At 42.6% G+C, this 288,358-nt stretch overlaps 1 protein-coding gene and 1 non-coding gene across 2 annotated transcripts; one reads left to right on the top strand and one right to left on the bottom strand.

Annotated features, from left to right (window-relative positions):
* Positions 1-46,321: 46,321 nt before the first annotated feature.
* On the top strand, positions 46,322-280,909 carry LOC126263301 (neural-cadherin-like). The gene is made up of 12 exons (XM_049960389.1): positions 46,322-46,429; positions 146,688-146,934; positions 169,090-169,306; positions 170,205-170,481; positions 181,007-181,476; positions 191,371-191,496; positions 223,031-223,177; positions 223,299-223,490; positions 226,679-226,869; positions 228,558-228,747; positions 239,073-239,255; positions 280,682-280,909. The coding sequence occupies exons 2-12, from the start codon at positions 146,762-146,764 to the stop codon at positions 280,907-280,909; spliced, it is 2,394 nt and encodes a 797-aa protein (XP_049816346.1). The 5' UTR covers positions 46,322-46,429; positions 146,688-146,761.
* On the bottom strand, positions 82,103-82,177 carry Trnaw-cca (transfer RNA tryptophan (anticodon CCA)). The gene has a single exon. It is a non-coding gene; the product is annotated as a tRNA-Trp (tRNA).
* Positions 280,910-288,358: the final 7,449 nt, after the last annotated feature.

Raw genomic sequence — 288,358 nt, 5'->3', positions numbered from 1 at the left:
AGGCAAGAGTGCCACTTTATTTTTTTCTTACACTAAAATCAACCCGCCTAAATGAAAATGTGAACCTACATAATTTGCAAAACAGAAAATATTGTAAGTTAAAATGACCCGCTATTCTAGGCGTTTATGATAGGTGCAGCTGTGTCGACAGAATGTAGAGAAGTTCGGTAAGGAGACCATCTGCCCACATCCCTTTTTCGGGGGCCTCTTGGTACGTTTGGAGGGACTTCTGGAACCCTGCGGTTGCAACACCTCTTGTTTCCCGAGGAGTGACGGGAGGGGGGTCTTCTCTTTCCGCGCAGACGGAGGATCATCTCTCCATCTCATTTCGTGCGGGGATTTGTCGCGGGGTGGGCAGAATGTATCCCGTCAGCCGCTGAGCGGTGGGGACCCTTTCTCACCTCGGGCAATTTTGCAGACGTGATCCGGAAGGCTTACCAGAACACGTAAGGGATTCTGAGAATCTGGAAATTTTCGGCTAAGGCTCGTCAGAGATGGAAACCCGTGAGGCTCTTCTGTGCTTCTGCTCGATTTCTCTTAGCAGCTGGACTCCTGTCGGATCCTTGAATATACTTGTCACGTTCTCTTAGGCAAAGAAACATAAATATCTCTTCTTCATCTTCTGTCACTAAATTACAAATATGATAGCAAAAGGATTACTTCATAGTACTGAACTAGCATTTTTTACGACTTCTGACCTTTGGAGGTATTTACCTCAGAATCTTGCATGTGCGGTAACATACTCATGGCATAAAGTAAAGTAACAAAACATGGTGGTTATGATTAAATTTTTGTTACTTTAGCCAGTGTAGATGGCAGATGGAAAAGCACACTGCCAGAAAAAAAATTATCACACCTGTTGACGTCGATTTAGATCCGCTGACGTCATATGCCACCTGGAGGATAGTAGCTGTACAGGTAATGGTTTCAGTGTCGTCTGCCAACAGATAGGGTAGTGGCGTAGCTACCAGGTCGCCGTCTGTGTCTATCCTTTAATAGGGAGTGCTCACAGCCAGAAGGCTCAGTGCGGTGCAAACGTGTGAAGCAAGCAACCAACCATGACACGGAGACGCACTCATTTCCCATAGCCAACTGAGCGAGCTTGAAAGGGGCAAAATTGTGGCCTTTCTAGTGGCGGGATGGTGCTACCGGGGAATTGTCATACAAATTGAACGTGCTTACTCAGTTGTGCAATTGTGCTGGTATCAGTGGTCACGTGAATACTCTCACATCTGTAGATGAGGTTCTGGATGTCCAAGCAGCACAGACGACCGCCAAGATCGTCCTATTGTAACGACAGTAGTGGCACATCATACAGCTACCACAGCACAGATAGCACAGACATGCTAGCACGCCTTCCACTCATGACACAGCATTGACGAGCACGACTCGACTTGTGCCGTAAGAGGATCACTCGGAAGACGGAATGGTAAGACAACAAGTGTCTGGCCCAGTTGTTAGATCGGTTTCTGCTGCTACGATGGCAGGTTATCGAGATTTAAACGAGTTTGAACGTGGTGCTGTAGTCGGCGCCCGAGCGATGGGGCACAGCATCTCCGAGGTAGCGATGAAGTGAGGATTTTCCTGTAAATACCAGGAATCCGGTAAAACATCAAATCTCCGACATAACTGAGACCTGCAAGAACTGGACCAATGACGACTGAAAAGAATAGATTGACGTGAGCCGGCCTCTGTGGCTGAGCGGATTTAGGCGCTTCAGTCCGGAACCGCACTGCTGCTACAGTCGCAGGTTCGAATCCTGCCTCTGACATGGCTGTGTGTGATGTCCTTAGCTTAGTTAGGTTTAAGTAGTTCTAAGTCTAGGGGACTGATGACCTCAGATGTTAAGTCCCATAGTGCTTAGAGCCATTTGAACCATTTTTGAATAACGTGACAGAAGTGCAACCATTCCTCAAATTGCTGCAGATTTCAATGCTGGGCCATCATCAAGTGTCAGCGGGCGAATCATTCAACGAAAGTTCATCAATATGGGCTTTCGGAGCCGAAATTCCACTCGTGTACCCTTGATGATTGCACGACCTAAAGCTTTATACCTCGCCTGGGCCCGTCAACACCAAGTTTGGACTGTTGACGACTGGAAACATGTTGCCTGGCCGGACGAGTCTCGTTTCATATTGTATCGAGCGGATGGATGTGTACGGGTATGGAGACAACCTCATGTGCAGTTGGAGTGATTTGGGATCCCTGATACGTCTAGATACGACTGTGACAGGTGACACGTGCGTAAGCATTATGTCTGATCACCTGCGTCCATTCATGCTGTAAGACGTCGTGGTCTCCTGGCCTTCATTGCTTACATATTCCACCCTCACAATCATATTCCGCACATCAAGACGCTTCATTCGAACCCAAACTCGATAAGATAAAGTAAATGTTGTATGAATTCATGTAAACGATATGCAAATAACAAGTAAATCACAAGTGCGGCGCACCGAGGTTGAAATACTCGAGGCTGGCGTACACACACACATTCAAGACACGACGGTCGCAAAAGCATTAGTTCAGAAGAGACAAACCGCACACCAGGAAACCAGTCCCTTCAGAGGACAAGTCAACCTATCTACGTCGGCCGGCAACCGCCCGAAGAGCAAACAGCATTTGCCCGAATGAAAGGGAGAACGACCCCGTGTTCGACTTAAAAGCAAATTCCGCTACATTGTGTGGTAGCGCCCAGCCTACGCATTCTTTACAAACATAACACGCAGTTTCAGAGGTTTTCACAGGGAGACAGCAAACGCCAAACGCTGATGCTACAGATTTTCGGATTGGTCGCCTTAAACGAAACGTCATTCTCCCGTTTTAGAAGAGCAATGCTGATTGGCAGACGATATTCCTGACGCCTTGAGCTGAAGGAGTAATGGAAGAGACCGAAAGGTATACCCCTTTCACGTCTGGCATGGAGAGGGGCCGTTCGGTTGTCGCTCTTGGAGCGAGAACATGTAACAAGAGCGTGTGCGCTCATACGTGTACTCAAAGAGCGAGGAGCAAGTCTCTCCTCAGTACTTCACTGAGAGAGCACCTCTGTCGAGAGCAAATCGGAGTGCGACTCTCTATTGAGTCCTTGTGATTAAGCGTTGTTCACTGTGTTGGCCGCCACACTTATTGTGTGGTGTGAACAGACAGAGTTATAGTTAAACTCCTGCGAGTGAATTTTTGAGTGGCATCGCGGTGGACTGGTTATCTGACCGGCGCACCACGCCAGTAACTAGACTAGGGGCGAATAGGAGTCCTTGACTTCATCAAGGCGTATAGAGAGTTTGATTGGCGAAGGTTAATCCAGATAGAACGAGAGTTATCTTATTTGTCAGCAGCGAGCAGCGCAGACAGCAGTCATCGCAGCTTACGGTATTGTGCGTTACAGCTCTTGCAAGCCCCATATTTCCTCCACAACAGTACACTTCACTGCATTTCACACTTGACAGCCTCGACTGTACCTAGCAACACTGTAATCGATAATTATTCAAGTTGAGTAGGTGCGGCTCTCAGCCATTCTGCCAAGTCAATAACAATCTGAAACTTTGTATAGAAATTTCATTAGCGAATCCTATCCTTAAGAGGTAACTTCACATTCCGAAAAGAACCCGGAAATAACTTGTTCAGTTCATAACTAAAAGTGCCATTGTAATTTCTCAGAATTTTCGCAAAAAAAAGAAATAATTTTCGTTAGTTTAATGTTTTTCTTACAGTAACTAGCACTACTCCAGTACCCAAGTATCCCACTAGTTACGTAAGGAATGTTGTGAATTTCTGTGTCATTTCCTTAGAGCGGACGACTCCAGAAGATATTTATTGCTGAAAGTTTTTCAGGCATTTCTCTTTAGAACGTTAGGAACGTCTGTCTGACTTCTGTAGTAGTGTGGGGGTGGAAATTGCATCTTGCAGGAGCCACAGGGTAAAGGGTACACCTCAGATTAATCCATTGCGCAGAATGACAGAATAGCACCCACACATCGCTCACAATGTCCATTGTGCATTCCGACGGACTTGGGCAACTGCAGCAGGACAAAGCAATACTCCACAAGTAAAGATCTGCTAAACCGTAGCTCCAGGAACATTCTTCCAATTGAAAACACTCCCGCTGGCCACCAAATTCCCCAGACATGAACATTATTGAGCATATCTGAGGTGCATTGCAACGTGCTGTTCAGAAGAGATCTCCACCCACTCGTACTCTTACTGATTTATGGACAGCCCTGCAAGATTCATGGTGTCAGTTCCGTCCAGCACTACTTCAGACATTAATCGAGTCCATGCCACGTCGTGTTGCGGCACTTCTGCGTGCTCGCGGGGGCCCTGCGAGATATTAGGCAGGCGTACCAGTTTCTTTGGCTCTTCAGTGTAGTAGCTGTTGTAATTCAGTTGTTAATGAGCGGGGTATGCAGGCACTGTCAGCCGTCTGTTGTAAGTGCAATACCGAGCTTCCGGCAGCGTTACAATTCCACCTGCTACGTAAAAGCGCAAGATTCGAGTTTAACTCCAGTCGAGGACGAGGTCTTTATAAACAGAATAGCTCGGAATTAGAGCGTGGAGAAATGGATATGGAAGGAAATCGGCCGTGTCCTTTTCAGTGGAACCAACCTGGCATAATTAAGTGAAACCACAGGATATCTAAATCTGGATAGTCAATGGATTTGAAATGGTGTTATCCCGAATTCGATCTAAGGGTGCTAACCATCGTGCCACGTCGCTGTGTGCCTGCTATGTAGTTACGGTCAATGGCGGTAATTGCATCAGTTTGCGAAAAATAAAATTTGTATCACATCTGAAGTCAGCAACAGAATATGTAGCAAGTGGCACCCACTCTGTTACTCGTTAGGAAAGTTCCTCATGTACTACCAGACTGCTTTCAATCTGACTGAATTGATAACTGACGCTACGTGCCAGCTGACTTATATGGCGTGCGGACAGACCTTGAGGGAAACTGCCGGGCGAGGCGGGACAGTGGATAGCACACTGCTCCCGCGATTCAGATCCCCGTCCTGCATCCAGCTTTAGGTGCTCCGTGGCTTCCCAAAATCCCTGAAGACTAATGCCTGTTGGAAAGCAAACGGGCGATTTTCTTAATCATAAGTCTCCAATAAGAGCTTCAGCTGCATCTCTGATAACCACGTCATTAACGGTCAGTTTAAACCTAACCTTCCTTCATCTTTTTAAAAAGGCCACTTTGCTATAATGGCTTCGATGTTTCTCCTGATCGCTAGAAACGATCTTACAGAAATGAAGCAGCGGGCGTATGTTGAAATTCAAAAATGTTCAAGTGGCTCTGAGCACTATGCGACTTAACTTCTCAGGTCATCAGTCGCCTAGAACTTAGAACTAATTAAACTAACCTAAGGACATCACACACATCCATGCCCGAGGCAGGATTCGAACCTGCGACCGTAGCGGTCGCGCGGTTCCAGACTGTAGCGCCTAGAACCGCACGGCCACTCCGGCCGGCGTATGTTGAACAAAGGGATCCAACCTGTCTCGTTCGTTACCTTAGAACGCGTGCGTCAATGTTTCAGCTGGTGTTTTTGATGGAAACTCTTTTTGGAGATTCTCATTATCTATTGCTGCTATACTGAAGCAGTTGCTCGTCATGTTGAAGTCGGCTGGACTGCGTTAGTGCCGGCCGAAGTGGCCGTGCGGTTAAAGGCGCTGCAGTCTGGAACCGCAAGACCGCTACGGTCGCAGGTTCGAATCCTGCCTCGGGCATGGGTGTTTGTCATGTCCTTAGGTTAGTTAGGTTTAACTAGTTCTAAGTTCTAGGGGACTAATGACCTCAGCAGTTGAGTCCCATAGTGCTCAGAGCCATTTGAACCATTTTTGACTGCGTTAGTGAGCACTTCAAGAAAGATACATCAAAAGTTTTCATCTACATCCAACGCTGCCTGCAGTCGCTATGCAACGACTGTTCGCCAAAGCTGCTTGGAGGCGGTACTGTACTGTGGGTGGACAAAAATATGGAAATATCAAGACTACAACACATTTCCTTGCCTAACACGGTGCAGGAAAATCTCAGTCCTTTGAAACAGGTTCCAGTCGTCTCGGAATGGATAAATACAGCTCCTGCAAGACAATCTCATACCATTCTTCCTGCATTAACTGGCAAGTCCAGGTAACGATCATACAGGTGGACAACGACCACTCAGCGTCCTCTCCCAAGTAGACCACACGTACTCGATTACATTGAGATGCGGGAACTGTGGCAGCCAGGGGACATGCGACAATTCATTCTCGTGCTCAATAAACCACTGAGCTGTGTGAACAGGGTCCCCGGCGTCTTGGAGCACAGCATTACCTTTGTGAAACAAACACCGTTCCATAGGATGGACCTGATCAACTAAAATTGTCACATAATCCTTGGCAGTAGTGCGACGTTACACAGTAACAATGGAGCCCATGAAATACCACCATGTGGCTCCCCAAATCATCCCTGAACCCCCGCCCTGTTTCACTTTTGGGACATAAACTCGGCCAGATGTTGAAAACAGTCTGTAAGAGCACTCATTCGACCAAATGACTTTCTTCTATCGCCCCATATTCCAGCTTTTATGTCTTCGGCAGGACGTTTTCCTGTTACGAGTATTTGCATCACTGGTGAAAGGTTTTGGAATTCCGGCTCCTTCTGCAGTTCCCAGCTTAGCTCCCTTCGTGTTGCTTTGGTGCTGACAGGGTTAGCGAGTGCGATTTTCAATTCTGTAGTGACTTTTGCAGCTGTGTGCCTGTTCTTTTCCGTCACAATTCTCTTCAATAACCGTCCGTCACGACCACTCAGCACACACTTTCGTCCGTGTTGTGATTTTACGAATGATGTTTCTTCGCTTTCCTTGTATTCAGTATAAATCTTTGATACGGTGCCTATTAAAAAACTAAACACTTAAGTTGCCTATGGAATCACCCACCATACGAACGCCATCCATTTGGCCAAGTTCGAATCCACTTAGCTCCTACATAATGCACTTCCTGAACACTTTTCTGACCACGACTGGCATTTGCAACGTATTGAGGACACTCCACGGGTATCGTTCGTGGTCAAATACAATAACGCAACCTACAGGATTGGCTAGCATTTTCATTTATATTGCCGGCCTCTGTGACCGAGCGGTTCTAGGCGCTTCAGTCTTGAACCGCGCGACCGCTACGGTCGCACGTTCGAATCCTGCCTCGGGCGTGGATGTGTGTGCTGTCCTTAGGTTAGTTAGGTTTAAGTAGCTCTAAGTTCTATGGGACTGATGACCTCAGATGTTATGTCCCATAGTGCTCAGAGCCATTTGAACTATTTGCCATTTATATTCAGGCATGCTTCTGTCGGGATGTTTCTGTATTTTTGTCCAACCACTGTAAGCGATATCAGCGGAGGTCACCGCATTCCTGCCATGTCTACGTCCGTTTAGCGTAACTGTCTAAAATAAATGACAGAATACGTTGTTCACTACAAACAAACGGATACCTGGTCATCACTATAAAGCCTCTATCGTTGTATGAAAATCCTAGCTCAGTTTATTCCAGTCAGTAATCCCGCGAACCTAGTTAATAGGGCTGTCACAGAAGTTGTTCGTCAACCTCATTCAAAAATGTGACTTTGGCATTTTCAGAATCGCTTTTTATTTTCTTGCACCCATTCTACCTCAATGGAATTATTGTGTACATGTTTCAACCAAACAGACGTCACTGAATCATGGAAACACAAATTGTCAATTTAAGGTCAGGTCTCCACTTTTGTCTATATCTTAAAGAGGATGTGATATGATCCATAACTGTCATGATGAAGACTCTTTCATGTGGTTGTGTTGTCACATGTTTTTAAGCCAACGCTACTTTCAGGCCCTTTTATTGTTGTTGAAACCACTTTCATTATACGACCATCGAGGAAACCTCTAATTACAGATGCATATATTACTGTCATCATGTGAAATCCGGCTTCCTATAGAAAGCCTAGGTAATGTGTAGAATGCCTAAAATCGAATGCCTTATATGAAAAGATCGATATCTTATACGTTGTCTATGCATTATATACCTCACAGAATTGTCTGCTGGCAGGATATATAATACGCCTAATTCCGCCATTTCTCCCCACCACCACTGTTTGTGGTGACAGTCGGGGCTTTGTTTAATGACTACAAAGATATTGTTATACGAGGTTCAACTATCACGCCTCGGATATTGTCATAAAGTTTTTCAATGTATAGTATCCAGCGGAAGTTCCACAGACGCTTTCCCGTCATCCTTTCCCGTAGTTTGTGTATCACCATGTCGGATGGGAGCATAGTTCCAAGACACGAATCACGCCGCGCTGACATGCAACGACGGTTCTGCGATGAGTTATCTCAAATGAGGACCAATGCCGCTAAAAACTGTGTTTTCCTAACCGAAATTGGTTACCAAAAGTTAGTTAATGACGTGAAAAAGGCTAAGCACTATGAAGTAATGATGGTCTAGAGTAAGACTAAGTGCACCTATCCTCTTAAAGAACGTACGATTGCTTTTCAATTTTACGTCGCAGACTCCGAGCTGTTTGACATACACCATTAGGTATATTTGGATATTTGTCATGGAGGACGTGGTAGGATGCGTAAGAACTTTCGCCCAGGTATAAGAACATTAGCCGTCATGATACTGAGCTGTAAATTCACTTTTGTGAGCCTTGCCAGAAGAAGCTAAAAGGTGTTAAGAAAGGTATTGTGGTCAAGCCAATGGCTTTTTTCGGAATTCAGTTCCCGTTGTCAGGTCGATTTCATCGATTTTCAGTCCCATCATGATAGAGAGTACTAGTTTATAATGGTCTACCAAGATCATCTCAAAGTTTGTAGTCCTCAGGTTTCTGAAATCAAAGAGAGCTGAAGAAGCAGCCTACAAACTCATAGACATATTTATGTTGCTTGGTGCTCCAACGATTCTACAGTGCGATAAGGGAAGGGAATTTGCAAACAATGAGGTGAGCAGCCTAAAGTAGTACTGGCCCACCTTCAAGATCGTCCATGGTAAGCAGCGCTACTCACGAAGTCAGTGGAGAGCAGGAAGAGCAAATCAGGTCATTGAAAATATGCTGTGTGTTTGGATTCAAACCGAAGAAAGTAGCTGACGGACTGCGGTTCGCCCAACTTATGGAGGACAGAGCTTTTCATTTTGGGATTAAAGTCACCATACAAAGGTCTGTTCGGCTGAAAAGCTAGAATAGGTCTCTCGACGTCGTCCCTGCCTGACGACGTTTTACGAGACGTAGATATCGAGGGACAACTGCCTGCAGAAGACATAGATGAGAATGTAATCCATGATGGAGAAAACCAAAACAGTGATGAAGCCATAGCTATCGAAGAGCATTCCATTTCTGTAGTTACCGAAAACCCTTCTTTTTTTATATCAGTTGCGTCTGCTTAAAACAAACCAGCTTTGCTCATTCATGTCATAAGTGTGAGGAGAAAGTTCTTGCGATCTGTGTACATTCTCCTAAAGACGATGACAGCTATGAAGTAAAAGGTTATGGGGTTATCATTTTGTGCAGTGTTTGCTTCAATATTGAGGAAGCTATCCAAACTAAAAGGGGACGAAATTGAATCCTGAGGTTGAAACCAAAAAATTTTATATTTCTGACAAAAACATTCCTCCTGTGCCTTTGGTTGCCACTGTGCGAATTCCGACTCCTGGCGTCGACAAAGGGCGGGACGACTCCCGCAATCTGATGACAGTTATGAACGTGACGGAAGACGGCTTTTACCGACTCAGAACTGCAGAAGGAATCTTGAAGCAGCTCTACGTAAGATCAAAATTCACCGCAAGTCCAAGATCTACAGGGTGGAACAGAAAGGTATGGCTAAACTTTCAGGAAACTTACCTCACACGTAGAGGAACAAAATGTGATACATGCACGTGGTTCCGGAAACACCTTATTACCATGCTGGAGTCATTTTCTACTTCTCTTCGGAATCACATTAATGGCGGGAAACTACAGAAACAGATCGCATCAGCATTACTTGAAACATTTTTTTTCTTTCAAGAAATATTCAAAACATCATCTTGTTCACGTTTGGTTAGAATGTACAGTAAATTGTAATTCTTAGGTTCACCGTCAGTGTTTGTTGATCCATTGGAAAGAAAGTAATGCTACATGTGACTCACTTCAGTGCTTGTGTTGACCTGCGACTAACCTCATTGCATCAACTGTTTAGTGTTCACCACGGATCTGGTTTCCGGTACACTGCAATGGAAGTGTACTCAAATGTGGAGTTGGCAAATGTCCATTTGCTGTACAGAATAGCAGAGGGTACTGGCCGGGGCGCTCATCGTTAGCATCGGAAGAGATTTCCAGAACGACGGTGCCCCGAGAGTAGGACATTTGAAGTACTTGATCCTCGTCTTAGGGAGCATGGGAGGTTTAAGCCTGCTACTAGTGACTGGGGGATGGCCTTGAAGGACGAGGACACCTAAGCTGGAGCTGGGGGGGGAAACTTCTACGTGCAGTTGACGACAACACTAGTATCAGCGTAAGACAAATTGTTGCAACAAATAAAGTTGGTTACATGACTGTCTGGAGAGTCCTACATGAGAACCTGCCGTATCCGTATCATGCACAGCATGCGCAGGCATTATCAACAGCTGATTTTCTTGCGCGTTACAATTCTGCGCACGGTTCATTCAAGTATACGTGAACCCCCAATGCTGGGAAAGTGTCTCATACAGTGCTGATACCTTCTTTTCCTGTGTATTTCCCATGATTAAGTGTTATAGGAACTGAGTTTAACATTGAAATAAAGCGTTTCCGGACCCATGTCCATTTAACATATTTTCTTCCTGTGCCTATGTGGAAAGTTTCCTGAAGTCTGGTGATGTCTTCTCCTTGCGTCTTGTACACACAACATTTCCAACCGAACTCCAAAAGGAAATACCTTGGATTGGAGAGGGAGTTCAAATGGCTCTGAGCACTATGGAACTCAACTGCTGAGGTCATTAGTCCCCTAGAACTTAGAACTAGTTAAACCTAACTAACCTAAGGACATCACAAACATCCATGCCCGAGGCAGGATTCGAACCTGCGACCGTAGCGGTCTTGCGGTTCCAGACTGCAGCGCCTTTAACCGCACGGCCACTTCGGCCGGCGAGAGGGAGTACTCTAGAAAGTTTACAGTTTGCCAATGATCAGTTGATCGCTGCAATTTATGAAGATGGTGTGCATTATATACTACGCAAATCAAAAAAGCAGCAATAGGTTTGCGGTGTGGTAATGAATATAAAAAAGTCGTAGTTAGAGACCATGCGAATGGCTTACGGATAAGCCAAGCAGTAAAAGAAGGAATAAAAGGTGTAAATTACATGAAGATCTAGAAGAGTGAATAACAATAAAGAGGCAGAAAAGTAGAAACTGTGGTATACTGACGGTAGCACTACTATAAGGCAGCTGAACAGTGCGCTACAGAGCAAAGGTATGACTAAGAATTGCTTTAGGCGTATATGTAAAACAACAATGAAAACTAGGAAATGGAAAACATAAAGACAAGAATGAAAAAAAATAAGAGTAATGGTACTGAAATATTGGAGGCGCTAACGATGAATAACAAGGAAGGATCCCATGAGAAATTAAGAAACAGGAGAGAGAATACGAATTAAGATAACTGAAAAAACAGGAGCTTCGATGGCTTACGAGCGTTGACAGAATGTCTTTGGACAGATGGACCAAGATAATAATAACGACGACATTGTCTGAATGGAAAAGAAACAAAACGACAGCAGAAACGAAAAGGGAGAATGGATGTTCATGAATCTGTGAAACCCAAGGTCTGCAAGTGCGGTTTTACGAATACCGACAAGTCTGGCTTCTGAGATGTGAGAGCCGGCCGAAGTGGCCGTGCGGTTAAAGGCGCTGCAGTCTGGAACCGCAAGACCGCTACGGTTGCAGGTTCGAATCCTGCCTCGGGCATGGATGTTTGTGATGTCCTTAGGTTAGTTAGGTTTAACTAGTTCTAAGTTCTAGGGGACTAATGACCTCAGCAGTTGAGTCCCATAGTGCTCAGAGCCATTTGAACCATTTTTTTTTTTTTGAGATGTGAGAAACCGCAGCATCTCCACCAAAGACGTCCGATGAAGATGACAAAGATTGCGTGTACCACATAAGAGTAGCAATGTTTCAGTACTAGATCTTCTTCAAGCTGGCCAAATACATCGTCCAACCATGTTGATAGCATATGTTCACGTTACAAGTCACTGACAAACAACAGTGGTCTAGTTCTTAAGGAACAGTTTGTTTATAATCCACACTTAGTTTTCCAAAAGTAAAAGGAAGCCAAAGCTTTATCAGCCATATGAAACTTACGAGGGCTATCCGCAAAGTACATTACGTTTTGGAATTAAAAATAAATAAAGTATTGGAATTTTTTTTTATTATATACAGATGAAAGCCACACTTAAATACTACTTTTCTACATAGTTGCCATTTAAATTAAGGCACTTATCGTAGCGATGGACGAGCTTGGAAATTCCTTCGTCGTAAAATTCGGCCGCCTGCGCCTTCAACCACGTGGTTACCTCTTCTTGAAGCTGTGCGTCGTCATCAAAACGCTGCATAGCCAACCACTTCTTCATTGCTGGGAATAAGTGGAAGTCGCTCGGTGTCAGGTCGGGACTGTACGGCGGATGATGAAACAACTCCCACTTAAAAGATTCGAGAACTTCACGAGTGGCATTTGCTGTGTGGTCCCGGGCGTTGTCGTGGATCAGCAAGATCTTTGAGCCCAACTTTCCCCTGCGATTGTTTTGTATTGCTCTTCTGAGGTTGTGAAGAGTTTGGCAATACCTTTGAGAGTTTATTGTAGTGCCTCTTTCCAGGAAATCCACAAAAATCACACCTTTTCTGTCCCAAAAGACAGTCGCCATCATTTTCCTTGCCGACATTGTCTGCATGCATTTCTTGGGTTTTTGGGGCGAATTTGTGTGCCCCCACTGCATTGACTGCAATTTTGTCTCGCAGTTCACATGCTTAACCCATGTTTCCTCACCAGTAACGATACGATCGAGTAATGAGTCGCCATCTTTCTCGTAAGCGTCCAAATACGTTAACGCTGCAGCCATTCGCTGATTTTTATGAATCTCTATCAAGATTTTTGGTATCCATCTTGCACAAAACTTGTGGTAACCAAGCTTTTCGGTAATGATTTCGTGCAACAAACTTCGCGAAATTTGTAGAAAACTCATAGAGAGTTCTGTTATTGTGAAATTACGGTTTTCACGGACCGCGGCATCGACTTTTTCGACAAGTTCGGCAGTCACTATGCTGGGTCTTCCACTTCGCTCTTCGTCGTGAACGTTATTTCGGCCATTTTTAAACTTTATGACCCATTGACGCAATCCACCTTCAGTGATTTTGTTGTCCCCATACACTTCGCAAAGCTGCTGATAGATTTCTATCGGTGTACAGTTTTTTGCAGTCAGAAACCTTATTACAGCACGCACTTCACACTTCGCGGCAGTTTCAATTAACGCTGACATTTCAAACTGTCACAGTAACTCAACGAAGTGCAGCACGAACCTCTCACTAGCACGGCAGGATGCTGACTGAGCGGCGGAATGCCATGACTCCAAGATGGCCGCGCTAGCCCCGCCCCTAACGCACACAAACGAAAACGTAATGTACTTTGTGGATAGCCCTCGTATAATACTCTGATTACCATAAAAACAATGTCAGTCAAACAATGACGATAAATCAAAATGAACCGAATGCGATGTAACTCGTTCAAGATGAATAACACATGATAAGGCATAAGCAGAAGAAGAAGTCAGTGAATTTATGTTATAAGTTACAATATGTGTGAAACGCGTTGCACTAAACTGTCGCATTCATTTTGTACAAGTAACATCAATACTGAGAAGGAACAGAATGAGGGACAGTATACAGAGCGGGCAAAAGGAAAAATAGGCAACCTAATTTCCATCGACTACCCTGGATGCGGTTGAGGTAAGTTGAGTTTCCCATCTTAATGTGCATGAAATATAAGGGCTATTCAGAAAGTTAGGTCCGATCGGTCGCGAAATGGAAACTAATGTGAAAATCAAAAATGTTTCATTTGAAACAGTTAGCTACACCTTGCAGTTATTTCTCTACATAATCGCTGCTCCGACCTAGACATCTGTCGTAGTGTTGTACAAATTTTCCAGTACCCTCGTCATAGAAAGCAGCCGCCCGTGCTTTCCGCCAGTTCTCTACACTGGTCTACAGCTTGTTGCCTGTGCCAAAATATTGTCCTCGTAGCCAGCGGTTCGTGTGAGCGGAGATGAAATTCAGGGGGAGCCAATTACGGGTTGTACTGTGGGTGTGATCAAACACTTAGCGTCGAAAGCGCCACTGGAGCATCTTCATCGCCCCTGTAGAATGAGACCGAGAACTGTCACGACAGTTATGTTATGTTATGTTATGTTATGTTATATGGGCTGCAGCACAACAGACAATATTTCTCACCAGGCCCTCATACTTGGTGGGAGACACTATTTTCTAGGCATCTTACGTGGTCACTGTGCGTTCAGAACGGAAAAGAGCGACGTGACGCGATATACAGGCATACTAGAGGCACTGCCCAATACATCTGTGCAAAGCTTCACCGATCTTCACTGTGGTTTTCATTTCACGGCCGACCGGGCCTTGCTTTCCGAGCCCTCGTATTTACAGGCCAAATTTCCTTTTGTCCACACTGTAGTACCATACGGCAATGTGTTATACGTTATTAAACATTCCATGAGCTCCATAGCAAATGAACGTAATTCTTCTTCAGACAACTGCTCCCAGCACGACCAGGATCTGAAATGAAGTTACTTCGAGCAGCAGTTCATCTCCTGTGAACGTAACAAACGTATCCTCTCGGATTTAGGTCGTGTGACAGTGCTAGCCTTTTCATACACTAAGTTTTTCCGGGTAAGCACGCTTGCAATACCTGTCAGATTGAACACGATCCGCTCCCGTAGTCTAGTTGGATAACGCTGATTAGCGCAGGGGAAATCGATGCAGAGGCAACCTGTTAGAATATTAGCGGTGGCAGGAGTGTTCATGAGGCACGCAAGAGGGTCAGAGGTAGTGTAGACTTCCTGACCTACAGACCCTGTGCGAACGCGCTGCATTAAATTGCAGTCCCACCGGCAGAATTACACGCGTCAGGGTATGTGGGATCGCCCGCCATCTCTTAAGAAGAGAAAAGTAAGTTCAGGGACAGGCTTGACGTTGTTGGTGAGAAATATGGGTTCAGCCTTTCCCTTCCTTCTTATCACATGCAGTAACATATGCACTTCACGTTCATCATACACATATCACAACCAAAACGGCGTCAACGATACAGACTTGCATGTGGCATAAACCGTTCGAATAAATAAATACTGAATAAGGAAATCGTAATCTATTGAAACGGGACGTACATAAGCGTCTAGAATGTCATATTTCTATCGACGCTGACAGCCACATTTCTGTGTGGATGAAAGGAACGTCTGTACGTTTACATAGAGACGTACCTTCAACACAGAAACGCTACTTTCACCGAAGCCACCACTTCTTCAAATGTCTGATGGCTGGTAACACGGTCGGGCCTTCCAAAAAGTGTACGAGGGCAGTTCAAAAATTAACAGCAAATTATCAGTAGTAAATGCAATTAACATGTCAGGCATTTGAAACTTTCACGAAGTGAAGATGAATGCTTTGAGAAAGTTCCGGCATATGCCGGCACGTGGCATGACAAGCTGAATTGGAAAGGCAATTGAAACAAAATAGCTTCGTCCCTGTATGTGTGCAACGTAGAACAACAGCAATCAGCAATACGATTTTTATGCTCGGAGGGCGTAAAACCTCGACAAATCCATATAAGGATGTTAAAAAAGTATGGAGATAACTGCATTAGTGAGAGAACGGAGTACGAAGGGGTAGATGCGTTGATAAGTGGACGTTCGTTAGACACTGATGAGCCACTCTCTGGTCGTCCCAGCTCGGCGGTTATTGACGAGAAGGTGGGACGCGCTGACGCCAAGACCCATGAGATCCGGTGTATTTCTATAGAAGCTTTAGCCATGGAACTGAGTATCAGTGTCGGATCCGCTCATTCTATTATTATTAAGGTTCTAAAGTACCGCTTTTAGAGCGCACGAGGGAGCCTAGGACGCTCATTGGTGAACACCAGGTCTGTGCATTCCATTTAAAGAACAGGGAGACAAATCGCGAATTAAATGAAATATGGAGAGGTGAACGTCTCGAGCATTGTAAAACGCCCAAATATCTTGGTGCAACGTTGGATCGCACACTGACCTATAAACATCATTGTAATGCCACAAGGGAAAAAGTCTCAACTAGAAACAACATCATCAGGAAACTAACCAGCGGATCCTGGGGTGCAAACCCAAAAGTCCTGAGAACTTCAGCCCTTGCGTTCAGTGTGTCAGCCGCGGAATATGCTGCTCCAGTATGGTCTGCATCAACACACGCTAGAGAAGTTGATGTCGAAGTGAATGAAATGGCACGGATTGTTACCGGATTCTTGAGGCCAATCCCAGGGCACAAGATGTAGTTAATCATGGGGATCGCACCGCTCAACATACGACGTGACATCGCTGCCGAAGCCGAAAAAACCAAGCAAGAGAAGGATATGCGTCACCCTTTATATGGACACCAGCCTGCTGGCCGACGGCTTTGTTCGATGAGAGTTTCCTGTCACGTACCCGAGCCCTGGAAGGGTCAGCTGCAGAGAATCGTTTGAAAAGGTGGGAAATCGACCTGAGAAACCCCCATAAAGATGTAAAAGAAGAACTGGCGCCTGGTGGAGACCTACCATACACTGTCTGGAGAACCCTAAACCGTATGAGGGTGGAAGTGCCAAAGTGCAAGACAAACCTGCAGAAATGGGGTTTCCTAAAAGAGAATGAGAACATTCTCTGTCTGTGTGGCTCTGTCCAGGAGCCTCAACACATGCTTATCTGACCGTATTTAGACCAGCCCTGGACAATGAATGACTTATGGGAGGCAAATGACAAGGCAATATTGACTGCTGATTTTTGGAAGTCTTAAGTCTAGTTCCGGACACGGAAAGTAAGTAAGTACCAGGTGATGCGTTTTCAGGCTGCCACATCATTCTGGCGCTATATAACGCTTCCTGACACGAATTGTCAGAGGAAAAGAAACCTGGTTGCACATCTATGAACCGGAAAGCAAAAAGTCTTCTGAATGGCTGCACTCATCTTCTCTGGCCAAGAAGAAATTCAAGTCTCAGTCCTCTGTCGCTAAGATCCTTTTTCCATCCTCTTCTTGGCTATGAATGGGCAGAGTTTGGAACACTGTCAGCAAAGGCGTGAAACAGTGAACAGTGCCGGGTTCAGTGCCACGTTGGAGAATGAGCTAAAGCCAGCAATACACAGCCGTAGCAGAAGACTTTTGTCTAGAAGTGTTCTTCTCCTTCACGACACTGCGTGCCCCCACACCGCCGCTGCAACACTTGCCCTCATTCGAAGATTGAGATTTCAGGTCTTACTGCATACCCCATACAGCCCTGATCTCGCTTCTTCGAATTACCACGTGTTTGGACCTCTGCAAGTCTCTCTCAGAGTGATGATGAGGTTAAAGAGGCGGTGACCTCTTGGTTACGGTACAGCCGAAAACCTTTTATTCGAATGGAATAGAAAATTTGGTGCAACGGTATGAGAAGTGAATCGAAAAGCAAGGTAGTTACGTTGAAAAATGACTCCTCGTTTGTATGTCTAAGCGAAATATATGCTTCGCAAAAAATAGTTTGCTGTTATTTTTTGGACCACCCTCGTATATTCGGGCCGTGTATCTCCGCAGATTAGACGGGGAGTCCTCTGTGGAGAGATCTACACTGCATTTGCCTACAGCTCAGTGGGCGTATTGGCATACCCACTGCTAGCCTCATCATGAGGCTAGCGGTGAATGGCCTACACGTGGCTGGTCGTCTCGCATGCATTCCCACTGTAGCACAGTGCTTATGAGAACTTTTGAATAACATTTATTTCACTAGGAATGAAACAGTTCCGTGTTCATTCCCTCCAATCGTCACCAACTGCGCACAGTACCCGATGGTCTCTACCTCTGAGTGGTTGCAACTAGGTAACGTTCTAGTTACGGTGGGATCACGTCCTGTTCAATACGACATGTCGAAACCAACCCCTAAATTTTTCACACAGTGAAAAATACACGGAAAGAAATGCACTGTCAAAGCTGCTAAGACGTACTGCAAGTGTTTCTTTCATGTTAAAGCTAATCATTTTTGTCCTACGAAGAAACGCCTATAACGGAGGTTTCTACAGACACCCCCCACCCCCCCCCCCACCCCCCTGCTTAGTGAGCGAATCGGCGAATAAACAGACGCAGCCGTGACAGGAGAACGTAGCGCCGCGTAGTGCAAAGTCAAAAGTGCACACACATGAATTTTAAGTACTTAACCATAGAAAAATTGTCTCAAATCATTAATTTTCTGAATAACTTGCAGTTAATATCTATAGCTAAACTGTTGCAGGTGTAATTGTCATGCAAGCGACTTGCAGAGGAAAGAAAATCAAGGGATTGTATGATGGTACTTTACAGTCGATTTCCATCAATCGGGACATTAAATATTTTATAACAATTCCTGTAGCACAGTGCTTATGAGAACTTTTGAATAACATTTATTTTACTAAGAATGAAACAGTTCCTTGTTGATTCCCTCCAATCGTCACCAACGTTCGAAGTTTTTATTGGATGGCGAAAACAAACATTTTCCTTACACCATGCACACCTGATGAAAGAAAAATGAATGCCTTCAGACACTTCACAGTAATTACTAGTTTTATTTAGACAGAAATGGAATGGATTAAGAAATGGTCGTTGGCCATTGTTCTGCGTATTGTGCTGCGTACCAGGCATACTTGATGAAATTCGTAAAATGTAGTGATCTACACCGCCAATGAAGAAATGACTGAAGTTAAACAATACTGTTCTGCTGATAAAACTGAAATTACAAAGAGCTAATGCAAATTATATTGTCCGAAAATTTGCTGAAAAACGCTTTCCACAGTGAAATTTTTCTTAACGAGAGGTTGAATCACACTGCTAGTTCCAGGTGGCGTCCTAAATACAGCTGTGTCGTTCTGTCTAGGCCAAGAGCCCGTCAAAAGCAATGAATTATTTTCTGCAGCTGGTAAGAAGACGTTTCGGATGTAACAATGAAAATAATTCTCTCCCATTTTCCCAGATTTTTCTACATCCATTACAAGATTTTCGCAAGTAAACAGTCTTTTTTTTTTCAATTTTTGTCCTAATTCACCTTGACGTTCCTAAGATAGATGTAAAGCTGCGGAAAAAGTAATCCACTGATACTTATCACTGGTATTGTTGTATATGAATGTGTCATAGCATTCATTGACCGCGCAAACGACTCTGTCTATTTCTCTCTCGAAAGAATAAAAGTCGGTTTGCACGCAGTTCTTGCACGAAACCTGACTAATTGGCTTTATACACAGCATTCTGGGGGAAAACGAGACGCTTCGTCTTCTCGTCACCTACTAACTTCTGTATATTGTTACCTAATAACGACATCTTTCCACGTCAGCTCGAGGAAAAGTTCCTAATTTGGCAATTTCCAACTTTTTTTTATATACACTTTTAAGTGATTATGCACTTCTTAGCAGCCAAAATTTTGACATTGTGTTTCTTTCGGTGTATTCTTCCTGTATAAAAAATTCGAGGGCAGGTTTCAACATGTCGGATTGAACCATTTCCATGTTACAATGTTTAACGCACTTCGTCTACAGGCCAAAAGTGGCCCATCGGGACCATCCAACCGCCGTGTCATCCTCAAATGAGGATGCGTATAGGAGGGGCGTGAGGTCAGCACCGCTCTCCCGGTCGTTATGATGGTTTTCTTTGACAGAAGCGGCTACTATTCGGTCGAGTAGCTCCTCAATTGGCATCACGAGGCTGAATGCACCCCTAAAAGTGGCAACAGCGCATGGCGGCCCGGATGGTCACCCATCCCGACAGCGCGTAATTTCGGTGATCTGACGGGAACCGGTGTATCCACTGCGGCAAGGCCATTGCCGTTGCAATGTTTGGCAGCAAATATTGCTGATCTGCACGTGTTCTATCACTCTTTCCTTATCTCACTACACCGATTTACTTGCAGTACTGTGGTGTGCTCTCGAGTAAGGCTATCAGTTTGTGAGTACTTATTGTTATCTTGGCTTGGTCTATTTTCTCGAGAGATGCATGTACGACTAGATTGTGCATCATTCAATCACCACACAATCAAGAAACGGCTACTAACTTTAGTTGCATTTTTACACCATAATTTCTTCTCGAATGATGAAACATATAACTGAATTTGTGTAATCGAAAACTTTGGAGCGAAACAAACATAGGATTCTATTTGCATAAACACTGTTGATGCCTGTTACCTCAACGTTATCCTCAATGTTATCGTCAGTGGTTACCAAAGCTACAAGGCACGCAGGTCGTCTCCCACATCATTTAGAAGAACTATTTGTCAGGGAGAATTCGATCTATATATGTTCTCTGCAAACCACTGGGAAGTGTGTAGGAGAGGGTACTTCACACTGCACCGCTAATGAGGTTGCTATCATTGGCGCCATTTGGTGCGCTTCGTTAGAAAGTGGTAAGCGAGCACTAGCTGATATTTTGTTTGTAAAATAGCATCTCAGTCGTTCATCTATTGACTTTTCAAACACCCAGCTAGTATTTTGCGAATCTGCTATGCTGGACATTTGTGGCCCTAGTTTGTCTTGAAAACTCAGTGACACACTGTTTTACAACGAATGCCGTGATATGCACTTATTTGTCGTATACACATTGTAACCCCGTTACTGCTGAATGCGGGGATGGCAATGACTCCTGTCAATATAAAAAAAAAACAATAACCACTAATATGTTGTTTGAAGCACGTATACACTTGGAAGCGTCTTGGGAATATAATCATGACGATGAAGTCCCATACTCCGTAACAGAGCGTAGAGGACGTTGCGGGAGACCCGCACCGCCGTACTAGGCAAGGTCCTAGTGGAGGTGGTTTGCCATTGCCTTTCTCCGACCGTAATGGAGATGAATGATGATGAAGAAGACAAGACAACAACACCCAGTCATCTCGAGGCATGTGAAAATCCCTGACCCCGCTGGGAATCGAACCCGGGACCCCATGCTCGGGAAGCGAGAACGCTACCACGAGACCACGAGCTGCGATACTTGGTAACATAATAGAAATCAGATTTATTGTATTTTTGTTAAAGAAGGATTTCAAGTTAGTGCCAAGGATGTGAGCAGACTACCTTTTGCTGACGGGAGAATTCAGTACTTTCACTGCGCATCTTACAAGGAGAGGCCGCCAATTTTGAAATTCAGATTCGATTCATACTGTGCATAATAAAAGCTCATGGCCAGAGGTGTAATGTGACAAAGCACCAAGATGCACTTCTCAGCCGTTGTCGAGAAAATCGACAGTTAAAAGAAACCGTTGGGGTGAAATTCTCTCTACGATTTATAATTTCCTACATCGTCGTGGCGCAGCGGTAAGCGCTCGGGTTCGTAATCCTAAGGTCGCCGGATCGAATCTCGCACGATGCAACCTTTTTTTTTAATATTTGTTTTTTGTAATTATATATCGTGGGGTCTCTACTCTAATTCGAACGTTTGACTTACACTATACGTATTCGTTTCGGAATATCGTTTCTACGTCTTCCGTTAACGACACGTGTAAACATTATGAAGACAATTAATAACATTTGTGAAATACAACTTTGTTTGCGGAAAACATAATCATGTTCGAAGTCGCCAGTTTTTCCACGACAAACGACTTTCAACAACTTATTATATGCATAATTGTTGCAACTGATTGCCGGGAATTATATATATATATATATATATATATATATATATATATATATATTTGAATTACGAAAACAAATACCAAAAAAGAATTTGCATGGCGCGAGATCCGATCCGGCGACCTTCGGATTACGAACCCGAGCGCTTACCGCTGCGCCACGACGCTGCAGGAAAGTATAAATCGTAGAGAGTATTTCACCGCAACGGTTTCTTTTAACTGTCGATTTTCTCGACAACGGCTGAGAAGTGCATCTTGGTGCTTTGCCACATTACACCTCTGGCCATGAGCTTTTATTATGCGCAGTATGAATCGAATCTGAATTTCACAATTGGCGGCCTCCCCTTGTTAGGGAAATATTCAAACGCTTTAACATGTCGCAGCGGTTAGTACAGTTAACTGTCATTTGGAGGGCAGCGGTTCAAATCCCCATCCAGATATCCAGGTTTATGTGTTCCTACGTTACCCTAGATCGCATAATGCAAGTACTGAGATGGTTTTATACAAAACGGTGTGCCTGATTTCCTTCCCTGCTCTTGTTTAATCTGAGATTCTACCTCTTTCTAATGACCGTATCATGTATGGGACGTGAAACCTTAATCTTCTTTCTTCCTAAATATTCTTCAAATACAAGTCTTTATTTCATTCAGTGTCACACTTGTTAATTTTTTCACACCTTGCTTATTGTATACCTACATCTGTATGTAGTAGTTGTCCGCCCCCGGTAGCTGAGTGGTCAGCGCGACAGAATGTCAATCCTAAGGGCCCGGGTTAGATTCCCGGCTGGGTCGGAGATTTTCTCCGCTCAGGAACTGGGTGTTGTGTTCCCCTAGTCATCATCATTTCATCCCCATCGACACGCAAATCGCCGAAGTGGCGTCAAATCGAAAGACTTTCACCCGGCGAATGGTCTACCTGCGGGAGGCCCTAGTCACACGACATATCATTTCATTATGTAGTAGTTGTTTGATTTGGAGAGGGGATTCGTATTCGGGCGGAGCTAAGTGGAAACCCTCATGCTGGTGTCCTGATGTATCTTTACTGAGGCTTCTCTAAATAATCTGCAAACATATCGAAAAGAGTTCATTTAAAGGTATCTTCGGTCTCCTCCCACCCAATCTACTTCACACTACTTTTTTTGTTCTTGTTCTCTTCGTAATAAAGAAGTTCCTAATGTCAAAGTTGATACTGTTTTCCCCTGCTTCCATTTCCAGATGCCTTTTGATCGTTACGGTTTGCCGTTCTCGCTGCTTATACTGAGAACGAAAGAACCACTAATTTTTTTCACGAGACAATATTTTTCTTTCACTGAACTACGCTGAGATAGGTGCCAGTGGTGCCTTGTCTCACGGGTAAACTAAGTTTATAACCCATTAGTTCTGATATCTGTATTAAACGTTCTCCGTGCATTTGCCGGAAGAATTCTCTGCGAAAAGCCGAGCTTTCAGCGACATCCACCACTGCCTTCATCAGCAAAGCAGCAGACTGTCTAAGAAGTAACGGGGTCACACAGATGAAACAGCCATGATAGTCTTCAGTTGAAATTTCCGGGCTGAGAGGCCGTGGTCAGTGTATAAAAATTCCACCTAACGTTTTGTCTCCATCTGCGGGAGACATCTTCTGAGGTCGTCCGCCTACTGCCACTGAGGCTCCAAGTGTTCTTGCATTTATAGAGCGCATAGAGGGCACCACCATTCGTCACGTGATGCCGACGGTATGCCTATCTTTGGAAGGCGTCATCATTCTCGATTAAAACTAATAGATTGTCATTCTGCTGGCGCAACGTCGACATCCATATTTTGTCCAACTTTGAAACTTCTTCTTTTCTATTAAAATTATTATGGTGTTTGTGAATCTCTATTGTTTCTCTATACATGCGCGCATGATAATGGGATGTTCGTGCTAGAACGCTTTTCTCAATAGATTTAATTTCGTGGTTCCCATCTCGAAAAACATGCTCAGCTACGGCCGATTTTTCGATGTGTCTTAAGCAACAGTTTCTTTTATGTTCGGCTAAGCGTGCGTTTACACTTCTTTTCCTAGTTCCAATATATAGTTGTCCACAACTGCATGGAATTTTGAATATCCCAGGTGTTGCTAGGGGGTGTCTGGCGTCTTTTTCAATTCTTAAATATTCCTTAATCTTCTTGGTGGTTCTGAAGATTGTTTCGACGCCATACCTGGCCAGAACTTTCCCGATACGGTCCGTGACTTTGTTAATGAACGGTAGGAAAACTTTTCTAGTAGTTGACCGTTGTTGCTCTTGACTTCTGGCTTCTTTTCTTCTTTTATGGAGGGATCGATTAATTTCCTTGCTGGTATATCCGTTTTTCATGAAGGCTGAGCGTAAGTGATTTAATTCATTTTGGAAGGAAGCCGGCAGATTTTGTTGGCTCTGTCCACCAAGGCTTTCATGACACCTCTTTTTTTGCCTAGGAAGATGGTTTGATTCCTTGTGGAGGCATCAATCCGTGTGAGTGTTCTTTCTATATACCTTGTGGCCCGACGTCCCATCCACCCGTTTAACTACCGACACATCCAGAAAATCGAGCTGACCGTTGCTCTTTTTCTCCATCGTAAAGTGTATCTTCGGGTTAATACTGTTCAGATGCACCAAGAAGACATCCAGCTCTTCTTCACCATGAGTCTACACTATAAATGTGCCATCAACATAGCGGTACCATTTAGGTTTTTTACTGGCAGTCTGCAGCGCTCGCTGGCAGTGCTGGCTTCGGTCACACAGCTTGAGGCTGTTGACAATGGGCATCACTGTGGGGGTCCGAATGGGGGTTTGTCGGGGACGGCCAGCTCGTCCCACGCATCCCCCGATCGGACTACGGCTGTGGCTGCCCCGGATACTGCCCACATTGAGGCTGACCCCTCACCCGTGGTAGAGTGAGAGGTCGTCTCGAGGTGTGGTAGGGGGCGAAAGACATTCCGGTGGGCTGAACGGAAGGCATCTCCAGTTTGTCTGACGAACAGGTTTCAGGCTCTCTCTCCAGCTGATACTTATCTTCGGCCGGACATGGCTGCTTGTCCTGTTCCAGAGGTTGCCCCTCAGTCTGCAAGATCCGGGCAGTCGCAGAGGGTGGGCTTACTGGTAGTTGGGAGCTCCAACATCAGGCACGTAATGGGGCCCCTTAGGGATATGGCAGCAAGAGAGGGGAAGAAAACCAATTTGCACTCCGTGTGCATACCGGGAGGAGTCATTCCAGATGTGGAAAGGGTCCTTCTGGATGCCATGAAGGGTACAGGGTGCACCCACCTGCAGGTGGTCGTTCACGTCGGCACCAATGATGTGTGCCGCTATGGATAGGCGGAAATCCTCTCTGGCTTCCGGCGTCTATCTGATTTGGTGAAGACTGCCAGTCCCGATAGCGGGATGAAAGCAGAGCTCACCATCTGCAGCATCGTCGACAGGACTGACTGCGGACGTTTGGTACAGAGCCGTGTGGAGGGTCTGAAGCAGAGGCTGAGACGGTTCTGCGACCGTGTGGGCTGCAGATTCCTCGACTTGCGCCATAGGGTGGTGGGGTTTCGGGTTCCGCAGGATAGGTCAGGAGTCCACTACACGCAGCAGGTGGCTACACGGGTAGCAGGGGTTGTGTGGCGTGGCCTGGGCGGTTCTTTAGGTTAGATGGCCTCGGGCAAGTACAGAAAGGGCAACAGCCTCAAAGGGTGCAGGGCAAAGTCAGGACATGCGGGGACCAAGCAGCAATCGATATTGTAATTGTAAACTGTCGAAGCTGCATTGGTAAAGTACCGGAACTTCAAACGCTGATAGAAAGCACCGAAGCTGAAATCGTTATAGGTACGGAAAGCTGGCTGAAGCCAGAGATAAATTCTGCCGAAATTTTTACAAAGGCACCGACGGTGTTTGAAAGATAGATTGCATGCAACCGGTGGTGGCGTGTTTGTCGCTGTTAGTAGTAGTTTATCCTGTAGTGAAGTAGAAGTGCATAGTTCCCGTGAATTATTATGGGTGGAGGTTACACTCAACAACCGAGCTAGGTTAATAATTGGGTCCTTTTACCGACCTCCCGACTCAGCAGCATTAGTGGCGGAATAAAAATGGTTCAGATGGCTCTGAGCACTATGGGACTTAACTTCTGAGGTCATCAGTCCCCTAGAACGTAGAACTACTTAGACCTAATTAACCTAAGGACATCGCACACATCCATGCCCGAGGCAGGATTCGAACCTGCGACCGTAGCGGTCGCGCGGTTCCAAACTGGAGCGCCTAGAACCGCTCGGCTACCACGGCCGGCGTGGCAGAACAACTGAGAGAAAATCTGGAATACATTTCACATAAATTTTCTCAGCATGTTATAGTCTTAGGTGGAGATTTCAATTTACCAGATATAGACTGGGACACTCATATGTTTAGGACGGGTGGTAGGGACAGAGCATCGAGTGACATTATACTGAGTGCACTATCCGAAAATTACCTCGAGCAATTAAACAGAGAACCGACTCGTGGAGATAACATCTTGGACCTACTGATAACAAACAGACCCGGACTTTTCGACTCTGTAAGCGCAGAACAGGGAATCAGTGATCATAAGGCCGTTGTACCATCCCTGAATATGGAAGTAAATAGAAATATAAAAAAAGGGAGGAAGGTTTATCTGTTTAGTAAGAGTAATAGAAGGCAGATTTCAGACTACCTATCAGATCAAAACGACAATGTCTGTTCCGACACTGACAATGTTGAGTGTTTATGGAAAAAGTTCAAGGCAATCGTTAAAAGCGTTTTAGACAGGTACGTGCCGAGTAAAACTGTGAGGGACGGGAAAAACCCACCGTGGCTCAACAACAAAGTTAGGAAACAACTGCGAAAGCAAAGAGAGCTTCACTGCAAGTTTAAACGCCGCAAAAACCTCTCAGACAAACAGAAGCTAAACGATGTCAAAGTTAGCGTAAGGAGGGCTATGCTTGAAGCGGTCAGTGAATTCGAAAGTAAAATTCTATACACCGGCTTCACAGAAAACCCTTGGAAGTTCCGGTCTTACGTTAAATCAGTAAGTGGCTCGAAACAGCATATCCAGACACTCCGGGATGATGATGGCATTGAAACAGAGGATGACACGCGTAAAGGTGAAATACTAAACACCTTTTTCCAAAGCTGTTTCACAGAGGAAGACCGCACTGCAGTTCCTTCTCTAAATCCTCGCACAAACGAAAAAATGGCTGACATCGAAATAAGTGTCCAAGGGATACAAAAGGAACTGGAATCACTCAACAGAGGAAAGTCCACTGGACCTGACGGGATACCAATTCGATTCTACACAGAGTACGCGAAAGAACTTGCCCCCCTTCTAACAGCCGTGTACCACAAGTCTCTAGAGGAACGGAAGGTTCCAAATGATTGGAAAAGAGCACAGGTAGTCCCAGTCTTCAAGAAGGGTCGTCGAGCAGATGCGCAAAACTATAGACCTATATCCCTGACGTCGATCTGTTGTAGAATTTTAGAACATGTTTTTTGCTCACGTATCATGTCGTTTCTGGAAACCCAGAATCTAATCTGTAGGCATCAACATGGATTCCGGAAACAGCGATCGTGTGAGACGCAACTCGCTTTATTTGTTCATGAGACCCAGAAAATATTAGATACAGGCTCCCAGGTGTATGCTATTTTCCTTGACTTCCGGAAGGCGTTCGATACAGTTCCGCACTGTCGCCTGATAAACAAAGTAAGAGCCTACGGAATATCAGACCAGCTGTGTGGCTGGATTGAAGACGTTTTAGCAAACAGAACGCAGCATGTTGTTCTCAATGGAGAGACGTCTACAGACGTTAAAGTAACCTCTGGCGTGCCACAGGGGAGTGTTATGGGACCTTTGCTTTTCACAATATATACCAGGTGTACCGGTATGAAATGAGCGTTAAGATACAAATGCGTCGATAGGGAACATTTGTTGTGAACGAGTCTTAATTTTTTTTATTTGGTTGGTATGACATCTGTCAAAGATATTTAGTATACATAAAGTCATGGAACAAACATATGTTTTCATCGTGTTAACAATGTCGAATTTTGTACTAGAAAGTGACGATTTGCGGAAAGCATTAATTTTTTGTTTTCATTTGAAAAAAAAGTGCTGCAGATTCGCATCGCATGCTTGTCGACGCATATGGTGATCATGCTCTATCAGAAGCAACATACAAAAGATGGTTTCAAAGGTTCAGAAATAGTGATTTTGATGTAAGAAATGAAGAATGTGGAAGACCACCAAAAAAGTTCGAAGACGCGTAATTGCAAGCAGTATTGGATGAAGATGATACTTTTAGTCAGAAGCAAATGGTAGCAATACTAAATGTTGCACAACAAACAATTGCTGGCCGTTTGAAAGCTATGGGAAAGATCCTAAAGTGTGGAAAATGGGTGCCACATGAATTGAATGAAAGACAGATGGAAAACCGAGAAACCATTTGTCAAATTTTGCTTCAAAGACATGAAAGAAAATCAATTTTGCATCGAATTGTTACTGTCGACGGGAAATTAAACCTTTTCCCTTAACTGATTGTTTTCAAACGGTAGAACTGGAAATCTGGGCAGCCAGATGAAACCCTACTCGCGTAGCAGGAAAGTAACATGCCACTATGGCCGACAAACATCAGCCAGTTTTAATCTGAGAAAATAATGCGGAATGTCAGAATGATTTCAAATATTATCTCTCCACTCTACTGCGAAGGAGCAAGAGCAAATCATTCGTATATTATACATAATTGAAGTTAAACTAGCATAGACGACGAACTATTCCTAATTTACGAGGGGCGTTCAGAAAGTAAGCTCCGATCGGTCGCGAAATGGAAACGACTATGAAAATCCGATAAAGCTTTGCACAGATGTGTTGGGTAGTGTCTCTAGTATAACCCCAGTTAGCATAACGTCGCTCTTCTCATTTCTGAGCTCGCAGTGAGTGCGTAAAGATGTCTAGAAAATAGTGTCTGCCGCCAAGTACGAGGGCCTGGTGAGAAATTTCGCCTGAAGCTATGCAGCTAACATTACATAACTGTCGTGCTGTTTTTTCTTCAAGACAATTCTCAGCCGCATTCTGCAGGGGCTATGAAGATGCTCCTGCATCGTTTTCAAATGGAAATGTTAGATTACCCACAATACAGTCCGCAATTGTCTCCCCCTGAGTTTCATCTCTGGTCACATGAACCGCTGTCTTTGAAGACAACATTTTGACACAGACAACGAGGTGTAGGCCAGCGTGGAGAATTGGCGGAAAGCACTGGCGGCTGCCTTCTATGATGAGGCTATTGAAAAGTTGGTACAACGCTATGACAAAAGTCTAAGTCAGAACGGCGACTACGTAGAGAAGTAGCTGAAAGGTGTAGCTAATTGTTACAAGTAAAACATTTCTGATGTTCACTGTGGTTTCAATTTGGCAATCAATCGGAGCTTACTTTCTGAACAGGCCTCGTATCTTAAGAATTTATCCAGCTTGGAAAGCTCTACCCATATTAATTGTTCCCTCTCGCCCCAGTGCCTGAAGGGAGTAGCTCTATCGATATGATGGGCTCGTCGCTATCGAAATTTTTCTCGGGGCAGTCAGACTTGTCAATCTTTAATAGCAGAACACATTGTTACCAGGTGTAGAAGTATGAAACCGGAATTTCCCTATAGATGGTGCTAGCCTTCAGTGTAGGGTCTGTGAGACCGCGTCTGCAGCGCCATCTGCTACCGGTAACGGCTGACGACAAATGTCAACACACAGTAACTCAAGTTCCATACGTCGGTATCTGTTACAAACCCATACACTTGTCGATTTTTGTGCCTTGAAGAAAACCGCTCCAGAATCGCATCGAATGCTTGTCGAAGCTTTCGGCGAACATGGTCTTGCGAAAACACAATGTTCCGAGTGGTTCAAAAATTCAATGTCGTTTCGACGAGAGCGAGAAACGACCGAAAAATCTCGAAGACAACGAACTGCAGGCCTTATTGGATGAAGATGATATTCAAACTCAACAGGAACTCACGGAACAAATGAATGCGACGCAGAAAGCTGTTTCCCTTCGGTTGAAAGCTATGGGAAGGGTACAGAAAGTGGGTTCCGGATGAACTGAATAAAAGACAGCAAGCAGATCGAAAGAAATGCTGCTCGCCAGATACAAAAGAAAGTCGTTTTTTATCGAATAGTGACAGGTGATGAAAAATGGATACATTTTGAGAATCCTAAGTGTCGCAAATCTTGGATGAATCCATGCAAACCATCTAATCCACTGCAAGACCAAATCGCTTAAGAAAGAAGACAATGCTCTGTGTTTGGTGGGATCAAAAGGGTGTCATCTATTATGAGCTTCTAAAATCTGGTGAAACTGTTAACACTCCAGAATGAGATTTTCACTCTGCAGCGGAGTGTGCGCTGATATGAAACTTCCTGGCAGATTAAAACTGTGTGCCCGACCGAGACTCGAACTCGGGACCTTTGCCTTTCGCGGGCAAGTGCTCTACCATCTGAGCTACCGAAGCACGACTCACGCCCAGTACTCACAGCTTTACTTCCGCCTGTACCTCGTCTCCTACCTTCCAAACATTACAGAAGCTCTCCTGGTAGAGCACTTGCCCGCGAAAGACAAAGGTCCCAAGTTCGAGTCTCGGTCGGGCACACAGTTTTAATCTGCCAGGAAGTTTCACTGTTAACACTGATCGCTGCCAAAAGCAAATGATCGATTTAAATTGAGTATTACCTAAAAAACGACCGGAATATGGAAAAAGGAAACACGAAGTCACATTTCTCCATCACACACAGCAGAACGGGACAGGGCAACGATCGAGGCGTTCAGATGGGAAATACTAGGGCGTGTGGCTTATTCTCCGGACTTGGCTCCCTGCGGTTATCAACTATTTTCATCACTGGAACACACTCTTGCTGAACAACGCTTCAAATTGTATGAAAATGTACGGAAATGGCTCACTGACTGGTTCGCTTCAAAAGAATAACTGTTTTTTTGGCGTGGCATTCATAGCCTGCCGGAGAGTTGGGAGAAATGTATAAATAGCAAATGAGATTATTTTGAATAAAATATTGTTTATCAGTTTCAAAATACAGACTTGTAATTATTGCAACCAGATTCTGGTTTCATACTTCTACTCCTGGTAAATGCTCCTACGCACTTGTAAACAGGAGCACACACAACCCGAGGACTTAATGATAACAGGAAATAAGAAAACAAGAGAAAATTATTTGAAATGCTTAAAATTTATTGATATGTTTCTGAAGATACTCTTTGCTCACGGTATTGAAAGCGACCCAAAACAGTTTAATATTGATTCAATGTCCGACACTGTCTTCCATCTTCTATCGAAACAGCTACTCACGTCAGCCATCACGGCTAGAGTCTTTATAGAGTTAAAAATTAGTAGCAATGTTACAGTCAGCATTACGCAACACGTGAACTCAAAGACCTCTTCCCAAACAGGCACTACAGTACACTTTCCCAGTCATCAGTATCGTGTTGGAGTCAGCGCGTTTAAAAAAGATGTTTCTTCAGTTTTGCGAAGAAACAATTCAAAGGTACACCATGTCACAACTAATTCCTTCGTCAGTATTTTTAGGGTAAGAGTTATATAGTGCCTTCTTCACAGTTGATGTACGACATGTTTACAAAATATGTACCAAAATACCAGGGTTTTTTGTATGCTGACATGTAGCTTTGCTGTCCAGAATGAACTTTCACTCTGCAGTGGTGTGTGCGATGATATGAAACTTCCTGGCGGATTAAAACTGTGCCGAACCGGGACTCGAACCCTTGACTTTTGCCTTTTTTGGGCAAGTGCTCTACCAACTGAGCTACCCAAGCACTTCTGTGAGGTTTGGAAGATAGAGGATAAGATACTTGCGGAAGTAAACCTCTGAGGACGTGTCAAGAGTCGTGCTTGAGTAGCTCAGTTTGTAACGCACTTGCCCCCTAAAGGTGAAGGATCAAGGTTCGAGTCCCGGCGAGGCACACAGTTTTATTCTTCCAGGTAGTTTCATAAATTTTCTGTATTTGCCTGGCAGTTTTAGTTGTTTACAACGATAAATGCATTAAATGTGGCTCGAGTGTAGCCCTCGGGTTATTCTTCAGATCAATCAGCCTAAAATATATTTTTAGACGTCGGGCTACTCTACAGATAAGTCTCTTACGACAGTCAATATTTAGAGAGTGGTCACTAGCGCGCTCTAACCCTTTTCAGTACTAAACGGCTTCATTCTCTCATCTTACCTCATTGCTGACGGCGCTTTAAAATCTAATTCACGAAAAGGAATTCGTATTTTTTTTAGCATTAGAAAGGTACAAGCTGTGAACTATATAAAGCCATAAACTCAGAATTTTGTTGGAAAGTCTGAGTACTTCCACGTGCTCGAGGTGCTCATACTTACGCCTGAATTTACCTGTTTCCTCCTATCGCCATAGAAGCATTGTTTTCAGTTTATGGGAAAATTATGTCAGTTCAGGAAAAGTAAAAGTCATAATATAGTTTTTGAAATACGAGGCAGCAGCAGTATATGCTTACGCTGTCTGACACTGGGCACAAAAGTATGGCAAAAGAAGTTCGCGACATGGAAGCGCCATGTAATTGCAAAGCGGAGGACGGACGAGCAGCGTGATGCGGAATCCAATGGAATGTTTCCCCAAGGTTTATTGTGAGGTTCTTCTGAAAATATAAGAAATAGCTGTCTCATGTTTACATTTTCCGTTGAAGTTACAATTCACGGCTATTAACGGATAACTAGCGCAATATACTACTGTGTAATATTATAATGGTGCGAGGTCATGTAATGTATTGAGAGCGGTTTAAACTGAACGGTTTCAGGGGTTTGATGTGATGAATGTTCCTCAAACAGTTTTCTCTTGCAGAAAAAAATTAAAAGAAAACAAGGAGATACATCAAGGTTTAACGAACTGTCGACGTCAATGTCGTTAGAGACAGAGCATAAGCCCCGATCAGATTAATATAGGTAAGACAATCAACTGTGTCATTTTCAAAACAAATTTCCTGATATTCGCGTAGAATTATTTGAGGGTACCGCGAAAATTTAAATGTAGATGATCGGAAGAGTAGGAGTCTATTGCTTTATCTGCTGATTCACCATGCTGAGGAGCGTTATGTTAGTTCTGGGTGGAGATGTTATGTTATAGTTCTGGGTGGAGATTTCAATTTGCCGGATATAGACTGGGAGACTCAAACGTTCATAACAGGTGGCAGGGACAAAGAATCCAGTGAAATTTTTTTAAGTGCTTTATCTGAAAACTACCTTGAGCGGTTAAACAGAGAACCGACTCGTGGCGATAACATATTAGACCTTCTAGTGACAAACAGACCCGAACTATTTGAAACAGTTAACGCAGAACAGGGAATCAGCGATCATAAAGCGGTTACGGCATCGATGATTTCAGCCGTAAATAGAAATATTAAAAAAGGTAGGAAGATTTTTCTGTTTAGCAAAGGTGACAAAAAGCAGATTACAGAGTACCTGACGGCTCAACACAAAAGTTTTGTCTCAAGTACAGATAGTGTTGAGGATCAGTGGAAAAAGTTCAAAACCATCGTACAATATGCGTTGGATGAGTATGTGCCAAGCAAGATCGTAAGAGATGGAAAAGAGCCACCGTGGTACAACAACCGAGTTAGAAAACTGCTGCGGAAGCAAAGGGAACTTCACAGCAAACATAAACATAGCCAAAGCCTTGCAGACAAACAAAAATTACGCGAAGCGAAATGTAGTGTCAGGAGGGCTATGCGAGAGGCGTTCAATGAATTCGAAAGTAAAGTTCTATGCACTGACTTGGCAGAAAATCCTAAGAAATTCTGGTCTTATGTCAAAGCGGTAGGTGGATCAAAACAAAATGTCCAGACACTCTGTGACCAAAATGGTACTGAAACAGAGGATGACAGACTAAAGGCCGAAATACTAAATTTCTTTTTCCAAAGCTGTTTCACAGAGGAAGACTGCACTGTAGTTCCTTTTCTAGATCGTCGCACAGATGACAAAATGGTAGATATCGAAATAGACGACAGAGGGATAGAGAAACAATTAAAATCGCTCAAAAGAGGAAAGGCCGCTGGACCTGACGGGATACCAGTTCGATTTTACACAGAGTACGCGAAGGAACTTGCCCCCCTTCTTGCAGCGGTGTACCGTAGGTCTCTAGAAGAGCGTAGCGTTCCAAAGGATTGGAAAAGGGCACAGGTCATCCCCGTTTTCAAGAAGGGACGTCGAACAGATTTGCGGAACTATAGATCTATATCTCCAACGTCGATCAGTTGTAGAATTTTGGAACACGTATTACGTTCGAGTATAATGACTTTCCTGAAGACTAGAAATCTACTCTGTAGGAATCAGCATGGGTTTCGAAAAAGACGGTCGTGTGAAACCCAGCTCGCGCTATTCGTCCACGAGACTCAGAGGGCCATAGACATGGGTTCACAGGTAGATGCCGTGTTTCTTGACTTCCGCAAGGCGTTCGATACAGTTCCCCACAGTCGTTTAATGAACAAAGTAAGAGCATATGGACTATCAGACCAATTATGTGGTTGGATTGAGCAGTTCCTAGATAACAGAACGCAGCATGTCATTCTCAATGGAGAGAAGTCTTCCGAAGTAAGAGTGATTTCAGGTGTGAGACAGGGGAGTGTCATGGGACCGTTGCTGTTCACAATATACATAAATGACCTGATGGATGACATCGGAAGTTCACTGAGGCTTTTTGCAGATGATGCTGTGGTGTATCGAGAGGTTGTAACAATGGAAAATTGTACTGAAATGCAGGAGGATCTGCAGCGAATTGACACATGGTGCAGGGAATGGCAATTGAATCTCAATGTAGACAAGTGTAATGTGCTGCGAATACATAGAAAGATAGATCCCTTATCATTTAGCTACAAAATAGCAGGTCAGCAACTGGAAGCAGTTAATTCCATAAATTATCTGGGAGTCCGCATTAGGAGTGATTTAAAATGGAATGATCACATAAAGTTGATCGTCGGTAAAGCAGATGCCAGACTGAGATTCATTGGAAGAATCCTAAGGAAATGCAATCCGAAAACAAAGGAAGTAGGTTACAGTACACTTGTTCGCCCACTGCTCGAATATTTCTCACCAGTGTGGGATCTGCACCAGGTAGGGTTGATAGAAGAGATAGAGAAGATCCAACGGAGAGCAGCGCGCTTCGTTACAGGGCCATTTAGTAATCGCGAAAGCGTTACGAAGATGATAGATAAACTCCAGTGGAAGACTCTGCAGGAGAGACGCTCAGTAGCTCGGTACGGGCTTTTGTTAAAGTTTCAAGAACATACCTTCACCGAAGAGTCCAGCAGTATATTGCTCCCTCCTACGTATATCTCGCGAAGAGACCATGGGGATAAAATCAGTGAGATTAGAGCCCACACAGAAGCATACCGACAATCCTTCTTTCCGCGAACAATACGAGACTGGAATAGAAGGGAGAAGCGATAGAGGTACTCAGGGTACACTCCGGCACACACCGTCAGGTGGCTTGCGGAGTATGGATGTAGATGTAGATGTAGATGTCACATTCTTGCCTGAATACGTTCCACAAGAGCTCTACGCTCATTCTTCCCGTCATAATACGAGGGTTGTCCAGAAATTAAATTCCGATCTGTCACGAAATGGAAACCACAGTGAAAACCAGAAAAGTTTTATTTGCAGCAGTTAGGTACACCGTCCACCTATTTCTCTACATAGTCGCCGCTCCAACTTCGAGTGTTGTCGTAGTGTTGTATCAACTTTCCAATATCCTCGTCATAGAAAGCAGCCGCCTGTGCTTTCGGCCAGTTATCTGAACTGGTCTGCAGCTCGTTGTCTGTGGAAAAATTTTGTCTTCATAGCCAGAGGTTCTTGTGAGCAGAGATGAGACTCAGGGGGAGCCAATTACGGACTGTATTGTGGGTGATCAAACACTTCTCATCGGAAACGCTGTAGGAGCGTCATCATTTCCCCTGCAGTGTTCGGCCGAGAATTGGCATGAAGAAGGAACTGCTCGACAGTTGTGTTACGTAGACTGCATAACACAGTCGAAATCTCTAACCAGGCCTTCATACTTGGCGGGAGACGCTATTCCCTACGCTCTTTACGTGCTCACTGTTCACTAAAAACTGAAAAGAGCGACGCGACACTATCAACGGGCATACTAGAGACACTGCCCAACACATCTGTGCAAAGCTTTACCGGGTTTTCCCAGTGGTTTCCATTTCTCGACCGACCGTAACTTACTTCCTGGACAACTGTCGTATCAAAGCAAATATCATAATCGTTTCTAGATTTGCGGACGGTTCCAAGCGGAGCTATCAGATGAGAATATAGAGATGAATATTTTGAACATAATTTCAGTCACATTCCATGTAATTCAATTTACACTGCGCAACAAAATTAAAACATTACTTTTCGAAACCCCGTAATTGGCTCCCATTTCGACACATAAGTTCGAAATTTGGCTCAGGATTCCAGCAACCTTCACCTGCGGCGTCATCCTCGGACTCGGCGATGCTTTAAACAGCAAGGTGTCGACATATATGCAAAAAAAAAAAAAAAAAAAGCAAGAGCTTATACGAGGCGTGTTTTTTAAGTAAGTACCGTTTTGAAATTTAAAAAAAGACATGCTAAGACATCTCAATAATTTTATTTTTACATGAAAGCCTGTACCTTAATCTAGTTTTCAACATGATTTCCGTCAATATTGAGGCACTTGTCATAACGCTGTACCAGTTTTTGAATACCCTCCTCATAGAAGTCTGCCGCCTGACTTGTTAACCACTGCATCACCATTGTTTCGGCTTCGTCATATCTTGAAGACGCTCACCGCCCAGGTGTTTCTTCAAGTGCAGTAAGAGATGGTAGTCACTGGCCGCAAGATCAGGGCTGTACGGAGGATGATCTAGAGTTTCCCATCGAAAAGATGTGATGAGATCTTTGGTCTGAATCGTCGCATGCGGACGGGCATTGTCTTGCAGCAAAACGATGCCCTTGCTCAACTTCCATGGACTGTTGGTTTGGTTCTGGTGTGACGTAGGCCACCCATGTTTCATCGCCCGTAACAATTTAGCTTAAGAAATCATCACCGTCGTTGTGGTACCGTTCAAGGAAAGTCAATCCACTGTCTAAACTTTTGTTTTCGTGCACATCCGTCAACATTTTCGGTACCCATCGTGCGCACAATTTTCAGTAATTCATGTGCTCGCCGCGCGGGATTAGCCATGCGGTCTGAGGCGCTGCAGTACTGGTTGGTTTTGGGGAAGGAGACCAGACAGCGTGGTCATCGGTCTCATCGGATTAGGGAAGGATGGGGAAGGAAGTCGGCCGTGCCCTTTCAGAGGAACCATCCCGGCATTAGCCTGGAGTGATTTAGGGAAATCACGGAAAACCTAAATCAGGATGGCCGGACGCGGGATTGAACCGTCGTCCTCCCGAATGCGAGTCCAGTGTCTAACCACTGCGGAGGCGCTGCAGTCATGGACTGTGCGGCTGGTCCCGGCGGAGGTTCGAGTCCTCCCTCGGGCAAGGGTGTGTGTGTGTTTGTCCTTAGGATAATTTAGGTTAAGTAGTGTGTAAGCTTAGGGACTGATGACCTTAGCACTTAAGTCCCATAAGATTTAACACACATTTGAACAATTCAAGTGCTCGGTCACAGTGCCATACAAAACACTACGAGAAACATTAGGAAAGTCATCCCGCAAGGAGGAAATCGTAAAGCGGCCGTTTTCTCTCACCTTATTTTCCAATTCCTGCAGCAAACTTTCATTAACGACCGAAGGACGCCCACTCCGTTGTTCATCATGCACATTTGTGCGGCCATCTTTAAATGCTCCTACCCACTTTCTTACCATTCCATCACTCATAATGTTTTCTCCGTAAACTGCAGAGATGTCACGATGAATATCGATCGCTTTTCGGCCTTTAGCACTGAGAAATCTTAGCCCGTACTTCACAGTCGGCGGGACTCGCGATTAACGGAGGCATCTTAAACACTCAATACACAAAGTAAACAAGGAAGAATCAGACTGTAATGGCGTCAGTGCGTAGATTAAGGTACAGGCTTTCACGTAAAAATAAAATTATTGAGATATCTTAGCACGTCTTTTTTCTTAATTTCAAAACGGTACTTACTTTAATAAAACACGCCTCGGAAGTTCATGTTAGCTATAAGGCGGGTTAGTGATGTCACATTGCCACCAAATTTCATCACAATTCTGTCCAACCCCACGAGGCACATGTCATACGATGGGGAGGTCGTCACACGCCCTCTTATCTACATTTCACTTCTTCTTTTGACGCCTCAGCGATGGAGATCAGGTCCACGACAACCAGCATTGAAACAGTCCCATTTTCTTGTGGGTGGCCGAGGAAAACATTTAAGCTACACTGCCGCTCAGGATATACACGAAAATGCCTCAAAGGGTGGCATGTAGGGCATGAACCTACGCCTTCGCTTGGGGAGTTGATTCCTACACACATCGCAATCTAAAAGGAGAGTGCGATAACCAACATTCGACACAACTGCCACCGCCTGGGTGTTTCAAACCTACTGTAACGACAGCGTGGGGCTCCAACCCCATTGAACGTGATCTGACCCGTTTGAGGTATAGCGCGATCACATTTTTTGCTCTTCTGTACAACTCGGAATCACTAGGGACTGTTAAAAACGATTCGGCGAAATCTTTACTTTATACGAAGCAGCAAAGGGTTCATGTGCTTTTTCAACCCTGCTTTTTCGCTCCCTACTAGGTCATGATGAAGAGGGAGGGGGTGCGACATTAAGATGTACGTGAACAAAGCGGCAAAGGGTCTCTCTAAGATCTCCCATTTCGACAACAGTCTCGGTGCTAGCCACGCACCTTAGTTGAGCACGTTACAAATTTACGTGTGAGAAACTTCGATACACATTCAATCTCGTGGCTGCCATGGCTCCTGAGCGTCAGGCAACCCCTTTGACACCCCTCCTACCCTACCTACAATACGGTGTATAGCAGCCGCATGACAGAACGTGCGTCGACGTTTCTGATAAATACAAATGTAATGTGCTCAACTAAGATGCATTGGGGCGCCGAGGGTGTTCCCGGAATTGGGGGAAGGGGGTATTAGAGCGACCCTTTGCGATTTCATTCACGCACATCTGAATGTTGCATCTACCTCCCCTTGATGATACTCTACGAGTGCGCGAAAAAGGACGGGTGAACATACATACGGACCGTTTGCTGCTTCGGATCGCTTTCAGTTTTCATCGAATGGTTTTTACAGTCCCTAGTGATTTCTAATTGTGCAGCGGAGCAAAAATTGCGGTCGCGTTACGCTCCTAACAGGTCAGCTCCCTTCATTGGTGTTGCAGCTCCACGATATCGTTAGAATAAGGTTGCCAGCAGTGTCGAAAGTTGTCACGAAAGACGCCCTATTGCTTGTCACAAAGCGAACTGTCATTTTGACGGCGAAAAGTGTGGAATCAACGCCCCAAGGGAAGGGGTGCTTTCATTGAAGCCCTTTATGCCACCCCCTGATGTATTTTTATGTCGATTCACAGCGGCGGTGCGTCTGAAACGTTTTACTCGGCCACCCATAAGAAAGCACTGTGATATCAGCGCTGTGTGTCGCGGTTCTGACACCTATCGCAGATGCGTCAAAAGAAGGAGTGAAATGCGGGTAAGACAGGGTGTGACGATCTTCTCATACTCTGACACGTGCATGGTGGAGTTGGGCAGAATCGTAGTGAAATTCGGAGGCAATATGACATTCACCCTCCTTACAGATCGCATGAACTTTAGAGTTGTGGACGATTTTTGCATGTCTGAAACGTCGCCAAGCCCGAGGCTGACGTTGCAGCGCCTCACGCTTTTGCACCCTTACACAGCAAGGTTGTAGTCATCACTGAGCAAAATTTCAGGTTTGTGCTTCTAAATGGGAGACTATAATGGGTTTCGAAAAAGTGATTCTTCGATTTTGTTGCGCACTGTATTTATAATTACTATTTTAAAGGAAGAATTTGCGCCAAGAAGGTACTACACCAGGCAATGGAATTTGTCAACAGTATTATCACTGTAATATTGCAATAGATTTGTAGGGAAACAGTATCTGCTGGAAATGCAACACCTGTGATATTTCGTGTAGTTCGCATATGTCAGGAAATGGCCATATTTTATTTTTGTACGTCGCGACGACGTACCAAAGTTAGGCCATTTCTGTTCATATTCGCTGTATATTTGATATTGACACACACGAACTTAGGCTTAAAATATTTATTCTGTGATGAAATAGTGATATTCTTGTAACATTAATTAAGTTAAATTGAGCATCATGCTTCAAAACTACGAGGTGCTGTTTGATCTTGGAAGATTCCTCTTGGAGGTGATTACTGGTAAAAGTATTCGTCTGTATTACATAAGAATTCGTATTTAATACAGTTGGTACGTAAGTTTAGATATTTTGTTTAATACTGTTTAATCCAAAACGTCGGTGTAGATACGTCGAAAGGAATCTTATCTTCATATTCTCGATAATCGCGTATTTCGGGTGTTCAAGATGATGATCTGATGGGTTATATTATTATACTATAATACACTGCTTCTGTTTTCCTGGAAAAGCAGGACACTGATTACTGCTAGCATCACTGTATAATTTGATTTTTTGCATATTACATTTTTCGTCACCTTTCATTGGCCGTGATACATCTTTAACATAAAAGCAATTAGTCTTGGCGGCAGATGGCTGGAGAAGGAGGACTGCGACTAACGTCATATAACATCCCCCCAGGATATACTACCAATATTTCATTCACGCGTTTTAGTGATCATCATTATAATCACCATGAGCAATTTAATGTTCCAAAAGAAGAGGTTATACAAGCACTTAACTTGTATAAGGCATCAGCATCTACAGGTTTGTGTCCAATAAAAATCGTGACTAAAGTATATATCACCCGGGTTTTTAGTCGACAAAAACTGAAGCACATTGACTCTTAATGTTTACATCTTTTTGATTTTTATGTTACCTCATCACAAAATTGTTAACAAACATCGTAGTTCACATCATACAATACACTCAGTTTTAACACAAAAGAGAAAAATTTAGATGTTCAGTTTCTCATAGTAACTAAACATAGCCTATATGCGCGGTATATATGCAGTCTGGTCAATACATACTGTGTGTTCACAAGAAGTGTCTGAACCGAAGTGTCGAACTGAAGTGTGACTTAGTGCATGTCTCTAGGTGTATATATAGTATTATTTCCAGGAGATTCTACAAGCTTCTGTGAATGCAACTGGTAAACAGTACCATTCTGCTTTCAAGAAATGAGACAAATTTAAATTATATTTTTTGTTGTTGTTGTTGTTGTAGTCTTCAGTCCTGAGACTGGTTTGATGCAGCTCTCCATGCTATTCTATCCTGTGCAAGCTTCTTCATCTCCCAGTACCTACTGCAACCTACATCCTTCTGAATCTGCTTAGTGTATTGATCTCTTGGTCTCCCTCTACGATTTTTACCCTCCACGCTGCCCTCCAATGCTAAATTTGTGATCCCTTGATGCCTCAAAACATGTCCTACCAACCGATCCCTTCTTCTAGTCAAGTTGTGCCACAAACTCCTCTTCTCCCCAATCCTATTCAATACCTCCTCATTAGTTACGTGATCTACCCACCTTATCTTCAGCATTCTTCTGTAGCACCACATTTCGAAAGCTTCTATTCTCTTCTTGTCCAAACTGGTTATCGTCCATGTTTCACTTCCATACATGGCTACACTACATACAAATACTTTCAGAAACGACTTCCTGACACTTAAATCTATACTCGATGTTAACAAATTTCTCTTCTTCAGAAACGATTTCCTTGCCATTGCCAGTCTACATTTTATATCCTCTCTACTTCGACCATCATCAGTTATTTTACTCCCTAAATAGCAAAACTCCTTTACTACTTTAAGTGTCTCACTTCCTAATCTAATCCCCTCAGCGTCACCCGATTTAATGACTGATTTTTATGACTGAAAAATTCCCAGGAATAGAAATAAAAGGTATTTATTTAGTTACGAAAAAAAATTCAGTAATTTTCAAAATAAGCGATGTCACAAGGTTTCTTTAAATTTACCTTTTACATCAAGAGAAGTCATTTGTGAAGAAGTGAGCTTTGATTCTGGAGTGTAAAAAATATTTGCTTGTTTAGTGAGAAATAATGTCTTCTTAAACATCACGTAAATTAAATGTGGAAAATAATCACATACAAGTGGCATTTATTCTGAATGATATCAAGAAAGAATAAAACCCTGACTACTTTTTGCATAGGTATACACTCTCTTTTAAATCTACGTCAGTATAAAGTGAAATTTGTACGATAAATGATTTTAGTAGCACAGCATTATCGCAAGAAACATGCAGAAAAATTATTACGTTGTGGACGAATTTGGAAAGGTATAAAATTTCCGGCTGGTCCCGGCGGAGGTTCGAGTCCTCCCTCAGGCATGGGTGTGTGTGTTTGTCCTTAGGATAATTGTGGTTAACTAGTGTGTAAGCTAAGGGACTGATGACTTTAGCAGTTGAGTCCCATAAGATTTCACACACATTTGAACATTTTTTTATAATATTTTGTAAATTCACCAAAGTATCGCGTAGTTATGTGAGAAATGCGACTCTCACACTATGTAACCGAAAATGACAATAAACATTACCGAAAAGAAGGTGAGATGACAAACTTTGGTTAACCCAGGAAGCTGCCGTAAATCTTGGTTTGTTATAACTAGGATTAGGATTAGGAATAGCACTATGACGAAGACTCGTAGTGGGAAGCTGCTGCAGTCGAATTTATTAACAGGGGTTTTGTTGACATAAAACCATTTCTGTTGTACTGGGTAGATTTCCATAAAAAGAAAATAAAAGTAGAATATCATTGTCGACTGAGAGCTTCGGCTGCATTGTTCAGTTGCCTAATCGGAAATATTAGTCTTCCTCAACATGCAATGACGTTAATCCGTGCTGAGTACCTTCAGTGTTTTGAGTGTTCGTGACTGTAACGTGTGTGTGTATGTTATGTTAGCGTCGTACAGCGATGAAAGAAGAGAGCGGGTGACTTCCAGTGGAAATAACGTACTCCTAGCGAACAGCACAAAGGGGGCCGCCGATATTAACGTCCCCATCCGATGGATGGACCATTATCGACAGTGTCGCGACCTCTCATTTCGTGAGGTTCTGTGGGAAGGTTTGGCATTTAACCCATATACAGGGTGGACCATTGATAGTGACCGGGCCAAATATCTCACGAAATAAGCATCAAACGAAAAAACTACAAAGAACGAAACTCGTCTAATTTGAAGGGGGAAACCAGATGGCGCTATGGTTGGCCCGCTAGATGGCGCTGCCATAGGTCAAACGGGTATCAACTGCGTTCTTTACAATAAAAACCCCCATTTTTTTATTACATATTCGTGTAGTACATAAAGAAATATGAATGTTTTAGTTGGACCACTTTTTTCGCTTTGTGATACTTGGCGCTGTAATAGTCACAAACGCATAAGTACGTGGTATCACGTAACATTCCGCCAGTGCGGACGGTATTTGCTTCGTGATACATTACCCGTCTTAAGATGGGCCGTTTACCAATTGGGCAAAAGGTCGATATCGTGTTGATGTATGGCTGTTGTGATCAAAATGCCCAACGGGTGAGTGCTGTGTATGCTGCTCGGTATCCTGGACGACATCATCCAAGTGTCCGACCGTTCGACGGATAGTTACGTTATTTAAGGATACAGGAAGTGAAACGTCAACCACGACCTGCAACAAATGATGATGCCCAAGTAGGTGTTTTAGCTGCTGTCGCGGCTAATCCGCACATCAGTAGCAGACAAATTGCGCGAGAATCGGGAATCTCAAAAACGTCGGTGTTGAGAATGCTACATCAACATGTGTTGCACCCGTACCATATTTCTATGCACCAGGAATTGCATGGCGACGACTTTGAACGTCGTGTACAGTTCTGCCACTGGGCACAATAGAAATTACGGGACGATGACAGATTTTTTGTACGCGTTCTATTTACGAACGAAGCGTCATTCACCAACAGCGGTAACGTGAACCGGCATAATATGCACTACTGGGCAACGGAATATTCACGATGGCTGCGACAAGTGGAACGTCAGCGACCTTGCCGGCTTAATGAATGGTGCGGCATTATGGGAGGAAGGATAATTGGCCCCCATTTTATCGATGGCAATCTAAATGGTGCAATGTATGCTGATTTCTTACGTAATGTTCCACCGGTGTTACTACAAGATGTTTCACTGCATGACAGAATGGCGATGTACTTCCAACATGATGGATGTCCATCACATAGCTCGCGCGCGGTTGAAGCGGTATTGAATAGCATATTTCATGACAGTTGAATTGGTCGTCGAAGCACCATATCATGGACCGCACGTTCACCGGATTGACGTCCCCGGATTTCTTTCTGAGGGGAAAGTTGAAGAATATTTGCCATCGTGATCCACCGACAACGCCTGACAACATGCGTCAGCGTATCGTCAATGCATGTGTGAACATTACAGAAGGCGAAGTACTCGCTGTTGAGAGGAATGTCGTTACACGTATTGCCAAATACATTGAGGTTGACGGACATCATTTTGAGCATTTATTGCATTATGTGGTATTTACAGGTAATCACGCTGTGACAGCATGCGTTCTCAGAAATGATAAGTTCACAAAGGTACGTGTATCACATTGTAACAACCGAAATAAAATGTTCAAACGTACCTACGTTCTATATTTTAATTTTAAAAAATGTTCAAATGTGTGTGAAATATTATGGGACTTAACTGCTAAGGTCATCAGTCCCTAAGCTTACACAGTACTTAACCTAAATTATGCTAAGGACAAACACATACACCCATGCCCGAGGGAGGACTCGAACCTTCGCCGTTTAATTTAAAAAACGTAGCTGTTACCAATTGTTCGTCTAAACTTGTGAGTGATATGTTTGTGACTATTACAGCGCCATCTATCATACAGCGAAAAAAGTGGTGCAACTAAAAAATTCATATTTCTTTACGTACTACGCGAATATATAATAAAAATGGGGGTTTCTATTTTAAAAAACGCAGTTGATATCCGTTTGACCTACGGCAGCGCCACCTAGCGGGCCAACCATAGCGCCATCTGGTTTCCACCTTCAAGGTAGACAAGTTTCGTACTTTGTAGATTTTTCGTTCGACGCTTATTTCGTGAGATATTTGGCCAGGTCACTATCAATGGACTACCCTGTATACAGTGTGTTACAAAAAGATACGGCCAAACTTTCAGGAAACATTCCTCACACACAAATAATGAAAAGATGTTATGTGGACATGTGTCCGGAAACGCTTAATTTCCATGTTAGAGCTCATTTTAGTTTCGTCAGTGTGGCTTCATTCCAACGTGATCAAATTGTAAATTTTCACAATCAACATGTGTGGGCTGACGAGAATCCGCACGCAATTGTGCAATCACGTCATCAACACAGGTTTTCTGCGAACGTTTGGGCAGGCATTGTTGGTGATGTCTTGATTGGGCCCCATGTTCTTCCACCTACGCTCAATGGAGCACGTTATCTTGATTTCATACGGGATACTCTACCTGTGCTGCTTGAACATGTGCCATTACAAGTAAGACACAACATGTGGTTCATGCACGATGGAGCTCCTGCACATTTCAGTAGAAGTGTTCGTACGCTTCTCAACAACAGATTCGGTGACCGATGGATTGGTAGAGGCGGACCAATTCCATGGCCTCCACGCTCTCCGGACCTCAACCCTCTTGACTTTCATTTATGGGGGCATTTGAAAGCTCTTGTCTACGCAACCCCGGTACTAAATGTAGAGACTCTTCGTGCTCGTATTGTGGACGGCTGTGACACAATACGCCATTCTCCAGGGCTGCATCAGCGCATCAGGGATTCCATGCGACGGAGGGTGGATGCACGTATCCTCGCTAACGGAGGACATTTTGAACATTTCCTGTAAAAAAGTGTTTGAAGTCACGCTGGTACGTTCTGTTGCTGTGTGTTTCCATTTCATGATGAATGTGATTTGAAGAGAAGTAATAAAATGAGCTCTAACATGGAAAGTAAGCGTTTCCGGACACATGTCCACATAACATATTTTCTTTCTTTTTGTGTGAGGAATAATTCCTGAAAGTTTGGCCGTACCGTTTTGTAACACCCTGTATGTACACACTGTATTACATGTCACCTGAAGACTGTGTACAGTGCTCGTCATAGGGAGCTGTGTGTGTGTGTGTGTGTGTGTGTGTGTGTGTGTGTGTGTGTGTGTGTGCGTGTGTGTGTGTAGTGTAATGTAGTGTATCACATGTCACGTGACTGATATGGTGTGAAAACTGTATCCAGAGAGTAATGCTCAGCCTTCCTTGTGCTGCAGACACGGACAACCAGCGCGTGATCATCCACGTGAAGGACGTGAACGACGAGCCGCCGTACTTCATCAACCGGCCGCTGCCGATGCAGGCCGTGGTGCAGCTGAACGCGCCGCCCAACACGCCCGTCTTCACGCTGCAGGCCCGCGACCCGGACACCGACCACAACATCCACTACTTCATCGTGCGCGACCGCAGTGAGTACCCCGACCTTACCTTTTGGGTCTCTAGCTTTGGAAATAGACACTCCCACGCCACTTTGTTCGCTAGTATTCGATGACGGTAACAAACGCTAATAAAATTGTGGAGTACTTCTAAAGCAGAGCTGCCCAGTTTGTTGTTGTTGTGGCAGTGGTCATGGTCTTCTCTCGCAAGACTGGTTTGACGCAGGTTTCCACGCCAATCTGTCCTGTAGAGACTCTTTACTTCTACATAACTACTACAGCCTACAGACAGTTGAACCTGCTTACTGCAGTCAAGTGTTGCTGTCCCTCTACAATTTTTACACCCCTCCCTCTCCAATTATACATCGCGCCATTATCAACGTTAAAATTGACAATATCAATCGCAAATGATTGACTTTATTTAATGACACATTCAGAAGTATTAATTTTAATTTTATGATTAGGCTGTATGCTGATGCTCGAATTATAATACGAGAATCTATAGAAAAGATTCAGCTTCCAGTACACAAATTGAGTCAAACTGCCGCTAACTATGGAATCAAAACATCAACAGGTAAAACAAAAAAGATGGCATTTCGAGGACTCGAACCCTTAAGAGCTAAAATTGTTGTTGATGGACAAATAATTGAACAAGTAAGAGAGTTTAAATATTTACGGAAAGTTTTAAATTTCCCGCGTCAGATGAGATAGAGCTGAAATTAACCAGATTCACACATTTCTGTAGAACTATACAACGTACATTAAAACATAACGCACAGAAATAAACATTAATTAAACTTTACAAAGTAATAGCGTTACCTTTGTTGCTGTATGGTGGGGAATGTTGGACCCCACCATCTGATCAGTTACGACTAATCGAATCATCGGAAATCAAGCTCCTCCGCTTTGTAGCGAGATATTCATTGTCGAACTGTAAAAGAAATACTGACATTAGACAAGAACTATATGCTGAACCTATTAAAAATGCAATTGAAAAGTACCAGCTGAAGTGGAAAGACCATGTCCAAAGTACGTTGAATGATAGAATACCTAAAGCGGCAATACAATATAACCCAACCGACAAGAGGAACGTTGGACTTCCCTTAAAGAGATGGCGTGAACAATTCTGAGACGAAATACGTCAAAAGGCCTGATCCTTGAAGACGATGATCATGACCTTTAACAGCTTGACTGTTCCTCGTCGCCGGCCGCGGTGGTCTCGCGGTTCTAGGCGCGCAGTCCGGAACCGTGCGACTGCTACGGTCGCAGGTTCGAATCCTGCCTCGGGCATGGATGTGTGTGATGTCCTTAGGTTAGTTAGGTTTAAGTAGTTCTAAGTTCTAGGGGACTGATGACCACAGCAGTTGAGTCCCATAGTGCTCCGAGCCATTTGAACCATTTTTTTGTTCCTCGTCGTCTTAATATCTGTCCTTTCAATTTATCCCTTATTTCAGCCAAATTGCGCCATAAATTTTCTTTCTCCCCTGTTCCATTCGGTACCTCCTCATTACTTATTTCACACCCCATCTAATGTTCAACATTCTTCTGCAGTAGCACTTTTCAAAAGCTTCTACTCTCTTCTTGTCTGACCGGCTTGTCACCCACCGTTTATATCAGTACAAGCCAAAATTCCACGCAAACGTCTTCAGAAAAGACTTTTTAGGACAAATGTCTATATTCGATGTAAAAATTTCTCTTTTACATAACAGATTTACTTCCTATTGCCAGTCTGCATTTTATATCACGTCTATTTCGGCCATTGTCCTTTATTTCTCTGCCCACATATACTGCTTTCATGGTCTGTTTCCAGCTTACTTTCATTTAAAACGCCCTACGAGAGATACTTCGCAATTTTAGAACAAAACTGTATCACACACTGTGTAAAATATCCGTTCACTTACATTAAAAAAAGGTTATCTTCTGCAAGCTGCTATCACACTGGACGTGACATAGGCGTCCGAAGTCCTTAACTGAAGTTATGAACTCCAGATTATCGACAGTACAGTAATATTAGTTTCAAAGCTAAGCTATAACATACCAGTTTAATTTACACTATTGCAGCTGCAGAACGTATAACCCCACTGAATGCCATAATGTAAAACAGAAACACATTTCCAGATGGAATCGTTCAATCTGCTGCGTAGTATCTTCTGATGTGTACCCTCATGATAAATTAAACCTCGAACATTTGATTGTTGCGAGCAATGTTCTTACCAGTTGCGCTGTCGATGCACGAATCTCGACCCGACTTCGCAAGTCTTCGCAAGAACTTTTATGTAATTTGGAACTTAGGAGAGAGGTAATGCAGAACTGAAGTTATTAAGTCGTATTGTGATTCGTGCATGGAGAGCTGTGGATTCCACGTGAAACGCAATGATTCGCGTCCGAAATCCCGTTGCTGCACATAACTATGACCTATCAGAAAGATTCAATAATGCATAATATGTTCTTAATTTCCTTACTTATAACTTTGAAACTGAAGTACCGGGTGGTTATAATTAAACTGATGGTGATTCTAGTGTTGCGCTGCAAGCTGTGTACATTGCAGGACACTGAATCATTGTAAGCATGTTCATTAGTCTGTGCGCTAGCGGAGTATGCTGAAATTGATAATACTCCGACTTTCTGCCATGAGGTAAAAATACAATGTGGGTGAAGGGGAAGGAGAGGAACGATCAGACACTTGATAATGGTGGTTCTGGCTCGTTTACTAGGATTTGGTCACAAGTTACATGTGTTTTACAAGGTCTTCCGACTCAGCAACATGCTGAATCCGTAACACAGCATGGTCGACCACTGGTCTGTGTAATCAGAGCTATATCTCATCCTATGCTATCCTTCAGATCAGGAAGAGTACGGATACATCCCTGATAGGCACGATCTTTCAGATATCGACACAACCACAAGTCAGATGGATTCAGGTCGGAGGATCTGGAAGGCCACACACCTTGAAATTTGGTAGACGAGATGCAGTCGTTACCAAAGGTTACGAAAAGCAAATCTTTCACATGACAAGCGAAATACAGTGTCGCCCCATATTTTATGAAAAAAGAGCTGTGGACACAGTTGCTTTCTTGCAAATCTGGAATCACAAGTTGCACAAGGAGGTCCTTACAACGTGCAGATGTCTCTGTATACATAACAGGCCCACGAGTTTTCATCTCCTCTAGAAAAAACAGAGTGAGATGAAGGAGCATGAGAAACCACATTACACAGTCACATAAGCTGAGTGTAGTGGGTGTTACTGCACAGCATGCGACGGAATGGAACCCCATATGCTACACTTCGGTGTGTTCACGGCACCATGCAATTAAAATGTTCCTCATCAGTCGGAAGAATATTCCATGGCCACATGTTATCCATTACCAAGCGCACAAAAAATTTGAAAGCAAGATTAGAGAGTTTAAGCCTATCTTGAGGCTTCACTTGGTGCACATTCTGAATCTTGTAGGGATACCAATGTAAAATACGTCACAAAATCACTGTTGACAGTGGGGAGACAATTCCCATGACACAGCCCGAGTACTTGCTGCAGAATTTGAGGCATGTGCTGCACGGTCGGCTATAGCTCCAGCAACTTCATTTACAACTGCCATTGGAATTGACGGCCTTCCTCTTCCTGTTGCACCAACTAACTCACCTGTTTCTTCAAATTTCTTCATCATGTTCCTTAGCCCATTTATTGACATGGCATCTCTTCGCAGCCGTTTCTGTCGGCGATATTCTCACAATGCATAGCTTCTTTTGCTACCGTTCTGATAAAACAACCTTACCAGCAGTGCACAGTCTTTCTTCTCGATAACTATCGCGTTTCGTACGGAAAACTTCAACATTCTTAATCGTTTATATCAGCAGTCATTTCACAAAAGAAATCGACATGCGTCGCAAAGTGACAAACAGCATACTGACGTCAAAACAAGAAAAATTTCACATTCTGACTGCTTACAGCGCCATATTTCCACCATCTGGCAGAAGGTGGAACTTTTTCAGCATTATCCGTGAGTGTACTGATTTATGAAAATACCTATGGTGTTCTAGCGTCCTGCAAAGTATATAGCCTGCTCTATAGCTCTCGGAACACCGTCAGCTTAATTATAATCCCGCAGTATGTACAAAAAGTATATATTTGCGTTTCCCTTCAATGTAAGTGGAAGGGAATCGGCCATGTTCCGTTCAAAGGGAGGAATCAGGCATTTGGCTTAATCTATTTATGGAAACCAGTGTCTTAACATGTAGCACGAGGCAATCCAGGGGTTCGCCTATGGCTAGCCTCGGGTGTTACGAGACAATCACAAAACGCTACACGAAACTGAAGTGCATTTCTTTTACATTTGAACCTTCAAAAAATATTGCTCTCTGATTTCACAGTTGGAATCGGTCAAGTCATATAAATACCTGGGTGTAACATTCTGTAGGGATATGAATTGAAATTGTCACAAAGGTTGACTTTTAGGTAAAGCAGCTGGCAGACCCAATAGGGAAATGTGATCAGTCTCCAAAAGAGATTGCTTACAATCACTCTTGCGATCAGTCCTAGAATACTGCTCAAGAGTGTGGGACCTGTACCAAATAGGACTAACAGAGGATAGTTAACATATACAGAGAAGGGCAGCACGATTGGTCACAGGTTTGCTCGACCTGTGGAAGACTGAACCTGCGGGCAACTGAACTGTCGGGCAGTTGAAGGTAGACGCAAACTATCCCGAAGAAGCCTACTAAAAAAGTAGTGTGGCTCTTGGAATATACTACAACTTCCTACGTGTCGCTCTCGTAGGCATCGTGAGGACAAGATTACATTCATTACAGCGTGCACGAGGCACTTAAAGAATCATTTTTCCCGCGCTCCATGAATGGGACCAGAAGAAACCCTAATAACTGGTAGAACGGGAAGTGTATGTATGTACACACTGATGTTGATACAAGCGGAAGGAAACTATCAGAACGTTCGAAGCTCCTGTATAAATTAAAAAAATCTGGTACTGTGTTGTTCTAAATGACAGGACTTTGTAAGTTAGTGAAGCATAACCTATTAGAGCATCAATTATAATAATGTTGTTGCACTACTAGATTTTCCCCAAATATGTCGCCAGTTTTGCAGTAACTCAATGTTTTTACGTGTCCGTTGACATCAGCTGCTCTCGTGAATCCTTTGTGTTTTACCCATGACACAAGTGCAGTGTCTGGCGTTAAGCGTGAACCAATACTCCTGTGGGCAGGCTATGACTGCCACATACGCTCCGGCACGTTCCTCATACTTCGGCAGGTAGCCTATCAGTTACCGCAGAACAGGTCGAGATAGGAGAGTCCTGGGATGGGCGACTGAGGAAATCGGTGCCCCGTTTATCAGTTCAGCAGTAGCATCTTCTTCAAAAGCTGCCTGCAAACGCAAACTGAAGCCTTAAGAAGTAGCGGCAGTGCAACGACTGACCAATTTAGTTACTGTTGGTCAACATCAGTACTTCATCTGGCTATTGTTGTAGAGCGTGATGGAGAGGTTGACCCTGAAACGTCTATTTCTCTGGTAATTCATTGTTGCATTTACTGGGGCACATGAACTTGTAGAATAATCGACATTGGACCTCTGAAATTCGTCAGTAATTACGTCAAGAGCTTCTGAATTGTGTGAAAACAGGACCCTGGAGAACAATAGTGCAGCATGAATTATCGAACCGATCATTTTTCCAGCAAACCGTGACTTGTAATAGGCATGTGAACAATGTGCTGTAGTCTTTTTTAGAGAACTAACAAGGATAGTTGCTAACATCAAAAACAATAGCGGTGTGTGGTATTGCATTGTCGTGCATGAAATAACACTAGGTCTTTACGTTAGTTGATCGTTCTCTGAAAAAAAGATTGCACTATGTTGTTCACATATCTATAATAAGTTACGGTTTAGGGGAAAATGGTCGGTCTAATAATACGTGTTGCACTAATTGCAAAAGATACGCCTGTTTGCACGTCATACAGAGAGGCTATTGATGTAACTAATGAGGATTTTCGTAACTACAACGTCGATAGTTCTGTGTGTCAAATACCCGGAAAATGCAGCCACGCGTTACTACACAAAAGATTATTTCAGGACCAACCTGTCTGTCATGCACCTACTGTAAAAGCCAGTTGCACTACTGGTCAGGCGATCCACTATCGTTTCAGTTTGAATTTTTGCACAGCTCTTTGCTTGTGTACTACTAAGACGCTCGTCTCCGTGCTAAGCAGTGCAATGTTTTTCTCGGTCCTCGTTACAGTGTCTCTTCTAAAACCAATACGCCACCTGTCAGGGTCCAAGTACGGATCGCAGAGTATGCGGCGATCGGGGACTGCCTCCCCTGTACTGGCTCCCATGCAACGGAGAAAACAGTGCTTGCCTCATACGCGGAAACATCATGTACTTCTCCCCTACAACATTCAACTATAGTTACACCTAAAAGCAAATTGTGAACTCTGTGTGCCTTTATATTCATACAAAAATTGTCTGGTTGTCTGTATGCTATACTACTTTTACAGCTCAGAACAGGTACCGGACAAAGAGAAATGTAGCACCACTCCTTAACTGTGGCCTTCCGATATGTTGTTCACAGATAAAGCACATACAAAAGGTAAATTTTAAAAAATCAGCTGATATCGAGTAAATAGACAATCTTAAATCAGTTATTTAACAGAATTGTTGATATTTCTCGCACAAATATAAAACCCATAATTTCTTCTTTGACAGGTATCTTTCTTATTTGATCTATAATCCAGCATCATACTGGTTTACTTATTGTGCAACAAAAAGGAGAGAGTAAACTATACTAAGCAACTAGCTCTTCAAAATTCTAGCTGAATACAAAGTAGACCACAAAACACTGACACTCATAGAGCAAACCTTGACCAACACGACCTTCAAAGTAAAGTTCTGTGAGGAACTAACAGAGCCCTTTGAAATTCGCACAGGTGTCCAAAAAGGCGATGGCCTCTTACCTCTCCTTTTCAATCTAGAGCTAGATAAGGTAATAAAAGAAAGTGAACTAACACAACAGGGCATAACCTTAGGAAACCCACAAATTAAATGCCTGGGTTTTGCAGACGATTTGACGATTGTCACGAAAGGGATAAACGAAACAAAAGAAACTGTTGAAAAACTACACGAAATCACTTCCAAACCTGGACTACAGATCTCTTATGAAAAGAAACTCTCACCCCTGAACACAAAGTACGGCACGATTTACAAAACGGCAAACTTCAAATACCTCGGTGAAACACTAAAAACGAGCGTACATAACAGAGAATCAAACTAAGAAAGAAAAACTACACTGGACAATGCATACAAAGTACTGTGGAATCATTACAACAAGAAGTGTATCTCACAAAAAGCCAAATTACGCCACTCTGACACGGTGGTGCTCCCCGAAGCACTGTATGCAGCAGAGACCACAATAATCCTAGGGCATACACGTATCAGACAACTAGAAAAAGTAGAACAAAAAATACTTAGGAAAATATTTGGCGCAACTAACAGGAATGGAATATGGATCAAGAAACCTACAGAGGAACTATACAAACATACGGAGACAATCAAAGAAAAGATTAAAAAACGCAAACTACAGTTCTATAGACACCTACACAGAATGCCATCACACAGACTGACCAAACAGATCTTTGTCTGGTAACCACTAGAAACAACAATTGGGTGGCAGAGGTAAAAAAGACCTGAAACAACTCAACATCACACCAGACACAATAAACGAGAGAATAAAATTCAGAAACATCATTAAGAAAAGTAAACTACATGAGATACACTGTGGCAAACGAACAGAAGTAAAATGGACCGAAGAACTCAAACAAGATCACAACCGGAAGATGAAAGAAATATGGAAAACCAAAAAGGAAACCAAGATGAAGCCGAAGACACGAAGCCGACAAGAAGCATGGACAGAGAACCGGAAACAGATACTCAGCGAGCGAATGAGGGAAGTCTGGGCAGCAAGGAAGGCAGCAAAAGGAATTGGCCATATAGTTTAGTTCAACTGCGCTCTTTAAGGGCGAATCACCAATAATAATAATAATGAGTAACTAGCCGGCCGCGGTGGCCGAGCGGTTCTAGGCGAGTCAGTCCGGAACCGCGTGACTGTTACGGTCGCAGGTTCGACTCCTGCCTCGGGCAAGGATGTGTGTGATGTCCTTAGGTTAGTTAGGTTTAAGTAGTACTAAGTTCTAGGGGGCTGATGACCTCGGATGTTAAGTGCCATAGTGCTCAGAGCCATTTGAACCATTTCAGTAAGTAACTAGTTAATGTAAATAATTTACTCTGCAGTATTATGTCATCTGCACTGGTAGCGATTAGAAGAAGCTTCCCGCAAGAAGAGACCCTGAATCATCTCACTTCTTGCTATATATGATGACCACGTATTTTATTAGAAGCAGGAGTCAGAATAAATCTTTTTGCGATGATGCTTTCTCTCTCTCTTTCTCTCTCTCTCTCTCTCTCTCTCTCTCTCATTACATCAAACGAACAATGTCGTCCTGTAACAGTAAAGCAGTAAGTAATCTAGAAATTTATAAAACTTTTTTGGACACATGTACATGTGAACTACAATAAAAATTGATGTTTCGGTTGTGTTAGAACAGTTGGCCTCCACTAGTTTCACTACAAGACTAATTACCCACTTCAGAGCTATAGACGTGAATAAGTTTAGGTATTCTGTTTGTTATCTTTTACCGTTCTGCTGTCGCTCTTCATTTGGAAAAATGTTTGTGTTTCCGGGACACTTCTGGCACCGTATTAAATCTTCTACGATGCGACGCACTCTTTATTACACAAAAATTACGGATACATTGAAATAACTTGGCAGTTCACAATTCTAATTTGCGCTAAGTCGTCGTAAATTGTAGACCACGCCAAGAGAATAATATAGACAGTCCAGGGTCAACCACATCCATCAGTAATCCGTACCACAACAATCCAAAATGTATTCCAGTAAACAGCCAGGTCAAGAAGGTGTAGTGTAAGTGGGGTGCAGACTTAATGTCAATTTTCGATTTATTTTTTATTTGTTAGTACAACTCATGGACAATAAGTTCCCAAAGTTTCAATGTTGAAATCGCATCCGAAGTGCCTGAAAATTAATTAAAAGAGTAACGCGGCCTCCCTGGCACACGCACACTTTGAAGCAGCACTTCAATATCAGCTAAGTGAACAACGATTCTGCGTATTACTTTCAACCAGACGTGTGAAGGATACATCTAGAAGGCCGTGATACATACTCTTTGGTTTTATAGATCATATTTGGCCGATCCTGCACTTCTCAAAAAGTGTGTTCATGGCGAAACCCAAAATTCAAATGAGTCTCTGAATTCACTCATATGGAAACGATGCTCTAAAAACACATTTTCATCTGCTACAGATGTCAGAATTGCAACTTATAATGCAGTTATTGTATTTAATGGTGGGAACATGGGGAGGATGAAGGCATTGGAAAGAATGGGCTTCAAGATAGGAAATTTTACTCAAGTCATCCTGTGAAAAATAGTTTCATAGCGCGTCTCCGCAGCTGAAAAGTCAGTTGAAGACCTGGTAAGGGAAAGAAGACAGACAACAAGAAGCCAGAAGAGAAGCCTTGAAGGGAAAGACGACCCAGAGTGCAAAAGTGGTGCCTTCTGAAGAAGAGACATAAGGAAGAAAGTTAGGTTGAAGTTAAAATTGCGTTTCCTGAAAACTTTGTTTCTTAAAGTTTATGTACCTTTTCCTCAGACTCTTTGAACTCTAGAATTATGAAATTTTGTACAGATATTTCTGTAAACCTAATAAACGTTGTCTCAAGAGAAAATTTTGTAATTCTGATTGCAAGCTGAGATATAGGGCAAAGTGCTTGGAATTTTGCATGAGTTTAAAATTGTACTTGTGGAATTATAATTTAAAAATTATGAAAATTCTCCTATTTCACCAATTCCAAAAAACCTCATGAGAAAAGCTTACAACATATAAAGAGATGAAACAGAGAAATTCTTGTAGAAATCTCTTGAATACTTTCTGAGAAAAAAGAACATAAATTATTTTTAAAAATAAACTTCAAATTTCATTCAAAAAAGTTGAATATATATAATTAAAGGATTTCATATGTAAATGTATTACTTTCATGTAAAGCGTGGTACAAAATTTCATTGCCATATTTCCAAAATTGTGCATTTGGTGCATTTTTGAAATAGTGTGTGTTTTTCATTAACGTCCCCCCTTAAGCACAGCACGATTCAAAGGGTTTTTCAGCTGTCCGGTGGCTAGGTTTTATTTGCGGCTTGCCGTCAGCGGCCAGGCCCATACAACAGTGCGCTGGGGTCTCTTACGGGTCACAGGAGAATTCGTTGATAGTGGACATCGCAGGGTACAGAGCTCGCAGTTGGATGGCAGAGATATAGCATCCCTCCCCTCCCCACTTTAATTGGCGCGTACGGCCAGAAGTGTCCCTGTCAGTATCGTGACTGCCATACTAGGCAAGTCAGCTAAATGTTCGCCGTCCTCTGCTTGCAGCAGGGACATGATGCTGAAGCTTGAGTCAGCTGCAGCTGGGGTCCTGGTCCTGAGATCTGTGCTAGTAGTTACTGGTGCTGGAGATAGAAGGCACTGAAGCTCAGATGCTGCTGAAGTTGGATTGAGTAGGATCTAGGAGCGGCAGTGGTTGTCTCGAGGCAGAAGCCACTAAGTGTGAGGGCTGCTGGTTGGTGTAGCGGACCAGCATGGTGCCAATGGAGTCCACAGTGAACCTTTGTCGTCTCCGGCCGGCTCTGATGGCTCAGCTGTCCATCTTAGGACCCTTCCGGAAGCTGGCATAGCCGTGTTGTTAACCTCAGGAGGTCCCAGAAAGTTTGGCGACAGCGGCCTTGCGGCAGTTTCGCTGGAGTGCGCCCCTGTACCGATGTGGTCGTGTAGCAGGCGAGGAAGTGGGTCAGGAACTCAGCGTTGGGTTAAGCTGACAGAATCTTCTGCATCTGCACTTTAAATATTGTAGCGTGGGATTTATGTGGAGTGGGGTACAAACTGTGGATTGTGCAGACGTGGAATTCAATTTAACAATTATTTTATTTCTTCATGGCAGTTATCTCAGCAAACGGAGATGGAATTTTCCAATTTTGCTAACATTTCAATATCTAAGGCACAGTTTTCTATTGCAAAACCACAAAATCACTTGAGAATGGCCCCAAAAGCTGAAACTAGTGATGAACAAATAAAATTAATACAGAAAAAGAGGAAAATAGCACCTTCTTTTAATTATTCTGTTGAACATTTAAACTTCAAATGACTGCGTAGTACACTACTTACGATAAAATAAAAGAAACTGAAGAACTAAAACAACTCATAAATCTCAGAGACGCTGCACATCGGGCATAAAAATTACGCCCCACGCCTGTAAATCATGTCGCTTACAGGCAGAAGCGGAGCAGAGGCAGTGATGCTGCGAGAAACGCAAAATTCAGGCAAGCCCTCACATTGACAACGGAAATAGACCAGCTGTCCTATGGGAAAACTTGCGTGGTCTTGGTACAGGCTAAGTGAAAACTGCAGGTGATCCGATTGTCCCAGTCGAAGAACTGAACAGCTGCTTAACATTACCTACAACCACAATTGAACCACAAACGAAACAGAGGCTCATTGATTACTTCATGGGGGTAAATCATTGTAACCACGAAAAATTCTATCTAAAGCTTGTTACTTGCAACACCGTCAAAAAAGCCATCGTGCAGATCAGCATCTGCTGGACATGATGGCATCACAGACCAAATGATGAAGCTTACTATTGACCCACTATCACCCATTATAACAGATATCGTCAATAATTCCTTAACCGCAAGTGTTTTCCTGAGGTCATTAAATAGGGACTAGATAAGCCACTATCTAAAAAGAACGTTGCCACAGCTCCCTCTGATTTCCGACCAATTTGTATTCTTTCTGCACTGTCCAAGTCCATCTCCAGCTAACAAACTACCTAACTACAAACAGTCTACTAGACGAATACCACATAGGTTTTCGTAAACATCGCAGCACAGCATATGCCTTAATAAGCGTAATAGATGACCTGAAGCTTGCCATGGATGCACAAGAGCCATTTATCAATTGCTTCTTAGACTTCAGCAAAGCCATTTGAAACTGTGGGCTTCAAAATTTTATTTGCCAGACTTTGCAGCCTAAAGTCACAATGGAGATAGACAGTATCAGGCTTGCCCCACGGTTTCATATTGGGTCCTTTATTAATTTCATCGTATGTAAATAGTGTCATTAGTTTTGTCCTATTGCAAGTACCGCATGTACGCTGACGACCTCCAGTCGTATGTAATTGTAAAACCAATAAACCTGAAGACAGCTGTCGACAATTTTAATACCGACCTGTGTGCACTATCAAAATGTTAGCAGCGCACAGGGTTAAAAGCTCAACCCATCCAAAACTCAAACGGTACTAGTTGGTCATTCCAGTGTCATTAGCCCGAAATACCGGGAATCACTACCACATTTAGCCTTACATGGGACAAACATCAAGTTCTCTCCTTCAGAAAAGAGTCTAGGCCTAATAACAGACGAAAATCTAAATTCGGTTGAGCACATAACTGCAGTGTGTGCATTTTATACATTACTTAACGGCTATTGACAGTAACCTTCTAAAAATGATTATCATTGCCCCTTTATACACTCGTTATCCTTGTACATCCTTATTTCCAACCACATCTTCCTCTTTTCCTAAGATTCCTAGCTGTTGCAAATGGTTCAAATGGCTCTGAGCACTATGGGACTCAACTGCTGTGGTCATCAGTCCCCTAGAACTTAGAACTACTTAAACCTAACTAACCTAAGGACATCACACACATCCATGCCCGAGGCAGGATTCGAACCTGCGACTGTAGTGGTCGCGCGGTTCCAGACTGAAGCGCCTAGAACCGCTCGGCCACTTCGGCCGGCACTGTTATTGTCATTATTATTATTATTATTATTATTATTATTATTATTGCTATTATCACTATTAGTGGCAGCAGTTACAGTATTACAAGTACTGTCAAGATTAACCTAATTAGTTCACAGTCAGTATTCTTTACTCACATTGCCACTACAGACACTCAAATCAATTAACAGACAAGTCTTCGAAGGAAGTACTTGAGCTATGAATTCACGGCACCGAGAAACATATGGCCCCAATATGCCAAAATATATGATTTTTGAGAGGTGAATATGGGATCTGAAGATAACATAATGAATTGCTGGAGCTGGTAGCGATAATAAAATAAAGTAGCATGTCAATTGCACGGCTGTTCGGCGAATTTCATTGTTAAATATTTGACCAACCGCTGTCCCATGTCCGTAATGGATCAACAGAGGCCGACTTCTCCGTAAAGAGCCGTTACTATGCTTTTACAGTGCAGAAGTATGCTGTGTTTGCCGGCCGGTGTGGCCGTGCGGTTAAAGGCGCTTCAGTCTGGAACCGCGTGACCGCTACGGTCGCAGGTTCGAATCCTGCCTCGGGCATGGATGTGTGTGATGTCCTTAGGTTAGTTAGGTTTAATTAGTTCTAAGTTCTAGGCGACTGATGACCTCAGAAGTTGAGTCGCATAGTGCTCAGAGCCATTTGAACCATTTATGCTGTGTTTGCTGTAGTATTTAAATTTTATGATGTCTGCGAAAGAGAGGGAGAACCAGCCTGAGCATATGTTCCCTCATTTGTAATAGGAATTAGTGAAAGCGCATCACAAGAAATTGTACTATTCGGTCGTTGATAGTGCGAGAGAGAACATTTGCAGCTTCTCTGTGAAAGGGTTCAACTATGGCTGTCCTGTGTTTACACTGTTGCGGTTTTGTTGGTACAACGCGGTACCGCTTTTGCAAACTTTTGCCGCAAGCCCTTGTTTACAGCACTGCACACAGCGCGTTTCACTATACGGGCTCTGAATCCATGTATGTTCAGCAGAACAAACAGGGCACTACGGATACCGCTCCCTGCTGTTGTTACATTGAGGTTTGGTAGCAGACGGACGAAGAGACTAGTATGAATCAAATACTCTGCTGGTATGTTGCTTGAGCTTCGTCCCTAAGTGGACTTCAGGGTTTGAATCCAGAGTCGGATGACAAAGATGAACTTGATGAGTTGTGATCAAGCTTGCTGCGGCGTGACTGGGAAGGTCGTTTAATGGAATCTATGTCACTTTCATCAAAAATTTTCTGTACTGCATTCGTTATTTTAAGTGGCTTTACAGAAGATGATATGCTTTAATCAAGATAGTGCTATGCTGCATCTGATATTCCAAAAGTTTTGCTATTGTTAACTGTTCTTTGAGAGCAGGCTTTGTTAATTTAAATGCCTGTTCTTCTTTATCGGGACCAAACGTAATTATTACATCACGCACTAACGATTCAGCTTAGGATTGTTTACAGTTTTTATTTTCACACACAAATGTACACATATTTGTCAGCATTTCGAGGTCAGCTGCCCCTGCGTTCTACGATTGACGCGACTTCTTGCGAAAATGAAAAAATACGAGCCTGTTAGCTACAGCATATGTTTCTTGTTTGCAATTCGCCGAGAGCAAAACATGGATTTCATACATCCAACCACTCAGATTTTTATAGAAGGTATACATTTTGTAGAAGACACAGCATTTTGTGTTTAGTAGGTGGCACAAAAGCACACTTTTGCAGCGTCGCTTATGCTAATCACTTGGAAGTGGAGCTGCAGATATCTGTAGTATGAGGATGACTGTACTATGTAAGATGCAATGGCACAAATAGTCGTAGTGGATGCTTTTCACGTTTGTAGTATACATTGTTGCTGCTGTCGATGTTCCGACATTTGCTTTTGTAGTTCCTCTTGTCCCCCGGTACTGCATCTGAAGTTGCAGCTTTAGCTGTTGCAGTTCCATGAATTCTAGATTCGTAATCACTTAACTTAATCTTTTATCATCACACACTCTACGTCCAAGTCCTCGTAGCTCCTATTACACCTGCTACGGTCAAACTCACTCTTTAGTAAACAGAAAATAACCATACACTGAAGTGACTTGAAAGTTCACAATACCAGTGCGCGCCATGTCGTCGTAAATTGTTAATAACGAAAGACACACACATCAGTCGCAGTTTATTAGCTCGTGTGTCGTAATACCCACGGAGATTACACTTCATCCGACTGCACGCTCCTGAGATCATGCAGGGAAGAGAAACATAATTAGCATGTACTCGATAAAGATCAGTTATAGATCTCTATCCTAACACCAGAATTAAAAAGATGCCTCAGCATTCCCAGAAGGCAACTAACACAGCTCTGGTATCCTTTTATGGACATTCTTTCACTATATACTCTTACGCTAAAACTAAACAGGATAGAAGAAAAACAAGTTTCCGGGAATAAAAGAAGAATGAAAACATGCACAATAAATCATAACCACGATTAACCTACTTACATTCTACTTAACTCTAAACATAACGTCAGCAATTTTCAGATGCTCAATCTCCTCATACTTCATACTTCAGATATACACAAATTTTGTCCATTTGTGTATGTAACATCAGAGGTAAATTCTGATAACATTAGTACTTATTCTGATGACTTATGCACTATATCTAATCCTAAACAAAACACACTTCGCTGTTTTTCCTTCTCTACAATCATTCAACAGTTCAGTAATGCCTTGTCTTTGATGTACCCCAGTTGGCGCGTACTGTCCGCTAGTGGTACTTAAACATCGATAAATAATCGATTAATCGATACACTATCGTCACAATCGGTAGTTTGGTTTAACTATCGATAGTCCTATTGCTTATAATGTAATTCTTTTTGAACTGGCGCGTGAAAAATTGTCGGTTTCTATTACCTCCATGGTGTTTGGAGTGCATGAGAAAGTAGATTGTACGGAGGTATTTAATCAACATCAAATATAGTGGCGCCTTAGACATTCTAAGTTGTTTATAAACTATGTTGTTAATAGATTGGTCGCTGCAGGAGAGGGGTAGTGCGAGAGGGAATTGTCTTGCTTGTCTTCCACTGATGACAACTCACGATCGTGCACATCTCGTACCGATCAGATCCTTATGGTAAATCTACGAACGTAAATAAGATGGATTCGTGAATGTGCATTATAGTGATTGCCATCTCCAAATATGTGAGCTTGCTTACTTACAGCAAGGAATACAAATGTAAATAAGGCTGTTGTAATGCAACGCAGTTTTTAAAGGAAGAAATGACATTTTAAAGATTTGTTAATGAGGGGTGGCCACCCAACCTCACGACATCTGGACATCGTTTCTCCTTGGTTTCGCCATGTGCTGAAGGCAATCACCACAGCACTCCTCGAAAATCAGGCAACTCTTGCAGTTTATGAAATGCTAGTGCATTGCCTCTGGACCATCATAGTCGGCCCTCAGTCAAACTCAGATAGATCGCGCGACTTCCCTATTCTACGCGCGGACAACACGCTCCCTGATACCGAATGCACCGTGCGTGTGTCTGACTAGCAGATATTCCTTGCTGGATGACGCTGCTACCTCCTGGAAGGGTTTATATAGATAGTAGTTTGGTGGTCATAATGTTCTGGCTGATCAGTGTAAAAGATTCCAATGACATCTCTGAACTCCTCTCTTCTCTGAAAAGCTTCCCTCTATGCGCCCTGTTTCAGGATGTCACATTTACCTATTGGCATTTTTCGCACCCGTCAGGCAGCCTTGATTCCCAGGTCATAGGAAAGTTCAGAAACTGTGTAAGGTGGCAGAATAAATGTTCAGATTCGTACCTTACATGAGACCTTCATACATCGCAATGGGAAGGTGAATATGGCACCTAACTTAATTCGGCAGTAATGAGCAAATTTGCCTAGCAGTATGTACTGCAAAAAGGTATGAAATTCAACTGACAGTAATTAACACACCGTTCCTATCATTCATGTTTGAGCAGAAGGTGAAATGAACAGCGAGAGCGTTTTAGTTGGAATTCAGAGGGACGACGCAGATGCAAGGCCGCACTACAGGGGAAACCACGGAAACCACTTAAAGGGGTGTCCCAGGCGGAAAGTCAACGACCAACCAAGTGACACAGATGGGGAGAGCGAGTATAACAGCCCATCTGAGGGAGGACAGGAAAGAAAGGTTTTAGAAAACTGCATTTCGGAATTCCAAATGGATACGAAACAAGACCAGTGACGCATTTTCGATCACGTGTCCAATGAGTGGTACACACATGAGAGAGTCAATGTACGCATTTAGGCGTCTGGGACGGGCACAAAACGTCCGATTGGCGGAGACGCGCTAGGAAGGAGAAAAGAGCCGAAGTTTCGACGCAGTTTAATGGTAGGGACGTTGCGACTCATAGAGGGAGTTTCCACAAAATAAGAGGAACGATCCTATTGGTCGAAAAAAGCCATGACGTGAAGAACAAAAGAACCCAAGTGGGGAAACAGTTCAGCTATGAGTAAGACAAGACGTAAATTTTCGTGGACTCTTCTCTGAAATGGCGTCAAGTGCAGAATGGAGCGCATAACGCTCTATATGACGCAGAGGAGTAATTTGTGTGAACACTGCGTTCACAGTGGCTGATATCCACCTAGATATTAGCTGTAGCAACGTTGAGCTCCAACTGTGGAAAAACAAACCAGCCAATTAGCTAATTATTATTGCGAGAACTGAGAGGGCATTATAATATGCACGCTGCTCCAACCATGCGCCTGTATATCGCCACATTCTAAGACTAGGGATGAGTACAAGTTCTCTCACATAACGAGAAACATAGGGAAAGTTTCTGGTGGAAAATTCAGCAAAGGTGTAATTAGTTTTACAGGAATTTCAACCGAAGAGAGCGGCCTAGCAGACTACAGCTCATCGCAGCTTAAGGTAAATACCGCGTGCAGAGGCGTAAACTTGGTTCACCAGCTTGCATCCACTCTAAACTCGAGCGACCTAGGGTAATCTTTTGCTCAATTTGTCACGTAACTAACCATCCATCATAGACTTGATTGTCATTCTAAAAATAGTACCGAACTTTGAACCGGAATCGGACGATTTTCGTAGTACTGACCAACATCACAACGTAAGTGTAGGAACAATTTTGTAAAGAAACTTCTAGTTAAACTTTAATATTGTCGTGTTTAGGATAATTTAACCTACTGAGATTTAATATTTAGTATTGTTGTGTTTAGGATTATTTCACTTTTTTATGTTGATGAGATGCGTTATCCTCACAACATTTTTTGTTGTCACGTTGAAAACTGTAAAAGCGTGTATTTTTGTGCTAATATTGCGACATTAAATATGTCATTTCAACTTACACAGTTGTCTTCAATCCTAGAATAAGTAAACCACAAATATTGCACATTACAACTGTGCCTAAGGCAATTCTGTGGCCTATTCATGTTTTTTCGAAAGTTGGACATTATCTTGTGAGTGCACTATTCTGAACAAAGCAGAACGCCACTTTACTGTCGGCCGCTGGTGGCCTAGCGGTTCTAAGCGCTTCAGTCTGGAACCGCGCGACCGTTACGGTCGCAGGTTCAAATCCTGCCTCGGGCATGGATGTGTGTGATGTCCTTAGGTTAGTTAGGCTTAAGTAGTTCTAAGTTCTAGGGGAATGATGACCTGAGATGTTAAGTCCCATAGTGCTCAAAGCCATTTGAGCCATTTTTTGAGCCACCTTCCTGCTGATACAGCTCCTTTCTGTCACTCCACAGCATGATTTCGCAGCCACAGTGGAGACGGACTATAAAGACAAACAAAAGCTGGAGGTCCAGCCAGCCACGCAGCTTTCAGGCGTACAACAAACCGCTTCCCAACTGTGGGAAGGCCCAGCTCCGTTTTAGTTCGCTTCGTACCAGGCAATGCGGGACCGACCGAAAAAGCAGGTGCTATACTAAACAGGTGAATAAAGATCAAAGAAAGAAAGTCTAAAGTGGGAAATAATTCGTTCAGTCGCAAATTTTTGTACAGTCGTAGGAGGGCATGCCACGAACAACATACCAGAAATCCTGACCGACAGGGGCCGCCTGTTGACATTAGAGTGCGTTTAAATGTTAATTTTGTACGTTTTTCTTGAATAAATCTAAACTACGGCCTTCAACGAAAACGTATGCCAGTGCAAAACTTAACTAACTTAAATTTCCATCAAAAAGGTTCTGGTCATGTTTTCTGTAGGACTAATAGTTTGCGGGTAGCGAGTGAGAGGATGTGAAAACCTCGTGCATGGTTTGTGAAGGCCAGATCTCCGTCTGCGGGTTGCAGAAAACTACAGCGGTATGGGTCGCTGAATCACCCTGTACAGTTTTTAAACCGATTGTGCACGAATCGAACATCAAACTAAACTGTGTGGTACAGCGCTTTGGAGAAACAGACATGTTCACTGTATGTACTAAACGGTTCTTATACTTTTTGAAAGAGAAACGAAACCACATGGGGTCGGATGTGAAGTGTATCGTGGATGCGGAAGTACTGAGGTTTGTGACGCCTCAAGTGACGCTTCTGTTTTGCTTACCCTATAAGCTGACTCGTGTTATGAAGGTCAGCGTGCCGCCTTATGTTTTTCTTACCCCAAAATCTGCACGCAGTAATGAAAACGGGTACCTATAAAATTTCCAAGAGAAAAGATGTTATAACGAGCTTAAGTCGCTATTCTATGAGTATATTACGTCAGACGCAGTTATAACGAAGGATTGTAGACATGTATGATCATCTGTTCACTAATAGGCTATACTGATAATTTTTACTTTTGGACCTTCTAATTACAACTGAATAAAACAATTTTTGCGCTACATCTGTTTTGCCTTTATTTTGTGCAAGGTATCTTAAGTGGTTGGGAATATGTACATATCATTGGTTCAAATGGCTCTGAGCACTATGGGACTCAACTGCTGTGGTCATAAGTCCCCTAGAACTTAGAACTACTTAAACCTAACTAACCTAAGGACAGCGCACAACACCCAGCCATCACGAGGCAGAGAAAATCCCTGACCCCGCCGGGAATCGAACCCGGGAACCCGGGCCTGGGAAGCGAGAACGCTACCGCACGACCACGAGATGCGGGCTACATATCATTGTTTATACTATTTTGTTTATATTTAGAACATTGTATATAGAGGTTCTAAACAGTTCTGGCAGTTTGCTTTTCTATGATGTAGTAACAATTTAAAATTATACTTACAAATTTCGTGGCTATTGTTCTACAGGTTGTGTTTTCGTTCCTTTGTTAGAGCTCTTCTTCTTCTTACAATTACCATCTCAAAATTTTTCTTTTCAGATTTCACAGCGGTATAAACAAAAGTACAACATGTAGAACGTTAAATTAAACTAGGAGGCCGGCCGGAGTGGCCGAGCGGTTCCAGGCGCCACAGTCTGGAACCGCGCGACTGCTACGGTCGCAGGTTCGAATCCTGCCTCTGGCATGGATGTGTGTGATGTCCTTAGGTTAGTTAGGTTTAAGTAGTTCTAAGTTCTAGGGAACTGATGACCTCAGAAGTTAAGTCCCATAGTGCTCCGAACCATTTGAACCATAAACTAGGAGGGGGAGTTGGAAAATACGTTTCCCCTGTCGAATGTGGGCAGAGTTGCGTGATACGGGCGATAGACGACACGGCAGGTGAACGCGCACGTGCAAGACACCGATAAATCATTGGGTAGAGGTCGACCGCGATCAAGCAGGTGGCGCTGTCACTTGCCTGAACAAAGCGGAGGCCAGCCGCTCAGTCTTTTCCCGGAGCTATGGGGAGAAGGTGCGTTTGGGAATCGTGGTCAAAGGTGGAAGTGAGAGCTGTTATCCGCAATGAATGTTCACGTGGAGAATCAGGCACAGAAATTCATAACCGCCTTGTTGAGGTGTATGGGTCACATGTGATGTCGATGCGGAGATGGTGCCAGCCATTCAGTGATAGACGTCAGTAAGTGCAGGACATACTGAGACCTGGACGGACGCGCACGGCCACTACAGATGCAAATGTCAGGAAGGTGGATGACATGATTAAAGCGAACCGGCGTATCACAATCGATGGAGTAGCGACAGAACTTGGAATCGGACATGAGCGAGATCACAAGATCATCCACGACATTCTTCGATACAGGAAGGTGTCAGCACGATGGGTGCCCCACCAACTGACCCCGACACACATGGAACAACGCATGGCATTCAGCCTGGAACAGCTCGTGCGTTACCGTGAATCTGGCAATGACCTTCTGTTTCGGACTCTGATGGGGGATGAAACGTGGGTCCACCATTACACGCTCGAATCGAAGGCCGCCGCATCCATGGAGTGGAAATATCCGTCATCACCTGTCCGAAAGAAGTTCAAAAGCACTCCGTCTGCAGGCAAAGTGCTACTCACCGTTTTCTGGGACGCCAAAGGAGTTTCGCTGCTGGACTTTCTGGAGGATGGAACCATCAGGTTGCGCGGTACTGTACCACTCTGTCGAAATCGAAAGAGATGATTCGGAAAACGCGGCCTGGCCTTCTCAGATCTGGCGTTCTGCTATTCGATGACAATGCGAGACCATACATGGCGCCGGCCGCGGTGGCCGTGCGGTTCTAGGCGCTCCAGTCCGGAGCCGCGCTGCTGCTACGGTCGCAGGTTCGAATCCTGCCTCGGGCATGGGTGTGTGTGATGTCCTTAGGTTAGTTAGGTTTAAGTAGTTCTAAGTTCTAGGGGACTGATGACCACAGCAGTTGAGTCCCGTAGTGCTCAGAGCCAATGAAGCCATACATGGCGACGGCAACGCAAAACCATATTGCAACTCTTGATTGGAAGCGCCTATACCATCCACCTTACAGTCCAGATCTCGCACCAAGTGACCTCCATCTGTTTCCTGCTTTGAAGAAGACTCTCAGCGGAAGGCGCTTTGGCAGAAATGCTGACGTCAAACAAGGCATTTGTTGTGTACATAGTTCCGCGTAGTCAACGCGTACACAACTTTCCCACTAGAGCGCGCCCGCTAAGCACAACAGCGCAAGCGCAGCGCTCGTCTGTCTCCGCACTACGAGATGGCGCTGCCATAGGGACGGACCAAATTCTGCTTCCGCCGATCCGCGTATTAATATGTAACGCAGCCAATGAGATTGCTGCTAATGTAGAACCTTTTCTCCTCTCGGATCACACTCGCACAGTGATACATGAACGCGCGAGGTATTATAACGAGTGTACAGACCTCCGATTAGTCAGTCTGCATTTGTCTGTACCAGTCTGCATTAGTCTGTACAAGTCTGTACGAGTTCTACATTTGTCTGTACCAGTCTATAGTCAAGTTTCAGTCTGTGCCTAATAAGATTACCATATTCCTGTACATAGCCATAAAGATAAATGTATAGACACTTTTGTCAAGTATCAGAGATATATGTGAGAATAAGATTAACGTACCAATACGAAAGGCACTTCAGAGTGTCAACTGTAAATAGCATCCAGAACCAAGTTAAGTAATTTTTATGCTTGTTATTATTTTAATAAATGTGTATGAAAATTAATCAAGTTCTGTTTCAAGTTGGTCACCGTCAACCTGCTACTCTAAGCGTGCAAGTGGCATTTCCATCGTCTGACCTAACGGCAGAAGATAAACACGCCACGATAAGACCACGAGACATATTGCTGACACTCGCCTGCTTCGTTAGAGCGACAAGTCAAATAATCTGATGGTGTGTGTACCGAAGGTCTTACAGTACGCACACCACACAATTGAATGTTCTTCCATATGCAACGCCTTGATTTTTTCCTGGAAGGCTTTTTGAAGCTTATAAAGCGGTATGACAAATGTCTCAGTGTACTTGGAAATTATGTAGAAAAATAAAGATATGTCTTATCTTTAATGTCTCTTTTTTTTTTTTTTTTTTTTTTTCACACACAACTCTGACAACAGTCGACAGGGGAAACTTATTTACCAACTCCCCCATGTAAATCATAGAAAAACGACTGCCAGAACTGCTTATAACCTACATATACAACGTTCTAAATATCAACTGAATAGAACAAACAAAAACAGGTACATATTCCAGGCTAGTGAAGATGCCTAGTAAAAAATAAAGGCGAAACGCGTATGGCGCAAAAATCGCGTTTTATTCAGTTGTAATTAGACGGTCCAAAAGTAAGAATCGTCGATATACCGTAACATTATATGCAACTGAGAACGACAGGAATATAAAAGTTGTAGATGATCTGCTCACTGTTCTGAGATTTGTGTTGGCTTGGTGCTCCCGACGGTTGCAGCACCCCTGCCCTACGTTTCCGGCCCGTACGCCTCCGCCCGGCTGTTTCGTGAAGCGGCCGCTGTGGAGCGCTCTCGGCGCTGGAAGACAAGCCGGCAAACATTCGCGAAGAGGCGCCCGCCGCACTCGGCGCACAATTTCCGCAGACGTAACGGCTTCCGCCTCTCGCAATCGAATCTCCGCCCCTTGTATTGTCGGCTGCGCGGCGCCTGCACGGCACCGTACGGTACTTAACAACGGCGCTCTAAATCACCGAGCAACACAATGGCACAGGCTGCGCCGTGAACCAGCCTCCCGGTGTCGGCGCAGCCTTGGCTACACAGTCTAGGCTGCTGCATCTCAGGGATACCAGAGCAGCACCGGAAAAAAACTAGGCCCTCACTTTACAGACCAGTATGTGCTAAGGGTAACGATCTTGATACATTGCAATCGTTTTCTGGCCAAGACTACACCAGCAATCTCCATCTTTCACAGTCAGCGCTTGTCCGTACACACACGCGAACCCATGAACAGACAATAGCTTTCTCATACTGTCAGAAAAGCACTCGTGCAAGAATCCAGTTCTGAGTACTCGGTCATCACTACTATATCTGCATAGTGACGCAGCTAAGATGCACCGAACGAGCTGGCGCATTGTGGGAGAGAATCTCCATCGGCCATCCAAATTTAGGTTTTCTGTGATTTCCATGAATCACTCCAGGCCAATGCCGGGATGGTATCTTTGAAAAGGTCTCTCTCTTCGCAAATGTTTGCCAGCTTGTCTTCTAGCGCCGACAGCACTCCAGAGCACCGCTTCGCTAAATAGTTGGACGCATGTGTGCGGACCGGAAATGTACTCTAGAGGCATTGCAACCGTCGGATCCAGGGATCCCACAATCTTATCTAGAGACGATTTCATTGTATCCTGACCGACGGCTCTGTAATAGAAATGTAGACAGCAGTCTCAAATGACCGCGCTGTTGACGAGACGTTAAACTTTAATCTTCCTCCCTTCCTTCTTGCGGTTAAGAAGTCGCCCAAATACGTCCCAGACCATCAGTAATAATCAATAGCGTTCAACTACTTTAATTGTACTTAACACAAATCAATGATGGGTATGAAGAGACAGCGCTCTTATCATCATATTGTCAACACTCAACATGTATGGATGGAACATTAAAACTGTAACAATATATCCGAGGCGTCCATGAAATAAAATAGTCCAATGTGTTTTTATTTTATTTCATGAACGCTGATGAGTTGTCGTTAAAATTTTAGTGATTTATCTATACGTGTTGAGTGTTCATAACCTGATCATAAGAAACGCGTCACTGACTTTTGTTAAGTACTATTAAAGTGCTTAAACGCTGCAAACTACTACTCACAGCCGAAAAATCGATAACATTAAATACGAAATGTGTCCCCTCGACAAAGAAAGTTCTTCAAATGAACAATCCTCCAGCTAAACGACATTGAAAAATGCGAATCCCTTAAAAGTTTGGCGTGTGGATTTGTCGCATCAAGACGCATTTTCCAAAGGCGATAGCATTATCTTCTATGCTTATAAACGGCACTAATGCCTATTATGATAATTCTTCGCTGGTAGTAAACGATAAAATATATCGTAATAGTTACTCCCATCACCATTCAAAAAACATGATTCCATCTCACGCAAATGCGTTTTTAAAAAACATCCCCCAAGCTGTGGCTAAGCCATGTCTCCGGCAATATCCCTTCTTTCAGGAGTGCTAGTTCTGCAAGGTTCGCAGGAGAGCTTCTGTAAAGTTTGGAAGGTAGGAGACGAGATACTGGCAGAAGTAAATCTGTGAGGACGGGGCGTGAGTCGTGCTTGGGTAGCTCATTTGGTAGAGCACTTTCCCACGAAAGGCAAAGGTCCCAAGTTCGAGTCTCAGTCCGGCACACAGTTTTAATCTGCCAGGAAGTTTCATATCAGCGCACACTCCGCTGCAGAGTGAAAATCTCATTCTGGAAATGCGTTTTTGTTATCTGCCGTCATTTTTCAGTCAGCCTCGACCGTAAAAGTTTAATAAAATTCTTACATTGAAAAAATTCAGAAATTAATCTAGTAATCGGACTTGATATTGATGAAGATTAGTTCTTTCTCTATTAAGAGATGATCAACGAAAAAGCACGAATAAACCTCGAATCGTTCGTTCTTTAAGAATCCGACTCCAACTCTTTGAAAACGACTTCTGAAAATCATAGAAAGCACATTACTCAGATAAGGTATTTCTTGTGGTGCTATGGAATTAAACAGAGTTAGATAATTAACTTTTAAATTATTATTCCGTAAGCAGGCAATACATGAAACTTACATATTGTTCCTATCACGGCCAGATGGAGAAAGGTAAGTAACTACAGAATTGACAAGTGAAGCTAACATGTAAGCTTGATAAAAAAAGTGAAGTAGCCTATGGCCAGCCTGTCAGGGTTGTCTTCCTCAGTGATACACATTGGTATTCAGATATCGAGTGATTAAGGTTTTATTCTTTTGAATTTAAATATCGCATGTGTAAAAAATAAATAAATACTAGATCTACAACTTTTCTTCCGCCGTTTTTTCTCGACGTTCGGGGCTTTATTGTGATAAACTTTCAAAAAACTTATGATTCATAGTATTGCCCATCGCTGGCCGCTACATTCTCCCATATTTCGGATAGCATACGAATCCTGTGGCGGAAGAACTGGGCGTCTTTTGTGGGGATCCATGAATCGATACAATTTTGCACTCGTTCATATGATCGGAAGCGCTGGTCAGCCAGACTATATGCTACTGATCGAAAAAGGTGGTAGTCAGAGTGAGCAACATATGGAGAATACGGCGAGAGGGATAGGACTTCTCATTTCAACGTTTCCATGTATATTTTGATGGGTTTTGCGACATGGGGTCGAGCACTGACATGTTGCAAATTTACGTCTCTATCACTGTATTGTGGCCGTTTGTGTTTCAGTGCTGGGCTCGAACGCATCAATTGCTTTCGATAATGATTGCCTGTGACTGTCTTCGTCTGTTTCAGTAGATACAAAAAAGGTTCTGTCTTCCCCCGCCATGCCAGTCTTCGACATCAAAATCACCGTTCTCAAGGCGTTGAAAACATTCTCAGCACGTTTTTCCACTAATAGTTCCCTCACCATTGGTCTTACCCAGCATTTTAAGAGCCACAGCCGAAGATTTATTCATGTTAAAGCAGAAAATTAAAACTTCTCGCAAATGACGAAAAATGGGTACGTAATTGACGTACTTAATCGAGAATAACCTTACGATGCCATCACAAATCGACTAATATTTTTATGGCATTATGTTTACAGACGCCTAAGCTTATTGTATTACACCTATGGCCAACCACCTGAACCCCACTTTCCGCTACTGCTGTCTATTGCAAAACGGCGGAAGCAAAGTTGTAGACCTAATAGTTCTTTTGACGTATTTTAGTTTGGCCTTAAAAAATCACGCCATAAAATATACGGAACAAGTAAATACATAGAATTCCTTTATTTAATTCCAATCAATAATCATAAACAAATTATCAGACTGTCGACATCGATCCATAGTGACCATCATCACACTTGCTTACTATTTTTATGCTTCAGTTTGAGGAGCCATTTTACTCTGTAGTAATCCCGACATGGTGCTCGTTTCACAGTGTACAGTTTTATATAAATATAACGCGGATTTCTCTAAACTATAGCGAACAATATGATGAATTTTCTGACGCGTACAAGTAATTTTTAATGTTTGCAGCTGCAGAATTATGACAGCGACTTCGAATTTTTTGTTTTTTAATAGACCTTTACTTCTTTCTGTGGCATGGAAACGAGCATTCGAAGAGTACTTCAGCGACATAGCATGCATGGAACTTGATCAAATAGCAACAAGATAAAAGCTTCCGCAAACCACTCTCATACGGTCAGGAGAAGCGGACCCTCAGGCGTCTGTCCTGTACCAAACATGAGCAAAGACGTTACTTCGGTACAGTTCTTGTGTTTAGCTGCTAGCTGCGCGGTTGAAGCCCATCAGTCTGTGATCGGCTGCTGTAGCGATGAGGTAACTTGATCGTGAATTTATTCAGATATTCACAATGTATAACATCACCGCTTACTGGCTGTGACGGGCCTTTTAGTACCGACGGACCGCCGTGTCATCCTTTGACTACGGCGTCATCCAGACGTGTTTGGAAGGGCATGTGGTCAGCACAGCGCTCTCCCAGTCGTCGCCTTTTCCGTTTCTCTTTTAAGTAACTCAACTAACATCTTAAAGTTGAAAATATGATTTCAATTTAAGTAGTATGTCGTCCGACTGTTAGCGGTGCGATTGCGTGCTGCAAGTTATCCCGATAGCGCCAGACCCTCACGATCTTTCTTTGCAAACCTTCCAGACAAACTGTTACTTTTGCCTGCAATATGCCGGGCACTCAGTGAAGACATAAAGTGTTGTTAAATAACGAGTGGTACGTGATTTCCTTAATCGTACCACACTTACACACCATACCTTACATACCATAAAAGAGTAAGCCGGATGGATGGATGGTTGGTAGTCACAATTTATAATTAAGACAATTTATTGATATTACACCTTTTAAGGAATTTGACAATTACAAATTGTGGACGAGCCACTAGATAAAGCTTTGCATATACAGTTAGAAACCCAACGTACTCGGTACTCAAATAAACAGTCCCTTATTAAGAAAACAGAATTACTGACAAACTTCAGAAATTCAAACTCCCATATAGTATTTCGCTCAAAATACGTATAATAAAAAGAATTACCAGTAAAGGGTAACTTAATGACACTTGAACACTAGTGCCAAGCTAAGATCCAATTACATAACATGATAGAACCACTTAAACAAAAAAAAGCTATAGCAGAAACACTGATCTTTAAAATAAATGTTCACGTGCTCAGACGTGCTGAAAAAAAAAAATATTAGAAAGAGCTGCATAAGGAACTCAGCGGATGCTATGCAGCTTAAGGTTTAGCCAGTTGCCAATCCGCAGTAATTAAGGAAACAGGTTCATATACGAACAGGTTACTTACAATATACATTTACATATCCACCAGCTTAACCCGCCTTGGCGGAAGGACGATAAATACTAAACTTTGGAAGGCGATATGTGAACAACTCCCGGTAGTCGCCAGGTTCTTAAACACTGCCAGGCCTAGACCTCGGACGACATTTCACTCCCCAGTCCCCACCAAGGTGCTGGCACAATAAAAAGTTTCTGCCCGAATCACAAAGATATGCCAATAACTCTGAAACATAGAAACACTCGGCAGAACTGTATTAATAGAGTGCAGGCTTTGGAAACGCCAACATAAAATCATATGATTACAAGAGACACAAAGCACTAATAATACTTCTGAGAAAACTTTCAAATAACGGCAACCATTTAACTAGGCCAACTGAACTGTTCCAAACCATCTTAAAGTTCGACTATGAAAGTCTCAACACGAAAATAAAGTTTAAATGGCTCTGAGTGCGTCGGTCAACAAAACAAAATTACGACCACTTACTTTTTATCACGTACACAATGCGAGGGAGCGGGTTCCACAGCTTCACCACTTCACTTCAAATTTTGTTCTCAGCGAAGTCACAGAACTTGAATCTCCCAGCTGCCCATGTCGCCAAAACGCCCAACCAATTTCACACCACAGCATGTAACGGTCATCACGCTTGTTCGGCAGCCGTTGACACTCGTCTCCCACTGAATGTCACGAGATCTCGAGGGTTACCCGTCGAAGGCTAACAGCCGACACGCTTCACCCGCCAACCCGGAAGACAAGACTCGCGAAAAGCAAAGATAGCTTAGCTCAACCACAAGCGATCTCAACGATACATAAACAAAATAACACTGGCGCCAGCTCGCCACGGCTCAGCGAGTAAACATCTTTTAAACTTGCAAAACATTAAAGATACGTTAAAGGTCATCATGAGTGGAAATTAGAGGGGAAAATTGTTGTATATGTACCCGAAGTACGCTCTAACCCAAAAAAATACGCACCACGAAGGAATTTTCCGAAAGTGACGGAAATCGGTAGATGTGATGTACATTGTACAGATAAACGAATGGTTAAAATTTCAGAAAAAAATGACGATTCGTTCGAGAGAAAGACCTTTACAAAAATTTAACAACTCAGTAACTCCTTACACAAGCAGTTATTCGGCTTGGCATGGATTCATAAAGTTTCTGGAGCAACAAATAATCCTGAGTTAAAAACGAGCATCAAAACCGATTCAGGGATTAGTGAGCACAGGGCTGTCGTAGCAAGATTGAATATTGTAATCCCCAAAACCTCGAAAAATAAGCGAAAAATATACCTATTCAAAGAAGCAGATAAAAATTCACTTGACGCCTTCCTGAGGGACAATCTTTACTCATTCCAAAATAACAATAAAGTGTAGACCAGATGTGGCTTGAATTCAAAGAAATAATATCGGCAACAACTGAGAGATTTATACCAAATAAATTAACAAACGACGGAGCTGATCCTCCTTGGTACACAAAACTGGTCATAACACTGTTGCAGAAACAACGAAACAAACATGCCAAATTTAAACAGACGCAAAATCCCCAAGATTGGCTATCTTTTACAGAAGCACGAAATTTAGCGCGGACTTCAATGCGAGATGCTTATAACAGTTTCCACAACGAAACTTTGTCTCGAAACCTGCCAAAAATCCAGATTCTAGTCGTATGTGAAGTAGGTTAGCGGCAAGAAACAATCAATGCCTTCTCTGCTCGATAAAAATGGAGATACTATCGAAGACAGTGCTGCCAAAGCAGAGTTACTAAACACAGTCTTCCGAAATGCCTTCACAAAAGAAGACGAAGTAAATATTTCAGAATTCGAATCGAGAACAGCTGCCAAAATGAGTAACGTAGAAGTAAATATCCTCGGAGTAGTGAAGCAACTTAAATCACTTAATAAAAGCAAGTCTTCTGGTCAAGACTGTATACCAATTAGGTTCCTTTCGGAGTATGCTGATGCATTAGCTCCATACTTAACAATCATATACAACCGTTCGCTCGACGAAAGATCTATACCGAAAGACTGGAAAGTTGCACAGGTCACACCAATATTCAAGAAAGGTAGTAGGAGTAATCCACTAAATTACAGGCCCATATGGTTAACGTCGATGTGGAGCAGGATTTTAGAACATATATTGTGTTCGAACATAATGAATAACCTCGAAGAAAACGGTCTATTGACACACAGTCAACATGGGTTTAGGAAACATCGTTCTTATGAAACACGATTAGCTCTTTATTCACATGAAGTGCTGAGTCCTATGGACAAGGGATTTCGGATCGATTCCGTATTTCTGGATTTCCGGAAGGCTTTTGACACTGTACCACACAAGCGGCTCGTAGTGAAATTCCGTGCTTATGGAATATCGTCTCAGTTATGTGACTGGATTTGTGATTTCCTGCCATCCGCGGTGGCCGAGCGGTTCTAGGCGCTTCAGTCCGGAAAAGCGGGACCTCTACGGGCGCAGGTTGGAATCTTGCCTCGGGCATGGATGTGTGCGATATCCTTAGTTTCGTTAGGTTTAAGTAGTTCTAAGTTCTATGGGACTGATGACCTCAGATGTTAAGTCCCATAGTGCTCAGAGCCACTTGAACCATTTTTTGTTATTTCCTGTGAGAGAGGTCACAAGTCGTAGTAATTGACGGAAAGTCATCGAGTAAAACAGAAGTGATTTCTGGCGTTGCCCAAGGTAGTGTTACAGGCCCTTTGCTGCTACTTATCTATATAAACGATTGGGAGACAATCTGAGCAGCCGTCTTGCGTTATTTGTAGATGACGCTGTCGTTTATCGAGTAATAAAGTCATCAGGAGGTCGAAACAAAAACGATTTAGAAGAAATATCGGAATGGAACGAAAAGTGGCAGTTCACCTTAACTTCTGTTACACGATAAATCAGTCTAATCTGAAAGCCGTAAATTCAACTAAATACCTAGGCATTACAATTACGAAAAACTTAAATTGGAAGGAACACACAGAAAATGTTGTGGGAAAAGCTAACCAAAGACTGTGTTTTGTTGACAGGACACTTAGTAAATGTAACAGACTTACTAAGGAGACTGCCTACACTACGCTTGTCCGTCCTCTTTTAGAATACTGCTGTGCGGTGTGGGATCCTTACCAGATAGGACTGACGGAGTACATCGAAAAAGTTCAAAGAAGGGCAGCACGTTTTGTATTACCGCGAAATATTGGAAAGAGTGTCACAGAAATGATACAGGATTTGGGATGGACATTATTAAAAGAAAGGCGTTTTTCGTTGCGACGGAATCTTCTCACGAAATATCAATCACCAACTTTCTCCTCCGAATGCGAAAATATTTTGTTTACACCGACTTACATTGGGAGGAACGATCACCTAAATTAAATAAGGGAAATCAGAGCTCGTACAGGAAGATATACGTGTTCATTCTTTCGGCGCGCTATACGAGATTGAAATAATAGAGAATTGTGAAGGTGGTTCGATGAACCTTCTGCCAGGCACTTAAATGTGATTTGCAGAATATCCATGTAGATATAGATATAGATGTAGATGTACTCCCGAGGGGTATCGCGCCAATTATGTCCAATTGGTGCATCAGATCGCCAAAATCCCGAGCTGGCTAAAAGGCCCTTCCCATAATGCTTCAAACGTTCTCAATCTGGGAGAGACCTGGAGACCTTGCTGGCCAAGATGAGGTTTCCCAAGCACGGAGGCAAGCAGTAGAAACACTTGCTGTGTGGGGGCGGGCATTACTTGCTGAAATGTAAGCCCATGGTGGCTTCCATTGTGTTTGCCATGAAGGGCAAAAAAAAAAAAAAAAAAAAAAACGGGGCATAGAATGTCAACGACGTAGCTCTGTGCTGTAAGGGTGCCGCGGATGACAACCAAAGTGGTCCTGCTATGAAGGGAAATGGTATCCCAGCCACCACTCCTGCCTGTTGGACCATTTGACGGACGACAGGTTGGTACCTCCGCTGTGGGGGCGTCCCCAGACACGTCTTCGCAGGTCAGGGCTCAGTTCGAAGCAGGGCTCATCACTGAAAACAATTCTATTCCAGTCAATGAGATTCCAGACCGAGGACATGTCTAGAGGCCCCGGACAGCGGTGGGATACCAGCCTGACTGTCGCCCACCATACACCCCGACAATCAGGAGTGATGGTCGGGGGTGGCATTTCTTTTCATTGCAGGACCCCTTTGGTAGTCATTCGCGGCACCGTTACAGCACAGCGGTACGACGATATTCTACTCTCTGTTTTTTTGCCATTCATTTCATGCTATCCTGAGTTTACATTTCAGCAAGATAATGCTCGCCTCCACACGGAGAGAATTTCTACTGCTTTTCTTCGTATTTGCGTTTGCGTTTGCCAAAGCCATCCTTGGCCAGCGAGATCGCCGTACCTCTCTCCAGTTGAGAACGTTTGGAGGATTATGGGAAGGTTCCTCCAACTAGCTCGGGATTTTGGCGACCTAATGCGCCAGTTTGACACAATTTCGCACAATGTCCCTCAGGAGGACATCCAACAACTTTATCAATCAATCAATGCCAAGCCGAATAACTGCTTGCATAAGGGCCAGAGGTGGATCAACGCGTTATTGACTTCCTGAATTTGTGAAGGTCTTCGGTTCAAATGGCTCTGACCGCTATGGGACTTAACGTCTGAGGTCATCAGTCCCCTAGAACTTAAAACTACTTAAACCTAACTAACCTAAGGACATCACACACATCCATGCCCGAGGCAGGATTCGAACCTGCGACCGTAGTGGTCGCGCGGTTACAGATTGTAGAGCCTAGAACCGCTCGGCCACCTCGGCCGGCTGTGAAGGCCTTTCTATTGAATAAATCATCAAATTTTTCTGAAATTCTAATCTTGTTTTGTCTGTGCATTTTCATCACATCTTCCAATTTCCGTCCCATTTGCATAATTCTTTCGTGGTGCATCGCTTTTTTTGTTTTAGAGTGTACAAGAAATAGATGTACCCACTTCCTGTTGACGAATTTCGCTCCTTTTAATTGTCATGCAGTTTGGCTGATCCGATAGTGCCTGTACTACTCGATACAATCAAAAAGAGAAGGTCAGTCTCTGAAATACATGAATGGATACATGAAGTTCTGTTAAAAAAGTGGAACCGGCACAACGCCTAAATCAGACGAGATTTAAATTGGTCACATGAGCTGCAAAGTGCACACAACAAATTTAATCCAAATGAGGCTAAGAAATTCTTTAAAAAATGTGACAGGGATTGGAATGAACCTGGTATACTTGTCGATGGCGAGGTCACAGCAGGTACCGGGAAAAAGATCCAAATCTTCACAAGAGCTCTTGAGCGACTGCCGAGCCATGTGACTGATCTAGCGTTCGACGAAGCTCACGTCCGAAGACTGCAGTACTATGGAAGCTACCCCAAATGCACTGAACCACAGAAAAGTAGCTGCTGTGTTTAGGTGACAAGCTTGCATGCTTGCAGCTGAACTCGTCACAGGGCTACCGTAACTAAAACAGAAATAACATCGGGAGTTCCATAAGTAACAAATAAAAATCTTTTATTGAAGTAATGTAGAAGATGAATACCCATATTTAGTTTGATGATGAACAGAGGTTTCTGTGAGACAGTTTAAAGATAACGCTCGAATAATAATAAATGTCATACGTCCTGCGATACTTTTACTGCATGAACAGTGGAAAAGTAGTAAGTCATAAACATTTTTCCTTTCATCGTCTTGTAGGGGCTGTCAGCGAGAAAAAATTGTCGTAAAGGTTTTTAAATTATGTTAAAGTTCGTTGCAAGTGACTAACAAGGGAAGTACCCCAGCTCGACTGGCCAAAACCGAGTACAAAAGCGTTTATAGTGCAAAGCTGTGCTTCTTCTACCCCTCATCAGGGTTATTTATCTGTAAAACTCTATAGCTGTGTACAATCGATGTTTAAACGATGACGAATATAAAGACTAGAGAAGCACAAGTCGCTGATGAAATAATACCGTGTAGGATGTGTAACCAGCAGATCCACAAAAAACATAAATGAGGTATTATCTGGCATAAAAAGCGCTACTCGATATTTGCTGTAAACAATATAATATATTAACGGATGCAGTACGTACCGGTAAGTATTTTCCGAATTAGTAGGTGCTGTGATACGGGACGTTCTTCCTTTATTCATCATCATAGTGCACGAGTTTCAATGAAATGATTCAAGCATAACGGAATGGAACAGTACGCACACTTGACAAGGGCAAAACGAGGACGTGCTAATTTGTCTTCGGTATTTTCGCACTGCAATTGCCCAGTATCAAATGCTACAGAGACTACACTATCAAATGATGAGACAAGAAAATGAACATTGTATCCTGTTCTTTGCCACGCAATGTTAACACATGCCTATAACTCAGTGGAGAAAGTTGGTTGTAGATAATTATATTAGAATATGACGAAGTATCGATCATGTAATGTAACCTGTCGATTGTCAGCGTGCAAGCGTACAAAATCAACAGGACATCTGAAATAGAGTCTGCACTGTCTAAAGAAACATATAGCATTTGACTGCCTTCGGTGGCAGTGTCTGTAACGTAATATTCTTGTTGGGTAAAAATTTTTCTACCAGTGCCCTGACCATGAATCACAAAGTAATAAACCATTCTCTACAGCATATTCACAAAGGACCTAACTGAAAAAGCTTTTCATTGGTCCTTTGCTCATATTTCCACTTTTACTCGCTTGAGTATAGATGTTCCGTGGACCACATTGCTGCTGGTTTCCTGTGAACATATATAAAGCTTGTTCGGAAATCTACCATCAATCGACATAGACGCATATATTGTGTAGCTATGTGTGGCACTATTAACAGATTGTACCTCACCAGTTATTGATTTTTCACCTCTGTGTGATATTACTGAAGAAGATGACAGTTCATAACAAAATTGTCTGTGGCCACTATTCCATACGTAAGTGTTTTTGTCTTTAATTAACATATTTACGAGTATATCTGCCACAAATGTTTCTGCTCTGTTTCTATCAATACGTTCCTCTTCAATCTCTTTGCACGCCATGACCTTAGTGATATGCCTGGATATATAGATATATCACATTATCTGATACCACTAACACGCCCTCTTTCAAACTCAATGATTTGACGGTACGGTTCGCGCATATGTCTTCGAGGCATCCTGCAGGTCTGCCCAAGTCAGACTGAGCCATTAAGTTCTGTTTACAGCGAAAACGAGACCTTGTAATGGTACTTGAATTACGTAACCATTGCGGCACCTCACCTCAACCTCTCGATACTAGCAATATTCTACTGTGTTTCTGTAAAGTAGTTAACATATTTCTGAGACAACATTCAGATTTGATTTCATTAATGTAGAGGTACTCTGATACATCGATACGTTTATATTGCAATGATATTATTCTTATGTGAGTTCTTTCTTTTGTCACTATGGTCTTTGACGTACTTTTAACTCTGATTTTTTAGCGAGTAAGCGTAAGAGTCAAGTCTTGGTCGTCATGTTGAAAAGAAACTTCCTGGCAGATTAAAACTGTGTACCCGACCGAGACTCGAACTCGGGACCTTTGCCTTTGGCGGGCAAGCGCTCTACCAACTGAGCTACCGAAGCACGACTCACGCCCGGTCCTCACAGCTTTACTTCTGCCAGTACCTCGTCTCCTACCTTCCAAACTTTACAGAAGCTCTCCTGCGAACCTTGCAGAACTAGCACTCCTGAAAGAAAGGATATTGCGGAGACATGGCTTAGCCACAGCCTGGGGGATGTTTCCAGAATGAGATTTTCACTCTGCAGCGGAGTGTGCGCTGATATGAAACTTCCTGGCAGATTAAAACTGTGTGCCCGACCGAGACTCGAACTCGGGACCTTTGCCTTTCGCGAGCAAGTGCTCTACCAACTGAGCTACCGAAGCACGACTCACGCCCGGTCCTCACAGCTTTACTTCTGCCAGTACCTCGTCTCCTACCTTCCAAACTTTACAGAAGCTCTCCTGCGAACCTTTCAGAACTAGCACTCCTGAAAGAAAGGATATTGCGGAGACATGGCTTAGCCACAGCCTGGGGGATGTTTCCAGAATGAGATTTTCACAAGCAGCTCGTGGTCGTGCGGTAGCGTTCTCGCTTCCCACGCCCGGGTTTCCGGGTTCGATTCCCGGCGGGGTCAGGGATTTTCTCTGCCTCGTGATGACTGGGTGTTGTGTGATGTCCTTAGGTTAGTTAGGTTTAAGTAGTTCTAAGTTCTAGGGGACTGATGACCATAGATGTTAAGTCCCATAGTGCTGAGAGCCCCGAGATTTTCACTCTGCAGCGGAGTGTGCGCTGATATGAAACTTCCTGGCAGATTAAAACTCATTCTGGAAACATCCCCCAGGCTGTGGCTAAGCCATGTCTCCGCAATATCCTTTCTTTCAGGAGTGCTAATTCTGCAAGGTTCGCAGGAGAGCTTCTGTAAAGTTTGGAAGGTAGGAGACGAGGTACTGGCAGAAGTAAAGCTGTGAGGACCGGGCGTGAGTCGTGCTTCGGTAGCTCAGTTGGGCAGTTCGGCGCTAGCGGCCGTGCGAAGCGGAGGTCCGATACTTCCGCCTGTGCGGCGTGTGCGAGTGTTTGTTTACTTGTGGACTTAGTCTGCACGCGGGCTAGTAACAACGATCATGGCGAACAAGTACAGGAAAACTACATTACGATTCAATTTCTGCAAAGACTACGAACGACCAAAGGTTTTAGCAGTGGAACGATTCATTCGAGAGGACGTCAAGATACCGCCAAACGATATTATCGGAATTCACCTATCCATCATTAGTCCCACGGTGTATGTTAAGATGGTAAATGACGCGGCGTGTGAGAGAATTCTACAGGCGACAAAAGCAGGTCTCCGATTTTGCCATAGTGACGGGAATGTCGGCACGGTAACTGTAGAACATGCTGGTCTGGGTATACGGACAATACGTGTTTTTGAGCTGCCATTTGAGCTCCCGGCTGACGAAGTTATCGAGGCTTTTGAGCCATACGGCACAGTACATGGTCACACGGCAGAACGCTGGACACAATTCGCCACATACCCCGTTCTTAACGGAGTGCGGCAGATCACTATTGATCTTCAGAAGCATGTACCGTCCTATCTGACAATTGGTGGTTGTCGGGTGGTGGTGATTTACGATGGTCAACCACGTACATGTTCTGGATGTGGCCAGGAGGGACACCTCAGGTCGAACTGTACGCAACGGCGGATTACGCAACTGCCTTCAGATGTGCGGGAGCCGTCGCCGGCGATGACAGTACTACCGATCACCTATGCCACAGCCCTCACTGCGTCCGCCGATGACCGAACCGTCGAGCATACAATCTACGGCGACAACATCAGATGAGACCGAACTCCCACCAAGCACACCGATAGTACAAGAAGCAGTTCCAGCCACTACGGATGCTGTTCCGTCTGAAACGCACTCTGAGACGACATCATTAGTTTCGACCGAACTCCCGCCAAGTTCAACGATGGGACTCGAAACACTTCCAGTTCCTACGGATGCTTTTCTGTCGGGCAGCCGTGATTCCCTGCAATCTGAGGACACGGACGGAAGATCACGCAAACAGCGTTCCCCGAAAAGGAGGAAACGGCGGCGTCGCACGACATCTCCTCGGGATGACTCCCCTTGCCCCGACGACGATGTGCCTGTGGACCAAGACGACACAACAGCCTCTACGAAACAGGATGAAGCACTGGGAACTGTTCGATCCGACCCACAGCGGTCTGTCACATTGACGGTACCGGGAAGTGGTGATGCTGAAGAGAAATCACAGCCAGTTGGCTCTCCAGACGCAGATGCTGTGGCTATGGACACGAATATATCACAGCCTGAAAAGATGTGGTATGAGGATATTGAGGAGGCGCCGGACGTCATACAGAGGCAGCCGGCACTCACGAAGACGGACTAATAATTGCTGAAGGTGAAGGGAGAGGGGCGAGAGAACGTCTTCTAACTCAGCCCCCGGCGCCGGTGCAGGGAGATGTTGTTGCGCCTCGACAGAGTGGGATGCAACGCCATGCGAACCGTATTGCGACATTAAATATCAATGACGTGCGTTCACCGGCCAAAATACACCTACTGAAGGAAACGGTTTGGGCATCTGATGTGGATATTGCTTTGCTGCAGGAAGTCCACATAGCTGCACTCCCATACATCGCAGGCTACCAATCCTATTCGTCACATGGAGGTCACAATGGGAGTGGGGTGGCAGTTTACGTGCGAGATGGCTTCCCAGTGGAAAACGTGTGTTATCTTCCGTCGGCCAGGGGAATGGCTTTCACGACGTTTGGGGCACGCATCATCAATCTTTATGCACCGTCGGCAAACAATCGGCGGCGGGAAAGGGCGCGATTTTATGCAGAAGACATTGCTCCACTATTCCATGGACGTTCTGAATGTGTAATAATTGGTGGAGATTTCAACTGTGTTCTCAGCCAGAAAGACCAATGGCCGCAAGCAAACATCAGCCAGGAGTTGCGAATCGTTGTCAACGACCTTGTACTTAGTGACACGTGGGAATTACGACATGGAGCTGCACCGGGATACACCTATGTGACAAGTCATTCGGCGAGCAGATTAGATCGCATTTATATCTCACGGGCTCATGCAAATGATGTCCAGGACGCGGAACGCTGGCCATTGGCATTTTCCGATCACAGCGCTTTCATCTGTACGGTGCTTCTTCCCCGTAGAGAGGTGTGGAACAGTAAGGCCCCGTGGAAACTAAACATTCAACATCTCCATGATCCTGAATGCCGTCAACGGATCCTTGAGACATGGACGTTGTGCGAGCGAAGGGTTGGAAGGTATGCGACGAAGCTTGATTGGTGGCTGACTTGTGCTAAACCGGCGCTTCGCCGTACGTTCATCTCATATAGCAGGGAAATGGCAGAATGGCGCCGCCGTACCACCGACTTTTATTTTGCAGCACTGCGCGACCTGGATGATGGCCCGCCGGGTCAGGACATCTGGATCGAACGCAAAAGGATAAAAGCTAAACTAGTGGCTTTAGCTCGGAAACATCTTCAGGGAACCATGGTGCGCGCCAGATGTCACGATACGATAAGGCACGAGATTCCTTCCATGCACCACGTCGTGAATGAACGAAAGCACCGACGACGCGTTTTGGTACGGGAGTTAATCACCCGCGAAGACCGAAGAGTGACGCGTCAAGCGGACATTGTCTCTGCATTCGTCGACCATTACCAACACATCTATCGGGAAGAAGCTGCCTCTTTTGATGACCTCGACCGTATAGCCACGTCCGTCTCCCGCACATTGACGGTGGAAGCCGCGAGAACCTTACTGGCAGCCATTAGGTGTGAGGAAGTACATGATGCGATCGCACAAGGTGCGTTGAATCGGTCCCCAGGCATTGATGGGCTTCCTGCTGAATTCTATCGCGAATTTCGCAACGAAATGGCACCGCGATGGACGGAAATGTACAACGAGATGTTAAATTCCGATGCGCCTATTCCACCGGCTTTTATGGAAGGCCTCCTGGTGCCAGTACATAAACCGAAGCCAGGAATTACGGTCACACATTATCGCCCCATCACCCTGCTTAATGCCGACTATAAGATCTTTGCACGGTTGCTAGCGTCCCGATGTCGTACGTTAATTCGTAGCGTTCTCTCTCCGGAACAGATGACACCGGGTGGATCGGTGAATGTGCAAACAGCTACTGGCGATGCCGTGATGTGATAGCGCTGGCGGAGGAGTGCCGGCTTAAAGCGGCGATGGTGGCGGTTGATTTTGACAGTGCTTTTGATAAGGTGCGCCACAACTATCTGTATGCTGTACTGGAACAAATGGGTTTTCCAGACCGTTTTACTGGTCTCATTAGAAGGATTTACGGGGGCGCACAATCCTTGGTACAGGTTACTGGGCGTATAGCAGGGCCCATTCAAATTCGACGATCCATTCGCCAGGGCTGCCCTCTTTCGATGCTGCTGTTCGCGATAGCGTTGGAACCATTAATTGGGAGGCTCACCAATCACTAAATCACAGTCGATCATCTGGATCAAAGGTTGGACGATCGCGTACCTCTATGGGGATACTGCCACGTCGCGACTCGACTTTTGGTATTTCTTGCAGCAAGCCCACAGTGAGGTTCATAGATGGTCACACTATCGGAAAACCTTTGCCAACTATCTTCAGGCAGTCTTCCTTGACCCCCCACGCAGTTGGAATGTGCCGGGTGCAGTCGGTGTGCACATTTGACGGCTGATGATGAACCTCACGCTTCTCTCACCACTCACTATGTAATGCACATACTATACGATGAAATGGTCTATATGTTCCTTTTAACAGAGTGATCCTTATTGAAAATAAATAAATAAATAAATAAAAACAACATCCCTGTTCCTTTCAATTTGTGATTTGTTTTAAAATCTTTTGTTTTCTTTCTTTTTGGCAGAGGATGCATTTCATTTAGTGTTTGTAAAAAAAAAAAAAAAAAAAAAAAGAGGTTCCGTTGTGCGTTGTAGTGATCGTACTCTATGACATAGCAGTTCCAATCACGGTAGAAGCCGCTGACTACAACCTTTTATTAAAAAAAAAAAAAAAAAAAAAAGTTGGTAGAGCGCTTGCCCGCGAAAGGCAAAGGTCCCGAGTTCGAGTCTCGGTCGGGCACACAGTTTTAATCTGCCAGGAAGTTTCATATCAGCGCACACTCCGCTGCAGAGTGAAAATCTCATTCTGGTCATGTTGAAAAGACGCAAATTGTAGTCAGTTTATGTAATGTGAACTTTAACAGTGAGGAAGATATTTTCAAGTATGTTTTATATTGTGAAGTGATGTTTTGTGAGTTACGTGATATTGCAACAAACGTAATAAAAAAGAAGTGTAACTTAAATTCGGAGTGCTGATTACTTTTTTACATCACCATTGTGCTAACTTGCGAGAGTTTAATCTTCAAGAATGGTTTATGAAACACATCTATAAAACTTTTGAATATAGCAGAATAGCACCTAGGCCTCTTTGAATCCGAGCTTGGAATCATCACTACCTAGATTTTCGACGATTGAGCCATGAGTTCACAACAAGACCAGCGTGGAAAACACGAAACCATGAGTGCCTAGTTTATCAATTATTTTATGAAATGACTTTATTAACTGTGCTCTAATGAAACCTGCCACATAATATAACTTTGTTGTTGCCCGAAAATGCAATATTTAGCAGCGTGAGCAACACTACAAATCATAATTAATTTTTGACCTTTGTTGTGGTAGGGTTGTTAGAACCTGCAGGCGCATTTTACAGATAGTTGGTGTTGCGCCGCGATATCGATGTTGACCTTGAATCCGTAGGCCGACATGGTACAAGTGCTAATCGTTTCTATGGAACATACTAACGAACACGTCACATGAATATGAACGTCCTATCTCTAGTCGTTAAAGGTGATCTGTTTGTTCTGAACGTGAGTGTGGCAGGTATTGATGGTTTCGTAAAGCCGTTCTTTAAATCCTTTTTCACTCCTTGCTCGCATTCCTTGGAACTCAGACTCTAAATTTCCAACGCCTCTTGCCGTGGATGTACGGTTGTGGTTCTGCCTCACCGTAACTCGCTGGACACACCTAGCACCGGACCGCCTGCAAGCCGGATAGCTGACGCTAAGCGAGGGAAGCCCCACCGCACGTTGTTTATAGCGGCAGGCGGGCACCGCGGCCGGATGCTTCACTTCCAGCCACAAGCCTCGTGTGTTTACGTGAAAGCCACGACGCACACGCGCTCTAAAAATTCTTGAGGTGCACAGGTTTATATTCACAAGATAAACGACGACATCGATAAACATGGTTGCGCTACCGCGGCGTTCGTTGTTCCGGGAGGCTGTAGCAAACTGTCGGTAAAAAGAGCGTACGTCTGCTGAGACCGCAGGTCCTTGGTAGCGTCAGTCTCATAACGCTGGGAACTATAGCTTCACAGAGGCGGATATTTGATCAGATGATCACTTCATAATCTACACATACATTTGTCGTACTACTACTTCTTCGTCTTATTCTTCTCCTTCTGTCCGTCAAGGATATGACAGTCTTTACTATTCGCTGTCACCTCGTCCTGGATCCTCCTTCGTTCCCTCTGCCTTCTAGCTTGTTATGCTTGGCGTGACGTGGTATTCTCTCTACACTCATTCTTTGTAGGAAATGTTTCTATAAGGTTACATTGTCTCCAGTCATTTCATGACTATCGCAAATATTTCTAATATCCTCATTTCTTATGTGGTCTTCCCCGGTAACGCTTTTAACTTCCCTGAAAAATCTCATTTCTGCTGCTTGTAGTACACTTTTATCATTTTTATGGGGATCTATGACTCATTTATATACATACCAATATAGGTGTAATCATGGTTTCATAAAATTCTAATTTTGTTTTCTTCCGTATTTTGTTTTGGAATGTTTTATATATCATTCCGCATACTGATTCATATTTGTTAATCTTATTTTTGGCATCCTTGTTCATATCATAGGTTGTATCACATCTTAAAAGATTAAAGCTACAGACATGCTCAAGTGGAGTATTATCTGTTATAAGTTTTGAGCCGGTGTGATATTTTGCATAATGAGGCATGGTTTCAGTTTTCTTTGTTGATATACAAGTGTCATATTCTCTTTTCGCTAATGTAGTTTGTACGAAGGTAATCCCAAAAGTAAGGTCTTCTATTTTTTTATAAGTGCATAGACCTGTTTATTTCTACAATGGTTTACGTCAATAAACAGCTTGAACATTTAGCTATTTTTCGATATAATCACCATTTCCGTTGATGCATTTTTGTAGACTCTGTGGCAGTTTTTGTATGCCCATGTCATACCAGCTGGCAGCCATGCTGTTCAGAAAGTTACGAACCTCTTCTTTCACCTCGTCGTCGGAGCTGAATTGCTTTCCGGCCAAGTGTTCTTTTAACCTAGGGAATAGCAAGATTCCTCTTCTCCGATTCTGAATTGTCCGTTTGAGTTTTTTCAGTCTCACAGTACCTGTCACCGTTATTGTGGTCCAGTGGGCATAAAGTCGACCAACAATACTCCATTCCGATCCCAAAAACCGGTTGCCATGACTTTACCGGCAGACTGCAAACTCTCTACACTACTTACGAACGTTTTTGACATCCATGCACGACTCACCATACACTTCCGTCAATTGGCAATGTATTTCAGTCGGCGCAGTGCCCTTTGCGTTCAAAAACCGAGTAACAGCGTGCAATTCGCATGTTTACACACAGTGCGTGAAGCACTCTTCATAACAGTGTGACCAACTGCCACACAAACAGAGTTCTGTACATATAAAAAATAGGAGGCCTTACTTTTGGGATTACCCTAATACATTGCGTTTTGTAGCTCATCTTCACTTTCTTCCAAATTTGATACATCATATGCGTACATAATTATATGAACATATTTATTTCTATTAATCTGTACACTCGGATATTCATCCTACTTCTAGTTCTTAATCAGAATATAGAATAATGTTGGCGACAGGCTACAGCGCTGTTTATCTCCTTATAGGTGATGGTTCCTTCAGTTTTCATATTATTTTTGTGTCTTTGTATAAGACTTTTATAGCTTGAATAAGATGTGTAGGATACTCTGCTTTAATCATTATGTTCCAAAGTTTTTGTTCTATTGACCCAGTTAAAAGCTTTTTCAAAGTTAATAAAAGATATATGTCTCTGCAAATTGAACTCTCGTCGTTTCTCTAAAATTATTTTTATGGTGAATATAAAACATGTTAACTAATACTTGAGAAACCTCTGGGGAGCGATAGCGGAATTACAAACAAGCAAAAAAAGTTGATATTTGTACATAAATATGGTTTTTTTTTATTTTCTTACTTACAGATACTTTCTTGTCACATACACTCCTGGAAATGGAAAAAAGAACACATTGACACCGGTGTGTCAGACCCACCATACTTGCTCCGGACACTGCGAGAGGGCTGTACAAGCAATGATCACACGCACGGCACAGCGGACACACCAGGAACCGCGGTGTTGGCCGTCGAATGGCGCTAGCTGCGCAGCATTTGTGCACCGCCGCCGTCAGTGTCAGCCAGTTTGCCGTGGCATACGGAGCTCCATCGCAGTCTTTAACACTGGTAGCATGCCGCGACAGCGTGGACGTGAACCGTATGTGCAGTTGACGGACTTTGAGCGAGGGCGTGTAGTGGGCATGCGGGAGGCCGGGTGGACGTACCGCCGAATTGCTCAACACGTGGGGCGTGAGGTCTTCACAGTACATCGATGTTGTCGCCAGTGGTCGGCGGAAGGTGCACGTGCCCGTCGACCTGGGACCGGACCGCAGCGACGCACGGATGCACGCCAAGACCGTAGGATCCTACGCAGTGCCGTAGGGGACCGCACCGCCACTTCCCAGCAAATTAGGGACACTGTTGCTCCTGGGGTATCGGCGAGGACCATTCGCAACCGTCTCCATGAAGCTGGGCTACGGTCCCGCACACCGTTAGGCCGTCTTCCGCTCACGCCCCAGCATCGTGCAGCCCGCCTCCAGTGGTGTCGCGACAGGCGTGAATGGAGGGACGAATGGAGACGTGTCGTCTTCAGCGATGAGAGTCGCTTCTGCCTTGGTGCCAATGATGGTCGTATGCGTGTTTGGCGCCGTGCAGGTGAGCGCCACAATCAGGACTGCATACGACCGAGGCACACAGGGCCAACACCCGGCATCATGGTGTGGGGAGCGATCTCCTACACTGGCCGTACACCACTGGTGATCGTCGAGGGGACACTGAATAGTGCACGGTACATCCAAACCGTCATCGAACCCATCGTTCTACCATTCCTAGACCGGCAAGGGAACTTGCTGTTCCAACAGGACAATGCACGTCCGCATGTATCCCGTGCCACCCAACGTGCTCTAGAAGGTGTAAGTCAACTACCCTGGCCAGCAAGATCTCCGGATCTGTCCCCCATTGAGCATGTTTGGGACTGGATGAAGCGTCGTCTCACGCGGTCTGCACGTCCAGCACGAACGCTGGTCCAACTGAGGCGCCAGGTGGAAATGGCATGGCAAGCCGTTCCACAGGACTACATCCAGCATCTCTACGATCGTCTCCATGGGAGAATAGCAGCCTGCATTGCTGCGAAAGGTGGATATACACTGTACTAGTGCCGACATTGTGCATGCTCTGTTGCCTGTGTCTATGTGCCTGTGGTTCTGTCAGTGTGATCATGTGATGTATCTGACCCCAGGAATGTGTCAATAAAGTTTCCCCTTCCTGGGACAATGAATTCACGGTGTTCTTATTTCAATTTCCGGGAGTGTATTTGCTTCAATTCCGTCTTTTATTTTCACATTTACAGTTTGTTTCTACAATATTTTTCTTTTCAAATTGCCTTCTGATGGCTAAACTAAATGTTCAAAATGTCTACCACAAAATGTCTAACGCAAGCTTCTAAACCTAGCATCTGGGATCGTCTTACTCGCGCCCATATTCCTCGTGTTGAAACGTCCCCTTAGAACAATTATACAGGACTGTGCTTAAACTGGCACACAATATTTTGTTAGCGCAACGCAATCTGACTTTCAATAATCCCTACAAAAGAATGGGCCCCTGACTAACATTAAACTATACTTTTCACAAATCACTTACCTCACAAAAATCTTGGTTACTCCCACTACTGCAATACAGCCAGCGCCACTACTGCCAGCTAAATAAAAGATTCAAACTATGGAAGGCACTAACTACTGATAGGGATAGTTAGCAAATGAAAGATATTAATAGAGAACAAACACTGTATTTACCTTAATAGTCATAATATATATAGCAGTTCATGACAAATTACAAAACTCCGCCATCTCTCCCCACATCCACCACTGCTGGCGGCTCACCTCCAACTGCGCAACGCTACGCGCTGTTCCCAGCCAGCTGCCTAACACTACAATGGCGAGTATTACAACAATGCAAAGCAGCCACAGACTGCACAGAGCACAGCCAGTGATTTTCATACAGAGGTGGTGTTACCAATAAAAAAACCTAAACAGCCTACTTGCATAGCCCCCATGCTCCCCACAAAAAATTTTACAAATTTTTTTGGACAGTGGCCAATAATGATTTGATAAAAAAATTTTATAATTACAATAACAAAGATATCAAATGCACACACTTATTCATACAATGTCGGTCAAAAGCTAAAATTTTCTGACAGTCCATAAAGACAGTCCTGATCATTCATAACAGTAATTACAGTTTCTTTTCACAAAGTCTCATTAGTAAAAGAAATTGCACACAGAAGTAGTGGATTTCCATGCAGTCTTGAAGAAGTAGTATTATCCTTCCAACGGAAAGACAGTGCTGACTCTTGACATGCTGACAGGTAATGGGCCACAACAGAGCAAACCCACAGCGGAGTCAATCGAAGTTTTGAAGAATATCGTTTGGTAGGTCATCACAGAGCAGACCCACTGCAGTCCTGGTAGAGATTACGGTATTGGTGGGCCACCAGAGGTGCAGACCCAGTGCAATCCTTGTAGAAATAATTGTATTGGTGGGCCATCAGAGGTGCAGACCCAGTGCAATCCTTGTAGAAATAATGGTATTGGTGGGCCATCAAAGTTGCAGACCCACTGTAGTCCTTGTAGAGATGGCCAGCAGCCATCTGCTGCGACTGTGCAGGTGCACAATCACCATCGAAGAGTCTTGCAGACAATATAGCAAGTCCATAAACCACCACTTGTGCACTCACAAAGCTTTTGGAATTGTCCTTAGAACCAGCAATGCTGTTATCCAGTCCCTTGCTGAATTATTAACACACATGCAAACACTAACAATCCCTACTTCTCACATATTGTCCATATACTATGACCAACAGAAACGTGTGCAGTGAAATGTAACTTACAAGTTAATAATATGATGAACTGGTGTCAATTACAATTTTATAACATAAGAATACAATAACAAAGGTACAAAATACATCATTAAAAACATAATAATACAGATAACATTTGTAGTACAAGCTTTACAAAAGAATAGAAATAACATATACATCAGTGCAACAGGAATTATGAGATAAGTAGATAAATAAAATAATGAGAATAGTTTTCGAAACATTAATTTCACACATGAGAATTGAAACAGAACAGAATTACTAATGTGTAAACATCTTTACAAAGAAAATTACATATTATAAATGCAAATTGTATTTGAGGATAACAGTATTCCTCGTCATTAGTGAATGTAGCTTAGTACCAGAAAAATTCTACAACATAAATCTTATCAGATACACATATAAATACAGGAAGAACATAAATACACAAGGGTACACAAACACATAGCATAATAATACAAAAGGAAAGGACAGGGTTTGTTTTACTGCAGTATTTTGCCAACAAAACTTTCTTTACTTCTTGGAGATCTCCCTTCATTCATCATTATTCCCAAAAATTCCTATCTATACCTCTTTTCTGTATTCTAACCATATTTATTTAAAAATAATTATGGCTCATTGTACCATACTCATTTTGGCCCAAATCGTTTTCATATAACTTTCAATGCATTCTTTCCCTATTCTCCATAGTTAGGTTCTTATATAGTCTACCCCTCTTAAGCTAACTTAAATCTACTGAGCTCAGATGCTAAACTAAGGGATGAGGCAATGCAGCAGCACAAAACAATTAACACAAACAGCAATGACAAAATATTCAAATTCGCAAAGCAAGCAGCAATATTACAACTAATAAAAGGCAATGAGCGGCAAACAAGAAAAAGAAATCAATAGTAAAACTGGCTTAAAAGAGTAATACGAAGTGAAATTTAGTAACACTATGCCTGGCAAACAGCAGAAGCAAAAACAATAAATTATATCTAAACATGACAAAGCTCAAGCAGAAAAATATTACACTAAAAACAACAAGACAGATAAGGGAAATGTCTATTCACATCTTAATGTCTATGCAATTAAAGTGGTGCACCACAACAACTTATTGTAAAAAAAATATTACCATGTACTTGAAAAGAAAATTATGAATGCAGTTCCTGTGAAGGGAAATGTCTTTTTGTGCTCCCTCATTTTTTTGGAAATATATCACAAAACTATTATTTACTGGATCTGTAGACAGAAAATATTTATATTAGTACATCTATAAAATTTTATTTTAACCAATGCTGCAGTGCAGCTAGAAACTAGATATTAAACAAAATGAGTAAACAAATACATAAAGCAAGCCATATGGCATTTCTCTCAATTAGCAAGACAATAGCCGTGAAATGTTTCTCATCGTTTCATTAGGCATTTTAGTAAATATCATAAATTAAGAGCTCCACAGTGTAATCATATGTTTTCAAGTTCGACCTTGTCGTTTTTCCCGATACTTTCTACAAAGGAACGTCAATAGCGAGGATAATGACCTCCCTTTTTTTTTTCTACCTGTGCCTCTGGCACACACTAATGGCTTTTTCTCCAGGCGTCTGACACAGCTGGATGCCCACGACGCCTTACGTGCAGGTGGTCACTTAACTTCCGTACGGAAATATTTACGACACCAGCTTCCGCTACAGTGACAGTCTCATATAAAAATATTTCACAGGTCGAAAATTTACGTTGCAAATGTGTAGAAACAAAATCCTATGAATATAACTGTGCAACAAATTTTCGTCGGCATTGTAATACATTCACGCATTTACACACATTTCATAACTCTTAAAGTACGATTCTCGGTTTCCAACCAGAGTCCCTAACTTCTATTCATTATTCATATACATATAAACACGTAATCACATTCCTTATATAGCATTAGCTTATCGATCATAAACATACCTCAACAGCATAATACACATCGTCGTCGTAAAAATATCATAACACCTCAGTCAAATCTCAAAAACGATGTAGCTTTCTGCAATAATGTCAAAACCTAAAAAAAATTCTCTGCTCATTTCAAGAGTGTCATCTACCTCAAACGTACTTTAAAATCATGCTCCCTTACCACATACATCATTCAAAGCTCTCATAGTATCACAATGGATCCGAAAAAATATGAACAGTTCACAAAGTACAGACAAAATACAATTTCGTAAGTGTGAAGTTATCCAACTGTGTAATTACGTAAACATCTGTCACTGATGTAGTAAAAAAAAATGTTTATCTCTCAGATAAATGATCAGATAGCTGTGTAATTTGTGTGTTAGAGAAATATGGTACCGATGTGTAAAGTTGTATAAGCAAATACCATATTAGCTAGGGCTCCTTGTGCTTGCCAAACACATGGTACACAAAGTAGGCGTGTACCCCCCTGAGGATAAATGAATAATACCCTCAGGTGTTACAGATTACAGCAATGGAATGAAATGTATCACGGAATACCTTTGTATCATTGTACTTCAAATATCTTTAAAAATAAATGTTCTACGTACAAAATTAATCACTCAAATGCATGTACTGTAGCGCTAAACTGTGCGTCTTGTTGTAAGATAATCTCTGTGGAAGTGTCATAGTTATCGTCCTCCGAAAGCTAAGTTCTGCAGAAGTCAATGTACTTACCTCACGATACACAAAAATGATATACTTTGCGAATAGATATCTTAGTTATTACGCTTATTGCCGTGATGAAGAAAGTACTGTGCTGTAACGTATTGTTGTGCTACGGAAAAGGCTGTCTCATTGTAGCTATACCACAAAAGTTACTACTAAAACATGTTTTTCTTTCCAGAAGAATTCAGAAAACTGTGCAGATATAAAACAGATACACCGCAAAAGCAACATTGTAAATTGTCACTCATTAGTAGCGTCGTGATAAAAATCGTGTAGCTGTCACATAAACTAACCTCTGTGTCATCTGGTATCTCTCAGAAAGCACCTTAATTTCAGAATGTATTTTCAAATAAACTAAAATGTTACATTAAAATCTCATTAACAGTACTGGTAAATGTTCTAAGTATGTGAGCCTTATAGTCGTTACGTAACCGTGCAACAAACAAGCAAGAATGCACACACACAATAACACTGTGTCGTCTGTTCACAATAACAATGCATTCGTAATTTCTGTTTAAATAAGTTCTCTTGGTTCTTGACTGGATATTTAACTTCAAACATTGTTGCATGTTAACAGTTTCTTAAGTCTGACAAAGCATTCTAGTAATGTGAAGTTAAGAGTTTTATGGCAAAGACAAAGTTAAAAATCAGATTATCTTTCAATAAACGGTTTTACATGTGAAATTGTGGTACAATCTTTTACTCTTCATAGTACTCAGAGTTTCAACATCAACCCAGTTATCGTGCGGTATACGTCGGTAAAGAATACTGGAATTTTTCTCAAGTTTAGCGTCTATGTAATTTTTCCCTGAGCCAGCTGGCGCACGCGGCTGCCTGCTGTGCGGGTCATTGTCTGTCTCTTCCTTCGCGCGCGTCGTTATTGGGATTAGGAGACCTAGCTTCTACAAATTCGCGTTGTCGAAAGTGCCCTGCTCTGTTTGAATCCCGCCAGTTCTGATGAAATTCAGGTCTGTCGTTATGGTTATCTCGTCTGTCGTCATGTCGGTAGATTTCATAATTTCTTTCTTGTCGGTCATGTGGTGGAGAATTTCTTCCTGGATCGTAACTGCGCGCTGAACTGTTGCGTCTGAAGTTATTCTGTCTCTCGTAATAATAATTGTTTTGGTTACCATATTGTCTGTTTCTATGATTGTCTCTGTCATATTCATTACTACGGAAATGCGTACTTTCTCTGTAATTATTACTACTCTGCCAACGGTTGTCATACGGGTGGTGTCTGTTTTGGTCGCGATTTACGTTATAAGAATAGCCTTGTCGTGTATTATTTCTGTCATCGCGGAATTGTGACAGATGTGACCTGTAATTGTTGTGCTCCTGTTCCCGCGTTCCCCGATTGTCAGTGTCAATTTCCAGTTCTTGTAACAGTCCCTGAAAAGCCTCAATGTCTTCTTTGCAACGTCCTGCTAAAATAATATGTCGTAAATGTTCAGGTAATTTGATTAAGCAAATGCGGATGAGTTCTGAGGGGCTGTATGGGTTTGACAGGTACTGATTCTTGTGCAACATGTCTTCAAAATATTTCACAAGACTGGAGAATTCAGATTGTTCGAAATGTTTCATCATTATGATGCCATGTTTTACTCGGTCTTGTGTGGCTTGAGACCAATATGCTGAGAGGAAGGCATGGTAAAATTCTCCTTCACTGTGGCAATCGTGAATGACCGATCGCATTCTTACAGCTGGTTCATTCTCTAAGTAGCCACACATAAATTCTAATCTGTGTTCTAACGACCAGTTGGGAGGAAAACAATGAGAGAATTGATGGAGCCATGCTTGTGGATGAATGTCGTTGCCAGAATTCTTAAATGTTTTGAATTTACGTGTAGTAATGAACAGCTTATAGTCAAAATCATCATGTCGGCAAGTCGCATGTCGGTCATTGTTACGTCGTTTCGGCGGTTCCATCTCAAAATTCGGTGTACCTTGCCAATTTCTTTCATAATTTCCGAAGTGCCCTGTGTTGTTATTTTGTGGCTGTTCCGTATTTCTATGTCCCTCTTCCCGTACTGGAGCGCGAGTGTCCTCTGAAATATGTAATTCTTGTATTACTTGTGCCAAATGATCTTGTACTTCCCGGATTTCTCTTTTGTACTGTGTATTGATTTGATTTTGATTTTGTTTGAATTTTCTAATTTGTTCATACTCTTCTGTGTCAGTGAAGGCTACAGGTCTTGTGTCATTCAGATCATCATCTACCTTTGTAGATAAGTTAGTGACCTGATCCGAAAGTTCGGCTACTTTCTCCGATAGTGAACACATTTCCTCAGTGTGTTTTCCTGAACCAAGTTTCAGAGTGTCCATTTGTGTTGAAATCGAATCTACTGTGTCCTTCAAGTTTTCCTGAGTTTTTGCAAGTTGCGTAACCGAATCGGTAGATGCAACTGAGTCAAATTTAGCTTGCAAGGTCTCATGGTTTTCATGAACAGTAGTTTGCAGTTCTTTTATGGCTGCTTCGTGATTCTGTAGTGCATTTTCATGACGCGAAAAAATAGGTTGGAAATGCTCACAAATTTGTGTTTTTACGTCATTACAGACTTTTTGACATTTCGATTCAATGTGATGTAACTCAGTAGTTAAATCCTCACGTGTTTGTTCAAGAGTTTGCTCCAATGAGTCTAACTTTTGAAGATTTTGTTCCATTGCGTCTAACTTTTTAAGATTTTGTTCCATTGTGTCTAACTTTTGAAGCTTTTGCTTTGTTTGTCTCTGATTTTGTTCCATTGTGTCTAACTTTTGAAGCTTTTGCTGTGTTTGTCCCATTTGTTGTATTAATTGTAATAACAATGCATTGGTGTCTGAAACATGTTCCTCAGTGCTTTTCGGCAGTGAATTTGCACCGTAAACATTCACATTTTGACAAGCAGAAAATGTGTCTTGACTTATTTGAGAAATCGGTGAGGATCCAAAACCTGAATCTACAGTATTTGCGAGATCGTGTCGTGTCATTTCGGCTTCCTGAGGCGAGCTATTGCCGACCGATCGATCGATAATGCTTCCCTGTTCACTACTTGTTTCATTGTCTACGCCATTATTTGACGCCCGCTCCATTTCCCTATGCACAGTTACCAAATTACTACTTTGAATGTCTGGTAATTCATTACACAGTGGTGCTGATAAGCTACGCTCGTCGTCACTATTATTTCTCAGTTTACTTTGTAGCCTAGTGTTACGTTTTTCACACGCCATTATTGTCACAATATTTCACACGATAACACAGAAAAGCACAATTTGAAGAGCAAAAACAAGAGAACACATTAACATAACACTGAAAATAATATCTAGTTAATTGCAGCTGCGAAATACTTGGTGCAAATCTATATGCATGCCACAACTGTTTTACTGTACAACAATGAAAGACTGCAACTACAAAGGAGATTTTCACTACAATTACGCGCTATCAATAAACAAAATCTACACTAATTACACAAACTACAAGAAAAAAATCAGAAGATTCCAGTGAGGTATCCTCGGCTAAGGGTCGACATATGAAACGTCCCCTTAGAACAATTATACAGGACTGTGCTTAAACTGACACACAATATTTTGTTAGCGCAACGCAATCTGACTTTCAATAATCCCTACAAAAGAATGGGCCCCTGACTAACATTAAACTATACTTTTCACAAATCACTTACCTCACAAAAATCTTGGTTACTCCCACTACTGCAATACAGCCAGCGCCACTACTGCCAGCTAAAGAAAAGATTCAAACTATGGAAGGCACTAACTACTGATAGGGATAGTTAGCAAATGAAAGATATTAATAGAGAACAAACGTTGTATTTACCTTAATAGTCATAATATATATAGCAGTTCATGACAAATTACAAAACTCCGCCATCTCTCTCCCCACATCCACCACTGCTGGCGGCTCACCTCCAACTGCGCAACGCTACGCGCTGTTCCCAGCCAGCTGCCTAACACTACAATGGCGAGTACTACAACAATGCAAAGCAGCCACAGACTGCACAGAGCACAGCCAGTGATTTTCATACAGAGGTGGTGTTACCAATAAAAAAACCTAAACAGCCTACTTACAGTGTCTGCTGTATCTGATTGAATCCTTCTTGAACACGTTAGCGAAGGATGTCAATTTTTGCAGTGGGTCTTGGATACACGATAAAACCCTGTTGATTGAGATCTGGAGTTCGGACAGACCAGGGTGTTGCACTCCATAAGCTATCAATTTATTTGGGAAAACATTGATTTAAAATTGTTCTTGCTTGCAGAGCGAAATGAGGGGGTGCCCCATCATGCATGAGCAACATGTTCTCACATAACTGTAGCGGACCGTCTTCCAGCAAAATATTTAAATATTCCATTAAAAATTTACTGTATGATACTCCAGTCAGTGTTCCATGGGAAATGAAATGTCAAATTAATCTGTCCCCAATTATGCCAATCTATACATTAATGCTAAACTGTTGTTGATGTCTTGTTTTCAGTACTGCAAAAGGCTTCTCTTCTCCCACATACATAATCGTTATGATAATTTTGGACTCATTTCTTGGTATACTTTACTAAATCAGTGAATAGTATGGCAGGCAGAAGGTGTCGCTCCTGACCACACACCACCAGTAACCAAGTACAAAAAGCTTTACGAGACTGGAAAATTGTTTCGATAAGACCTTGTACTGTCTGAAGATGGGTCGGATACACGAGTGACTCTCGTGACATTTTCCATACCGTCACGTGACTCACATTCTCAGTTTCTGCTATGTCTCTGTTACTACTGCCATTACTGTTTTCAATATGATGAAGTATTCGGTCTTCTGAATTAGGTGTCCTAACAACATTTGGCCTTCCACGATGAAATTACCTTTTTCTCAAAAGAGCCTGTCTCCACAAGACTCTCATGTATTCTTCGAAGGATCTTATTGTACGGTAAACTTCTATTAGGAAACGCTTCAGCAAACAGACGTCTGGCTCCAGACACATTCCAATTTGCAAGTTCATACATCAGGTGTATGTCCGCCATGTGCTGATTAGAACATATTTTAGCCAGAAACGTGCAGTACACACTGCTCTACTAAAGTATTTCATTACTTTATAGAGATGAGTGTGCCTTTTGTTATAAAATGATCCCATGACTCTTGATGCGCTAGCTTAGCCATCTGTTTGGCATGGTTCCGCGTTTGCCTATACTCCCCTCCTTTTTCTATTGTTTTATTCTGCAGGAGATTTTTGCGCGATCTATCTTTTTTTCAGCTACATTCCGTAGCAAAGCGACGGCTGTGTACTAAGAGCTCTACACTGACATCGGCACGAGGACATGTCCTTTCTCTGTGAGTCTTCGTAGATACGCGCTACAAATCTAAAACAAGGAAATCTATTGAGATAACTAATTAACTGTGTGGTGAGCATATCTGAAACGGCAAATGAGTGAATTAGTTATGAAAAGTAAATACACAATTTAATGAGGGTATCCAAATGACTGCAAAGAATTCAACACCGTGCAGCCGAGCAGTCAAAAACTAAATTAAAAACAAAAACAGTGATAAAAAAATGGCTCTGAGCACAATGGGACTTAACATCTGTGGTCATCAGTCCCCTAGAACCTAGAACTACTTAAACCTAACTAACCTAAGGACATCACACACATCCATGCCCGAGGAGGGATTCGAACCTGCGACCGTAGCAGTCGCGCGGTTCCGGACTGAGCGCCTAGAACCGCGAGACCACCGTGGCCGGCAGTGATAAAACAACTAGTAGATTGAATTCAAGACAAATTTCACAGACCTTTATGTTTGCACAAGGTCATCGAGGCATCCATCATTCACTGGTTTTGTAAAATTTTATTTGCACAATAATTCACAAATTTCATACTGGAGCAGGAAGATAAATGGGAATTACTCACTTTTATTCTCTTTTAACTATTTTAATTCATCATTTCCCGTTTCAGAGTCTCTGTAACATCACAAGTAATACAAGACTCATTTCTCTAACCAAAAACTAAGAGTAAGAAGATAAAGTATTTTCGTACTCTCAGTGCTAGGCTAGTGAAATTTCAAAAGAGAGGAAGTACAAAAAACTTCAAAACCAGCCAAGCAAGCACACACGCAGAGCAGCATCTAAAAACCTAGGCTCTTTTGATGGCTTTCAAAAAATAAAGGGCTTGATAAAATTGGTTATACTGAGATTCGTATAGACGGACACAACCTGAAAGAAATAAGCGTTACATTTCACGCAAGACAACGGGACAACATAGGTTAAAGAGATACTTATCCATTTAGTCAGGGAACTGGAAAATTCCAGATGAGTCTGGATGGCAACTAACGTCTTTTAATTTTAATTCTCAGAGACTGCATTACTTAGTTTTCGTAATACATTACGTAAATATATCAGCTGAGCAGACACTCTATTATTTACAATTATACAAATGTATCCATCACGAGAAAGAGATAAAATAACGTTTCACAGTTCGTAAAATATGACCACGATTTAATTTGTTGTGTGAAAAGCTAATAAGTAAAAATGTCTTCTTCAGCTGTGCCAGTTTTCATCCAGCCTTGGATGGAAGCAAAATATTAACAGAACCTGGGAAATTATGTGTGTCATCGCATGTTTCAATTTGTGGAGCACTTTACGTTCGACAAAATACGAGGCTGGCACGAAAACCTCCACGTTTTTGTACCCTGGCGTAAGGACATCTTTGCGGATATTGATGTGCCTGACCCTCCACTTTCAAGAATTCTTAAGAACTAATTGGCTTACAATCATTATACACTGAAGCGCCAAAGAAATTGGTATAGGCCTGCATATTCAGATAGATATGTAGACAGGGAGAATACGGCGCTGCCGTTGGCAACGCCTATGTAAAGCAACAAGTTCGTGTTGCAGTTGTTAGATCAGTTACTGCTGCTACAATGGCAGGTTACCAAGATTTAAGTGAGTTCGAACGTGGTGTTCTAATCGGCGCACGAGCGACGGGACACAGCATCTCCGAGGTAGCGATGAAGTGGGGGTTTTCCTGTACGACCATTTCACGAGTGTACTGTGAGTATCAGGAATCCGGTAAGCATCAAATCTCTGACATCGCTGCGGCAGGAAAAAGGTCCTGCAAGGACGGGACCAACAACAATTGAACAGAATCGTTCAGCGTGACAGAAGTGCAACCCTTCCGCAAGTTGCTGTAGATTCAAATGCTGGGCCATCAACAAGTGTCAGCGCGCGAACCATTCAACGGAATATCATCTATATGGGCTTTCGGAGCCGAACGTCCACTCGTGTACCCTTGATGACTGCACGACACACGGCTTTACGCCTCGCCTGGACCCGTCAACACCGACATTGGACTGTTGATGACTGGAAACATGTTGCTAATCGGACGAGACTCGTTTCAAATAATATCAAGCGGATGAACGTGTACGGGTATGGAGAGGACCTCATGCATCCATGGACCCTGCATGTCAGCAGGGGAAGGTTCAAGCTGGTGGAGGCTCAGTAATGGCGTGGGGCGTGTGCAGTTGGAGTGATGTGGGGCCCCTGATTCATCTAGATACGACTCTGACAGGTGACACGTACGTAAGCATCCTGTCTGATCACCTGCACCTATTCATGTCTATTGTGAATTCCGACGGACTACGGCAATTCCAACAGGACAATGGGACACCCCACACGTCCAGAATTGCTACAGAGTGGCTCCAGGAAACTCTTCTGAGTTTAAACAGTTCCGCTGGCCATCAAACTCCCCAGACCTGAACAGTATTGAGTATATCTGGGATGCCTTGCAACGTGCTGTTCAGAAGAGATCTCAACCCCCTGGAATTCTTACGGATTTATGGACAGCCCTACAGGATTCATGGTGTCAGCTCCCTCCAGCACTACTACAGACATTAGTCGAGTAAATGCCACGTCGTTTTGCGGCACTTCTGTTTGCTTTCGGGGACCCTTCACGATATTGGGCAAGTTTACCAGTTTCTTTGGCTCTTCAGTTTTTAAAAGAGTGCGTCTTCAGCGAAATGATAGCTGGGATATGGTGTCATTATGTCAACCACTTGCTAAACGCAATTTTGACATCGATCAATTCAGTGTCAAAAATATATTTATAATCTTAAATTTTATCTTGAAAGTAGTACCTTAACGTCATGGAGTCCTTTGCAGGTTACCTAGAAATATATTTATGAAACTGCTTCCTACAGAATACGTTTGAAGCAGTGGCATATTCAAAAAATGGTTCAAATGGCTCTGAGCACTATGGGACTCAACTGCTGAGGTCATAAGTCCCCTAGAACTTAGAACTACTTAAACCTAACTAACCTAAGGACAACACACACATTCATGCCCGAGGCAGGATTCGAACCTGCGACCGTAGCGGTCGCGCTGTTCCAGACTGTAGCGCCAGAACCGCTCGGCCACCAGCGGCCGGCAGTGGCATATTAACACGAAGCGAACGAATGGTATACACATTGTGATTCAATACTTCATACGTCGCATATCGTCTCCTAAGATTTTAAATAAAAAAATATACTTATTTAATTTGTGACAGCGCCTGCTTCTTTCGTGATAAAAATAGCTGTTCTTTCGCCGACAGACAGTAAACCATTTACAGTACTGCAGTACTTGTTTTATTCCGAATTAAGATGCAATGTTCTTTCGGACATGCATACATGCTCGCGGTAAGTGGGAAACCCGGGTTCGAGTCCCGGTCCGGCACAAATTTTCATTGTCGTCATTCCATTATGCAGTTGATAGTAGCCCATATTCGTAAATGCGAAAACATTTCACGTGTAGTAAACTATTTGTTCGTACTAAGACATATTACGACCTTTACACGTACATCATCCTCCATTTCAGATACTGCCCTCTTATGTCCCTAGAGATTTGGTAAATGTTATTCTTTTGGCACACACTGAATGGTGAAAGGTCTTGGTCGCAAATTAATTTACTAGTGCATTTCGATACATCAGCATCAGAAATAGCTACGAAAAAAACCAAAGAAACGCATACATGTTGTAGAAATGTGCGTATGTATGTATGAATAGATATGTACACTGAGAAGACAAAAAGTCATGAGATAGCGATAAGCATATAGTATATGTATATAGTATCGCGTACACAAGGTATAAAAGGGCAGAGCTGTGGTTTGTATGGTTCAAATGGCTCTGAGCACTATGGAACTTAACATCTGAGGTCATCAGTCCCCTAGAACTTAGAACTACTTAAACCTAACTAACCTAAGGACATCACACACATCCATGCCCGAGGCAGGATTCGAACCTGCGACTGTAGCGGTCGCGCGGTTCCAGACTGAAGCGCCTAGAACCACTCGATTGCGTTTCATTCTTTTGTCTCATTATTAACTGTTTCTTTAAAAAATATTACCGTTAATTTTGTTGAAGGAACCTTGGAAGGAACCATTCCAGAATTATAAAGGTAGTGTTCAAAATTGGTTCTAAGCACTATGGGACTTAACATAGGTCTGTTACAGTCATTCATGGATAGGGGACAGGTATGTGAGTGCTTTATTTTTTGCTGTGTTCTTTCTGTCAGAAAGAGATAATATTTTAAGAAAGAATTTAAAAGAATTTGGAAAATTAGTTGTGAACAAATTTTGTTAGTCATCATGCCTCAGTTCGTAGTTACCCTCATTGGCGACTGAGGCAAAATTTCACAAGGCTCCTTACGCAATTATCATTGCTTCACTAATTTTCCAGGTGCATTAAACGTAACAGTGATGGCGTCCAAACATGCAAAACGTAGATAAGATTTTAATAACCGGCTTTCATTTCAGATAAACTCGTAGACTGCGGCAACGGCGTACTTTTTATTGGCAATCATTAACAAGTTAAGTATGAACAGCAGCCAACAGCTGTGCTACACGCCACGGTGTCGCCTCGTTGGTAGCTTGTCCGAAAATAGTATTTGAGTTTCGTTTTAATTCTTATTTTCTCTTTAGTTTTCACTTGTTCCCATTTGAATTGTGTGGTGATGGCGGTTAGATTTATTTTTGATCACGCCATATACAGAAGCGCTGGTGACCCTCCACAGTAATGTCTAATAGTAAGCTACGGATGTCCGTAATCAGAAGGCGATTCAGCACATCACATGGACCAACCTCAAACGGATTAAAATTGTTATCCTCCTGAATACTTAGCGGCTTGTTTATGTGAACAGATGATTTGCGTCACAAGTTTTTTCTTCATTTGATATTAGTTCAAAATGTTTCAAATTATTTTGCCGAAGCCATCTTTTTGGGTGTTGCAAACAAGAAGGCGACAGGACTTTAACTTTTTATATGTTATTCAGTCCAGTAATGTATTTTTTACATTCACAAGAACAAATCTCTCTTTAAAACGAGATCTGAACACATGTAACAGACACAAAAAATGGGCGACTGTAGAATATTTAGTACTTCATCACATGCACTGTTTGCATTGAAAGAACAGCTCAAGAGAAGTCAATTCCATCACACGCACACACACACACACACACACACACACACACACACACACACACACACACACGGAGAGAGAGAGAGAGAGAGAGAGAGAGAGAGAGAGAGAATGGATGAAACAGGCAGATGATGCTGAAATGTCTTAATAAACACTATTAGTTCCAACGCACTGTACAAATCATGTTATGAAATAAATGCACAATCAGAATCAGTATAAATTCATTAAGTCTGTAGTAGTTTTCCCACCCTAAATAGTTTCAATCTGGAACTCTTCTGTACCAATTGGATTGACCTTCAGGAACCGAGTTCTACAAAAGCCCTCCCTGCCCCCTTGAGTAGGAAATTTTAGATCCACAACGAAATCTAAAATTTTAGAAAGCAGTCTTTCAATGGATCGGGTAGTCCGCCTCCGTAGGGCAGCGGTACCGTTACTGCCTACCGCGCAAAGAGGCCCGTGTTCGATTCCCGGCAGGGGACCGGGTATTGTGTGTCTTTCATAATCACTGACACGCAAGTCGCTGAAGTGGCGTCAACTAAAAAGACTTTCAATACGGCGGCTGAACCTCTAAGGGGATATCCCGGCCAATAAATGCCATACGATCATTTCATTTCAGCGATCGGTATAAAATATTAAAATTTAATTAAACATTTTTTTATCGCTACCGATGTTTTGTTTTAGTTGGCAACCGGTTTCGGTATATAATCTGGATCCTCTTCAGGATGTAGGCACCATGATGACGGCCGGTGGCTGTGGATAGAACAAGATTCGCAAGAACACGGACTTCAACTGATGCGAGCAATTGACGTCCGTGTTCTTACATATCTTGCTCAAGCCACCACCACCAGTAGCCATGATGACGCCTACAGCCTGGAGATTGTCTAAACTGTAGACCGAAACCGGTTACCAACCAAAATAAACATCTGCTGTGATCAAGACTGTTCAACTTAATTTCACCATAACAAAATGCTGTAAAGGTCAGCTCGAGGAAACCCATGGCACTTTGAACAGTAAGATGAAAGCCAACGAATAAAAAAAAGTGATTAAACCAAAGCAGTGACTCAGCATATAGGACCAGACCAGGGTCAGGAGAGTTTTTTTTTTTTTTATTTTGGTTTTAGGGCGCAAAACTGCTATGGTCATTAGCGCCCGGTCCGCGACTGAGGAAAGAATAAAAACTGAAAATGGAAAACAGCAAAAATGAGAACAAAACTCAAAAAATTGGACACGAAAAGCAGAAACAAGGCTTAAAAGTCCACTACAGAGAGGGGTTGACGGCCCCCGATAAAACTTCAAATGACTGACGTCATTTCACTGTCACTAATAAACTGGAGAACGCGGTCGGCTGAGCGCGTGTCATCTGCTAAAATCGACGATAGATCAGGCGATAGCTGTAGACGGGAGCGTAACGGATTAAAATAGGGGCATTCAATTAAAAGGTGTCTTACCGTCCACAGCTGAGGGCAGTGCGGACAGAGTGGGGGAGGATCGCCGCTTAAAAGATGTCGATGGCTAAAACGACAGTGCCCTATCCGGAGTCTAGCTAAAATTACCTCCTCCCGACGACTCGTTCGGGAGGAAGAGGTCCAAGCGCAAGGAAGGGCTTTCACTTCCCGCAATTTATTGCGGGGAAGTGTTGACCAATGCGCATGCCATAATTGAGCAACTTTGCGACATAAACCGCTCCGTAGATCGGTGAAGGGAAGCGACTGAATAGCTGGCCGAGGAAGAGAAACTGCAGCCTTGGCTGCTATATCAGCCGCCTCATTCCCACAGATACCAGCGTGTCCCGGGAGCCAGAGGAACGCCACCGAGACGCCCCCCAGGTGGAGCAAGCGCAGACAGTCCTGAATCCGGTGGACCAGAGGGTGCACAGGGTAAAGAGCTTGGAGACTGAGGAGAGAGCTGAGAGAATCTGAGCAGATTACGTACTGTATCCGCTGATGGCGGCGGATGTAGTGGACAGCCTGGAGAACAGCGAAAAGCTCCGCAGTATAAACAGAACACTGGTCGGGAAGCCGAAAGTGATTTGGGGCGTCGCCAACAATATAGGCACTCCCTACACCCAACGATGCTTTCGAGCCGTCAGTGTAAATAAAGGTGGCGTCTGTCATTTGTGCACATAGAGCAGCAAATGCCCGACGATAAACAAGTGAAGGCGTACCATCCTTGGGAAATTGACAAAGATCACGGAGCAGACAGATCCGGGGACGAAGCCAAGGCGGTGCTGTACCCCAAGTTGTCAAGAAGGTTTTAGGAAAGCGGAAGGAAAGAGAATGGAGCAGTTGACGGAAGCGGACTCCCGGGGGTAGTAGGGAGTAGGAGCGGCCTGCATACCCTACATCAAAGGAGGCGTCGAAAAAAGGGTCGTGGGCTGGATTAGCAGGCATGGAAGACAGATGGCTAGCATAACGGCTCAGAAGGACCGCTCGCCGATTGGACAGCGGAGGTTCAGCAGTCTCAGCATAAAGGCTTTCCACAGGGCTAGTGTAAAAAGCTCCAGACGCTAAACGTAATCCACGGTGGTGGATAGAGTCGAGACGCCGAAGAATAGACGGCCGAGCAGAGGAGTAGACGATGCTTCCATAGTCCAATTTCGAGCGCACTAAGGCGCGATAGAGGCGGAGAAGGACCACTCGGTCCGCTCCCCAGGAGGTACCATTCAGGACACGGAGGGCGTTGAGCGTTCGCAGACAGCGAGCCGAAAGATAGGAAACGTGGGAGGACCAGCACAGTTTTCTGTCAAACATAAGACCCAAGAATTTAGTGACGTCTGAAAACGGAAGGTTGACAGGACCTAGATGTAAGGAGGGCGGAAGAAACTCCTTACGTCGCCAAAAATTAATACAAACGGTCTTACTGGGAGAAAAACGGAAGCCGGTTTCGAGGCTCCAAGAGTGGAGGCGATCGAGACATCCTTGAAGACGTCGTTCAAGAAGGCTGGTCCGTTGAGAGCTGTAGTAGATCGCAAAATCGTCCACAAAGAGGGAGCCCGAGACGTCAGGAAGGAGACAATCCATAATTGGATTTATAGCGATGGCAAACAGTACAACACTCAGCACGGAGCCCTGGGGTACCCCGTTTTCTTGAGAGAAAGTACGGGAGAGAGTAGTGTTCACCCGCACCCTAAATGTTCGCTCTGCCATAAATTCGCGAAGAAAAAGGGGCAGCCGGCCCCGAAAGCCCCAAGAGAACAGTGTGCGGAGGATGCCTGTCCTCCAACAGGTATCGTATGCTCTCTCCAGATCAAAAAATATTGCTACTGTTTGGCGTTTCCGGAGAAAATTGTTCATGATATAAGTGGAGAGAGCAACAAGATGGTCAACTGCAGAGCGATGCTTTCGGAATCCGCATTGGGCAGGTGTTAAAAGACTGCGGGATTCCAGCCACCAAGCTAAACGGTAATTCACCATACGCTCCAAAATCTTACAGACACTACTCGTGAGAGAAATGAGGCGATAACTAGAGGGGAGATGTTTGTCCTTTCCAGGTTTCGGAATGGGAACGACGATAGCTTCCCGCCATCGTCTGGGAAAGGTACAGTCGGTCCAAATTCGATTATAAAGGCGAAGGAGGTAACGCAGACTATGGGTTGATAAATGCAGCAACATTTGGACATGGATACCATCCGATCCAGGGGCGGAGGAGCGAGAAGAAGAGAGGGCATGTTGGAGTTCCCGCATGGAGAAAACAGTATTGTAGCTTTCGCGATTTTGAGAGGAGAAAGCAAGAGGTCGCACTTCCGCTGCACGTTTCTTCGGGAGAAACACTGGCGGGTAATTTGAAGAGCTCGAAATCGCAGCAAAGTGCTGACCCAATGAGTTAGAAATTGCGACGGGGTCCACTAAGGTATCATGCGCGACAGTGAGCCCAGAGACCGGGGAGAAACTAGGCGCGCCTGAGAACCGTCGGAGCCGACTCCAAACTTCCGAGGAGGGAGTGAAGGTGTTAAAGGAGCTAATAAAGAATTGCCAGCTTGCCTTCTTGCTATCGCGGATGACGCGACGGCATCGCGCACGGAGTTGCTTATAGCGGATACAGTTTGCTAAAGTAGGATGGTGACGGAAAATGCGAAGAGCACGTCGCCGCTCACGGATTGCGTCACGGCATGCCTCGTTCCACCAAGGAACTGGGGGGCGCCGGGGCAATTCGGAGGTGCGTGGAATGGAACGTTCCGCAGCTGTAAGAATAACGTCGGTAATATGTGTGACCTCATCGTCGACGCTGGGAAAGCGACGGTCATCGAATGTCGCTAGAGACGAAAAAAGTGTCCAATCGGCTTGGGCAAACTTCCAGCGTCGCGGGCGCATATATGGCAGTTGAGGCTGCAGCCTAAGGACACATGGAAAGTGGTCACTCGAGTGTGTATCATCAAGGGCGAACCATTCGAAGCGCCGAGCAAGCGGAACAGTACCGATCGCAAGGTCCAAATGAGATAAATTTGTCGTGGAGGCAGACAAAAACGTGGGGACCCCAGTGTTGAGGCAAACTAGATCCGCTTGGTGGAAGACGTCTAGCAATAGGGAGCCACGTGGACAAGGATGTGGAGATCCCCAAAGCGGGTGGTGGGCATTGAAGTCCCCAACCAGCAAATAGGGGGGTGGAAGCTGACCAAGAAGATGAAGGAGATCAGCTCGTGCCATTGGTGTGGACGATGGAATGTATACAGTACAAAGAGAGAACGTGTATCCAGAAAGGGAAAGACGGATGGCGACAGCTTGGAAGGAACTGTCTAAGGGGATTGGATGATAATGGAGAGTATCATGGAGAAGAATCATGAGTCCTCCATGGGCTGGAGTGCCTTCCACAGAGGGGAGGTCATATCGGACGGACTGAAAATGAGGGAGAACAAAGCGGTCAATAGGACGCAGCTTTGTTTCCTGAAGACAGAAGATGACCGGCGAGTAGGATCGTAAGAGGATCGACAATTCATCCCGATTGGCTCGAATGCCGCGGATATTCCAGTGGATAATGGACATAGGGTGAACAGAAAATGGAGGAATGTGACCAAGGGTGCTGTCAACTCAACGACTGCTCAGAGCTTGCGACCGACAGCATGGAATGGCATTCGGCCGAAGGCAGAAGATCCTGATCCATAGGTTGGTCAGGAGCAGCTCCTGCCACCAGCGATCGGCCGGTTGACCGGCCACCAGCAGTGCGCCTCGGCGACACAGAAGACGGCCGAGGGCGATTTCCGCCAGGTGGCGCTGTGGATGGGACACGCCTTGGCGGAGAAGGAGAGGAACTGGGTTTCTTTGTAGCCTTCTTGGAAGTATGAGGTTTAGAGGAAGGAGGAACCAATGGTGGTGAAGTTGCCGTACGTAAAAACTCTTCACGAGTATGCTCTTTCTTCGAAGACTTGGTGTCTGACTTTTGGACTCGAGATTTAGCAGAACCCGACGAAGGGTGAGCCAAAGAGTGGGCAGGCGAAAGTGGTGAAGTTGAACGGGCGATCTTTGCGCTGGCCGATCGGACGACCGTGGCACTAAAGGTGAGGTCGCAAGTCTGCGTGGCCGCCTCCTTTGTTGGCCGAGGAGAAGCAAGGACAGTGCTGTATTTGCCTGTCTGAGGCACGGTGGGCTGTCGACTGGCGAACAACTTCCGAGCAGCAAAGGTCGACACCTTTTCCTTCACTCTTATTTCCTGGATGAGCTTTTCGTCCTTAAAAACTGGGCAATCTCTAGAGGAAGCAGCGTGGTCACCCATACAGTTGATGCAGCGAGGGGATGGAGGTGGACAAGCACCCTCATGGGCATCCCTGCCACACGTAACACATTTGGCCGGATTAGAACAGGACTGGCTGGTGTGATTGAATCGCTGGCACCGATAGCAACGCGTAGGGTTTGGGACGTAAGGACGAACGGAAATTATCTCATAGCCTGCTTTGATTTTCGAAGGGAGTTGCACTTTGTCAAATGTCAAAAAGACAGTGCGGGTTGGAATGATCTTCGTGTCAACCCTTTTCATAACCCTATGAACAGCCGTTACGCCCTGGTCTGACAGGTAGTGCTGAATTTCTTCGTCAGACAGTCCATCGAGGGAGCGTGTATAAACAACTCCACGCGAGGAATTTAAGGTACGGTGCGGTTCCACCCGGACAGGGAAAGTGTGTAGTAGTGAGGTACGCAGCAATTTTTGTGCCTGGAGGGCACTGTGTGTTTCTAATAACAGGGTGCCATTCCGTAATCTGCAACAAGACTTTACAGGACCTGCAACTGCGTCGACACCTTTCTGAATTATGAAAGGGTTGACTGTGGAGAAGTCGTGACCTTCGTCAGACCGAGAAACAACAAGGAACTGTGGCAACGATGGAAGAACTGACTGTGGTTGAGACTCAGTGAACTTACGTTTGTGAGCAGACATAGTGGAAGATGAGGAAACCATTGCAGAAGAATCCCCCATGATTACCGGCGTCTCCGATGGCGCGCTCCTCCCTTGTGGGGGCCCTCTCTGAGGGCACTCCCGCCTTAGGTGATTGTTCACACCTCAGATCACACCTCCCGACAAACGGACGGAGGGACCAATCGGCACTTTCGGAAGGTATCAGCTCGGGTAATCACCCCTCCCTGGGCCTGGCCGTTACCAGGGGGTACGTACGTGTCCTACCTGTCTACCCGGGGCGGGGAATTACGCGTTACCCCGTCACCGGCTACGCATGGAAGTGCGTGGGTCGGCCTTCAGACACGCACAGGGAGGAAGAAAGAGAAAGGGAAAGGGAAAGGAAAGAAGAGGTCTCAAACGCCGCAGCGGAGAAAAGGGTAGAGAGAAGAGGTAAGGAAAAGAGAGGGACAAAGGAAGGACGAAGACTTACAAGTAAGGAAGGCGAAGAATGTGGTACATTTACAAGCGTCCGTCTCCGGACGTAGGCACAAACCATTCCCCCAGAGGGGGAGAAAGGGAAGGAAAGAGCCAGAGGTGAGGGGGGGGGGGCGAAGATGGGGGATGGGGAAGGATGCGGAAAGGGAAGGTATGCAGCCCGGAAAGGAAGGAAGGCCACATCAGCTCGGGGTCCCGTGCTCGCTACGCACGTATCCACAAAAGAGTTGTGGATCCCCTGGGGGGGGGGGGGGGGTCAGGAGAGTGGTCCTCATGACCAACTTACGTTGGCATGTCTGGGTCTATGGCGCAGCTGTAAAACGTCATCTATATTTTCCATGGGTGGAGGGGGAGGGGAAGGGGGGAGTGGAGAGAGTGGAGGAAGTGAAGGTGACGGATCTACCAGTTCCGTGGCGCCACTTGCACGTTACTATCCACACTCCCTGTTTGGCTATCTGAATCCGCACCAAGATAGAAACATCACTGAATATATCATTTACGTCGCTCCAGTATGAATGTACAATATTAAGCTGTCAGCACCGATTTTATCTGAAATCGTTATCTATAGTTCATACTAAAGAAAACAAACATCCGTTGGATTCCAGAAAGTTACTGGAGGGGCATTTATTAATGCGAAACTATTCCATCGTTTCTGTGTCGCATAGTAAAATCAAAGAAAATGGTTACCAAATCTGGAGACAAGAGCAACGTGGTCTGTCTCTGGAGAATGTATCGTGGTGTTTTTCCGCTTTTTCTGAGTACAATTCTCTGTTTCCGGAGGCACGGCTGTTCTCTTTCAGGAGATTCCTATAACATCAGCACGAAATCGTCCTTAAGTGATCGCTGGAGCATGGTCCGCAACCTGTGAAGAGGCTAGCGTTCACTGATGACCGACAAGTACGCATTCTCCTCGCAAGCAATGATACCACGTGGGTTTAAGTGAGCTACTACACGTGTTGCATGCTTGAACGGGGAGAAGTATTGATTGAACATTAGACAGGTTAACTGCTCAGAACGAAAGACGTACATTGACATGAGGGTGATATGAAGAGTTGGCATCAGACGCAAATACCATGCTCGTACATGTATGATTCATTCTAGTTCATAGGAGATAAGACCGTATTGTAACGACATTCCAGTGAAAGAGCAGAAGACGATAAGAAACTGTAACATTTCGAAAAACTGGAGTCGGGAATATACTGTTAACTCCTGCCTATGTTGATCACGTTACACTGAAGAGCAAATGAAGAAAGACATAGAAAAACTGACGAAGTAGTGCAAATGCAATCAAATACACTTAAACCAACACATTTCCTCAAATGAAACTATATAGTTCCAGAGACATTTTAAAGTCTGAAATACCCCATAGACTCGAACAGCATTGCAGAGGTTCTCCATCTTTATTGGAAAAGCACCTCAGCATTGAACGAAATGGGGATCCTGTCTGAAACCACGGCATAGGTACAAATTTTCACGTATATACAGGGTGTTTCAAAATTCATGTTACAGAGTTCAGGAGGTTGTAGAGGGGAGTTAGTAGATTAAGTTTTAAAGAAGAACCCATGTCCGGTAACGTCATACTAAGACGCTAAAGACCGTCAACGTTACAGACGCCGGTGGCTATAAATGTATGTACATAGATAACATAGAGAGTAATTCCATGACGATGTTACAGACTTTCTAGTATGATGGAGAAGGACAAATGTATCAGTTTGAGGTAACAGCCCCTGTACTCGAAAGATACGAGTCGTATGGTATAAGAGAAAAACGTTCTGAAACCTCCGGCGGTGGAATACATACGTTGTTGCAAGTTTCAGCGGTGGTAGTATGGACCAAACTAAGGAAAAACGTCCAGTAAACATGGGCTCTAACAGGCATACCCGAGGAGCTATGAGCACTTGTTCATCTTCAATAGTGTGAAACATATATCCTCTATTGAAAAAATGCTCATAGCTTCTCAGGTACGAATGTTAGAGCCCATGTTTGCTGGAACTTTTTTCTTGTTTTGGTTCATACTACCACCTCTGAAAGTTGCCTACCTTACAATCTTAGCAACAACGGTACCAGTACATGTGTTCCACTGTCAGAGGTATCAGAACTGTTTCCACTTACAACTTCCGACTCGGTTGTTTCCGGTACAGAGAATGTTACCTCAAATTGATACGTTTACCCTTCTCCTTCGTCCTACAAAGTTTGTAACATCATCACGGAATCATCCTCTATGTACGTACATTTACAGGCGCCGGCGCCTGTAACTTTGACGTTCCGTAGCGTCGTTGGATGAAGTTTCCGGACATTGGTTCCCATGTAAAACTTGTTCCACTAAAGCCCGTCTACAACCTTTAGATACGTGTAACATTAATTGTGGAACGCCCTGTGCATCATAGGTGTTTGAGACTTCAAAAGGTCTCTGGAACCATATTGTTACACTTGACTAAAGTACCTATGCCTGGGTTTCTGGCATGATCCCCCGTTTCGTTCCGTGCTGAGGTACTATTACAATGCAACTGGAGAGCCTCTGAAATGATGTTTGAGTTCAGGGGAAACACAAAAAGGACTGAGGCGTGAAAATGAACTTGCGTTGAGGAGGGAGACATGCTAGTATAGTCCGTGCAGTTGTGCGAATCACTGTGCCAGGATGGCGTAATGGTTAGCGCATTTGCCTAGTGAGAAGAAGAGCCGGGTTCGGCTCTGGGCCTTGATACAAATTTTCATTCATTCTTCAATGTCCTTACATACAAAACACTTTCTGTTGGAATGGTACTTCAGTTTCCTTTATTTGAACGAAAACACTAGTTGCAAGTTCGGTACAGGTTTAGAATTTTGCTTACAACACAAAATTCTGGATTGTTGTGTTCATCCAAAGAATGAACACTGTGAAATATTGTAGGTACATCAATAAACGCAAAGCTACTAGAAATACGGCCAGAGTCAATCACCAAACATAGCTCAAGCTCACAGTATAGGCTGTCAACAAGAGAGTAGCCGGTGCGTATGTTGTAAGCACGTAGACTGAATGCGACACTGGTTTGCTGTCGCAGAGCGGACAGCTTTATCCCGCTCCGTGGTCACTCTGCGTGATATAACGTGAAGGAGGACGTCTCTCCGGTCCATTGCTGTGCGCTCACTGCCTGCTGCGAGCATGTGGGGCCGAGTGAATAGTCTCTCTCCCTAAGTCGCTACATGCAGCCCTTCTCTACCGTGAGACGGGGTAGCTTTTTTCGTAGCAAGAGAGTGCGACTTATGACACTAACAGAAGTATCAGACTTTACTAGAATGAATACAACTAAGACCCCGTCTCCCTCCTCAGATCTTGATTTAACATTCCCACGTCTGCACTACGACCCTATTATTTGCTCTATAGGTCCGATTTCAAGCACATTTCAATTACATTTCAATTACTGTGATGGAAATGCCGTGTGGCTAGGGCCTCCCGTCGGGTAGACCGTTCGCCTGGTGCAAGTCTTTCGATTTGACGCCACTTCGGCGACTTGCCTGTCGATGGGGATGAAATGATGATGATTAGAACAACACAACACCCATTCCCTGAGCCGAGAAAATCACCGACCCGGCCGGGAATCGAACCCGGGCTGTGAGGTACGACATTCGGTCGCGCTGACCACTCAGCTACCAGGGGCGCACATGACCGTGATGAACACTAGATGCAGCTAGCTACCCTAAAACCAGTTCCTAGAAACTTCATCAGTCCTTTCCTGATTGAGCAGCTCCTTTTCGTTTTGTAAGGAACCCTTCTCATTAGTATTACCCGATTTTACTGATAACGTGACTGAGCTATCGCATACACTGCATAGACTGCTGCAAAGGTATTTAACATTAAGATACGTGAGGAAAAATATATTTGTATTTTGCTGGAAGAACATTATATGCTACTCCGATTATATGTGACAACAAAAACTGTGTTCGTATCGGCATTCGGAAACGAGTCCTTGTCTCTCTTGGGCAGTGAGCAACCAATTAGTCTATCCGAACAGCGTGCTTGGCCGAATTCGAGAGGAAGACAGTTAAAAATCACCGTCGAGCCATCCTGATTTCGGTTTATGTGGTTTCACGAGATCGCTTAACGCAAATGTCAATACGATTCCCTCGAATAGGACACGGACGATTTTCTTCACCTCCAGTCCAATCGTGTATTCAGTCTCTAATTAATACTTCGTCGATGGCAAGTTTAAAACTATTTTTCCTTCGTCCCTTCCTTCCTTCCTTCGTTCCTCCCTTTCTGGAACTATTCAAACTCTGAAGTAGTCACAACTGCTTCCCCGTTCCTTCCATACACTTCCAATGCCATGAGCGAGTCCATGACTCGTGCTCGGTTGGCGTAATTGGTAGCGCACTGTTGAAACGGTGCTTCGGTTTCCAGTGTTTGAATAGAAAAGTCAGTTATAAGTCTTCACAAGCTGAGAGTTCGGCGTATAACACAAACTTCTGGCTGGCCACGGTTACGCAAAGAATGAACACTGCGAAGAACTGGAAGTCCAAGAATAAAGCCAAAGTCCGTCGTTCTGCAATGACAAATACAGGCAAACAACAGACATTCAGAACTCACAGCGTACGCTGTGAAGAAGACGGTAGCCGGCGAGTACATTGCGAATAATTTTAACCTTCACTTTCCAAACGTAACAGCAAATACAAGATTAAGTGGTTCAGTTGAAGAAGCGAGAGAATATATTAAAGAGTCATTGCACAAAACTTTAACCATATAGAAGTAGTACCAACATCCTTCACTGAAATTAATACACTTATGATAAGTCTAAAAAGTAAAAGCTCTTGGTAGGTTGATGGACTCCCAAACAGATTTCTGAAAATATGTTCCAACTTAATAAGTAATGTACTTAGTGATATATGCAAAGCCTCACTGGTACAGGGAATTCCAGACAGATTAAAATATGCAATTACTAAGCCACTTCGTAAAAGAGGTGACAAGATAGACTTAAACAATTATTGCCCAATTTCCTTAGTGACATGTTTTTACAAAATATTCGAAAAATTAATGTACTCATGAGTAGTCGCACACTTAAGTGAAAACCGTTTACTTAACACATCAAGGCTTGGTTTCCAGAATGGTGGCACAACTGAGAATGCTATTTCTACATTCACTCATCAAATAGAGCAAGCCTTAACATAATAAAGTATCGCCAGCTGGTATGTTTTGCAATCTTTCCAACGCTTTTGATTGTGTAGATCACGATAGTCTCTTAGAAAAACTCAGTTTTTATGAAGTTGATGGCTTTATGCACAGCTGGTTTGAATCATGCTTGACAAACAAAATGCAAAAGGTTGCGGTGAATAATTCAGACAGTGTCGGAAACGTAGAAAATTTTAATGACTGGGAAAAAGTCGCAGAGGGGCTCCCAAAGGTTTCAATTTTTGTTCCATTCCTATTACTTACATATGGGAATGGTCTTCCACTCAACATTAAACAAGCAAACGATATTGGTGTTATAATAAATGGTTCAAATGGCTCTGAGCACTATGGGACTCAACTGCTGAGGTCATTAGTCCCCTAGAACTTAGAACTAGTTAAACCTAACTAACCTAAGGACATCACAAACATCCATGCCCGAGGCAGGATTCGAACCTGCGACCGTAGCGGTCTTGCGGGTCCAGACTGCAGCGCCTTTAACCGCACGGCCACTTCGGCCGGCCGGTGTTATAATAAATCCCATAAGAGAGAACGCAGCAGAAGAGTTGGTAAATTATATTTTCCAAGAATTTATTAAGTGATTCCCTAAAGCCGGCCGCGGTGGTCTAGCGGTTCTGGCGCTGCAGTCCGGAACCGCGGGACTGCTACGGTCGCAGGTTCGAATCCTGCCTCGGGCATGGGTGTGTGTGATGTCCTTAGGTTAGTTAGGTTTAAGTAGTTTTAAGTTCTAGGGGACTTATGACCTAAGATGTTGAGTCCCATAGTGCTCAGAGCCATTTGAACCATTTGATTCCCTAAAATAGGACTCTCCCAAGATTTTGAAAAAGCTCATTACATACAGTTCTGTACATCAAATAGTCATACCAACAGTCGATGGAGCGCGAGCAGGAGTCAGTAACTAGGGTAGAATGCTCCAGATGTTTGACTGTACGTGTTGATGTAAACTTCAAGTGGAAGAAGCATATTACTGAGCTTCTCAAACGATTACGTTCGGCTACTTTTGCTCTTGGTATAATTGCTAAGCTTGGAAACAAACGTGCCAACCTCCTGATATATTTGTATATTTCCACTCAATAATGTCGTGCGGAATAATTTTCTTGGGTAATCCATCACTTCAAATGAAAGTATTGACTGCACAAAAATGAGCAGTAAGAATAATATGCGGTGTTCAACCACGGACGTCATGTAGGTAGGTACCCCTTCAAGGAGCTAGGCATTTTAACTGCGCCGTCATCGTACATATGTTCGCTAGTGAAATTCCTCATAAATAATCCATAACAATTTAAGAAGAACAGTGACGTCACAACCTACAACGCTAAAGGAGAAAACTACATTATTACCCATTGTTAAAGCTGTCTGTGCCTCAGAAAGGAATTCAATATGCAGCAACAAAAATTTTTGATCATTTGCCCAATGACATAAAAAGTCTGACAGGTAGGGAAGCAATTTTTACATCTAATTTAAAATCACTTCTCCTGGACAACTCCTTCTATTCCATTGACAAATTTCTATCTAAAAAATGGCAGCCAGTAAGAAAATTAACCTTAGTTGCATGAGTAGCGCTAAAAATAAAAATTGGCCAAGTGCGAGTAATATTCGAGCCCTGAGGGTTCAGTACACGCTTAATTATGTGTTTGTATAGACAATTCATCCATTCTGGGAATTGCGAATCTTGACGATTTATGACTGTTATCGACATTGATACTGGCAAGATATCGGTCTCAGGGATTCCAAGACTTTCTAGAATGATTCAGTTTAAAGTTTGAAGTCGGATACCAAACGAAAAAAGAAATATTTCTTATTGTTTTATAATTACAAATCAAAAATTATGTGATTTTTTTCCCTTTACTTGTACTGTGAAACCTTGCTTCTTACTAAATGTCATGTTTCTACATCAACGGGAAGTAGCCTTTAGGTTTTAATGAGTGAGTTTGCGAATATTAAAATATGTGACATAAATGGCCTTATCTTTTGGTTGCATCGACTTAGAAGCTTACGTAATACACCACCAATGGGCCATAGGTCTTAGCATGTGAAATAACTTTCTACTTGATACGTCTACTCGACCCCAAGAGAAAGGGGCCGATACAGACGTACGTACATACAGTCTGATAATAAACGACAAAATTTCTTTTTTCGTCTGATATAATCACAAATTAACAATTTTCGGATTCTTTCCCTTTGGTTGCACTGTAAAATATTGCTTCTTTCCAAATTTCATGATTCTGGGTCAACGGAAATTACCCTATACGCTTTTGATGAGTAAATTTGCGAGTATAATAATATGTGACATAAATGGCCATATTTTGTGAGTGCACTGATTTAGCCGCTTAACTCTTTCACACTATCAAACGACCGTAGACGTCAGCATGTGACGTAAATTTCAATTTGATACATCTGCCCATCCCCGAGAAGTCGGACCGACAGACAGACAGCAGACAGTCTGACAACAAATTGATCCTATAAGGGTTCCGTTTCTACCGACTGAGTTGATAAGGAACCTTAACACTCTGTTCATTAGTATTAACAACACAACAGCGCGGGATTAGCCGAGTGGTCAAAGGCGCTGCAGTCATGGACTGTGCGGCTGGTCCTGGCGGAGGTTCGAGTCCTCCCTCGGGCATGGGTGTGTGTGTTTGTGCTTAGGATAATTTAGGTTAAGTAATGTGTAAGCTTAGCGACTGATGATCTTAGCAGTTAAGTCCCATAAGATTTCACACACATTTGACCATTTGAACAACACAACAATCTCATACATATACATATCCTATAAACTAGTCCGTTCAACATCATTTCAATAAAAGAAGCGTTCAAATGATGTATGCAACTTACAATTATCTTATTAAGTAACTAACTACTGTAAACATGTAGAGTGAATGCGACACCGGCTTATGGTCGCAGAACGGTCACGGTAGCTTTACCGCTCCGGAGACCACGAGATCGCGACACGTTACGTGTCGTGTCCGATGAGGGCGTGTCTGGAGTCCGTTGTGGTTTGCTCGCTGCCTGCTGCGTGTATGTGACGCCACAGGTTGCGCTGGGCGGGTAAACAGTCTCACAGTCTCTCCGACTCACTGGCTGCTGGTCGCACTGCTCGCGAATTAAGTGGCTATGTGACGATGTTACGTCAAGTTCCGAAGCACTGCTTCTTGCACCTGACGTCCCAACATGCAGTACTAATTATATGTTTGATTATGTATGATTTAATACACTCAAGGACAATTGAATTAGGCACACGTGCCTAACAGCGTGCACTCATCAAAAATCATTGGCCAAAACACTTGAAACTGTGCTTAGACTCTGCTGCGTTACCGTGAATGTATTCAAGGATTTTGTAGAAGTATGTACTGTTACTTCACTTTTCAAACATTCTTAAGAAATTAATATATGGACTTATCGGCGCATGCTATATGTTCAGTTCCTTCGCAATATCCCCCCGTCTGAAGCAAGGAACTGAAAGTTATTGTTAGTCTCATATTACCATAATACATATATAAAAAAAAAGTTTTGCATCACCCCGGTTCCCAGAACTCCTGAAGACAGACGTTGACTATGGATATAGTATCACAGAGACAGTCCCTTTCACTGTTCAGAGATGTCACTAAACTCGCTCAAAGATTTAAACAACCATGCATGAGCAGCGCCTATTAGACGGAGGGGGTCTGACAGTCGATCGGCCGGCCGAAGTGGCCGTGCGGTTAAAGGCGCTGCAGTCTGGAACCGCACGACCGCTACGGTCGCAGGTTCGAATCCTGCCTCGGGCATGGATGTTTGTGATGTCCTTAGGTTAGTTAGGTTTAACTAGTTCTAAGTTCTAGGGGACTAATGACCTCAGCAGTTGAGTCCCATAGTGCTCAGAGCCATTTGAACCATTTGAACAGTCGATCAGTTCCAGTCATTCCACCAGGAAGGAGGTACACGGCTCGTGTTGTCTGTAGTTCAACCATGCCTAGACGATCAATACCGCGGTTCGATCGCGTCCGCATTGGTACTTTGTGCCAAGAAGGGCTCTCTACAAGCGAAGTGTCCAGGTATCTCGGAGTCAACCAAGGCGATTTTGTTCGGACATGGAGGAGATACACAGAGACAGGAACAGTCGATGACATGCCTCGCTCAGGCCGCCCAATGGCTACTACTGCAGTGGATGACCGCTGCCTACGGTTTATGGCTCGGAGGAAGCCTGGCAGCAACACCACCATGTTGAATAATGCTTTTCATGCAGCCACAGGAGGTCGTGTTACGACTCAAACTGTGCTCAATAGGCTGCATGATGAGCAACTTCACTCCGGACGTCCATGGCGAGGTCCATCTTTGCAACCACGACACCATGCAGCGCGGTACAGATGAGCCCAACAACATGCCAATGGACCGCTCAGGGTTGGCAGCATCACGTTCTCTTCACCAATAAGTGTCGCGTATGTCTTCAACCAGACAATCGTCGGAGACGTGTTTGGAGGCAACCCGGTCAGGCTGAACGCCTTGCACGCACTACCAAACGAGTGTAGCAAGGAGGAGGTTTCCTGATGTTTTAGCGTGGCATTATGTGGGGCCGATGTACGCCGCTGGTGGTCATGGGAGGCACAGTAACGGCGGTACGATACGTGACTGCCATCCTCCGACCGATAGTGCAATCATATCGGCAGCATAAAGGTGAGGCATTCTTCTTCATAGACGGCAATTCGCGCCCCCATCGTGCACATCTTGTGAATGACCCTTCAGGACAACAACATCGCTCCACCACAGTGACCAGCATGTTCCCCAGACATGAATTCTATCGAACATACCTGGGATAGATTGAAAAGAGCTGTTTATGGTGTAACACCCCACCCGTCACTTATCTGGTTTTGGCGTGTGTTCACCCCAACTAATTGACTAACAGATCAACAGGGAGTCCAAAACTGCCGCAATTACGGATAATGCAAAAAAGTAATATGGCCCTGTGACTCCTGATTGAACTGCGGTGGCAGTGTTGACATTAATTGGTTCAGAATTGATCCCTTTTTAATTAAAAGGGGTGCACATTGATGTTATATTCAGCTGTTGAACACCAGATGCAAATGTGAACATAAAATTAATTAAGAAAATGACTTGGGATTTCAACTACTTGATTGAAAACAGATGCAATCGATTAGCACAGATTTATTTTAACTCACGACCTTCAATCATCACATTACATGACTCTCCTAACAGGCAGTGGTAATAAATTGCGTTTGCATGGAGTAAAGCGTGACACATCAAAAGTAATTCCTATCGACTGACCCAGGCGTAATGCGAAGTGTGAGAAGAATTCTCGTGGAAACTTTGCCGACATGATCCAACAAATTAATCAGTGGCCGGAGCAGGCGCAATATCACCGAATACAGCGTGGCGGAGCGGCGTCATTGTGTGGACATCGGCCGACCTTGTGATGCTGCAAGGCTGCGCTCGTCTATTCACTCCTAGCTATCTTGCTCAGTACATAGCTGAACCAAAAATTTCTATCTCCAAGCTCAATTGTTCCATTTGCTAAGTCCTAAACTGCAGAGATGCTCACTCTTTCTCAGGCAAGCTGAGTAAAGAACGCCACGTCCGCACTCTAGGCAAGCTGGGAATGGAAGACCTCTACCGAGACTTCTGCCAATCCGCTCTTCGCCTCGGTTTCCCCTCCAGCAAAATCACTCACGCCAATTGCAGCGCAAGTCGCGTAATTATGCGTCGCTTCCCAGCGCCGACCGATGCCTGCTCTGGAAAGTGAACAAATTCCCACAAAATTTCCCTTCCTCTCAACTGCTTCTATTTAGCTCCCCTCCAGGCCACCCATCAAGGTTAGTGTCTGCACAAACACCAAGTTTTCCGGAATTCTGACTCCCAGGAGAGTACTTCAAATTCCTTGGTCCTACGTTCCCATCGGAGGCCAGCGTATTTCATTCTGTCGCTCTTCATCTGATTTACTTCAGACTCTGCCGACCGTGAATTCAGCGTGAAGTTGCTATAGTCACAAACACGCATATTTTGACCTCTGTTGACCGCTCCACCGTAGCTTTGCGTGGCTTTCTCGCATGTTTCACAGGAAACGGGATGACGGACATTTATCAACAGGTGTAAAGTTCTCTGTATGTTTCCCGGTACATCAGCATGGGGTCGGGGTCAACCACCCATGCTGTCACTCATCTTAAGGCGGCTGGAGGCCACGCCGCATTACCACTTTCTCAGAGCATGAGCCGCCCTAAGCTGCCTATTGTCGCTTTCCTTAGCTCCTCCCCCGGCCAGCCACGGTCAAATACTTCCCTGGGATAAACTAGCGTCTAGTAAAGCGCCTCGTTTCCACAAAGTTTTCATGTAGTGTGAATTACTTTCAAAACCATCACCCGACATTAATTATTCCACTACGTCCATACTATGCCCTCTGCAAGATGCATTGTGCCTTGACAGTCATTTTGTTCAGCCCTACTGTTCGCTCAACGTGAGTTAGGTGATCTCTAATGACATCATGTAAGGGGCATAGTTCTTGCCATCTTACAATGGACGACATGACCCACCAATCACTCTGTGGGACCTACGCCGAAACGCCGTTGACGAGTGGGACAATCTGAACCAACAGTGTCTTGATGAACTAGTAAATAGTATACAACGACGAATACAGGCATGCATCAGTACAAGAGGACATGCTAGTGGGTATTAGAGGTACCGGTGTGTACAGCAATCCGGACCACCACCTCTGAAGGTCTCGCTGTATGGTGGTACAACATGTAATTTGTGGATTTCATGAGCAAATAAAAGTGCGTAAATGATGTTTATGTTGATCTCCATTCCAGTTTTCTGTACAGATTCTGGAACACTCGGAACCGAGGTGATGCAAAACTTTTTTTGATGTGTGTAGTTGGCAGGTACTTCAACCTTTAAATAAAAAATGAGTTGCCGCAAACAATTTAAATACGTGCGCCTACACTCAATTAGATTACTTCTTGCCAGAATTTCAGTTTGAGAGCAAGCAATTAAAATATATATTAAGACCCAAAATGAACATACTAGATGTCACTGCCTTAAAGTACAAAGATATCAAATTTAAATAATATATTCATAAAATTATTGCATCAGCTTCATTGCACGTCGACCTCGGCCTCTGAATGCAAATACGAAGTGTGCACTACTCGTAAACAACCTGTACTGATGTCTGGTCCGTACTGAACACGCCCAGTCCAGCGCGACACGTGCCTTACCTGTGTTGTTGTCCGTCAAAGACAGCCATCCCATTACTACCACTGTTCACATTATTTTGCCCATCTCCTGTAACTGCGAAGAAACCATGAGTAACAGAAAGATGGAAGTACAAAAATGTTCAGAAAAATTGGGGACTACAGAAATACAAGTCGCTGATGAATGAAATAAATAGAAAGTGCAGGAAAGCTAAGACGAAAAGGCTGCATGAAAAATGTGGAGAAATCGAAAAAGAAATGATTGTCGGAAGGACTGACTCAGCATGTAGGAAATTCAAAATAATCTTCGGTGAAATTAAAAGTAAGAGCGGTAACATTAAGAGTGCAACGGGAATTCTACTGTTAAATGGAGAGGAGAGAGCGGATAGGTGGAAGGAGTACATTGAAGGCGTCTATAAGGGGGAAGATTTGTCTGATGTGGTAAAAGAAGAAACAGGAGTCGATGCAGAAGAGATAGGGGATCTAGTCCTAGAATCAGAATTTAAGACAGCTTTGGAGAACTAAGCATGAAATAAGGCAGAAGCGATAGATAACATTCCATCAGAATTTCTAAAATAATTGTGGTAAACGACAACAAAAGGACTCTTCACTTTTGTGTGTAGAATGTATGAGACTGGCTATATAACATCAGACTTTCGGAAAAACATCATACACACAATTCCGAAGATAAAAACAGTCGACGAAGGTGAGAATTATCGCACAATCAGCTTAACAAGCCATGCATCCAAATTGCTGACAAGAACAATATACAGAAGAATGGAAAAGAAAATTGAAGATATGTTAGATGGCGATCTATAAGGAAAGTTACACGGAGCTCCCCAGATGGGATCAGAAAAATTCAAATTGATCACATACTCATAGATAGACGACATGCTTCAGATATATTAGAGGTGGATAGCTGTCGTAGTGCATATCGAGCTAGTGATCATTATTTGGTAAGAATCAAATACAGAGGACAGTGATGAAAATACAGTACAACAGAATAAAACTATCTTGACAAATAGACTTAATGAAGCCGAAGAGCGGGCAGGAGAGGATATTGAATAAAGATGGAAAACGGTCAAAGGAATAATTCATGAGACAGCTGAAACTGTACTGGGCGGAAGGAAGCAATCGAGAACTCAGAGCTGGTTTGAAGAAGACTGTAGAAGGAACTTAGAAGAAATAAATGAGGCAAAAAAAAGAATGCTGCAGGGGAGAAGTAGAGATACTATAGAAGAATACCAGGAGAAGAGAAGGGAAGCAGATAAGGAATGTAGGAGGAAAAAGAGAGAAACTGAAAAACGGTGGATTGATGAGTTAGAAGAGAGAAATACTGCTCAAGAAACAAGGAAATTGTACATGAGGGTTAAAGATATAAGGAAGGGATTCCAACCCAGAGCAGTTTTCTGTAAAGATAAGGAGGGAAGTCTGATTGTAAGAAAAGATCAGAACTTAGACTGATGGGTGGAGTATTTTAGTGAACTACTGAATGCAGAATCGGGAAACGAACGTGGGGTTGATGCCGGTATGGCAGAAGAGATGAAGCAGGAAGTAAACAGAGATGAAGAGCACCAGGGATCAGTAGCAGAACTCACACTGGAAGAAGTTAAAATTAGTATCAAGACTCTAAAAACAATAAAGCTCCAGGAGAAGACAATATTACAGCAGAAACTATAAAATATGATGGAGAAAAACTGGTAAGGATTTTGCATGAGATTATAGTGGACATATGGGGGAAAGAAAATATGCCAAAACAGTGGAGTACAGCAATACTCTGCCCTATACATAAGAAACATGACAGAGCTGACTGCAGGAATTATAGAGGAGTTTCACTGCTCTGTATAGTATATAAAGTATTAGGAAAAATCATGGCTGGGCGGTTAAGAACATACGTAGAAGAGTAACTAGGAGACTACCAGTGTGGTTTCAGGACTAATAGATCCACTACATATCAGATTTTCACTATCAGACAGATCCTTGAAAAATGTTATGAGTATAACATCGATGTCCACCAGCTGTTCATTGATTTCAAACAAGTTTGATAGTATCAAAAGGGATCAACTTTGGAAGGCAATGCAAGAGGCAGGAGTCCCTAACAATCTGATAATATTGGTTCAAATGACTTTGAGAAGAACAATATGCAAAGTAAAGATCGAGGGCTCTTTATCAAAGGCATGTGAAGTTAACCAAGGACTGCGGCAGGGTGATGTGCTCTCCACTATTCTGTTCAATGTCGCCTTGGAGAGTGTGATGCGAAAGACACAAAGCAACAACCGCGGGGAACATTGTTTAATAGGGCGACTCAGGAGCTTGCATATGCGGACGATATTGATTTGTTATCCAGTAGGAAACAGGACCTGGAAGAAACGCTTGAAAGGTAGAAAGATATGGTGCGGAGTTGGGGATGACCATTAATCAGTCAAAGACAAAGTATAGTAGATGTTAACCTCTAGGAAAAGATATATTGAAGGAGAAAGAAGCATGACTTTTAATGGAAAAGAATATGAACATCGTGAGAGCTTTAAATATCTTGGGTCGCTGGTAACTGAGAATAATGATAAGAGAGAAGAAATTCATGCAAGGATTGCAGCTGGTAACAGAAGCTACTCTGCACTGGTTAAAGTTTTTAAAGCAAGGAGCTTTAGCAGTAATCTGAAGATGACTGTGTATCGTACAGTAGTTAGACCTGTGATGATGTATGGTTCGAAGACCTGGACTGTGACACAAAATGATGAGGAGTTTTTGCTGCGATGGGAAAGGAAGTTACTTAGGAAAATCAACGGGCCATTGAATGACAGGGGTTTTTGGAGAATCAGAAATGATAAGGAGATCAGAGTGTTGTACAAAAAACCAGATATCGTGACAGAAATAAAGAGTAATAGACTACGTTGGCTGGGACATGTAAAAAGAATGGTGGAGAACAGCACAGTCAAGAAAGTTTTCAAAGGAAAATCCTGTGGACGTCATATAAGGGGCAGACCAACGGCCAGATGGTTAGACAACGTGGAGGAGGACTTGATAAGGATGGGAGTTAGAAGATGGAGAGCCAAGGCAGCCAGCAGAGAAGAGAGGGCGGAGATTGTCCGGGAGGGCAAGGCCCTACAAGGGCTGTAGCGCCAAGGAGTAAGTTAAGTAAGTTAGATGATGGTCAGTTAGACTTTAGGAAAGGTGAAGTCACCAAGAGAGTCAATTCTGATGTTGCGGCTGATAATGGAAACAAGACTAAATAAATAACAAGACATGTTCATAGAATTTGTCGAGCTGGAAAAAGCGTTCGACAGTGTGAAATGATGCAAGATGTTCGAAATTCTGAATAAAATAGGGGTAAGCTGTAGGGAGATACGGGTAAATAAACTGTAAATTTGTGGTAAGATCTTATGGGACCAAACTGCTTAGATCATCGGTCCCTAAGCTTACACACTACTTAATCTACTTAAACTAACTTACGCTATGGACAACACACAGACCCATGCTCGATGAGGACTCGAACAGGTAATACACAATATCTACAAGAGCAAAGGGAAATAATAAGAGTGGACGACCAAGAACGACGTGCTCGGATTAAAAAGGGTGTAAGACAGGATTGTAGTCTTTCGCCCCTACTGCTCAATCTGTACATCGAAGAAGCAACGATGGAAATAAAAGAAAGGTTCAGGAGTGAAATTAAAATTCAAGGTGAATGGACATCAGTTATACGATTCGCTGATGATATTGCTATCCTGATTGAAAGTATTGAAGAATTACAGGATCTGCTGAATGGAATGAACAGTCTAATGAGTACAGGATATGGATTGTGAGTAAATCGAAGTAAGACGAAGGTAATGAGAAGTAGCAGAAATGAGAACAGCGAGAAACTTAACATCAGGATTGATGGTCACGACGTAGATGAAGTTAAGGAATTCTGCTATCTAGGCAGCAAAATAATCAATGACAGTCAGTGCAGAGAGGACATCAAAAGCAGACTAACACTGGCTAAAAGGGCATTCCCGGCTTAAAGAAATCTTCTAGCATAAAACTTAGGCCTCAATTTGAGGAAGAAATTTCTGATAGTGTACATTTGGAGGACAGCATTGAATGGTAGTAAAACATGGACTGTTGGAAAACCGGAAAAGAAGAGAATCGAAGCATTTGAGATATGGTGCTGCAGACAAATGTTAAAAATTTGGTGAACTGGTAAGGTAAGGAATGAGGAGGCTCTGCCCAGAATCGAAGAGTAAACGAATATGTGGAAAACACTAACAAGGAGAAGGGACAGGATGGTAGGACATCTGTTAAGACGTCAGGGAATAGCTTCCTTGGTACTAGATAGAGTTGGGGAAGGCAAAAACGGTAAAGGAGGACAGAGATTGGAATACGTCCAGCAAATAATTGAGGAAGTAGGTTGCAAGTGCTACTCTGAGATGAAGAGGTTAGTACAGGAGAATAATTCGTGGCGGACCGTATGCAACCAGTCAGAAGACTGATGACTCAAAAAAAAAAAGAGACAGAAAGAGAAAATCACAATGCGTTGAGGTGAATGAATGAGTCAGAATAGGCAACTGGGAGTGGATGGGTGTAAGTGACTTACAACGATGGACTGGTGAGTGTGAGTGACTTACAGTTAGGCGAGCCTGTGGCAGATTGAGGTGAGTTGTATGTTCAAAAAAGCGCGAATATGTTCGCATACCAAAATTTTTGATAACATTTCTGAAGATGCTGAGGCAGGTAGAACGAGACAGTTCGTATGCCACTTTTCAGTCAGTGTTTTAAAACAAACAGGAATATATTCTCATATTTAGCCCTCCGATAGGAGAATTTTTCCGCTGGTTAAAATACGAAGGTTATTCGTAAAGCACAGTCTCGAAACGCAAACCACTGTGAAACTCAAAAATGTTTTATTGGCAACAGTTATCTACACCTTCCAGCGTCTTCTCTGCACAGCCGCCGCTCCTACTTAGCCATCTGTCATAGCTTTGTCCCGACTTTCCAACACTGTCGTCATAGAAGGCAATCACCTGTGCTTTCCGCCAATACTCTACGCTGGTCTACAGCTCGTTGACTGTGCCAAAAGGTTGTATTCAAAACCATGGATTCATGTGAACAGAGATAAAGCTCAGGGGCAGCCAGTTATGGGCTGTGTTGTAGGTGTTCACAAACTTCCCATCCAAAACGCTGCAGGATCATCTTCATTGCCCTTGCAGAGTACTGCCGAGAAGTGGCATGAAGAAGGAACTGTATGACAGTTACGTTATACGGACTGCATAACATCAGGCGAAACATCTCGCCAGGCCCTCATACTTGCCGGGAGACACTATTTCCCGTGCCTCTTTAGGCGCTTATTGTGCACCCAGTACTGAAAACAGCAACGTGACGAGATCGCCGGGCATACTACAGACACTGCCCAACACATCTGATCAAAGCTTCATCGGATTTTCACAGCGATTTCCATTTCGCACCCGATCGGAACTCACTTTCCTAATAGCCCTAGTATATTTGTATATGGAACTATAGGACATGATTTACAATGTACTCCCTCAATAACACAAATTACGCTAAGTGAAGCTAGCTGAAATATTGTTTGTAAACAAACAAAGCCACGCAGCTTATATTTCTTTTGCTAATAGGCGTGACGCTAACATTCATAATTAACGTGATGAATAACAACGCATTCAAAACAGAGGGAGACACGGCGATCGCGTATTCGGGCAGTGGACGCGGCTAGGGCTGACGAGCCGGTAACGACCGCGCCGCCGGAAGTAAATTGCGTGGCTGGCTGCGCGCATTGTCACCCAGGGCGCGCGATGGCCCCTCTGATAATTAACAGCCCTGTTCCGGGCTGTGGGAACACGTGGCGAGCGCAGGTGTTCAATTACGCGCCTGCTAATTGCATATTCAAATTGTATGGAACGGCCGCTGATGCCAGCGCGCTGTTCTTGTTGTTAGCGTGGCCGCAGAACGCAAATTCGGTTCCGTACAACAAACGAAAATTCCTCGTCAGCTACAACAACGAGAGAGCCACAAACGGTGATCGCAGATAGTGACCAATCCACGAGCACCCCACCCTTTCCTCTCCTTCCAAACCACAATTCATCTACGCCGCCCTTCACTCCCAGCTCCTTTCCCCCTTGCATACGGGCCTTGCGACACCATACTGCTAAGCAGAAGCTTTTCGGGCATCTTAAACACTTACGTTTACACTGACGTGACAAAAGTCATGGGATAGTGACATGCCCATATACAGATGATGGTGGTATCAGGTACACAGGGTATAAAAGGGCAGTGCATTGGCGGAGCTGTCGTTTGTACTCTGGTGATTCTTGTGATTATATGACCGCACGACAGGAATTAACAGACCGTTGCTATTCAAGATATACATAAATGACCTTGTGGATAACATCGGAAGTTCACTGAGGTTTTTTGCGGATGATGCTGTAGTATATCGAGAGGTTGTAACAATGTAAAATTGTACTGAAATGCAGGAGGATCTGCAACGAATTGACGCATGGTGCAGGGAATGGCAATTGAATCTCAATGTAGGCTAGTGTAATGTGCTGCGAATACACAGAAAGAAAGATCCTTTATCATTTAGCTACAATATAGCAGGTCAGCAACTGGAAGCAGATAATTCCATAAATTATCTGGGAGTAGGCATTAGGAGTGATTTAAAATGGAATGATCGTATAAAGTTGATCGTCGGTAAAGCAGATGCCAGACTGAGATTCACTGGGAGAATCCTAAGGAAATGCAATCCGAAAACAAAGGAAGTAGGTTACAGTACACTTGTTCGCCCACTGCTTGAATATTGCTCAGCAGTGTGGGGTCCGTACCAGATAGGGTTGATAGAAGAGATAGAGAAGATCCAACGGAGAGCAGCGCGCTTTGTTACAGGTTCATTTAGTAATCGCGAAAGCGTTACGGAGATGATAGATAAACTCCAGTGGAAGACTCTGCAGGAGAGACGCTCAGTAGCTCGGTACGGGCTTTTGTTGAAGGTTCGAGAACATACCTTCACCGAGAAGTCAAGCAGTATATTGCTCCCTACTACGTATATCTCTCGAAGAGACTATGAGGATAAAATCAGAGAGATTAGAGCCCACACAGAGGCATACCGACAGTCCTTTCCACGAACAATACGAGACTGGAATAGAAGGGAGAACCGATAGACGTACTCAAGGTACCCTCCGCCACACACCGTCAGGTGGCTTGCGGAGTATGGATGTAGATGCAGATGCAGACTTTGATCCGCAATATGGTAGTTGGAGCCAACGGCATGGGACATTCCATTTCGGAAATCGTTAGGGAATTCACTATTCCGAGATCCACAGTGTCAGGAGTGTGTCGAGAATACTAGATTTCAGGCATTACCTCTCACCATGAAAACGTAGAGGGCGACGGCCTTCACTTAACGACCGAGAGCAGCTGCATTTGCGTAGATTGTCAGTGCTCGCAGACAAACAACATTGCGTGAAATAACCGCAAACTAAATGTGAGATGTATAAGAATGTATCCGTTAGAACAGTTCAGCGAAATCTGGCATTAATGGCTTATGACAGCATACGACCGACGCGAGTCGAGTGCTTTAGTAAATATTACTCAGTTGGTACCACGAGGCTGAGTGCTTCCGATACCAGTCCTCCCACCAAGGGAAAATGTCTGGTAGTTCCAGGAATCGAACGCGGCATCTCCGCAAGGCAGCAAGCTGCCCTGACCACTCAGCTACGGAGGTGTGGCTTTTCGTGCTACAGCCAGTCTACATTTTACATCCTCTCCACTTCGGCCAACATCTGTTATAAGATGCTGTCAAAAAGTTTCCGTTTGAAGGCGTTGCTGTAGCGCACATGCTACGTAGTGCGACTCCGAAGCGGGTACGTAAGCAGCGGTATGTAGGTAAAGTATTAACGTGCCGATCTTGTCTTTTCGACGTGCGGGCGGTAGAAGCGGAAACGTGAACAATGGCAACGTTATTACCAAATGAGTCCAAACAGGACCAAGAGCTGTTATACTCTTCTTGGCTGCCGAAGGACAAACACAGTAGACATCCTTCGGAGAATGAAGAATGGGTATGGGGCAGAAAACAACCGTTGTCATTTGTCGAAAACAACCGTTGTGGAATGGCGCAGAAAGGGGTGTTGTTGCCTCATGACAATGCAAATCGCAAATTTTATCACGCAGGAGTTCCACTAAATCACGTGGGAGACACACGAGTACCCGCTCTATAGTACTGATCTACCTTCATGCAATTACCACGCAATCGGTCCCCTAAAACAGGACTTGATAGGTCGACGATTCCATTCGGACGAGGACGTGTAGCGGGTAGTTATGGACTTTTTCAGGCAGCAGGACACGATGTTTTAAGAAATCTGATGCCTCATTGCAGTGGTTGCCTCATTGCTCACACGATTTTTCCTAATTGCTTTACCGATTATGGATTATACGGCCATCGTATGGAAAATTTTTACCGCCACTTATAATTTCCTGTCAAAATAACAGAACTCATCTACTACTTTCAGAGTCGCATTTTCTAAATCGTTTCCCACAGCATCACCTGGTTTAATCAGCCACGTTCCTTCTGTTTTACTTTTGTTCATGTCCATATTATATCCTCTTTACAAGACACTTACCATTCTGTTCAACTTCTCTTCCAAATCTTTTGCTGCCTCTGTCAGAATCAGAATGCCAACGTCAAACCTCGAAGTTTTTATTTCTTCTCCCTGGATTTTAATGCCCTTCCCGAATTTCTTCTCGCTTTCGTTTATTACTTGCTCAATGTATACAGACTGGAAAACAGCGGAGATAGGTTACAACCCTGTCTGAATCCATTCTCAAACACTGTTTCTCTTTCATGTCTTTAATTTTTACAACTGCAGCCTAGTTTCTGTACAAGCTGTAAATAACTTTTCACTCCTTGTATTTTACCTCTGCTGCCTTCAGAATTTGAAAGAGTGTAGTCCGATCAACATTTTCAAAATCTTTCTTTAAATCTACAAATGATATAAACGTAGGTTTACATTTCCTTCGCCTATCTTCGAAGATAAACCGTAGCGTCAGTAATGCCTCGTATGTTCCTACATCTCTTTGGAATCCAAACTGATCTTCCCCGAGTTCGGCTTCTACCAGTTTTTCCATTCTTACACAAACAATTGGCTCAAAATGGTTCGAATGGTTCTGAGCGCTATGGGACTTAACATCTGAGGTCATCAGTCCACTAGAACTTAGAATTACTTACTGCTACGGTGACAGGTTCGAATCCTGCCTCGGGCATGGGTGTTTGTGATGTCCTTAGGTTAGTTAGGTTTAAGTAGTTCTAAGTTCTAGGGGACTGATGACCTCGGATGTTACGTCCCATAGTGCTCAGAGCCATTTGAACGATTTGAGATCTAACACAGGACACTTGAGGAGAAATTTGGAATTTGATCCAGTATACTGTCACAATACAGCGAAGAAACCCACACAAAACACGACGACCGTATTGTTTTAGCAATTATTAGATGTGGATTGCACTACCTTTTAACTTTTAATTAAAAATTCATTCATGACGATTTTCGGTATCTCCATCGGGAGATCTGTGATAAAACAGGGAGGAGCTACGTTAGAACTGAGGTAGAGGTCGTTTGTCCTAATCTACTGAATTACGAACATGGAGATCAAAATTACCATTAAAAGTCTTCTCAGAAATACACACTAGCTATCTAGTCAGCTCTGTTAGCCCCTGTACAAACTAACTGTCAAACTGAGTACTTCAGACCGTTCGTGTCTGAAGAAAATAGATTTAACACAGATATGACAATGATGTTGTCCGCAGCTCGTAGTCGTGCGGTAGCGTTCTCGCTTCCCACGCCCGGGTTCCCGTGTTCGATTCCCGGCAGGGTCAGGGATTTTGTCTGCCTCGTGATGACTGGGTGTTGTGATGTCCTTAGGTTAGTTAGGTTTAAGTAGTTCTATGTTCTAGGGGACTGATGACCATAGATGTTAAGTCCCATAGTGCTCAGAGCCATTTGAACCATTTTGACAATGATGTTACAGATACTTGCACTCGATTTTTATCAAAAGCAAAGTAAAAACTGCGCATTCAATGTGGAACATTTAATAGTTCCCAAAATACTGTTTCTTATCATTATGACTGACATCTTCATACTGCCATCTCTCCTTTTGCGGCGACGAAAGTTGTTTACACGATCTGCACCGAAACTAGCTTCCCTTGGGGACAGCGTCGACAAGATGATGCTTTTAGCGACCTCAGGAACTGTACGTGTTTTGAATATGTCAGTATTTACTAGAACTGCAACATTAAAGGAGACTCGTGTGACTGGAATTAACCATATACCACTGGTTAGTTACATAAAAATAGATCGATGTTTATGACTGCCGAATTGTCCACGATCTGTGACTGTGACAATTCAGTAGAGCGTGAAGTCCGCAGTGCTGCAACCAGAGCTTCTAAACATGGTACCATGGAATCAAAGAACGTTTGGATATGCTCCTGGGAAATCTCTCTCCACGTCATTCATATGCGTCTCTACAAAGCTGAAGGACCAAATTACCGACCAACCATACCCCAGACGCTTTCATTGGATCCCATGTCAGTCCAACATGCAACACTGGGCAGCACCAGGCCTAGATGGAATTTCCCGACGAACAGTGATTCGGCCTGTAAAACCTGCCTGATGTAGCGGATACTGTTTGTATTGTCCTCAGAACACATCGGTTAAGGTAGCATGTATCCAACAGTGCACCAAACCATCCCACTTGGGCGCGCAACAATCCGGGCTGTCGGACTGCGATCTGTACGGTAATGTCTAACACGTTTACGTATATCACTGAAAGGCATAATTCAGTGACATTCGTCGGAAAATACTGCATTTTGACACTACGCACTCCGATGACGGCGTCACGTGCCTACTGGAGTATGAACTGTTCGTTGTTTCCGAATACCGGAAGGTGAAGCAACGGAACACTTGCCATCAATCGAACCCTCACCAAACGGCGTCGACGCAGACAGTTCCACATCTGTTGTGTTGAACCACCGCCGAACCAACAACGTATACTCAGGTGTATGGCCAGTTAGTCTTGAACAGACTTGATGAATACTATCTGCGCAGTGTCGAGAAGGACCCCTCGTTGCTGGTGCTTGCGAAACCCCAGGAATATTATTACTCTTTTCAGAAGGATAGCCGTTTTAACAACCTGAAGGGACAGAAAATACAGTTTTTTGAATTATCTGGATTTACGAGAGAAATATGCTTCCAGCCCTCCAAATGTCGAGGTGCCAGGACGCCGCCTAGTTCATCATGCGGTAGAGATGGCTTTGCTTGCTCCACCAGCCTCGACCACTGCGCAGTACTCTAGATAGAAACGCTATCGAAAATGCCAACAAAGCTTGTCTCCCGTGAATATTGAGTTGAGAGACACGGACTGGAAAATGGAGCGAAGACGAAGAAGAGAAATACAAGACAGAATACAGATGGATCTATCAGAAGTTTAGCACTTTCTAGTGGATAATAGCTTCAAAGATGTGTCAGTCCTTTCCACTCATAAACAACCGTTGCTGACAAGTAAAACACTAAGCGCATGTTTGCTGGCGTGCAGCATATTTTTTATCGTTGGTTCAGCCTTTAGGTCATCTGACTTTCTAAGCAAATTTGAGGAGAGTACTTCGGAAATTCCCCAGGTTTACAAGCTGGGGGAGTGGCTGCTAGACATTAACGTTTTTTTTTTTCTTTTACAGTGATGACAATGGCAACCGCTTTGGCATGTGGAGTATGAAGGCTAGGGGAACTTAAAGTGTACCGTTTCTGTCAGTTGATGCCTGGATTTCTCCAGGGAAAACGCTCCTCACCCACTGAGTAGGGTCGCAAAGAAACAATGTGTTCCTCCCAAGGCGGGAACGTGAAATCATGTTACTTCGAATTTCGATGAGTTCATTTTCGTTAACTGACTCTCGTCAGGCAAACTAAGTCTGTTAAATTTATATATTCTTACTACATGATAATGTAAAGAATATATTTATTTTTGTTAATCTAATAACGATTCTTATTGTGTTCCCTCTTTTTATTTGTAATGGTTGGTTGGTTTGTGGGATTAAAGGGACCAGACTGCAACGGTCATCGGTCCCTTTGTCCAAAAAATTAAAACCACCCAAAGAGAATAAAAACGAACAGCAGGAAAGACGTCGGACGACACAGGACAAGAAATACGCCGACAGAGATCAGACAAAACAAATTAAAATCACACAGTGTGTGACGGTGGTTGGCCGACCATAGAGAAAAAAAAGGAAAAGCCAACCACCGAGAACACATTAAAAAACTCAGTTTAAAATCGGAGGCCAAAAGCCAGAATCAACACTAAAAAACAGAAACACTCAGATTAAATGATAAAAACCCCCTGCCCGAATAAAACTTAAAACTAAGCCAGCCATAGCAGGGTCATCAGTTAAAAGGGCAGGGAGCGTGTCAGGCAGTGCGAACGTCTGCCTGAGCACAGCTAAAAGCGGACACTCCAAGAAAATGTAGACCACAGATAAAATGGAGCCGCAGCGACATAGAGGTGGGTCCTCACGGCGCAATAAGTGGCCGTGGGTCATCCGTGTGTGCCCAATGCGCAGTCGGCAGAGGACGACAGACTCCTTGCGAGAGACGCGCAAGGAGGAGTGCCACACAGTCGTCGTCTCCTTGACGGCACGGAGTTTGTTACGGGTGGTCAGACCGCGCCATTCAGCGTCCCAGAGCGAGATAACTTTGCGGCGTAAGACCGCCCTCAAATCAGTCTCCGGAAGGCCAATGTCTAGAGTGGGTTCACTGGTGGCCTGTTTGGCCAGGCGGTCAACACGTTCATTGCCCGGGATACCGACATGACCGGGGGTCCACACAAAGACCACAGAGCGGCCGCAACGGGCAAGAGTATGCAGGGACTCATGGATAGCCATCACCAGACGAGAACGAGGGAAACACTGGTCGAGAGCTCGTAAACCTCTCAGGGAATCGCTACAGATAACGAAGGACTCACCTGAGCAGGAGCGGATATACTCTAGGGCACGAAAGATGGCAACCAGCTCAGCAGTGTAAACGCTGCAGCCATCCTGCAAGGAACGTTGTTCGGAATGGTCCCCTAGAGTTAACGCATACCCGACACGACCAGCAACCATCGAACCGTCAGTGTAAACAATGCCAGAGCCCTGATACGTGACCAAGATGGAATAAAAGCGGTGGCGGAAGGCCTCTGGAGGGACTGAATCCTTCGGGCCCTGTGCCAAGTCGAGCCGAAGGCAAGGGCGAGGAACACACCATGGGGGTGTACGCAAAGTGGCCCGGAAAGGAGGTGGAACAGTGAAAACCCTAAGCCCGGAGAGAAGCTCTTTGACGCGGACCGCGATCGTACAACCAGACCGGGGCCGACGTTCTGGCAGATGGACGACAGATTGCGGGAACAGGAGACCATAGTTTGGATGCCCGGGCAAGCTAAAAACATGGGCAGCATAAGCGGCCAGCAAACGTTGGCGCCGTAACCGCAGGGGAGGGACACCTGCCTCCACTAGTACGCTGTCCACAGGGCTGGTGCGGAAGGCACCAGTGGCAAGTCGTATCCCGCTGTGTAGTATTGGGTCCAGTACCCGCAACGCAAATGGGGAAGCGGAGCCATAAGCCAGGCTCCCATAATCCAGACGGGACTGGATTAACGCCTGGTAGAGCCGGAACCAAGTAGATCGGTCGGCGCCCCAGCTGGTGTGGCTCAAGCATCGCAGAGCATTGAGATGCCGCCAACACGCCTGTTTAAGCTGCCGAATATGAGGCAGCCAAGTCAACCGGGCATCAAAAAGTACACCCAAAAACCTGTGGGTCTCCACCACAGCAAGAAGTTCGCCGTCAAGATAAAGCCGCGGCGCAGGATGGACCGTTCGGCGCCGGCAGAAATGCATAACGCGGGTCTTGGCAGCCGAAAACTGAAAACCACGCGCTACAGCCCAAGACTGCTGCGCCTTGCGGATTGCGCCCTGTAGCTGACGTTCAGCAGCTGCAATGCCAATAGAGCTATAGTAAAGGCAGAAGTCGTCAGCATACAGGGAAGCGGAGACAGAATTGCCCACGGCCGCAGCGAGCCCGTTAATGGCTATTAAAAACAGGCAGACACTTAAAACAGAACCCTGTGGCACACCGTTCTCCTGGACGTAGGAGGAACTATATGAGGCCGCGACTTGCACGCGGAAAGTACGACACGACAGAAAATTGCGGATAAAAAGCGGCAGAGGACCCCGAAGACCCCATCCATGAAGCGTAGAAAGGATGTGATGACGCCATGTCGTATCGTACGCCTTCCGCATGTCGAAAAAGACAGCGACCAGGTGCTGACGGCGGGCAAAGGCAGTACGGATGGCCGACTCCAGGCTCACCAGATTGTCGGTGGCGGAGCGGCCTTCACGGAACCCACCCTGAGACGGAGCCAGAAGACCCCGAGACTCCAGTACCCAATTCAAGCGCTGGCTCACCATCCGTTCAAGCAACTTGCAAAGAACGTTGGTGAGGCTAATGGGACGGTAGCTGTCCACCTCCAGAGGGCTCTTTCCAGGTTTCAAAACGGGGATGACAATGCTTTCCCGCCATTGCGACGGAAACTCCCCCTCGACCCAAAGACGGTTGTAAAGATCGAGGAGGCGCCGCTGGCAGTCCACTGGAAGGTGTTTAAGCATCTGACAGTGGATGCCATCTGGCCCAGGAGCGGTATCAGGGCAAGCGGCTAGGGCACTGCGAAATTCCCACTCACTGAATGGAGCATTGTAAGATTCTGGGTGGCGGGTGCGAAACGAAAGGCTCCGACGTTCCATCCGCTCTTTAATGGAGCGGAAGGCCAGTGGGTAATTGGAAGAAGCGGAACTCAGACCAAAATGCTCTGCCAAGCTGTTGGCAATTTCGTCGGAGTCTGTACAAACTGCTCCATTCAGTGAGAGCGCAGGGACGCTGACAGGGGTCCGATAGCCATAGAGGCGTCGGATCTTGGCCCAGACCTGCGATGGAGAGACATGGAGGCCAATGGTGGACACATACCGCTCCCAGCACTCATGCTTGCTTTGGCGGATCAGGCGGCGGGCCCGCGCACGCAGCCGTTTGAAGGTGATTAGGTGTTCAATGCAGGGATGTCGCTTGTGACGCTGTAGCGCCCGCCGGCGATCTTGAATCGCCTCAGCGACCTCAGGCGACCACCAAGGCACAGTCCTCCTCTGAGGGGACCCAGAGGAACGGGGAATGGAAGATTCGGCGGCTGTAACGATGCCGGTGGTGACCGATTGAACCACCGCATCAATGTCATCATTAGAGAGAGGCTCAATAGCGGCAGTGGAGGAGAACAAGTCCCAGTCAGCCTTATTCATAGCCCATCTGCTAGGGCGCCCAGAAGAGTGACGCTGTGGTAGTGACAGAAAGATCGGAAAGTGGTCACTACCACACAGGTCGTCATGCACACTCCATTGGACAGACGGTAAGAGGCTAGGGCTACAGATTGAAAGGTCAATGGCGGAGTATGTGTCATGCGCCACACTGAAGTGTGTGAAGGCACCATCATTTAAAATCGAGAGACCGAGCTGCGACAATAAATGCTCAACGGTGGCGCCTCGACCTGTTGCCACTGACCCACCCCACAGAGGGTTATGGGCGTTGAAGTAGCCCAATAGCAAGAAAGGTGGCGGCAATTGGGCTATCAGCGCAGCCAGGACATGCTGCGAGACATCACCATCCGGTGGAAGGTAAAGACTGCAGATGGTAACAGCCTGTGGCGTCCACACCCGAACAGCGACAGCCTCTAAAGGTGTTTGGAGAGGGACAGACTCGCTGTGCAGAGTGTGAAGGACATAGAGGCAGACGCCACCAGACACCCTTTCATATGCTGCCCGGTTCTTATAATAACCCCGATAGCCACGGTGGGCGGGGGTTCGCATTGCTGGAAACCAAGTTTCCTGAAGAGCAATGCAGAAGAAAGGGTGAAGGCTAATAAGTTGGCGGAGCTCAGCTAGATGGTGGAAGAAACCGCTGCAGTTCCACTGGAGGATGGTATTGTCCGTGGCGGAGAAAGGCGTGACGGGACTGGGAAGGCAGATTACGCCGCTGGGCCACCTGCTGCCTCCGATGGAGCACCCGTGTAAGTGCTATCCATTGCGTCTGAGGGACCGGCGAGATCGAGGTCCTCAGCGGACGCAAGGATCTCCACCTCAGACGCAGAGCTTTTAGGTAGCGGTGGAGTAGGTGCCACCGCATGTGTCTTGGTCTTACGGGTCTTCAAAGTCGTTTTCTCTCGCTGTTCCTTTGGTTGCCGTTGTTGAGAGGGCTTATTGGAGTCAGTCTCTGGGACCGAAGAGGATCGCGAAGCCCGTCGACCAGCGACCTGTGGCTTCTTCAGCCACTGGTTGGTGTCTGCTGTGCCGCTGGTAGGAACCTGGGAAGGGAGGGACCCAAGGGATCCCTTCCGAGCAAGAGAAGCCGAAGAAGACTTACGCTTCTCCGACTTAGAAGTGGAGACTGGTGTCCCCAGTGGTTTAGTGGGTGCTGCTCCCGAGGTAGATGGTGTGGGAGCAACAGCGAGAGAAGTGCCCCCATCGTCAAGGGGGTAGGTGAGGTCCTCTGACTCTGAGAGCTGACTGTATGTCTTGCAGTTGAAGGAGCTGGAGCAGGAGTGACAGCGGAGGCATAAGATGACATCATGCGCACGGGATGTAGCCGTTCAAATTTCCGCTTAGCCTCAGTGTAGGTCAGTCGGTCCAGGGTCTTATATTCCATGATTTTGCGTTCTTTCTGTAAGATACTGCAGTCCGGCGAGCAAGGGGAATGAGGCTCTCCACAGTTGACACAGACGGGAGGCGGAGCACATGGAGTATCGGGATGAGATGGGCGTCCACAATCTCGACATGTGAGGCTAGAAGTACAGCGAGAGGACATGTGACCGAACTTCCAGCACTTAAAGCACCGCATCGGGGGAGGGATATAGGGTTTGACGTCACATCGGTAGACCATCACCTTGACCTTCTCTGGTAATGTATCACCTTCGAAGGCCAAGATGAAGGCACCGGTAGCTACCTGATTGTTCCTCGGACCCCGATGAACGCGCCGGACGAAATGTACACCTCGGCGCTCTAAATTGGCGCGCAGCTCATCATCAGACTGCAAAAGTAGGTCCCGATGGAAAATAATACCCTGGACCATATTTAAACTCTTATGTGGGGTGATGGTAACGTTAACATCCCCCAACTTGTCACAAGCAAGTAACCTGCGTGACTGGGCAGAGGATGCCGTTTTTATCAACACTGACCCAGAGCGCATTTTGGACAAGCCCTCCACCTCCCCAAACTTGTCCTCTAAATGCTCTACAAAGAACTGAGGCTTCACGGATAGAAACGAGTCACCATCAGCTCTGGTACAGACGAGATACCTGGGCGAATAGATGTCACTGTCATTCATTGCCTTTCGTTCCTCCCATGGTGTGGCCAGGGATGGGAACGATTTGGGGTCATAAACGTTAGCTTTAAAATGAGCCCTCGAACGCTTAGAGACTGCTGGTGGCTGGCCGCCAGCGAGAGATGATGTACCACGCTTCATTGCGGGTCATCCGCCCTGATTGCACCTACTCCGACCAAGGGCCCTCTCCACGGGCGCCACCCAGCCGCAGCTATAGCCACCTGGCAGGATGGCCATTGCCGGGAGTCCTGATGCCCCAGGGAGATGGGCATCTACTCCTTGGCATACGTGGGGAGTTAACGGCGCAGGCATCAGTAGAGCGATTCCTGTGTTGTCAGGGGGCTACAACCAACAGGGTACATGGCGGCCCCACCACAACGGACTGGCTACCGTGCTGGATCTTAGGTGCAAAAATGTCCAAGGTAGTTGTCGCAGTTAAAAGCAACACTGCAGAGTGCAACGTGGTAATCGCACCCAGGGACGTATCCTCGCCCAAGAGATGGAAAACGAGCGGGACACCATTGCAACGACGAAAATGCCGACTAAAGGTATCAATGCACGACGGATACAGTGCACCATGTAAGGCGCCCTTCCCCAATTGGCTCGCTCTTCGGAATAATTTAGAAAGACGGAGGTCAAACTCGAGAGGGGACCATCACATAAGGCCGAAACATTTGAGACTCCTTTTAGTCGCCTCTTACGACAGGCAGGAATACCGCGGGCCTATTCTAACCCCCGAACCCGCAGGGGAGTATTTGTAATGTTATTCAAAATGTTTAAATGTGTGTGAAATCTTATGGGACTTAACTGCTAAGGTCATAAGTCCCTAAGCTTACACACTACTTAACCAAAATTACCCTAAGGACAAACACACACACCCATGCCCGAGGGAGGACTCGAACCTCCGTCGGGACCAGCCACACAGTCCGTGACTGTAGCGCCCTAGACCGCTCGGCTAATCCCGAGCGGCTGTCATGTTACTACCCCTTATTATCCCTAAAGGTTATATACTTTAAATAGTTACGCCTACCAATAGGAGATGTACTCTCAGCCGTTATCCCTTAGAGATCCTCAGCCTTCATTAATTTCTGTGCAGCAGGCAGATTTTAATCAGGGATCCATCGTCATATTAAACAACCACAGGTACAGAATTTCCGTAAAGACCAAAACTGGTGTCACTGTTAGATTAAGGACAGCCGACATACCAGAGTAAAGTTACACTGTGCCGTATTTAATAATCAAATCAAACGAGCAAGTATGCAGCCTTGCACTACCATTCTACTTAAAGCAACATTGTTATTTTATTTCAAATACATGAGGTTGATCCTCCTGTGAAAGTCTTTGTAGCCTTTCCAACGAATATATTGTACTGTTGGACCGTTTACGGGGTGTACCTATTATCTGGTGCCACTCCTCAGATATTGCTTTGTTTATTTAGTTCGCCAAGCAAGAAAAGGGCCTTCAGGAGCATCCTTACATCTATACGGACACACTTAGCTAGAGAGCATTGCAATACGCATAATTAATATAATAATAATACACTGAAGTGCCAAAGAAACTGGCACACCTCCCTAATATCGTGTGGGGCCCACGCAGCACGCAGTAGTGCCGCAACACGACGTGGCATGGACTCGACTAATGTCTGAAATAGTGCTGGAAGGAACAGACACCATGAATCCTGCCGCTATCAATAAATCCGTAAGAGTACGAGGGGGTGGAGATCTTATCCGAACGGCACATTGCAAGGCATCCCAGATATGCTCAATAATGTAGATGTCTGGGAAGTCTGGTGGCCATCGGAAGTGTTTAAACTCAGAAGAGTGTTCCTGGAGCCACTGTGTAGCAATTCTGGACGTGCTTGTCCTGCTGGAATTGCCCACGTCGGTCGGAATGCACAATGAACACCAATGGATGCAGGTGATCACACAGAATGTTTACGTACGCGTCACTTGTCAGAGTTGTATCTAGACTTATCAAGAGTCCCATATCACTTCAACTTCACACGCCCCACACAGTTGCAGAGCCTCCACCAGCTTGATCAGTACCCTGCTGACATGCTGGGTCCATGGATTCTTGAGGTTGTCTCCATACCCGACCTTCCGCTCGATACAATTTGAAACGAGACTCGTCCGACCAGGCAACATGTTTCCAGTCATTAACAGTGCATTGTCGGTGTCGACGGACCCAGCAGATGAGGCGTAAGACTTTGTGTCGTGCAGTCATCAAGGGTACACGAGTGGGGCTTCGTCTCCGAAAGCCCATATAGATGATGTTTCGTTGAATGGTTCGCACACTGACACTTGTTGATGGCCCAGCATTGAAATCTGCAGCAGTTTGCGGAAGGGGTGCACTTCTGTCACATTGAACGATTCTCTTCAATCGTCGTTGGTCCCGTTCTTGCAGGATCTTTATCCGGCCGCAGCGATGCCGGAGATTTGATGTGTTACCGGATTCCTGATACTCACGGTACACTTGTAAAATGGTCGTACATGAAAATCCCTACTTCATCGCTACATCGGAGATGATGTGTCCCATCGCTCGTGCGCCGACTATAACACCACGTTGAAACTCGCTTAAATCTTGATAAACTGCCATTGTATAGTTCAAATGACTCTGAGCACTATGGGACTTGACATCTGAGGTCATCAGTCCCCTAGAACTTAGAACTACTTAAACCCAACTAACCTAAGGACATCACACACATCCATGCCCGAGGCAGGATTCGAACCTGCCCTGCGACCATAGCAGCAGCGCGGTTCCGGACTGATGCACCTAGAACCGCTCGGCCACAGCGGCTGCCTGCCCTTGTAGCAGCAGTAACCGATCTAAGAACTGCGCCAGACACTTGTTGTCTTATATACTTGTTGCCGACCGCAGCGTCGCATTCTACCTGTTTACATATGTCTGTATTTGGCTTCAAACCGCGCTGCTGCTACGGTCGCAAGTTCGAGTCTTGCCTCGGGCATGGATGTGTGTGATGTCCTTAGGTTAGTTAGGTTTAAGTAGTTCTAAGTCTAGGGGACTGCTGACCTCAGCAGTTAAGTCCCATAGTGCTCAGAGCCATTTTTTTGTATTTGGCGCTTCAGTGTAATAATAATTATATATATATATATAATATATATATATATATATATATATATATATATATATAGTAATGAATAAACGAAATTTGAGAAATTTCAGTGTCATTCACATTGTGTTAAGCATTTTCTTCATTAAATTCTTGTCGAGTGTGAGTTATGGCATCTAACAGAAATGTGTGGCACCAGTACAAAAGGAAAGAAATTTGGAAAGGAAGTTGGATGATCAAAAGTACAGTGAGAAATAACGGGATAATATTAGCAGATAACACGAAAGGAAGAAAACAGAAACAGATAAGAATGAGAAAAGCATGTAAAGTTTATAGTGTGATTTACCGTTGGACAAAAGGAAGGGATATGTGAGAAGGAAGTTGCACCGATGACAGCAGATAAGAAGTTAATCTCCTACTGAATGCAGAGTGATTTTGGATAATATGCAGGTTACAGGGCATTTTGTTCCAGAGTCGAATGGCTGAAATGGAGGAGATGCAGAGAGATTTAGCGCTACGCCGCAAGTATCGGATCAGGCACTGCAGTTGTCTTGTGCCCTTGTGTTGCAGCCGGCGGCCGCTTCGAGGTGGACGAGCGGTCGGGCGTGGTGCGCACGCGCGGCACGGACGCCTTCCAGCTGGACATGGAGTACGTGCTGTACGTGAAGGCCGAGGACCAGAACGGCCGCGTCGACGAGCGCCACTTCCAGTCGACGCCCGAGGAGCGGCTCTCCATCGTGGGCGGCAAGCGCGCCCCGCAGTTCTACATGCCCTCCTACGAGGCCGAGATCCCCGAGAACCAGAAGAAGGATTCCGAGTAAGCAGCGGCGCGTCTCTCTTTTTTCTACCCTACCTGTTGGGTCCCCCACATGCTAAAGGTGAAAACTATGCACTGAGTACCTATGGAGTATCATCTTTCTTGTGCGACTGGATTTGCGATTTCCTGTCAGAAAGGTCTCAGTTTTCAGTAACTGACGGGAAGTCATCGAGTAAAAAAAGTAAGGTTAAGTCCTATGGCATGAAGGGGTACGAGACGCCAAAGGGCAAGATCAGCCGACCAATGGAAAGGTTTCCACTATCTTTCGTGCCCGGCGGCACCTTTTTTTGCAGAGTATGTGAGCTGTCTGCGTATCTGTTAAGTGTTGGTGACTGTAATGTACGTGTGTGTGTGTGTGTGTGTGTGTGTGTGTGTGTGTGTGTGTGTGTGTGTGTGTATGGTGTAGTGTCATACTCGTGCTGGGGAGTTAGGGATGATGAGAGAAGGGACAGGGAGAAACCCTGTGCGGCCACATAGCCAACTGCTCTCGAATAGCACCAAAGGGGCCGCCGAGCTTAGAGTCCCCATCCGACGGACGGTTCACCACCAACCGTGTCGCATACCCTCACTTTACAATGCTCTCTGTGGCACTGCAGCGAGAAGGAAGTACTTCTGTGGTCGCTGTATCACTAACCTGGTGTCTTGCTGCTTCGGTAGTCCCTCGTCGCATTGTAGTAGAGCTCAGGCGCCAGGTTCCTTGTAGACTGTGATCCTGCTGAAGTGGGGTGGGTCGGGATGCCAGTTGTTAAATGTTAACAACGTTTTGGACTATACTCGTTTTAATAAAGAATACTTTGAAACACACTTCACAGAATTTCCAATATGGCGGCTCTTGGCTACGCCGGTATTCAACCCTTTACAACACATTAACAGATTTCTCACTTTCCATACTCGTGATACACATTGCCCACGACACGTGGCGTTCACTGATAACTAACCTTCACTTTATATCTAATGTTTAACAGCTAGAATATTTACTCGCGACCGTTCTTTTAGAGCCGCTGTCAGTTACTCGACCGTGCATTTTGAGTGGCCCCTCGCTACTAACTCACCCTGTCTACCCGACGGACAGGAGAGACCCCACCTTTCTCCCTCAGCCAATAAGGACACTTCGCTCGTTCCCTACATATATATACAGGGTGGTCCACTGATCGTGACCGGGCCAAATGTCTCACGAAATAAGCGTCAAACGCAAAAACTACAAAGAACGAAACTTGTCTAACTTGAAGGGGGAAACCAGATGGCACTATGGTTGGCCCACTAGATGGCGCTGCCATAGGTCAAACGGGTATCATCTACGTTTTTTTTAAATAGGAACCCCCATTTTTTATTTCATATTCCTGTAGTACGTAAAGAAATATGAATGTTTAGGTTGGACCACTTTTTTCCCTTTGTGATAGATGGCGCTGTAATAGTCACAAACGTATAAGTACCTGGTATCACGTAACATTCGGCTAGTGCCGACGGTATTTGCTTCGTGATACATTAACCGTGTTAAAATCGAGCGTTTACCAATTGAGAAAAAGGTCGATATCGTGTTGATGTATGGCTATTGAGATACTGTGATATGCAAATGATTCGCTTTTCAGAGCATTCACACAAGGTTGGCGCCGGTGGCGACACCTACAACGTGCTGACACGAGGAAAGTTTCCAACCGATTTCTCATACACAAACAGCAGTTGACCGGTGTTGCCTGGTGAAATGTTGTTGTGATGCCTCGTGTAAGGAGGGGAAATGCCTACCATCACGTTTTCGACTTTGATAAAGATCGGATTGTACCCTATCGCGATTGCGGTTTATCGTATCGCGACGGTACTCCTCGCGTTGGTCGAGATCCAATGACTTTTAGCAGAATATGGAATTGGTGGGTTCAGGAGGGTAATACTGAACGCCGTCCTGGATCCCAACGGCCTCGTATCACTAGCAGTCGAGATGACAGGCATCTTATCCGCATGGCTGTAACGGATCGTGCAGCCACGTCTCGATCCCTGGACCCACGTATGGGGGCGTTTGCAAGACAACAACCATCTGCACGAACAGTTCGACGACGTTTGCAGCAGCATGGGCTATCAGATCGGAGACCTTGGCTGCGGTTACCCCTGACGCTGCATCACAGACAGGAGCGCCTGCGATGGTGTACTCAACGACGAACCTCGGTGAACGAATGGCGAAATGTCATTTTTTCGGATGAATCCAGGTTCTGCTTACAGGATCATGATGGTCGAATCCGTGTTTCGTGACATCGCGGTGAACGTACATTGGAAGCGTGTATTCGTCATCGCTATACTGGCGTATCACCCGGCGTGATGTTATGGGGTGCCATTGGTTACACGTCTCGGTCACCTCTTGTTCGCATTGACGGCACTTTGAACAGTGGACGTTACATTTCAGATGTGTTACGACCCGTGGCTCTACCATTTATTCGATCTCTGTTAAACCCTACATTTCAGCAGGATAATGCACGACCGCGTGTTGCAGGTCCTGTACGGGTCTTTCTGGATACAGAAAATGTTGGACTGCTGCCCTGGCCAGCACATTCTCCAGATCTCTCACCAATTGAAAACGTCTGGTCAATGGTGGCCGAGCAACTGGCTCGTCACAATACGCCAGTCACTACTCTTGATGAATTGTGGTATCGTGTTGAAGCTGCATGGGCAGCTGTACCTGTACACGCCATCCAAGCTTGATTTGACTCAATGCTCAGGCGTATCAAGGCCGTTATTACGGCCAGAGATGGTGGTTCTGGGTACTGATTTCTCAGGGTCTGTGCACCCAAATTGCGTGAAAATGCACTCACATGTCAGTTCTAGTATAATATATTTGTCCAATGAATACCCGTTTATCATCTGCATTTCTTCTTGGTGTAGCAATTTTAATGGCCCGTAGTGTACATTGCCCACGACACGTTTCGTTCACTGATAACTGACCTTCACTTTATATCCAATGTTTAACAACTGGAATATTTACTCGCGACCGTTCTTTTGGAGCCGCCGTCGGTTACTCGACCGTGCATTTTGAGTGCCGCCACGCTAGTAACGCACCCTGTCTTTCCGACGGACAGGAGAGACCCTACCTTTCTCCCTCAGCCAATGAAGACACTTAGCTCGTTTTATATATATATATATATATATATATATATATATATATATATATATATATATATATATATATATATATATATATATATCCAAAGTTGCAGCCAATCGGGATTTCAGATCGCTGTTGCTAGGCGGATCTGACGTCACGTTTGTGGACATTGTGACGGAAGTTTGTCTCGTAACACTGTCTCAGATTGTAAGATCCTACTCCCGAAAGGTCGGGTCTTGTCCCTAGTAAGGTTGCACAACATTGCCTCCTATGATTTTATCATTAATACTCCTTGCTGACGAATAATTGTCAGATGTACGTGTAGCCTCGCTGATACTGAGCATTCCTGATCGCATAAATGTGCGTAATACTTGGCCTAAACACGTGCAGGGAATACATGTACGCGTTACAACTTCATGAGACACTTGCAGTGAGGTTTGGAATTTAATCCAGGACATTGGTGCAAAGACTGGTATCAGCGATTTTATATCATTTCCCACCAACTGTCAACAGCGCATGGCGTACGCGGATGGTCTCCCATCGTAGTACTGGTGACACCCAACGGAGCGTAACTTTAGTGGTGTGCCGGAAACCGGCGTACGCACTTCGGTACAGCCGTTGACATCCACCGAAACAGAAGTGATATCTGGTATCCCCCAAAGAAGTGTTTCATGCCCTCTGATATTCCTGACCTACGTCAACTATTTAGGAGACAATTTGAGCAAAGATATTAGTTTGTCTGCAGATGACACGGTCATTTACCGTTTAGTAAAGGCTTCAGAAGATTAAAACCAACTGCAATATTATTTACACAAACTACCTGTATGGTGCGAAAAGTGGTAATCAACCCTAAATAATGAAAAGTGCGATGTCATCTGAATGAGTCCTAAAAGGAATTCGTTTAAATTCCGGTTACAAGGTAAGGCACACAAATCTAAAGGCTATCATTTCAACTAAATAGATAGGGATCACAATTAGGAACAACTTACATTGGAACGATCACGTTGATAATGTTGTGTGCAAGCCCAACTAAAGAGCGTGTTTTATTGGCAGAACACTTCAAAGACGAAACAAATCCACTGGAGGGACTACCTACACTATGCTTGTTCGTCCTCTGCTAGAGTATAGGTGTGCAATATGGGACCCTTACCAGTAGGATTAACGGATGACGTCGAAGAAGTTCAAAGAAGGGCAGTTCGTTTTGTATTATCACGAAATAGTGGAGAGAGTGTCACGGGTGTGATACGAGAGTTGGGGGGGGGGGGGCGATCATTAAAACAATGGCGTTTTTCGTCGCGGCGAGACCTTCGCTGAAATTTCTCCTCCGAATGCGATATTGTTTTGAAGTGCCCGTTTTACCCGAATGCTGTTAGAGAGTGGAACAGAAGAGAAATAGACACTCGCGTTCGAACAGATGGCAAAGGAACTTAAGCTGAATACTTCGAGCTATGGAACTAACGGTCGGAAATGAATATTTACCTTTACATTCTCTCCAGCGGAGTGTGCGCTGTTTGGTATTTCCTGGCAGATTTAAACTGTGTGCCAAACCGCGACTGTTCCGGAATCTTTCCTTTCGCGAGCAGTGCTCTTACCGACTGAGCTGTCAGGCCCTCACAGCCTTACATCTTACCCGCGTACCTTCACACAAACTCACTTGCTTACACACCTGGCGAGACTAGTACTTCTGGAAGAAAGGAAATTGTGGAGAAACGGCCTAGCTGTTCGAAGAGAAATACTCGCGGCAGTAAAGCTGTGAGGGCGTGTAGTCAGTTATGTACGCATAGCTCAGTTGGTAAGATTGTATCCCGCGAAAGGCATGCTTCTGGGTTCGTGTCCCAGTCCTGCACACAGTTTTAAACCGCCAGGAAGCTTAAGTTGTTTATTTTATTGACTTAAATAACTTAAGTCTTACAGAAACACCTTACACTAACAGCAACTGTTCAAAGAGATGACCGAAGTCTCAGCGCATGCATTATAACGGAAACGAGGCCCGTTACTTTTCGAAGCCGATATCACTAATGTTTCTGAAGTGAAAAACGATCGCTACCTACTTTCACTCGCTTATACCTAACATGCAGATAGCCAAGGATGGCTTCCACTCTTTTGTAACTTTCGGTTAACATTCCTCGGCAGTCTCCTCTTTCACCGTATCACAGGGATATCCGATTCCTTTCAGTTCTCGTGATGTTGTCACTATCCTGCACTCTGCGTCCGACTTCGGTTAACACCAGATTAGTGGAGGTTTATGCGAACCACCAGCCTGTGATATAATCAGAAATAAGTCAGAAATTATTTCGGCGTGTGACGCAGACCCCACGAAGCCATGGACCCAAGTTGTCAACAAGTCACTGTTTACATGGCCTGTTGGCACTGTTTACATGGAATGAACTCGGTTGTCTGGTCCAACTGAACCGATTATTGACTGGAAATCGTTATGTTCGGTTACTTGGAGACCATTAGCAGCCATTCATGGATTTCAAGTTTCCAAGAACAGTGGAATTCTCATAGATAACAATCCCCTGTGTCACCGGGCAACAGTTGTTTGTGATTGCTTTTAAGAATATTCTGAACAGTTCTAGCTAATGATTTGGCCACACAGATCGCCCGACATGAATCCCATCAAAAAATTTTCGGGACATAACTGAGAGGTCAGTTCGTGCACAAAACTTTGCACCGGCAACACTTTCGGAATTATGGTTGGCTATAGAGGCAGTATGGCTCAATATTTATGAAGGGGACATCAATCGACTTGTTGAGCCCATGCCATGTGGAGTTGCTGCACTGCGCCGGACAAAGGCAGGTCCGGCACTACATTCGCAAGGTCATCAAAACATGCAGCGTATTTGTATAAAGTTCAGTACACCACTATTTCGGATAGACGTACATTCGTCAGATGCTTTAGGACACAACGTACGCAGAAAAAAACTCATATCACTACATCAACATCTAAAACTTTATAAACTAGACTTCGAAACTCGTATAATGTGACGCTGACAGACGTAATCCCAGTGCTGCTCCTGTGGCATAAAGCAGGGATTCGAGCAGGACTATCACTTTGTTGCGGTTAATTTTCTGACTTCACAGCTCCAGCAGGGAGAGTATTCCATAGCGGTGAATTCGACGTGGGATGCGGGTGCCTCACTATGCTAAAATATAATCTGCTTCAATTAACGAGTTTTGTTTTTACCGTGATATACGTCTACTCTCCATTTTATTATAATGGCACTCATTTAGAAAAACCAGAAATATACTTGATTAGGGTTTTCGAAATAATGTCAAGCTACTGCAATATGTACCTGCCTAGATAGAATTCAGTAAAAATCCATGTGTTTGAGTTTCTTCTTATGATAGAAATAAAAATAAAAAAGGAAACAAAAAAGAACGATGAATTATTTAAAAAATCCTGAGTCCATAATGGTTAGGTGATCAGCTCAGACGAAGAAGGAACCGAAAGAGCAAACACTACACGAACATCCACAGTAATCTTAGAAAACGTACTTTACAAATTTGCAGCCACATAAAGTTAGAGACAAATAGTTGGACTGTATGCAAACGTGGAGGAGGAAAGGAATTAGGGAATATAAAAAAGGATAGTATAAAACTGTAATTAATCACACATGGAAATATTCTGATCAGGAAATATATTTGTTGTAAACTTAAACAATGGAAACTTGAACAGGAAGAAAACCCGAAGAAGACTTCCAGAACAGCTTGGTTTGATCCAAGAAACTAAGCTTATAGCAAAAGGATGGAAGACATATGGGTACAAAAGAAGGTCAAACACATCGTTTCTGAGTACTGAGTGCATCCAAAATGGGTTCATTCGAATAAAAGAATAAATAAAAGAAAATAATACGGCATAAGGTCGAGGATTTTCGGATAACATGGGCAGGAGTTCAAATACAGCTCTTTTAGATACCAGAACTTCTAGTAAGCCGAATCAACATACTTATAAAATTCACGGAAAATTGCAAAAAGAGTAGACTAAAGGCCTGTACTATGAATTTTCTTCTACGGAAATTGGAGGGATTGAAGGAACTTTCCCATTACAAAGCATCTTAGTAATCGTCATTAACGCTTAGCCAATCAAATACACTACTGGCCATTAAAATTGCTACACCAAGAAGAAATGCAGATGATAAACGGGTATTCATTGGACATATATATTGTACTAGAACTGACCTGTGATTACATTTTCACGCAATTTGGGTGCGTAGTTCCTGAGAAATCAGTACCCAGAACAACCACCTCCGGCCGTAATAACGGCCTTGATACGCCTGGGCATTGAGTCAAACAGAGCTTGGATGGCGTGTAGAGGTACAGCTGCCCATGCAACTTCAACATGATACCACAATCCATCAAGAGTAGTGACTGGCGTATTGTGACGAGCCAGTTGCTCGACCACCATTGACCAGACGTTTTCAATTGGTGAGAGATCTGGAGAATGTGCTGGCCAGGGAAGCAGTCGAACATTTTCTACATCCAAAAAGGCCCGTACAGTATCCTGCAACATGCGGTCGTACATTATCCTGCTGAAATGTAGGGTTTCGCAGGGATAGAACGAAGGGTAGAGCCACGGGTCTTAACACACCTGAAATGTAACGGCCACTGTTCAAAGTTCCGTCAATACGAACAAGAGGTGACCGAGACATGTAACCAATGGCACCCCATACCATCACGCCGGGTGATACGCCAGTATAGCGATGACGAATACACGCTTCCAATGTGGGTTCACCGCGATGTCGCCAAACACGGATGCGATCATCATGATGCTGTAAACAGAACCTAGATTCATTCGAAAAATGACGTTTTGGCATTCGTGCACCCAGGTTCGTCGTTGAGTACACCATCGCAGGCGCTCCTGTCTGTGATGCAGCGTCAGGGGTAACCGCAGCCATGGTCTCCATGCCGCTGCAAAAGTCGTCGAACTGTTCGTGCAGATGGTTGTCTTGCAAACGTCCCCATCTGCTGACTCAGGGATCGAGACGTGGCTGCACGATCCGTTACAGCTATGCGGATAAGATGCCTGTCATCTCGACTGCTAGTGATACGAGGCCGTTGAGATCCACCACGGCGTTCCGTATTACTCTCCTGAACCCACCGATTCCATATTCTGCTAACAGTCATTGGATCTCGACCAACGCGAGCAGCAATGTCGCGATACGATAAACCGCAATCGCGATAGGCTCCAATCCGATCTTTATCAAAGTCGGAAACGTGATGGTAGGCATTTCCCCTCCTTACACGAGGCATCACAACAACGTTTCACCAGGCAACGCCGGTCAACTGTTGTTTGTGTATGAGAAGTCGGTTGGAAACTTTCCTCATGTCAGCACGTTGTAGGTGTTGCCACCGGCGCCAACCTTGTGTGAATGCTCTGAAAAGCTAATCATTTGCATATCACAGCATCTTCTTCCTGTCGGTTAAATTTCGCGTCTGTAGCACGTCATCTTCGTGGTGTAGCAATTTTAATGGCCAGTAGTGTACTAAGTAGAGCTGAATATGCTTGACCCGTTTGAAACATCTCGGCCCTTGCAGATAGACGGATATAACTCTGGAGCCACGGCTGAAGTCAGGAGGTCTTTCCCTCTGAACATCAGAGGGACCCAGAGTACCACTCGAGAAGGCAGGATCAGCCCTCCGGAGAACAAAGACCGCCCCCGCCGCCACTGACACTCGTCGACGCCCGCTACACGACCGGCCTCTGTTGCCGAGGTCGTTAACGCACGTCGGGGAGCCTTGTCGGCGCTCAACCCCAAGGTAGAATACAGGGGGCGGGACCTCCGTCATGGTCTGAGAAACATTTTCGCAGCGTCCTCCACGACCGTTATAGCATGGTTTAAATCAGCTGCAGATCTGTTCAGCCCTGGGGGGAGAGGGGGGGGGGTCCTAGCTATTATTACTGTCCCCCCACCCACAATAGCACTTGTTGTCATCCGACACCCACACATTTAACATGCCACAGCTGCCTAGAATTAAAATAATAACATTTAATTATATAACAATTAATATAGCAAAAATTCGAGGGTCATTTCCATAAGTCTTGGCTACTATGGTATATCCTGCGAACATGTGGTGTGTGGCCGAGCGGTTCTAGGCGCTTCAGTCTGGAACCGCAGGACCGCTACGGTCGCAGGTTCGAATCCTGCCTCGGGCGTGGATGTGTGTGATGTCCTTAGGTTAGTTAGGTTATAGTTCTAATTTATAGGGGACTGATGACTTCAGATGTTAAGTCCCATTGTGCTCAGAGGCATTTGAACCATTTGAACATGTGGTATCACCGTAATCGCAGTAAATAGTTCAAAAGCCCTCCGCAAACAGTTCCGAAATCAAGCGACAAATAGAAACCGCTTGTAGGAATACTCGGTACCAGAGCCTGAAGCATTTAGTGTTAGCTTGGCGGTCCTACAATATGTAAGCGGGGTGGAAAAGTGAACGTTTGTCAAAATTGTATTTCTTGCTGGCAGAAATGCTACTCAGTGTCATGTGGAACTATGAGCAGCTGTGGGTGGCAGAGCATTGCTCTACTGAACAAGCACGTTGAGTGGAGGCCTTCCGACGTGAACGCCCAGTAACGACGGACTCATCGCAAAGTGAGCGGCCCAAGTCTGTCCTTACTGACCTGTCCGTGGCTGTTGTTGAACAATGTTTAACAGTGGACCGACGTTGGACTGTGCGGGAATCAATGACATGGACGTATATGTCGAGAGTAACAGTGTTCCACATTTTAGGGAAGGACTTGCAGGTGCGTAAGAAGTGATCAAAATGGCTACCACATCAGTTAACAGAGGTGCACAAGTGGACGCGATACGACCCCGGTCGTATCATCTGAGCGACGTAAATGGGTTCAAATGGCTCTGAGCACTACGGGACTTAACATCTGAGATCATCAGTTCCCTAGAACTTAGAACTACTTTAACCTAACTAACCTAAGAATATCACACACATGCATGCCTGAGGCAGGATTCGAACCTGTGACCGTAGCGGTCGCGCGGTTCCAGACTGAAGGGTCTAGAACCGCTCGGCCACGTCGGCCGGCACTTAAATGGGAAGGCAATAACATGCTCAATCGTATTAATCTGGGCAGGAGCATATAAACCAGAATTGAAGACCCAGTCAGCTGAATGTCGTCATTCAGATTCACCACGAGGACACAAGGTGCGACAGAATCTATCAAACACGAAGTTCATACTCATTCGGAGAAATGACAGCCACTGTATCCTAGAGTGTCACTCCATCAATACTCAATATTGCCGCAATTTTCTGGTGTACCATCTGCGACGTACACTTCAGAGAAAACGTCCGGCACTGCTGGATGATACAGTCATACTCCATCACAGTGCTACATCCCACACTGCAGGCGCCATCAACAATTGTGTACGGCAGTAAGGGTGGGAAAACCTCCCCCACCCATCTTACCCACCAGACCTTAATCTCTGCATGGGAGGCACTTTGCGAACAGGGAGGATATTCTCACAGAATTTCGGCGACAAGTGGCACACTTATGGCAATTACAATTAGATTAGATTAGATTTACTATCATTCAATTTGATCCGTAGTGAGGAGGTCCTCCAGGATGTAGAACATGTCAGAAAAACAACAATACATAACAAATATTTACAACTAAAACATATAAGCTAATGTACCATTACACAGGTCCCAAGTGGAATGATCGTCATTTTTTAGTGAACACTATATGAAAGAGTCATTTTACAAATACTAATGCACTGGATTTAAAATAAGAAAGGTAATAAACGTGTAATACAACTACTATAATACAATGAAGACATTACTGCACTGAAATGGTGCAGAAGTTAGATTGTACTTACACACACACACACACACACACACACACACACACAAAAGTTTTATATATATATATGTATCAGTTGGTTTTACTGAGAAATAGCATTCAGCTCCTTTCCCATCGTTGGCAACGCTGTGTGGGTACACTGGGAGACTATTTCGAAGGTCAGCAGTTGATTTAGATTCATTTTTGTTCCATTTGTACCTGTTTACAATAAATTTACAGTTGCAGTGTGTGTGTTTCATTTCACTCTTTGCCACGACCTCCTCTATCAAACCCTATTTTATCTTGGCATTCAGATAGACCCTGCCTTACCGTGTCTCATCGTGGAATTCTCATAGTGTCTCGTTATCGCAAGATATGCCATAGTTGCCACGACCTATGGAATGGGCCTAGTATATAATTTGTTTACGTCAGTGCTTGACACATAGCTTTAGCGCTAGTTCAAGAAATTGGAATTCACAAAAATATAAGAAACGAAAAGCATCGACCAAAAATTTCAGAGGTACTTGTGTCGTGCATTTGGTTTAAGAACTGTAATAGCAACGATTTCTCACAACTCTAACAACCTCGTAATTTCACGGAATCTATAATCCACAGGTGCACTCACATGAGTGTCAGTATTTTTTCATTATCGATATTTTTCCCTAAACACAAGGCGCGGATCCAGGTTCCGGATGTCGAAGAGGTCCCAGATCGTTACCCTCTGTCCTCTACCCCCCTCGCCTGCACCTTACATACAATGTGTTACAAAACGATACCGACAAACTTTAAGGGACTGTAGAGGGTCTCGCGAGGAACAGTTTCAGGACAGGAACCCGCGTTCAGAAACGTCATCCAGCGGCGCTACAGAGCGTCGAAGTTACAGGCATCGGCGCCTGTCACTAGGCCACCACTTCGGCAGCAGACGTGACTTTTTACGCTGACGGGCCGTAGGCGGAACGTCTCGCAGTGTTGTTTGTTATTCGGTTATGGTGAGTGACTGCCACGATCGCCAGTGGGGAAGCTGGAGTAGGCTGCCGCGTAGAAAGCATGAATACGAAGCTCTGTTGCCTGGTTTCACCTGGGTCCCTCTACAATCTCCAATGTCTTTCGGTATACATGAGAAAAATAAAGTTCAGATTGAAACCTGTGTCTGAAACTGTCATTCACTAAGGAAACAGCATCGCATTCATAGGAGACAATTCCTGTCTACGCAACACCTATCCGCATCTTCTCCACTGGCGATCGTGGCCATCAGTGATGATCACTGAATAACGACATTGCGAGACGTTCTGCCTACGGCCCATCAATGTACAAAGTCACATTTGCTGCTGAAGGGGTATCCTAGCGACAGACACCAGGCCATTTAACTTCGAACCTCTGTGGCGTTGGTGGATGACGTTTCCTCCGGACACGGGTTCCTATCCTCAATTTGTTCTTCAAGACAGCCTCTGTAACCCCCCCCCCCCCCCCCAAGTTTGTCGAAATCGTTTTGTAGCACCTTACATAATTTGACACCAACCCACTTATAATAAGCCACAGTTCATAGGATTTTAATAATAATAATAACAACAACAAAATCTCTAAAATGTTATAGTATTAATTTGTTTACTAATTATAGCGGAACTCTAATATGTAACTCCGGGGTGGAAAACTAAAACTAGAGGTTTTTTTTTTCGTCGTTCCTTAGTTACTTCAAAATTCATGGAAGTACCAGGTGGTTATAATTAAACTTTCCCTATTTAACACGTTATAACACAGAACCTAATTACTGTACGAGTACCAAACTCGGTAGCGTACTGTCAGAGTGTGAGGTACATGATTTCCAAGCATCACAGCGCCACCATCCAGTTACAACTACGGCCACCAGGTACTGTGATTAGTCATCATGATTCATCGTCTCACACACCTGACCAGTCGTAGTGCACTTGTTAACGTGTCAACATGAGCTTGCACAAAAGGAGCAGGGTATTATTGGTGAAGCTCTATTATCAAAACAACAGTAATGCTGCAGCTGCACTTCGAGAATATCGCCTGCTGAAAGGATTACGGCCGGCCGCGGTGGTCTCGCGGTTCTAGGCGTGCAGTCCGGAACCGTGCGACTGCTGCGGTCGCAGGTTCGAATCCTGCCTCGGGCATGGATGTGTGTGATGTCCTTAGGTTAGTTAGGTTTAAGTAGTTCTAAGTTCTAGGGGACTAATGACCACAGCAGTTGAGTCCCATAGTGCTCAGAGCCATTTTTTTGAAAGGATTACGGAAGGGTCCTCTTTCTCCACCTGCTGTGCGGAGCATGATGAAGAAGTCCGAATCAACTGGAGAACTGGGCGTCACTCCAGGGAGAGGGCGGCGACCAGTTGCACCACAAGCGATTGATGAAATCGCTGTTGCTATGGTAGACAACGCTGGACGCAATTCCCGATCGTCAGGCAGTACGTGTACTGTGTCACGACAGTTGAACATCCATTGGTCCACTGTATGGACGGTGCTTCAAACCATTCTCAGATGGTATCCATACAATATCCATATGTAGAGCAGCTTGGACCACAGGGCCCACAACGGCGTGTTGACTTTCTTCTCCACTTTCTCACAAGGATTGAAGTTGACGAGGAATATCATTGCAACGGATGCCTCCGCTCTTCATTTACATCCCTGCTTTGAATTTGCTTAGAACGGAATGCATGGCATATCTGTCTATTGGAATAGCTTCTCATAGGCAAGTGTGATCACCATATCTGGAATTCAGTGAACTTCACAGGATGACTGAAGGCATTTAAGCTACAACCGTCAGATCTTTTGGTTAGTTTTGATGTTGTATCTTTATTTGCAAAAGTACCTCTGTAGGACTCGGAGCTTGTCAGTAGCCAGGTTGGGAAAGATATTGTGGCATTGTTTAAACATGTGCTTACCTGAACTTATTTCTTATTCAATGACCAGTATTTTGAACAAGTGGACGGTGTTGCCATGGGAAGTCCTATGTCTCCCATGGTGGATAACTATTTTTATGGAAGACTTTAGGGAAAAAGCACTGCAGTCGGCAAGTCTCAAACCTTCCTGCTTGTGGCAGTATGCAGACGATACATTTGTGATGTGTCCCCGCAGAATAGAGCCATTACCTGTGTTTCTCCATCATCAGAACTCGCTCCATTCCAATGTAAAATTCACAATGAAAGTGGAATAAGACGACATTTTACCATCCCTGGATGTCATGGTCAGAAGAAACGCTGATGGTACACTGGGACATAGTGTCTACCGCAAATCAATTCACACGGAGTTGTATTTGCAGGTCACATGTTGTCGTCGCCCTGCACAATGCGGTAGTGTCTTAGACTATTTGGTGCACAGAGCACATGTGGTCTCAGATGCCGACAGTCTAACTGGTGAGCTACAACATCTAAGAAAGGCTTTCCAACAGAATGGCTAATCCGATACACAGATACACCATACATTACATTCTAAGAAAATTCAAAGTGGGGATGTAAATGAGGATGCGGAGACAGACATTACAACAGAATTCTTGCCCTATTTTGGCGGCATATCTTCATGAATAGAAAGAATCCTCAAAAGGCACGACATCAAGTGTGTTTTTCGGCCCTCAGCAAAGTTGAGGAATTTACTGTGCTTGGTCAAAAACGACCTCGACCGTAGGAAATGTGGAGTGTATAAGATCCCATACTAATGTGGAAAATGTTAAATTGGGCAGACAAGCCGAATCGTGCAAGACTGTTGCGTTAACACCATAGTCATGCATGCCTATGGCAACCTGATAAATCAGTGGTAGTGGAGCACTGCCTGAACATGGGGCATTGTACGTTTCGTAAAAAGACGGAAATTTAATCCCCTGCGTCATTTTTCTGGGACTGTGTGTTGTTAAGGAGGCCGTACATACCCGTACAGCAGACAATCATATCAACAGGGACACAGGGTTTCAATTAAGCACCACCTGTAATCTAGTACAGGCTGCCATTAAATCAAAACAGGGAAAACAAGAACTTCCAATTCATGACTCAACGCAATACACTGCTGAGATTTAATTCAGCTTTTAACTACAGGAGCATCCGAAAGCGCAAGTATTGCCCACAGTGCATGCAGGGCCGGCCTTAGCCATCCAGGTGCCCCGGGCGAGTCGTCCAGTTGGCGCCCTTTATTGTATATATAGCGAACCTGGCAGTGCTTTGCAACACGGTATTTGACTGTTTTCTAGAAATCGTCTTAAGTGGTTAATGGCGTCATCTTATGATCATAACATGGTTTTTTCCATCGTAAAATTTGAGTATTTTATTTTTTAAAATGGAAATGAAATCCAAATAATCTGAAAGCCCGCTAAGACGCTCCATGTGAGTCTTGTGTAGCCTGTGACGTCAGTCCAGCATGCTGCTGTCGCTGCCGTAACAGTCAGTATAGCAGTGATATATTGTTTGGGCATTCACGTTTTGGGAAATTGTCTAAAAATATTGCGTAGTACTGCACTGTACATCTACAACAACTCCAGAAAATTGTTTTTGCGTGTTCCAAACAAAGAAAAGATGCGTAAAATGTGGTTGAAACAGGCTCGTATATCCCAAATATTTCTTTTCTTTTCTGAAGCACCCCTGTACTAAAGCGAACAAAACAAAACAAAAATTATTCAAATTGGTCAAGCCATTTCTTTGTTTTGGTGAGACTAACACACAACAATTGATTTTTATATATAGGAGGTAATATGTATAACGAAAAAACACTAATTTTGAATTGGGTACCATATTTTTATTGAATTTAATATAACTGTAAGCCATAAACCTATATTTTCTGTCAGTCATCTGAACACAAAACATATTACGCCTAATGAAAAACAATTATAAACGACTAAAATTTTACTTTTCTCGCTTTTCTGTCGGCAAAGTCTCTGATCAGATTAGCAAAGTCCAGGTTTTCTGCAACTTCATTTTCAATGGACAGTGAGGCCAAACTGGTTAGTCTTGTTTGAGACATTGTAGACCGCAAGTACGTTTTTATCAACTTCAGTTTGGAAGAACTGCGTTCGCCGCTTGCGACAGTCACTGGTATTGTTAGCAAAATACGTAACGTTATCCAGATGCTGGGATATAACTCTTGAAGATTATGCTTTTTTATGAAGTTTAAGGCTTCAATAGGCGTTGCCTGGCTGTCTTCGAGATAGTGTTGCAGGCCTAAAATTTCGTCGCACAGCAAATTTCCATCAATATCTGACTTCATGTTGACAGTTAACTTTTCTTGTAATTTAGAACAGCATTGTATTAGTTCTTCTTTATTTTGATTTTTTTGAATGTCAAACAAGAAACTCCACGTCGCCAGAAAATTCTTGCATCTGTTCAAATCTTTCTTTCATGGATATGTGCACGGTGTCCAACAGTGCATTGAAAAACTCTACTTTAAACTTCTTTTTTGGGTCAGTTATTTGATCATCAACAGCCTCTTCACCCGGTCTGCGTTTAATACGTCTTAATCGCATTTGTGGTTTAAATAATGGCTGCGTATCAAGATCCGAAGCCAGTTCAGTTGCTGTTACAATAGCTTGTTCGAAACCTGTTTGTCTATATGTTTCCAAATAAGAGCAACATTTGTCAAGGATTCCCATAAACTCGACAAAGTTGATTGTGGGTGACTGACTTGCTTTACTCACAACGTTAATTTGAAACAGAACATCATACCATGTCACGAGAGAAACAATGAAGCTGAAGTCTTTTAATTGTCCTCCTAGTGTTGTCGCTTCGTGTGACACCGCAGCATCGCTTTGTTCAGTAGCATCGGCCAAGAAAACCAAAGCGTCATGCATTTCGCATAATTGATAACGAACCGCTTTGACGCTATCAATTCGAGCTTCCCAGCGTGTGTCACATTTTTCAGGGTGTATATCTTCAAATGGTCGGTCAAAATTTTCCATCTATTTACCGACCCAGCAAATAGATTAAACATTTTTTGTAACATTCCGAACAGTGTCACGGATTTTACTGATGATTTTGTCGCATCACACAATACCAAATTATAACTACATGGCACAAAAAAAGCTAGTGGATTTAACTTCTTAATTCTGTTCTGGACGCCTTTATTTTTCCCCTTCATGTTCGCGCCGTTATTGTAGCCCTGTCCTCTGCAGTCATTAATGTTAAGGTCAAGATCACTCAATGTTTTTAAAATGCTTTCTGTGAGGCCTTCACCGGTTGTATCATCTATTTGCAGAAATGAGATGAAATGTTCTTTTACACTTACGCCATCCTCTGTTATGTCGGCGCATCTTAAAGTTATCGAAAGTTGTTCTTTGTGGCTTATATCTGGAGTACAGTCAGCTATGATTGCATAATACTTTGAACCCTTTACGCGGGATACGATTGTAGACATAACGTGTGATGCCATGAGTTCTATTAATTCATTTTGTATATTTTTGCCACAATAATGGTCAGCCAAATCACCATTCAATGCCAGTCTGACGTGCTCTTCCATGATTGGATCAAACTTTGCCAATAACTGTACAAGACCTAAGAATTTTCCATTATTTGGGGTAAATAATTTATCTGATAATCCTCTGAATGCCATATTATTTTCAGCCAAATACAAAGTAATGTGCATCAATCTTTGAAGCACATTGCTCCATCGTAAACTTTCTTTAGAAATTAGCTTTTGTTCTTCCTTGTCAATAGTTAATCCAGCTTTAAACCAGATTTCAGCTTCAGTCCATTGAGTAAATGCTTTTTTGTGGTTAGGACTATTTTCATGCAGTTTCAGAGCTTCACTTAAATGTTTCCAATTTCTGAAACCCACAGTGGTAGTCAAATTAGTAGTTGACTTTAAATCAAACAGTCGACAACAAAAGCAAAAGACACTGTCGTTTGATACAGAATAAACTAGCCACCGTCGTCTGATAGTTTCTTCGTTTGATAGTTTTCTTGTGTAATGAGTTGAAGAGAAATGACGCCCATTTTCATCTTTTGGAAAGTTATTTAGACATACTTGTGAGGGTCCACATATTATAATGCGATCTATATCTCTAGCATTAAGTACTTTTGGCCACGTACCTACATCAGAAACATTGTATTCTTTTATTGCAATAACGTTGATACTTTCATCGACCACAGATGTCATGTGTTGATTTTGACTTGGAGAAATATCAGAGGATTCATGCAAAGATGTACTGCGCTGGTCAATTTGATCACCTTCAATAGGTGATTGTATATTTTTTTGTGTATAATTGTTCACAGTCTGAAGAAATATTTGCTGATACATGGACTTTTGATTCAATATCTGAAGTATTTGCCTTAGAATTTCCTTTAAGGTACTTATAAATATTCATGTGCTTTTTAGTTTCTTCAAGAACTTTTTCTTTTTCAGCTTTTCTTTTCCGATTTTCTGAACCAGAAAGCTTTTTTTTAATCATTTCCTTCTCTTCTGGCATGATTTAATAATTTGACAAATTATTGCTTGGACACTGCTCTATTTCGCGACCACAATATTCGATCTATAACAAATAAAGAAATTCACCTATCAGTAGACGTAACTAGAAAAAAAACCTGAACTGAAAGATAAAAATGTTTTTCGCACCTACCAGAAAATTAAAATGTTGACACAGTCACGACACTCGTTTCACTCACAATTATTCAGCCACGAAAACATGACCGCTGCCTCCGACTCTTACTGACAATTACTGACATGCGAGTGCAAATCGTAGCGCTGCCAACATATGCAGTCTAACAAACATTGTGTGGCGCTGTATTATTTCAGTAAGTTAGGGGAGAATTCTCTATGAATTCAGTGCACGCATTGCATGATCTATTAATTAATGTACATGAGTCATTAAGTCACAAATATTCGATATAAATACATTCGTATTAATTAAATCATAATGTAATGTATATTTCACAGTCTGTATTTTCTTTTATTTGGAGCGACCGGTAGTTTCTGTTGTAAACGAGAGTTGGTGCGGCTGCATGGGCTCTTCCTTGTTGCATTTCTTGAAACAAATAAAAGAGAGGCGCTTTGGTAGAGCCCGTGCTAGCCCGCGTCAAACATGGATGGTTGCAGACAATACGAAGATTGCATTCAGCATGATTTCTCTTCTGCTACCCCGAATTCATCTCGCATTCGTGAGATTAGCGACGTATGTTGAATGAGACTGAATAATATTTTAGTTTCGCGAAATGGGTGATTGTAAATTGTAATTTCTTTTTTTTACATGCGTTTAGTACGTGGCGCCCCTTGGGCCCCGGCGCCCTGGGCGACCGCCCGAGTCGCCCCACCCTAAAGCCGGCGCTGAGTGCATGTATGGAAGCAGGTGGAACTCTGCTTTCTTCCAACTGCCAGTGTCTTCCTGTGCACGCATATTGCCTGCTCCCAGCCTGATAAATTTGAATGTCACCACGTGATTATCACCAGTCATGTCTTGCAGCAGTGACAACAGCAACTACCACCACCTGAATGACAGCAGCAACTACCACCACCTGAAGAAGTCAAACTATTGCACTGATGAAATGCGTTTTACACAATACAATCCGCAGCAAAACTAAGAATTGTATCTGAAATTATGTACAAGTAATGGAGGTATCCACTGCAAAATGACCAACTGCCAAAGCCACAGTAAAAAATCAAAGTTCATTATTTTGTGTGTTGCTTCATTGAAATAATGAGATTGAATCAATCACAAATTTGGTAAAAGTAGTAACTGTATGTTACTAGATTAAAGAATAATACTTGTCTTGTATGTTTATTATCACATCAACAAATTGTGTTATATTCACTTTGCTGAAACCTTTGTCTTTTTAGGTGCATTTTTGTGGGGCATTCTACACACATCAAAAAAAAAGTTTTGCAGCACCCCAGTTTCCAGAACTCCTAAAGACAGACGTTGACTGTGGATATTGTATCACAGACACAATCCCTTTGACTGTTCAGAGATGTCACTAAACCTGGCCAAAGATGTAAACAACCTCGCGTGAGCAGTGCCTATTAGACAGAGGGGGTCCGACAGCCAATTAGTTCCAGTCATTCCACCAGAAAGGATGTGCACAGCTCGTGTCGTCTGTAGTTCAACCATTCCTAGATGGCCAATACCGCTGTTCGATCACGTCCGCATTGTTACTATGTGGCAGGAAGGGGTTTCAACAAGGAAAGTGTCCAGGCGTCTCGAAGTGAACCAAAGTGATGTTGTTCAGACATAGAGGAGATACAGAGACACATGAACTGTCGATGACATGCCTCACTCAGGCCGCCGAAGGGCTACTACTGCAGTGGATGACCGCTACCTACGGATTATGGTTCAGAGGAACCCCGATAGCAACGCCATCAAGCTGAATAATGATTTGTGCGCAGCCATAGGACATCGTGTTATGACTCAAACTGTGCCCAATATGCTGCATGATGTGCAGCTTCACTCCCAATGTCCATGGCGAGGTCCATCTTTGCAACCATGACACCATGTAGCATGGTACAGATGAGCCCTACAACATGCCGAATGGACTGCTTAGGATTGGCATCACGTCCTCTTCATCTATAAGTGTGGCATATGCCTTCAACCAGACAATCGTCAGAGACGTGTCTGGAGGCAACCCGGTCAGGCTGATTGCCTGAGACACACTGTCCAGTGAGTGCAGCAAGGTGGAGGTTCCCTACTGTTTTGGGGTGGCATTATGTGGGCCCAACATATGCCGCTGGTGGTCATGGAAGATGCCGTAATGGCTGTACAATACGTGAATGCCATCCTCCGACTGATAGTGCAACCATATCGGCAGCATATTAGCGAGGCATTCATCTTCATGGACGACAATTCATGCCCCCATCGTGCACATCTTATGAATGACTTCCTTCAGGATAATGACATCACTCGACTAGAGTGGCCAGCATGTTCTCCAGACATGAACTCTACCAGAACATGCCTGGGATATATTGAAAAGGGCTGTTTATGGAAGATGTGACCCACCAACCACTCTGAGGGATCTACGCAGGATTGCTGTTGAGGAGTGGGACAATCTGAACCAACAGTGCCTTGATGAACTTGTGGAGAGTATGCCACAATGAATTACAGGCATGCATCAATGCAAGAGGATGTGCTACTGGGTATTAGAGGTACCGGTGTGAACAGCAATCTGGACCACCACCTCGGAAGGTCTCACTGTGTGGTGGTACAGCATGCCATGTGTGTTTTTCATGAGCAATAAAAAGGGCGGAAATGATGTTTGTGTTGATCTCTATTCTAATTTTCTGAACAGGTTCCAGAACTATTGGAACTGAGGTGATGCAAAACTTTTTTTGATTTATATAACTAAACAGATAAACACAGTACAGTTAATTTTGCTCTTAAGTTTAGTGAAAACAACATGAACTGAAATTACACTGCACTGTGTTACGTAAATTCAAAAATGAACTGCAATGAACTCCAGAAATGAAAAACAAACACTGACTTGCGAACTAGCCTGAACTCAAACCCTTTATTGTTGGTTGAAGCCTCCAGTCCATGTACACATATTCCTAACAATTAAAGGCATTGTGAGAAATGTTAATATCATGATTTTGATTGACTTATAATTACTGAAATTGTTAAAAATCAAATAGGATGCACCATGGTGTACATAATAAAGTGCAAAAACATATTTGCTACTCAGGAGAACAAAATGCACAACAATTTAGTTTCAAATTTGCAATATACTTTTAATAATGTGGAATTATCAAATCTTAAGTTAACATGTAATTAGTTCATTAATTTCTTTGCTAACATTTATGGCTTAATGCAACCTTGAAACTTTTCATCTACTGTGCTTGTTTTTCACTCAGTTGCTTATAAATTGCTAATAATGTTTAAGTTACAAACAGATACAACTTTTGCACAGTTAACTAATAACACCATTGTTTGTACTAAAAAGTAACATAATGATCAGCAGTTAACATAAATTAGTAAATAAAGCCATGAGTCATTGTATTCATGAACCTAACAAAATGTGGCTCTTGTGGTATACAGGTAGTTGGTGTGTTATTGCATATTTAAGTCTGTACTACATGGTGTGTTACATTATACTTCAACACCTGACAGATTGATAGGTGGTGAACTGCGCACAAGAGGTGGCTGTCATGGCTTGATATACAGTTTTAACTTGCCACAGATACTTGTCAGCCTATATTTCACTAAAGAGCAGAAAAACACAACTTTGAAAAAAAAATTGTCTCAAACTACCAACATGTTGTGGGTTACATTTATAACTTTCCTTTTGTTATGCTGCTGCAATACAAATGTAATTAAAGTACAAAAAATGTTAAAAATAATTTTCTCTTTATTTCACAGTATAATTTCAGTGAAAGCAAAATCTTTTGCTGATCGTGAAATTCGATACACACTGAAGGCCCAAGGTCAAGGTGCAGGTACTTTCAATATTGGACCTACTTCAGGAATTGTTAAACTAGCCAAGGAACTAGATTTTGAGGACCTCCGTCAACCTCATGTTTATTCTCTAATTGTTACTGCCACTGAAGATTCTGGAGGCTTCTCAACATCTGTGGAGGTTAGTTCATTGTAAAAATAACAACTTTTTACCTTGATACTTTATGTTTTTAAGAGGATGAGAATTCTACTTACGCCAGTGCACTGATGTATTTTATTTTGATAAATGATGTCAGTGTTAGCTTACTTAAAGGGAAATACAGCATTTTTGCAACAGTACATGCTTGTACCCTAAGTATGACTTTATATTCGTAACTACAAAATACTTCCCTTTTAACAGTGTAATCTTGTATACAAGTTCAGTTGCAGCTCAGGTAGACAATTCTAAATATTGCAAAACACTGGTTCAGTGTACACTCATAGTGCTGAATCCACTACTCACTTAATGTTCTGATTCAGACATTAATTTAAATGTTCTTTGGTGGTAACACCTTTGTTTCTTTTATAGCAAAGCAGTTTCACAATCAGCTACGTATTTATGCAATTAGCACAAAGAGAAATGCCTCAAAAAGATCAGTATTACTTACTGTGAGTGGAATAAAAGTCATGAAAGTGACAGAAAAACCATTCTTCTCTGGTGCTATATTAATGAGTGTTCAGGATTGTTGTTTTCACTTTAAATAGCTGGTAAGACGTATTTTTTCATGTCATATAAGGATATGTTATAAACATTCACTATTTGATTATATCTCAAGTTCAAAAATGGCCATAAAAGTTATTTTATGAATATGGACCAAATAATGCCTTGAATTTTGTTTTCCTATTCAGAATAACATTTATTATAAGCAAGTCAATATTTCTCTTTTGACTGAGGAGAGTTGAACACACTGTATGATGCTGTGAGCTGTAACTCCTACTTGAACATATCACTCTAGTAAAATAGAAATTATTTAGTATCATCTGTTAACTAAAATGAAATTATTATATTATCACTATGATCTTGTTTTTCTATCTTTTAGCTTACAATACGAGTCACAGATGTCAATGACAATGCTCCAAAGTTTGAATTACCAGATTACCAGGCTCATAATGTTGATGAAGATGTACCTCTTGGAACATCAATATTGAAAGTGAAAGCAACAGACTCAGATTCTGGTGCAAATGCAGAAATTGAATATATGGTTTCAGATGATCATTTCAGTGTAGATTCTAGTGGAATCATATCAAACAATAAACAGCTGGATGCAGATAACAACAATGCGTACTATGAATTTGTTGTGACTGCAAAAGATAAAGGTTTGTATACAATCATGTAATGTCAAAATGGAGAAGCCATTGGCTGACACAACATTTCTACAGTATTTATTTAAATTACAAAACCATTTTATACTTCCACAACATTTTACCAGTTTTGCCCAATCACTGATCATCTTCGGAGCATAGAATATGAAGCATCATCCTGGAATATGTTCTAGTGTAGAACCATGCACAATCAATGAGAGTTTCTTTCTTTCTAGCTTCGTATCTGTTTTCACTTTGAATCCCAATAATCTATGAGCACTTGAAATTCTAAAGAAATTTAGGACTGTGATACAGGCTACTATGTAATTTCTTTATTGTTTGTAAAAACATTCATACTTAATTCCATTTAGATATTGGCTAGTAAATTTTTCTTACAGCGGAAAGTTTTAAGGACAAACATGTTGCTAAAAGCTCTTGGTTTTCCAGCTAAGTGATAGTGTTGGAATACTGTGAAATTTTAATGACTGCCATGCTCACCTTCTAAGTTTAATCCTAGCAACACCAATGGAGTTTCAGTAACATATACTAGCAACTGGGAGACAGTATTTTGACAATACACACAAAAATAAAAATTTCTATACTTTTCTTTACTTTCAATAGCAGCATGCTTTTTTATAAATTTACTGTCCTCTAATTAAGTTCCAGAACCTGAAAATATGTTTCAGCACTTTCTTAGCAATACCAGCACATTTTGAACAATGGAAAGTAAAAGTTTGCAGACAGATACAATTAAATTACACTTACATAAAGCTTCAAACCACAGCCTTCATCAGTAAAAGAGATGCATGTACCATTCACACACACAAGCAAGCACACCTCATGCACACATGACTGCCAACTCCAGCATCTCAGGCTAGAATGCAACCATCACATGGGATGCAACAGCAATATGTAGGGGGTGGGGAGGGGGAAGGGATGGTAGTATACAGGTGGAGAGGGTGATGAACACTGTCTGGTAGAGTGTGCAGGGACTACACTGCCGACAGGTGCAGCAACAGCAAGTTGTGAGCAAGGAGGTGGGGGGAAAAAAGGAGCAAAAAAGGGGAGGAGCATGAAAAGATGGGTGGATGCCTTGGCAGAGGGCTGCAAATAAACAGGATGTGAGGTGAGAATAGGGAGAAGATGATGGACAAAAGGGATGGACACTGTTGGGTGAAGGTTGTGGGGTCAGTATGTTACTGTAGGTCGAGATCGGGAAAATTATGGGATAACTGCCACTGCACAGTCCAGAAAAGCTACTGGTGGAGGGAAGGATCCATATGGCTTAGGTAGTGAAGCAGTCACTGAAATCAAGTGTGTTATGTTCAACTGGATGTTGTGCCAGAGGGTTGTCTACTTTGCTCTTGGCCACAGTTTTGTAGTGGCTGTTCATCCTGGTGGGCAGGTAGTTCGTAGTCATACCAATATAAAAATCCCTGTGGAAGACCCAGGTGTAAAACCTGCCCAATCCATCCACCAAGCACATCCTATTCCAGTCCTGTCACAGGTTTTTCCTACCCCTTCAGGGGCAAGTCTACATGTGAAAGCAGCCATGTCATTTACCAGCTCTGTTGCAATCATTGCAAGGCTTTTTATATTGGTATGACTACCAACCAGCTGTCAACCAGGATGAACGGCCACTGCCAAACTAAGGCCAAGAGCAAAGTAGAACACATTGTGGCTTTCTGCAGGTCATTAGATTACCTCAAATGATGTTAAAAAGTCAAATGTAATCATGAATATGCATCAACATAATAAAAATGACAATGATCATGTACTCCACTAGAACTGTGTATTGCCTGCTCCTATATAAATCTCATACTGAGTCTTTCACAAACCAACTATCCTGACTAACCAGTTACATCTCAAGCTATGAAAGTATTATCTCAATGAGAACACAGTGAATGAAGCTCCCTGCATGAAGTTCCTAGACATGCAGTTGGATAATAAACAATAGTGTCACCAGCACATGGAAAAGTTAAACACAAAATTCAGTTTGCCACTGCTGCACTTCAAATTGTGTTGAACTGCAGATGAAATTGGTGGCATACTATGCATACTTTTTGACATACTCTTCTAGGGCAATGCATCTAATGCCAAAAAAGTATATAATTTACACAGCCGAGCAATAAGAATACTGTGCAAAGCTGATATAACCAGATGTCTTGCAGCAGCATGTTGAGGGACATTTCTTACAATTATTTTCCAAAACATATACTCATTAATGGTACTCATGGTCAATAAAAGAGTGGATTTAGTATAATCTGTGCAGTACCCAACCATAATACTAGAAGTAAAGACTATGCATCCACATCTAATGTTCAGAAGGGGGTTTTAAATTCTGTATTATTTATTGTAAAACATTGAGCAGAAAAACTGAAAATTCCAGATGTTCAAAAACAAATTAAAAGAATACCTCATTAGTCACTCCTACAATTTAACATGATTCACAAATGTAAATTATCCGTAACTCTAATATTTTTACTAAACAATACTGACTTTGCCAGTACATAGGTAGCTGATGATGGTTTGTGTAAAGCTATATAATGGCTCTGTTTGAAGTACTGGATACATCTGTAACTGAGTAGGGTAAGAGAAGGGGCAGTGGCTTTCTACAAAGTAGTTGCTTTTTAGGGGGGCAGACAATGTAGGTGGAGAGAGAAATTGTTGGAAAGTTATAGCTAACTATAACTGCAATTTATTATAGGTGATTACTGGTATCAGCCTTTATTGATAATTTCCAGATCTTTTCACCTTAGTTGTGGTGTAACACTCAAGCTTCATTAACACAAACAACTGAAATTCATGGCAGTGAAGTTTATAAATTACCCTCTGTTTAACGGAAAGTATCGGTTTGTTTCCTGTTGCAAACAAAATTATTTTTAAAGCAGAATTTTACATGCCTATTTGACAGAGCTGTCCCAGATTCATTTTATTGCTATGCATTAACAGGGACAGCTAAACAGAAAGAGTAAACAGTATCCCGGCAATGACTGAGCAGCTCTGCTACATGATGGTAGTAGGCCGTGACACGAGTCACTGCTGGAGTGCTGGTTACTTTTCATGTTTGATTTTCCTGTTAACACATATTGATTAAACACATATTTCAATAGACTAATCTGAGACCACTCTACTGAATGGGCATGAAATATTCCACATTAGAAATTAATTTTGTTTGTAATAGGAAACAAACAGCCACCATTTGTTACACTGGTGTGTGCGCGTGCACACACACACACACACACACAAAACACACACACACACACACACATACACACACACACACACACACACACACACACACACACACACACACACACACACACACACACACACACTTCTGCCTGTGCCCTAAAACCCTACATGGTGCCAGCTGGACGCACAATGTCAGTGCTGCATTTCAGCAGGTGGACTAGGTTAGGGTAGGGATTGTGCTGGGTAGGATGGGTAGAGGGGGAGCATGGTGGGAGCCAGCAAGAGGGGTTACAGGTGGGTGGCTAGCAGCTAAAAGGGAGATAGCCGATTTGCCGGATATGAATGTGGGGAGGGCAGGTTGATAGGTGCATGGGCTAGGTATGTGATGCTTAGGCGTTGCAGTAGGTGGGAAGTGGTATATGATGCAAGTAACCTGAATTTGGAGGGACTGAACTGGAACAACTGAACCACATCCTTTGTCAAGGCCTTGATTATCAATCATCATGCCCTGAAATGAGGGAATTATCATGAGATTCTTTCCACACCTCCTTAAGTGGTGTTCAATTGCCCACTCTAGCTACAAGACATCCTAGTCCATCCCTATGGCACTCCCACTCCCATCTACTTGCCATGTGAATCCTACCCCTGTGGAAGATACAGGTGCAAGATGTGCCCAATCTACCCACTAAGCAACTCACATCCCAGTCCTGTCATAGGTTTATCCTATACCATGAGAGGCCAGACCATCTGTGAAAACAGCCATGTCATATACCAAATCTGCCACAAGCTTTTTACATGTTGGTGTGACTCCAACACCATGCATCACATTCCTTGCCCATTCACCTGCCTCCCGCCTTCCTAGCTGGCAAACTAGCAGTATCCCTATGAGCTTCTAGCCACCCATCCCAAACCCTCTTCCTGCTTCCCCCCTCTCTTTCCCTGTACCCGCCCCATCCAAAACAACCCCCACCCTCAAACAAATGCACCTGTCATTGTGTGCACCGGGCACCATGTAGGGGCACAATTGCATGCGTGTGTGTGTGTGTGTGTGTGTGTGTGTGTGTGTGTGTGTGTGTGTAAACATGCGTGTGCCCTAGCTCAAGAAAAGATTACTCCAAAAGGTAGCAAGTTCTCTTTCTACCAATCAGTCATGATAGGGTTTCCATAACACAGTCTCTGAGTGAAAGACTTAAGAGGTTGACGCAGACTGAAGGCTGCATTTCATACTCTGAATGGCGATGCTTGTTCTACCTTGAGAGCCTTCCCTAGCTCAGTACACTCTCATAGTATAGCCATTAATTCCAGATACCACACTGAGATGAGCTCATGGCCCACATCCTTACAGACAAGATTACAATGAACATGTATTTATGTTTCTGACAGTGTACCCTGAAGAAGAACAGAAGCTCAAATGTCAAGCTACAATGTTCAGCTTCTCATTTCTGCTTCCATCCACCATTCAATGCCTGCAATATATGCAGAGTGGGTGTTTGAATTCCACCTAGAAGCTTCTATTTCCATATTATCAAACAAACAAATGAAATTAAAATAATTTTGCACAAATCAGAATTAATGAAGATATATTGTGAAGTAGCTAAAATATAAACGGTGGCTGGACAGAGTGTCAAATATAGTAAAATAAAGACAAGAATAAATTTAAAAATTTAAGGAGGAAAATAGTGTTACATAGCATTAGTACCTATAGCAACAATCATAAATAAATGAAAAGGTGGAGTGAAATGCAAACTGTTATTCAGATTAAATACAACTTCTTTTTTTAAAAAATTGACACTCTTATTGTTAATCTGTAACAAGGACAGGAAAAAATTGCTTTCTTTTGTGGCCAATTTCAGAGTCACTTTTTTCCAATTTAAGTTTTATTTTTGTCAATTTTGAGTTATTTTTCCCATTTTTGGTATTAGTATCTGATTAATTGTTTTTGAAAGTTACTGCAAGTTCTTTATTTTTGTCTTATTCTATTGTTTTACAGTCTTATGTTGAAAATGAAAACATTGTACTTCATATTAAATTTTATTATCATAACCTTGTCATTATAGAAACAAAGAAACAATTGTGGTAAATCTATTCATTCTAATTAATTAAAGAATAAATTACCGGTACTCTGTAACTATACAATTGGAAGCTTTCAAAAGAAAGCCCTGTGATAACATGAAAGTTCTCTTCTGAGGCATTATGGTAGTGGTCTGTCAATACTGCTCCATGTTCACAGCTAGTAAATACAAACATATTTACCTGCTGACTTACAGAAGCATTGCCCAACCATGTAACCAGTATTATTCCATGCGACACCACATTCATGATCCTAATTCTCGCACTGGTCATGTGCCACCTGGAAACTGTTCATGGATGGCCTCTGCTGTGCATCTATTTAAGCAGCCACTTGGCCCACAGCCAGCCAATCATCCCGTAACCTCCATCTCTGCAAGCAGCCAAACCAGCAGCACTGCCATTCGCAACCAGGAAGAACTTCACCTGCAGCACACTTCCGATTCGTCTTGCTGTTGCCTGCCACAGGCCACAACCATGTTAGTCCAGTGTCATAAGCTCCATGAGCCACTATGCTGTCACTGACAGCCGATGCTTCCATGCTGACCATGGCCATGCAGGATTCTGCCTGCCTTATGTGCTTGACCTGCTCAGCGGTCACCAGGACTGCAATTGCTTGCCAAGAACCCCTGCCTCATGGGATTCGACAGCTATGAATGCTATGAGACAATCCTGCTTCAGTGATTAAATATAGACACTGACTGAACCTTCTTACTGATGGATTAAGTGTGACATTCCTTGTTGTACTGCAGTCTTCTTTTGGAAACCAATTTCTTTGCCAAGGCTGCTTTGGGCTGTCCATACGAGCAAAATTTTATGAGAATTATTATTTTACAGCATATTGTCCAGTCCTAATGTAACAAAGTGGTTTAAGCATTGTGTGATGTATCACTGCCCAGTTTTATGGGTATGTAATTTTTGCCGTTGAGCTGTTGTGTATGCTCAACTACATTTTTGTATGAGTCTACACCTGTAACATTGTAAAATTTTACTGTTGTAGATCTGACGATAGGAATACATATTGTAGAAGCTAGTAACCCATTGTGATCTTGGAAAATAAACTAGTTTTCACAAAAAGACTACAGAATAAGTTTATAGGTTGCCTCCTGCACTGAATGATCATGTCAGGTATCCAATATTCCTTGTTTCTTGTTCTCCGAAGTGACTCTTTATTTTCCTATTACTCATGTCCATGTTTATTGGCTTAATAAACTGTTGTTCAGCATTACCTATGGCATATCAATAAGTATTCTCTCCTTATGATCACCAACACAAAACTGGCAACATGGATGAAAGTTTCATGATACGTGTGACACATAGTTTTTGTTGTTTTTCAATACAATGGTCTTCTCCATGACCTCCAGGGATGCAGATCTCTTGCAGTGTTTGGAACAAATGTGATTCTCACAACAGGACCTGCTGCAGAGTTGCAGAGGCAGACTGCAGACTTCCAAGCTGCTCTGGCATCGGATCAGGCACCTGAAGAAATGCTTCTTCCTCTGCTGCCTTGCTTTAGCTCTGCTCCACATCCCTCCATGGTATCACCTGCATTGCCAGTGCCTTTGCCACTGGCAGGCACTGCAATGAGCCACCCACCACCCAGCACAGTGCTGCCTATTGCAGTGACAGCCAGCCTGCTGCTGGCCCACACAATGCCTCCCTGCACATCGCCGGTCTGCCTGATCCTGACACATACATCACCAGTCCACACTCCACCAGTCTGCGAGCAGCTGCTGTGCATTTTGCCAGCCTGCACACCACAGTTTTTACACTGCTGGTCCACCCATCGCCAGTCTGTCCACTTCCAGCCCCTGTGCAAGTGGTCATGTTTTGCTGGCCTGTTGCCATCATCATCGTCTGCATGCACCAATGCACACCTCGACACTCAATCATGTCCTTACATGGCCAAACATACCTGCACACAGTCTCCTTTCCCTTCTCCTCAACTGCCCTAGGCAATTCTTGCTCCTCAGATCCTGCGGTAGCTCCTACAATGCAGGTCCCTCTAATTCCTGCACCTTGGATCCTGCCAGCTCCTGTTTTGTTGCCACCAGCACATCCAGCACCACCTGTTTTGACAGCACCAGCTCTCATTTCTAACCCTTCTGACACTGGCATCGTTGATCATCAATCCTCTACCCACAGACTTCACTGTCCTGTTGACTTCTCCCATGGCCCCCTTCACTCCTTTGCTGTTTCCTGTCTCTTACAGCTCTCCTTGCTCTTTTCTCACACAGCACTGTATCAATATTTTCATTTTCCTTCTCTTCTTTCTCAGCACTCAAACATGTGCAAAAGCACTTCTGCATGCTCCAACACATACTAAAGCTCTTATGCGGGACACCGTGCACCACTGTGCCCCTCATTATGCAAATGCTCACACTCATGCATGCACTCCTGCACATGCCCTCTCTTCTTCTCTTGTGCAATTTCTTCCTATCAGTCACTGGCTCACCTCTCTCTCTCTCTCTCTCTCTCTCTCTCTCTCTCTCTCTCTTTTGTGTTCCATTCAATTTCTTGACATTTCTTCCACTATGGGCCTTACATTCCATTTCTTACTGGTCCGGTCCTCATGCACACACCTGGTCATCAAGCACTGTCACCATCTTGGTTACACTGAAGCCTCGTCCACCATTTACCACAGTCATGTCTCTCATTGCTCGTGCTTCTGGTCACACTCCTGCCAGGAGTGCAGCATTGGCCAGGTCTTGCATCTCACATTTTATGCACCTGTAATGTGCACACTGCTAATCCTTTACCTACAATTCCTGTTGGTCACTCCAAACTGTCAGTCAACACTTGGTGGGGGCCCTGTCTGTGGCGGCATGGATGTTGAAACTCCATCCACACTGAAAGGGATCATACATTGAGGAAACAAAATTAAAAAAAAAAAAAACTCATGGAATATCTCCTTTATCTGAAGGAGGCAACTCTAAAACCTGAGGCCAATGTATTGGCCATAAAACCATCAAATATTGACACACATTTCTTGAATATTTGGACTTAATGTAATGATTAAGACTCACACTAGCACTAAAATTGCTCTGATTATTCAGTGGAATGTGAATGGATCCAGACTCGTGTAAAAGAACTGAAGCGTCTTGTGCTGCAAAGACTCTTACTTATCAATCCCACTTATCACTAAATTACAAGTAGTTGCCATCAGTATGCTTAGGATAAATTTGTCCTCAATCTAAAAGTTTCTTTGAGCATGACAGTGATTTATTAGGTTTGATCTTGTTAGAGACAATCCCTTTCATTCCTCTGATGTGTGAACTGACTCACCGTGCTATACGAGATTTATAATTTGACTTGGGCTAAAAGCATGGTGCAACTGGTCATTTTTCTTGTGTACAAATCACTTCAACAACTGAAAGATGCAATAAGTGACTGAAAAATACAGGGAATAATTTGATATTGAACTCTGAACCTTACAATTTGCAGTCTCAGACTTATAGTCAGCATAACTGTTTATACATGTGACCACAAGACTCCCATACTCATACAATCTCTCAGCTCCTTCCTCCATTCTTCATTCTAGAATATTTAGATGCGTGTAACATGCTATGGATCTCTACTAGACCTACCCTATCAGGCACACTCCAGAATTTCAGGCAATTCACAGAACAGTGGAAGTGATAAGAGTGAGCATCTCCAACATGTTACTAGGAAACACAGTCACCCTGGACTTCTCTGTCTGTCGAATGCGGAACAGCCCCAGGACCAAATGAAATTCATTCTGCCATGTTGCACCATTTGTGCTTTGTGCTTAAGATGAACTATTCAATTGTTTTAATAAAATATTATCTCATGGACAATTTCTGTGCAGTTGGCAAGAATCATACCAGTCCGAACAGTTACTGGAGTGTTGCCATCATGACTTTTGGGCTGATAGTGAACATTATCTCATATGGGTTCTTGAATGCTGAAACCTCTGGGGACTATTACAATGTGGATTCAGATGGTATCATTACACCATTGGTAATTTAATAGTGATGGAGGCAAATATTCAGGAGTTTTTCCTAGACTGGAATTCCACTAGTGTATTCTTTGTCCTATAAAAGGTGTACAACTCCACTTGGAGGTATACATTTCTTGTTAAATGGTTTTTGTTAATGGCTGATCTTTTGCTCTCCGTCTATCGTCACAACCATAACACAGTTGTTATATTTGACTGTGATTAAATTATCAGTCCGCTTCTGAAGTGTGTGAGAAAAGCGATGAGACTGATTTTTTATCTACTCAAGTTTTTATTTTTTTCAAACAATATTGTCCCCTTCAGAGTAGTTCCCATCAGTAGCCATACACTGGCGAAGTTATTTTTCCCAGTCTTGGTAGCAGCTCTGAAAGGCTTCAACTGGTAGAGCCTTTAAAATGTTGGTCAAATTCTTTTGAATGTTCTCCAGAGTTGCAAAATGATGTCCTTTTACGACATTTTTCACTTTCAGGAAAAGAAAAAATCACAAGGACTCAGATCAGGTGAATAGGGGGGCTGTGGAATAGATGTCTATTGAGGTCAGAAATTCTGCGACAGAAGTGGCTGTGTGAATGGTGTGTTGTCATGATTCAGCATCCATAAGTTTGCAATGTATGGTCTTTCTTGATTCACTCTTTCCCCAAGCCTTTCAAGAAAATCTTTGTGAAACACTTAGCTGATAGTTTGTCCTGGAGGAAAAATCTTACAAGAGCACACACATTTTTGATGTTTTGTTGGTTTTTGAAGCTGAAGGTCTCTCTTAGTGAGGTTCATCTTTAATGTTCTTGACCTTCCAAAAATGATTTGTGCTAGTAACTTGTGCTCCTGTAAAGAAATCTTCCCCTTAGGCCTGTTTCAACTTTTCAGTGGTCACGCTCATGGATTCCCCCAGTTTACAAAACCTGATGGCATAATATTCCTTTAAATTTCACTGTTCCTTTTTTATGACACACAGCAAAAACACAGCTTCACTGATGACGCCATCAAAATTCATGTGATGGCTATGCAGAGCTCAAACTCAGACAGAGTATCTGGAAGGGATGAACACACTGGTCTACACAAGTAGAACAAAGGAGCACCGTCTGATCTCTCACCGTGTTGTCAGTCTCATTACTTTTCTCATAATGATATTTACATATTTACTTTACATCAAGGAGTTCCATGTATTTAAATGAACATGAGTTGTTACTAGTTTGTACCAATACTTTTATGTTATTTCTTCAAATAATTTTCTTTCTTTCCATTTACAGCTGAAGCAGATTTCTCAATCTTATCAATTTGATATATCTGTTTACTCTGCAGGAGAACCATCAAAGACTGGGACTGCTACAGTACGAATTTACACAAAGAACAAAAATGATGAAGAGCCTAAGTTTTCTCAACAAGTTTACACACCAAATGTTGATGAGAATGCAGGACCCAACACTTTAGTTACTACAGTTGTTGCTTCTGATAAAGATGGTGACAATGTGCGTTTTGGTTTTGTTGGTGGTGGGACATCATCTGGACAGTTTGTTATTGAGGAAATCACAGGTGTAATACGTCTGCATGGTAATGAAATTTCATTAGATCGTGATAAATATGAACTGAATGTAACAGCAATGGATGATGGTTCATGTTGTGTTAATGGGGATAGCACTATTCATACAAGCACAGCTGTTGTTGTTGTTTTCATAACTGATGTGAATGACAACAAACCAGTTTTTAAAGACTGTGGAACTTACTCACCTAAAGTTGAAGAAGGTGCACCAAATGGAAGCCCTGTCATTAAGGTATTGTATTTAACAGCAGTCAAGATGCTACTATTTTAAATATTGATGGCATGTAATAAAATAAGATATTGCCTGAAGGGGAATATTAAAAAAAAAAAAAAAAAAAAAACTAAAAAATAGCAATGCATTAACTGTGATACTACAGACCTGAACAAAATTAAAATGAAGCAAATAAATGCATGTAAACTACTCACCATGTGTCAGTAAGAAAAAGAGTGAATGAGGAATTACACTACAGAGTGAAAAACATTTGTGTGTAGGTAGCAACATGTAAATAAGAAAACAGTTCTGTGTCATTCATAATTCTGTTTCTTTCTTCTCTTTTTTCTTCTCTCCATCTCATATCCTTCCATTGTTTCATTATTTCACCCTTGATGTTCTTGGGCTATTTCTTTCCACTGCTTCAGCTGTACAAGTCTATTAATTGGTATTCAGTTGTAGTTCCCTTTTCTCATTATTTGTTTATTCGTCACTCCCTCTTGCTATCACTCAAGACCACATCATTTCAGTTACCAAGCATAGAATCATTCCTTATTTAACTTTGCTGCTCATGTATTTTTAAAAATATTTTCCAGTTTTTTACGGATGTCTATGCAAAATGTCATCAAACCACATAAAAAAAAGACTGATTAATTAAAGTGGAAGTTTTGATATTATTACACTATAGTGGCCTTTTATGCAGGTGAAGACAGATTAGGTTATAAAAATAAAATATTTCAAGGAATTAAATAGAAAATAAATCTTAACATCTTGAACTGAAAATATGAATTAGGATACATTGCAACTCACCATATAGGAGAGGCATTGAACAGCAGATAGACAAATTTAAAAGTTGACTATTGAATGTCACAAGACAACTGGCCACTATTCTCTCCTAGGGGGCATGGCCCCAACCACCATGGCCACAATGCCAGCAGACAGCATATGTCTTATCTTCATTAGATGAAGGACTTTGTCTGAGAGCCAACATCCAACAGTCTACTTTTAAGCACCTGTCTGTGCTCAATAACTCCTCTGAGCAAGTCTATTCCGAAGTCATTTAGTTATTCCATCCCAGATTTTCCACTGTTTAAAGTTACAGACTGTGACTGATGCAGCAGGATGAGCCCAAAACAAAACTAAAAATTGAATATAACATAATTACTTCCAACTTTTTTTTATTATGAAGTTCTTTTTTCTCTGAATCTTTGTCTCCTTTCCTTCAGATACACAAACTCTGAATAACAAAAGATTGCAACATGTTTTCTTTGCTTTGCATGTCAGTCATTTCAAATAGCTACATTATTATTATTATTATTGTTGTTGTTGTTGTTGTTGTTAGTAGTAGTAGTAGTAGTAGTAGTAGTAGTAGTAGTAGCAGTAATAGTATTTTCATTCATGCATAATATACAGGATGTCAAACAAATGTCTCACTGATTTTAAAATTAAATAACACAAAAATGAAAATTGAGAGAAGAATGTGACAGACAGCATGTTTATTATGAAAGCTCTAAGAATTTTATACAGAAGTTTAGAAATAGTAGCTAGAAAAGCTGCCAACAGATGGCACTGTAACTGCAATAAATAGTACTCTCAAGCACAGTGTGATCAGTTCCTCTGTTGTAAATTGAACTGACCAAAAGAAGTGGTTCAAACTGTGTATTCCATTGAACAATGTGTGTTTCTGGTACTGGAATATAACAGGTTAATACACAGTAGTATGAAAAGGCACAGTTCTGAAATATGATTTAAAGATATGAAAGGACCTGATGTGAAAACTACTCACAAGCATTTCACCAAATTCAAATGAACGAGCAGCATGGCCTTAATCAGAAACATCTGAGGAAATATGTCTGAATAATTGTAACTGAGACTGTTTTCAAGAGTTTCAACACACATGCAATACTGAGAAACAGTCTACACATGTTTCCATTCAAAATCGGAAGTCACCAGGTTTATTGCATCGCACCAAATAGGTGTTTCACTTTCTTGATGAACACTTTGGGGATAGATTCATTGCTTCGCACTATCCCAAATATACTGGTGCAGGCATGTATTGGCCTCCTTATTCACCTGATATGCCTCTTGTGACTATTTTTTGTGGAGCACATTGAAAGACATTGTCTACCGTAACATCCCACCGTGCTGGACAAAACTGAATCCTCAATATGCAAGGCAACTGAATCCATTTTTGTTGAGATACTACAAGATATGAAGGCAAAATTTCGTTTTTCATTTGCACCACTTCTCTACTGCAAAATGTGGATATTTTGAAAAGTTTGTAATGTGACTGCAAAGACCCCTCGCAGGGGATGAGTTTGTTTACTATAAGACAGTCGAAATGATGGCTGGTGGGCATGAGCGAATATGGGAAATGCCTTTATGGTCACTCCAATCAGCCACTGCACAGAGTTTCAGCTCGACAGCTCGAAGTGCTTGAGTAAATGCAGGCTATGAGCCGTATAGTGTACAGCACCATCTGTTAGCAGCTAGCTATCTTAAATGAATTATTGCTGACAAAGGGAAGAAAAGCTAGAGGGTTTTTATTTTATTAATTTATTTTTAAGTTTCTGCTGTTTGACTATTAATTGGCAGAAATTCCTTTCAAAAAATTTTATGGGACTGTAGCCCCCCAAAGGAAAGATCATTAAAAGCCAGAGATGTTACCAGCTTTCTCTCTTCTTTATCCAACTGACAAAAGCTGGGAGAGCAGTGTGCTGACCACGTCCCATCTATATCCACATATGGTGATGCCTAAGGGGGGCTGAGGATGACACAGTGGATGGTCAGTACCTTTCAGCCTTCAAGGCCTGTTTGGATGGTGCTTTTTTTTCTTTTTTTTCCAAACTCATGGTTAATCTGCTGGGTAGAATACACATTTCCCTGGAACACTGTCTTTAGGTGGACAAGCTCTTTAGGCCAACTACCAGGGCCTGAGACTTTGTGAGCTCTTTGTGGAAGTGTTCTAAGCACAATCATAGTTTGGGACAGGTGATGACAGCTCAGCAATTGTAAATACAAATTGGTATGAGTAGTCTGACTATAAACAGAATGCCCCAGAGAGGCATCATTCTTCTGTCTAACCAAAACATCCAGGAAATGCAGATAAATATCTTTCTCTGTTTCCAGAACAAACTAGATGCTCTTATGAATGTAGCTGATGTAGTGTAATAACTCTATTAATTTATCTCTCCATGAAGCCATGCTATGAAAGAATCATCCACACACCTCCAAAACACAGTTTGTTCAAGTGTCACTGACTCTCTAGCACTCTTCCTTCATAGTATTCCATAAAAAACTTGTCTCCTTGTAGTATTCTTGGTTGAACATAAAACAGAGTCAGGAAAGAGCATGCCAAAATAAAGCAGTGATGTCTGCCTAAAACTCATTACATTTGGTGTCACAGAACCTGTGAGGACCTTATCTGGCATGGAAGTGCTGCATGATAGGATGTACACCCTTCCTGCATATTATGAAACCAAGGTATTTGACATATTTCTGGAAGAATTTTCATGTCTTAGGCACACCCTTAATGATGATGTCATTGAGCACAAAAGAATGTTCTGTATTAACCATTCCAAATGTGGTTGGAAAACCACAACCAGCCAGTTGTACTGACAGAGACTGAAAAAAGTATATAATGCTAACAGTTACTGACCTCCTAGGTGTAGAGGTAACTGAAAGTACAAGTCATATCGATTGATTTTAGTATGGCATTCACTTTTGTTCAGTTTTTACAACAGGTCATCCGACCACAGAATTTGGAAAGTATCCATTGGGCATTTATAGCTTTAAAATTGCCATTCATTTGGAGAGAACCATGTGGTTTTTTTTTTTTTCAATGATTAGTGGAGATATCACTGGCTGGATGAGACAGGGAAAATAACTTCAAATTTCTCCAGTCTCTCTAATTCACTTTAACAGCATCCCATAATACATGTGGATTGGGTGTGTATGCACAAAATGAGGTAAAGCTGCATGTTGTAAAAGAATTTCCACTGCCACATCCATAACTTCCAGTCCTGTATTAAATGGATCTATATATGCAGCAGTTAATTCTTGTATGCCTTGGAATGGATTCTCAGATGATACGAAATGCACATTTTCTGTAATTGAGAAACCAAGCTGTTTGAATATGTCTAAACTAAATATGTTTTTGTAGTGCTAGAACTAATAGCCAAGAATGGAAGTTTTCTAGAAACGTTTTGTAAGAAACTTATCATAAGCAGTTACTTTTCTATGAAACAGTTTTAGTATGGGGGAACCTAACATGATATAGATATTACCATTTATGATAGATGATAATGTAGCAGTATATGCAGTGACTGCATGGCTAAAAACTTGTAACATTAATAATAAGTTTATAGGTTTTCTGGTTTCTGGATCTATTAAAATTTTAATGTTTTGCACTGCTTCATTTGAATTACACTGTCTAGTGTGGTAGTAAAAGGATACAGTATAACAAGATTCTGTCTTTGACTCATCTCTGTTCCTATTCCACCTTCTACCATGTGACTTACACACTAGTAATTCAACTTTTAGTGTCACAAGTACAACAGGCAGCCAACCAAGGTTGGCAGCAGGAGTGAGGATGTTAGCTGAAATAATTTGGACAAGAGGCTAAATGATTAATTTTCTGTTCAGGTGGATAGTTCAATAAGTTCTCAGAAGAGGAACTACAACTAGATAACAACTGTTTGGATGCACCTGGAGCTGTGCTGCTCTGTCTGAGATCCGGTTGCCTGTTATGCATAGAGAAAAGAAATTTCTGGTGACCAGCATGTTTACCTGAATGGCCTGAGAGTGCCTCATTTTTCCTTACGTGCTTATGACATGTGTATGCCATTTTTCCTGTGGCACTGTGGACTCAATGGACTGAGCCTCCAATGCCTTTGTGGTTCCTACACTGATTCTAAAGCCTGAGTTATTTTAAGCACCTCCTGTAAAGAATGATCAGAATGCCGTAAAGCCTGTGTGTGAACTTCTTTATTTGGCAAATATCTGATGAGTAACTCTCTAATCACTGAAGCTGCATACGATTTTTGGCATGTTTGGCTGAAGCAGAAAAATTTACAAGACGATTAAGATCCTGGATGTCTATGAACCAGCCTTATAGGATTCAGATTACCTTTTACAATGCTGGCAAATTTTTAAATTAGCACATGATATGTGGGATTGATAACCATAATGATCTGATAACATTTTATGAAGTTCAGCAAAATATAATGGAATGAAGTAGAACTAAATCAGGTGATTAGATTAGAAAATGAGACATTTAAAGCAGTAAATGAGTTTTGCTATTTGGGCAGCAACAAAGTGATGATGGCCAAAGTAGAGAGGATATAAAATGTAGACTGCCAATTGCAAGTAAAGGGTTTCACAAGAAGAGAAATTTGTTAACACAGAATACAGATTTAAGTGTTAGGATGACTTTTCTAAGGTATTTTTATGGAGTTAAGCTATATATGGAAGTGAAAGATGGACGATAAGAATATAATAGAAGCTTCTGAAATGTGGTGCTACAGAATAATTCTTAGGAGTAGATGGGTAGATTTGTTAACTCCTGAGGTGGTACTGAACAGAGTTGGGGAGAAGAGAAATATGTGGCACAGCTTGACTAAAAGAAGGATCTGGTTGATGGAACACGTTCTAAGGCATTGATGTCAACAATTAAGTATTCGACAGAAGTGTGGGGAGTGAAAGTCATTGAGGGAGACCAAGAGATGAATACAGTAAGCAGGTTCAGAAGGAAGTATGTTGCAGCAGTTTTCAGAGATAAAGAGCCTCGAGCAGGATTGAGTAGCATCAAGAGTTGCATCAAACCAGCAACAACAGCAGCAAGAACAGCAAAAGACAAAATGTCTAGATTCTTCATGGGGGACCACTTGTGTAACAACAGAAACACACTATGTGAAGCCCACAAAAGAAAAAAAAATGATATTTTGAGGTCTGAATCAGTTACCTCATAAGCAGTGAAGTGATGGTTGAGATGACATTGATACATTTCCCTGTTGTCAATACAGACTTTAAATGATGGAAATGTCGGTATTGCCAAAAGTTTCTTGTTTACAGTGGACAACACCCTTATTTGCTGCTGTAGCAAGGCCAGATGCTGCTGATGCTGTTTCAGTTGGTTGGCTGTGAGCTGTTAGCCATGTTCCCATTGCATAGCAGTAGTTGTCAATCGCTCTGTCATTGTTCGTGTTGTTGTAGAAGCTACTGTTTCATAAATTCCAGATCCATGTCACCAGATTTATCAATGTATTCTAGATTTGGTAATATTTGTTGCCACTGTTGCAAGTTATAATTATGAACACAATTTTATTGAATATACTAAACATACAAGTATGCACATGGTTAAATTAAGTAATGGAAGGTTTTCTTCATGCTAAGTGAATACTGCCAACTGAAACAGAGCACTTGAAGTTCATAAAATGTAGATAATTGTCATCGTTTTACACCAGCTACAAGGCAGTTGTACATATGTTTCCATATGCATGAGGCCAACAGAAGTGACACTCCAGGCTGGCAGCTCATTTAAATGCAAATGTCAATCATAAGGTCCTGCCACATGACACAACGTGTCTTCCAGGAGTGTGACGTATGTTGATTGTGCCACCTGCAGTGAAGTCACATTGACTGAGGTGCTCTCTGGGACAAGGGCCATGAGTGATGGTTGATCTCCGACAGTTGTGATAATCCCGTATCCCTGTCAGAGACAGTTACAGCAGTTATTTCAAGATAGCAAGAATCATCTGTAAATTTCAGTTTAAAGTGTTTTCTGCCCACTATCTTAGATTGCAAACCTTCTGGGATGAGTAAAGGACAATTTGTTATTGCAGAAAGCAATGTGGTGTTGCTTAGAAAAGTCAGACCCCATGCACTGTGGTAGAATGCTACACTGAACATCAACACTACGAGTCTATTTGTCTTTTGCAACAAACCAACTCCCCTGCAGATGAATGTTGTATCTCCACTGGACTTTCAATGGAGTGTGATAAAACAATACTTATGGCCACAGCAACATCTTTTTGGTACTCCATTATTAAAGAATATGTGGAAACAGGAATGACAGAAAGTCTGATGAACAGTGATAGTGGCTTTTGTTGTTGTAGTCTTTAATTCAGAGTCTGATATGATGCAGCTCTTCTCCTTGTCTCCTTGCTAGTCTGTTTTGTGCAAGCCTCCTCATCACTGCAGAACTACTGCTACCTACATCCATTTGGATCTGAGTACTGTATTCTAGCCTTAGTCTCTCTCTACAATTTCAATTTTTTATATCCTGCACCCCCCCCCCCCCCCCCACACACACACACACACGCTGCCCTCCAATACCAAATGCAATCCCTTGATGCCTTGGAATGTGTCCTAGCAACTAATCCCTAAATTTCTTTTGTACCCAGATAGATTCAGTACCACCTTATCAGTTATGAAATCTATCTCTATAATCTTCAGCATTCTTCTGCAGTGCCACATTTCAAAAGCTTTTATTCTTTTCTTGTTTCACTTCCATACAAGGCTGCAGTCCAGACAAATACCTTCAGAAAAGACTTCCTAATTAATAAACTGATATTAGATGGTAATAAATTCCACTTTTTCAGAAATGTTTTTCTTGTTATTGCCAGTCTACATTTTACATTCTTTCTACTTCAGCTACCACCATTTATTTTATTGCCCATAGCAAAACTCGTCTACTACTTTTAAAGTATCGTTTCCTAATCTAATTCTCTCAGCTTCACCCCGTTTAATCTGACTACAATCCATTACCCTTGCTTTGCTTTTGTTGATGTTTATTTTGTATCTTTCTTTCAAGATACTATCCATTCTGTTAAACAACTCTTCCAAATCCTTTTCTGTCTTTGTAATTCTGTCAATGTCACTAGCACACCTAGAAGTTTTTACTTCTTCTCCCTGAATTCTAATTCTATTCCTGAATTTTTCCTTGACTTCCTTCACAGCGTGCTCAGTGTGCATACTGATTAACATTGGGGATAGGCTACAACTATGTCTCATTGCCTTCTCGACCACTGCTTCTCTGTCATGCCCTTTGATACTTGTAACCGAAGCCTATTTTCAGTGCATGTATAGTCAATCTACAAATGCTGAGAATGTAGGCTTGCCTTTCTTCAACCTGTCTTTTAGGGTAAGTCATATGGGCAATATTGCCTTTGGTATTCCTACATTTCCCCAGGATCCAAACTGATCTTCCAAGAGACTGACTTCTACCAGTTTTTCCGTTCTTCTGTAAATAATTCATTTCAGTATTTTTGCAACAATGACTTATTAAAAAGATATTTCAATAGTATTCAGACCTCTCAGTATCTGCTTACTGTTACTTTCTGGATACTATTACATTCTTCTTGAAGTCTGAGGGTATTTCCCCTGTCTCATACATATGTTTTACAGTGGTCAACATTTCCTATTAACATTAGCCTTACCATGTTCTCTTGTCCTCCACCTGCCTCTTACCTTACTAGAAGAGGAACTTCTTCTCCAAAATATCTTCATGTAAGATCCATTATTTGTGTTACTGCAATCTTATGCATTTTTACTCAATTTGGCATGGTTATATTTAATGCAGACACCATGAATAGGAAAATATGTAAAGTGGTGTCGGGATTCACCATTAACTGGCAGAAAAGAATACTTAACTTCTCAGGACTAATTTTGATATTAATGATTAAGATTATACATCCTTTCTTACAATTTATGCATTTTATGGTAGCTTTTACTCTAATCAGTTCAGTGGTACAAATTTAGTTTTAATGTCCCATTGATGATGAGCTTATTACTGATGGAGAGCAAGCTCAGACTGGAGAAGAGTGGGGAGGGAAATAGGATGCATCCTCTTCAAAGGAATGGTCTTATCATTTCCCTTAAGTTATTTAGAGAAACTATGGAAGACCCAAATCTGGTTGGGAAGATGGATGTGCCTTTGTGGATGAGTAACATGTGGAAATCAACAGTTATGAGCATGGTGATATATGGCATGAAAGATCAGTTTACAGACAAGATCTGGAAGATAGTACCTGTCTTGGAAGACCAGCAGTTCATCTAGAGAGACTGTTTATCATTGCAAACGTCATGTCTGCAGATGTAGTGGAAAATGTAAAAGTTGTATTCTGCAAATGAACTAATAATGGTAGCAACATAATCACAAGGCTCAGTGTCTCTGAAGCCAGTTATAAAAAAAGGAATTGGGAAGAACTTGTGCAGATGTCCATCAACTTGAGGAGAGCAAGTATCTAATCATGCAGTGAAGGAATGTCAGTGAAGACATACCTTCATAGCTGAGATACAGGATACTGTTATTCCAGAGGTGAGCCACATGTCCAGAAAAGATGAAGATTTGTATGTTTATGACATTTATAATGCTCCCAACAACAACTGTCTGAACAAATACCAACCTGTGTTACTGATATGTGGTTTCTTAAACATTTTGGAAATTATTTATTTACAATATATTAATTATTTTATCAATAACATCTAGAGAACTGTGTGGCTGTTTAGTAATACACCAAAGAAAAATTATGCTACAACTGACCAAACACCTCATGACAATAATGTTTAAATTACTGTGATTAATTTCAGATGCAAGTTCACATTTAAACAGTAGCTTAATTTTCTAAGCAAAGTTAAAACTTTGGTCATAAAGATAAAGTGTTTTTTTATATGAGATAGAGCAGAGTACTAAGTGCTAGATATGTGCCTTGTTGGACCCTGAGCATATTACCTAATCTTCCTCCTTATTTAAAAATGGGAGTATTGATCTACTGTTTATGCCTGCTGCAAAACTTTCCATAACATTTTCTTTAAGATAAGTATCATCTTGTTTCCTTTACTTACAAGTATCAAGCTATGGTATTGCATTGCCAGTTTCCAAATGTGGGGATGATTAGAGAAATTTTTGTACAGGTACATGCAACAGATGAAGATAAGGGAGTTAATGGACAGGTGAAATATTCCATTGTTCAACAACCTAATCAAAAGGGAACTAAATTCACTGTTGATGAAGAAACGGGTGAAGTCTCAACAAACAAGGTTAGTATAACTGTGGTAAGATATAAATTATATTAGATCAAGATGATTTACAAATATGGTGAGTATTCAGAGCTCAATATGGTAAATCAGTGACAAAAAGAAAAACCATAAGATTTTTCTGTGTAAACTGCTTTCATTCTTGTTCAACAGGATTTAAAAATCTTGACAGAGAGTAAATACCAATGTGTAGATTAATGTCAAATTCAAATAAACTGAAATTTCATTTTGATACAATTACAAATGGGCTATGCTGCTTACCGTACTTATTTTGATGGTCAACTGCCAGTCCCTGCACCAAACAACTCAATCCACTGCAGATATTCCTGCATTTTGGAAAACTTTTCTGGCGTTCCAACTCCATTAAAAACTAAAATATCACCTACAAACGATCTTGTAGACTTCTGAACTATTTTGACTGATAATTTATATGTATTAGGAACAGTAAGGGCAATATAACACTCTCTTACAGTAGTCCTCGAGTTACTTTTACCTCTGTTGATTTTACCCTATAGAAGAAAAATGTGAAGTGCATTTTGGAAAACTTTTCTGGCGTTCCAACTCCATTAAAAACTAAAATATCACCTACAAACGATCTTGTAGACTTCTGAACAATTTTGACTGATAATTTATATGTATTAGGAACAGTAAGGGCAATATAACACTCTCTTACAGTAGTCCTCGAGTTACTTTTACCTCTGTTGATTTTACCCTATAGAAGAAAAATGTGAAGAGATCTGTCTGCTAGAAAGTCTTGAATCCAATAGCAGTGATATCCAGTATTCTGTAATATCATATTTTGATCTCTGGGCACATTGCAGAATTCTACTGAATCTTTTCTGGAAGCCACAGCATTAAACTGGATGCTATTCTGTATTGTCCTCTGGATCTTACGGATGGACAGAGAGAGTTGAGTTTCATAATATTGCTCATTGCAGAATCTTTGTTGTTTCCTATATTTTAGGGGTGGTTTTCATTTACCAAGAAGGTCATCATACTCTGGTATCAGTTATGTTACATAATTTTACAATAATACAGGCCTTAATAAAATGGGAATGATGTGCACCATTTTCCAATCACTTGGAGCACGTTGCATCAGCAGCCTATGATAGACTGCTACTAGATGGTTCAAATACCCTTTTATTCTTATTATGGTGAAAAACGATTAAAATACTCATATTACTTCCAACACCTCAGAAGTATCTCCTGTGGTATGGCTTGTGTCATATTCTATCACACCTTGAAATGAAATACAAGAGAAATTTAGAAATAAAAAACCCACATTATTTGTACTTATCTAAGCCACATTTCCATACATCATCATTATTATTCTTGGCACAGTAGTATAATTAATGATTCCTGCTTGAAAATAGGATTTTTTGGGTTTAAATTCATGTCTTCTACTCTTTAACTGCATAGTACACAGGATATTTGATTTGTTCTTCTACGTCATTTATTCCTCTTCCACATAAAAGATGTGCCATGGTGATCTCATCCCAGAAGTCCAGAATAACCTTCATTCTCAACTCAAATTTTTAGGCTCATGCAGAATCTTTCCCTAAATCCATCTCCCTCCTAACTCCAGCTACCTCCACATACCAAGCTCCTACTTGCTTGCCTAAATCCATAACCCTAACCCTGAACACACCATTGTAGCTGGTTACTCTGTTGTTACTGAAAGAAGCTCTCATTGACTACCTCCTACTAATTACCTGCAACCTGAACGCTCATATAAAAAATGTGAACCACTTCTTTCGCTAGCTCTCATCTCATAAACATCTGGATCCCTGTTTGTCACTGTTGACACCAACTCCCTACAGACCAACATCCCCCATGCCATGGTCTTGCCACTGTTGAACACTACCTCTACCAAAATCCTTTCAACTACAAATTCACCACCTCGTTCATTATATATCTAACAAACTACCCTTCTTCCACGTAAGTTTTTCTCCTTTGAGGGGGAGATGTACCAACAAATCTGCAGCATGGCCATGGCCAGCCACAAGGTACCATTCTATACCAACCTTTCTATCGGCCATCTACAGAAAATCTTTCTAACCACTCAAAATGCCAGACCCATTGTCTGTTTCAGATTTCATTGATGGTATCTTCATGACCTGTACCTAGAGCCAAGACACTTTATCAAGATTCCTTCAGAGTCTCAACACCTCAACCACCTGCTTCATCTGGTCCTCATAAGCAAATGTACCATCCTCCTGGACATTGACCTCCACCTCCCTAATGGCTCCATCCAGACCTCCACCCATATCAGGCCCACTAACCATCAACAGTACCAGCATTTTAATCATTTCCACCCAAAAAGTCACTCACGCATTATGCATGTGCAATGATGTGTGACGCTTTGCTCATTACACTGTAGTGACTTCATAGCCACTGTCAAATTATGGCCAAGAGCAGAGCTGACCACTCAGTGGATGAACATGCTGCTGGGAACAACATATTTCATTTCAATGGCTGCTTCAATGCTCATTGCATCTGAATCCATTTCCAAGACACCATATTCTCTGACTGACATAGATGGGAGTTGCCCATAATCCTCTAGGCCTTATTCTCCACTAGCATCTGCCCCACACCTGCCTCAAACATTGCCCTATGGCACTAACTTCACCCATCCTGCACTCACATCCTCTTCTCTGTAGTCTCCCTCTTCCTCTGTTCTATCTTCCCCTCCCATCATCTGCACCTATCAACATCTCAGCAATTCAATAACACTGCCTGAAAAATAAAAGGAAAACTGAAAAAAGTACACCCTTGAAGAGGTTTCCAGTTTAGTCAAGATTTGTAGTTGCAAAGATGCATGTGGAGTACATAAAAGATTACATTTACAGTTCATTAGCACAAGCAATTCTGAGTTACCAGGTATCAATCCATGCTGAAACACCCATATTAGCATGAAGTGGAACATCCACATGCAGCATTGCAGGTGCTGTCTCTGGCATCCAGTTGAATGACCTGGAAGACATTACAAAACACCTGCTCAACCTGTTCATATAGTTCTGTACAAGTTGGTTGACAAATCGCTGAGTTACTTCTCGTTGCATCACGTGTGCTTGATTGGAGACCATTCCAGAGATCGTGTTGGCCAGGGAAGTTGCTGCACATCTTGCAGAGCACATTACGTTTCACAGACTGTGTGGGCAAGCATTATCCTGTTGGGGTAATGCATCACCTTCCTGCTGCAAGAATGGCAAAAGAACATGTTTAACAACATTCTGCACATACCGAGCACTGGTTGGTATCCCCTCCAAAAACTCCAAAGGTGAATGAGAGTTGTAACATATCACACTCTAGACCAAAAGACCCCAGGAGGGGCCAGTGTGTCTCGGATGAATGAAATCTATGTGGCAGCATTCACCAGGCCTACATCAAACATGCAAACAACCACCATTTTCACGCAGCCAGAGCTTGATTTCACCACTGAAAAACACGGCATGTCATTCCATCTTCCAAGTGATCCTCTGAAGACACCAATCAAGCCATGGACATCGATGCTCTGACATGAGTGGAAGACCCGCTCCAGGTGTGGGTGCCCTTAGTTCAATAACGGTTCACAAAAATTCATGCTGACACACCTGGGCTCACAAGCCCTCTTAACTATGTGAGCAAAGTTATCCAGACACCCCCAAAAATGTACATTTTTCATGTTAGGTGCGTTCTGCTGCCACCTAATGCAGGTACTCCATATCAGTGACCTCAGTAGTCATTAGATATCATGAGAGAGCAGAATGGTGCACTCTGCAGAACTCACGAACTTTGAACGTGGTCAGGTGATTGGGTGTCACTTGCTTCATATATCTGCATGTGAGATTTCCACACTCCTAAACATCCCTTGGTCCACAGTTTCCAATGTGATAGTGAAGTGGAAACATGAAGGGACATGTACGGCACAAATGCGTACAGGCCGACCTCGTCTGTTGACTGAAAGAGACTGCCCACAGTTGAAGAGGGTTATACTGTGTAATAGGCAGACATCTATCCAGACCATCACACAGGAATTCCAAACTGCATCAAGTTCCATTGCAAGTACTATGACAGTTAGGCTAGAGGTGAGAAAACTTGGATTTCATGGTCAAGAAACTGCTCATAAGTCACACATCACACCAGTAAATGCCAAACGATGCCTTGATTGGTGTTAGGAGCATAAACATTGGATGATTGAACAGTGGAAAAACGTTGTATGGAGTGACAAATCATGGTACACAATGTGGCGATCTGATGGCAGGGTGTGGGTATGGCGAATGCCTGCTAAACGTCGTCTCCCAGTGTGTGTAGTGCCAACAGTAAAATTCGGAGGCAGTGGTGGTATGGTGTCATTGTGTTTTTCATGGAGGGGGCTTGCACCCCTTGCTGTTTTGCGTGGCACTATCACAGCACAGGCCTACATTGATGTTTTAACCACCTTCTTGCTTCCCACTGTTGAAGAGCAATTCGGGGATGGCAATTGCATCTTTCGATACGATCGAGCACCTGTTCATAATGCACGGCCTGTGGTGGAGTGGTTACATGACAATAACATCCTTGTAATGGACTGGCCTGCACAGAGTCCTAACTTGAATCCTGTAGAACACCTTAGGCATGCTTTGGAATGCTGATTTTGTGCCACATGTCCCCGACCAACATCGATACCTCTCCTCAGTGCAGCACTCCATGAAGAATGGGCTGCCATTCCCCAAGAAACATCCCAGGATCTGATTGAATGTATGCCTGTGAGAGGGGAAGCTGTCATCAAGGCCAAGGAAGCGCCAACACCAAAATGAATTCCAGCATTACCGATGGAGGGTGCCAGAAACTTGTAAGTCATTTTAAGCCAGGTGTCCAAATACTTTTGATCACATAGTGTATCTGTCCTGTGATATCTGTAAGATCTACCACTGCTGCCCTTACAATACAATGATCCTGGTGGGCACCTGTGCTGCATGCACCTCCAGAACCTCATCTATGAGTCTCAAAATGTTGTGACCACTGATACCAGCATCATTCAATAACTGATGCAGCACATCCAACTTGTATGGCAATTCTCTGAAAAGAACTTCGCACCACTCAGAAGGCCACAAAAATATGACCTCTTTCTAACTCTCTCAGTGGCTGTAGAAAGAACAAGTGCATCTCCATGGCATGGTTGCCTGCTTGCTTCACGCATTTGCACCACACTGAGCCTTCTAGTTGTGAGCATTCCTTATTAAAGGGTAGACACAGATGACACTCTGGTAGCTATGCCACTACACTATCCTTTGGAGACAATGTTGAAAAAAAAAAACACACACACACACACACACCAATATTTGTCTTGTCATTCCAGCAATCATGGCATAGTTGAATGGAGGAAATGTACTAAGATCTTCTGCAGCAAAACAATTTTTAAAGATCGAGTTTATTGTTTTGACCCTCTGTGTTCTTTTCCATTTCAGTGCCAACTGATGACTGAGCTTACATACAGTTTGCTGACTTTTTGCAAGATCAAACTTCTTAGTATTTTTCATCAGATTAATTACTGTCAAATAGCTCTCTTTACACTCATTTTGGCTTCATTCAGCTTTGCTTTGTCAATAAAGCTTTGACTTTATTTAAATCTGTGATTAAGTTCTCCTTGTGCATATAGCATCTTTATTACATTGCTATTGAACCAAGACAGGTCTGTCCCATCCCTCACAATCTTGCTTAGAACATCTGTCTGAAGCATATTGTGCAGTCCTTTTGAGTCTATAATACTCATCATCTTCATCACCAGATATGGATGTCTGACACTGATCTTTTAGATGACCTGAAAAATGTTTCCTATCAAAATGGTAAGTAAAAAATTCTCCTTCCTTTCTCCATATTGCTTTTAGTACCTATAGCCATTGATACTGTAACAGCATTATGGTCACTAAATGCCTCTTCAGTGGCCCTGAATTGAACAGTTTGATCTATTAGTTTTAATAGATATGAGAAGTTGCTCTACCTGATGGTTCTGTAGCTAACTACTCAAGGTAATTTTCAGAAAAGATGTTCAGAGCGACCTCTTATGAATCCCTGTCCGTGACATCTTTTTAAATCATTTTATCATTACTCATCTGTTCTTTAGGTGGCAAATTGAAATCTTCCCATATTAAAGTCACACTCACATGGTCAGGAGATTTATCTGTGATATTCTCCACATTTTCTCTGAAATGTATCTTCACTATAGTTCCTCAGACAGGTGGTCTATAAAAGCATCCGACTTCCATGTTTTTAGTTCTTACCTTCATCAAAATTGTTTCACGTTAGGGACCTGTAATCCCCTTGCTAAATACAGGACTAACTGGAAAATAACCTCTGTTAGGCTACAAATAAATTACTGGAATAATTAAAGCAAAATTATTAGAAAAATTGTGACACTGTCCATTGTATTACTTCTCTACTTAGTCATCATTCATGTTTAAACATTTACAGCTATTAATGTGTTAAAAACTTTTGTCTGTATAAAAGAGCTGCAGCTAGCCCATGACAGCAATCTCAGAATTCTTAGTTGGAGTAATAATGTTGGGAGTCAATACACTTTTTGTGCTTGAAGTGGTGAAAGTCACCTGAGACCAAGTCTACGCTGTTGGGCTGATATTAAAGAAAGTCCCGAATGATGCAAAAACTTGTGTTTGATATGCAGAGTGTATATGAGCATTGTCATACAGAAAAATTACACTGGTAATAAAGAGACCACATCACTAATGCTTTTACTCAGCTTTTACCAAGCAAGCTTCAGAATTGATTGTCATTCCACGTTGTATAAAATGTATGAATAAGAGACTTCTAGCATCTCAGAATATGTTGAATATAAGCTTTCTGACAGACAGAGTTTAGGATGCATTTTAAGACAATAGTAGCAGTAAAATATTTTTGCAAAACTGATATAGCAGAGGGGTATCTATAGCTACCATCAGATGAAGCTTCCAGCAGTTCAGGGTCATTGCTTCTCTTTCATCCTCTGTCACTACAATTGCCTCCCTTCTGGCATGAATGGTGCCCCTGCAGTTATTCACCATTACCTGTTAACAGTTTACCCACTGTCCTGTGCTGCACTAACAACCTGGATCTCATCCTTGTTACTAGCAAAATGAGATAATCACATCTACACAATCTTTGCCTTCCTTTACAAATCTTACAACACAATGGCACCTTACAACTCAATGTCATCTATTACAGCTTAAAGAAATATGAACTCCTTAAACCAGAGGCTGGCTACATGGTACACATCCTTGATGTGGATGGCTTATGCCCACTGAATAAAAATGTCAAAGCCACCATCAAACTTCCCCCAATGACTATCCTTAAAGTATTACAGTCCTTCCTGGGAGAATCCAATTACTAAGGGAAATTTATCCCCCAGGTATCAGATATATTCAAATTTCTCAACCTCCTGAAAAAAAGTGCTAAATTTCAGTGGATTACTGTTTGCCAACAGGCTTTTGAGCACTTAAAGCATGGCCTCCAACGTGTCCTTTGACTACCCACCTTCAGCTCCAGTAAACAATTGGCCCTTGTGACTGATGCTCCCCACGACATGGCACTGGTACAGTTTTATTGCACAAAAATCCTGATGGCACAGAAAATTCCACTGTTTATGTCTAAAAACATTACATTCGACTCAACTCGGCTATAGCCAAATAGAAAAAGCAGCACTGACAACCATTTTTCACATCGAAAAATTTCATAATTCCCTCTAATAAATGAAATTTCACCTGATTACTTGCCTCCCTCGAGGAGGAAGCCCTGTCGTCATGTGAATGGAAACCTACTTGCTTTTTCCGTTACATGGACGACACATTCGTCATCTGGCCACATGGTATGGATAAACTCCTTGACTTCCTTACACATCTAAACTCCATACACCCCAACATCAAATCCACTATGGAGACTGAAACAGAGGGTAAACTACCTTTCCTTGACGTCTTGGTCAAGAGAAGGCCTGACGGCACCCTAGGCCATGGGGTGTATCGGAAGACAACGCACACTGATCTGTATTTGCACGCAGAAAGCTGCCACCACCCTTCACAGAGGAATGGGGTGCTTAAAACTCTAGTACATAGGGCGCGCACTATGTCTGATGCAGAGAGTCTACCCCAGGAATTGGAACATCTGAGAACTGTATTTCGAAAAAATGGGTACTCAGAGTGGCAGATTCAACGTGCTCTCCGCCCACCCACACAGCACAACCTGTGGAGATGGATGAAATCATGAGGGAGGAGGTAGGCACTGCGTTTATCTCATATACAGGCGCACTCTTGGGGAAAATTGCCCGCATTTTGAAGGAACACCAGGTCGGAACTGTGTTTTGTCCTCCGAATAAAACTCGTGCACTGGTGGGGAGCGCCAAAGATGACCTCGGTTTGAGGAAGGCCGGCATGTACCAGATTCCATGTCAATGTGGCAAGTCGTATATTGGTCAGACGATGCGTACCGTCGAGGATCGATGCCGTGAACACCAGAGGCACACTCGACTGATGTATCCGAGCAAGTCGGCGGTCGCTGAACATTGTTTGTCGGAAAATCACGCTATGGAGTATGAACGCACGAGGATTCTGGTACAGACGTCGAGATACTGGGACAGCGTTGTTAGAGAGGCCATCGAAATTCACACCAATGACGACCTCATAAACCGTGACTGTGGCTATAATCTTTGCAAGGCTTGGGAACCAGCGATTGGGTTAATCAAGAGTAAATTGAGCAAATGTATAGTTGTGACGACCACGGCGGACAGAGCCATCACACCGATGTCATCTCAGACGCCCTCTCAATCTGTTTCATCGCGCGACCGTGGCACGGGCGCGGACGGCGGAGTGAGCGCGCTGCGGGCGGAGGGTATTTAAATCGGCCGCCGCCGCGAGCGAACCCAGTTCCCCCTGAGCAGCCATAGTGTACGGATCTCTGTGCCGGCACGTTCACAGGAGCTCAGTCCATCAGTTCACCTGATGATGGCGACATGTATGATCGCCGAAATATTGTGCCCGTTGGACACTGTAGACCGGCAGTACACCTGTGGATATTTTGATTATCAGTGGCTTGTTATTTATGCACATTACATGACATGTGTGTAGACATCTAATGATACACACCTCCACAAATGTACAACAAAACGTCGCATTCCTGAAATGTAGACTCAGTGATGTATTTTCAGTTATTAAGCAAGTGCTCATAATGTTTCGGCTCATCAGCATACATTTTCAGTAGATGGTGTCTCACAGCTTGTAAGCATTCATTGAAAGTCATACTAAACCACCAACAGCTGATATCATGAACAAATTTATTTATGCAACCAATTTCAATTCCAGCAGATCATGACAAGTCATAAAAAAATTTTATAATTTCAACATTTGTATATGCTTAACCCAAGATGTCAAAAAACACATAGTGAATAACTTGTTAAAAACATCACACAATGATACAAAAAGCATTGATTAGTCACAATTGACAAATTCAAAAGTGACATTGAATACATAAATATACCAACCTCCTGAGTACTGAGTAAGTATTGTACGAGATCTGTTCAAAAATTTGTCCACCAAATTTTTCTACACTTACATTTTACTTAATGTGCATGGTCTCCTTCAAAATACTCTCTTTCACAATTGATACACTGCTCCCAATGCCGTTTCCACTTCCGGAAGCAGTCTTGGTAGTCCTCTTGCTGGATCACACGAAGAACTGTCTGCGAATTTTCTTTTACCTCATCTATCAGTGCAAATCTTCATCCGTTCAATGGGGTATTCAACTTTGGAAGTAAACAAAGGTCCACAGGGGTCAGGTATAGAGAGTATGGAGGATGCAGCACAGTGATTTCGTTTTTTGTGCAATAGTTACACACCAACAGGCACAAATGTGCGTATTGTGATGCAGGAGCCATGAACTGTCTCACATTTTGGGCAGTTTCCTTCCCACATTTTCTTGCAGCAACACAACACATCCAATAGTACCATCAATTAATGGTTTGTCCTCATGGCATGAATTTCGTTGATTTTCCTGACATGAGCATCCATTCTGATGGACTTGAGCAATATACCACATATCCAGAATTGCTACAGAGTGGCTCCAGGAACACTCCTCTGAGTTTAAAAAGTTCCGCTGGCCACCAAACTTCCCAGTCATGAACATTATTGAGCGTATCTGGGATGCCTTGTGACATGCTGTTCAGAACAGATCATCACCCCCTCATACTCTTACGGATTTATGGACAGCGCTGCAAGATTCACAGTGTCAGTTCTCTTCAGCACTACTTGAGACATTATTTGAGTCCATGCCATGTTGTGTTGGGGCAATTCTGCATGCTCGCCGGGGTCCTACATGATATTAGGCAGGTGTACCAGTTTCTTTGGCTGTTCTGGGGAAACACTACTTTTACAAAACAGTCGTTTAAACTTTAAAAAAAGTTGTAAGATAAAAAAGGTGTTGCTTACAGAGAGTAATATAAAGGTGTTTCTAAAGAGTTAAAATCATTACCCTGCCAACTATATCCATATTTGAAAATATTTGTGTCACTAAGACTTTCATTAATGAATAGTGGGGTTCACAATTATGAAACAAGGAAAAGGAATAACTTTCATACATACATACTCACTAAAATAATATATCCGGACAATGTATCATGAGCCAGAAATTTTCATCAATTCACTGCCAGATAAGATCAAAAGAATACCAAACTTTAATAAACTTTAATACATTTAAAAGAGAACTAAAAGCTCTACTAATACAACATACACAGTATTAACGAATATTTGGAATGTTGCTCAAATCTGTAGGTTCTCCCTCACACTCTTTGTATTCAGCAGTTCACAATTATCACAGCATTTCTATATAAAACTAAACACATTTTATTAATGTACTCTCATTAATTAATGTGTGTAGTTATGTGTCTTTTGTAGCATATGCGAGAGTAGTTTGAAAAGTTTGTGGTGTCACTACCATATGTCAGTGCCAGTGCAAAGAGGATCCCACATAATAATAGGCTGTTCTTCATGAGCAGACACATGGTATGTCAGTGCACTGGGTAGAGATCTGTGGTGCAAACATCTCTCTGTTGTTGTTTCTGTGTAGTGATTTGTGAAGATGGAATAAATTGAGAAGCAAGCAGTTATTAGGTACTTCATAAGGAAAGATATGAAAGGAAAGGAAATTCATGCCAATTTTGAGAACACACTGGGGGACTCTGCTTCTTCATATTCAACTGTTGCCAATTGTACAAATGAGTTTAAATTTTATCTGGATAGCTTAATTGACGATTTGCATAATGGTTGGAAAAGATGTGCTACTACACCAGAAATTACTGCAAAAGTGCATAAAATTGTCATGGAAGAGCACCGAGTCAAATTGTGAGATACTGCTGAAGCTGTTGGAGTGTCATCTGAAATAGCATGCTACATTCAATATGAGAAAATTATCTGTTAGATGTTTGCATGACTCATAACAGAGGATCAGAGACAAATCAGAATGCAGAGTTCCAAATGATGTTTGAATCATTTTCAAAGCAACCAACAAGATTGTTTTTTTTTTTTTTTTTTTTGCTAGTTTGTGACCACAGATGAAACTTGGGACCACTTCTATACCCCAGAAATAAAACAACAATCAGAGCAGTGGAAACATTCTGATTCACCACAACCAAAGAAAGCAAGGGCAATACAATGTGAAATACAATATAAAAGGTCATGGCATCAGTTTTCTAGAATGCCAAAGGGATTCTGCTGATAGATTAACTTCCCACAGGCCACACAGCTATGGGACAGATTACCTTCCCACTGGTACAACAATTATGGGACAATACTACACTTATCTCCAGACCAACTACAGTGGAAGATACACAGAAAAGACTAGGTGTGGCAAGGAAGACAATGCAAGTGTTGTTGCCATGGCAAAAATAATGAACTAAGAAACAAATTGTTGGCACACTAGCCTTATTTGATAGAAATTCTCTACAAAGGAAGAACTGAAAACTGAAGTTGATGGATATTTTGCATGCTTGGAGAAATTCATTTTAGAGATGAGACCAAGGCACTGGAACATAGATGGACAGTGCATCAGTGTACAGGGAGACTACATTGAGAAATAAAAAGTTCTAAGGTAAGTCGTTTCTTTCTATTCCAGTCCGAGAAGTTTTCAAACTACTCTTGTATGTGGGAATAAAATGCTATTTTCTTATGCATATTTAATTAGAATATTGCTTACTTTAGTAAAATCATTCAAGATGTGTCAGCAATTCTTTAGCGATGTGTCTTATCTGTCAACTGTTCAGTGAAGGAAAATTGTGAGCTGTTAGCCCACTAGAATTGCACCAAATGTTGCAGTGAAAATATGGTGAAAACAGTGAAACTAAAAGACTATGACTATAAATGTGAACTATTGCTATTTTGTCAGGAGGTAACTGCTGAAGTCAGTGTCTCAATACAGAAATTAATCGACTGCAGAAAGATATGCTGTAATTTAAAAGTGAACACTGACATACTTAGTTCTACAAATATTTCTAATAACAGTTTCAAAATGAGCCAGATTGTAAAACTAGGACTGTGTATGGTGATCAATAATGCATCTCTTTTTAAATCATTAACAAAGTGACTGAAAAATATAATACCAAATCAGGAAGGAAAGTCAAATTGTGTTGAACTATATCCTTAGCATCATCTTCAGAAACTGTACATTGCATGGAGAAAGATACAAATGAATGCTGCTGAAAAAATAGACCAATCAAAGGCATCATATGTGTGAAATTTAAAATGCTTTGTCATGTTATCTGTGCAAAAGTAGACCTGAAGAAAAAAGATGAGGCTGTGCTTCAAATATTGCAACCCAAAATTAAGCCAACAAGAAAGAAGCAAATAACAAATTAATTGTACACTAACTGAAGACATACTTATGAGAAAAGACAAATACAAATATCTTCAAACATCCAAAGTGTACACTATTCAAGGAAAGTCTAACAAATTGTAACATAAATTCAAAGGTATGGAAAATACAGATTGCTACTTACCGTTCAAAGAAGGCATTGAATCGCAAACAGGTGTAACGAAAAACACTGCTAAAATATTTTGGCTTTGGGAGAAAGTCCTTCTTTGATATAAAAAAAAGACACATACATTCACAGAAGCACAACTCATGTCCACTTCCTCCAGTTGTGGGAGCCAGCTGTGAGTACTTCTGACATGAGCAGAAATCTGGTGGCATGTGTGGTGGGAGTAAGGAGGAGTCATGGCACCAAGAGGGGCAGGGATAGCAAAGTAGGGGTGATGGAAGCTGCTGTGCTGCCTGTGGGAACATGCAGGGACATGGTGGGAACAGGGCAGAGCAGCTAGGTGCAGTGTTAGGAGACTGTGCTGGGGAAGGAGAGGATGAGAGAAGTAGAGAAGGGGAAAAGACAAATATGTGGTTTGGTGAGATAGAAAGAGAACAGGTAGAGGGAGGACATGGACTAGCAAAGGTTGAGTCCAGGTGGGGGGATAGGGGTTCTGGCAATGAAGGATGTTTTGTAGGAAGAGTTCCCACCCATGCAATTCAGAAAATCTGGCGTTGGTAGGAAGAACCCAGATGGCACAGGCTGTGAAGCACCATTAAAGTGAAGCATATTACATTGCACAGCATGTTCAGCAACTGGATGGTCCAGCTGTCTCTTGGCCACAGTTTGGCAATGGCCATTCATGTGTACAGACAGCATGTTACTTATCATACACATGTAGAAAGCAGCACAGTGATTGCAGCTTCATTTGGGGATAACATGGCTCCTTTCAAAAGTGGCCCTGCCTTTAATGTGGTAGGAGATATCTGATAGGACTGGAGTAGTTGATAATGGAACAATGTATGGGACACCTCTTGGGTTTATGTCTGTTGCAGGGATATGAGCTATAAGGCAACGGGCTAGGAGAAGAGGGTGGGGATTAGGGACTAAACAGGATGCTGCGTAAGTGCAGTGGGTGGTGGAATACCATGATGGGAGAGCTTGGAAGGATATTCTTCATTTCAGGGCGTAGTGAGGAGCAATTGAAACTCTGACAGAGGATGTGATTCATTTGCTCCAGTCTCAGGTGGCACCGAGCCACAAGAGCAGTTTTCCTTTATGGCTACTTAGTGGGTGTGTGAGTGGCGGTAGGTAACTGGAGAATAAAGGCATGGGATATCTGTTTCTGGACAAGGTTGGGAGGGTAATTCTGATTCTGTGAAGGCCTCAGTGAGAATATGAATACATATGGAGAGGTACTGCTCATCACTACAAATGTGACAGCCACTGGTGGCTAGGCTGTATGGAACAGTCAGTTTGATGTCAGTTGGGCATTAGGAAATGTAGTGTTCAATAGCTGCAAGACCATGGACATTTGGAATGTTAGTGAGAGGAAGTTGGCATCAACAGTGATGAACAGTGTGCCAGGTAGTAAAGGAACAAGAATTGTGGAGAGTCGCTGGAGGAAATGCTTGGTGTCTTTTGCATAGGAGGGTAGGTTACGGGTTATAGGCTGGAGATGTTGGTCCACAAGATTAGAGATTTCCTGTATGGGGCACACTAACTAGTCACAATGGGGCATCCAGGGAGGTTGGGTTTCTGGATTTTAGGAAGCACATAGAAGGTAGGAGTGCAGGGAGTGACAAGGATGAGGAAAGAGTTAAACTCAGAGAAGAGGTTCTGGGATAGACCTAAAGATTTGAGGAGGGACTAGAGATCCTGCTAGATTTCTGGAACGTGGATACTGGTTTTGCATTAAGTCTCATCGGTGGAGTTGGTGGTGAAGAGATGTGTCCAATGTAGGGACCGGGAGAAGGAGAGAAGTTTTTTAACAATCCCAGCACGTGGGAAAATGTAATAATGTAAATTCAACAGACAAGATGAACTACACCATTACTAAGCTTGAAAATCACTCTTTTAAGATGACAAAATTGGATATCCAGCAGTGGAAAAAAAAGAAAACATGCTGGCCTGATTGATATTATGAAAATATTTAGCTTCAAAATGGAAACAAAAAAGGGCACATATGAAAATATGATTCTCCAACTCTTAATGAAGATTTGCAGTTATCTGGGGTGCTTCTGAAACTCATAGCTATGTACAACAACATTATTTTGAAATATGAAAAAATAACAAAGTTTACTGTTCCTGTGGACAGGCTTGATTGTGGGATTTCCACTCAAATGGGTGACATAATGGCTGGAAAAGCAGCAGCATTTATTGTGCTTGGTGGTCCCTTGTCTGAAATAAGGAAACTTGTCCACTTGCCTGAAGTCAGTAATTTAACTCACAATGACTTTATTGTGTTGTTTGGAGGTGCAAATAAGATATTTAAAAATGAAACATCAAAAGCCACTGATGACTTAAAAATTGTCTAAGACACTTAACTCATACAAACGTCTTATTAAGGACCATTCTACATTCATATGCTGTACCTCCACAGTTTTTTGTAAACAAAGAGATAAATGTTGCAAGTGTATTGTTCTCAAAGATATACATCCACAATAAAAAAGTAGGAGTTACTGATCTCAGTGGTATATAGGATATAGATTCCACACTACACATGATCTACACTTAAATGTGCTATGAAAGCAGCTTGTCATGGAAAAAATTAGCAAATATTTTATCTAGAACTCTGAGATATAGGGGAGATAGTGCCACAGACATGATACATGAATTGGAGTGGCAATGATTAAAACAAAGGCGTTTTTCATTGTGAGGGCATCTTCTCATAAAATTTCAATCACCAGTTTTTTCATCTGATTGCGAAAATATTCTATTGGCAGCTACCTACACAGGAAGAAATGATCAGCATGATAAAATAAGAGAAATCAGAGCTTGCACAGAAAAATTTAAGTGCTCAAATTTTCCTGCACACTGTTTGAAAGTGGAATGGTAGAGACAGTTTGAAGGTAGTTCCTTAAACCCCCTGCCAGACACTTCATTGAGAACAGCAGAGTAATCATGTAGATGTAGATACAGCAGAGCAATAAAGAAAATAGCTCCATCATCATATCTTATCCTTCTCCCTTTTATGCAGAAGTGGTGAACAGGTCTTTGGCAGGAAATACCCAGACTTCAACAACACAGAAGAAGACGCCAAGCTCCCACCCAGATTATTTTTTATGGACAGATCCTTATCAAACAAGAATGATGTTTGTGATGTAATCAAAATATGCTTTGGAAATTTAGCATCAGTAATCAAATAAATTACAACAAGAAACGTCTTTACATTTGCTATCAAGTTATTGAATCACTCACAGACAAAGTTCTAGATACAGAAATTTTGCTAAATACAGAACCCCACGTTATATGTCTTCTGTACATTAGAGAGCATTGGCTAAAGATTGACCAGATTGTCTATTTTCCTATACCAGGCTAGATACTAGTAAATTATTTCAGTAGAAACAGTAATAAAAATGGAGGTGCTGTAATATTCTTCAAACAGAGGTAAATATATAGATCTATTATTAAGTTTCCACATCTCAAAGCAGAAAGGGGCTTCAAGTGGAAATTCATTGAAGTCAGTGATGCAAGTATGGTTCCAGCGTGTATTTATTGCTCCCCTAATGGAAATTTTGACTTATTCCTAACTAAGCTAGACTATTTATTAAACGGGCTCCACCTAGACAATAAATCAATACTGGTTTGTGCAGACTTCAATGCTGATTTCTTTGGAACCAGCAGAAGAAAAATGCTATTTCTCAACTTTACGGACACTTTACACTTAAAACAGACATAAATTCAAAGGTATGGAAAATACAGATTGCTACTTACCAACAAGAATCACGAAAACTAAAGCTACTGCCCTGTATCAGATATTTGTGAATACAAGTCATACTGAAAAATGAAAAAAAATACAACTGTTACTGAGGATTGAATATACATAATACAGAAACATTCAGTTCCCTATTATCACAAGAAAGATGGAAAAAAAGTTTTGCAAATAGATGACACACAGTGATTATTTTTAAACTAGAATGAGATTTTCACTCTGCAGCAGAGTGTGCACTGATATGAAACTTCCTGGCAGATTAAAACTCTGTGCCGGACTGAGACTCGAACTTGGGACCTTTGCCTTTCGCGGGCAAGTGCTCTACCAAGTGAGCTACCCCTAGTTTGAGTCTCGGTCCAGCACATAGTTTTAATCTGCCAGGAAGTTTCATATCAGTGCACACTCCGCTGCAGAGTGAAAATCTCATTCTGGAAACAACCCCCAGGCTAAGGCTAAGCCATGTCTCCGCAATATCCTTTCTTGCGGGAGTGCTAGTTCTGCAGGTTTCGCAGGAGAGCTTCTGTAAATTTTGGAAGGTAGGAGGCGAGGTACTGGCAGAAGTAAAGCTGTGAGGATGGGGCATGAGTCATGCTTGGGTAGCTCAGTTGGTAGAGCACTTGCCCGTGAAAGGCAAAGGTCCCAAGTTCGAGTCTCGGTCCGGCACAGAGTTTTAATCTGCTAGGAAGTTTCACACTTTTAAACTGCTTTCCCTCTCAAAACACAATTAATAAACGACACAACTTGAAAAGCAAAGAAATGATTAACAATATACATCAAAATATCAAGTTTGAAGAAAAACGATACCATATCCCCTCCCCTATACATTCACATGCAGATCTACAAAAGACTGATATACATGGCCAAAAAATGGCCAGTGATAAACTCATAACAGAGCCAGCAAATAAAAGCTGAGCAGTATGGAAAGTAATAAAGAAGAAGCATATAAAATGTGCCATAAAATGAAAAATATCACTCTGAACCATGAGAACAAGAGTGTTACTAATTCCCAACCTTTTTTAAGGTGCTACTATGCACTTATCACAAACAATTAGATAGTGAGTGACAAAAAAGATAATACAATCAAACAGAAAAATAAAATACACCATGGTCCTCTTCAGTCTATTTACAAAACAACTCCATATGAAATCAAACACTGGAAACTCCAGGTAGGAATATCAACAGTGAACAACAAGATAGATTGCTCCTTACCATAAAGATAACATGCTAAGTGGCAGAAAGATACAATTAAAAGAAACTTATAAGCTTTCGGCCTTGGCCTTTGTTGGAAAAAGAGAAACACATGCCATTTATTCACACAAGCGAGCACACCTCATGCACACATGACCACTAACTTCAGCAACTCAGGCCAGAATGAAATCGGCCACATTGTGTCAACTTTTAAGAAAATGACACCTGGAATTGATGGTATTCCAGATTACATCCTAAAGCAACATATTACAAACATTTTGTTGCCTATTGCAGATATGGTAAGTTCAGCTCTCATGATAGTCACTTTCTGAACTGTTTAAAAATTGATAAAGTCATTCTTGTTTGTAAGAAAGGAGATAAATCACATATAGAAAACTATAGACCAATGGTCTTATTATCAGGCTTTCATAAAATCACAGAAAAGTAATGTACAATAGGTTAGTGAAATTTCAAGAAAAAAAAACAAAATTCTCATTGATACTCAGCATTGATTCAGGAAAAAATAAACTGACAACTAGTACCCTCTATGATTTTATGCAAAATGCCCTAAAAAAGTGAACAAAAAACAAAAAGCCCCTGGCATTTTTTGATATTATGAACGACAGTATACTGTTGGAGAAACTCCAAGTATATGGCATTAGAGTTATGCACTAAAGGTTTAAAACTTGTTAAAACAAGTTTTCACATTGTCTGACTTACTTACTTCACACAATTCCACAGCATCGTACTATAGGGAATTATTCTCCTCCTCCTCCTCAGCTCTACAGCCCTTGGAGGGCCTTGCCTGCATCACAATATCATAAGGAACTATATCCTGGGTAATACACTACCTATTTTAGTCATTTTCTTATCTCAGAAAAGAACAGTGAGGGCTATGCAGCAAGTTCAATACACAGATTCTTTTTTATTTATTTATTTAGTCCTTCAAATCCTATATGTATAGAATATATACAAGGATACTGGACATGGTTAGGTATTTACAAGATCAAATACAGTTTGTATTGTAATCCTAAGGACTAGATATTAAAGTAATTTAGCAAAGTTTCATACATACAACAAATATTACAGGCAACATACAAAGTAGAATATTAATAATGCATCTTTATTTTTGTTGTTTGGCTTTTATATATTCTGTCAGACTGTAAAAGCAATAATCAATTAAATATGCCTTTACTTCAGCCTTAAAACTACAGAGTTTACCTATTGATTTAATATGGTTAGGTAGATTATTGAAAATCTTTATCCCAGTATGTAGTGTGCCTTTTTGGCACAATGTTGTTCTCACCTGTTTCATATGAAGATCAGATTTTTGCCTTGTATTGTGTGCATGTGTATCTTCATTTTTTAATAAGATATCTGGGTGTCTATCGGTATATTGTTTGATGAAAACTGATGTTTTGCAGATAAAAATGCAAGGAAGAGGAAGAACTGACAGTTTTTTGGATATGGGTCTGCATGATTTCGTATTGTTTACCCCATCAATAATTCTTAGTATTCTCTTTTGCATCCTGAAAAGTTTAATATTTGTTGTTGTATTGCCCCAGAAGATTATGCCATATTTAATTACAGAATGCACATAGGAGTAGCATACATTTAACAAGCTGGCTTTGCTGCAACAAGTTTTTAAGATCCGTATCATGTAACAGGTTTTGCTTAGTTTTCTTTGCAAATATTCAATGTGTACCTCCCATTTTGTGTTGTTCTGGAGACAGAGTTCCAGAAATTTAGTGCTGTCGACACTTTCAAGAACTCTGTCCCTAAGTTCTATTTCTATGTTCGGGTGGTGTCTTCCTTTTACATTATAGAAGTTCAGTGCTACTGCCTTTTCTTTGTTTATAATTAGTTTGTTGTAGCTGAACCACTGTTCTACACTGTTCATTGTTTGGATAGCGGAGTCTTTAAGTTTTTCTTCTGTTTTACCACTAATAAGGAAGCTTCTATTGTCTGCAAATTGGAGGGTAGTTTGGCAATACTTGTTGTACATAAGATCATTGACATAGAGGAGAAACAGAATGGGTCCTCATACTGATCCTTGAGGGACTCCATATTTCACATTTTCATATCCTGAATAGTAGTGGCTGGTTTTGTTATGGTCAGTATATTGCACTTCAACCACCTGTTTGCGACCACATAGGTATGTCTTGAGCCACTCATTGGATATACCTCTAATTCCTAATTGGTCAAGCTTCTGCAGTAGGGCATTATGGTCAATGACGTCAAAAGCTTTAGATAAATCAAGACATATGCCTGTCACAAACTCACTTGCATCCAGTTTAGTATAGATTTCATTAAGAAATTCAAATATTGCACTTTCAGTTGAATAGCCTTTCCTGAAGCCATGCTGTGAAGGAGAGAATTTTATTTTTATTTAGGAAATCAGACAATCTCTTATAAAAAAAACTTTTTCTAAAATTTTTGAAAATACAGGCAGTAGGACTATTGGTCTATAATTTGAAACACATTCTGGATTTCCTTTTTTGAAACAGTGGTTTCAGTTTTGCTGTTTTTAAGAATGAAGGGAAGGTTCCTGGTGCCAGTGAGCTGTTGCACAAGTGTGCCAAGGGTTCAGCTAAGGCAAGACAGCATTTTTTAATAATTGCATCTGGTATGCCATCAATTCCACATGAGTTCCCTGTTTTCAAGGTTTTTATAACTGATAAAATTTCTTCAGTATTTGTGGGTGAAAGGAACAAAGATGTTGACACATTTCTCCCAATATTGCATTATGGAGGTGATATTTCGTTGTGTTCTTCCAGTCCACTCACTAACTGTTCACTTATGTTTGCAAAATATTTGTTGAAGGTCCCTGCAATTTCTGTTGGGCAAGAAATCATTTGTCCTTCATAACATAAGTTCAAATTTTTATATTGTTTGGTTTCGCTTGTTTTTTGATTTTTTATAACTTCCCATATAGCTTTAGATTTGTTTTTTGAATTTTCAATGTATTTGTCATTTGCCATTGTTTTAGCTTTCCTTACAACATTTTTGAGGATCCTCTTGTAATTCTTCAGGTACAAATGAAATTCAGGAGGCATGTTCTGTGTCTTTGCTATATCGTGTAATCTTCTTTTCTCTGCACAAGAGATTCTCATACCTTTCGTAATCCATTTGTTCTTTTTGAAGTTAGGTTGACATTTTTGTTTTTTTAATGGAAATGCAGCTTCAAAGTATGACATGAAGATTTCCATGAATTTTTCAAACTTTTTGTTAGTATTTTCACAAGTATATACTTCATACCAAGTTTCTTCACTTAGTCTCTGTACAAAAAGGTTTATTTTTTTCTCAGTTGTTTCACTTGGGGTGTGCAAAGCAATAAACTGTGCATAGTGATCACTGAAGCCAGTATTAAGATTTCCGGCACAGAAATTGTGATTTACATTTGTGTTTATTAATATCTGATCAATTGTTGAGCTAGTTGTTGGTGTAACTCTTGTAGGAGAGTCTATGGTGGCTTTTATGTTATATGTTTCCAGTAGGGTCATCAAGCTTTGCTGGTCTTTTGAGATTTCTTGAAAATCAATATTAAAATATCCACATATGATCACTGTTTTGTTGACATTTTTTATAGTATTTAAAGCTGCTTCTAGTTGTTGATAGAAATCATTTAAGTTCCCATCAGGGCTCCTATATACACAGATGATTATTAATTTTAATTCAGAGAGTTCAACTGTGGATACTTCAAAAACTTTCTCTTCAGCTAACAGTTCAATGGGTTTTATGTTACAATAATCAATGCCACTTTTAACAAATATACATGACCCTCTTGCAAATCGCTATTTCAAAAGTCATCAATCCTCCCACTTCCCTGTACGTATGTACTAGAAATTAGTAAATATGTTAAAAATAATTCAAAAGTCATAAATAAAAACTTTAATATCCATAACCATGATACAAGGCAAAAGGAAAAGCTTACCGTCCAGTCAAAAAATAGTAGTATACCACTTACAAAAATCTTCCACATCAGGGCAAAATTATATCATCATTCTCATTTTTTGTAAAACCACAAGAACATTCTTATTAGATCATTGCTTCTATTCTGAAGCAGAATTTTTAGACCACGATAAATGCAGGAGATTTATAACAACACAGCTCTTTATGGATAAAACAAGAAATTCATTTATTTGCAGAAATATTACTTTTTCTGCACATGTGCCATCGTATTGTATCCCACAATCGGGAAAGACTTTTGGGTGGATAAATAAATAAATTACAATCAATCAACATGTGTTGATACAAACCTACCAAACAATACGTAATATTACAACTTATATGTGCCTATAACTTGTCCATTGTTATATGATATAAAGCTTCATTCTGTCTCATATCCTGAATGTGATAAAATGGGTGCTGTATAAATAAAAATAAATAAGTAAACTTTATATATAAATAGAAAACATGGTGTATGTGCAGTTCCACCATTCAAGACACCAATTTAGTACTTTTCCATTGAAAAAGAGGGACATATCTCTTATAGTGAAAGCATTGGTGTGATTTTTATACCTCTGATTACAAATTTACCTGGTTATTAAGCAAGAGGGGACCCAAAAATATTCGGAACTTCTTTCCAGAAAGCATTTTTTTTTTTTTTTCGTCAGTCTACTGACTGGTTTGATGCGGCCCGCCATGAATCCTCTCGTGTGCTAACCTCTTCATCTCAGAGTAGCACTTGCAACCTACGTCCTCAATTATTTGCTTGACGTATTCCAATCTCTGTCTTCCTCTACAGTTTTTGCCCTCTACAGCTCCCTCTAGAACCATGGAAGTCATTCCCTGATGTCTTAGCAGATGACCTATCATCCTGTCCCTTCTCCTTATCAGTGTTTTCCACATATTCCTTTCCTCTTTGATTCTGTGTAGAACCTCCTCATTCCTTACCTTATCAGTCCACCTAATTTTCAACATTCGTCTATAGCACCACATCTCAAATGCTTTGATTCTCTTCTGTTCCGGTTTTCCCACAGTCCATGTTTCACTACCATACAATGCTGTACTCCAGACGTACATTCTCAGAAATTTGTTCCTCAAATTAAGGCCGGTATTTGATATTAGTAGACTTCTCTTGGCCAGAAATGCCTTTTTTGCCATAGCGAGTCTGCTTTTGATGTCCTCTTTGCTCCATCCGTCATTGGTTATTTTACTGCCTAGGTAGCAGAATCCCTTAACTTCATTGACTTCGTGACCATCAATCCTGATGTTAAATTTCTCGCTGTTCTCATTTCTACTACTTCTCATTACCTTCATCTTTCTCCGATTTACTCTCAAACCATACTGTGTACTCATTAGACTGTTCATTCTGTTCAGCAGATCATTTAATTCTTCTTCACTTTCACTCAGGATAGCAATGTCATCAGCGAATCATATCATTGATATCCTTTCACCTTGTATTTTAATTCCACTCCTGAACCTTTCTTTTATTTCCATCATTGCTTCCCCGATGTACAGATTGAAGAGGAGGGGCGAAAGGCTACAGCCTTGTCTTACACCCTTCTTAATACGAGCACTTCGTTCTTGATCGTCCACTCTTATTATTCCCTCTTGGTTGTTGTACATATTGTATATGACCCGTCTCTCCCTATAGCTTACCCCTACTTTTTTCAGAATCTCGAACAGCTTGCACCATTTTATATTGTCGAACGCTTTTTCCAGGCCGACAAATCCTATGAAAGTGTTTTGATTTTTCTTTAGCCTTGCTTCCATTATTAGCCGTAACATCAGAATTACCTCTCTCATCCATTTACTTTTCCTAAAGCCAAACTGATCGTCACCTAGCACATTCTCAATTTTCTTTTCCATTCTTCTGTATATTATTCTTGTAAGCAGCTTCGATGCATGAGCTGTTAAGCTGATTGTGCGATAATTCTCGCACTTGTCAGCTCTTGCCATCTTCGGAATTGTGTGGATGATGCTTTTCCAAAAGTCAGATGGTATATCACCAGACTCATATATTCTACACACCAACGTGAATAGTCGTTTTGTTGCCACTTCCCCCAATGATTTTAGAAATTCTGATGGAATGTTATCTATCCCTTCTGCCTTATTTGACCGTAAGTCCTCCAAAGCTCTTTTAAATTCCGATTCCAATACTGGATCCCCTATCTCTTCTAAATCGACTCCTGTTTCTTCTTCTATCACATCAGACAAATCTTCACCCTCATAGAGGCTTTCAATGTATTCTTTCCACCTATATGCTTTCTCCTCTGCATTTAACAGTGGAATTCCCGTTGCACTCTTAATGTTACCACCGTTGCTTTTAATGTCACCAAAGGTTGTTTTGACTTTCCTGTATGCTGAATCTGTCCTTCCAACAATCATATCTTTTTAGATGTCTTCATATTTTTCCTGCAGCCATTTCGTCTTAGCTTCCCTGCACTTCCTATTTATTTCATTCCTCAGTGACTTGTATTTCTGTATTCCTGATTTTCCCGGAACATGTTTGTACTTCCTCCTTTCATCAATCAACTGAAGTATTTCTTCTGTTACCCATGGTTTCTTCGCAGCTACCTTCTTTGTACCTATGTTTTCCTTCCCAACTTCTATGATGGCCCTTTTTAGAGATGTCCATTCCTCTTCAACTGTACTGCCTACTGCGCTATTCCTTATTGCTGTATCTATAGCGTTAGAGAACTTCAAACATATCTCATCATTCCTTAGTACTTCCGTATCCCACTTCTTTGCGTATTGATTCTTCCTGACTAATGTCTTGAACTTCAGCCTACTCTTCATCACTACTATATTGTGACCTGAGTCTATATCTGCTCCTGGGTAGGCCTTACAATCCAGTATCTGATTTCGGAATCTCTGTCTGACCATGATGTAATCTAATTGAAATCTTCCCGTATCTCCCGGCCTTTTCCAAGTATACCTCCTCCTCTTGTGATTCTTGAACAGGGTATTCGCTATTACTAGCTGAACTCAATTAGTCTTTCTCCTCTTTCATTCCTTCTCCCAAGCCCATATTCTCCTGTAACCTTTTCTTCTACTCCTTCCCCTGCAACTGCATTCCAGTCGCCCATGACTATTAGATTTTCATCCCCCTTTACGTACTGCATTACCCTTTCAATATCCTCATACACTTTCTCTATCTGTTCATCTTCAGCTTGCGACATCGGCATATATGCCTGAACTATCGTTGTCGGTGTTGGTCTGTTGTCGATTCTGATTAGAACAACCCAGTCACTGAACTGTTCACAGTAACACACCCTCTGCCCTACCTTCCTATTCATAACGAATCCTACACCTGTTATACCATTTTCTGCTGCTGTTGATATTACCCGATACTCATCTGACCAGAAATCCTTGTCTTCCTTCCACTTCACTTCACTGACCCCTACTATATCTAGATTGAGCCTTTGCATTTCCCTTTTCAGATTTTCTAGTTTCCCTACCACGTTCAAGCTTCTGACATTCCACGCCCCGTGTACTTTATTGTTTTCAAATACAACCTTAATCTCCTTTGAAGTACTCTCCATTAGCATTAATACACTTGTCGAAATGTTCATTCCAGTGTTTGAAGCACCTTTTAAATTTGTCCTCTTTGATACCTGCTAGTACTTTCATGACACTGTGTTTTACACCTTCCACATCCGCAAAATGCTTCCCTCTCAAGTACCTTTTCATCCTCGGGAAAAGGAAGAAGTCCGATGGTGCTAAATCCGATGAATAGGGTGCGTGGGTCAAGGAAGTCGTCTTCATTGAGGCCAAAAACTGGCGAACACTGAGAGCCGTGTGCGTGGGAGCATTGTCATGATGCAGGAACCACACGCCAGAATCCCACAAAGCCGGACGTTTCCGTGACAAACTTCTGCGAAGCTGTTTCATAACTTCCAAATAGAATTGTTGTTTACTGTCTGGTTTTCAGGGACAAATTCAGAGTGTACGATCACTTTGATGTCAAAAGAAAAAAAGAAAAAAACAGGTCAACATCGTTTTCACATTCTATTTCACTTGTCGAGCTGTTGTTGGTTGAGGTGAGCCAGGTGACTTCCATTGTGATGATCGTTGTTTACTTTCTGGATCATACCCATCGCACCATGACTCATCACCTGTAATGATTTTGTTGAAAAAATGTGGATCATGTCTGAATGTGTCCATCATTTCGAGACAGGCTTGAACGTGATGATCCCTTTGATCTCTGGTAAGAAGCTTCGGCATGAATTTTGCTGCCACTCTTCACATCCCCAAATCGACAGTCAAGATGCGCTGAATTGAGCTCCAGGGCAACCCGGACATGTTCTTGAGTTGATTGTTTGTCCTGTGTCGATCTTCACTGAGGAGATCACGGATTTTGTTGATGTTGTCTTCACTTCGAGTAATTGAAGGTCGACCGGAACGGGGCTGATTTCAACCACCATTTCTCCCTTTTTAAACCAAGAAAACCATTCCTACACTTGCGTTTTACTAAGAGCATGGTCTTTGTAGGCTGTCTGAATCATCACAACAGTTTCTGTTGCATTCTTGCGGAGCAAGAAACATCTTCACTGCCACACATGTCACGCCTGCACTGTACGCACACTCAAAGAAGTGCCAAAGAAACCACGCCTCTCACTGTTGGGTGATGCCGTGTGGCATGGCAGAATGACTCAGCAGACCTCCTACTACAACCCTATGGCGGCGCAACCTGCTACTACAAGTACACAATGTGCAGCATTACGATTCCGGTTACTTTTGGTTCCCCCCCTCGTACCTAAGAGAGTTAAATGATGTATATCCTGTATCAATCTCTGATGGAAGAACAGGTACATACATTCAGGTCCGTACCACAGACATATGTATTCTAAAAGACTGAGTGTCTGTCTATGAAAATGATGTTCACAAATTGTCAAAAAGTGGCTAGGACTTATGGTATCTGCACAAAGTGAAACCTGTTGGCACTTGGTGTTAAGCAGGTTCAAGTCCTTTCTAGAAATGGAACTGGCTGCCACCCTCTAATACCAAGAAGCCCCTAGTTATTTTCAGTCTTCTGAAATTTAGAAGGAAACGTGCTCCAAATTTCAGTTATAAGAGTATCTTACATTAATACTGAAAATATTCATAAATTGTTTCTAATTACTTCAAACAGGGAGGTGACCTTAACTGCTCAGTGGATTGACCTGATCATGTCATTAAGAACAATTTACTCAATGTAATCAGTGTCTATTGGTGGAAGGACATATGGTGTTAATGGGAATGCAACACATGAGATGTACTCATGCTATTAAATTCTTCATTTGTTCCAATTCCATGAGGGCACTGTGTGTTATCCATTGCATACAACGACCAATTGTTCAGACCAGGCAGGACACCTTTCTCTGCATACAGTATTTATAAAATGAGCTGATACTATGGAGGGTACCAGGGTATATGGGTATTCGAGGAATGAAGTGGCTAATGTAAGGAATGAAGTGGCTAATGCGTTAACTAAGGGCACTGCATCTTAAGAAGTACAGGCAAAATATTGCCAAGGAACAACTGAATTACTTTTCAATTTGTTGTGACCAACCAACACTTCAACTGTGGATGTCTTTATACTTTTTTAATATATATTTATATGTTTTATGGCAAGTGTCGTCCTACATTCAGAAGACAACACAATATGGATAGTGTATATATATATCCGCCAGGCCTCAACCTCCGCTAATTTCAAGTTGCCGCCGCTCATACCTCACCTGTCTTTCAACAACATCTTTGCCTCTGTACTTCTGCCTCGACTGACATCTCTGCCCAAACTCTTTGCCTTTACAAATGTCTACTTGTGTCTGTGTATGTGCGGATCGATATGTGTGTGTGTGTGTGTGTGTGTATACCTGTCTTTTTTTCCCCCTAAGGTAAGTCTTTCCGCTCCCGGGATTAGAATGACTCCTTACCCTCTCCCTTAAAACCCACATCCTTTCGTCTTTCCCTCTCCTTCCCTCTTTCCTGATGAGGAAACAGTTTGTTGCGAAAGCTTGAATTTTGTGTGTATGTTTGTGTTTGTTTGTGTGTCTATCGACCTGCCAGCGCTTTCGTTTGGTAAGTCACATCATCTTTGTTTTTGGATATATTTTTCCCACGTGGAATGTTTCCCTATATATATATATATATATATATACATCCCGAGTTCGAGTCTCGGTCAGGCACACAGTTTTAATCTGCCAGGAAGTTTAATGATTCTATTCTTCGATGAGTGGTCTCCTTTACTCCTAGATTATTTCTATGCCACCAAATTTTTATATTACAAATATTAATTTCAATAACACTGCAGTTTTGGAGCCACTCATACTACTTCTAACAATGTGAATACCCATATTGGCAGGCAAAAAATTTCTGGCCTTTTTTAAATGTCTACTTTTTGTTTGGTTTTATATGGCCTGACAAATACTTATTTAAATGGGTTCAATGTTTCATCAGTCCTTCTTACAGAGACTGTGTATATGAACTTATTGTAAAACAAGATTACACAATTGCAATTGTTGGGAGACATTTCTTTGACCAAAATACTAGAATTGTTACTTAAGAGTAAAAGAGTATTTCAATATACAATCTGTAACACGATGTGTGAGTTAAATCTGATTTTTCTTAGATAGTGGCAACCATATTATGTACTACCAAACATCCAGAAATTCATCTGATGTTCATTCTCTGCAAATGGACTGTCAATGACCTTAGATAAGACACAATACATGTAATTCAGTACTGCACCAGACCTGACCATATCATTAGAAATAATATATGAGGGCAAATCAGCAAATGAAAGTATATATTGAAAATTTTTATGGATTCATGTAGATAAAAACCTGAACTGGAAATCACCTGTTACAGATCTTCTTAAATGTCTATGCTCTGCAACTTTTGCAGTATGGATAATATCACATTTTGAAGATGAAAATGTCTAAAAGTGGGCTTACTTCTCATTTTTTCATTCACTAATGTCTCATGGCATCATATTATGAGGTAACTCGTCACTAAAGAAAAACGTGGTTGTTACACACAAGCATGTAATAAGGATAATATGTGGTGCTCATGGTAGAACCTCTTGTAGATAGTTCTTTAAGCATTTGGGCATACTAACAACAGCCTCACAGCACATTTACTCCCTTGTTGCCAACAATAAATCAGTTTTAAAACAACAGTACCATTCACACACACACACACACACACACACACACACACACACACACACATACAAAAGATGATGGATCCATCCTTCATGAAATCCTCCCCACTCCGCCAAGAGTGTCTTTCCGCACTCCGCCAAGAGTGTCTTTCCGCCGTCCACCTAACCTTCGTAACCTGTTAGTTCATCCCTATGAAATCCCCAAACCACCTTCCCTACCCTCTGGCTCCTATCCTTGTAACCGCCCCCGGTGCAAAACCTGTCCCATGCACCCTCCCACCACCCTCACACACACACACACACACATATCCATCCACACATATACAGACACAAGCTTGTATCTGTATATGTGTGGATGGATATGTGTGTGTGTGCGAGTGTATACCCGTCCTTTTTTCCCCCTAAGGTAAGTCTTTCCGCTCCCGGGATTGGAATGACTCCTTACCCTCTCCCTTAAAACCCACATCCTTTCGTCTTTCCCTCTCCTTCCCTCTTTCCTGATGAGGCAACAGTTTGTTGCGAAAGCTTGAATTTTGTGTGTATGTTTGTGTTTGTTTGTGTGTCTGTTGACCTGCCAGCACTTTCATTTGGTAAGTCACATCAACAAAGATGATGTGACTTACCGAACGAAAGCGCTGGCAGGTCGATAGACACACAAACATACACACAAAATTCAAGCTTTCGCAACAAACGGTTACTTCATCAGGAAAGAGGGAAGGAGAGGGAAAGACAAAAGGATGTGGGTTTTAAGGGAGAGGGTAAGGAGTCATTCCAATCCCGGGAGCGGAAAGACTTACCTTAGGGGGAAAAAAGGACAGGTATACACACACACACACACACACACACACACACACACACACACACATATCCATCCGCACATAGACAGACACAAGATATATTTTTCCCACGTGGAATGTTTCCCTCCAGAGCCACGTGTGAAAGCACCCACGTGATTTACCAACTGACCTGCCTACACTGTGAAGCTTTCTATGTGGGAATGACCAGCAACAAACTGCCCATTCGCATGAATGGACAGACAGTGTTTGTTGGTAATGAGGATCACCCTGTGGCTAAACATGCCTTGATGCACGGCCAGCACATCTTGGCACAGTGTTACACCGTTCGGGTTATCTGGATACTTCCCACTAACACCAACCTGTCAGAACTCCGGAGATGGGAACTTGCCCTTCAGTATATCCTCTCCTCTCGTTATCTGCCAGGCCTCAACCTCCGCTAATTTCAAGTTGCCACCGCTCATACCTCACCTGTCTTTCAACATCTTTGCCTCTGTACTTCCGCCTCGACTGACATCTCTGCCCGAACTCTTTGCCTTTACAAATGTCTGCTCGTGTCTGTGTATGTGTGGATGGATATGTGTGTGCGTGCGAGTGTATACCCGTCCTTTTTTCCCCCTAAGGTAAGTCTTTCCGCTCCCAGGATTGGAATGACTCCTTACCATCTCCCTTAAAACCCACATCCTTTCGTCTTTCCCTCTCCTTCCCTCTTTCCTGATGAGGCAACAGTTTGTTGCGAAAGCTTGAATTTTGTGTGTATGTTTGTGTTTGTTTGTGTGTCTATCGACCTGCCAGCACCTTCATTTGGTATTTGGTAAGTCACATCATCTTTGTTTTTAGATATATTTTTCCTACGTGGAATGTTTCCCTCTATATATATATATATATATATATATATATATATATATATATATATATATATATATATATATATATATATATATATGTCCCGAGTTCCGAGTCTCAGTCGGGCGCACACTTTTAATCTGCCAGGAAGTTTCATATCAGCACGCACTCCGCTGCAGAGTAAAAATCTCATTGTGGAAACATCCCCCAGGCTGTGGCCAAGCCATGTCTCCGCAGTATCATTTCTTTCAGGAGTGCTAGTTCTGCAAGGTTCGCAGAAGAGCTTCTGTAAAGTTTGGAAGGTAGGAGACGAGATACTGGCAGAAATAAAGCTGTGAGTACCGGGCGTGAGTCGTGCTTCGGTAGCTCAGATGGTAGAGCACTTGCCCGCGAAAGGCAAAGGTCCCGAGTTCAAGTCTCGGTCGGGCACACAGTTTTAATCTGCCAGGAAGTTTCATATCAGCGCACACTCCGCTGCAGAGTGAAAATCTCATTCTGGAATAGAATCATTGTCACCGACAGGCACATTTAAAAGAGAGGAACTTGCTATCTTTCAGAATAAAACTTTTGTTGAGCTAGAGCACATGCACATACCCTGTGCCCATACAGTGTGCCAGCTGGGCACATTAATATTTATTATTTAATAATTGATAAGACTCTGTTTAACTGCACTAACTGTTGATGGAAGGCAGAAAAACCTGCTTATTCAAAGTTAATTATTGTTTCGTATTTTGAAAACAAAAATGTGTTTAAATTTGTGGCATTGTTTATTTTATTTTATTGTCTGTCTACTATATAGCACAAATGCAATTTGGTTGACATGTTTAAGATATACAGCTGTCACATATAACTACTAATATTATAGCTTTTATTACTTTATTTTTGTTTTACAGGTGTTTGATCGTGAAGGTGATGATGGAAAATTTGTGTCAGTAACGGTGAAAGCCACTGACCAAGGAGAACCTTCCTTGGAAGGTGTATGCTCATTTACTGTGGAGATTACTGATGTTAATGACAATCCTCCCCTTTTTGACAGACAGGTATTTTTCCATATTTATACTGTGTGGCACAATGTAATGTTTGCTTGATTTTCATAGCTCAGGATTCTCTAGTAAATTGAAGTTATTGGAAAATGTACTGTAGCTTTTGTTTTAATTGCAGAAATACATAGAGAATGTGAAACAAGATGCAAGCATTGGAACTAACATACTAAGAGTGTCAGCATCAGATGAGGATGCTGATAATAATGGTGCCATTGTATATACATTAAGTGCACCATACAATCCAGATGATCTGGAATATTTTGAGATTCAGCAAGAATCAGGATGGATAGTTCTGAGGAAGCCGTTAGATGTAAGTAATAACATGTAATTAACTAATAGCAAAAGAAATTGTTATACTTCTTGTTTCAAAGTGCAGTTTTACTTTTTCAGAATGTAGTAGACATGCATGTTTCTAACTGATATCACAAACTTGCTTTTGCTACAGTTCGTATTTTCCTTGTGATTAATCACTACTACCAGGGTTTAGTCTGCATAATATGGTATTGTAACAAGAGACATTGTAATCCTTAGAGGCTAATCCTTAGAGACCTTACAAGAAGAGTTGCCAACATTACAAGAAAAGTATTCATCACAATGCCAGACTGAACCCTGGTTCTTTTGGGTATAAGTGAAGGCTTCGGAGTGCACTGCCACTTCATTACAAGGTGATAGACAGTCTGTCTAGAGATGTCTGTGAAGTAATAATATGCATTCATGTTTGAATATGAATCTAGTGTGACGCTGCAATTGTTTTCAAACTTAGCTTTTTGACTTATATTTATTCTTTTAGTCACACATTACTTTATGTTGCCATCAGCAGTCAGTAATCACTGTACATTAAAATGATGGATAAGTTTCCTTTCTACGGCACTTACCTTCAGTGATTTTATTGTATGTACTGTAATTCACTGTTGTTCACTACTTTCAGTTTACATGTATGTATGTACACACAGTATTTATCCAAGAGCACTTTATAAGTTTTTAAGTAAACCAGTTTTCTGAAATAACTGCAAGTATTTTAAATCTGAATATGCCTTTATGTATATAATCCACTTCCAAGAAGAATTTTAATCCACCAAGAATTTTTCATTTTTGTACATTTCTTAGAAATAGAAGCAAACTGTATTTTGCAATAAATATTGCGAGGCACTTGAGAAGACATTTTTGTAATTTTTAACTGAGCTGTACCACTATATTTATGACTGAACTCACTAATTTTGTTAACTGCTTTTCAGAGAGCTCTAGAGATTTTTGAAGGGTGATGCTCCGATTTTGCTGAGTTAGTATGTTTTTGTACTGATAATTCTTTTTTGCCTCTTCAGGAGGCTATATGTGATAGTATATATAGTTTGTGATATTTTGGTCAACTGAGGGCATCAGAGGTAAATTTTTATTTTTGTGCCCTCCAAAGGGAAGCCTCTGATGTTGCTCAGTTGATGTGACATTTGTGACATTTTTCCTTCTGTGTATGGGGCAGCGTACAGTAATAAGAGGCATCTGCAATTTTTGGATGCAGTGTTAGATATCATCACCATTTTTGGCCCAATCCTTTCCCCAATACCCTCTCTAAATGCATCTTCTTCCGCATGTAAATTGCTTGCTTTAATGATATTGTTTATAATTTCATACTCTTGTTTTGTTTCGTTAATTGCACCATTTCTGTTCTTCGGAATTGAACCACCACAAGGGATGTTTTCCAGTAAGTAGGTGACTCCATTTCCATATGTGCATACATAAACAATGAATGGAAACATTGGAGTGTTCAGTATGTTCCTTAAAATAAGTAGTATAGTTGAAATAATATTAAGTTTCTAAAATCATTAATAACAGGCTCGGTCTTGGGCAAAGTGTGGAGGGAATGTTCAGATAAAAATGACTCATCATTTTAAAAAGCTGTGTTATACATAATGCTAAGAATGTCATTATGAAAGCTGCAAAAATCTCTCATGTTACATTTTCACAGTACACAATATGTATAATTGACACAGATCTTTATTTCTCTGCTCTTCTTGGTGACATGCCACAAGCTTCCTCTATAAATGTCTTCCACAGTTATTTAGTTTTTTGTAATGAGAAGCATCATATGTAAATTGGCTCTTATTGACCTGTCTAAGAGTATTTAAAGGTGAAGCAATCATATAGCTTTATTCACATATGAAAATATGTTTTTAATTTACTGTAGAGAAATCAGCAGATCTATTTATTTAAACAGGAGAGGAGAAAAAATTCGCCTTGAATAAAGGATAGGTACTAAGAGATATGGTATGGAAATCATGCATCTTAGAAAATATGCTAAATAATTAAATAATACTCTGGAAGATAATACTCACTGATTACCACTAAGTTACCCCATGAACAAACTCATGTATTCAAAACCAACAGAATTCAGCACATCAACTCGGGCAAATTTTGTGTCACATGCTTCTCCTACAAATGTCTTGTATGAAGAATATGTTTAGGTGCCGTAGTTATTCAGTGGTTTGTAAAGAGAAGCAATATATGTAACTATTTTTTGCTCAATTACAACTTATTTATCTCACTGAATCTATTACATGGTTTCCATTTGATGAAATTTAGGAATGGAGTTTTGCATCTATTATACAAAAACTTCTTTCCAGTTCCACTCTAGATAAGCCTCTGACCGGGCCTGCATATTGCTACTTTGTTGGCAAAAAATCAGAAAGTTTCCTAAACATAGCTGCAATAAAAAAAATGTGATTCACTTTTTGCTAATTGCAACAATGCTTATTTTCAATTTGATAGTTCTATTTGAAGCCCAAAGAATTAAATAATTCATAATCTGTGAGACATTTAAAAATGAGGAAGTAGGTATCTTTTTTTATTAATTGCTTATGTTATTTTATCTTTGGTTAACTCAAAGAGATCAAGTGGAGTTTCTTTCTTTTTTACAGTTTCTTTTTTAAATTGGTTTGTTTAATTTTTTGAACTGAATGTTGTGCTTGTAATCTCCCCACTTACCTGACAGCACATCTTTTCATGCCACTGTAGCGAGAAAAATATCTCCTGCGTGTCCGTGCCTTGGACAGGGGAAGTACTCCCTTATATGCAGATGTGGACGTTGCATTAGACGTCGTAGACAGGAACAATAAGCCTCCTCTATGGGACCTGAGTGTATACGGCCCCATTCACATCAAAGAAAATGTCACAGTTGGTACAGTAGTGACAACAGTGAGAGCAAGGTTTGTATGCTGCAGGAAGCTATAGAATGTAAGAAACATTATTCAAAAGTGAAGGTCTATCATCTTCATAGCAGCTGCATCTATAACAGTTTGAAACATTTTTTTGAATTTTTACATAATCTCTGTACATTTCACAGTGCCACAGGATCAGTTCAGTTGCTATGGAGATCATCGTGGTGGAGACAGCAGCTCGTGCGTGCTTCCTTCCCCCTCTTCAACCTATCCTTCATAGTGTGTAAGAACTAATATGACTAACAGCGTGATTTTTTGTTTTTCCATTGACAATTTTTTAATATAGCGAGAGACGTACAAGTTGGAAGCCATGGCTCAAGATAAAGGATACCCTCCCTTGTCCCGAACCGTCGAAGTTCAAATAGACGTTGTGGACCGTGCAAACAATCCTCCAGTCTGGGACCATGTTGTGTATGGACCCATCTACATTAAAGAAAACATGCCAGTTGGGGCAAAAGTTGTGTCTGTTAAAGCCAGGTCTGTCACTCGACTCAATGTTGGTTGCTCCGTGGGGCACGCCTCACCCTTGCACGGCACTGGGAGTTGTATTTTGCACGCTGACTCCCTACACGTAATGCACGTCCAGAGTTTTCTTGGTGTGTGTGACTGTCCATCTGTACCTCTACTAACCTGTACTTCTTGTGATGTGTCAAAGAATTTATATTAGCTCTATAAGTTCTTTCAACATTTTCAATAAAATGAGGACTACATGTAAAGATTGAAGATGGCAGCATTTTAAATCAGATCAGTTTATCAATATTAGTAGTTGTGATTTTAGAGACGGGGGACAATTATTTTTTTCAAAACTGCAGGATAGTATTTCATCAAAACATTCTGAAACAGTCTCTGAGGCAGGCCAACACTTTACAGATTAGATAATTCTTTATCTGAATTTGTAAAATACAACAACAAAACTTAAGAGTAACTTATAATTGTGGGAATATTAGAACATTAGTTTAAATTTTTCTGTTTTAATCAGTCAGGTCTATGTATTTTTGTGAAGGCATGAAATATCCCGATAGAAAAGATTTAGGCACAAAAAAATATTTGATCTTTTTTAAATCTGGGGGTCACTTTCAATCAAATTAAAACCGAGCTAGATTTTACTTTAATAAATTTCTTTGCAACAAAATGCCCAGATTTCTTTATTTTCTACAATCTGTGTCATCTAGAACTGATATGTCAAACATAGAGTACAGGTAGTTAAAAAAATCTTTGTTTGTGTAGTTTTGGATTTCATCTACTGTAATAGAAGTAATTTTGTGAATTATTTTATTGCTGTCAAATAGGCATTGTCTGTACAATTATCAGCATACATCAATTCAAAGGCTGTGTTAATTATCATGTAAAAAGAAATGTGTTTAATGTAGGTTGCTTTATTTAAAAGCATGCGCAATAATTTGTGTAACGAAAGCTTTGTTATGAGAATGTATAGGTGCAGGACTATTATGAATCAATACATATTACTGCTTCAATACATTTACAGACTATGCAGAGAACTAACACTACACATTCAATAGATTTTTGTGATTTCAACCAATTTTTGTGCAGAGGTTGACTGATTTTTTTTTTCTGGCATGATTTTTGTTAGTAGACATTGTAGAAGTTTTTATAAGATTTGTGGATGGGTACAAAGCAGTTGAAATACGGTTCAAAAATATTTTTTTCTCATTTTGTTTCAGTCTGCATGTGCGCATTTGCTCATATACAAAGTTTTAAGGCTGCAGAGTTAGTTACTTTTTTATTTTTGCCTGTGCTACTTGTAAGTCAAGAAGCAATTTCCCGTACTTGACAGTATATGAGCAGCTCTTAATTTGCATGAATAATGGAGCATTTTTTAATTGCGAATAAGACAATTTTGGTTTTTGATGTTAGAATTTAGAATATTTTTAAAAAGAAAATAATGTTTTTGAATATATTATAAACTACAAATCAATAATTTTTTTTCAATTTTTACATCATATCAATAGAAAATCATCATTTCCAAACATTACACAATATCTTACACAAAATACTATCAGTCAGAGAATTTTACAGATATGTAAGCTTTTGTAAAATTAAAGATCTTGAGATTATACAATTGATCATAAATCAATAAAATTATGAGATACTGTATATTGCTCCAATCTGAAATACAGTTGGTAAATAATTTTATATTTTTCCAGTTCTGGTATAGAAGGAAATCCAACTGTTTTCTATCGCCTCATGCCAGGATCTACAGCACAAACCAACAAATACCATACTTTCTATTTACAACAAAGAGCTGACAATGGATTTACTTGGGCAGACATCAAAGTGAATCACCCATTAGATTATGAAAGTATTAAGGAATATAATCTCACAATACGTGTAGAGGTAAACATCTAAACTCTCTTATAGAAAAAAAAAAATCTAGCATTATTTTACTCTATGTTTAAGATTATGCCTTTGAAATTGTTGTTCATGTGCCTAAACTGCTGTGATGACTTTAAAAGAAGTTTTTATATACAGCAGATGAAATATAAATGAAACTTTAAAAAATTAAAAATTCAGAAATGCAATCTACAAATTTTTAATTTAGTAATCCACACAAATAAGAGTTTTAGGGTGTGCTGAAGGATGCAAATGCCTTCTCCAGTAAGTTTATTTTAGTTTAGTGTATGTTAAGGCTGCCTAAGAAAGATGGTTAAGATTTAGCACTTACATTATGTTTAGAAATTTACTTATTTTGTGAGATAATGGTAATAGTCTGCTTTGATACCCTTTGTTGATGTATGTGGTCACTCACAAGGGAACCTCCCCATCGCAACGCCCCCCCCCCCCCCCCCCCCCCTCAGATTTAGTTATAAGTTGGATGGGCCTTGGAAAACTGAACACAGATCAATCGAGAAAACAGGAAGAAGTTGTGTGGAACTATAAAAAAAATAAGCAAAATATACAAACTGAGTAGTCCATGTGCAAGATAGGCAACATCAAGGATAGTGTGAGTTCAGTAGTGCCGTGGTCCCGTGGTTAGCGTGAGTAGCTGCGGAACGAGAGGGCCTTGGTTCAAGTCTTCCCTTGAGTGAAAAGTTTACTTTCTTTATTTTCGCAAAGTTATGATCTGTCCGTTCGTTCATTGATGTGTCTGTTCACTGTAATAAGTTTAGTGTCAGCGTTTTGCGACCGCACCGCAAAACCGTGCGATAAGTAGACGAAAGGACGTGCCTCTCCAATGGGAACCAAAAACATTTGATCACAAGGTCATAGGTCAACCAATTCCTCCACAGGAAAACACGTCTGATATATTCTATACGACACTGGTGACGTCATGTGCGTCACATGACAGGAACTTGTACACTTGGCGAATGGGTAAAGAGATTCTTCTACCTTGCACAATTTAGGTTTTATTGTGGATGTAATAATCACTCCCAAAAAAGTGATGAAAACATAATAGTTTGTGACATAAACTGCAAAAAATGAATGCAACAGTTTCACAGTTTTCCCTGTGCTCTGTCAAAACATATGTTTTTAACGTTTTCAAATTTTTCTGGGTGTAGTCCGTCAAATCCTGCATATGTCCATGCAAATCTGAACATGTCCTGGAATTCTGGAGAGCGAAGTTGATTATGTGTGAGTGCCTGAACTTTGATAATTGTCTGAAAATAAAAAATTAAACTTTTCACTCGAGGGAAGACATGAACCAAGGACCTCTAATTCCGTAACTGCTCATGCTAACCACGGGACCACGGCGCACCTGAGTTCACACCATCCTTGATGTTGCTTGTCTTGCGCATGGGCTACTCAGTTTGTATAGTTTGCTTATTTTTTTCATAGTTCCACACAACTTCTTCCTGTTTTCTCGATTGATCTGTGTTCAGTTTTTCAAGGCCTATCCACTGTGCTAACTTATAACTAAATCAGAGGGGGGTGCGATGGGGAGGTTCCCTTGTCAGTAAATAAGAAATGGAATTAAAAGAGGAAGATTGCTACAACAAATCTTTGGAGCGGACAGATCCACCTTCAATTTTATTCTCACTGCCTTGCTTTTCCTCCATTTTGATTCTGCATTGTACTGGGGCATAAGTATATGAGAACTTATTTCGCTTCTTCAGTAAAGAAGCAATGAGCCCATATTGTATAAAATTTCACTTAGTCAGTAATTTTATTTGTGGTGTATGTGCTCTCAGAACTTATTATTTTGTTTAAGAATTGTATTGATTTGGTAATTATGCATATATGAAGGAACTGTTTTTCTTATTGTCACAGAATCCATTTGTTATGTTTTGCCTAAAAATCTTTTCTTCAAAAATTTTGTTCTCTTTGGCTTATATCACTTCTCTGTAATCTATTAGCCACATTTTCTTCCTTCTCCTGTTGTAAAACCTTTCTTTCTTGTAATTATTTTGAAATGACAATAGGTTCTTCACATTCTCCACCTGTTTCATTTATGTCATCAGGGAAAACAAAATATTTGAAGGTAGAATCCATAAACTCTTTTCCTCTCCAGTTGTGGCAAATGTTCTAAGTTGAACAATATGGCTTGAATGTCTTCTGCAATAAACAGTACAGTTCAAAGCAAATTTGTCCCCTACCTTGGTATATGTTCCATAGTTGATGCTGAAACACATATAAGTGTATGGACAGTGTATATTTCTTTCATATGTTCCATAGTTGATGTTGAATCACACATAATTGTATGGACAGTGTATATTTCTTTCAGTAGTGAAGTGTTAAGTGCAATATAGTGTTCAGGGTGTCAAAGGAAGTGGTAAAACACTGGGCATGGCTATTTCGCTGTGTCTAATGTGGAGTCCAAACTGGCGAAACAGAGTGCAGAAGTGGCTAATTGCTTTTGAGCACGCCAAGGTAATCCTTAAAAGGAGCTGAAAATTTATTCAGGTTGCCATATGGCTTCCTATATGTTCACTGACAGTGACAGAAATCTCGTGATGTACCTTCACTCATGACATGTGTGTTTTCAGAGATTGTATGCCCATACAGTATACAGTCACAGGGCTGCTTATAAAGGTCACCTGCATCAGCCCCCTCGCGATGAGTGAGTGTTACATTTTCTCTGTGTGTTACTGTCAGTGCTGAATCACCTAATGAAACATCTCGATGAAAGAATTACTCCAACATATCGTTGCCTAGCAGCAAACTTTCGCGGAACAATGGAAGGTTCTCGCCACCATTCTAAATCGAGTGGCAGCAGCGCGTTCATGGCAGCTTACTTTCCCATCAATGCAGCCATTGTCCTTTCTGGCACTAAGCCAGGTGGCCTCTACAAGCAGGCCTGTGAACTGTATGGACACTCAATTCTGAAGTTGCTTGCATCATAAGTGAAGGTACATCACTTTGTTTACAAGGAATACGTCACAACTGGAAAGAACAGATGACAAATTGTGGCTAATGGAAGATCAGGGTGTATTCCAGGTCACTTCTAAAAATACTCTCACTGCTAACAAGGAAGTAATACAAGGCATGAAAGCATGTCCAGACTTTGTCAATCATGTACCTCAGCATCAAAAATGTTACAGTATCCAGTCAAACATAAAAATAGGTGACAAGATTTCAAAGCTGAGTTCTTTGTCTGATGGTAAGGAGAAAGTCTAAGAAGAGTAAACATCTAATCTTGATGGGAGATACTCCTGGTCAATAGGGACATGGAAGAATAAGATGCAATTGACCAAAATCTTACTACGGTAGCTTCATTTCATTAGTACTTTCTATAATGTTCTCTAGCACTATGTCTCTCTTGCATTTTGCATCACTTTTCCATGAGTTTTAAGTCATTTCCCTGTGCGTATGTGTTTGTATATAGAACACTTAATATGGAGGTTATTTGTGCTGTGCCGAAAGAGGAACCCACTCTAATTTTAACCCAACGTATATCTGCTGTCTCATGTACATAAGTTTGGAGGCAGGTGAAATGAAGAGTATTTAACACTTCCCAGTATTAGTGGAATATTACACCTCCTACAGATTGAAATAATTACTGATTTTTACCAAAACTGTAAGCAAAGCTTTACTTTGTCTCAGAAAACCATTGCAAGACAAATATAGACATTTGAATAAATGCAAACCAACACACGTGAATCAAAACTGAAACTATTTCATTACCTAAGTACTTCACCATTGGGAACACACTGGCTATTTGCGATTGGCTGCTGCCTGCTAGTTTATGGTGGATACTGCACAATGGACATACTATCTTAGCATATGGCAGTGCCCAACTCAAAAATGAACACAAAATCATGGTAGCATGCAAATGCAGGAAATAACCCTTGCAAACAACACAAATATACATACATATGTAATAAAAGTGAATGAAAAATAAAGCCTGAGAACATAACTGCCCATTTTTGCTGACAGCAGGAATGCACGATATTTTTACAGTTCTTTCAGCTAACATGTCTACAACTGGCGACATGGATAAGACACCCTTCATTCAATTAACTCGTATTGTAACCTGACGACATAAGTTTTATTAACGGTTTATAGTCACAAATTTGAATTTGCTGTTTCCTGTTTGATCACAGCTCAGAACATTTCAAAGTGCCATGGTTGGCAATAAGAAAATACATTAAGATATTCGGAATGTGAATTAACAATCTGCATTACTTGCCAAACAGTCCAGAATGTTCACAATTGATACAGTATGCTCCCAGCGATCATGCGGTGATTAACACATCGTAAATTCAAAAGCAGTCTTATGAATATTAGGTCACTATGAGAAAGTGCATCAACATATTCCTAATTAAATATGACAATCCACAGTATCCACTTCTGTACACGCACAGCACTCATTCACCTCGGTGATCTGCACATTGTAGTTTTAGGATTAATACTCTGGACATCAATCCATAATGAAAATATCTTCATCGACAGCTACAGACATACGCCACAAACCACCATACTGTGTACAGCAGAGGGTCCCATATACCACTACTAGACATTTCCCTTCGTGTTCCACATGCAAACAGAGCAAGGGAAAAATGACTTTCTATAAGCCTCCTTACAAGCCCTAATGTCTCACATCTTATCTTTATGGTCCTTACATGAAATATACAATGGAAGCAGTCAAATCGGTCTGAGTCACACTCAAATGTCAGTTTTCTAAATTTCCTTGATAGCAACCCACAGAACAAATCTCATCTTCCTTCCAGGGATTCCGTAGCATTTCCATAATACTTGTGTGTTGATTGACCCCACCAGTAAAAAATCTATCAGCATGCCTCTGAATTGCTTCAATATCTTCCTTTAATCTGACCCAATGGGGATCAAAAACACTCTTCCGATATATAAAAATGGGTCGCACTAGTGTTCTATATGCTGTCTCCTTTATACAAGAGCTAAGCTTTCCATAAATTCTCCCAATAAAATGAAGTTCTCGACACTAATGATGTGATGTGCATTAACATGCGTTAATACATTTTTTTATTTAATCTAGTGGTTTGCGGTGCATACCATACAGTCAGTGCTGTTTGCACTCAATACCGTACAAGCACTATAGTCATAGGGCTTGGTGATCTGTTCATCATAATTTTAAGAATAATAATCTGAATTCTGTCCAGAATGTGAAGCAATCCACAAGTTTGATTATTATTTTCCTTGTCTGCAGTACAAATAGAAATGGAAATGTATCACAGATAAAACAATTTTTAACATCAGCCAAGGACGCGGCACTCACGCGACATGACAATCAGATCCTTTCTGGCTCTACAGGCTCTTTTGTTGGTTTTCATTGATCTCTCAATACATTTCTACAGCTCAACATATCTTGTTTAGGATTATCTTGAGTAAAATGATTTGAAATTTCATATCAAATAATAATTTCATTATTGTCATGTTGATGGAAATTAATGTAAATATCATGTAACTAAATGTGCAAATAGACATTAAAAAAATAAAAATAGTAATTCTAACATACAGTTCCAAACATCAGTGACATCATACCAGACCCAAAGATGCAACACACACAAAATATCAAAATGGCAATCAATACTTGTAAATGTTTCCATGGCACTGAAATAATAATGAAATACACTCTCACAAAAAGAATAAACTATGACAGCCATGGGAAAATGGGATTCTGGGTGAGGAGAAACTGACATGCACTGTAAGAAACTCAGAATGACAGTAATAATAAAATATTGATAAAGCAACAGATGACAATGATATCTTTCTAAAAATAATAAAAGACAACCAAATGTGAATTGCCATCTAAAACTGAGCAATATAGCACAAGTGCAAAGAGCGATAACAAAAAAATTTAAATTCTAAAATAAATCGCACAACACACCTAATGAAACATCCCAAAAATAACTAAACATGCAATTGACAACTTGAATTGAGCTATATAGCTGAAGTAGACAGAGTGATACCGAAAAAACTAACTCCTAAATGAAATTGTGTCACATTCAGAAAAAAAATCAGCCAAATATTTATGAGAGCGAAAATTATAAATATGATTACTGCTTGCTCACTTGCAACTGTGCCCTTAGGTTCCTGCTGAACCACACCATTGGAAATCATGAGGTATTCGAAATAAACAACAGTTACTGAGACAACCATAGTTAGTATTTAATAATGGACCACTTACATCCTTCATGTCAGAAACTCATAATGTCATACATAATGCCTTGGCTCAAAGCAAAGAACTGGAATCACACAGTAGAATTTACCCCAAAATTGCAGAAAGAGCTTACGTAACAAAATCCACTCTATATTAAATTTTCCAACATACTAAAAATAGAAAGCAGGAAATGAGAAGAAGAAAGCACAGGAAAAAGAAACTTTCTGATCCCTTACAAAAATAGGGATAGTGCAGTCACCTTGATAGCACACTAGATTCTACTGCAGATTTGCATAATAATAAGGCAGTCTTTCTGAATACCTGAGCTGGGAATTTTCCTATTAGCACTAGCTGGCTTGTAAAGAATACAATTAAATATTTTGTTTTTGTACAGTGATTCAAGAATACAGTCCAGGTGACCAGGTTTAACACTTTGACTAACAACCACATATACCTTGCTGTTTCTTAGAATGCCGGTCAGTTTTACAGTGGTTTTAGAAATTATATGTCCTTCGGAACACGATGAGACCAACTGAGCCCATCAATATACATGATTTAATATTTAGAAATAGGAGTAAGTGTACTGCATCAAATGATGGGATTGGCAGTCAAAGTGTTATGGGTCAGGACTCAGCTGGTTTGTTTCCTAATACAGACTGTGTTCCATCTCATGCTTCTGGTAATTTTCTTTCTGCATCCTCAAATGTTTCTCCTTAGATAACTGTGATGTGACTGTGGAAAAACTGCAGTTATTAAATAGTTTTAGAAACCATAGTTTGGGATCATTACTTGCAGGTGATTTATGAAAACTGATATCATGGTAGCGCAGGAAACAGTTTGCACTGCTAACAATTCTGGGAGAGGAAGAACATGTACACCCGATGCACTTTAGCAAGATGCTGGGAGATGACAAATGAAAGCTCCCCAGTTTCATCTCACAGACTGGCTAAGAGGTTTGTCCTGCAAGCACCTGTGGCTAACCTGATCCCCTCATAGTTGATAGGATTGGTGGTCTTGGTCTCAGTGATGCATACACTGTACATCCATAGTCTAGCTAGAATTACATACAGAAGTTTTATAATACTAAAGCAGATGAGCTCTATCTACTTACTGAGACAGTGATGGAAAAAATTTCTGGTGTTTAGTTCCTTCAGTGAATTTGAATCAGGTCCTTTAGGTGCGGTACCCATGGCAGTTTTGTATCAAATATGTGGCTCATAGAGCTCACAGGCTCATTTGCAAGTCAGGTAAATTAATTCACTATGAACTATAAAAAACAGTGCACACTACCCCCGCCCCCTCCCCCCTCCACTCCCACACTCACCTCTATCTACAGTACATACAAAATCTTTCTAGCCAACTGCCCAAACCTATTAATTTGAGTTGTAATTATTGAGTTGCTGTGGCAGGATAAGAAAAGATAAGAGGGAAAAAAGCCCTTGTAAACTTACCCACAAATAAAGAGCACCGCACTGGACTCCAGTGCATTGTACTTTATGATGTAGGTACACTTAAACTATATTCTTGAGGAACACCTTTGTCTGGCCTAAAACAATCAGATGGAGCTCCACCAAGTATCTGAAAAGTCATTGTGATAGAAAGGAGTAAATCATACAGGCAGACATTTATGGAAACTCAATTGATGGAGTTCTTCTAGAATACCGTGCCTGCAAGTAGCATAATACACCTGTTTGCTTCCCAGTCTCTAGCATCCAGTCCAAATGATGGGTTTGACCATTCATGCGAAAATATTCTCTATAAGTCTCATTAAAGTGATACTTTGGTTATTACTGAAGCTCATATGGTGATTCCTTGATTTGAGGGACATGACCAAAATTGTTTTACTCAAAGAGTCGGGAAATTATCCTGTCTGTTGTATTACATTAAAAATTCAAGGTTTTACTCAATGAGTCGGGAAATTATCCTGTTTGTTGTATTACATTAAAAATTCAAAGAATACATCCTTTGATTTAGGTTGTGGGTGTCGCAGCATGTTTTATGGGATTTGGTAGTGACTAAGTGCAGCTCATAGTTAAAGGCTCTGGCAAGAGATCTGTCCAATCTGACATGCCGAAACCTGCTCTGAATTTTATTATAAAAGAAGAATACACCAAAAGAAACACAATGTCAGAATTTTAGCTGCTAGCGCATGCTGCAAGTATTTCTAAAAAATGTTCAAATTTGCCAAATTCCTAGTTCATCAGGCAGCTGCAGAAATGGTCACCACTGCTGTAGCTGTAGCAGACAGCACATGTGCAACACAGCAGACACATATCCCTCATTGGTAGCACATCGGTAAACAGATAACATGGCAAAATGCAATTTAACTTATAAAGCAAATTACAGTTTACATTGATAGTTTCTCTGAAACAACTGTACAAAGTTACTGTTCATTTGAATTTGCTGCTCATATAGCATCCATAGTAATTAGTGACTGTCTTTGTGGTATCACTAATTGTTAACAATGGAGATAAAACTGAATTAATTTTCTTTGTGATCTCTTGGCAAATGCTTGCTAATAACATCTGTCTTTTTGCAGGTACCAGAGTTTCACAGTAATGTGGAATCTTATTAATGTTTTCAACCTCACAAAGACAAAATATAAAGAATGAGGTATGCAGTTGGAATCACCTACTTCTCCTGAAGACCTATAAAATTTTTTTTGTTAGCTAATTTCTTGAAAATGAGCGTTTGGCGTCATTGGCCAGGAGGCCCCTTTCGGGGCAGGTCTGACTGCCTTGGTGCAGGTCTTATTACATTCGACACTACACTGGGTGACCTGCACACTGGATGGGGATGAAATGATGATGAACACAACACCCAGTCCCTGAGCGGAGAAAATCCCCGACCCAGCCAGGAATCAAACCCAGGCCCCTTAGGACGGCAGTCCGTCACGCTGACCATTCAGCTATCAGGGCGGACAATTTCTTAGAGATTCATTCCGATGATGTCATCTTTTGTGATAAATTGTGGCAACATTAAAGAAACAGGAAGTAACTTGGATAATTCTGTGAACTGTAGTTCAAATGATGACTGATGTGCTAACTAAAGTCCAGAACAAAAACAAAGTACTTCCAAGTCAAAAGAAAAAATGCACAGTAATAAGCTTTGACAAAGAAAAGGCTGTTTAAAACAAAATTAATAAAAGGGAGAAGGGAGAAAACACCTCACCTTAAGTGGTGTGCAAAGCTAGTTTCATTATGTAAAATCTGAACACAATCTTATAAATGGAAGAAAGATTTACACAAAGTACAAAATATGTGCCAAAATGAATTTCATAAAAATGTGAAAGAAAAACTGCTCAAAAGATTTAGAGTTGCTTGTGAGAGTCAGTGGACTGTTAGTGAGGGAGAACTATGAGACTGGGTGCTCTGAATTGCAAGTGAGATGAACATTACTGATTTCCATGCTGCTTTGTCATAGTTAAACAGTTTCACCAACTTTAACTCTATCTTCACGAACATCAAGGCAAATTAGGACCAAAAATAAGAAAAAGGACTGTTTATGTGCAGAAGTCTAGTAATCAATCATTCATTCAGGTTACCATTAACATTACCCATGATGTTTATTTCAACCTTAGCAGTGATCAATCACTACCCTTTCATCTACATCTTCATATGAATGGGCTGTGGACACTCCTATCTTCTGCAGGGATGCATGCATACATTCCTAGTTGTTTGAACGCTCTGACACCCTATCGCAGCCTGACTTAACTGCTAAATGACCTAGTCTTGATGTCACTTAAAATGTGTGTTGCTATTTGGAGCAGAAGATGAAACACTGCAGTTGACACCCTCACAATTTTTTAGCTCTGTGGGATCTAATTATCAATGAGTGACTTCAGCTGAATATAGCACACATGTAGAAATTATGGTATCTCTTTCCAGCCAAAATGAGGTCATTGTAAAGGCTACAGGTGATGTTACATGTAGTGTTAACATGAGAGCTCCTGAAGGTGACTAATTGTTTGTCTTGTATACTTATCTTGAAATGTGATCACAAATAATTAAGCCACTAGGTCATAAAATATGAAATACACAAAATATACTGAAATAGCGGAAAATTACACAGTGTTAGAATTACACAGTTGGTATTGTGAATTAGTACTAAAGTCTAGCATTTCAATTTTTGTGTTTTTCGACAGAATAACGGAGCACAACAGCTGGCTTCAGAAGCAACAGTATATATTCTGCTGGAAGATGTAAATGATGAGATACCACTGTTCACTGAGAGAGAGCAAGAGACTGTTCTTGAAGGTGAACCTATTGGAACAAAAGTAACACAGGTCAATGCAATCGACAAAGATGGGACTTTTCCTAATAATCAGGTAAGAAATATTTGCTAATTGAAACAATTTAACTATGTTAGCATGGAGATGATCATCATATGTGCGTGGGAGGTGTGCATGCTTTTGTGAGTGAATGTGTGTGTGTGTGTGTTTGTGTGTGTGTGTGTTTCCTTTTCTGAAGAAGACTTTGACCAAAAGATAAATGTGTAACAGTCTTTTCATTGTGCCTGTCTGCAACTCAACATGGCATCTGTATGGTGAGTAGCAATCTATCTTGTTCCTTATATCATAGAAAATTTTTAAAGAAATTCATACAAACCCTTGGAAAAAGAAACCATTGATATTAGAGCCCAAATGAAAATTAATTATTTCTTTTCCTTCTACATTCCTCCCTACTCCACTGCTCACACTCGTGTCTTAAGATTTTAGATTTAATCTTGTTTTTATCATCAAATGTGAGGCTGCTACTGTTTTTCTTATTAGAAACAGCAGTTTTTATCAATATCTGCCCAAGTTTTATTTTTGATTATTATTTCTGAAGAGAAGAACTGAAAATAATACACAGATATTTGAAAAATTTTACTACAAAATGAGGGGTACTGACCCTCAGCAGTTTGGCAAAATAAGCTGTACAGCTTTTGGCTTGTCAGTATTATAAAAATTAAGATATTTATTGTAATTATAGTCACAAATAATGTGTAGCACATCCAATATGGGATTCAGACGCTGTTGCATCTCAGAATAAAGAACATGTCATGAAAGACTTCATTACATTCTTTCTTCCACCCTCCTTCCCTGATCAATTATCAGACAGAAGTTTGGTATTGAAAGTTCTGGCGGGATATAAATAATTTAAAAGTAAAGATAACAACTCATGGAATAATCCAATTTTTGAGCTAGAAGCGCATGCACACGTGTGCGTGCCCACATGCGTGCACATGATCCCCCTCCCCTCACACAAACACACACAGCTACATTGTGCTGGCTGAATCTAGCTTGTGTGTGTGTGTGTGTGTGTGCGTGTGCGTGTGTGTGTGTGTGTGTGTGTGTGTGTGTGTGTGTGTGTGTGTGAGTGTGTGGGTGGGTGGGTGGGTGGGTGGGTGGGTGGGTGTGGGTGTGGGTGGGTGCACGCGCGCGCACGTGCGTGTGTAGGTGCGTTGCTTCTACTATTCAAGAAGAAGTTGTACAGACTCAGAAGTTCCAAGGTAAATATATGCACATTGCAAATTGAGAAATAGAAAAAGACAGAGCTCAAAGATTAAAAATACACACAATGAACTATTTAACATCTTTATGTACAAGATTGTCACCAATCTCTCTCATAAGTTTGTATGTGGCACTTGTGCAGCATTCTATAGACTCATGTGCATAAGGAATCTTTTTAATACGCAAGCAACCATTGTATCATAATTGCAAAGAGTAAGCTGAACTGTGGCAGCACAACACAGAAACACGGGACATATATACCTTGCCGGTAGGAGAGCAATTAATGTTCCTATAACAGATATCATGGGTATGAGTACGGCCATAATGATTCTGGCTGTGTACTGTGTGTATTCGTATGGAAGCAGGATGACAAGTGAACACATTTGGGTGATATTACATGTGACAGTATAATTTGCTAGTAGAAAGTTGCTCACAATCAGCACAAGATGGACTGGTAGTTGAATGCTGAACTTATTATCATTTCATGAGCAGCATTTAGGAGGGTGGAAACATTAAATAACATCATCAACAAGATCAGCTAAATGCTGTAATCCAGTCTTAAGATTACTGTTTTTCATTAAGTAAATAAATGTAAATGTCGTGTGACTAGGGCCTCCCGTCGGGTAGACCGTTTGCCAGGTGCAAGTCTTTCGATTTGACGCCACTTCGGTGACTTGCATGTCGATGGGAATGAAATGATGATGATTAGGACAACACAACACCTAGTCCCTGAGTTGAGAAAATCTCTGACCCAGCCAGGAATCAAAGCCGAGCCCTTATGATTGACAGTCTGTCGCACTGGTCACTCAGCTACCGGAGGTGGACTTTTCATGAAGTGACCAAAGATAAGTAACCAAAACAGCACATACTTCCCACAAAATAATGCATTAACACTTTTGACAGCTGGTTCAGTATGCTTGGCAACCCATCATCATATCTGTTCCATTTACACAAAGACACAGCAGATGCAGTGCTTTGCCCCTGTGTGTGGACCCAAGAAGACTGGCGAGGTGTACTGTTTACAAACAAGTCAAACTGTAGCCTGGAATGTAATTCTTGTCATTTGATCATATGATGCAGTACTGGTTTAACTCTTGTCAGTACTGTGAAAAGATACCAATATGCCAACATATGAGATCACATACAAAATGACAAAATTTCAAGAGCACATACATGCATAAGTATTCCATTCAGTGGTTTATAATGCCTGGTTATACATTGTCAATCTGCTAAATGGTACTTATAACATGAGAACATCACTTATCTATGGTTAACAGCAGCTTGTCTCTGGTCTTAAGGAACATGGATGAGACATTCAAGAGCTTGCCTTTTCAGCAGTGGGCTGCATTGTTTTACTTAATGCTGGCAACTTGATTGATAGTATGGGCAGCTACTCTGCATTCCTAATTGCAATGCATGGGCATCACATACTGTGTAGAAGTTCTGTGTATTATCATCAAAGGAAAATCACAGATGGTAGGTTTAGCTCCAATTTGTATCGTATGCTGTAACGTGAGGTTATGTTTTGGTGCACTCGTCATCACTGTGCATCACATTGTTCCATGGATCTCAAATGTCCATAAACTTCTGGATATGAATTTACAACAATTTCTGTTACAATACCCTTAAGCAGCTAATGTAACAAAATTTTATCCACAATTTTTGACACATGTGGTTTTGTATGAAGTGCATTGCACAAAGTCTTTATTTCATATTTGTTGTGTAAACTAGTTTTGATCGACATGGATACATGTGAGTTAAGGGCAGTTTTGCAGCAGGCCTGCTGCAAATGACAAATATTGACTAATAATAATAATTTTCCCTACACAAACGATTGTTTTATTTTATGTTTTTACTGAATTTGACTCCACTGTGGATGTTTACAGGGTTTATGTTACTGTATTATATTTATAATTGCAGCTAACTAATTAGTTTTTGAAAAATTGTTTAAAGTCTTTTAACAGATTATTTTTGGGCAATGTTATGAAAAGGAAAGTTATTACTCACCATACAGTGGAGCTGTTGAGTCGCAGATAGGCTCAACAAAAAGATAGTTCCAAATAAAGCTTTCAGCCTGTACCCACCCAGCAGTACCAATGCAAGATGGGAGTGGCGACTGGGTGGGGGTAAGGAGGAGGCTGGGGCGGGGAGGGGGAGGGATACTAGGGAAAGGGTGGCGGACAGTGCAGTCCTGCAAAGGTGCACGCAGGGACGAGTGGAGAGGGTAGGGCAGCTATGCGTGGTCAGAAGGTTAGACGGAGGGCAGGGGAGAGGTGGGGAGAGGAGGTAGCACAAAAGGAGAGAGGTAAAAAAGATTGGATGCGGTGGTGGAATGAGGACTGCAAATGCTGGAATGGGAACATGGAGGCTGGATGGGTGAGGGGCATGACTAACAAATGTTGAGGCCAAGAGGGTTATGGGAACATAGGTTATATTGCAGGGAAAGTTCCCACATGCGCAATTCTGAAAAGCTGGTGTTGTTGGGAAGGATCTATATGGCACAGGCTGTGAAGCAGTCACTGAAATGAAGGATGTCACATTTGGCAGCGTGCTCAGCAACCGCGTTGTCCCCTTGTTTCTTGGCAACAATTTGTCGGTGGCCATTCATGCAGACAGACAGCTTGTTGGTTGCTATGCCCACACAGAATCTAGGTCTATTACAGAGGAATGAGCCATGAGGTAAGGGATTGGGAGCAGGAGTTTTGTAGGGATGGACAAGTATATTGTGTAGGTTCAGTGGATGGCGGAATACCAATATGGACGGGTGGGAAGGATAGTGGTAGAAATGTGACTGCTGCACATCCTGTACCATATAGATCCTTCCCACCAGCACCAGCTTTCCAGAATTGTGCAGGTAGAAACTTCCCTGCAATGTTCCCATAACCCTCTTGGCCTCAGCCTTTGTTAGTCATTGTCCTCACTCACCCAGCCTCCCTGTTCCCATTCCAGCACTACAGAGCCCTCATTCCACCATTGCACCTAGTCCTTTTCCTTCTCTCCTTTCCCACTTCCCACTCTCCCTACCTCTCCCCTGCCCTTTGGCCAAGCTCCCGACTGCATAGCTGCACTACTCTCTCCACCTTGTCCCTGTGTGCTCCCTAGCAGCACTGCACTGCCCACCACCCCTACCCTACTATCCCTCCCCCTCCCTGTCCCAGCCTCCTCCTTACCTCCACCCAGTTGCCACTACCATCGTGCACTGGTGCTGCTGATCGCAGTGTGGCTACAGTTGCCTTAGACTGCAGTCAGGTGAGCGTCAATTGTGTTTATGTGTGTGTGTGTGTGTGTGTATGTGTGTGTGTGTGTGTGTCTATTTCTGCCTAAAGCCTTACGGGCTGAAAGCTTTATTTGGAACCGTCTTTTCATTGTGCTTATCTGTGACTCAGCATCTCAACTAAATGGTAAGTAGCAACTTTTCTTTTCATAATATTGTTACATTCCATCCTGGATTTTCCATTGTTTGATTATTTTTTGGGCAGATATATTAACTGTGGATGCATAGACTGTATGAAGATAGTGTTTGATGTAGAAAGGGTGATAGCTTTAATTAAACAAACCACAGTGTAAGTATATAATACTGATATTCTGTTTACATTAAATGGAGCATTACCTCCATGAAAGACACTAGGGGCCATGTTAGGTGCCACCTTAGCAGAAACAAAAATAGCCTCAGAATGTAACTGGTTGAACATTTTAGGAAGGAAGCCACAGAGACACACATTTAGCAAGGCAAATTGGATGTGATACACTCCACTGAGTCCTTTTGACAACAAAGACAACATTCCTGATTACACAGATTACACTACCAGCATGACACACCACGTGGCTACTTCATGAAGTTCTCATTAAGTTTCAGGGGCAGTGAATCGCACAAGTGAGGATTAACAGCTATGGTCAAGCTTGAGGCACTGTAATGGTTCAAGTATTGATCACCTGCAAATAAATCACAGCCCATCTTGTCAAAAGCACTAATATATGACAAACAATCTAGAAAGCAAAAAAACAACATAGTGCATGTTCCTGAATTTACTGATTGGTTGTTCAAACAATAGAAGAGAATGTCTCTTCAATCATCTCCACTGAAAAGCAGCATTCAGCTCTTGATTGCCATCAGACCTATATTAGGCATCAAACAATGTTTGTAAATAATAGCAGACAGGAAGGAGGCCACAGCATGTTATATTGGATGGAGCGTCTTCAGGAGAAGTAAAAGTAGCATCAGGTGTGCCCAGGGCAGCGTGTTAGGACCCTTGCTGTTCGCGTTGTTTATTAATGACCTTTCAGACAATATTGATAGTGACCTCAAACTTTTTGCAGATGATGCTGTTATCAATAATGAAGTACTGCCTGAAAAAACTACACAAATATCAGTCACGTTTCGATAAGATTTAAAAGTGGTGCAAAGACTGGCAACTTGCTTCATATGTTCAGAAATCTAAATTTTTGTGCTTTTAAAAAAGTAATAATAATAATAATAATAGTATCCTATGACATCAATATCAGTGAGTTACACGATTGTTAACTGGTAAGATCATACAAAAACCTGGTTGTAATGATCTGCAAGGATATGAAATGGAATGGAATGCTAATATACCGGTAGGCTCAGTCATAGATAAAGCAGGTGGCAGACTTGGGCTCATTGGCAAGACACTGGGAAGATGCCAACGTTATACAAAGGGAGCACTAGCAGCTGCGTGCTGCGTGAGCGAGTCCATCGCGCCCGGAAAAAAAAAAAAAAAAATCAGCAATCAGTATTAGGTGAGGTATCGTTCTAGTGATATTCTTCAGGTCCTGTGCATTGCGTGGAGAGAAAATTAGATTAAATAGAGCAAGCACAGAGGCATTTAAGCAATCCTTCTTCCCGCGCTCCATTCACAATTTCAACGAAAAAGGCCTCGCGAACATCGCAGCGATACATCATTTGTGCGATCGATCGCTTCGTAGATCGCCATATTTGGGCAAATCGCAGCAGTCGGTCGCGATCGCATGGAAAACCCAGGCAGTATGATGTATACTTAACTGTATAGCATGTGATTCGTGCTTGCAGTATGACAGGACAACCTATAATAAATATATTGTAGGTGGTCTTTGATTGCCTGGCTTTTTAGCACTTAGCGATGTGTGACAATGTGGCTATTCGTTTCTCTAGTTATTAGGCGTGTTTGTGCAGTTTTGTTTCGTTTCGCTTTCCCATGTGTGGTAAGAATTTCATACGTTGCAATATTTGTAATTATTTTTAGTTATTCAGGGACCACGAATTACTCTGAGAAGTGAAGTGGAGATCGGAGTTGTCATTTCTGTTTAAAGTAGGCTAATACAAAATAAATCCACCGATTTCGCAATGATTAGCATTTTTGAAGCTTGTGCCGTAGAAATGGTTCAAATGGCTCTAAGCACTGTGGGACTTAACATCTGAGGTCATCTGTCCCCTAGACTTAGAATTACTTAAACCTAACATCCACATCCAAGCCCGAGGCAGGATTCGAACCTGCGACCATAGCAGCAGCGCGGTTCCGGACTGAAGTGCCTAGAATCGTTCTGTCCCAACGGCCGGCGCTTGTGCCATAGAACTGATGGGAAGTTCAAAGTAATAGTATTATAGTAATAATAGACTGGGCTTAGGGTTGCCAACCTTAACAGGAGCCACAACTCGACAATGCAAAAATGTATTATTATTACTGTTATTATTATTATTATTATTATTATTACTGCTATTCACAACACAATAAACAATAAATACATTGTAGCTGCTACAACAGGAAGCATGCACTTATTTAACACGATAGACCCCCTACTCATTGTTAATACTGCGAAACCAGCCACTTCTGTGAGGCTTTAGTTTCTTCTCTAGTTTTATCTTTAAGTTTTACTTTTTTTCGACTTCACCATTTTAACAAGTTCTTTCCCGTTTCTGTTTCTGACAAATTTAGTAAATTCTGCACATATCATATGGTAGTTAAAATTCACAAATAATTCAGCTTTCACCATTTCCACTTGCAGTCTGCTTCTTTCATTGCTCCAGATATATACCATCACACTGAAAATCCCCTCTACAAACGCAATGGACGAAGACACTTTTACCACAAGTTGAACAACTTTCAACAAATTATGTGCTCTGCATATCTTAAAAAATGTCACCCATTTGTTTGAAATGTTTGTGTCAGGTAAGTCTTTAATGAATGGCAAGGCGTCATTCAGTGCACATATTTCATAAAATAGTGCGTCACCGTTTATAATAATGTTGAAATAATCTATAAGTTTCATTACGTTCTCCATTTTAAGGGCCCTTCAAGATTTAACGGAGAGTTAAGCTTGAATGCGAATCTTCACTGAAGTCAAACCATTTTTCCATATATTGCATAGTCCTAGTATAGACTTACTGAGCTTCTCTGATCAATTTTGCTCTTCATATTGCGGACTTTTTTTCAGCTTTTGTAATACCTCGAATCCGAAGAAATTATTTCTTTGTCCATAAATAGTTTATGTATGCAATTTCAGGAATACAGAATATATTTCAGTTATCTGTATATAATCACTTTCAACATGTTTTATGGTTGTATTAAATAAAGGCATAACATTGTGGACAAAATATATGTAAATCTCTGGGTGTGTTACTTCATCGTCCACTTCACTGTCGTTTTCATGGGCTACGAATGTTCAGTTAAGTTTGGCAATATTGTCTTCACCCTGGATTAGAAAATAGGGCTTTAACAACGGCCAGTTCTGGAGCAATCTGCCTACAGCAGAAAAAAATCTCAAAAAGCGTGTAGGAACGTGCTTAAATAGTGTGGAGTACTCTGACTGCAAGCACTCCAAAAAAAGTTCTTCAGCTCACTCACCTTCTTAGCGCTTAAAAGAAAACTCATTAAATACCTTAACCGCTAACGATTCAACATCGTATGACAGTAGTTTTAATCCAGATTTCTCAGTATTGTGCAGTATATATATGTGACAATGTCCTGCAATACTATGTGGTGTTTCAAACATTTTTTTCAGCTCCATGAAAACAGATTGGTTTCTCCGTAATTGACCAACAGTTGTCCGCACCATAAACAATCAGTTGCGATCCTGAAATATGCTGTTAATGATGCTCTCTTTAAGCTTCTTGGCTATAGAAATTGATATTTCGTTGGCGCCTTCGTAAACAATCTATAACAGCTGGAGTCGTTCCCATTTCTTGGTCGAAGTTCCGGATAGAAACTGTAAATAATTTCATATTTCCTTTATTTGAAGCATAACATGCAATCGAGAATTAAGTTGTACGATATTTTTTTAGAATTTGATGCAGAGAATGTGGAGCTAATATATTCTCTACTATAGCTTCAGCTTTAGTCCTGTCACAGTGAATTATGAATGATAGTTCAAGTCTTGAGACAAAAAGTGAGATAGAGCATTTCCACAGTCTTGTGAACGGCAGCTGTGATGACATTATCACTCCATTATACACTCCTGGAAATTGAAATAAGAACACCGTGAATTCATTGTCCCAGGAAGGGGAAACTTTATTGACACATTCCTGGGGTCAGATACATCACATGATCACACTGACAGAACCACAGGCACATAGACACAGGCAACAGAGCATGCACAATGTCGGCACTAGTACAGTGTATATCCACCTTTCGCAGCAATGCAGGCTGCTGTTCTCCCATGGAGACGATCGTAGAGATGCTGGATGTAGTCCTGTGGAACGGCTTGCCATGCCATTTCCACCTGGCGCCTCAGTTGGACCAGCGTTCGTGCTGGACGTGCAGACCGCGTGAGACGACGCTTCATCCAGTCCCAAACATGCTCAATGGGCGACAGATCCGGAGATCTTGCTGGCCAGGGTAGTTGACTTACACCTTCTAGAGCACGTTGGGTGGCACGGGATACATGCGGACGTGCATTGTCCTGTTGGAACAGCAAGTTCCCTTGCCGGTCTAGGAATGGTAGAACGATGGGTTCGATGACGGTTTGGATGTACCGTGCACTATTCAGTGTCCCCTCGACGATCACCAGTGGTGTACGGCCAGTGTAGGAGATCGCTCCCCACACCATGATGCCGGGTGTTGGCCCTGTGTGCCTCGGTCGTATGCAGTCCTGATTGTGGCGCTCACCTGCACGGCGCCAAACACGCATACGACCATCATTGGCACCAAGGCAGAAGCGACTCTCATCGCTGAAGACGACACGTCTCCATTCGTCCCTCCATTCACGCCTGTCGCGACACCACTGGAGGCGGGCTGCACGATGTTGGGGCGTGAGCGGAAGACGGCCTAACGGTGTGCGGGACCGTAGCCCAGCTTCATGGAGACGGTTGCGAATGGTTCTCGCCGATACCCCAGGAGCAACAGTGTCCCTAATTTGCTGGGAAGTGGCGGTGCGGTCCCCTACGGCACTGCGTAGGATCCTACGGTCTTGGCGTGCATCCGTGCGTCGCTGCGGTCCGGTCCCAGGTCGACGGGCACGTGCACCTTCCGCCGACCACTGGCGACAACATCGATGTACTGTGGAGACCTCACGCCCCACGTGTTGAGCAATTCGGCGGTACGTCCACGCGGCCTCCCGCATGCCCACTATACGCCCTCGCTCAAAGTCCGTCAACTGCACATACGGTTCACGTCCACGCTGTCGCGGCATGCTACCAGTGTTAAAGACTGCGATGGAGCTCCGTATGCCACGGCAAACTGGCTGACACTGACGGCGGCGGTGCACAAATGCTGCGCAGCTAGCGCCATTCGACGGCCAACACCGCGGTTCCTGGTGTGTCCGCTGTGCCGTGCGTGTGATCATTGCTTGTACAGCCCTCTCGCAGTGTCCGGAGCAAGTATGGTTGGTCTGACACACCGGTGTCAATGTGTTCTTTTTTCCATTTTCAGGAGTGTATAAAATAGGTACTTACAGTTGTTGCAAATAACCCCTCTTTAGAGATAGAATTATTAAAAAAAGTTTAAAAGAGAGATTGAACAATTATTAATCATCAGCAACAAGACAGGCTATGCTTACGTTTTCATGAAATTATTAGGTATTTCATATCTTGGCTTTCAGAAAAGAAGTTTCCAAAGGTAAATTTTCGGATCTAAAACCGTCAACAACATAAACGATACCTAAAGGCCAGTAACTTCATTTACTTCAATTTCTTGCTAAAACCACTGCTCGTCAGTCGCACAAGAAACAACTGTATTACGCAAGCCATGGTGCCAACAGTAAAAACAAGATAAATGCCAATCGTTTTAAGTTAGCTCGTTGTTTCATGTAACCCCATTTTGCGGTACTGATTTTTACACCATATTGAAAAGAAGAAAAACCTATGATACGCTTTGATCCTATTTCAAAAACTAAGTCAGTTGTGAATTACACACATAACACCAATATACACAGACGCAAATTTCATAGCAAATACGTAAAGCCCATCTAGCGATTTTATTTACAGAATGAATGAAAGTTCAAACACTTAACAAAATGGTTCAAATGGCTCTGAGAACTATGGGACTTAACTGCTATGGTCATCAGTCCCCTAGAACTTAGAACTACTTAAACCTAACTAACCTAAGGACATCACACACATCCATGCCCGAGGCAGGATTCGAACCTGCGACCGTAGCGGTCGCACGGTTCCAGACTGTAGCGCCTAGAACCGCTCGGCCACATCGGCCGGCTCAAACACTTAACAACACGTATCAACACCTATAATATGAAGAAAAGAAATAGGTCGCCCACAGTCGCCTAATAGGGTATTTCGGCCTTGCCTCTGTTCTCAATCCTTTCGTAACACAAGTGGAAACTCTCCGGACTTTTTGGGATAATAAAACTATAAAGATACGTCGAGTAACACCAAAACAGAGCTGATTATACGCTGAAGACCCAAAGAAACTGGTACACCTGCATAATATCGCGTAGGGCCCCGCGACCACGCAGAAGTGCCGGAAAACGACGTGGCATGGACTCAACTAAGGTCTGAAGGACGGAAGGAGGAAACTAACACCATGAATCCTGCAAGGTTGTCCATAAATCCGTAAGAGTATGAGAGGGTGGAGATCTCTTCTGCACAGCAGGTTGCAAGGCATCCAGATATGCTCAATAATGTTCATGATGATGATGATTGGTTTGTGGGGCGTTCTACTGTGCGGTCATCAGCCCACGTACAATTTTTTCACAGTCCAATCGAGCCCCTGTCACGAATGATGGAGATCAAATTATGAGGACAATACAAACACCCAGTCCCCGGGCAGAGAAAATTCTCAACCCGGCTGGGAATCGAACCTGGAAACCCGTGATGCAGAGGCAGCAACGCTAGCCACAAGAAGAATGTTCATGTCTGGGGCGTTTGGTGGACAGCGGCAGTATTTAAATTCAGAAAACTGTTCCTGGAGCAATTCTGGACGTGTGGGGTGTCTCATTCTCCTACTGGAATTGCCCAAGTCCGTTGGAATGCACAATGGACATGAAAGGATGCAGGTGATCAGACAGCATGCTTACGTACGTGTCACCTGTCAGAGTCGTATCTTCACGTATCAGGGATCCCATATCACTCCAGCTGCACACACCCAACACCATTACAGAGCCTCCACCAGCTTGAAAAGTCCCCTGCTGACATGCAGGGTCCATGGATCCATGAGGTCGTCTCCATACCCGTACACGTCCGTCCGCTCGATACAATTTGAAACGAGATTCGTCCGACCAGGCAACATGTTTTCAGTTATCAATAATCCAATGTCGGTGTTGAAGGGCCCAGGCGAGGCGTAAATCTTTGTGTTATGCAGTCATCAAGGGTACACGAGTGGGCCTTCGGCTCCGAAAGCCCATTTCGTTGATGCTTCGTTGAACGGTTCACACGCTGACTCTCGCTGATGGTCCAGCATAGAAATCTGCTGCAATTTGCGGAAGTGTTGCACTTCCGTCACGTAGAACGATTCTCTTCAGTCGTCGTTGGCCCCGTTCTTGCAAGAACATTTTCCGGCCGCAGCGATGTGGAGATTTGATGTTCTGCCGATTTCCTTATATTCACGGTGCACTGGTGAAATGGTCGCACGGGAAAATCCACACTTCATCGCTACCTCGGAGATGCTGTGTTCCAACGCTCGTGCGCCGACTATAAGACCACTTTCAAGCTCGCTTAAATCTTAATAACGTGCCATTATAGCAGCAGTAACTGATCTAACAACTGCGTCAGACACTTGTTGTCTTATATAGGCACTGACGACCGCAGCGCTGTACTCTGCTTGTTTACATATCTCTATATTTGAATACGAATGCCTATACCAGTTTCTCGGCCGATTCAGTGTACCCCAGCTCATGAAATTTGTAAATCTGTAATCAGTATAAAGAAAACATCTGTATAATTTCAGTGAACTTGCTGCTCTTTTATTTCTCGTGTTTCAAGTTAAAATAATTGGATATAAGGTTCGTCTGTTATGCAAAACTTTTTTTTTATGTGACCCACACACGTTTCAGTACTTCTGTGCCATCACCAGTAGGATTTTCTTATTAAAATCTGTGAAATCTGAGCATATTTTGTGTGACACCTTATCTACAAACATTAGGCCTAAATAACAGTTTTTGTTCGTTTTCGCCATTAACTTAATTTTACATTATACGCTTCTTCAGTACCATTTGTGCATTATTATTACTGGTTGTATCCATCTGTACCCAAACGATGCTAATGTGAATTTGGTTGACTACTTAATACATCACGTCCGCAGCTCGTGGTCTCGGGTTCGCGTTCTCGCTTCCCGAGCACGTGGTCCCGGGTTCGATTCCCGGCGGGGTTAGGGATTTTCCCTTGGCTCGAGATGACTGGGTGTTTGTGTTGGCCACGATAATTTCATCATCGGTCATGAAAGTGGCGAGACTGGACTGAGCAAAGGTTGGGAATTTGTACGGACGCCGATAACCGCGCAGTTGAGTGCCTCACCAACCAAACATTATGATTAGGAACACATCATTTTGTAGTTAAACGTAATTTTGTTGAGTATGATACGTCACCCATATACACTATGTTATCAAAAGTATCCGGGCACCTGGATGAAAATGACTTTCAATGCTGGAATTCAATATGGTGTCGGCCCACCCTTAGCCTTTAAGACAGCTTCCAATCTCGCAGGCATACTTTCAATCAGGTGGTGGAAGGTTTCTTGGGAAATGGCAGCTCATTCTTCATGGAGTGCAGCACTAAGGAGAGGTATCGATGTCGGTCGGTGAGGCCTGGCACGAAGTCTGCGTTCCAAGACATCCCAAAGTGTTCTATAGACTCAGGGTAGGATTCTGTGCAGGCCAGTCCATTACAGGGATGTTATTGTCGTGTAACCATTCCGCCACAGGCCGTGGATTATGAACAGGTGCTCGATCGTGTTGAAAGATGCAATCGCCATCCCCGAATTGCTCTTCAACAGTAGGAAGCAAGGAGGTGCTTAAAACATCAATGTAGGCCTGTGCTGTGATAGTGCCACGTAAAACAACAAGGAGTGCAAGACCCCTCCATGAAGAATACGACCACACCATAACACCACCGCCTCCGAATTTTACTGTTGGCACTACACACGCTGGCAAGTGACGTTCAACGGGCATTCGCCATACCGACACCCTACCATCGGATCGCCACATTGTGTACCATGATTCGTCACTACACACAAAGTTTATCCACTGTTCAATCGTTCAATGTTTTTGCTCCTTACACCAAGCGAGGCGTTGTTGTCATTTACCAGCGTGACGTGTGGCTTATGGGCAGCCGCTCGACCATGAAATCCAAGTTTTCTCACCTCCTGCCTAATTGCCATAGGACTTTTAGTGGATGCTGATGCAGTTTGGAATACCTGTGTGATGGTCTGGATAAATGTGTGCCTATTACACATTACTACCCTTTTCAACTGTCGGCGGTCTCTCTCAGTCAACAGACGAGTTCGGCCTGTAGGCTTTTGTGCTGTACGTTCCCTTCACGTTTACACTTCACTATCACATCGCAAACAGTGGACCTAGGGATGTTTAGGAGTGTGGAAATCTCGCGTACAGACTTATGACACAAGTGACACGCAATCATCTGACCACGTTCGAAATCCGTGAGTTCTGCGGAGCGACCCATTCTGCTCTCTCACGATGTCTAATGACTACTGAGGTCGCTGACATGGAGTACGTGGCAGTAGGTGGCAGCACAATGCACCTAATATGAAAAAGATACGGTTTTGGGAGCGTCCGAATACTTTTGAGCACGTAGAGTATTTGCCGTTACTTACGTTTTGGTGTGTTACTGGCGTTTTCGTTTGCGTTCCCGTCAGTTATTGAGAGGCGCAAACACATACCGGTACGTATCGGGCATATGTTGCAAAATATGAGCCGGCCTCGCTGACCGAGCGGTTTCTAGGCACTTCAGTCCGGAACCGCGCGACTGCTACGGTCGCAGGTTCGAATCCTCCCTCGGGCATGGATGTGTGTGATGTCCTTTGGTTAGTTAGGTTTAAGTAGTTCTAAGATTTAGGGGACTGATGACCTCAGATGTTAAGTCACATAGTGCTCAGAGCCATTTGAACCATTTGTAAAATATGTTAGTATGTCTATGTGCTTCTCAGTAACTCATGGGAACGCAAAAGAAAATGGGTCTGCCAAAGCAAAACGTAAGTCATAGCAAATATACCAACGAACTATGTTATCCAACAAAATTACTTTTAAACATAAAGTGGTGCATTAACTCGCCAATCAAATGCACGTTAACATCGTTTGGTTACCGATGACAGTCTACCAGAACATGACAGTGTACAAATGGTCCTGTAGAAGCGTATAATGTAAAATTAAGATAATGAAAAAAAAACTGCTTTAGTCTAATTTTTTTAGGTTCGTTGTCACTTAAAATATGCTCACATTTCGCAGATTTTGATAAACATGAAAAACCTGTTTTGCAAAGCGGGCGAACCTTATACCTAATAATCTGTAAAATCTTTTAAATGCCCCGCCATTCTCGTTCTGATCGACAGATGTCGGAAAAAGTCTCTAAATTCTTGCCGGGCCTGTTTACAGGTTTTTTGTTAAAATTGACTACGAGAAACAAAGCAAAACACCACGCTTTCACAATTTTATAATTATCGTTTTCTAAACGATTTTTTGTTTTCGGAATCACCACATCAAATAAAGCCGATGTAATACCTAGTGTTCTTGAATACACAAACCAGTTCAGTTTCTCCATGTGTATATCTTAATTAGGAAGTATGACGAAGCCAGATCCGTGGCACAGAGTGGAAATAACCGTATGACGCTTAAGACGCTGGAGTGTCAACGTCCACTGCCCAAAACAAAATGAGTAAATACTCGAAGTTAAGCTACAAGACTAATGGAAAAGGAATTGAGGACTACTAAACGAAAAACGAATTCTGTTAACACACTGGAAAGATGGACACAACCCTCTTGGCACCACTTAAAAATGTAATATATTCTGTAAAGTAGCCTACAGGTCCCAAGAAAAGCGTTTGAAAACGAGTTTAATAAATTACAATTCCCATTTTTTAAAATTTATTTCTTGAAAGTACTCGTGGGGATACGGATATCAACCGTGGCAGTTCATGTTCCATAGCAGAACTTCTCGACACAGCGGCATTCGCAATACTGGCTGAAATTGCACGGCAAGTCGTTCGTGTGTGTCGAGGTCGAGACGAGCAAGGAATTGCAGCGATATCGCATGTAACTGATCGCTGCGATCCGTCGCTCTTGTGTGGGATTCTTCATGGGTCGTACCATACTAAGTATTCCCCGCCGCCGCGCGGGATTAGCCGAGCGGTCTAAGGGGCTGCAGTCATGGACTGTGCGACTGGTCCCGGCGGAGGTTCGAGTCCTTCCTCGGCATGGGTGTCTGTGTTTGTCCTTAGGATAATTTAGGTTAAGTAGTGTGTAAACTTAGGGACTGATGACCTTAGCAGTTAAGTCCCATAAGATTTCATACACATTTGAACATTCTTTTATCCCCCGCCACGCACTTCACGGTGGTTTTCAGAATATGTATCTAAATGTAAAACTTCGCACGTCTATCTTAAGATTTATGCCGTTTGCTGCACTTGTTCTTCACAGCATTTTTCATAATTTTTGTTTTATGAGTCATGCCATAAAATACCATATGGGTTTTTAACATACAGGACGTTGATGAGATTAATCCATTATCACAAGCTATATCTTGTACATAGATAAAGCTACAGATTTAGGGTGAACTTTAACTTACATGTCGAAATTTAAAGTTTTTGGCGCCATCTTTCCAACAACTTTGAGTTAACTGCAACGCTAAATAGCAACATCAGTAAACGCAGTAAAACTCCATACATGCTCGAAAAAGTAAGTGAGGAATGCAATTATCGTCTGGAAGTTTGTGGTGCGTCCGTTGAGAGGCGAGAAAAAGTTTTGGTTCTAAACATCCCCCGAGGTTGTATGTGAACGCATGTAAAAGATGTACCCTTGTAAAATCGGTAAAATCATGAAAATAAAGCTTTGTAGTCTGAGGAGTTACTTAAAATTCAGCCCCAAATTTCTAACTTCATTCGTCCTGAGGAGTTTCTAACTTCATTCGTGCGAAAGAATGTCGGATAATTCTTTTTGAAACACCCTGTAAATTAAATGTTAATGCTGTTACAAAAAGTATGTTAGACGTCTGTAGCTAGCAGCAATGATAATTGGCGAGACAGTTCTGACAGCGTTTAAAATACTGTATTATCCTTTGTTTATCGCGTTTCCCGAGGTGGTAGCTACCATAAATTCCTGCGGGTGAATTGTGTAGCAATGATAATTAGCGTGAAAAAGTCACCGCTTATTGTTTGTCTCTTTTAAATACAATGTAACATATATTCCGAGCTGGTTATCAGGTTGGGGCAAATGAGCTTAGCCGTGAGGCACTGATGGAGAACAGAGCGAGATTATTCCATGTTTTACATCTTCGTTCAAAAAGTAAAGGCGTATTTGGTTGTTTTCATATTATAGCTTGTGTTCAACATAAATAATCAATTTCCTGTTATGCGCGCGTTAAATCACCTGTCATATTTGCTTCATTTTCTAATATAAAAATCTTAGAAATGTCGGATTTGCAGATAAACAAGTTATCGTACTTCTATTTCTTTATTACTGTAACATATTTTTTACTTATTTTTAAGCTGATGATGTATTCATGAGCAAGTAAGCAGTAGAAAATACGGGCTCACACTTAGCCTTCTCAGAGAAAAATGACGTGATACTGGAAAATTTAAGACTTACAGACTGATCTGAAGTGCTGATATAGTACCAAACTTGTTTTTCTGTAGGTCACTATATAACATAAAATAAAACGAAATTTTCCATGTTTTACTATAAACAGAAGTCAAAACTATAAATAGTGGTCTCAGACTTTATCAACAACTGTATTTTTACAAATCAAATTCATTTCCTTTGCGAAGTAATAGAATATTTTAAAGGTGTTACTTACGTCGTTTTATATAATACCGAACGAAACACCAAATATTCCTCTTTAACCCTAGGATGCATATACAGGACCTCCAAGGCCCTTGTATGTCTTCAGTTTTTAAAAAAATTATGTATTTTTTTTGTTTGATTTCAAATTGCTTTCCAGTACTCTTTCACTAACACTGTGACATTCCTCCTATCAAGTCTGAACGAGATACCTTTTTAAGTTTTTTGTATAATTCAACACGTTTACCCATACATCATGAATGCATAAGCAGGGCTTCAGAAGCCCTCATACATTTATAAATTTTCTTTAGCCTATATTGTCTTCAACATTTGTTTGGGAGCAGTTATTAATTCAACAATAACTGTAGTGGTATTTCCAGCAACAGGAGTGCCAACAGCAGCAGTAGCTGTAGTAGTAATAGTATAACTAAAAAATAATACACACTACTTCCACATATTGGCGATGTCGGTGTATTTTTGCCATCAAATGTTTTATTATTGATAGTATTGTTATCCTGTGCTGCTCTTGTCAGCCTCATTGTTACTGTAGTTTGTTCGTTGCTGCAAGGCCCATATTGTTACGAGTATGACTTGTTTAGTGCTGCACAAGCTGCCGTTCGAAGAGACACGCCTTTTGCTATGGCTTCGACACGCAAAGCAAGAGAGTCAGTACGTGCAAATGCAGCTAAGTTTTGAAAGTGTTGTGGCTCAGTGGTTTTAAGAAGATGATTCTTGCGACGAAGGAAATACACTCCTGGAAATTGAAATAAGAACACCGTGAATTCATTGTCCCAGGAAGGGGAAACTTTATTGACACATTCCTGGGGTCAGATACATCACATGATCACACTGACAGAACCACAGGCACATAGACACAGGCAACAGAGCATGCACAATGTCGGCACTAGTACAGTGTATATCCACCTTTCGCAGCAATGCAGGCTGCTATTCTCCCATGGAGACGATCGTAGAGATGCTGGATGTAGTCCTGTGGAACGGCTTGCCATGCCATTTCCACCTGGCGCCTCAGTTGGACCAGCGTTCGTGCTGGACGTGCAGACCGCGTGAGACGACGCTTCATCCAGTCCCAAACATGCTCAATGGGGGACAGATCCGGAGATCTTGCTGGCCAGGGTAGTTGACTTACACCTTCTAGAGCACGTTGGGTGGCACGGGATACATGCGGACGTGCATTGTCCTGTTGGAACAGCAAGCTCCCTTGCCGGTCTAGGAATGGTAGAACGATGGGTTCGATGACGGTTTGGATGTACCGTGCACTATTCAGTGTCCCCTCGACGATCACCAGTGGTGTACGGCCAGTGTAGGAGATCGCTCCCCACACCATGATGCCGGGTGTTTGGCCCTGTGTGCCTCGGTCGTATGCAGTCCTGATTGTGGCGCTGACCTGCACGGCGCCAAACGCGCATACGACCATCATTGGCACCAAGGCAGAAGCGACTCTCATCGCTGAAGACGACACGTCTCCATTCGTCCCTCCATTCACGCCTGTCGCGACACCACTGGAGGCGGGCTGCACGATGTTGGGGCGTGAGCGAAAGACGGCCTAACGGTGTGCGGGACCGTAGCCCAGCTTCATGGAGACGGTTGCGAATGCTCCTCGCCGATACCCCAGGAGCAACAGTGTCCCTAATTTGCTGGGAAGTGGCGGTGCGGTCCCCTACGGCACTGCGTAGGATCCTACGGTCTTGGCGTGCATCCGTGCGTCGCTGCGGTCCGGTCCCAGGTCGACGGGCACGTGCACCTTCCGCCGACCACTGGCGACAACATCGATGTACTGTGGAGACCTCACGCCCCACGTGTTGAGCAATTCGGCGGTACGTCCACCCGGCCTCCCGCATGCCCACTATACGCCCTCGCTCAAAGTCCGTCAACTGCACATACGGTTCACGTCCACGCTGTCGCGGCATGCTACCAGTGTTAAAGACTGCGATGGAGCTCCGTATGCCACGGCAAACTGGCTGACACTGACGGCGGCGGTGCAAAAATGCTGCGCAGCTAGCGCCATTCGACGGCCAACACCGCGGTTCCTGGTGTGTCCGCTGTGCCGTGCGTGTGATCATTGCTTGTACAGCCCTCTCGCAGTGTCCGGAGCAAGTATGGTGGGTCTGACACACCGGTGTCAATGTGTTCTTTTTTCCATTTCCAGGAGTGTATTTTTGAAGATGCAAGTAGTGAAGAATCAGACAATGAACCTGCAGATGTGAATATTGAGGCAGATGACAGTCCTTCCGATAATATTACTTCATCAGAGTCTGAAAATGAAGAACCATCACAAAAAAGTTATAGAAGACCACACATACATTAGTCGGAATGGAACGATTTGGAAATTAGATCCTCCTGCAACTTTTCGTACGCCTGTCCATAATATCGTAAAGAAGGCACCTGGTCCAGCCCATGGTTTGAAAACCTGTAAACCTAAGGATGCCTGGGACTATTTCATCTCCAAGGAAATACTAGAGGAAATCATCAACTGCACAAATATTGAAGGCAGAAGAGTGACTGCTTTACAGCTCGATCTGCAGATGACAAACTTGCAGCTGTTCGTTATGAATGGGAACTATTTTTTGACAAGTGTAGAAATAGAATGATTCCCAATGATTCACTCACGGTTGACGAACAGCTAGTCCCATTCCGTGGAAGATGCAGCTTCACCCAGTATATGCCCTCTAAACCAGCCAAGTATGGCATAAAAACGTATTTTGGTTATGTGATGCTACATCTGCATATGCTTTAGACGGAATTGTTTACACGGGAAGGAAGCCCTATGAACCTATTCAGAAAAATCTTGGATTGAATGTGGTGAAAGATCTTGCTAAAAGCATTGAAGGATCATCAAAAAATATTACTGTTGACAACTTGCTTTACTAGTATGCAGCTGGCAGAAGAGATGTTTCAGAAGCAAATTACAGTGGTGGGTACAATCAAACAAAATAAACCAGAAATTCCTAATGAGATGAAACCATCTGCCTCAAGAGCGATTCATTCCTCTTTGTTTGCATTTAGAGGTGACATTACAATGGTGAGTTATGTTCCCAAAAAGAAAAAGTCTGTAGTTCTCATTAGCACAATGCATCACGACAGAAACATTGATGAAACTCATGCAAAAAAGAAACCAGATATAATAGAGATCTATAACTCTACGAAATGTGGAGTCGATCAAATGGACCAGAAAATTCGTTATTATACTTGCAAGAGACAAACAAGAAGATGGCCATTTGGATTATGGAGGAATATGATGGACGTCGCAGCAATGAACAGTGAAATTTTATTTTCCGCCCAACATCTGACATACCATAGTGGAAGAAGTGATAAAAGGCGTTTGTTCCTAAGAGATTTAGCAGAGGAAATGGTAAGACCACTAATGGAATTTTGTATTCAGATCCCTAATCTTTCAAAGAAAATCGTTGATGCCATACAAAGATGTGGTGCTCAAAAAGATGTCATATTGCCGAACCAACTACCTGTTTCAGGAAAAAGAAGAAGATGCAATTATTGTCCATATAGTAAACACAGGAAAAGTGCTATAACATGCATTAAGTGTAAAACCAACATTTGTAAGGAACATAGTGGCGTTTTTTGTGCTTCTTGTTTGTCACATGTTGAAAACTAAGAAAAATGCAATTTTATGTGAGCAATGAATAACAACTTTTTGTCAAAATATTGCCTATATACACAATATTGTGAATAATGAGTATGTTTTAATTGAAGAAATTGGTTGTAATAAATGTTATAAAATGTAAACTGCAACTTATAAGTGAATTAATAAAATCATTTGTATATGTTGTATGTAAATGGATGTAACTAATAAAAATGCACTCTTAGAGTTTTTTAAAAAAATTAATAAAATGTTAATCAGGCCCACCAGATCCTGTTACCGTATCTTAGGAATCTTTCAATATGACAATAAATTTGACAGAAATAAATTTAACCCCAAAGAATGATTATATGAAAAGAGGAAAATTTTTTATTAGGGCAGGGCCTTGGAGGACCTGCATATGCATTCATGTGTGTTTTCAGCACCATGCATCCTAGGGTTAAAAACCTATTAGTTCAAATGGTTCAAATGGCTCTAAGCACTATGGGACTTAACATCTGAGGTTATCAGTCCCCTAGAACTTAGAACTACTTAAACCTATTGTAGTGTATTGTATGTTAACCTAGAAACGAGGGAGAGGCTCCATCCCCGCCGCAGCCGCAGTGGTCCACAACCCCACGACGACTACCGCAGTCCACTTCACCCCTCCGCCGCCCCACACCGAACCCAGGGTTATTGTGCGGTTCGGCCCCCGGTGGACCCCCCAGGGAACGTCTCACACCAGACGAGTGTAACCCCTATGTTTGCGCGGTTGAGTAATGGTGGTGTGCGCACGTGGAGAACTTACACTCCTGGAAATTGAAATAAGAACACCGTGAATTCATTGTCCCAGGAAGGGGAAACTTTATTGACACATTCCTGGGGTCAGATACATCACATGATCACACTGACAGAACCACAGGCACATAGACACAGGCAACAGAGCATGCACAATGTCGGCACTAGTACAGTGTATATCCACCTTTCGCAGCAATGCAGGCTGCTATTCTCCCATGGAGACGATCGTAGAGATGCTGGATGTAGTCCTGTGGAACGGCTTGCCATGCCATTTCCACCTGGCGCCTCAGCTGGACCAGCGTTCGTGCTGGACGTGCAGACCGCGTGAGACGACGCTTCATCCAGTCCCAAACATGCTCAATGGGGGACAGATCCGGAGATCTTGCTGGCCAGCGTAATTGACTTACACCTTCTAGAGCACGTTGGGTGGCACGGGATACATGCGGACGTGCATTGTCCTGTTGGAACAGCAAGTTCCCTTGCCGGTCTAGGAATGGTAGAACGATGGGTTCGATGACGGTTTGGATGTACCGTGCACTATTCAGTGTCCCCTCGACGATCACCAGTGGTGTACGGCCAGTGTAGGAGATCGCTCCCCACACCATGATGCCGGGTGTTGGCCCTGTGTGCCTCGGTCGTATGCAGTCCTGATTGTGGCGCTCACCTGCACGGCGCCAAACACGCATACGACCATCATTGGCACCAAGGCAGAAGCGACTCTCATCGCTGAAGACGACACGTCTCCATTCGTCCCTCCATTCACGCCTGTCGCGACACCACTGGAGGCGGGCTGCACGATGTTGGGGCGTGAGCGGAAGACGGCCTAACGGTGTGCGGGACCGTAGCCCAGCTTCATGGAGACGGTTGCGAATGGTCCTCGCCGATACCCCAGGAGCAACAGTGTCCCTAATTTGCTGGGAAGTGGCGGTGCGGTCCCCTACGGCACTGTGTAGGATCCTACGGTCTTGACGTGCATCCGTGCGTCGCTGCGGTCCGGTCCCAGGTCGACGGGCACGTGCACCTTCCGCCGACCACTGGCGACAACATCGATGTACTGTGGAGACCTCACGCCCCACGTGTTGAGCAATTCGGCGGTACGTCCACCCGGCCTCCCGCATGCCCACTATACGCCCTCGCTCAAAGTCCGTCAACTGCACATACGGTTCACGTCCACGCTGTCGCGGCATGCTACCAGTGTTAAAGACTGCGATGGAGCTCCGTATGCCACGGCAAACTGGCTGACACTGACGGCGGCGGTGCACAAATGCTGCGCAGCTAGCGCCATTCGACGGCCAACACCGCGGTTCCTGGTGTGTCCGCTGTGCCGTGCGTGTGATCATTGCTTGTACAGCCCTCTCGCAGTGTCCGGAGCAAGTATGGTGGGTCTGACACACCGGTGTCAATGTGTTCTTTTTTCCATTTCCAGGAGTGTATTTGCGCAGCAATCGCCAAAATAGTGTAACTGAGGCGGAATAAGGGAAACCAGCCTGCATTCGCCGAGGCAGATGGAAAACCGCCTAAAAACCATCCACAGAGTGGCCGGTTCACCAGACCTCGTCAAACATCCGCCGGGCGGATTCGTGCCGGGGACCAGGCGCTCCTTAGACCGCACGGCCAACCGGGCGGGCTTGCTTAAACCTAACTAACACATCCATGCCCGAGGCAGGATTTCAACCTGCAACCGTGGCAGCAGCGAGGTCCCGAACTGAAGCGCTTAGAACCGCTCGGTCACAGCGGCCGGCAAACCTATTAGTAAAAATATCATTCACATTGTGAAACAAACGAATTTTTCAATTAAATAAAGAAATAAATAGCTCATAATGACTACCTCTCAAATGATCTTCAGAAGTTAATTATTAAAGATCATTTTTCAGTATTTCAGTCAATCTGAGTATTAATTTTTCAGTATTTCAGTCATTCTGAGTATTCATTTTTTTCGCAGGCGCGTTCTACAGTCGTGTTTAGTATTTATGCATTTTCTTCCCATAGGAACTTGAGTAATGCAAAAATATCCTTTATATTAGCATCTATAATGCCAGGACGTTACGGTTTCGTCATCACCAGTTTAGTCTTCACCATAGGCAATATACATCTTCTTTTTTATTTGATAGGGAATGAATATTCCTGCATAAGAAAACGAGACTAAAAATGAGTTTGTGTTTTAATAAAAAAAAATATTTTTGATTTCCAAATTGTGTCTTTCCTATGGATTTCTCGTCGTAGTGTGGTGATACAGCTGATGCCCAGTCCTGAATAATGTCCACGCCTTCTATTACTTCAAAGGGTGCTGGAGTCTTTCTGTAACTCGGGAGCACTGTATTATACTGGAACACGTTCTCAGTGCTTTCAGTGCCTTGTGGAATTTTTCGCGTAAGCCTAAGTTACTATCTAATAGACTGTAGAAGTACCCTGTAACTGGAAACACGTGTTGTGTGATTGCCAAGCCAAGTACAAAGTCTTAACATACCGAAAGATGGGGTAATATCGGATGGAATTTCAATATTCTTTAAGGTAGCTTCACAAAGAATATTAAACTCATGCAACAAAAGCGCAGGATATTTTGGATGACATAGAAGAATAATATGATCAGAGGACTGAACGTAAACCGAAAATATTATTTAAGTAACCATATCCTAACAGATAAAACTGCCTGATTTATTTGATTAATAATGACAATCTACTCATAGCATAAATCATAAACCTATAGTATGGTCTCAAAGAACAAAGACTTCCACTTTTCTTCTCTAGGAGTCGGTGACAATCTGACAATTTGGTGTTTGCCTATGGTATCTCTATCTGAAATCTAAGGAAAAATAAACACTAATTTGCTACCTTGGTATACACACAGAAATCTAACTTCTATTACTTTTGCGTCTACTTCTATTACAATTTCGACAAACTGTCTATTTAGCTACTTCTCTCTCTCTCTCTCTCTCTTCTATGTGGTATGTCAAATTCGCTTGATGCCTTTCTGCAGTAAAGTTTTCCTCATCTTATAGCAAAAACCACTTTTTCAAGATTTTGAGGGTTGTAATTGCACCTCGAAAACCTCCTTTTATAAGTACTCGGCATTGTCCGATATTCCTCCCAACGTATGTAGTAACTGTTAATAGTTTACTAGACATTAGTGCATGTGAGATATGCAGACAAACTAGTCACATTTCCTTCTCAACATCTAAATGAGTAAGTTATAAGAAAATTAGGTTTGCCACGTTTTCTCTTCTAGTACAAGACGAAAGTATACGCGTAAAGACAACTAACAATAATTTTACACTGCACTGAAAATTGCTACACACCATATTCTTAACTTCCAAATGTAACAATGTAAGTTCACATCTGCTTGACAACAAGTTAGGAGTAAACCGGAAAACGTGCGTTCGAAATGAAGGTTTGTATTCAGTGATACCAACGCAAGAAGAGAAGTATACTGTTCCTGTCCGAATTTATCCCTGTGTTCGATGTTTCCCCCTCTTACGGTGCTCATGTTTGTATTTTGCCCCCAGCATTAATCCGATAGAAGTATATTGGTGTTAATATTGTTTGGATCCTGGAGTTTACTACTTATGAAATCATGCAATGAAAGCGTTGAACGGATAGCACCACATTCAACGCTGTTAAGAAGTGTATCTACCTGAGCACTGATTATCTGTAGCAAATTGCGAAGATGTTTCGTCCAATGATAGGACTGTAGCGACGCTACTTCCTGTCTCAAACTTGTTCACCTTGCCTTGGCTCATTTTTTGTGTTTTCCTTCGTTTGAAACTGTCATTAAACATTTCAGTTACTTCACCGTTCTTTTCTTTCCAAATCCATTGGAACTGAAATAGTTTGCAAGCTCTTCCCATGCTTCGTCCTTTTCTCGCAATGTTGCGTCGTCCGTTTTCTTGTTTTCAGCTACTTCTTTCATTTAGGAAATGAGACCCACAACCAAACTCTTTTCATTATCAGAAAATAAGTCCTATCTTCTTTGTTTCAATAGCATTTTCCATTCCTTTTGCGTTTCCATGAAGTACCTATAAGAGTAAACATAAATTGCAACTAGAAGAGATCGGATAGCTTACGGCGGCCCCACACATAACTGCACGTTTGACAAGCACGCTTGCGCAAGCGTGTTTGCCCAAGCTTGTATGAGATCGTGTAGGATACATTTGCGCAAGCATTAAGACTGTTTAAGCAGCTCGATGCTTCATCGAATTTCGATTATGTATGCTTGTGCAAGCGTTCAAGCAAGTGTATATTTGAGCTTGTGTACTAGGAATAGGGAGGTTTGTGCAAGCATTTGTCAGTGATCTGACGTGATTCAATTTTTATTTGGTTCTGTTAAATTACATTCTGTAGAAAGATTGCACTGTACTGTAGGTCAAGTCAAAGAACACAGTATCACATGGAGAAAGAGAGAAGAAAATCAACAGTACTGTGAGATAGTTTCCATTGCGGATCTACAACGAATAGTAAATACAGGAATAATGTTTTCGTTTCTTTAACTACTCTTTACTCCATGTATCACATTTTATCTTTTTTTTTCATGATGATGATGATGTCCCATACTCCGAAGAGCGTAGGTGACGATGTGAGAGACCCACTCTGCTGTACTAGGCAAGGTCCTAGTGGAGGTTGTTTGCCATTGCCTTCCTCCGACTGTAGTGGGGATGAATGATGATGATGATGAAGAAGATGACACAACAACACACAGTCATCTCGAGGCAGGAAAAATCCCTGACCCCGCTGGGAATCTAACCCGGGACCCAGTGCGCAGGACAGCAAGACCACGAGCTGCTTTTTTTCGTAACAAGCAAAAAGGTTTCGGAAGCCGGCACTTTGTTGTCTGAACTCGACATTTTCTGATAAACAAACTAATGCTTGTGCAAGCTTGTTTGAACCGTCTGTAGGAGCAAGAAATTTGTGCATGCTTGCGCATGCGTGCTTGTCAAGCATGCAGTTAAACGTGTGTGGCCGCCTTTACCGAATTTGCGCTATACGAGTACCGATCTTCATTTGTTCAATCGAACAACAGAAAATAACAATGAAAACAAACGATAAAACTGTGTTGTCGATGTAGTACACGAGTACAATTATATTCGGTCAGAATTTTAATATATTGTTAATTGCGTTTCCTACCACGATTGCGCAAAAAATTGTGAATACATGAATTTTTTCACCTATTCGACCTTTTTTAGACTTCGTTGACTGGACTGTTAGGCTGAGGATAATTTTCTTGTTTCCAGAATGAGATTTTCACTCTGCAGCGGAGTGTGTGCTGATATGAAACTTCCTGGCAGATAAAAACTGTGTGCCCGACCGAGACTCGAACTCGGGACCTTTGCCTTTCGTGGGCAAGTGCTCTACCATTATATATATATATTTTTCGATATAGTTCGTTGCGTTTGGTCTGGGCGGACGTTACAAGACATCCGTTCAAGTTGATCGTTGATTGCTTGACCCAGTCTATTTTATTAGAGAGAGGACGCAGCACTCTGACCGAACACGCTGAGCTACCGTGCCGGCACCATCTGAGCTACCCAAGCACGACTGACGCCCCGTCCTCACAACTTTACTTCTGCCAGTACCATGGCCAAGCCATGTCTCCGCAATATCCTTTCTTTCAGGAGTGCTAGTTCTGCAAGGTTCGCAGGAGAGCTTCTGTAAAGTTTGGAAGGTAGGAGACGAGGTACTGGCAGAAGTGAGGACGGGGCGTGAGTTGTGCTTGGGTAGCTCAGATGGTAGTGTAGTGGACTGACAAGGCAGCCAGTCCACAGTGACGGGTAGCCGAAAGGGCACACGTACACACACGCCGACTGGCGCGAAGTCTGGAACAGGATTCGTAATGAATGTGATAAAGAAAAGAACGTAGCTACTAGAACACTTAACTTTTATATCGTCTTTTGGTATACAGCAGTCTTGATGATACAAGTGAGACTATCTTGAGATACATGCAATGGTACAAATGGCGCCTTGCTAGGTCGTAGCCATTAACTTAGCTGAAGGCTATTCTAACTGTCTCTCGGCAAATGAGAGAAAGGCTTCGTACGTGTAGTCGCTAGCAATGTCGTCCGTACAACTGGGGCGAGTGCTCGTACGTCTCTCGAGACCTGCCTTGTGGTGGCGCTCGGTCTGCGATCCTGACAGTGGCGACACGCGGTTCCGACATGTACTAAAGGACCGCGGCCGATTTAAGCTACCACCTAGCAAGTGTGGTGTCTGGCGGTGACACCACAGGTAGAGCACTTGCCCACGAAAGGCAGAGGTCCCGAGTTCGAGTCTCTGTCCGGCACAAAGTTTTAATCTGCCAGGAAGTTTAATTTTCTTGTTAATTCAAAGTTCTTTCATTCCCGTGATCGAGGAGGTCATAAAAGAGTCCATCATCTGTAACGAACAAAAGTGCAACTTTGTGCCAAATAACTGCTGTTGAAGTACTGATGCGTGATTTGTATGTATCTTCTGTGTGAAACGTTAGCGCTGAAACTGAGTAATAGCACAGTTCGAAATTAATACGAACTTATTCATAGTGAAAAACGGTGAACGGAGCGCTACAAAAAGTGACCATCTGCTGCATTGCTACCAGTAGCTCAGAGTTATCACTTTAACGAGATGGAAGTCGCAGTAGACGTGTGCAATTTTCTCGTTTAGACGTGACTGAGTGCAGTGTGAACGGCCTCCCGGCCGCATAGGTCGCACACGATGTCAATGACTTGCTCGCGGCGCTACACGGAAGGAGTCGGCCCGACGGCCCGAGGAGTACTGCAGGGGCAGGCGCGCAGACGACTCCATAAATATGCACGCCTTCCGGCGCTGCGCTATCTGCGAATGTTGCAATAACGTCAGGGCGTGGGGTGATCCATCGCGGGAGCTATCAGCAGGGCGGCGCGCCGCCACAGGACGCTATCAGCCGCCTCTCCAGAGCCCCGTGCGTGCCGCGGGGGTCGTTGCAGCGGCATCTGCGACAAGACGAAGGCCCCTCGTAAAGTGGGTCGCGGGCCCATCTGGAGAGCTAGAGAAACTTGCTTTCTCTGTAGATGCCTACTCGTAGGCAATACACACTTACAGAAACGCTGCTGGGGCCATGTAACCTTTTAAGACACCAGTCTTTGAGGCTGTCCTACATACGTTCCCATCCTGAGGTAATACTTTCATTTATACCGGTTTCCTATTCATTCAAGATGTATTGTTGCAACAGTGCATCTGGAGTAAATACACTACTGGCCATTAAAATTGCTACACCAAGAAGAAATGCAGATGATGGACGGCTATTCATTGGACAAATATATTATACTACAACTTACATGTGATTACACTTTCACGCAATTTGGGTGCATAGATCCTGAGAAATCAGTACCCAGAACGACCACCTCTGGCCGTAAAAACGGTCTTAATACGCCTGGGCATTGAGTCACACAGAGCTTGGATGGCGTGTACAGGTACAGCTGCCCAGGCAGCTTCAACACGATACCACAGTTCATCAAGAGTATTGACTGGCGTATTGTGACGAGCCAGTTGCTCGGCCACCATTGACCAGACGATTTCAATTGGTGAGAGATCTGGAGAATGTGCTGGCCAGGGCAGCAGTCGAACGTTTTCTGTATCCAGAAAGGCCCGTACAGGAACTGCAACATGTGGTCGTGCATTATCCTGTTGAAATACAGGGTTTCGCATCGATCGAATGAAGGATAGAGCCAAGGGGCGTAACACATCTGAAATGTAACGTCCACTGTTCAAAGTGCCGTCAGTGCGGACAAGAGGTGACCGAGACGTGTAACCAATGGCACCCCATACCATCAGGCCGGGTGATACGCCAGTATGGCGATGACGAATACACGCTGCCGATGTGCGTTGACCGCGATGTCGCCAATCACGGCTGCGACCATCATGATGCTGTAAACGGAACCTGGATTCATCCGAAAAAATGACGTTTCGCCATTCGTGCACCCAGATTCGTCGTTGAGTACACCATCGCAGGCGCTCCTGTCTGTGATGCAGCGTCAAGGGTAACCGCAGCCACGGTCTCCGAGCCGATAGTCCATGCTGCTGCAAACGTCGTCGAACTGTTCGTGCAGATGGTTGTTGTCTTGCAAACGTCCCCATCTGTTGACTCAGGGATCGAGACGTGGCTGCACGATCCGTTACAGCCATGCGGATAAGATGCCTGTCATCTCGACTGCTAGTGATACGAGGCCGTTGGGATCCAGCACCGTGTTCCGTATTACCCTCCTGAACCCAGCGATTCCATATTCTGCTAACAGTCATTGGATCTCGACCAACGCGAGAAGCAATGTCGCGATACGATAAACCGCAATCGCGATAGGCTACAATATGACCTTTATCAAAGTCAGAAACGTGGTGGTACGCATTCCTCCTCCTTACACGAGGCATTACGACAACGTTTCACCAGGCAACGCCGGTTAACTGCTGTTTGTGTATGAGAAATCGGTTGGAAACTTTCCTCATGTTAGCATGTTGTAGGTGTCGCCACCGGTGACAACCTTGTGTGAATGCTCTGAAAAGCTAATCATTTGCATATCACGGCATCTTCTTCCTGTAGGTTAAATTTCGCGTGTGTTGCACGTCATCGTGGTGGTGTAGCAATTTTAATGGGCAGTAGTGTAAAAGAGGAGGAGATTCATGTTTAACGTCCCATCGACAATGAGGTCATTAGAGACGGAGCAGAAGCTCGGAGTATGGAAGGGCGGATAAGGAAATCGGCCGTGTTCTTTCAAAGAAATCACATTTACATGAAGCGATCTTGGGAAATCACGGAAAACCTAAATCAAGACTGCCGGACGCGGATTTGAACAGCAGTCCTGTGTTGTAGCCTCCACAGGCGGCAGTGCAGGCGCTGATTCTGGCATACAGACGATCGGACAGATGGCGAATACTGTCGTCAGATGTTATGCCACGCATGTTCGACCTGTTCACCTCGTTCTGACGAGTTGTGCAGGTTCCAATCCTGCCTCGGTTATGGGTGTGTGCGATGTCCTTAGGTTAGTTAGGTTTAAGTAATTCTAAGTCTAGGGGACTGATGACCACAGATGTTAAGTCCCATAGTGCTCAGAGCCATTTGAACATTTACCTTTGCTAAAGCCCTGATCTTCAGTCATTGCCTCTTCTCTGTTTTTTTCTGTTTTTCTGTGTATTATTCTAAGCATCAGTGCCCAAGAATGAGCTGTCTGACTGAAAATACGATAATTTTCTCATCTGCCCGTCTGTTTCTTTTTCTAACGTTTAATGATAACGATTCCCTGCAAAACCGACGTTAAGCCTATATTTCATAGATAAGTTTCTTTTTACTATATCTCTCAACGATTTCAGTAACTGAGAGCTAACTTATCGACTCCTCATGAGTAGTTTGAATTCAAATAAGTCAGTACTGTGTCAAGCTTACTGGGCAAAAATTAGCTATTTCTGTCGTGATACTGTGGAACACTCACAAACCTTTTAGACGGACTAGATTTTTGTGCTGTGGGCTGGACGAGTTTCTGTTAATACGATACATGGGTGTCTAACCATCACTGACATAGAAAATTGTCCAGGCTTCCCCAACTGCCTGGATGCCGTTCATGAAGTTTGATACCTTCTACCAGTCAATCATAACAGATGCACGAGCGGGTTGAAATGCAGTAACTTGGTGGGTCAGTTCAAGTATGTGACTGCTTATGAATAGCCATCATGTCAGGCGGCCACAGTTTCAGCCGAGCTGGCGGGTAAACAGTCATTAAGGTAGACATCACAGGTAAAGTTACGGCCTTCTGAAGATGACAGACAAAAGGTGAAATCATCTAGATGTGCCCGTTCTGCTTTGAGGCACTTGTCACTTCACTACACTACCCCCGTGTGTGTAATTAAAATCTACCAACAGAGCCACCAGTAGCTCATACGATCCCAGGTATGAAATGTTCCCGGAAGACATCCTGAGATGTACAATGAGCATGCTCACGTACAAGCACACATATGATTTTTCTGAGCAGATGACGCAGCTGATAGTCCTCGTCCGTTATGATCAGGTTCCTTGTAGACAGAAATATCTGCTGAAAACCCCGAAAACATAACGTGCAGAATGTGCCGCCTTCCACATTCTTTCGCTGAAGACATAGTTATCTTGCGCTTAATGGTACAAAAAACAAACAGTAAAAGCGTTGCACTGTGCAACTTAGATGGAAAATTTTAATATGAACCAATACTTAAAAAACTTGCTCTCAGCTCCCTCTCTTTACAAGCCGTGTAATTACTATTGTCTCCGATAAGCCAGGTGAGAAACGTCTTGCCTAGTGAACTTTTGTATGCATTTCTTGCCCAGGATTGGCACCGGCAGATCGTGTCAATTGTAACCCTTGTGACAGTAGACCTCGACGGTAATTTATAAAACACCTTACTGTCTCACGCGCTCCTTTGATAGCAGACATTCTGCCTGATATCGAGCCCCAGATTTCAGATTACTATTCCGATCGAATCAGGGGTCGGGCTTCACCACAATCTCATACAGAAGCGTTTTATGTCTACAATACCAACTAATCAGCTCAGTACTAGAATTTTTATTACAATGCAAGAGAAGTAAGGTATTAATTACGCTATTCATTTTATTAATGAAACTCGAAAATTTTGTTCCAAACATGCGTGGAGTTCTTCTCAATAACGTTGATTTATAGCACACTTGAACTTAATTATATACTTTTATTGTATTGTACATTATATTTAGCATTCTAGACGGGTCTCAAACCCCTGCAGTATTGGGGGCTAGAACAGCTCTGTCGAGTCTTTCACCCCGAACGGTTTCGATAAAGTTCTGATCAATATCAACTGGTACTGGAAAGGGAAGAGAAATGCCATGAGGAGATGTTATTGAGAAACATAAGTGCTTAATTTTTTAAGATCGTCGTCACATGTACTAGATATGAAAAGAGGCGTTATTACTCCATATGCGTTTGTAGCTTGCTTTGTAGCCTGCTTAACACCAGGTATTTTGCTGCAAGTAAATGTTTTAGTCACTGTGTAAATAAAGTATCATTCTGGTCTAGTTACCGGCTCTGTTAGCTTTCTTTACTGTTCTTATTCGTTTGTTAGAGAATTTACACTCGATGCTTCATGTTTCACGGAAGTTGAAAATTTCGTCAAGTAATTTATTGAATGGTCATTTCCGACAGCACCGTTCCTAAGAGGTCGTATGTAGATGTGATGTTCATATTCTCAGAACGAAGTGCGTTTGTTATTATACTGATTCTTTTTAATACTCTAGAATGAGCAGTAAAGTTGTGTGATTCAGTTGTATTTTTAAGCTATTGCTACTCTGGGTCACGCAAAAGAATTTTTAAATCCTACCAGTGTAGCGTCCTGAGGCGCAAAAACACATGGATGTTGTCAGCCACTTCAAAATACAGAGCTGTTGTTTGATTAGCCTCTATATTGCTTCTAAGAACTAAACCGAGCGAGGTGGCGCAGTGGTTAGCACGCTGGACCCGCATTCGGGAGGACGACGGTTCAATCCCGTCTCCGTCCATCCTGATTTAGGTTTTCCGTGATTTCCCTAAATCGTTTCAGGCAAATGCCGGGATGGTTCCTTTGAAAGGGCACGGCCGATTTCCTTCCCAATCCTTCCCTAACCCGAGCTTGCGCTCCGTCTCTAATGACCTCGTTGTCGACGGGACGTTAAACACTAACCACCACCATCTAAGAACTAAATTTAAATCGTGATTGGATTGCTTATTGCACACCATTGTATCCGCCACAGCCCTGGTCACAATATTTGTTCACGTCTGGGCCCATTCGTTCTATAGATTCAGTTAATTGTTGATCGACTCCTAATTGAGACTGATCTTTGACCTAGATGAAGGAAGTAAATATACTTATATTTTTTCCTCTGAAGGACGTCCAGAACCATCTTCGATTATGTTATCATAAGCAGAGAGTTCATTTGACTGGTGTATTTTACTAATTTCTCCATTTTTGTTTCCCATATTTAATTTTTGCTTATTTTTTCTTTGTCCTCTTCTTCCTTGGCGGCCCTCAGTCATTGCCAGAAGGGCCCGAGTCTACTTTCGCCTTGCTGTTCCCCTGGATATTTTCCTTTATTATGCGATGATTATTTTCCATGTGACACCTAAGAATAAACAACATATCCTGACGCGACGCAGTTCGCAACAATACGAGATTCCTCTAGTGGTCCCAGCCGTTGCTTAGCATCAGTTTTAGCCGAGGCGACTGGCGAGCAACATGAATGGGACCGTCTTCCGTTAGCAGTATCTTGAAGAAACATGAAATGCAGTAGCAGCACGGAGAAACGATGACGGTCAGAAGGTAAGCCGCCGAGAAACATCTTAGTTGTGCCATCGTGTGGTACCTAAAACACATCCGTTAAATCGGATGCACATTTTTACGGAATCGTAACATAAACCCTAACAGTTATATATGTGTAATAAATATGGAGATACTTGACACTGCTGTTACATTCAGGGTGATATGATTTTTCAAACCAGCTATCCACACGTTTTCCATTCAACAAGTCGATTGTATCACCAACGTATCTTGAAACAAAGGTTTTACATGTAGATACCATAGCAAATAACACATTTGTATAAGATTTCTGAAGCATTACAGACGTATCTCAAACATTACGCTGTTTTTTGGCAGAAAATTAATTTTCCATTATAATCACAAGAATTTTGAAACGTGTGGATATTAACGGAATGAAATATGGTTTGAAAACTGTTGTTTCCCCTGACGTATAATCAAATAAACGTCTTTGTGTCAGTGCAGCTCACATGCTCAGTCCCAGTAAAGTCCACCCATAAATACTCGGCTTCTCGTCTCCCTAGTACTGATTTGTTAGACGTTGCTGGGATACGAGCAGCTGATATTCTGATACCCCTCACTGGCAGCTTCGGCGATAAAACGATACTGTGCGCTATAGATCTGACATCATAGTTCTCGTTACTTAACCTTTTGACTTCCACCAAATATGTATGTCCTGGGACAGGTTATCAGAGAAGCAGGATTTGCTGTCTTTTATTGCTATGTATCAACGTCCTACTGGAAAAGGGAAACCTGGTAATGGTTTATAGAATTCTGGTAATTGTAGGCTGCACTGTCTTCAGATTTCGTTGTTAACTCTCTGTGCCGTATTGATGCATCGAATTAGTTCGTGCCTGCGGCTAGGCAACCCAATCAACAGATTTGCAGAGAAAGATGCTGTCGCGCCTTCCTGGACGACACTGAATGACGTTTGCTACGTCACGAACTCTGCCCATACTGAGCATCTGTATGAGAATTAAGAACATGGAGAGTTATTGTATCTACTGATGTGAGTCTGTTTGCTGTATGTCTTGTACTTTTGCACAGTAGTCTTATGAAACTCGAGAAGTACTTATACCTAATTTCCAAGAACGACTGCCTATCGAATACGCGGGCCTTGAATGATGTACACTAACGAGCCAAAACGTTATGACCACCTGCTTAATAGCTTGTTTCTCCGAATATGGAACGCAATACATGGCTAATTATGCGTACGAAGGATCCGACATTTTGTTGGTGGGTTTGTACAGGCATGTGGCATTAGATGATTTGCGTACGCGGTGATGGCGCCCGACTGGAACCCAGACGGGTTCCATAGGATTTACATCAGGCGAACTTGATAGCGGAGACATAAATGTGAGTTCACTATAAAGCTCCTCAAACTACTGTAGCACGGTTCTCGCTCCGAGATAAGGACAGTTGTAGGCCTACTGCTGAAAGATGACGGCGCCATCGGGGAAGACATCAAGAATGAAGGGATGCAGGTAGTTCGTATCTGTCAGTTTTGATTACAACCACCGGTTCCCTGCAAGTGCAGGAGAATGTCTCTCATAGCATGATGCTGCTTCCGCCAGCCTGCGTCCGTGGCACGCTGCACGTTTGTAGCTGCCGTTCACCTCCATGACGGCGTTTGTGGAGACGGCCTGGAGTAGCAAATATGTGATTCACCCTCAGAGCCTACACGTTTCCATTGGTAGACAGTTGATTCCCGATGGTTCCGTGCGAACGGACGATGTCTTTGAGTCAACATGTAAACACGTAGGGGTGGTCTGCTGTGGAGCTCCATGTTCAACAATGTAGATGAACGGTGTGCTCTGAAACATTGGTGCAAGCACCAGCATCGTTCTCTTTCGGCAGCGATGCCACAGATCACCATCTACCCTACTTTACAGGGCAGACAAGTCTCCAAACACCACGTCCTGTGAAGAGCAGTGGACGCCCAACCATTTAGCGCCGAGTACTAGATTCACTGTCCTACCTCTTTCCGTAGATGCTCACGACAGTAGCACGTGAATATTCAATCAGTTTCGCCGTTCTCTGTATACTCGTTCACAGGCTCTGTGTATAATAATCTGTCCTTTGTAGCTATCTCAGTGGATTTCCCATTTGCAGCCCATATCTTCGCTAGGGTGATCCCCCGTGCATGTCTGCTCCGCCTACACACTTCCGTTACCGCACCACGTGCGCGGAACGCAACCAAGCGGCATCCAACGTCGGGGTGGGCAGTGGTCATAATGTTTTCGCTCAGCGTATGTCGAAGATGCGATTCTAAATCGACCACGCGGCTGTTGCCACGCAAATTGTAAACAATGTTTACAGCGGCCAATAAAGCAACGACAAAAGAAGAACGTTAACTTACAAGTAGTTACAAATTAAAGTAGTTACCTCACTTGCTCCTATCGTTAGCAACGTTGTCGTCATAACCTAGTCCATTTGTCGTATGAGCCACCAGAAGGAATAGTTTTTTACTGTGACGAGGATACACCCTCACACTCTTGCTATATCGCGGAGAAATATCGGTAGAGTATCAGCCGCATCTTTTTTTCCAAGCAAACACAAGAAATAGAGGTATTGACGCAGGTGAAGTTTGTCTCTTTCTCCTGGATACCACTCTCTCTTAATAGAAGATCAGACTGATTTCCACAGCTGCTGCATGTTCTGGGTGTGGACAGACGGGTCGTCCATCGAAACAGATTCCAAACCGTCTTTAAAGAATTGTACGATTTGAACCCGTCTGTAATGACTTTCGTAGCTGGCAGTGTGGAGTGCTTTGTGTTCCTAACTAAAGTACGCTCGCCCCCAGAATAAACTGTTACTATCACTTGCGGGACGCTCGTTCAGTACAGCCGAATACCCAAATATGTTCCACTTTATTTTTTAACGGTCGTTATCTCTGGTTTTTACTTATTGCTGTATGGGACTCGTCTACTTCTGCAATCTTGCTTGGTCCACCGATGGGAGCAATTTCTTAGGGCACTATCGCATAAAACACTTCCCCGCTGAAACCGAAGTAGTCGCATACAGCGTTCGTTGATAACCGAGCTGCAGACGTTGTCGCTTGCAGCGTGTTATCTCTAATGGAGCCAGAAACTGAAATTATGTTTTTATCGATTGATAAATTCGAACAGTCAGACAGTATATTTTTTTCTCACAGTTGTTCTCTTCTAGCGCTTGGCGGACTGAAATCGTGAAAGGATGTCAACGTCAGAATCTTTCTTGCGAAGTCAGACACATTTCACTCGACCGCAATCCACGCAATTTCTCTTTTCCTCATCTGGAAGTAATCCGAATTTCCAACAACAATGCAAACAACTTCCAACATTACACAGGCAAGGAATGAAATGTCTCCACATCAAAGAATCGGCGGAAGAAGCGGCAGCGCTTTCAGTGACTGCCACTCACGAACGATAACTTAATTACGTTACCGTAGCAACGCACTAAACACTTACCACAACTCGCGCGGCAACACCCATATGGTCGATTTAGAATCGTACGTTCGTTGTACCGGGTGATCAAAAAGTCAGTATAAATTAGAAAATTGAATAAATCACGAAATAATGTAGATAAAGAGGTACAAATTGACACACATGCTTGGAATGACATGGGGTTTTTTATTAGAACCAAAAAAATACAAAAGTTCAAAAAATTTCCGACAGATGGCGCTTTATCCGATCAGAATAGCAATAATTAGCATAACAAAGTAAGACAAAGCAAATATGATGTTCTTCACAGGAAATGCTCAATATGTCCACCATCATTCCTCAACAATAGCTGTAGTCGAGGAATAATGTTATGAATAGCACTGTAAAGCAAAAAAAAAAAAAAAAAGGCTCAAATGGCTCTGAACACTATGGGACTTAACAGCTATGGTCAACAGTCCCCTAGAACTTAGAACTACTTAAACCTAACTAACCTAAGGACATCACACAACACCCAGTCATCACGAGGCAGAGAAAATCCCTGACCCCGCCGGGAATCGAACCCGGGAATCCGGCGCGGGAAGCGAGAACGCTACCGCACGACCACGAGCTGCGGACACTGTAAAGCATGTCCGGAGTTTTGGTGAGACATTGGCGTCGGATGTTGTCTTTCAGCATCCCTGGAGATGTCGGTCGATCACGATACACTTGCAACTTCAGGTAACCCCAACACCAATAATCGCACGGACTGAGGTCTGGGGACCTGGGAGGCCAAGCATGACGAAAGTGGCGGCTGAGCACCCGATCACCACCAAACGACGCGCGCAAGAGATCTTTCACACGTCTAGCAATACTTTTTTTTCGTTCTAATAAAACCCCATGTCATTCCAAGCATGTGTGTGTCTCTACATTATTCCTCGGTTTATTCAGTTTTAAAATTTATACTGACTTTTTGATCACCCGGTATATCGTTCGAGGCCCGCGCATTCGATAGCCAACCATTCACGGAAATTACCGTACTTATGAATAACCCTGCTAGTCTCAGACCTCCACGTGATGGAAAACAAAACGGTGGAAAATAGTTTTTTTTCATAGTGTGACTACTTAGTATGGCAGTAATTAAAATGACCGTACATTAATGCCTGTCATTCCAGAGAAAATCTGTAGTCAGAGGATTGACACGTTGATTGTACGAGGCCGCGGCGACCACAGCGGATCTTCAATTCTGATGTGGTCTGCCCTGTGATGGAACACCCGTCACCATGCCTGCGGCTGTCGAAGTGTTAATGCTTTGAGTCATTTAGGTGGTAAATAATTTATGGTAGTATCACTTGTACCCGACCTCTGATGACCTTGTGTACCCTCTGGTCTTAAACATCAAGTTGTTCCGTCGCCGACGAATTTATTAAGAGCCCACTCCGAAGCGATGTATCGCTGGTAATCTCGGCAACAGCATTGCTCAAAATCGGCTTCTCTCGTCGGTCCTGTTAAACACCAGCTCTTAACCAAGCAGTTTAGGGCACTATTTCGAACGACACTTTTTCGTGACAATGTATAATGGAAAATGAATTTCTAAGTTTATTAGCAGTGACAGCTGGTGTGCGTATGTCGATTCTTGGGAACTGTAAGCTATCCACTAAGAATGTTTTCAGACCTAAATTATCTGCTACTGAAATCAGAAAGCATATTGAAAACGCTACAGTTTTGAGCTTATCTTTGATCAACTAATTATTTGCCTTTAAAGAATTTTTATCGTTTACCTGAATCCTTTCTCCTGCCTCATTTTCCTACTGTATTCCAAATGGTTATTTCACGTTACTGGAGGAATTTATTTTTCTTGAAAATATTTTAAGTGGCAACACTGGACTCGCAATCGGGAAGACGGCGGTGCTGATATTCCCGTCCAGACATCCTGATTTACGTTTTCCGTGGTTCTCCTAAATCGCTAAAGGGGAGTGCCATGATGGTTCATTTGAAAAGAAACGGCCGATTTCCTTCGCTGTCTTTCCCCATTACGATGACGTGCTCCTTCTCTAAGGATCTCGTCGTGGACGGGACGTTAAATCCTAATTTCTCTTTCTTCTTTTATAATACACACTGCCAGAAAAAGAAAGTGAACAGTCCTTCAGGACAAGGTTATTTTGTTGACAAGTGAGGTGTGATTCATCATTGTAGGAGTATTCGGAAGCAAAATCAGACCAAATGAGACACACATGTAAGGGTGCCCAAACAGTCGCATCAGTACACAAGTGTACCTCCCTCTGCCGGCAGTGCAGGCGTGTATTCCCGCACGCAAACGATCATAAAGCCGAATAGCATCCTGCGATAGATTGTCCCGAGATCTTGCACCTAATGTTGCAGTTCGGCGGTGGTTCTTGCAGACCGTGGAGAACAAGTAAGTTCGCGCTTTATCATGTCCCATGTCCCTTACATGTTCAGTTGGGGAGAGATCTCGTGATGTTGCTGGCCAGGGCAGTAGTTGTACGTCACTAAGAACATGTTGCGTCGGAGCAGCCGTGTATAGAGGTGCATTGTCCTGCTGAAAAAGCGTTTCTGTCGAAGACATGGCAGTAGTACAGCGATAATGTATCGGGCACTGGTTACTTTACGCTGCAGAAACACCAAATTTGATGTGGTGCCAGCTCCCTCCAGCGACCTACTATGGCCTCATTGCTTCCATGGCACGACCGGCTGTTAGGTAGGTGGTCATAATGTTCTGTGTGATCAGTGTACACGGAGTAAAAGATGTAAATGCACATGACGAAGTTTATTCGTATCGCAGACAGATGTCGTTTACGACTTCATTTCCCATAGCTTAGGGTGACGTTGTCGTATAAAGAAGTAAAATGCTACCAAATGTACAGTGAGCAAAGACTGTTAAGTATTGGTGTTTCCTTGTATCAGAATAACGTTAAGAGAAGGTGTACCGGACTAGGATTCGAAACTGCGACCTTGCTTTTAGCAGACAAAGCTCTTCCCGTGAAATTAATTTTTTTCCCCTCGAGCGGAGCTTTCTTCATTGGTAACTAAGCACTGCCCGCGAAATGGAAGGTTTCTGTTTCGGGTTCCGATTCGGAAAACTGGAAATTTGTGGTAAGGTCTTATCGGACCAAACTGCTGAGGTGATCGGTCCGTAAGTTTACTCGCTACTTAAGCTAACTTAAAAGTAACTTACGCTAAGGACAGCACACACACCCATGCCCGAGGGCGGACTCGAACCTCCGAGGGGAGGGGGAGGGGGGGAGCCACGCGAACCGTGACAAGGGCCCCCAGGCCGCGCGGCTACCCCGTGTGGCCCCGATTCAGCACACAGTTTTAATCTGTCAGGAAGTTCCACAATAGCACACACTCCGCTGCAGGTTGGAAATTTTTTCTGGAAATAGAAAAACTCCTGAAACTAAATAAAGTTCAATTTCTCGTAAATCTGCCTATAACGCAGAAATGCCGTACTCTAGTGTTTGAGTGACTGCTAGAAGTTAAATATACGATCCGAATTAGCTAGATATATTCACTGTTAGTTCAATTATAGCTATCTGCTTTTAGCACTGAGCAAGGTGGTGCAGAGGCAAGCAACTGACGTCTGTTTGGCTGGGGCGGTCCAGTCATTCTGATTTAGACTTTTCATGGCTAGCCTTGACCACTGAATGTGAATAGCGCTCGGTTTAAAGATCCCCATTCATGGTGCGCTTTATTATATTTTAAAGATCACTATCTGCCAAGGAAGCTGCGGCGTGCAGACGCAGCGGGAAGCTTTTAGTGATACTTGTGGTGTTATGTTACAGGTGTACTACTACGTGGTCGACTCCCCTCGGAACGAGGGTAAGGACTTCTTTGAGATCAACCTGCAGTCAGGCGAGGTGTTCACCAAGGTGGTGTTCGATCGGGAGAAGCAGGGCGCCTACGCACTGGAGGTGGAGGCGCGCGACGGAGCCGCCTCGGCGCGTCCCAACAGCAACGGACAGCCCAACTCCGGTGAGTACGGCCATATACCCTACCTACTCGTCTGCTAGGGTCCCCAGCTTGATCCAGTTCCTCTGCGAGGATGGCATTAGGACGAAAGCCCTCACTGAAAGATTCATTGTTGACAAGTGGTTCTTACTCTGAGACACGTGCTTCGGAGTTATCCACCGCTGTGTCAACGATATCGTGTAACGTGGGGGTATAGTTTGAGACACACAGTCGCTACAAAGGGCGAGTCAGTGGCCCCTACCACAGTCGTTTTATGCAATCCGCAATGTTACACCTGTCCTTCATAAACCACACGTGAGATAATATATTCTTTCGCTCTCTTTTCGTAAACAATTAGTCCTATAGAAAAAGTGATATGACCGTTTTTATAGCACATTAATGCAGTAAAATTTTTTACTGCGATAAAAATTCGCTGGAGGCCACTGTTTTCGAGTTTTTCAAGAAAAACGTACAAAACTGACCTCCAAACGCACTCCTACTCCCACACTCAGCCCACACCAGTCAGGATTTCTAGTATGTTGTTCTTGGCACAAAAATTTCCGACTTCACGAACTATTCCAGATATTCGACCTTTTTTGGTCTCTGCTGATGAGCTGTTATGCTACCGCCATAGTCGGCTACTTCGTTAACACTATTAATCTAAACGTGCTCGTGACGGTAATCAACGAGAAACAACTTTTTTAAACATTATGGTAAAACTAATTACGCTGACAAGGAGGAAGTGCCACGAACAACACATTACAAATCATTACTGCTTGTGCCAGGGTATGGGGAGTGGGCGTGCGTTGTAGGCCACTTTTGTGCCTTTTTCTTGAGTAACTCGCAGACTACGGCCTCTAGCGAAAACGTACCCAAGTACAAAATTTAACTGCATTACATTTCCTGCTGAAAGGCCTGACTCATTTATTCTGTAGGACTAGTAGTTTGCGCGTAGCGAGTGAGTAAATATGGAAGTCTCGCGCTTCGTTTGTGCAGTTCAGATATAAGATTGCGGGTTGTATAAAATGACAACGGTAGGACCAGCTGACTCACCCTGTATATAGAAAATGTTCCAGTTCTTCGAATGACCATATGATACACTACTTTAGTTGAAACATGCTTCTGATTAGTTGTAATTGTAATCCTAGGAGGGATTGTTGAATGAAACTATTCTATTCTGATTTCTTCGTGCGCAGAAACGTTATCTGACTGATTATATTCTGAAAGCGGCTGTAGTGCAAGCTGCCTAATCTTTTCATGAGCACAAACGCCATTGAATTTTATTCTTAAATACATTCGCCTCACATTCTCACTGCCGGTGGTCCGTCGCCGTCTGATAGGATACTTACAAGACCTTGATCTCTCTCTCTCTCTCTCTCTCTCTCTCTCTTTCTCTCTCTCTCTCTCTCTCTCACACACACACACACACACACACACACACACACACACACACACACGCACACACACACGCACGCTACAGAAAGCGGAATGACCTTACAGCGATTTTTCAGAGGTGATTGTTCGCAGTCAAGTGCTGCGAAAGGCAAATATCTCCAGTTCCAGTCTCGGTCCGGCACACAGTTTTAATCTGGTAGGATATTTCATATCAGCGCACACTCCGGTACAGAGTGAAAATTTCATTCTAGCTGTTAAATAATTTTGGAAGAGCATATTTATGCCATCAGCAGTACAATTTTATATTTATTCACTACCGGTTTCGATTTGTACAATCATCCTTAAGGAAAAAAACATTGTACATCATCAGATCGGCCATACATTTCCGCCATATATAAGCCATGCAAATGTAAAAAATATCTAATTTTCATAACAGTCTGTCTTAACATAGTCCATGTAATTCATATAAAGACGTTGTGCCTTGGCACAATTACAATAGTGCCTACTGTAATTGTGCGCAGTCACCGCTTGTTTATATGGACTATACGAGCTGTGTTAAGACAGACCATCATGACATTTAGATGTGTTTTACATCTATATGGCTCATATATGACAGAAATGTATGGTTGATCCATTGATTTGCAATGTTTTTCTCCTTGAAGTTGATTGTAACAATCGAAACCGGTTGAGAATAAACATAGAACTGTACGTCTGATCGCACAAATATCCTTTTTCCACATTTATATTACACCTGATAAATTTCAACAAACTCTCATTATTACACAGTAAGGATGGATACACAATCACACAATTATCATTAGACAGTTGCTGAAACGATTCCGTCCCAGGTCACGGTAAAGTTGTAGGCGCACACTAAGCCCACCAGCACCCATGTTATTACAGTCGAATGAGTTACCCAACTGAGATCCACAGCCTAGTCATATATGTGCAGCCTCAGCGAGATAGACACATCAGCACAGCACGATATGAAGTCAGTGCATTCTGGCAAGGTGGCCAATTTTATTTACTACGTGACATCAGAAAGCAGGTCTAAGTTATTGATTTGCATGTGACTCCAACCGCAGCTGAAGTTTTTGACGATAGCGCGCTATCGACCTCGCTGTCTGAGAACACAGATATCTCACCTGTCTCCCCTTGAACTGTACAGTAGCGGGATCACCGTAACGGCAGGGAGAGATTGGAGTGGGCAGGCCAGCTAAGTGTTCGATATCCATCGTGATGCCGGCTGCGTTCTGTCCTATGCTTGCTGAGGCAATGTCGTCATGATGCTGGAGCCGGCAGGTGTTCTAGTCTCCGCATCCTCGCTGGAGCGGGAGTCGTAGGTACTGGAGATGGGAAGGGGTCTCATTCCACGGGGCACCTACTTCGATGTCTCTCGACCTTTGGGCGGTGGCCTCTCACTATCTAGTATCTGAAGTTTTACCTAACCTGTTCTGGGTACAGTGGCAGTTGGCTCAAGGTGGTAGCCACTAGGCATTGGCGCAGCTGGTTTACGTACTGTCCTAGCACGAGCTATTGGCTTCCACAGCGAACGTATGTCGTCACCAGCGATGAACTGATGAAGCGTTATAGCGATCCTTAAGGTGCGAGCTCATGCCTCTGTGTCCAGATAGTAGCGGCCGGGGTGGCGTGGGTGTGTCGCAGGTTACAGGAGCTAGAGATCAGAAAACGGAGCGAGTACAAGTCCAATATCGAGGGTTGCATACTTTAGCAATCAAGTCAGTTGTGTACTGGCTTCTTTCCTTCCCGCTGCAGTTCCACCAGTATGACGGGTCTGGGAATTGTAGCGTTGTGGTCGATACCTGCTCGTCGAATCATTTTCTCTTATTGAAGCGTGTAGGAGTGTAAAGTTGTGACATGACACGGCAGTTGTTTGGTCGATCTTGTTGTTGTAGTGTAGCACTGGCCGTCTCTCGTGATCAGGTGGCCTCTAACGGAGCTGTGTTTTGCGAAACTGTAGAGAGTGTAAGATGAAAATTAAGTCGTTCAGCGTATAGGCTACAATTACAAATTTACTCCAAAAGAGGAACAATGATGTCAGGAAAATGTCCGATGGTATGGTCCACACTTCCGACCGAATACATACAATATGAAGATGGTATCTGTTCTTTCGGACATGTCCGAAAGAACAGATACCATCTTCATATAGTTAAGGCTAATCAGCCATTGACCTTCTTCTGTGCTGGATGCACCCGCATTGCCCGAACTCTTACAGGACTGGGTAAGATTGTCTGCCGCGAGTAATGAGTGTAATGGGCAGGGGCACCACGAATGTAGTGTGTGGACATTAAGTTGGGAATGTGGGTCTCACGGGGAGCGTGCAAGGGATAAATCCCTGCAGTCGCACTATCCTCTGCGCCCTCGGTGGCTCAGATGGATAGAACGTCTGCCATGTAAGCAGGAGATCTCGGGTTCGAGTCCCGGTCGCGGCACACATTTTCAACTGTCCCCGTTGATGTATATTAACGCCTGTCGACAGTGTAGGGAAAACATACAAAGTTCGTCCGGAGCAAATAAAATGATTGTAGTCTCGTTTAAAAAATTTACAGCAGTCTTAAAATATCCGTTCTTTGCATCAAAAGTCTAGGGGTGACAGAGCATGACATGAGGAACAATTATGTCAGAGACAAAATGCCTACCGACACTTCCCGCTGACTTCATGCGTCTAGTATTTTCCGGCCCAGATTCATTTGTGGCTTCAGTTCTTCAACGCTGTGGCAGCATTGTTGGTGAAACGCAGGGCTTCTTTGTAGTCTTTTGGCATATGCAAATGTTTACAGCACTGCGCATAGTGCGTCTCCCTACGCTTTTAATGTATGCGCGGATGTTTAGAAGAGCAATCTGGACACCCTGGATAACGCGTCAGTAGTGACAGGCGCTAGAGAAACTACGCGGGGACTGTGAGTCGAATAAATGCAACCACTGATTTGTTGCTTGGACCTCAAATCGACGTCGCGGTTTGATCCCAAGCTCGAAGACGAAGATGAACTTGATAAGTTTCATCAACGCTTATTGTGGCGTGAATGTAACCCCGTTGTGTGTCAGATACGTCGCTTTCATCAAAATATTACTTGCTGCATCCGATATTTTAAATTGCAGAAGATACATTAGTTTCATCAAAATATTGCTTCACTGCAGCTGACATTTCAAGTATTCTAACTAACACTTCCTCGGGAGAAGGATTTGATAATTTCAGTGCCTGTGTACAAATTTTATCAGGTGCATACTCAATTATTATATCACTAATTAACGTTTCTGTATGGGGTTGTTTACAACTTCGATTTGCACACAAAAAATCGTCACTTTTAGGTCAGCCTATTGATATCAACTGCCCATGGAGCACATGACCGACGTGACTTCTTGCGACAACGAAATAAGGCAAACCTAGCTGCTACGACATGCCTAGGCTACTCGTAATGCTTAGAGAAATCCATGGGTTTCTAACAATCCTACACTACTGGCCATTAAAATTGCTACACCAAGAGGAAATGCAGATGATAAACGGGTATTCATTGGACAAATATATTATACTAGAACTGACATGTGATTACAATTTCACGCAGTTTGGGTGCATAGATCCTGAGAAATCAGTACCCGGAACAACCACCTCTGGCCTTGATAATCCTGGGCATTGAGTCAAACAGAGCTTGGATGGCGTGAACAGGTACAGCTGCCCATGCAGCTTCAACGAGATACCACAGTTCATTAAGAGTAGTGACTGGCGTATTGTGACGAGCCAGTTGCTCGGCGACCATTGACCAGACGTTTCCTTTTGGTGAGAGATCTGGAGAATGTGCTGGCCAGGGCAGCAGTCGAACATTTTCTGTATCCAGAAAAGCCCGTACAGGATCTGCAACATGCGGTCGTGCATTATCCTGCTGAAATGTAGGGTTTCGCAGGGATCGAATGAAGGGTAGAGCCACGGGTCGTAACACATCTGAAATGTAACGTCCACTGTTCAAAGTGCCGTCAATGCGAACAAGAGGTGACCGAGACGTGTAACCAATGGCACCCCATACCATCACGCCGAGTGATACGCCAGTATGGCGATGACGAATACACGCTTCCACTGTGCGTTCACCGCGATGCCGCCAAACACGGATGCGAGCATCATGATGCTGTAAACAGAACCTGGATTCATCCGAAAAAAATGACGTTTTGCCATTCGTGCACTCCGGTTCGTCGTTGAGTACACCATCGCAGGTGCTCCTGTCTGTGATGCAGCGTCAAGGATAACCGCAGCCATGGTCTCCGAGCTGATAGTCCATGCTGCTGCAAACGTCGTCGAACTGTTCGTGCAGATGGTGGTTGTCTTGCAGACGTCCCCAATTGTTAACTCAGGGATCGAGACGTGGCTGCGCGATCCGCTACAGCCATGCGAATAAGATGCCTGTCATCTCGACTGCTAGTGATACGAGGCCGTTGGGACCCAGCACGGCGTTCCATATTACCCTCCTGAATCCACCGATTCCATATTCTGCTAATAGTCATTGGATCTCGACCAACGCGAGCAGCAATGTCACGATACGATAAACCGCAATCGCGATAGGCTACAATCCGACCTTTACCGAAGTCGGAAACGTGATGGTACGCATATCGCCTCCTTGCACGAGGCATTACAACAACGTGTCACCAGGCAACGCCGGTCAATTGCTGTTTGTGTATGAGAAATCGATTGGAAATTTTCCTCATATCAGCACTTTGTAGGTATCGCCACCGGCGCTAACCTTGTGTGAATGCTCTGAAAAGCTAATCGTTTGCATATCACAGTATCTTCTTCCTGTCGGTTAAATTTCGCGTCTGTAGCACGTCATCTTCGTGGTGTAGCAATTTTAATGGCCAGTAGTGTAAGTTGTCGATAGCACGCAACATAATTAAGACCTTTAGTGGGTACGTTTTCAATTAGATATTGAATTCCCGTGGGCCCTGCACGGAGCCGAGGGTTCGCGAAGCGTGGCGGACAAGCAGACTAGTGTGACGCCGCGCGGGATTAGCCGAGCGGTCTGGGGCGCTGCAGTCATGGACTGTGCGGCTGGTCCCAGCGGAGGTTCGAGTCCTCCCTCGGGCATGGGTCTGTGTGTTTGTGCTTAGGACAATTTAGGTTAAGTAGTGTGTAAGCTTAGGGACTGATGACCTTAGCACTTAAGTCCCATAGATTTCACACACATTTTTTTTTCTTTTTTTTGACTAGTGTGACGTCACAAGTTAGTCGCAGGGGCCTGTATACCCCGTTGGGCTCGCTGTTTTCTACATGACGTCAGAGACCAAACCCATGGTATTGCTCGCATGGACCTCTTGTAGGTCGTAGGTGAAGTCTTTGGCAGCGTATATCACAGACTATCGATTTCACTGTCTGCGGAGATGTAGAAATTTATCTGTAAGATAAGGTTTGAAACTTTTCTGCGTGTTTAGTCTTGTGAACTGATACTGGAGTAAAATGTACTGCTATTCGTTATACTCGGTTATCTGTGTCAGTGTCATGAATAATACAAGTGATGTAATTGCGGAAAGGCCATCAGATAAATGAGTCGCCAAAACTGAAACTGTATAACTATATTTTTAACTAACTAGGTAATTAGAAAACCAAAAGTGTAAATTAAATACGCGTATTGTGCAGGAGTGAGCAGTGCTGTAATGCGTGGCGTCACGTTGCAGTTCCTGCATATAGAGCTAACAGAATGAAATATAAAACTAGCAATCGAATTTTGAAAGAACAACGAACAAAAATGTTGCTACAGAAATTCCACATAAATTTACGTACTCAGTCCGACTAAACAAAATTCCAAACACTGAATAATGCACACGCAAATGTAGCACTGCTCTGTAAAAATAAAATTGTCAGCGCCTTGCCATAGTTCGCGCCACGGCTCCCCCCCCCCCCCCCCCCCTGCTGTTTAGATTAAGTTGTGTGTAAGCCTATGGACCGATGACCTCAGTAGTTTGGTCCCATAGGAACTTACCACAGATTTCCAAATTTCCTGTGGTAAAGGAAACTTAGTACTACTCAAAGCGATGGAAATAAAAGGGAAGAAAAAGTCTTGCGCAGTGCAATGCTAGGACGTGCGACTATTCTAAAAAAATAGTGCAGTGCTATG

The sequence above is a fragment of the Schistocerca nitens genome, chromosome 6 (assembly GCF_023898315.1).
Source record: "Schistocerca nitens isolate TAMUIC-IGC-003100 chromosome 6, iqSchNite1.1, whole genome shotgun sequence".
NCBI classification, from domain to species: Eukaryota; Metazoa; Arthropoda; class Insecta; order Orthoptera; family Acrididae; genus Schistocerca; species Schistocerca nitens.
Note: the sequence above shows the minus strand (reverse complement) of the source record. Positions and strands in the feature narration are given on the sequence as shown.

Coding starts and splice junctions, on each gene's coding strand:
- LOC126263301 (XM_049960389.1), top strand. CDS start 146,762: ATGGAGTACGTGCTGTACGTGAAGGCCGAGGACCAGAACGGCCGCGTC. Junction 223,491..226,678: donor TTCTGAGGAAGCCGTTAGAT/GTAAGTAATAAC, acceptor TTTTTAATATAG/CGAGAGACGTACAAGTTGGA. Junction 228,748..239,072: donor ATCTCACAATACGTGTAGAG/GTAAACATCTAA, acceptor GTTTTTCGACAG/AATAACGGAGCACAACAGCT.